At 39.7% G+C, this 288358-nt stretch overlaps 4 protein-coding genes and 1 pseudogene across 10 annotated transcripts; 4 read left to right on the top strand and 1 right to left on the bottom strand.

Moving 5' to 3' along the window:
• Positions 1-75204: 75204 nt before the first annotated feature.
• Positions 75205-165154, top strand: SLC4A7 (solute carrier family 4 member 7). Of its 4 annotated transcripts, XM_069860065.1 has the most exons (27): positions 99726-99871; positions 109194-109275; positions 122857-123000; positions 125340-125475; positions 126218-126378; positions 128458-128646; positions 131350-131718; positions 136884-136999; positions 137797-137856; positions 138440-138597; positions 140503-140590; positions 142449-142595; positions 143816-143919; positions 145359-145533; positions 147912-148045; positions 148605-148850; positions 150539-150644; positions 151811-151972; positions 152880-152993; positions 153427-153588; positions 153847-154098; positions 155135-155203; positions 155649-155822; positions 156168-156299; positions 157046-157143; positions 158898-159005; positions 160726-165154. In XM_069860065.1, the coding sequence occupies exons 1-27, from the start codon at positions 99836-99838 to the stop codon at positions 160805-160807; spliced, it is 3804 nt and encodes a 1267-aa protein (XP_069716166.1). In that variant the 5' UTR covers positions 99726-99835; the 3' UTR covers positions 160808-165154. The 4 variants fall into 4 exon arrangements, with proteins under 4 accessions (XP_069716163.1, XP_069716165.1, XP_069716166.1 ...); XM_069860062.1 differs by lacking the exons at positions 99726-99871; positions 131350-131718 and adding an exon at positions 75205-75297; XM_069860063.1 differs by lacking the exon at positions 131350-131718.
• Positions 165155-168992: 3838 nt separating this feature from the next.
• On the top strand, positions 168993-227203 carry LOC138722176 (serine/threonine-protein kinase Nek10-like). Its single transcript, XM_069860066.1, has 36 exons — positions 168993-169120; positions 173924-174035; positions 174360-174420; positions 176352-176461; positions 176960-177058; positions 179820-179904; positions 180650-180691; positions 182191-182269; positions 182602-182669; positions 183583-183662; positions 184673-184759; positions 186459-186683; positions 187161-187300; positions 188416-188477; positions 190879-190956; positions 192157-192221; positions 194168-194270; positions 194382-194510; positions 195046-195183; positions 195708-195753; positions 196352-196473; positions 196686-196788; positions 201533-201608; positions 204001-204130; positions 204692-204762; positions 206912-207125; positions 208953-209136; positions 209225-209311; positions 213367-213415; positions 214276-214313; positions 218161-218261; positions 221192-221302; positions 222310-222418; positions 223762-223814; positions 223899-223954; positions 226120-227203. The coding sequence occupies exons 2-36, from the start codon at positions 173962-173964 to the stop codon at positions 226175-226177; spliced, it is 3333 nt and encodes a 1110-aa protein (XP_069716167.1). The 5' UTR covers positions 168993-169120; positions 173924-173961; the 3' UTR covers positions 226178-227203.
• Positions 227204-234361: 7158 nt separating this feature from the next.
• On the top strand, positions 234362-236161 carry CCR9 (C-C motif chemokine receptor 9). The gene is made up of 2 exons (XM_069859057.1): positions 234362-234417; positions 234902-236161. Exons 1-2 carry the CDS (start codon positions 234400-234402, stop codon positions 236063-236065), a joined length of 1182 nt encoding a protein of 393 aa, XP_069715158.1. The 5' UTR covers positions 234362-234399; the 3' UTR covers positions 236066-236161.
• Positions 236162-241457: 5296 nt separating this feature from the next.
• On the bottom strand, positions 241458-286973 carry FYCO1 (FYVE and coiled-coil domain autophagy adaptor 1). Of its 4 annotated transcripts, none has more exons than XM_069860054.1 (18): positions 286720-286970; positions 277543-277727; positions 275976-276082; positions 274200-274325; positions 270481-270587; positions 269493-269636; positions 268170-268263; positions 265145-267775; positions 264031-264123; positions 262890-263008; positions 261177-261344; positions 260127-260276; positions 258498-258703; positions 258017-258161; positions 249819-249914; positions 247829-248039; positions 245706-245815; positions 241458-245266 (listed from the first exon to the last, which is right to left on the bottom strand). In XM_069860054.1, exons 2-18 carry the CDS (start codon positions 277595-277597, stop codon positions 245191-245193), a joined length of 4638 nt encoding a protein of 1545 aa, XP_069716155.1. In that variant the 5' UTR covers positions 277598-277727; positions 286720-286970; the 3' UTR covers positions 241458-245190. The 4 variants fall into 4 exon arrangements, with proteins under 4 accessions (XP_069716155.1, XP_069716156.1, XP_069716158.1 ...); XM_069860055.1 differs by having other exon boundaries at positions 286819-286951; XM_069860057.1 differs by having other exon boundaries at positions 242442-245266; positions 266714-267775; positions 286720-286967.
• On the top strand, positions 251323-253272 carry LOC138722122 (C-X-C chemokine receptor type 6-like; annotated as a pseudogene).
• Positions 286974-288358: the final 1385 nt, after the last annotated feature.

The following is a 288358-nucleotide window of genomic DNA, read 5'->3' as shown; positions in this document are numbered from 1 at the left end:
TTAAATCCTAATCTGGGGAGGAGGAATCCTCTGCAGGCTTTCATCTAACCTGCCGCCCTCTCCCCCCCTTTTCATTTTGAAGAATGAAATGCAAGAGAACAAGAAGAAATAAAGGATAGATGGCGTTCTGGGTGGTTTGCCTGCCCAAGGGCTGCATTAACACAGTAAATGCCGGGTGGGAATGAGGTAAATCTCCAGTGCTGCCTCTGCAGATAATGATAAATGAAAGCCTGACTTTACTCACCTGCCTGCAGAGAGTTTCCACCTGTGAGTGGTGCTACAGGTGCAGGAGGCTCGGTGTCTGGAGGAAGAGTCCTTCTCCCACACAGACTTTGAGCATCTGCTAAGTGGAAGCCTTGTGAGCAAAATTTGGTCTTCTATCTGTTGTACGCCATTTAGTTTGGATCTTCAGCAGGGAACTCAATTACTGCTGATAATGTTTATTAGCAAAAGGATTATTTTCCAACTTCCCAGCAGCTGGTTCCTGTCTGGCCTTCACAGCCCTGCTCTCAGACTGCTTTTAAGTAGTGTAGTGTGTGGGGTGAAATGGCATCAAGCAGTTTGTCTTCCTGCACATGGTCACATTCCCCTCCAATAATGAAAGAGGGAGGTTAGCTACTGCTGTAAGGGGACCAACCTATTTTGACTGTTGTCCCTCAAAAGATGGCCTGAGAAGATGAATAGGACAGGGCTCCAGTTGTGGTTCCTGTAACAGTACTAAAACCAGGCTGACTGCTTTTCATCACTCCTTGTTTTGGGGGGAAGGCATTGAGCAGGTGTGTTTTCCTCCTGCATCCCACCTTTTGGCTTGTACCGCTAAAAGGAATTCAGTTTATGAATACCTGAACTCACATGAGGATGTTTAAAGCTTGAAAAGCAGCCTGTCTTTTTTATACTGACACTGTTTAAAGTCAGGCTTCCTTTGAGTGTCTTAGACACAAATCTGATTTGATGTTCTTAGAGCTCCTTCAAAGGAGACAGTCCATTATCAGGTAAAGAGTAAGGTAAGTTCCTTCTGCCTGGCTGTTCTCCATGGAAAGAAAGTCTTCAAAGACAATGTTTACTTCTCTTTTAGTGGGGCACAATGTCTGTAAATGAGGGAAGGGTACATGGAATGGGACATCAGTTAACCCTGTTGCATGAGCTCCATATAAGTCCATTTTTTCCTCCACTGAATTATGGGCTCTGCGGTTTTACCATTTACAGAAGGACTCTTGTGGTTGAAGTAGGCACTACTAAAATGACCGTTGCATAAAGTAATATAATTTTAACAGGTTTAGGAATGCAACTTCATGTTAGGGTTCTTCTGTACTATGATTGTATATAACGAGGGCAAAGGAGACAGTTCTCTTATGATCCCCTGGTTTTCTTTCAGCAGGGTTAGTTTTTTGTAGTGCAGAGAGAGCATTAATTGTTAAACTTCATGCAATAGTTACAATCTCATTTTGTCCATAAAGCAATATAGTCTTTATAAATTGCTTGGCATAGTGCCAAACTTCCTTTGAGGAAGAAACCCAGCTTTCCACAGAAACTAACAGGTTTGTAATGTATTAGCACTTGCTTGTTCTTAGTGGGAAGTTCTCAATAGCAGAAATGTTATTACTTTCCTCTCTTTACTTCCTATGCTGAATAAGAAAAGAAGATGCCTCTGAGGACATATCAAAACAAGGAAAACTTTTCAGGAGCTATTCATAATGGGAGGTAAATGTTATTCTCTCTCTTACTCCAGATAGGATATACAGAGCCCACTTGTGTAGCCTAGTGTCCACTTTTAGGTACATCAAGTAGCTTATTTTCCAGTAGCTTTGTGTTTTATGTCTCAAGGTTATTATTAACCCAGCTCTTCTGTTACTTCTTTCAGTAAACGTAGGATTCTGCTCTGCTGCCTTTACATTGCAACTCATTTGCAGGATCATTTGAGAGAAAAGATTAGGTGAATTTCTTGTTTTGAGTGGAAATGCCCTTGATCTATAAAATAAATTATGGCAAAATCTCTGAAATTTGAATCATTTTGGTTTTACTCACAGAATGAGTAACATTCCTAAAATTTGTGCCAGCAATGATCTGAACAGCAGATATATCTGCATTGTGAAACTCTGTTTCTAATATGCAATATACTTCTCTACTTGATCTGCTTAAATTACATGTACATAATAAACCTATGGAAATGCCAGCTGTCAGGATGGGACAGTGAATAAGGGTAGTGGACTGGAAGTGAAGAATTGGCATTTTTTTCAGTCAGATCAATTCCCTCATTCAGTTCACTGTGCAGCAGCAGCAGAAATGCTTGTGCTGGCACTGAACAGGAACAAGAAACACAGCAGAATACAAGAAGGAAAATCTTACATATCCCTGCCAGGGGTGCTGGTGACTGCTTTCATCAGCTTAAACAGCAGTATTCACTATTTCTTCTTTTTTTTTTTTTTCCTTCCCCCATCCTGCACAGTAATGGCACATGACAACCAATTCTTGGATGGTGAAATCAGTACTCAAATTCGTGGCTAGTTTAGGTACCAGTCTTCAAAAACATTTAAAGAGCTTGGTACAAACCTTGTGTCTGGAAAATGGTGGGGGGAATTTCTGACTGGGTAGAGATGCCACAGTGGTACAGTCACAGTGTTTAGGTAGCTGTGGGAGAACAGTGAAGCGTAGGTTTGCAGAACCTACCTTACCGCACAACAGCTGTCCGTGGGCACATGCTTGCTCCGTAGTTTACTTCCTAATCCCCAAGCTATGGTTAAGTTTAGTTCTTTCTTTCCTGATTTCAGCCAATGCAAGAAAAAGCCATTCCCATAGATGGTAGAAACCAAAACCACTTTTTCTGCTGTGCTACAAAAGGCTTGATCATTGCCTAATATAATGGAATGCGTGTAGCATCCTGAAAGGGGTTTCTTCTCCCAAAAATTATGCTTGTGATGTAGGTTCAGCTCTTGTTTCTGACATTGCCATTGAGTGAAAATCCTTAGGGAGATGCGATTCCCCTGGAAATGGCCTGGAAAATGAGGAGTTCCAGGGCAGTGTCTTTGATCAGCAGCTGCAGGAGGGACACTCTGTGGTAGGCTGCTTTCCGTTTCACATTTAGAATGATTATCTAGAGGAACAAGGGGTGTGTTTGGCTCTAGTACACCACACAGGAAATGAACAAACAAAAAGTATTGGGGTATTTCACTGGAGAGTTAAAAGAACAAACCTCACAGACATTGATGAGATTGCTCTGAACTGTGGGGTGATGACTGGTTTCTGCTGGACTGAACCATGGTTGTGTTTGATAAGAAGTGAAGGAGTTGTGTGTGACTCCCTCTTTTCTGAGTTGCACTGATCTCCGTAGAGAAGCATGGAGAATACAAGATGAGAGGCAATAATTTCTCAACCAGGGACAGATGATCAGAGGTAAAAAAAAAAGAAAACACGGATGCCTTTTCCTGTGGATGGGATGTTCTCCAAACCAGGAGTCCTGGGGAGAGACAAAGCAGCAGCAAAGGAGGCAAATGGTGTTCCTCCACCCTAATCACTTCAATCAGGTAAGATCTACACCATTCTCTACCGAGTATTAATATTGTTATGCTGAGAAGTGCTAATGGCCGCCCATAACATTTAACGGTCACTGAAGTTTACAGTGAAAACATTCTATAGAAAGACTTAAAGGTTCGCCATAACCACACCTAAAAACAATCCTGAAGGAGATTAAGTGGATTAACTCTCTCTTTTGTCTAACAGCTAATGCCTTCACTCTCCTGTTTTATTACGTCTACAAAGGTTAATAGCTGGGCCAAAGCATCTCAAGTCTTATGGGATACCTTTACTGAAGAGATTGGGTGAAGTTATGGGAGGAGGGTTGATCTGATTTAAAGCTCCACTTACTGCTGAGCGAAGAGAAGAGTTCTTATCCTTCCTTAGTCCTTCCTTTTTATGCTTGGCTCTGGGTTCACTTCTTACCTTGTACCAGCTGTGTGGCTCATCCAACCACTCTGTGAGATGATTTATTTTACAGACTAGGCAGAAAACACACCTGGGAGAAAAGGACGATTGTGTTCTGCTGGGTTCGTGAGTAGAATTGGTTCAACTAAAACCCAACAAGACTTAGAGACAGTGCAAAGGAGAGGGCAGGATTACGTGGCCAGGACTGGTGTGGCAGGAAAATGTGAGCAACCTCCCAGGGAGAGTAGGAAGAGAGCGGGATTTCACTTAGGTATAACCTTATATTGACTTAATTTGTGAAATTGCAAAATTGCAGCTTTATCATACAAAGAGACAAAACTTAATCAAAACTTGATTAAATGGTGTTTCCCTAGGCTGTTGGGATAAATGATTTGTGCCTTTCTGTGCTTTTTAAGTGTCCGGAAAGGCCAAGGTCCCTGGGAAAGAATTGTAAAGTCACTCACTGTGGCATGGCTTTAAGAAACGTGGGATGATAGAGTAGGAAGAGGTGACTGAGAACACAGCAATACATAAATGACTCGGGGGTGGGTGGGTGTGACCTTTCTTGTGCAGGCTAGTGACCTTACTCTATAGTCATGGTCATCCACATTTAACTCTGCAATGAATGACATGCCGCTCAGGATAGATTTCCTGGGGCTAATCTGGGAATAAGGAGACACTAGTTAAGTTAACACTTTTTGGCTCAGGTTCTAGAAGACTATTTCTTCTGGTAAGGTAAGCTTGCTCAGGGAACCTACAGGAATGGGTTGTGTTTGTGTCATTTTCTCAGGGAAATGGGAAGCTGGGTATATTTCTGTGATAGTAAACTACATTAAAGACTTGCTTTGATGCCTCTGCTTTCTCTTCTGGACAACAAGTAAACACTCAGGGCCAAATGTGCAAATCTATTCCTGCCTCTTAAGGGTGCAAAATCATCAACTTCAGACAAAAACCTGATGTCACTAACACTACCCAACTTAATACAGTGCTGTGTGAGACTTCCCTGTGTAGACCTGAGAACTCTTAAAGGAAGTACCAAAATTGCTAGCATTTGCAAGATTAGATTGAAGGCAGTCAATACCCAGCTGCAGTGCAGGTGCTCTGTAAGCTGAAAAAAAAAAAGTTAAAAAGATAAAACACTGAAATAACTGGACAAGCCGACAGTGCCACTTGGAAGACCCAAAGGTATGAAATGAATACTGCACACTGGATTTCAGAGGGAGTTTTGCAAAACTGAAAACCGTTGAAACTGGTTTATGATATTAACAGCCCATTATTTTAATTCCACTACTAACCCTCTAACTTCCTTTGTTGGCAGGGAAGAATTGCCTCTGATATTTTTACTGTTTTAGGAAGGTCTTCTTTATTTATTCCTCAACTAATCATAATTATAATTATAGTTATAATTATACTTATAATTATAGTTATAATTATAATTTATCATTTTCTGAAACCTCTATACCTATAGCTAGGACAAGTGTAATGGAAAATGGATTGACTGGTAAAATATACCTTGCCTGAAAATGCCTCTTTTGTTGGTGGGAGGAAGCTACAATTGGAAAAACCTACAATCCATTACGTGAGTAGCAGACTATGCTATGAAAAGTAACTTGAGAAACTAGAAGGTTGTTATTAAGTACTGGCTGATTGAGACATGGTACCTATGTGCTGTATAGGCAAAATCCTGTTTGTTGACTGTCATCTCACAGGACATTTGGAAACACCAGCCAACAGTAAATGAGAAGACAGAGAGGGAGAGATTAATTGTGTGGTGGCCATGTAGCCAGTTTAAATGCAACAAATCTTGTCTCATTTCAAAAAGATGATGAGTGCATTCAGGATCAGAAGGTTGTAATTCTTCAGTCTTAAAAAACCCCAAAAGGGCAGGCGTTATCCTTTGTTCTTGTCCCAGTCTTGCAAAACCGTGTGTTCAGGAAGTGTCACGGAGCTGTGGCTTGGTCTGGATAGGTTTAGAAAGAAAGATCCATCACCATAGGTGTTATCAGTAGCCATAGAAGTGTTCCATAGTTACAGGTGAAACTTATATCTGTGTTGCATTTCTGATGCATGCTCTGAAGAAGATCTTGACAGATCAGGATAGACAGCAGACAGGACTGATATTTCTCCTAAAATGAGGTGAGGATTTATAACCTCTCAATATAAAACTTGACACTAGAATTGTGGCCAGAAACTCTGCTAAATTCTACATTAAACACAGGAGTTTCAAATGAGAGCTTTGGTAAGCCAAACAGTTAGAAATGGTCATGAGCTAGAGGCAAAGATAAATCTTATTTAAATTCATGAGGGCCTGCAGAAGGCTTCCTTTTGGAGGAAAGGGAAGGAAGCTCAGGTAGTCTGCACGGTAGTGTTTACAGAAATTTGCAAAACTTCAAAACATCTGACTTAACTGGACACAGGAGCTGAGCCTAAGAGACTAAGGCCACTCCTGCTTATACCTTTGATATACTTCCTTCTTGTAGTTGAACACAGGAGTACAGAGCTCTCTGTTCATCCATGTAGGTCTTCTACTATGCTTGCTTGGCTTTCTGCATGCAGGAATGGGCTGTCTTCTGCTTTAAGGATGTTGCTCTTGAAGATCAGATGTCTCTCACAGGCTTTACCTTCTACCTTCCATGGCAATCTTCCAAGAATATTCTTTGAACAAGCCAAATTCTGGTCTCCTGAAATGCCAACTTGAAATTGTAATATTTCCTCATTTTTCTCAGAATTTTAATCTCCACCATCTTATGGCTGCCCTTTACATCCCATGCTTATTCTTTGTAAGAAGTCCAGAAGACTCATCAGCCACCTGCAATAAGAAATTACCATGAACACAGACCATAAATCTGGATTGCCTGCGTGCAGCTGTGTTGTATTATCTGCAGATACCAGGGTGGTTCTTGTCCCCAGTGAGTACCAGTGAGGACTGGAGCTGTAGTACCAGGTCATGGAGCTTCCACCAGTTTTTAAATGGAGGCTTCTTCTACCTCCCCTTCTTGATGAGGAGGTCTATAGCAGGCATCTAGCACAATGTCCCTCCATGTTGGATCATTCTCTGATCTTTACATGTAAGGCCTTGGCTGCCTCATCACTTGTTCGAACGAAAGCAATGTGTGTTGCAGGCAGTCCTTTGCATAGATTGAAACCCATCCATGTTCCTCGCTGTCCCAGCCTGTTTTTTTTCTCAAGAGGCTGTATCTATCCATTGCGACTCTCCAGCCATGTGAGCTATCCCACTGTGATTCTGTAATCCCTGCGAGATGCTACCATGCAATCTCTTTTCTATGGTTGGTTTCAGATCCTAGGCATGTTCTTTAGGTTCCTCTGTGATTTAGAGTGCTGCTTGTTGGAGTTGCCACCTTCTCATTCCTTCTTCCCCTCCCTGAGTGCCCTCCCCTCTTTCAGCAATATGTTCCTCATTGCTGTCTTCTTCCTGAAGTAAATGGTAGTACTAAATGCACTTCAGTGTCCTGCTGCACTGGTTATGTTGCAGTATAAGAGCTGGATACTCCAGCTGCCCTAGAGTGTGTTATTCTTGTGAACCTTCAGGGTGGCCTGAGGCGCTGAGCCTTAGCACTGCACCATTTTGAGTTCCCATGCTGTGAATTTTGCTTTCTGGGAGGCAGTGGTAGATGGAATTGGTCCTTACATTGCTTGGCAATAGCATCTTGCATGGATGCCCTCTAGCCTGGAGGGCTGGTATTCCCAAGGACGCTTTTGTAGTCACAGCTGACTGTTGTGGAGATCTAGTTTTGTCTGCTCGGCCGCAGCCTGCACAAGGATGCAGCCTGAATTGACAGGTTTGAAGTTGATGGGACCCCATCAACTTCAATTTCTTAGCAGCAGAAAAAGGAAGGCCTGAATTTGGGGGATGTGAAAGGGAAGAGAAAACTGGGAGGCCTGGGTCAGCATTGAAGGGCACACGGGGCACTCATCATTGACTACCAGAAGCAGAAGAGCGGCAGGATGGTAAATAAGATAAAGGTCAGAGCTGACTGACGAAGGTCAGTTGCAGAGCAATGTGAAGAGGTGATACCCATCAAAGTCTGTTGAAAGAATATACCTTTAAAGACTCAATTGAAGAGTTTTGACCAAGCAAAATTATTTAATGGAATCTTAGTGCTTTATGTCATGTGCTTCTATTATCCTTTTTAATCTGATGTCAAGCATACTAAAACCAGACTTACCATTTTATGGAACTATGGCTACAAACACCGTGTTTCCATTTTAAAGGAAAAATGTTGGTAGTTAACAGGAAGTCATGCTCAGTCCTCAGTCACAGAATTGTTAGTGTCACCACGTGTGTATGATATAGTATGAATTTTGAATGTCATTAGTAACAGTAGTAAGTAAAATGTGTCTTAAATTTATATTTTGCTGCTGCATGAAAAACTTGCAGAATATCATATGGTTTATAAAGTGTAAGAACCTCACAATCAGTGTATTATGCTATAGTACCAGAAAACTAATATAAACAAAACTTTTTCTTGAGCCAGTACTTTAAATTGTTGAAAAAAAAACCAAAATAAATTTTAAAAAGACGCCAATCTGTCTGGTAAAGAATTGCATTGTATTACCCTTACTGAAAATCCCATTGAAATTTCTATAGAAATGCAGTTGCCTCCTGCCAAGAGAGATGCCCAAAATGTTTCAGATCAAACGACTTGGAATGTTTTGTAGCAGTGGAAGAGTCTGATTTTCTTACTTCAACCTGGAACTGTAAAAGCATATTTAGCTTGCTGCCTTATGACTATACTCATGACAAAATAGCATCTTGGATTCACTGCTATTTTTTAAGAGCAGTGTTATTTGCAATAGCAAGAGGCAGATATCATGGTGGGAGTTTGTTACAGACCACCCAGCCAGGATGAAGAGGCAGATGAAATCTGCGTCAACCAGGTGGGTGATCAGACCCAGTCAGCACAGATTTAGGAACAGCAGGTTCTGCTTGACAAACCTGGTGTCCTATGACAAGGTGACCCATTTAGTGGATGATGGAAAGGCTGCAGATGTTGCCTATGTGGTCTTTAGCACAGCCTTTTAACACTATCTATCTCCCACAGTATTCTCCTGGAGAAACTGGCTGTTCCTGGCTTGGACGAATATACTTTTCACTAGTAATAAACTTTTCGGATGGCCAGGCCCAAAGACTTGCAGTGAATGGAGTTAAACCCAATTGGCAGTCAGTCGTAAGTGGTGTTTCCTCAGTGTTGGTACAGGTTCTATTTACTATCTTTATCAATCATCTGGATGAGGGGATTGAGTACTTCCTCAGTAAGTTTGTAGGTGACACAAATTTGGATGGGAGTGTTGATCTGCTCAAGGATAGAAAGACTCTTCAGAGGGATTTGGACAGGTTGGATCAGTGGGCTGAGGTCAGTTGTATGTGGCTCAACAAGGCAAAGTGCTGGGTCCTGCACTTCAGTCACAACAATCCCATGCGATGCTGCAGGCATGCAGACAAGTGGCTGGAAAGCTGCCCAGAGGAAAAGGACCTGGGGGTGTTGGTTGACAGCTGGCTGAACATGAACCAGCAGTGTGCCCAGGTGGCCAAAATAACAAATAATATCCTGGCTTGTATCAGAAATAGAGAGGTCAGCAGGAGTAGGGATGGGATCATCCGCCTGTATTCGGCACTGTGAGGCCGCACCTCAAAAACTGTGTTCAGTTTTGGGCTCCTCACTAGACATTGAGGCACTGGAGTCCATCCAGAGAAGGGCAGCAAAGTTGGTGAGGGATCTAGAACCTAAGTCCTATAAAGAGTAGCTGAGGGAACTGGGGGTTTTGAGTTTGAGGAGGAGGAGGCTGAGAGAAGACCTTATTGCTCTACAACTACCAGAAAGGAGGTTGTAGCAAGGTGGGTGCCAGTCTCATCTCCCAGGTTGCAAGCAATAGGACAAGAGGAGGTTTAGATTGGATATTGGGGAATATTTCTTCACTGTAAAGGTTGTAAATCATTGGAACACGCTGGCCAGGGAAGTGGTGGAGTTGGCATCCATGGAGGTATTGAAAAGATCTGTAGATGTGGCACTTAGAGAAACAATTAGGTGGTTGACTTGGCAATGCTGGGTTTATGGTTGGACTTGATGATCTTGAAGGTCTTTTCCAACCTAAACAATTCTGTGATTCGAAGGCTTTCACTGAAGTAGATCAGTAGGATCTCTCATGGATTCTCTTTGGTAATGTAGCCTCTTGGTCTGCACCTGACTTTCTTTTAAGTGCTTGAGCTGAAAACTTCCAGACCTATTAGGAGTCACTTCGTCTGTACATATTGTTTCTCATCATTGAAGACATTCTAGCTTGCTTCATGTTAAGTTCTACTCTGGAACATGTTGATAATAACCTCCACACTGTGTGGCTGTGGTGGTTTTTAACTTATAAGAACTACCATGTCACTTAGAATCATAGAATTATAGAATCACCAGGTTGGAAGAGACCCACTGGATCATCGAGTCCAACCATCCCCACCGATCTCTAAACCATGCCCCTCAGTACCTCATCCACCCGCACCTTGAACACCTCCAGGGAAGGTGAGTCAACCACCTCCCTGGGCAGACCGTTCCATTGCCTAATGACCCTCTCTGTGAAAAATTTTTTCCTTATGTCGAGCCTGAACCTCCCCTGGTGGAGCTTGAGGCCATTCCCTCTTGTCCTGTCCCCTGTCACTTGGGAGAAGAGGCCAGCACTCTCCTCTCTACAACCTCCCTTCAGGTAATTGTAGAGAGCAATGAGGTCTCCCCTCAGCCTCCTCTTCTCCAGGCTAAACAACCCCAGCTCTCTCAGCCGCTCCTTGTAAGACCTGTTCTCCAGCCCCCTCACCAGCTTTGTTGCTCTTCTCTGGACTCTCTCCAGAGCCTCAACATCCTTCTTGTGGTGAGGGGCCCAGAACTGAACACAGGATTCGAGGTGCGGTCTCACCAGTGCCGAGTATAGAGGGAGAATAACCTTCCTGGACCTCTGCCCAGCATGGAGGAAGGTTTCAGGTCACAGATGGAGGAAGGTTTCTGGTCACGGTCTTGAAGGACATGCCTGACTTTTGTAAGCACGTAGCCTCAGTTTCCAGCGTCAATGCATTAAGTTCAACAGGCTTTGCAGATCTGTTTTCTGGCTTGCAATTCTAACACTTCTGATCATAAACATAACACTTAAAACATACCCTATGTGCTGTAGTAATGCTTATGGACTGCCTAGCATACTCCAAAACATGCAAAGTGTGTGCACATACATGAAGCATAATGACATAACATACAGTCTTTCTCATGCAATCTGGAAAAGGCCAACAAAGAAGTATGGGTAGGATAAAGATACCAATACTCTGGAGATACAAGCAGGACCACGTTTCCTGCAGAAGTAGGATATTGGCTGAAACTGGAGAATTTCCAAAGCCAAGCTGCCTTCTGGTGAGGTAAGAGAGACAGTGTCATAAAGGACCAGATACAGCAGTCTGCACACTGAGAGCACTCACCAGTAAAAGGATTCTCACTGAATGCTATTTATTCATGCGTCGCTATTGAAGTTAATATGAGTAGAATATGTTGAATTTGGCCCTAGGTTAGTAACAGAAAATTGTAGCTCTTTAAAATGGATCTGAACAGAGAGGAATGGTCCAATGCTGCGCTGGCCCTGAGAGTTTGTTGGTTTGAGGGATTTGGGATTTTTTTATTTGGCAGGGATTTCTTAGGTATGGGGGATGGTCGGGGGAAGAACAACTTGATTATTTTTCTTACAAATCTAATAAGAAAAGAATTAGCCTAGAAGAGAGGAAAAAGGATCTGCTCCCTTTGATGTTATTTAAGGTGCTGCCTTATTCCTCTAAGAAATGGAGCTTTCATGTGTTATATTACATAGGAGCTCCCCCAAAAGATGCATATCTTTTGCCTGGGGTAAGCAACTCCTGAGATTTCTGAAGTCAGGCTAGTACATTAACACCTTAGATTTAGGTAGCGCACGGCTACAAGCAAATGTCTTTGGATGATAGAAGCAAATCAGACACTGCTTTTGTATGTCACAAGGGATTATTCTATTTTAGTGCAATGCCCTTTGGCTTTACAAATGCACCTGTAGTGCTCCTGTGGTTAGTGCAAAGAATCTTGGTAGAATTAATTTACTATAGTTGTTTTGTCTTTGTAAATAGCAAATGTTAGAACTGGCTGTACACATACTGCTTTTCAAACATTACGTGTATTGTTTGCAGCAGTTCATAGATAGGGAAGGCTTCTGTTCTTTAATACCAGCACTGAGTTCAACTATGTACTTTTCCATTCACAAAAGGCAATTTTTTTGGAAGCTGGAGGAATTTATGGCTCTGTCTGGGCATAAGGAAGATGGGAGATAAATTCTAGGAATGCGAGGTGGACAACCACATATAGATTCCAGCTGTGCCTTTGTGAATCTGAAAAATTCTCATTTGATTTTAGGTTACAGATGTTTCTGTGTTATGTTTTTCTTGGTATAAATGGCTCTGAGAGCTCATGGCGTTTATGTGGCACTGTCATCATACAGCAGCAAGTAATTAACCATCCTCTAGCATTTCAGGAACTGAGACACTGTTATATCAAATACTATGACAAACAATTGTCACTTTGAATCTTTTGGAGAGATGTGAGAAGCTAAATGTTCCTAGTACTGAGAAGGTTTTCATTTTACCAGTATCCTGTATTTCCCTTTTATTAACTACAGCGAGGATTTTTAAAAATAAGTTTTCCCCCAGTTTTGATAGTTTTCTAGTTGGCGGGGTTTTGGTTTTGTTTGTTTGGTTTTGGTTTTGTTGAGTGGTGGTGCTTTTTGTGGGTTTTGTGCCTTTATTTTTTTATTAGCATAGCATAAGGATTGGATCATGTGTTCTGTTATTACATGAAGGAATTGCATTCCTATTACATAGGAATGGTTGGGCTCGATGATCCAGTGGGTCTCTTCCAACCTGGTTATTCTATGATTCTATGAAGTTTGCTGGAATACTCATAGAGGTTGTTGTAGTCCAACAGTACAACAGTCCAGCTTTGCAACAACAACAGTAGACAAAAAAGTAAAAGTGAAGGAAAAAAAAGGACAGAAAAGAGAGATGGTGTCTCTTAGTAATAAGACTAGGTGGCTTTCTAATAATCTTGCTATTAATAGAAAAACAAGTCCAGCATACAGATTTCTAAGATGTTCTGAGACCTTGCAAATATTCATCAACATTTGCAGCTATAGTTTTTTAGCTGCCTTTTTCATATGAGTCTTCTAGGAGAGGACTGCATGAAACAGCTTTACCTAAGACAGGCTCTTGGTTTGGGGTTCTTTTTAGTAATGTAGAAGTTGGATAAATTGGAGCAGAGAAAGAAAAAGAGGTACAAGAAAGGTGTTAAGAAAGGGAAATACTTGCAAGTTTTGTGCTTCAGATGTGATAGTGTTTAGATTAAGGTTGTAGAGAGGTAGTCTGAAGGCCTAGAGTGGTTTCTCAGGTCATCTCTCAGGATCAGCATGGTATGGGTTCCTCTCTTTCAAGATGAATTATAGGAACATGGTAGTTATATGGCATTATGACAAAAGACCATCTTGTCCAGTGTCTTGTTTCTAGAGCAGCTCCTTGCAGAGTATAAAAATAAGATATGTTACAGATTTGATATTACTCTGGAGTGCTTCTGGCAATTGGCTTTAAGGATTTTCTGAGCTATTTCTGGACTGTCATGCTTAACACTTCCTTGATGTGGTTTCATCCTTTAAGCGAACCTCACTTTTCATAGGAACACCTTAAATTCTGCAGTCCGATGTTGCAGTGGCTTGATTGCAAATGTCCCCACAAGGGATGGGGAGGAACCATGTTGTTGAGATTTATTCTTTTCAAATCCTTTCTATTAATCATCAGTGTCAAATGGAAAGCATTCAAAAAATGCAAGTGGGATTTCCTTATTCTCTTATTATTTGGTTTGTCAGGAATGGCCCTCTCTGTAGCTAGTTTTAAATCCTATTTTGATCTTCTAATTTTTCCTTTCCTGAACATCTTTTTTTTTTTTTTTGTTAAATATCCTTTGCGTCCACCCAGTGCTTGAGTCAGATCACAACAGTAATATAATTGCATGTAACAGACTTCTCTTGCTTTGTTTCTAGAGCTGTAAACATTAGGTACTTTGGGTACTGAGTTAGGTTGTAAAATATTTCACCTTTTTGCTATTTGTTATTCATTATTATATATGCAATTGAAAACATTATGCGGGGAGAATACAGCTAGGGAACTCAGATAGGTATCTTGTGTTATTGATGGCCCGATATTTTGGAGTATGCTGCTTGTATCTGAATTAGTGGGAATTTTGAATGCTCTGATCCTGAAGACAGGCTCTTTGCTTGCCAGCATGACCACGGTTGTAAGTTTACAAACAGTCACACTAGAAAGTTTTAATATCCTTCAGCTGAAACTGCCATGATCTCTCTTCCAGCTGTCCTGTGAATATCTAGGAGGTTTCTGTTTGTCAGTATATTCTATTCACATTATTACAAGAATCATTGAATGGTTTGGGTTGGAAGTGACCTTCAAGATCATCCAGTTCCAACACCCCTGCCATGGGCAGGGACACCTCCCACCAGACCAGGCTGCCCAAGGCCCCATCCAAGCCTGCCTTGAACACCTCCAGGGATGGGGCAGCCACAACTTCCCTGGGCAACCTGTGCCAGGGCCTCACCACCCTCATCGTGAGGAATTTCTTCATAATCCCTAATCTAAATCTCCCCCCTTCTAATTTAAAGCCATCACCCCTTGTCCTATCGCTACAAGCCTTTGTAAAAAGTCCCTCCCCAGCTTTCCTGCAGCCCCTTCAGGTACTGGAAGGTCACTATAAGGTCTCCTCAGAGCGTTCTCTTCTCCAGGCTGAGCAACCCCCACTCTCTCAGCCTGTCCTCATAGCAGAGATGCTCCAGCCCTCTCATCATCTTTGTGGTCCTCCTTGGGACCAGAACTGGAAAGCACTGGTTTTTCTTTTCAATAGCATGAACTAGGATTTAATTTTTTTTGGTTTTTTTTTTTTTTTTGTGATAGTTTCCCCAGCTTCAACTCCCTGGGCATGCAGGCAAACCACAACCATTAAATTTTATTCAAGTTTGGAACTGGGATAAACTCTGCAAGGTGTATTATACCACAGAGCAATCCATCTGCACAAGCTGCACCATTGCAACATGTCAGCATATACTGCTGTGTTTGCTGCCAGCCTGGATGAGAAGACAAGAACTCTTTAAGTCAGAGGAAGTGTGATTTAAAGCCTGTTTCTGCAGATGAACAGCTTGCTGGGCTGAGGCTCTCTGCCCTGATGTATGTGGCTGCAGTGCCCTCTTGTGTGAGTGAGCGCTGGGAAACAGCAGTTGATTCAAAAGATCTCTCGAAAACACCCGCCTGCCAGAGAAGGGAGGAAACCGAACACAAAATCCTCTTGCTGCTGTGGCCTTTTGCAACTGTGTTTTCAGTCACCAGCACTTTGTTTGGTTCTGTTGTATGATGCAAATATAAGGATAGCCTTTGAGCTCTTACAGCTTAGAATGTGTGCTTTGTATTCTGCTTGTATTTTGGCATTACCTGTAAAATGAATCATAGAACCATGGAATGGCTTGGGTTGGAAGGGAACTTAAAGATCATCTAGTTCCAACCCACCTGCCATGGGCAGGGACACCTCTCACAAGTGAACACTTACTATTTCTGTTGTGCTGATGCTCACAGGACCTGTTACGGAGAAGAGCTCCTGGCTGTGCTCAGTGCTGTCACCACACTCAGAGGTAGGGCCCTTGCTGTGCTGTGGAGTTTCAGTTGTATAGGGAAAATAAGAAGCCAAAACTGGCTATTATTTTGCAGGAATAAAGACAAAAGTTTCCTCCTGCCCCCACTCCAAATTTGTCAGCTGCACTTCATCTGCCTCTGAAATTAGAGACATTGAATTAATAAGTCCTGATTGGAAAAAAAGAAGAAAACTTCGAAGGAAGAAAGGGCACAGTGATCAGAACTAAGTGAGCAGGACAGACCCAGGAGGGTTTTGACACATTATCATTTGAAAATGGCAAAGCAAAAAATCTGCTGTGACCACAGTGTTTCAAGATTACTGTAAGCCAAGGAAAATACCTGCCTGTGCAAATAAGTTTAACCATGACATACAAAATGGGGGGATCTGTCCCACTCATTTGATCAAATGGGTTTTGATCATTCTAAAATTATAGCTACCCTTTTGGGGGTATAATTCATGACAAAACTGTAAGGAATGTAAGTGACAGCTAAGCAAGAAAATTGTCATTGTATTACCAAGACTTAAAGGCATAAGCAAGAATGTCATAACATTAAAAAAAGAAAAACCCAAGCCTAGTTCCTCAATACAGGCTGTCACACAGCATAAACCTAGAAAAAGAAGGACTTGGCAAAGGTTTTTCCAAGTGTTCAGTATTTCCACTTCAGCTGAAGTTCACAGGTAGAAGAAACATGCAGGATCTCTGCAGTCAATGAAAAAGAAGGCCGTGGGGTGTTTGTTTTCTTAATGTGCTTTTCTCTGATTAGCATGTAGATTCAGAAACCCATTTTGTCTCATTTTAAACATTCTGTTCTAAGCATTTGCTCTCATTGTAATAAACACTAGCTTTATTTGATGGAGACTCCACAGAGGAGAGGCAGGAGGGAGGGAGGTACAAAAATGATGGGAGAGCTGGTAAGGTGCAAACTGAACTGAGTTGCAGAGAAGGGAGCAGAGGAACAGGGAAGGAGTGAAAGAATGGTATCCTGATTACAAAAGAGTCTGCCAGAGGACCTGTATGAAAGTGACTGGGAGCAGAATTTAGCTATTAAAATGCTGTCATCCAGCACCCGTCTTCCAGTCCTATCGGTGTGTCCCATCACATTCTCCAGTCTGTCCTTGCTGCTGCACATTGGTCCTTACTGGGCAGTAGGCTTGCACCTGCAAATACCATCAGCAGCCCTTAAGCTAGAGGAATGTGAAATTCATCTGGAGCTGTGGAAACACTATGTCTTTTTGCTTACTAAAGTTGACAGTTCTCATAAGTTAAGGCCCAGTGACAGAAATGAAATCAGTGAGACATACAGATAATTCATTTGCTGCTTTACTTTGTTTTAATTAAGATGGGCTTTGTTTATTAGCCTAACACAAGGCATTTAGCCCTGTTAATAATTGCCTTAAATACTACAAATTTGCCTTGAGTTAGTAATTTTTTGTCTAAGGATCCTATTAATTAATACCAATGCAGCAACATGAAAATCTAAAAATGTGGGTTTTATGTTCCATATTTACTGGATGGTATTTCTTCCACCTTACCTACACTGAGTATATAAACACAAGCTGTTGGCAAACCTCTGCTTGCTGTGGGTTGTCCTGAAGACCAGCCTTACTTATTTGTGCTGTACAAAAGTTTAAGGGTTGACATGAGCTCTGATTCTCCTGGGATAGTGCTTAGTCTGCAACACCTTCCTACAGAGTTCATCACCAGGAGGTTCAGCTCTGCAATAAATATGTTTGTTGTTTTCTTTTGCAATAAGTGAATGGTATCTACGAACCATATATTCACAAAACACCCGACAACTGCAGCTTTGCTTAATTTTAGTAGGTCTGGGTGCAAACACTGATCATTCACATTTATTTGGACTAAGCGGTCCTTATTGGCGAGAAGACTAAGTTTCAACAAGGTTAATTCTATGTAGAAGAAAAATTATGATTTCATGGCAGGCATAAGGGCCTTAGGGACTTATTCAGTATGCATTGGTCTTTGTGTGTGTGAATGCAGTACATGCAGGAGCTGTTCAAACAGGTTTTGTTTTTTCTAAAGCAAAAAATAATTAAGAACAGGCAGAAATGGGCCAAGACAGCAAGGGCAGATGTAGCTTTCACTGTCTGCAGAGGGTGAAAATATTGAGAAGATGAATATTTCCAGAAGTGTAGTGGATACGTGCAGCTAGTGGGAAATTTCATGAAGAAAGGAAGAAAGATTTATTTTTTTTTTTAATCAGGTCAGTGCTTCCTGCAGATTCTTGATTGTACCAGCCTTTACATTCTTGCATAGACTTAGATCTATGCAGAATCAGTAATGTTCTGTTGGTGGATGAGATATTTGGACATTGTTCTGTAGCACTGAATAAAATGGATTCTTTGGAGTTTGAAAAATTAGTTCATTATCATTCAAAGAAAGCGAGCACATAATGTAAAGAAGTGCTGTTTCTGTATAATTCACTTTCAAATTATATTGGGATTCTCCTTTGTATTTACCATTTTCTTGTAGTTCCAGCAGAGGGCAGGTTTGTGTCACAAAAACGTATTCGCTCATTTTGTGAGAATCCAACGTGAAGTTCACTAGACATGTTCAATCCTGATCAGAAAAAGTGTGTCTTATTCTTGAAAATTACAGTGGGTATTTTTGTGGTGTTTGTTTGTTTTCAGAACAAACCAATAAAACTAGATGGAATCCTATCGGTAACCTTGAAGCTCCCTAAAAATCTAGCTCCTGAACACGATCCTCTTGTTTTCTGAAATTGTTGCAAAATTGCTATTGGTTCATTTCTCCTAGTGCATTTCTTCCCTGTTTCTATCATGTTGGAATATCTAAGATGTTTTCAGCATCAGCTTCATGTGAAGACAACCAAGTGATGCACTTACTGTTGCAGGGACATGAAAAGGTGGTGTTCTCTTGAAGTTAGGTAGGATAAAATACTGTTGTACCAGCAAAATGCAAATATAATTAAAGCCTGGAGGCTAAAAATGGTAAAAATTTTATAATCCTGGCATGAAAAGCACTGAGGGAAAAATCAGGTAGTTACATCATGGTAACAAGCCTCAGCAGGGTTAACCACATGCCCATGTTTGTGTAATTCTTCTCAATGCCATTTTGGTTTCAATGTGACATGTTGTGGCAGTGCCAGAATGGGAAGTTCTGAAGCAGAGAAGGTGAATGCTTTTCTCGTTCATGTGTCATCCCCCAGTATCCTGTTCTTTCTGCTGCAACTGCTTCACCTTGTGTTGCTTTTGGGTGAATCAAAAGGACAGTTTGAACTCATCAGTGGATATGGCAGCTTTTGCTTCTGCTTCCTTAGTGTCTCACTGCTGCTTATTTTGTCTTCCATGTGGTTTTGAGCCTTGGACTTTACTTTTTTTTTTTGTCAGGTGTTACATTGCATCCTGTGCCCTTAGAGCAGATTGTGATGAAAATACACATATTTTGCAGGCATTTAGGCCACTAGTCAGTGCTGCTGTTCACTTTACTGTCTGCTTTATAAATGCACACTAACACCTAACACTCTTAAAAAAAAATGTGCACCGCTTTAGATTTGTGTAATTCTGTTTTAGATTTGTGTAATTTAGATTTGTGTAATTTTTAAAAGTATGGGCTAGCACAAGAGTACTGTGCTCATCATTATAACCTAACATTTTGACAATCACTGTAAAATATCACAAGTATAGTCTGCTGCCAGCTAGCTGTGCACCGCTGCATTAGGAGCTTTTATTTGACAATGTTATCCAGGGTAGTGCCTCTTCCTCACCTTCAAGCTGGTTTTGTAGTTTCACATTGCCCATTCTCAAGGGGATGGCAGCATCTTCCTTTGCATTTGAAAATCAGCTCTCACTCCCCTCAGTCTAAATGTTATTATTAATTTTACTGTCTGGATGATTCAGTACTATCTAAAAGAGAGTGAACTTCATCAAGTCAGGAAGTATAGCCTTCAGTTAACTGGTGAAATGTTAACAAGGACTCTTAACAGCCTCCAGCATATAACTGGCGTGGCCAATATTGAATCCAGGTCTCCAGAGGTGGAAGACTAGAAAAACTAGCCCTGGGGACAGATACCTTTCCTAACCCCCACCACATTTCTAATAGTTACTAGGGCAGAATAATGTTTCATGACCTTTGGATTGTCCCATTACCACAATGTAATCTAGCTGTGCAAGCTCTGCAAAGGTCACTGTAAAAATAAAAATACTTCCTGCTGTGATCCATACCCTCAAACACAAAGAAAAAGAAATATCTCAATAAATGTAGTGACATTTGCACTATAGGGCACAGTGCAAAGATCATGAACCATTATTCTGCACTAGTAATAATGTCACCATTTTATTCTTGCCCAGTGGTTGTTACTGTATGACATTTGTGCTTCCAGGGAAATTCCTGTGAATATCAGTAACTTAAAATACATTGCCTCAAGGTCCAGCTGCTCTCTCATTGAAGTAAATGGAAGTTTTGCCATTTGCTTCTCAGTAAGTAGGAATAGGACTGACCCAGCATTTCTCATGATCAAAATTGTGATAGTTTTAAACTGGGTTTGGGGAGGAGGGTGAGTGTCCCTGTTAAATAGTATTTGTTCATTTGTATTTTTACCTTTGATGAAATATGTTTCTTAAAAGATTACAACATATCATTTTATTGTATTTATGAGAATTGGTGCAACTGTATTTGTAGAAGACAGATTATATGAGTCTTTTTTTTAAAAATAAAAAGTACATCCTAGTAGTTCTTGATACTTACGCAATGATTTATGTCTTGGGAGGCGGATACTAGCTAGTATTTCTTCACTATGTTCTTATGTAATAGGTAAATAACTGTTACCTCTATTTCTCGAACAGATGTGGTAATTTGGAGTTTTCTGACTGAGGTGGCCTGGAATGATATGACTAAATCTACAGAAATCTTAAAAATAATAAGAATGAAGGCTTGAATTTCACAGGTGTGGAAGTTCCTGTTTTTGTCAGGTGGACCCTGCTTTTTATGCTAGTTATTTGTAAATGTCCTGGAGCCAATTTTTTTTTCAGCCCAAGTATGTCAGCCTTGATCAATCTCTATGAGATTATGACTAAGCCCTTGAAAGGAAGAGGTGGAGGGTTTGTGTGCAACTGCAACCCATCTTGGCATTGGCCCCTGTCTAGAAACACACCTTAGCAATCAATATGTTTAATATACTTCTGATGATATTTACAAGTCTGAGTAGAACTCCACCCCTCCTCCTTCACTAAGGAGAAGCCTATCTGACTGAAAGGAAGTATTTGAAAGCTCAGTAAATGGCAGGATCACTTCATTCATCTTCTTGGATAAAATGGTGCCTGCCTCTAGTCTAGCTCCACCGCAGAGGAGATAAATGTTTCCTTCCCCAGCCTTAGGATGTGTCTGTAGCAGAGCAAAATACAACACCAGTTCTGAGAGAAGTGCATGTTATTTCTTAAGAGCTTGTGGTGACTAAAATTGTCCCCAGCTGCAGGGGATGGTTCATGTTTACAAGTTGAGGAAGAAGGCAGCATTGTATCATCCGGTGTGCTGCCTCGTGATTTATTCTCAGACATGTGCCTCAGCCAGGCTTGTGATGGGGGAAGGTTTCTGGTGCAGTGGGTTGTGTGGGTAGAAGAGGGGCCTGTGTTGATCAGGTACATCCAGTGTTGGGACTTTGTTGATTGTGGGAACTCCGTAGGTGGGATCTGGTGGTGAAAGAGCTGTAGCCTGTTTGACTTTGTGATCCACTCAGCTCACCTCAGCTGTCACCCCAGCTCTGTCTCGAACACTCTAACTTCAGACAAACAGGAAATGGGAACCACTCATGTGAGCCAACACGTCCAGTGTGTGAGACTGAGGAAATTCAACTGTGCAGGGCTAACGTCAACGTGTGCTCCAGAGAACTCGAGAAAGACAGGGTCTGCTTCTCTGAAGGCTAACTACTAAACACCATACTTTGATTCTGTGCTTGTTGTCCTGCACCTTGTCTAGCTCAGGAGAGCAGACAGGCTTGCATAGTCTGTAAGCAGCTGAGTACACTATTTCTTGTGGGTTGTAGTACTAAGAAAGTGTCCTGCCTTGCTGCTTTCAGATTGCTGTCACCCCTTCCCGACAGGATTAGGAGCCTGGCTTCACAGGCATTGCCTGATGCAGCACTGGCTTTTCATATGGATGGGGTGGGTAGTGGTGAGAAAAGAGGATGGATGATGACTTTGTGGCTGCGCTAGTAACCTTTGTTTAGAGGAGGGGAGTGAGGGGAAGACATGGGGAAAGAGTAAAAAGTTATAATTCTCACCCATAGCAGGAATTCCTTTAAACATTTGAAGGAAGTGATCAGGGAGCAGACATCAGTCATGCTTTTCTGACTCATTGTACTGTTTTCAGACAGCACATCCCTCCAGTCTCCAGCTGCCAGCAGCACTGATGTCCGAATATATTTCTGTAGAAAGTTATCACAAGAATTTTCCTATTTAAAAATATAATTAAAGCATTGAAGTTGTAATATATGAAGTTTTTAAATGCAGTGAAGTCACTGAGAAAATTAACTCTTTGTTTTGAAAAATAAAAAGCAACAGCACTCACATTATTTATGACCTGGAAGACTTGAGATCCTCTCATGGGCCCTTCCTTTAAGAAGAGTCTGCCCTTCTCCCCTAGATGATTTTATCATGTGACATCTACAGGGTGGGATAAAGTACAGTTTGGCCTTGTAATGAATGGTTAACTGTCTTGCTCTTCTCCATAGCTTTTGAAATGTTCTGAACGTCAGTGGGATCCTCAAAAAAACAGGAATCAATGGAAGAGTGGTCTGTGAGGTACCGAGCTGGGTGTATTTTCTTCTGAATCTTCTTGCTAGCTTTGTTATTAACATGCTGTTTGGGAGTACTGAGGGATAGGCAGCTGCCTCTTCCCAAATTTGTTTTATACTCATGAAAGTTGCTGTGAAGAACAGTTCTGCCAAAGGTACTTTTGAAAGCTTGATTTAGCATGTTTTCAGCAGCAGCCACAAATACTTTCAGTTCTGGGTCCAGAGTTTTAAGGATCAGCTTAGTCAGCAAGGGAAACTCAGTCTTCTGATTTGATAGTCTTTAATTAGACATGGATACATATATAAATGCATAGATTATCTACTACCTCCTACTGCAAATGTCTCACTGAAATTAATGAGGTTATTCAAAGAGTAAACTATGAGTAATAATGAATAACATTAATACTCAGCGTGACTAATAGTGGTAGGAGGGAGAATCTTAATGACTTAGACAAGGAGGGTCTGCTGGGAGCCAGCATCTGGTTTGCACAAACAATTCCTTTTCAGAGTGGTGAAGCTTTTTCTCGCTTGGTACCAATCATTAAATTACAGCTCCCATTTTATCAAAGTCTTCTTGATCTCTGTCTTTATGCCTTTCTCAAGGCAGAGCTTGTATGTGTGGCAGAAAATGACTCATGCCCCATCAGGATGTCTTCTGATCCCCTTTCAGTTTAGTTTTAGTGTTGTCTACATCTTTGCAGCAAATTTTAATTTAGAGATCATGTTTCAAAAAGACTGTAACAAAGCTCCTCACAAGAGGTTTTTTTCCATTTAACGTGGGAGAGTGAGCGTGAGATGATGAACTTGTTAAGCAATATGAAAAAAAGCAGAATGAGATCATACTTTGAAACAGTTAACGGTTCCTGGTGCAGTGCCTCCGAGTTTACTTGAGGCTAAGCCATATTGTTAGATATCAGTGGATATGAAGGATCTGGAAGAGTGGGAAAACAGATGTAAAACTAAGAGAGAAAAGCAACATGCATAGATGTATTTAAAAGAACAAAACATGAACTTCTTTTCCCTCATGTGGGGTATTAGATGGCTAACTCTCCATAGACGTTACTAAATTTTTCATGTCACTAAAACAAACTGGGCTCTGTGTGTTACTGTTGAGTGATCTGCTGCCATTCTATTTCTCCTTACTATAATTGCAATTTTTTCAAGAAAGACCTGCAGTGTAAATTGGATTGGGATGGAGAACAAAGAATATTCCTCCTCAAGTACAAAGCAATCTTAACTCCTTCTGAATAAGTACTGAACAGATGAATCTCTTTTGTCAGTCCCCAAACTCAAACAAGTTCCTTTCTAGTTCTTATTTCCAGTTCTTGCCACTACCTCCCCATCTGTGGTAGTTTTTACTTTTCTCTTGATAGTTTTTTAGTAGTTTCATGCTGCTAATACAAAAATCTCTGAAAGATTAAAAATTTAATAACTTGGAGAGATCCTTGATCAGGCTGAGTTTAGGAAAATGAGATCAAGAGGTTTGGGGAAGAGGCAAGGCTAGGCTATTCCCAGGTTTGTCCTGATGTATAATTCAGATTATGACATGCCACCTAATTTTAACAAGTTCAACGACCTGACTACTAAGTTAAACCAAAAAGGTGTATCAGATCATGGACATTGAAAACCAGGTCATTTCAGGCTGTCTTAATTGAAAATGTTGTCTCAAGGATTTATGATGCAGGTCTGGACCACAGTAATGCTTAATAGCCTAATCTATTAAATGCCTCCCATTGGTTAAAGAAAAATATATGGGTCAAGGTGTGAAAAGATTAGTTCCATTAGAGAATCTCTTTCAGACACTGTTAATGTATAATTAAAGCTCAGATCAGAGTAGTCTCTCTGTTAGGGCCACATCAAAAGTGAGAGTCAGCCTTCTCTCAACAGTAGTTTTGCAATGTGAATAAATGCTTACCAGAGACTTACTTGAAGTAAATTAATTAATTTTAATTCCACTTTTATATCTTACCTGACTCCAAGTTTTCAGATGCTGGAGGCTAGTTTATGCTGCCTATCCTAAAGGAGAACATTACCATAAATGTTTTTGAGAAGCTGGGTGTAATTTTAAAATAATTCTTGGTTATACTCTTCTCATTACAACATTGACCTAAAGGCACTCAGGCCCGGTCCATTTAAATGCAGTTGTCAGCTGCCTGCTTGTCTGGTTGCTGCAATATTGCCTGTTGTGTGCTAGAAGGTGAGAGTTTTAAGGTGATATGAAACCTGAGGTCCAGTTAGTCACAGTCTACCTTTTGCATTAATTTGACCGACACAACTGCTCCTTTTCTGTTTGATAGATCAGATGAATAGGCTGCCAAGAGGTGTTCTTTACAGAATGACTCGGCAGGTTGCTTGTTGCATGAGGCAATGAAGGTCAGGTGGAGGGGCATTACAAAACTGATTGATTATTTTGATTGCCGGAGCTTCTATTCCTAGGCATTCAAGAATGGAAACCTCTTTTCTAAGAGCTAACAGAAGATTTGCCAGAATAACAAGACTGCTCGTGTTGGGTCTCTGATGTTTATTGTATGTTATATAAATAAGTAACATCTCAGAAAGTTAACAGGCATTTGCAAATGTAAGTAATGTCAACAGCTTTCAACAATGAATCAAAACTGAATCCAGATCTCTGGAATATAATGTTTCTATAGACTGTGCATTTTCATGTATCGCAGAGATTCACTATGAACACTGTCTGTTCTTAACATCATTATGGTAAATTAGTACTAAATGAATTGTGACTTTAAAGAATAGTGTAGTTTACTTGTGGTAAGTTGCAGTTTGGTGTTCTGGAACCTTCTCTGAGTTTTAAATCAAAGCCTTAAAGAGAGCAAAGCCTATGTGTGTGGTTATTTATATACCATCTGCATGTCAGCCAGCAGCAAACTAAGTTATCTCTTAAAGAATGTTTAAACATTTTAATAAATCATGGGGGGGAGTTGTTTGTTTTTTATCTTGTTTTGTTTACCTTGCTTTATCTTGATAAACTATTGAAATGGATTCAGGAATCTCCATTGCAAAAGAATAATGTGCAATTAACTTATATATGTGACAGCTGTTAATTGCATCCTTCCCCCTTGCAAAGGAGATGCTCCTGTGTGGTATAGCTTTGTTGATATCTCCTAAGTTAGCTCTTTATTGTATCCTCTAAATAAAGCAGAAGACAACAGTACTGCAAACAGAAGGGATACCTTTGGAATTACTCATCTGCTGTGTGGGAAACTGTGAAGAAATCTTTCTTATTGTGTATCCTTCTTCATCTATAAATTTTGAAAGAAACAAGCTGCCATCAGCCAGCCAGAATCACCACTCAAGTCTTGAATAAGCAGCTGCTAGGAGTTTGACTTAGCAATGAGACAGACAGAAGAAGAGGAAAAATATCCACTCAAGGTGGATGGGAAGAAAAGAGTTTTGAGGAGGTAGAATTTCTTGTTTTCCTTTTTGCAGGTACATTATTGAAAAAATAGGCTGTGTATTTCAGGACGGAAATACAGCTAGTGAATCAGTTATGGGTGAACTGTTCTGTCAAGGTATCTTGTTAGGGCCATGTCACTGTTTGGCCCCTGCCTGGCCAATTTTGGCAGCTAAAACCGAGCAGTTGGACTCCCTGTGCCCTTCCCCCTCCACCCCCAGGGAAAGGGAAATGAGAGGAAAAGACTTAAAGGCTAGAAACTAAAACAGCTTTAATGAAATAATAATAATAATAATTAATACATACATACATACATACATACCTACAAAATTGCATCTCCACCCATTGATGACCCCCACAAATGCTGCAGAGGAAGCATGGGAAGGAGGTGAGTGGCAGGAGGGAGCTGGGCTTAGGAACTGGATTGAGGAATGCATGGATATGGGATTAGGAGCAAAGAGACATCATAGAATCATAGAATAACCAGGCTGGAAGAGACCCACCGGATCATCGAGTCCAACCGTTCCTATCAAACACTAAACCATGCCCCTCAGCACCTCGTCCACCCGTGCCTTAAACACCTCCAGGGAAGGTGACTCAACCACCTCCCTGGGCAGCCTGTTCCAGTGCCCAATGACCCTTTCTGTAAAGAATTTTTTCCTAACGTCTAGCCTGAACCTCCCCTGGTGGAGCTTGAGGCCATTCCCTCTTGTCCTGTCCCCTGTCACTTGGGAGAAGAGGCCAGCACCCTCCTCTCTACAACGTCCTTTCAGGTAGTTGTAGAGAGCAATGAGGTCTCCCCTCAGCCTCCTCTTCTCCAGGCTAAACAACCCCAGCTCTCTCAGCCGCTCCTCATAAGGCCTGCCCTCCAGCCCCCTCATCAGCTTTGTTGCTCTTCTCTGGACTCATTCCAGAGCCTCAACATCCTTCTTGTGGTGAGGGACCCAGAACTGAACACAGTATTCGAGGTGCGGTCTCACCAGTGCCAAGTACAGAGGGAGAATAACCTCCCTGGACCTGCTGGTCCTCACTGGATGTCTGCCATCGAAGAAGAGAGCAAGGCCATCCTGATTTCTCAGTTTTATACCAAGTATAATGTGTATGCGGTGGAATAGTCTGGTGATCACTTTTAGATCACCTGTCCTGTCCACCCCTCCCTGCAGGTGCACCCCTTTTTCATCTTTGATTTACGGCATTCTATCAGCTCAAGGATGGCCTCAGTTACTGTAGGATTAAGTAAAAGCAATGACCTTTCTGCATACCAGTGCCCTGTGTTATCACTTCTAGAGAGGAACACTGAATGAAAATCATGCAGTTAACCTTCAGGAAATGAAATTAGATGAGACTTAGCTGAAGTTAGAAAACTGATTCTACTTTAGGCCAGAACAGGCTTGGACATGTGTTTCAGATCTGCTTTGATTATAAGTTGGTGCTGATTCTTAGGCCAGTGAAGTTTTGCTATTGGCTTTATTGTGAAGAGGCAATGTTCTGTCTCCTTAATGGTTTACAAAGCTGTATGTAACAGCTAAGATCTTCCAGTTGCTCCCCAGGGAATGTGCCCTTCACAAAAGACTGCCCGGCTGATCCTGAGATATTCAGCTTTATTTTTTATTTTGTCAAAAGAGTTAAATGAACATTTTGAAGACTTAGTATTCTACGATTCCAGTAATTCACACAAGCAAGTACATTCTAGCAACTAGACAAACAAATTTTGGGGAAATGACTGTTTACTCAGAAACAGTTTTCTCATCATTCCAGTGCTTGCACAACATTAACTATTGTACGGCTTCCTTGCACTGACTGTCATCGCACTCTTCAAACCAAAAAGAAAAACAAATAATTGCAAATAGGTTTGACCAGTTGGCGGCAAAGAAGCTAGACTGTACAAAATAACTCAAAAGAAGATTGTTGAAGTGCTTGCTGACTGCTAGCTGTTTGCTGACAATGAACAGACTGGTTCAGGCAAACACGTGTCCCAGGATTAAAGCCAGACAAGACCTGGAAGTGAACCCATTTTAATTTGAAACTCAAACATGTTTTATTGTTTGTCCATTTTCTTTTTCATGTTTTGTCCATTTTTTTGCTTGCTCTCCATTTCTCCATGTGTTCTTATCAGCTTCTGAGTTCTTACTTGAGGCAGAAATTGAAATACCAAAATAATCAGGCAAGATCCCAGATTTCAGCCATTAATTAGTCCCCCCAGGCAGTTAACAGTATTCACCTCCACCTAGCATGGCTATACTGAGGTGGCTCCACGTGCTTGAGAGGCGATGTAAGAGTGTTTTCTTAACTATATATGAGAAATATCTTCAAAATATGGCTTATGGATTTCTTGGAAGCAAGGATTGATGGATGAGAGGAGTAAGGCTCAGAGTCCAGGAAGTCAGATGTGTTAAATCTTTGCTGGAGAATGGGTTTTAGTCAAATTACGTATCAAGTTAGTTACTTTGGCAATGGGGATCACTGAAGTGGCTCCTATTTTCGGTTCCTCTTCCTGTGTAGGTCCTTTTCCCTGACCTTCTCATGTGTCCCTGCAAGTTGTGCTGCTACATTGACAGGTGGCACAGAGTTGTTGGTAGGATCAGAAGACTGATCTGTTTGAAAAATAACTTGGCAGAGAACAGTAACGTGTAATTTAGGTCAGGTCCTGGAGTGGTTCACGGTGCAGCCCTGGTGCAAGCGTCCTAACACTGGTAAGGATTGGTCTAGGACTAGGTAGAGGCAGACAAGGGCCACGTGGTAAATACTCCTACCAAATTTCTGTGTTACAAGGACACGACCCCAGGGCGGGCAGCTGGCAGAAGTGTATCACTTGAGGGCTTTGCAACAGGCTGTCTGTGTGCAGTATGGGTGCACTGTGAAGAAACAGCTATACGTGTGTTTTCTAAGCAGCTGCTTACATGATGGGTATTCTTGCCTCCTCAGCCTTATGATTTCAATTTGCAGGAGGAGGGAGGTCTGGAAGCACCTCAGGTATTACATGAATGTTTTCTTTTGTGATGTTTTTATCTTTTCTTAAGATGGTTGCTGTGGTCTTTTTAAGCTAATAAATATCTGGACGATGTAACTAAGAAATGCAAACAATTATTAGCTGTGGCTTGTGAGAAATACTTGTCTGGACTCTTCAGAATCCCTCCATCCTTTAATGTTTTATTGTAAGTAGAACTTGAAACTTCCAGAAGACTTTCTTCACTAAGCTTAGATTATCTCACATACTTCTTTTTTCTCCTATAACTCCAAAAAGGAAACATTATTTTTCAATTTGTTTTATTTGGCATTCCCTTCTTCCCCAACTGTTTCCTTTTCCGTTCTTTCTTTTCAAGGGGATAGTTTAAATGGGTAATTTTAAGCAACTGGATTTTTTTCTCTAGATATGGAAGTTTTCTTTGTGATGTTAGGAGACTGTCTAATGAGTTTGCCTGCAATAGCATGGAACTGGATCGATAAATCCAATTGTATATGTAAATTACAAACATACAAATTCACATCTGAGTTTAACTTTTTTATCAACTTAGATATCCTATGCATTAAATATATATAAATACTGAGTGGCTATTTCCATAGTGGTTAACAATTAACTGGAATTTTGACTTCCCAGAGTGAAAGACAATGTTTATATAGTGATCCTTTACATAATGCTCTTTGCTTACTGTGGAATTGGCAAAATGTGAAGAAAATAAATCCTTTGGAACACACACAACTTCAGCTGATAGTATGATGAAAGACAATATTGGATGATGCAAGATACTTACCTATAGCTTTTAGGCAGCAATGTTGATCTTTCTAGAGGAGTCGTTTTAAAAGACTGGCATTCAGGTGGCAGTCATCAGTCTGCTCGCTCATTTTGGCTTTTGCTCATGGAAACATGCTGTCCAGAATAATTATCTGCATTACAAATATATTTGTAGTAACTATGCCTCTGCAAGCCAGATGAGACACTACCTTTTTATTGTGGCATAAAAATATTTTCAAAATATCTGTACCAAAGTAATTAAAAAAAATAAAAGGGGAGATCACAAGGGGTAAAGTTTTTTATTCCATTAATGTAATAGCTGGATTTGCTATAGCAAGTCGGAGAAGGCTGATGTTTCATTCTGACTTTGTTGATGCTGTAGGTATAGGAACAACCACGAACACTTTGCAACTGACTAATGGATTTACTTGGGTGATTAATGCCTATTATCTACTTTACTTCAGAGTTTGATACTGACTAAACTGATTTTAATACCTTGAAATATGCTGAAATCACCTCAATTTCTTGCAAAATTACTTCTCATGAATAGGGTGGTGCTTAAAGCAGGCTGGAACATGCAGTAGGTGATAACTTTAGGGAATGGGCCTGCAGAGAAATCAAAACCAACCAACTTTGAAAGCCATCGTAACGCTTAAGACAGTGTGATTTTGGAGCTTGCTTGTCCCAGATACAGAATGATACTGTGTCTTTTGTCCCTATACCAGACACCCTCTGTTGCAAAGAAGCACTGTCCCAACCTATAGCATTGTATGTACTTCAGTACAGGCTTCTGGGACATGCACGGAGGTAGAAAGTTACTGAATCCTAGTTAGATGCATAACTAATGTTAAAGCTAATGGGAATGAGATGCCTAAATATTAGTGCGTGTATATGGTGTGGTGCTATCCTGCATCAAGGTTTGTGATGCTGTAGGAGTTTTGCAGTTCCAAATATGTGTTATATTAAAGGTTATTTTACACCAATATTAACATGTTTGGCTGTTGTATTATGGTCCTTCTGTAATACTGTATTCCTCCTTTCCCTGTCCCACCAGCCTTGTTCCTCTTCTCAACCCCTGTGTTACTTGCAGCCACTGTTTTCCAAGGAGGTCAAACTCATGTTCTACTGGCCCTTTCCTCAACTCCATATAGTAACATTTTCCTCTTTCTCTAGAGAAGTAACAGAAAAGAGGGCTGGAACACTGCCCATACAAGGAAAGGCTGAGAGAGCTGGGCTTGTCTAGCCTAGATGAAAGAAGGCTCTGGGGAGACTTTATAGCAGCCTTCCAGTACTTAAAGGGGATCTACTGGAAGGATAAAGAAGGACTCTATCAGGGAGTGCAGTGATAGGACAAAGAGTAATGGTTTTAAACTGAAAGAGGGGAGATTTAGATTAGAAATTAGGAAAAAAATTTTTACTGTGAGGGTGGTGAGGTACTGGAACAGGTTACCCAGAGAAGTCGTGGATACCCCGTCCCTGGAGGTGTTCAAGGCTGGGCTGGATGAGGCTTTGAGCAGTCTGATCTAGTGGAAGGTGTTCCTGCCCATGGCAGGGTGTTTGGAACTGGATGATTTTCAAGGTCCTTTCCAACCCAAACCATTGTACGATTCTATGAACAGAGTTGCTGTGTTCACAGTGAGGGAAAGGAAGTTAGATTTTGCCAGGGAGATCATTCCCTAGGACATGTGAGGAGCATCAGCATTATCTTTGCCTTATGATGCCCTGCTGGGGTCATTTGCTAGCTTCTATTTCTCTTGAGGATCTTGAAGTCAATGGTAGAAAGATCCCCAGCTAGTGTCCTATAGGATAGATCCCATTCCTCATCAGGGCTAAATGAGCCAAAGTACTGTTAATGAGCTGTCAATATAACTGTCTTCCACTCCCTAAGCTAATCTTAGAGGTAGTTCAGATATTTCAAAGTCCTTCTAAATTATACTGTGTATCTGTAACCTTAGAGCCTAGCTCTGCAGACCAGTAAAAGGTGCCTTTTAAAGAAGGGTGGCACTCTTTCCCTGTTATGCATTGGCTGTTGAGCACTTTATTCTGTCTGACTAGAGAAATCAATTGCTGAGCTGTGAGTTGAACTGAGTCTGAGTCCCAGCTTCTGCAAGGGATCATTCCCTGCAAGCTTTCTGATCATTGTTTGCAACAGGGCAATTTTTGAAGGAAGCAATAGCGACTTTGCTGCAAATGTCTACCAGGCTCTTCTTTCAAGACTTGGTTGGCATGGGTGGCTTAAGCAGATTCATTTAGAAGGAAAGTGAGTGTAGGCACTGCTTGGAATAAAGTGTTGTGGTCAGGCTGTCCAGACGGTGCTGTGCCATCTCTTCTTGCCATTGGGACTACAGGCTTGGGTTTCATTCTTTTTCCCATGCCTCTTCAGCCTCAGTAGATTTCCAATATGTCTTGCTAACCTGGAGAACTACAACCAACTTTTTTTCCTTATAGCAGAGGAACGCAGAGCTTCAGGTTAGGCTGCCCTGCTCTGGAGGTTATAGCCAGTGAAATGAGGGATCCGAATGTAATGACTGCTCCTTGTTAGGAGAGGGAGAAGCCCTGTACGGAGGGGAATGCATGTGGCAAAATGCCCTTGATGGTGGAGGCTCAGATGTGGGCTGAATCAGCTGTGTGTGCACTCAGGAGCTTAAAAACTGTCTGTATCAATGTGGTGACCTTGAGTCCTGTTGTCTTTGCTAGGAGTCTTAAGAGCCTAGTACAGTTCAAGCAACTTGAGGAATATGTCTTTGCAAATTCTGGCATGTCTTGGCCTTTCTTCTTGTGCCAAGCTAAGACTCCAGTCATCTATATGATGCTCCCAGCATATATTCACCCTTTTAACCTCTTAACACACCTTGTATATGTGCGTGCACATCCTCACGCTCCACAGTGAAAGGGAGCCAGGGATGGCAAGCACTTCTGGAGTGGATAAGTAGGTACAAGTTGGATGAATCTTCAGAGCTGGCAGGTATGTAGATCAATCAGGGAAATTGAGTAACTGGAGAAGGAGGACTACTTTAATACTCCATAAGCAAGCTGTGCAGGTATAAGGAAACTTCCTACAATCTGCAGAAAGAATCAGCTCACAAAACTTTGTCTTTAGCAGGTTTCTAAGTCTGTAACCAAATAAATATATTTCCATGCCTTGATCTTGTTTCTGAGAGAGGAGGAATGGGAAGAAAAAACTTGAAATAGTCTGAGAAATCTTAACTTTGACTCTGATGTTAACCTGCTATTGTTGTCAGCAAGTTTTTAGCTCTGTTTTTTTTCCCCCCCCTTATTTTTCTCCTCCCCCGCTTTACTCTGCTGTTTCCTGCTTTGAAAATTCCAGTCTTGCCCAGGTCTCTTGCAAACATTATGGTTAGAACAAATCATACTGCCTCATGTATTGTTGACCAGAGGTCTTTTGTTGAGAGTCTGATCCATGTGTTTGCAATGATAACAAGAAATCTGCTACTGGCTGTTTAAGCTTGTGGGACATAAGGTTAGGCATGTTTTGTGAGAGCTCCATACCTGTAAACACCAGGTGACTGAGGCATCTCCTTATATAATACATAAATACAGATTTTTTTTTAATTTTTTTTTTTTATTATTGTCTACTGCAGTTCTGGGTCAGGACTACAGCCTAGGATTTCTCCCTCTTCCCACAGCCTACCCCAGCCCATAGTTTATGTACTTGCTGTCACTTCATCTATTCACAGTGAGGTCAGCACTTAAAAGACTGGTTGGCATAGGCATGCTGCTTTTCCCCTTTTTATCTACATTGCTCACAAAAATACTGATGCAAGTGTCACTATACCACCAAAACACACTCTAGCTATACTTTTTTTTTCTCTCCCAGCCATATGTTTCAAGTGTGTGTGTTTGTGGCAAGCAGCAGAGCAAAACAAGACATCATCTGGGTATGAGTGCATCTGTGTAGGGAGGGCTGTTGAGGCGATGCTTGCGTCCCAGCAGCATGTTCCCAATGTGCCCTAAGTTCAGGTCATTTTACAGTATGAAGTTTTCCCTAGCTAGAAGGCAAGTCAGAAGAGTTTCTAGCAGAGACCAGAAGAGAGAATTATTGCACTGATAACCATAGCCTCATGCTGAATGTTAGCTGCGTGACTTAGGCAGCTGTAGTTTACAGAAGCTGCCTGTGTGTTTGGAATTGGCAGTGCCGTTCTTCAATGTACTCATGCGGGACTAAAAGTAATGAAGTTCTGTCCCAGAAGTCTGTCTAATGCTGGCTGTGATAATTGCAGACCCGTGAGTAGCAAAGGAAATGTAACAGGGTTGGGCACAAGTTATTTATAAAAAAGCCCACTACAGAACTGGATAATTTCCTTAGAAAAATGTCACTCTTATCTTTTGGCTTTAGGAGTTCTATAGAATGAGCTATACAATAAAAAGCTTCCTAAAGACTTCCACAAAGGGGGAATTAGCCAAGTCCTATTCATAGAAGCCTATGTCTGTGTTGAAAAGGTAGCAAGGGTCCGTTCTGCAGTGAGCTCTCCCATAGCAGCCAGGAGTTACTAAGCCTTTCAAAGGCAATAATGTTTTCAGGCTTTGTGCACCTCTGTATCCCCATAAATGACCCTGTAGTTTGCTTGGGTACTTAGAAGAAAGTGTTTCAAATAACCCATTTTCCTGAGCTACCAGAGTGCTAACAGTTTCCCTGACAGCTTGGCTAGAGTAATTTCTCCTGCTTTTTTTTTCACCATGCCCATTTCCCAAGAACTAGTAATTTCAGTTAATTCCCTCCTGGGAATATGGGAGTGAGATATTATGTTTGTTTTCCTGTGATGAATTCTGCATGAATGCTTTCGCCCTGCATGCAGGATGCAGGGAAGGGCAATTCACAAAAAGCTTATCAAACAAAGGAAGGAGGGAAATGGAAGGGAAAGCACGGTGAATTAAAAAGGCTTTTAAAAGATGGAGAACAATGAAAAGGATATCATTCTCTTGCTATGAATAACTTTTTTTTTAAATTATTTACCTTATTTTCAGTTGTGTGGATAGTATTTGAATTATTTGTTGAACTTAACAATCTTGTAGCAGGAAAAATGTTTGTGTCTGTAGCCTGTAGAATGCAAACATCTGAATCTCTAGTGTAGGCCACATTTAAGAAGGGTTGATTTGAAGTGGATTCTCCATTTTTAATAGAATGAATAACTTTTTCTGGTTTTCTTGTCCACAGGAGATACATATGGCCAACTCTGACAGAAGCTTTCAAAAGAGCAGGTTAACTTTAGAATGTTTTTATCTCAGCTTAATGCAATTTACTGTTGGTAAATATGAGAATCGTACTCTCCCAGCTGTAGGTTCTACAAGGACCATGAGTTCTCCAGGGTGTGAAAGTGCAGTGCTCAATGCTGTAAATTGAGCATGTGTGTAAATGCTGTGTTGTGAAATTGTCCTGACAAGGGTATCGTAGCTTTTCCTTGCAATCTGGAATATATTTATAGGCTAGAGTTTCTCTTTGTCAAAACAAGTCAAGATAATTTTTCATCAATTCTGTCAGCTATTGAGCATTTAAAAAGAATACAGACAAGATCAGATAAAAAATTACTGTTAATGTGGGTATAGAATAACATTGACTTACGGCTTGAGTGGTCTTCAAAGAATAAAGAACTGAGATTTGGTAAAACCTCCATATTTAAGTACTAGGTTCTGTTTTTACTGAAAGTCTTAAGGTTCATCATTAGGATCTTACTTTTCAAAATCACTTAATAAGAAGTGTCGGTAAATCAGATGTTGATCTGGAGTCCAAGATGAAAGGTTTTGCAAAGCAGCTGTCCCCTATAGCCCTAGATTCCCATGAATGCCCCATTGCACTTGCTCAACATCACCTTGTCTTTAAAGCATTTCATCAGGATTTTAGCATCAAGGAAGTGTTCCGGGTGAATTGTACCCAGTTATCACTTGCTCCATCACACAAACCTTGTCTGCTTTAGAGTTACAGAGAGAGATAACAAACGTGTGTAAGAACAAGAGGATGTCAGGTGACCTCACCTCAGGATTCTCACTCCAGAGAAAACCTTCCTGCTTAGGAATTAAAAGTATTCCCACAGTTTCAGTCGGTAGAGGGAGATGTTACACATGCATAGATCACATACTCTGCATGAGGTAGCTGTGCCCTTCTTGAATGTGGACACCAAGCCCAGCTCAGCACACATAAATGGAGGGGCTCCTGTTTCCCTCTTACATGCCGTGGTTGTTTTAGTATGTTTTCCAAAGGTGCTTTCTCCTAGAAGAAGCTGAAAACTTGGTGCACAAAATTCTGTAAAAAATTGAGTCGTTATAAGCACACACTGAAAGAAGCAAGAGTTTGTACATTTATACAAGCAAATAAGTGTTTTGCAAACCAGATATCGGCATATACCATTTGCAATGACCTGTTTTCAGGTGCCTGTTATACGACCTTTAAGAGTTGTTCTGATAATATGAGTATCAGTATTATGAAGTAATGATCAATAATCACAGCAGTGAGCTGCAGGAAGTATATGGAACAGCTACTAAGTGTTATAATATTACTGCCATATAGTAAGATCAGAGCCAGGTTTGTGGCACTCTAGCAGTCTGCTTCCCTGGACAGGTGTGCCACCTGGGCACACAGAAACCCAGAGGCTTTATTATACTTTATTATGTTTTTTTATTGTAGGTAAATGTCATTAGCCATTGCAAAAGGGAAAAGGGAAGAGAGACAACAGTAGAAAAACACTGCAGACCTAATAGTTCTTGTCTGTCTTTATAGTGGGATCGAGATGAATCAACATGGAAGGGGAGTTCATGTGGGTGCTGGCTGCTTTCCTCTCACATGTCTGTGTATATAGGGACACAAGGATATTATTTAAGCTACACTGGGGAAGAAAGAGCTGATTTCCATCACTTCTTGGGAAATCTTCATATTTCTCCTTGTGTTGTGCAACAGGAATCCAGGTCAGAGAGATGAGTTGGGTATTTGGGCTGACAGAGTCACACCTCTATCCTCTCTTTACGCTAAACAAGATTTCTTGGGAGGTGAGTGGGCAGGGTTCCTTAAGTGCATGTTAACCTGTATTAGTTTGCTTTATGCCACAAAATGAATTTGACAGGTTGGGAGGCCATCGAACCTCTGTGGGAACTGCTGTGTTCACTTCAAACACGGCTGATGTAATAGCTGATTAATTAAACTCCTTTTGCTTTGTTTATAGGAAGATTAGATTATTTTTACATTAACAGACTGTATACCCAAGTATCTTTTGTCTCTTTTACTGCTGCTCAGAGAGCTGCTTTGGGCTCACACTTTGAAACATAGATACTATTCAGTTGCAAATACGTGTTTGAGTTTGGTATGTCCTATAGTTCCATTCTTGGACCATCTTATGAAAAGAGGGGAAAAAAAAATTGAAAAAGGTCAGATACTGCCTCCGGCTTTACTTTAACAACCCCCTCCTATTGATGGTGCCTGATTAAAGGTTGCAGGATATGACCTTGATATCTTCTACTTTAAATGTCTGTATTGAATGTATGAAGTGTTCTTTGTGTATCATTTTTTTCCTCCTTGCTATTTTAGAGGCTTTGCTTTTGTTCTTTAGATTAGTTGGATGCTGACTTAGTACTGTAACATTCTCGTGGCAGGAAATGTCTGTATATGGAAATCTTGCAGCTAGACTTTGGTAATTCCCACACAGACTGTCAGTCCTATGCAGTGACTATGTATACTCTGTCCTCATGTTGGCAAGAGAATTCAATTGTGTTCCTACAATGGGATAGGATTTAAAGCTTTTAGTTGCTTTTGTTTCTTGTGGAAACGATGGCTTCTGGCCATTCGAGTGGAGAGTGACATGGCCTCTTACACAGGGCTTTTATCCATGTTAGGGAAGTGATCAAGCTTGATATTGACCAAAAATTCCAACCTTATACAAAAGAGTCTCTAGAGCCTGATCTTTTCTCCTCCCTTCCACCTTAACACCTCAAAGTCTAATGTACGCTTCCAGAAATCAAAAATCGTGGTGAACATGGAGTAAAATGTCAACACAGCCAGACAGATTTAATTGCTTTCTGACTGTCTCCCTCCCTCCCTGGCAGACAATAACCAAACATCTATGCAAGCCAACCTCTTATTATCATGATAGCACAATTCCAATGGGGATTATCGCTTAGTATTTATTATAAAATTCCAGGCTGATAAGAGATGAATATACTTGGGACAACTGGAGTTTAGAGCTTTCCAAGAGGGTAATAATGAATGCTATCTAAAAAAAAAAAAAAAGTGCCACTTAGGCATGAGAACTAGCAGCATTCTTCACAGACATACAGCATGAGGAAAAAAACTTAGATACAAGAAGGAAAATGGAAAGGGTCTAGTCCAGTTTCACTGAAGTTAAACACAAACCTTTCCACTAGTGAGACAGCACACTATCTCACATAGCCTATGTTTTTATAGGGAAAGCTATAAAGTTAAGTGAATGATCATCTGTTTGACTGTGACATACTAGACTCCCCTTGCAACTGGTTCACTACTTTGTGAAGTTCAAGCCTACCTGACATTTTTATATTTCCAACTCAGCCTGCCCTTATGCTTTATATCCTTCATCCACTGCTACACTTAGCAATCACCAAAAAAAGCCTGTAATCTTTGGCCATATTTGCCCTGTGGAGTCAACGGAAGGACTTATGTTTAACTTCAGTGAGCTTGGTATAGACCCTTTCCATTTTCCTTCTTGTATCCAAATTTTTTTCCTCATGCTGTATGTCTGTGAAGAACACTGCTAGTTCTTACGCGTAAGTGGCAATTCTTTTTTTTTTCTTTTTTCAAATTTCACTTGAGAACCTTTTCAAAGTTTTCTGTTTTTATTCAGAAAAACTGCCTATAATTATCAGACACAGATGCTAGCAATGCTTCAAGAGATCTATTTCTGCTTGTATTGTGTTTTTTTGGTTAGGTGTGTTTTTTATTAGATTATTGGAACGGTGATCACATCTGTTCATATGACCCATGTGAAATGTATGATAATCTATGAATAATGTATCTGAAAGAAACAACTCTGTAATATGCAGAGCAGAGATTTTCTTTGGTTGCTGGTTAAGTTCTAAGATAACAGCACTCAGTATGTGGAAGGACATAATTGTGCTAAATTGCAGAGTTACCTAATTCAAAACAAAACAATCCAACATGTACTTTGACCCCCTTGCCTGCATGTTCACCTTTAATCTTTCTTTGTCAGGGATACTGCTTGCACATCCAGGTCCACTTATCATATTGGCCTTAACAATGGCATCTGGATACAGATAAACTATCCTACATAGTCTTAAAAGGTTACAAATGCACTCTCTTTCCTAGAATTGTACCATTTGGAGTCTTGGCAACTAATGGAACCTGGATGCAAACTAGCTAGAAAACAGCCCCAATGTATAGCATATATTAACAAACAAAACAACCCTCTCAACCTCAATTTTTAATGTTTTCCAAAATGGCCTGATGTGAAACTATCCCATTTCTTCTAACCCATTGCTTACAGCTGTGGACTGTTTCATTGTCCCCCACTATAAGATGGTAAAACTGGGGGACAAGGCAAATTCTGCAGGTTATTAGAGTTTGGGTCTATCTGCTTTTCCCACTTTGATACTTCCATCCTATAGAACAGATGCAGATACTATTCATCTACAAGATGGGTTGCAGGGAGGATCCAGGAAACTACAGGCCTGTCAGTCTGACCTCAGTGCCAGGTAAAGTCATGGAGCAGGTGATCTTGAGTGCTATCATGAAGCACATGCAAGAGAACCGGGTGATCAGGCCCAGTCAACATGGGTTCACAAAAGGCAGGTCTTGCCAAACTAACCTGATCACCTTCTATGACAAAGTGACTCGGCTGCTGAATGAGGGAAAGGCTGTGGATGTATCTTCCTGGACTTCAGTAAAGCCTTTGACACAGTTTCTCACAGCATTCTGCTTGAGAAACTGTCAGCCTCTGGCCTGGACAGGCGCACACTCTCCTGGGTGGAAAACTGGTTGGCTGGCCGGGCCCAGAGAGTGGTGGGAAATGGTGTGAAATCCAGCTGGAGGCCAGTGACAAGTGGGGTTCCCCAGGGCTCAGTGCTGGGTCCAGCCCTGTTCAATGTCTTTATCAATGACCTGGATGAAGGCATCGAGTGCACCCTTAGCAAGTTTGCAGACAACACTAAGCTGGGTGGAAGTGTCGATCTGCTGGAGGGCAGGGAGGCTCTGCAAAGGGATCTGAACAGGCTGGACCGCTGGGCAGAGTCCAATGGCATGAGGTTTAACAAGGCCAAATGCCGGGTCCTGCACTTGGGGCACAACAACCCTGTGCAGTGCTACAGACTAGGAGAAGTCTGTCTAGAAAGCTGCCTGGAGGAGAGGGACCTGGGGATGTTGGTTGACAGCGACTGAACATGAGCCAGCAGTGTGCCCAGGTGGCCAAGAAGGCCAATGGCATCTTGCCTTGGATCAGAAACGGCGTGACCAGCAGGTCCAAGGAGGTTATTCTCCCTCTATACTCGGCACTGGTGAGACCGCTTCTCGAATCCTGTGTTCAGTTCTGGGCCCCTCACCACAAGAAGGATGTTGAGGCTCTGGAGTGAGTCCAGAGAAGAGCAACGAAGCTGGTGAAGGGTCTGGAGAACAAGTCTTACGAGGAGTGGCTGCGAGAGCTGGGGTTGTTTAGCCTGGAGAAGAGGAGGCTGAGGGGAGACCTCATTGCTCTCTACAACTACCTGAAAGGACGTTGTAGAGAGGAGGGTGCTTGCGTCTTCTCCCAAGTGACAGGGGACAGGACAAGAGGGAATGGCCTCAAGCTCCGCCAGGGGAGGTTTAGGCTGGACATTAGGAAAAAATTTTTCACGGAAAGGGTCATTGGGCACTGGAACAAGCTACCCAGGGAGGTGGTTAATTCACCTTCCCTGAAGGTGTTTAAGGCACGGGTGGACGAGGTGCTGAGGGACATGGTTTAGTGTTTGATAGGAATAGTTGGACTCGATGATCCAGTGGGTCTCTTCCAACCTGGTTATTCTGTGATTCTGTGATAAAAGTTGCTGAGTGTTTATTTTTGAGAGTAATTTGGGAGCCTGCATTTGAGTTTTTCATGGAAAAATCTGCTTAGCAACTGTGAATAATTTTCATCTTTTTCATAACTTGCAGGATGCTGAGGGCATTAATGGCCATGCCCAGTCTCCCCAAGGGGTGACCCCGACCCTGCTCAGGGCTATTTTGGCCTGTTCTGGGGCCATTCTCCCTGCCTCAGTGGCACAGCAGCAGGGTCAGTCTCCAGCTCCTCACAGCCCTTCCCTTTCCAGCTGCGGGCCTTACGGCACCTTGACACAAGTCACAGGAATGATGCATTTTCAGGTCTGTTTCAGCATGACGGTTCCTCTTCTTTAGCAGTGGTCAATATGGGATGCTGTAGGGGAAGGCACAGCATGCCTTTAGTTAGTATGTGTGAGATAATCTGTTCCTCCAAGGAGTCTCCTCCCTGTTGCAATGCAATCTCTAAGTAGGAAGCCTGGGATCATGTAGTTAGTTGTCCTTCCCCTTTGAAAAAATAATTACTGTCACTCTGCTTTATAAACCTGTAAATTCTGGTAGTCTTGTTTAATTTGTAGCTTCAGTGATGCTGACAGACTGTTGGGTTAGGCTGAAATTCTTATATTCTGTATAACAGCTTCGTTATCAGCTCTGAATTTATCATCTTGCAGTTTGCTTCAGCATTTTCTTTGTTCTTTAGTTATGAGGTAACAGAAGTTTCCACTTCACCTATTTTTTTTTTTTAAACCAACCAGCATTTTATGTACTTGTATCGCCCTGCCCCATTAATCTTTTTTGTAAAATCAACTCTAACAAGGGAGCCAAGATCCTGTCTAACTCAGATCTGGGAAACAAGTGGCAAGATGTGAAAGCCTAGATCTAGCAAGGCAGGTGCCCAGTTCCTCTGTGCTGAAATAGCTCATATGAAGCCTGGCATTGAGAAAGACCTTTAGATGTCTTTAGTCCTTAAAATCATGCATAATACTTGGCGCTCCTGATCCCGTGCCACAGCTGGAAGCCTGTGGGCTCCATCAATCTGGGTTGCACTGTCATCTGAGACCTCTTGAAGCAAAGAAGCTGCTTTGCTGTGGTTAAACAAGTTGCCAGCTGTCTGTTGAACTGCAATAACTGACCGTGCAATGCACCTGTCCAGATTTCAAAGGAATCATATTGGCTTAGACCCATGACAGACAGAGTTTAGCAGTGTAATGCCCAGTCCTTGCTTTCTTAAGTAAGCATGTAAATTCCCTAGGGTTAACATTTCCTGGCATTTGTTTTAGTACATTTAAAAACACTGAGCTTGGCTTCTCTTTCCACCCAAATTGTGGAGTCTTGAACATGCTGTCAAAAGATGTGGGATGTGCCAAATGCCAGTCTACTTGGGGGAACTCAAGAGAATGGATGATGATGATTCTTCAGGTAAAAGCTGGCCTGGTGGAGTGAAAACTCCTCACTGGAAGTTTTAGGTGTGCTGTCACGCACAAGCAATAATCATGCCTTCTACTGAATTATTCTGGTTTCCCCTTTATAATGTATACAGAAGTAAACAACACTTACACACCACACCTTCCTATTCTTGCAGATGGAGCTATTCTTCTGATATCTTTGATGTTAGCTCACTTTTCTGTTTCTTAGATCTTTGCTTTTCAGTTTCACCTTTCAGTCCTCTCTGCTTGGTTTTTTTTTGTTTTGTTTTTTTTTTATTCTTTGTCCTCTTGTATTTCTGTTTCCTTGGGCCAGGCACTCGACAAGCTCAAGATAAGCATTTGAGGGGATTGCTATCTGGGCAAGGCAAATCTTTTGTGGCCAGGAAAAACATTTCAGCTGTATGAAACTACTGTGGCTGAAACTGTAGAACTAGCAGGTGACATTGCAGTGAAGAAGCCACACAGATGCTCTATGCAAATAGTAAATACCAGGAAACGTGAATGAGTTATCTTTGTTGCAAGGTTAACTCATTTTCTTGCTTATGTGGCACCTCTGCTCTGCACTGATGGACAAGAATCATAGAATCATGGAATGGTTTGGGTTGGAAGGGACCCTAAAGATCATGAAGTTCCAACCCCCCTGTCATGGGCAGGGATGCCTCCCAGTAGATCAGGCTGCCCAAGGCCCCATACAACCTGACCTTGAACTCTTCCAAGGCTTTGAGAGACTTCTCAACAGCTCCAGGACTTCAGACTGCCTTGTGTGTTCATTCTGGGGCTGCTATATGTTACCCTAAACTTTCTTGGCTGTGCAGTCCCTTGTGTCCAGTTCAAAGTTGTTAGCTCAAGGGTTCTTGAGACCTATCAAAGCCATGGAGCTGCCTCTGCTTAGCAAACTGACTAGTCTCATTCCCAGGGTAAAAAGCCACTGCCACTATAAACTCTGCTGCATCGGGTAGCCTCTACATGCTCCTCCTCCCTCCTGTGCTGAAGGTTGCATTGATCTCAGCAGCTGAAGTAAGTCCCTTTTCTGCATTGGACCCATGACTTGAGACTAAAAGGAAGCCCACAGCCAGGAATAAAATATGTGCCATGCTGGAAGTAGTCCATTTCAGTGAACTTGTGGTCTATGACCACCACTGCTTGTGCTGAGGGAAGTTCTCCAACAATAGTTTTCAGATAAATTCAGCTCTATCAAGAATCGCAGGATGCAACCCACTTCCCTGCTGTTGGATAGGGCGTGGATGTGGCTGCTTCCACTTGCCTGAGGCCAACTGGAATGATCTGTGGAGTGAAAACAAAGGAACCACTTTTATGTCCTTATCTCTGTTCTTATGAAAAGCCCAAATTCTGTTAGCTGTGCACCTCAGTATTATTCCATGGCTTCTATCTGTCTGCTTGCTTAAATAAGGCCATCAGTATCTTCTCTCAGAAAAGCTTCTGTCCAAGAAATAGAAGTCCAAATTGCTGAAATATGTTCTCTGTTCAAAAGATACAAATACATCTGTTGTCATATGACAGTATAATATTACCAAACAGTGCACTGACAGGATATAAGGATGTATACATATCTGTTCACAGAAGGAACTCATCTTACTGTCTTTGTTTATTCGAAGAAGGATGGTCAAAATTAAACCCTCTTTTTAGTTCAGAATAAACTTGAGTGAGTATTCACAGATCATCCTTTCTCAAAAAATATTTTTCAGACAACTTTGTTATAAAATACAAACAGTGAGAACTTTCTAACACTGTTTTCATAGAAACATAGAATGTTTTGAGTTGGAAGGGACCTTAGACATCATCTAGTTCCAACACCCTTGCCTTGGGCTGGGACCCTTGCTCAAAGCCTCATCCAACCCGGCCTTCAACACCTCCACCACTTCTATGAGCAACATGTGCCAGTGCCTCACTAACCTCACAGTAAAAAATATTTTCCTGATATCTCATCTAAATCTCCCCTCTTCCAGCTTAAAACCATTACCCTTTGTCCTATCACTGCGCTCCCTGACAGTGAGCCCCTCCCTAGCTTTCCTGTAGCCCTCTTTACTGGAAGGCTGCCATAAGGTCTCCCTGGGGTCTTCTCTCCTTTAGGCTGAACAACCCCAACTCTCTCAGCCTGTTCTCAGATGGGAGGTGCTCAAGCCCTCTGATCATCTTTGTGGCCCTCCTCTGGTCTTGCTCCAGCAGATCCATGTTCTTTCTGTGCTGAGGATTCCAGAACTGAATGCAATACTCCAGGTGAGGCGTCACAGGAGTGGAGTAGAGAAGAATCACCTCTTTCAACATAGAATAGAATGGAATGGAATGGAATGGAATGGAATGGAATGGAAATAGAATCACCAGGTTGGAAGAGACCCACCGGATCATTGAGTCCAACCATTCCTATGAAACACTAAACCATGCCCCTCAGTGCCTTGTCCACCTGTGCCTTCAACACCTCCAGGGAAGGTGACTCAACCATCTCCCTGGGCAGACATGCTGGTCACGCTTCTTTTGATGCAGCCCAGGATATGGTTGCCTTTCTGGTTTGCAAGGGTGCATTGCTGGCTCATGTTGAGCTTCTAATCCACCAGCACCCCCAAGTCCTTCTCTTCAGGGCTGCTCGCAATCCATTCTCTTCCCAGCCTGTAACTGTGCTTGGGATTGCCCCAACCCTGATGCAGGACCTTGCACTTGGCCTTGTTGAACTTCATGAGGTTCGCATAGGCCCACCTCTCAAGCCTGTCAAGGTTCCTCTGGATGGCATCCCTTCCCCTTTTATGTATCAGAGTAAAAAAAAAAAAAATTTGAAGGCATCAGGATTTAATACTGGCAAAATCACTGGTGAAGATAATTTCATGGGGTCTATGATGACTGACACCTCTGAATTTCTTTAGGTACAAAAAGCAGAAGGAAATAAGGACCAGATAGCCTGATGATAGTTTGTCTGCAAATGAGTTCTGTCTCTCTGGAGGAGGTGCTACCCAGTTCACTGTGCCATTAATGTTCAGAACAGTTGCCCATTGTGGCCACAGTTCACAACAGGAGAGCTGTGTTTCAGCTTGTGCATGTTATTCTAGCCCACCTCAGCAAAACAAGCTTGAGATATCAAAACCGAACTTCTGCTGCTGATGTCTGAACAGAGTATGGCTACGCCAGTAGGGATTAATTGTAATTACTCTGTACGTCATCTTAGATCACTCTTCCTCTGTTGTGCCGCTGCCTTGCAGTCAGTTCTGCGCTGATGCCCTGCTACTTTCAAAGGAGGAGATGGTGGCAGCGGTGTATCTGAAACCCTGCTGCCGTCATCTCAGCCCTGCCTGTTGCATCCTGCTGCCTTGTTGCGCGGTGTGAATAGTGAACCTGGATAAAAGCTTTGTGGCTCATTTTTCACGCCCTGCTGTGCCTCACCTTCGGAGGAGCTGGTGAGGTAGGTGAGTACCGACAGCTGTATATGCCACTTCCTGTTATGCAGTGCAGAAGTATTAGCCTAAAGATGGTTATTATTATTTTCCCATGCTGAAAGCAAATGTATTCTGCTGTAAAACACTTTCCTGGTGGGACTATTTCAGTTCCAATCATTACATAAGTAGCAAACTTTTAAGTTGACTCTACAAGGGCTGGTATGTGAACATGTGTTTTGGAGCAATCAAACTCTAGAGAGGAAAATGTAAGAAATAGTACTATGTTTCCAGAACACTTTCCTGTCACATGTTTTCATTAATGAATTAACCCTTAGGATCTGAATTTCAGCCCCAGTTTACAACTTGAACCATATGATTTCCAAAGTGATTTTTTTATTTTCCCTCACTTCCTTTTGAAAATGTCAGTTATGTAGGCTTGAAGGCTCTACGTGGATATTGATATAGTGAATCACTGATGGAAACTTTGCCAAAGAATTTGAATAACATGCTCAGAATCACAGAACATATTTGTAACAGTCAGTGATGAAGGCCATGTCTTTTAAGCGTCAATCCTGTGCTTTGACTGCAGCATCATCCCTTCTCAATTCCAATAATTAAATCATAAAACATTACAGCATACAGGATCTAGGCTTATTTTAAATCTTCCATAGATGGTTACTCATTGTCTGGTGGGGCTTAGGTACCTTTTAGAATCCAGTGTATGACTTTATTCCCTAAAAAAGCATTTAAAACCATTAAGCAAACCAAAATCAGATCTGAATGTTATTTAACAGAGAGAGTGAAGAGGAATGGCATTGCGGTGTGGGTACTAGCCCTTTGAAGGCTGTGGACATATGTATTCATTTGGCTGGGAGTTCGGAAAATACCAGTGTGGTGAGAGTGAGGACAGTCTGCAAAAGCCTGCGTGATTTTATTCTTGGCTTGTATGTTTTCACCGTCAATGAAAATACAACATGTGAATCAGTTTCTCTGAGCTGAGTGAAAAGGCCATAGGTGCTAAATTTGAGGGGGCTTTTTGGCACCTTAGATCCAGAAGCACTCACTGTGGAGGTTGTGTGGGTGCTAGGGTGGGAACAGCAGAGCCTCTGACAGAGGGGTGCTCCGCCTCATCTGCTACCAGAAAGACTTGACAGTGGGTGTCTACAAAAAGGAAAGTTCCAGGTATGGGTAAATGGGTCTGAGTGGATCTGCTGGACTGAAACTTCTCTGTAGCACAGGAAACATCTGGTTTCATCCTCTTTTTTTCTTATGCCCTGTGCTAAACCCTAAATCTGTGAGTGCTTATGCACGTACTTAACTTTACTACTGTAAATAATTCCATTCAACTCAATAGAGTTATTCATAGGCAAGCTGAGCATGTGTGTTCAATGTTTGCAGGATCAGAGACTGCAGAAGCTGGCTGCTGCGCCATTTAGGGCTGGTAATTCCATCCCTTAGGCCCTGGTGTCCTTGTATGGAATGATTTCATTTTATACAGACTTTGCTTCATTTTCCACGTGTCAGCCCTCAGTGCATGTGCTATTAATGCATACCAAAGCTAAATACTCTTGCCTTAGGTATTGTGTGAAAAAAAAAGCAACTTAAAAGTGAATGCAAATTGAAATTCAATTCCTGTCCTGTGTGCTGTTGTGTTCTAAAACATTCAGAATGCTTTAATGCTGCAAACAGCAGTCATCACTTTTGATAGAGAGGTCTGCCTCTTTTATATTGGATCTTTCCCTCTCCCTCTCCCTCTCCCCCACAGAAAAGCTCTGGGATGTGCTAATACACATGAAAAGCAACCCCACTCCCAAGCAGCTTGCACTTTATCAGCAAGTTGTGACAACCCGAGAGGAAGCACATGATTGTCTGGATTTGGCCAAAAGGAGTCCAGTGAAAGCACCACATGGATTAGAGGAAGCTTTAGAAAGTGTCAAATTATGGGACGAAAGCTTGTGCTTTGCATAAAAGCTAAATATGAAGAAAAACAAGGTTATGGAAAACGGGGCCGGAGGGACCCAGAGCAGTTACTCGTGGCTGTCCCAGTTGCTTTGAATTGTAATCTTCCAGAGCGCTCCCAGCTCCCTCCAGTTTGATGCTGTCTGCAGATGTAATAAGTCTCTACCAACTTCCAAATCACAAAAGCATATATTGACTAGCTGGGGCCCTAGAGCAATGTTCTTCATAACACAGGTTGATAGACTTTCCAGTGGGACAATTTCTCGCTGATAACTCATCGTTCTGAATATATTTTTTCGATGTTGTTTTGCAACTGTCTTATGGTGTTTTTGTGGCTTGCCTGTGAGACTGTTATGTGATACGGTGTCAGTCTTAACAAAGCAATGATCGGTCATATATTCACTGGGTTTTAGGCTTGCTGCTTGCCTTAAGGGAAATTAGCTTGGACTGAAGTGACTTATTGCAGGCAAATCCCTGCTGATGTGTCCTTATCTTTGAGGTGCTTACATAAGAGTTGATTGATTCGTTCTGGTGTCTTTCCAAGAACTGAAGTGTTAGGCTTAGTGCTCTGTCATTTCTAGGATCCTCCTTTCTCTATTTTTACAGATAAGCACTGCATTCACCTTTTGCTGTTTATCGAAAGCCTCATCCTTCCTCCACAAGTTCTCAAAGATAATTGCTAATAACTCTAAAATAGCTTCAGGCAGCTCCTACAAATATTCTGGAGCAAATTTCACCAGGCTCAAGCCAAGCCCCTAGTCTGTTCTCTTTCTTTCCTTGCTCGAGTTATGTCTGCTTTGTTGGTTATATTCTATCTAATCCCAAATGACTAAAGTGTCTGCTAAACACATTAGTAGCCTCTCATGTTGTTGTAAAGGGCTTATGTTGTTGCTGAGTATAGGTAGTAAGTCAATAACATGCTGAACTAATAAAGAGGCCAAGAAATTGTGGGAGATCTTAGAAACCCGAACGAGCAGAGTGTACTGAGTAGCAAAGGAGTGATAGTAGAAGAGTTCAAAGGTAGGAGATGTCATAAAGCAAGCATTTTGGCAAGACTTTTCTCTCAGTGGAGCAAATCTACAGTCCTGAAGACCACATAATAGAAGATTACAGTGTCAGTAGTAGTGCGTAGTTGAACATTGATGCCTCTGAACACAATGGTTTCTTAGAGTTTATTTGCTTTGCAAAAAAAGGTGAAGACGTCAGTGTAGCCTGGATGCATGGATCCAGAGAGAAGGTTGTGTCACCGATGCCTGGTATGGGCTTGAGATGCTGGGGCCAGTTCGAGAGTATGAGACTGTCTCCCACCTGTTCTTCCTATGATGCGAGGGTTAGCTCTGACCAGCTCAGATATATTGAAAGCAGTTGAACTCTGGCTGTACTGACATTTTAATATAACTTTGTTGAAATGTACTGCCTGTTACTCAGTCTGAGTGGAAATAGGAAGAGACGAATATAAAAGGGAACGATACTTTTCCAACCTAGTGATTCTAGGATTCTATGATTCTATGACAGTGTATACAATGATGTATGGAGCTGTTCTTGTTCTGTCCTCTATCCCCTTCTTTCCATGGAGGGAAGCAAAAAGCTCAGTGCCTATAGCCCTTCTCTATTAATATTCTTACCTGAGTGGGAACCATTGAGAGACAAGGTTTTGAAGGATCAGGTCTTCAAGTCAAGACCACTTAGTTTTGAACATTTTTGCTTCGTTACACAATCTGCTTATCTCCATGAAGCCTCTTTTATTCTTTTTCTTATCTTTGTCAAGATGAAGTAAAAAAAGTAATGTATCTTTCTTCCCTTTGCTCTTTCCCTTTCTAAAGATATTTAGTTACAGTTTAATTAAAATGTCTGTATCTAACCTACTAACTGTTCTCTGTGATCAGTTCTGTGAAAAGGGCTTGGAAAGCTAACACCCTTCAACTAAAACATACTCAGACATCACACCCTGGTTTCATCTAACTTGGATTATTTACACTACTAGTTTTCTAACAGTTAATTACAGTGCATGATCTTGTTACCAAGGATGATGAAACTGATTCGTCTGTCTGCTAAACAGAGAGCTTTGAGGTTTGTTTTTTTTTTTCCCACTCCCTTTGTTCCAGCATTGCTTTATACTGTCAGTGTGTAATTTGTTCTGATTTATTCCATTATTATTTGCCCATGCAGGCTGCATTGTAGTGGTCATTTTTAACCAGGGGCATCTGAAGTATTCCACACTACACCTTTTGACAAAGGATACCAAAGTCTAAGCGCCACAGGTACTAAGTAATTTGCAAGGCAGATATACCTTCATTTTTACTATCGAAAAGTCAGAAATGACTTTTTTGTCTGGAGTCATAAAGTTAATTAATGACTGGAGTAATTTTCTTGTCTCTGCACACTTCCTGAACAGATGTAGTTTTCCATTCTAACTGGTGGATTATCAGTTGTTGGTATGGAGAGACCCATATGGGTGAACTATTTAATCAAAACATTAATAAGCACCAGGGACTGGATAAAATTGAATGATGTGTTTGTGAAAAGGGAGGGGAAATAATTTTCTCTTTCTTCATTTTGCTACTGGTCAAACTATCTTGACTGTGGCCACTGTGAGCAGGTGAATGGGTAGTTGATTAGATGGATGGCATGTCCTTCTCATATATTATAGACAAAACTTACAGTACATTGGCAGATGCTGTACTCAGATGAGCTGTAGAATTTGAGATCAGTAAAAATTCTGGGCATTTACAAATTATTTCTTTTCATGGCGCAGTGAAATAATACATTTTAGTGGTATATTCCATTAATATATTTACCAGTGAAAAGACAAAATGCCCATTTGTATATGATGTAATTGTAGTGACTTTTGAAATCCATGGCAATTAAATACATTTTTGAAAGACACACAAGAAAGTTGCCACTATGACAATCAGTTAACTGCTGTGCCATCCTCCTGCTAGTAACTTGAGGTAGAATCATAGAATCATAGAGTAGTTAGGGTTGGAAGGGACCTTAAAGATCATCTTGTTCCAACCCCCTGCCATAGGCACAGACACGTCCCACTAGATCAGGCTGCCCAAGGCCCCATCCAACCTGGCCTTGGACACCTCCAGGGATTGGGCAGCCACAGCTTCCCTGGGCAACCTGTGCCAGTGCCTCACCACTCTCATGGTGAAGAAATGCTTCCTAATGTCTAGTCTAGATCTGTCCCTCTCCAGTATATACCTATTCTCCCTCATCCTATCACTACAAGCCTTTGTGAACAGTCCCTCCCCAGTTTTCTTGTAAGCCCCTTTCAAGTACTGGAAGGTTGCTATAAGATCTCCTTGGAGCTTTCTCTTCTCCAGGCTGAACAACCCCAACTCCCTCAGCCTGTCCTCATATGGAAGGTGCTCCAGCCCTCTCATCATCTTCGTGATCCTCCTCTGGACCCGTTCCAACAGTTCCATATACTTCTTATGTTGAGGATTCCAGAACTGGACACAGTTCTCCAGATGAAGTCTCACAAGAGAGGAATAGAGGGGCAGAATCACCTCCCTCTACCTGCTGGACACGCTTCTTTTGGTGCAGTCCATGATACAGCTGGCCTTCTGGGCTGCGAGAGCACATTGCCAGCCAGCTCATGTCAAGCTTCTCATCAAGGTACAGTTGAGGTCTACAAGACAAGACTGAAAAGACATCAATCCTTAGTCTAGGAAAGAGAAATCAGAATAAAGATTTAAACTGTTGCCAAATATAGACAAGATAGCTGCAAAATGGAAAGGAATGAATTATTCCTTATGTTATCCGTGAACAGGACTTGAATTGCAGCAACTGATGTTTAGTCCCGGTGCTAGCAAGGCTGAAGGAGGTAGTACCCGTGGGGCAACTTTCCAGCCTTCAGGGGACAAGGAAAAAACTACCCAATGATTGTGTCGAGAATCATGTAGGTACTGCTGATCCCATCTCAGGGCAGAAGAGACTTCTAGGTGAAGTTCCTTCTGGATTGGTGTTCTATGATTTCCTCTAAATGAGGTCCAACAAACCAGAGCCCCTTGTGGCAATTAAAACAGCAGGGGCTTGCTGAAATGCAGCAGCACGCTGTGTCGCTGAGCAAGGCCTGAATATCTAGGGAATCTCCAATTGGGTGGCTAAGCCTTGTCTGATTTCTTGAGTCTCAGGAATACATTTCATGAGTCAGGATCATGTCTTAAGAAGGAAACAGACATCCTATGAGAATCTTCTTGAAATGTGTAGGGGCATAAATCCCCCAAACAAACAAAAAATATCAGAATAACCACAGAATAACCAGGTTGGAAGAGACCCACCGGATCACCGAGTCCAACCGTTCCTACCAAACACTAAACCATATCCCTCAGCACCTCGTCCACCCGTGCCTTAAACACCTCCAGGGAAGGTGACTCAACCACCTCCCTGGGCAGCCTGTTCCAGTGCCCAATGACCCTTTCTGTAAAGAATTTTTTCCTAACGTCTAGCCTAAACCTCCCCTGTCGGAGCTTGAGGCCATTCCCTCTTGTCCTGTCCCCTGCCACTTGGGAGAAGAGGCCAGCACCCTCCTCTCTACAACGTCCTTTCAGGTAGTTGTAGAGAGCAATGAGGTCTCCCCTCAGCCTCCTCTTCTCCAGGCTAAACAACCCCAGCTCTCTCAGCCGCTCCTCATAAGGCCTGTTCTCCAGCCCTTTCACCAGCTTTGTTGCTCTTCTCTGTACTCTCTCCAGAGCCTCAACCTCCTTCTTGTGGTGAGGGGCCCGGAACTGAACACAGTATTCGAGGAGCGGTCTCACCAGTGCCGAGTACAGAGGGAGGATAACCTCCCTGGACCTGCTGGTCACGCCGTTTCTGATCCAAGCCAAGATGCCATTGGCCTTCTTGGCCACCTGGGCACACTGCTGGCTCATGTTCAGTCGACTGTCAACCAACATCCCCAGGTCCCTCTCCTCCAGGCAGCTTTCTAGACAGACTTCTCCTAGTCTGTAGCACTGCACAGGGTTGTTGTGCCCCAAGTGCAGGACCCGGCATTTGGCCTTGTTAAACCTCATGCCATTGGACTCAGCCCAGCGGTCCAGCCTGTTCAGATCCCTTTGCAGAGCCTCCCGACCCTCCAGCAGATCAACACTTCCACCCAGCTTAGTGTCGTCCGCAAACTTGCTAAGGGTGCATTCGATGCCTTCATCCAGGTCATTGATGAAGACATTGAACAGGGCTGGACCCAGCACTGAGCCCTGGGGAACCCCACTTGTCACTGGCCTCCAGCTGGATTTCACACCATTTACCACCACTCTCTGGGCCCGGCCAGCCAACCAGTTTTCCACCCAGGAGAGTGTGCGCCTGTCCAGCCCAGAGGCTGACAGTTTCTCAAGCAGAACGCTGTGAGAAACTGTGTCAAAGGCTTTGCTGAAGTCCAGGAAGACCACATCCACAGCCTTTCCCTCATCCAGCAGCCGAGTCACTTTGTCATAGAAGGCGATCAGGTTAGTCTGGCAAGATCTGCCTTTTGTGAACCCATGTTGACTGGGCCTGATCACCCGGTTCTCTTGCATGTGCTTCATGATAGCACTCAAGATCACCTGTTCCATGACTTTCCCTGGCACTGAGGTCAGACTGACAGGCCTGTAGTTTCCTGGGTCCTCCCTGCGGCCCTTTTTGTAGATGGGCACAACATCAGCCAGCCTCCAGTCCAGTGGGACTTCCCCAGTCTTCCAGGACTGTTGGAAGATGATGGATATCAAATGCTCTTTCACATATTAGTATATATTTAGGACTCTTGCTGAAATTTGTTAGGGCACTTTGAAGCTACTTTAAGCAAGGAAGTAGTAAGATGAGCTGGAATCAACTAACCTTATGGTTATCAGCTAACCTTAACATCCTAGTGTTGGCAAAGGTGCTGCTTGTATTCTTCAGAACTAACTGCTTTGGTACCTGGGTTCTGCTCCCTTTGAGTATCCCACCACTATCGAGTCTCTTTCAGGCAGGAAAATAGCCAGTTGAGGTGCATGATGTCTGAACCTCTTTCTGAGACATGAGATCACAACTCCAGTGCTTTTGTTTGTGAAATCTGTAAGACAACGTTGTATCCACTAGCAGACAGAAGTGTGGAACCTGAAGGTAACCACAGAAAAAGAAAGTACTATGCTGATCACTGTAGATAATGGACCAACGCAATATGTAACCTATGTATGGTAGATTTCATACCTTTTTAAATTATAGTTCCAAATATTATGAAGAACATGGACATATACATCATAAAACTGATAAAGACGTTTTCTGGTAACCAGTGATGATCTGCTTGATTTAGAGTGTTTTATGAACTAGGCATTCATGACTTTGTAGAGAAAAATGGTTTTCTTTCTGTGGTATGTCTTGCATGTTAGACTAATTCATGAAGCTTTCAAATTTATTTTAATTACCTCAAAAGAAATAAGGAGTTAAAATTAAATGAATAGCAGCTGATATAGAGTGCTCAGTGTGAAAGATGCTGCCTTGACCAGCTATAATGAGAAGTCTAATAGTTCTTCTCATCTCTCCTACTTTGTAAGTTCATTAGAAGTAGACATGAGAATCACAAAACCATTTAGGTTGGAAAAGACCCTTAACATCATCGAGTCCATCTGTTAACCTAACACTGCCAAGTCCATCACTAAACCATGTCCCTAAGTGCCGCATCTACTGGTCTTTGAAATATCTCTGGGGATGGTGACTCAACCACTTCTCTGAGCAGCCTGTTCCAGTATTTGATAACCCTTTTAGAGGTGAAAGATTGTAATGGGTGAAACATTTCCTCCTTGTAATTCATAGATGTCTGTATGAACAGTGGTGCAGTTCAGTGCAAGGCCATTTACTGGCCCTTCTGCGTAGCATTGTCTCCTGGGGCATCTGAAGAGAAATGTACCTGAGAATCGGCAGTGGCGCCATCACACTGAGTAACTGGCTTCCTGCTATACGCTTAACAGGTAGTGGGGATGTGCTGCCAACGTCTCAGCTCCACACACAGCAAGTTGCATTCACTTAATGAAGCACCAGGCATTTTCCATCAGCTCCCCTGCTATCCAGTAATGAGCCAGCTGTTTAGAAGTGCCAGCCTTTTGGAAGTGTAAGTGATTTAGTTATTTGCTACATGAAATTTTAGGATGTACATTGCAGAGGACAGAGCGAATAATCCAAACCTGGTACTGGGACTTGGTAAGGATGTGTTCCTGACAGGGTATGGTTTTTTCCAATGTGTTTAATGACTCAGGTTGAATCACTTGATATTCAGTGAAGCTTAGATTTGGATCCTTAAAGATACATTGCTGCCCAAATCCCTCAGAGCAGGAATTAAGCACCTTAAAAGATATAGGGGTGAAATACTGTTGACAGGTACTGATAAGTAATTTTCTGAGCAACTCTGCCTGGCTGATAGGCATGCAGGTGAGAGTTTACTGGGAGGCTGGAATATGAGTGAATGTGTTTGGTGCATGTGTTTGAATGAGCTGTTCTTGGCGCTGTTCTAAGTGGAGCATGTTTTTACCTGCTCTCACTTATTTTAAAAGTATCGCTGGACTCAGCTCTTTTTTTTTTATTTATTTTCCTGTGGGATCATACATACGTGACATGGTGAAAGCAAGATAACTCTGTGGTGTCTGCTCTGAATGCAGCTGGCTGCAGAGGGATTCTGCTTAAGTTATGCCAGCCTGAGGCAGCTCTGTTTATGCCAACAATGACACTCTGTACTGGGATTTTATATTGAAAATTACACCTTTTTGCTTTCTTAAAGGCAAGAAGACACTTTAAGTGGGATGTAAAAATATCACGGCAGTACCTGTGTGTGTGTTGGAGGGAGGAAGGGTTTTTCTAAGGCGTATCAAATATGCTTAAAGGGAAAGACGAAATAATTTTTTTTCTGCAAGTAGTACTGTGAGAAAACTCCACTAAGCGTGGTTCCTGGTTCTGGTTTTGCTTATTTGTGCTTTAATAAATCCAAAATATCTGCACTGAACTCATTGAAGCTGCACTGAATTAAGTGACTGCAGAATTTATGTGTACCCCAGAGCTGTTTGTGCTGCTGTAAGCAGTTACAATTCATAACGGTAAGTGAGCTAATGTGTGTATGGGACATTCTTTTTGGATAGCATGAGATACAGAGACAGTCAATCTTATTCTCATGAATGGAATTTTCTACAGCAGTAATGAAGAAATCTCATTTCCTCTTATTGGAACTTGGGAAACTTAGAGATACAGGAAATTCACTTGTACCTTAAAAAGTATCATTTGTTGGTATTTGGGTGATATTCTTGTGATCTTACTGCAGTCTTCAATTAAGGCATGAAGCTGACGAGCTTTCAAATCATTTCTGTCAGCCCAAATAGTCCTGAAGTCAAGAGGCCCTGTTACTGCAAAACCAGCCTTTTTTCTTTATGGTCCAAAGAGCAGAAACAATATTTTATTTGGATTGCCCTATATCTAGGGAAATAATAACTTGTACATACACCCTTTGAACCGGTTAGTGATCTGATGCAACTTTTAGATAAACCACCAGTATTCTATGCAAAGCATTAGATTCACTGTATCTAACATTAGCTGTGATGTGTTCTATCAGAAAGTTTTCCTTAGGCAACAGCTAACCACAAAGCTAAAGGAAATCAAAGCAAGAATCGAAACATTTTATGGAAAGCCTTCAGTCTCTTTTCTCCCTTTTATCCTCTCTCCCTTTCTCTGATTAACAGATTTTGTTCATTTATTACTGTATGAATCTTCAGTCACCTATCCTTCACCTGAAACCAGCTTCACCACATTGCCAAATGTACACTTCTAGGAAAAAAAGCTATTGCTCAGAGTCCAAGCTATTAATTTTTCTTTCTCCCTCACTAAAATAGTGTAATATGTGTCCAGTACTGGTACTTAAAGAATTTTAAGCTCATAAAAAGTGTTGTAGTTGTTTGCTCTTACGTGATCCAAAATGTATACTTAACATATCCAACATAAATAGCACTTAGTGTGTGAAGATGCCATATAAATCGTACATTGTATTAAAAATGATACTGACATTTAACTGTGAGGAGCGAGGGAGGATATCCAGGTACAAACATATCTACTGACTCAGCTGGAAAATAGTTAGACTTGACTGACTACTTACAGGAAAAGAAATTCAGTGTAAATGCGTTCACGGGTGTAGAAAGAAACAACAAGTCATCCATTGTTGGTCAGATTCTTTTTTCTCAAATAATATCCTTTGCAAGAACAGCAGAAAGATAAAATCTGACTTGAAATTTTGATAAGGAGTTATTAAATTACCTTTATTTCTATTAATCTGTTCCAATAAGGTAAAGTAAGAAGCAAACATTATATGCATAATATTCAATAAACAGAAAGTTGGTTTCCATCTAGCAGCAGTGCTTTGTGTGACAGAGTCTCAGGCTGTCAGCCTGTAGCCATGTACTTTGGTAGAACATAGAACAGCGAATGCTAATCAATCTCTGCTCACAGAAGCAAAGAGAGAGGCTATAGTGCTTAGGCTAATTCCAAATGGAGGAACTCACGCCAATGGTTCGATTTCTTTATGACTGTTGCCAGTCTTGGCCAACATCACTAAAGCCAGGTCTGATGATAAAAGCTAGAGCAGTTAATGGCCTTTGGGTGCTTGGCTGTTATGTTGGCTCTCAGAGTCTTAGTGAGATGTCAGTATGATGAAAGACGACAAGCACAAAATACACAAAGCACTGCGAAGAGCATCCTACCAGTGTCCAAAGTACTGCTCTGTAGGCCCCTTTTGCTGGGCTCCATGTCCTACAGAGGCTGTACTCAAGGTCAAGTTTCCATGATTTTCATTGTAATAATAATTTTTTATTTATTAGCATTTAAAAACAATCTGTCATTGTTTCTCAAATTTGTCACCTTGCCACCTTTCCATTAAAATGAAAATGGTGCAATTTGTATGTCTCTTTTTGGAATGCCTCTATCAGAGAGACAGTTAAGGAGATGGACTAGTGCTTTTAGGACTGTGTGTGAGCTGAGTACAGGCTGCTAGTAAGTATTCCAGGTGCCTGTCAGGAATAGCATCAGCAGTAGCAGCAGAACTAAAGGATCAGAAGAGATGTTTCTCCAATGCAAAAAAAAAAAATAATTATTTGCAGTCTTACTCTGAAAGCCTGAAATCCTGGAAAGCTCTTGGTTAGTGAGTCACTGGATTTTGAAAGAGGGGACGTTACCCAGGTGGGAGTATGCCCTTCAGTCAAAGGTGGTGTTTCTAGATTTTGTACCAAAAATAGGAGAGGTTTCTGTAATAATGGTTTTCCTCATGGGCCAGGAGAAGTGAGTCCTGCCTTCCTTGGCTGCATGTGACCTCGCTTTAGAGCACAATGAAGACATAGCACTTCACTGATGCGTGATGGCTCTCTAGAGACTTTATTCAGAGCACAGAAGCATGGAAGTACACCTTTCGAAGCACAGATCTTTTAAAAAAGCTGCAAGCAGGCACCTCATCCTCTGACAGTATGCTTAAATTTATACCAATTACAGGGTGAGTAACAGCTGCAAAGGCTTTGGTCGTACAACCTTCCTTGGCTCATAGATCCATACAGTGGAGAGATGCAAGGATATGTTTCATTAATATCAGAACAGGGACAGGGTATTGAGTTTGGTAGCTTGATGGGCCTCCAATAGGCCTCGATTTTGTATCCTCATTGTACATGATCTTACTATGTTTTGTATATGTATGGGGAAATGTAGCAATAAGTGGAAGGGTCAGAATGTCGGGATATTTATTGGTAATATTTCAACAGCTTTCATAGCTGCAAGAACACATTCGATATTGTAAAACTGGGTGAGGCTCAAAAAGATAACTTAAACTAGGATTGTAACTTGAAAAGGATTGTAATATGCTGATGTTTGTGCACTAGAACAAATATTTGGCCATGAAAATATGGTAGCAAGGTGCTGACTTTTGACCTGTGACATTTTGCTTTATTTGATCATATCTTGATTTAAAAAGGGAAAAAACGTCTAGCAGAAACAAGTCAGGAAATATTTCAATAATAGTAATAATAGTAATAATAATGATTTCAAACTCTATCAATTCTTACATATTCATTTGTCTTAAAATACATATTTTTTTAAAAAGAAGTCAGTATTCACAGATACTGACATTCTCTGTATCAGTCTGTTTGGTTTAGGCACAGTATAGGCAGATAGGAAGAGAAGCTGTGTGGTGCCATGAACACCTAGTTACCCATTGACTGAGTAGACATTGGTTTCGCAAGTGTCTGGAAAATGTGTGAATGCTGTCCAGCGAGTACCTCATCAAAACTCATTGATTGAGAAGTGTATTTAGGTGCAGGTACTTGCAAAGCAGTGTTAGCAAGTGCCTGTCAGTTGCACTGTGGGAATTAGTCACTTGTGTGTGGGTTTCTGCTTGCCACAGTCGTGAGGTAAAAGGTGTTAGTTTAAACTGCCGACTTGGGTGCAGGAGGGATGCTTGTAGCTGCACCTGGCAGATGGGTTGACAGACTGTCACACGCTACTTCCCCATGTCACAATCATGTTTCAGTGCTCTGCTAGCCTCCTGATGTGCTTCTTGGGGCAACTTCTTGGTTCTTTCCTCACTCTGCTTCATTGGGACATGCCTCTGAAGTAAATCGGTCTTAAAAAGTCAAACTATTTATTCCCAAGCCACCTGTATATATCACATACCCTGAAAAGGAGGGAGAATATAGATTGCAGATTTTCTTAGGGAGAAAAGCATGTGCAGGAGTCACTTTAACTGTCTTCCCTCACTCTTACTGTGTCTCTTTCAATGTCTAAGTTTAACTTGACTAAGGATAGCGTTATTTCTGTTGCACATGACATCTATATCCCCTCCTCAGTGTATATTTGCCACCAGGGGCAACACTTCAAATCCATCATAAGTGTGCACTGCCAACAGTCCTCCTCCCAGGTCTTAGGAAGCATGAGTGACAATGCTAGAGTGGCATCATTGCTAGGTTTGTCAAGGACCTTTCTGTTTTGGAGGAGAACAGCCTGGACTGTTTTTTCGTCACTCCTCAGTCAGGCTCTTGCCATGCCTTTGCCTAGTGTGTTTCTTGAAAGAGCCCAGTTTTGCTTCCCATGCTGAAGCAGCCACCTAAATGTGTTCTGCAGTGGGGTGTAAGAGGCAGTACAAGCCCATAGGCTTAGAGGGATCCAAGGATCCTTTCCCAAGCAGCAATACAGTTTTGAGCTGGAGATTTTGTATGGCAAAATGGGCTAGAAAATGGGCTCTGCAGGAAAGGGTGAAGCTGTGGTGCCCGGGTTCTAGTGGTGGAGTTCTAGTGGGCGACTGAAGTAGACACTACTTCAAGAACAAAGACACTGTGGGATAGTTGCTGGAGGATTATTCTTATCAGGATCAGTCACGTAGCATCTGTGCTGGCAATCTACTCTCAAAGTATGTCCTAAGAGTACTTAATTTCTGCTGTCTTATTTTAGTAACACAGTCTAGACTTTGTTACAACGAGTCATGTTTGGGCCTGTTAACAAAGGTAATTTGGGCTGGCAAAGATTTATAGCATGCATCTTGCTTGAGGACTGTAGGAAGGATAGAAGGAACAGCCTTAGATTTGTCCCTGCCTTATTACCTGAAAAAAATCATGCTGGTAGTGCTGAGTTGCCTTCTTTTCATCCTGCAATCCTGCTGCTCTTGAGGAACCTCAGCATTTGAAACAGCATGGGAAGCAGCGAGGCACCTTGTGTCAGCAGCATGGAGGCAACACAGAGGGCCCTTTCACTAAAGCCTAAAAAATGTGGACTTACTTTGCTAGCACCAGGCTGAAAGTGGGCTCAAGGTTAGAACATCTGTCTGAAAACAGAGTGGATGAGCTGCTGTCTGATGTTAAGACAGTATGGTAGGAAATGCTTGCTGCCTTGGGTCACTCTGCTGCTCCTGAAGACACACCTGCACCTGTACTGGCTGCAGTGGCTTTTCATCACAGAACCCTATTTCTCTCTGGTGAGCTTCAAATAATTCACATTTCCGTCCTTCAGGGGGCTAGACTATGTGAGTGCAGGTACAGTGAGCATGCATTATAGCTAGTTTATTTAGTAGTGTTGAGCCCAGCAGTAACACAAGTGCTCCTTACCTCACAACTCTTTTTTTATTATTATTTTTTTACTACGTATCAGTCATAGTAATGGCAACAGCAACAGGTGCCACCACTGGAAGTATTACTGCCGATACATACATTACATTGACTAGGAATGGTTGGTCTATGGGATCTAAGATACGTCATTTTTATTGCCTTGAGAGCTGAAATTTTTGTTCTGTATTTGTACAGTATCTAGCACAGACATAGCCGGTACCTTAAAGAATACAGTTACATAAACAAGCCTTGCAAATGGACAAGGTAAGTAAACACGAAGGATATTTTTTATCTATGTTTATAGGAAGTTGTCACAGGTTAGCAATTTCACCAATGTTAAGAGCAGGGGGATTGGGAGGGGAAGAGTAAGATAGCTCAGGGGATGCTTGCGGAGGATGTTGGCTAAGTGTGAAAAGCTGCAAGAGGAAAGCACAAAGCTCTGGTTTGAAAATCTAATGGAGGGGACAGAGGAGTCTGACGTGGAGATAAGAATAAAGGTGCGATACTGCAGCAACTGTAGTTGACCTGCTGAGGGCTGCCATGGTCCTCCCTCTTTCAAGGGCGGAGCCAGCCAAAAACTAATTTTTTTTTTTTAGGATTGGTTTTCCGCTACCTCACCTCCCTGAACGATTGCAGAAGCAGCAATGCTAGCACAAGAGCGGTAAATGGTAGTGTCCAGAGGAGAGCAGGACTGCAGCAGCTCAGATGCAGATTAAATTATACAGCTATGGACCAGCCTTCTGACACTGAGTGAGAAATAATAGCTGCAAGGGATGCAGTCTCACTACTTATGAGTTGATTTTTCCTTACTGTCATGAGCTCTGCAAACAGCTAATATATCACTTTCAGGGACTAGGTTTGAACAGAGCATTTCAGTGGCTGAAATAAATTGCAGAACATACTCTTTTATATGGAACAATATGCAAATCTCAAAACTTGGTAGCAGCATTAAGCACTAGGTTTGTAACTTGTCTCTTGCCTCTTGAGAGGGCAGGAATATAATAAAACCCTTGAGGAGTTTTGGGTGTAATGTCTCACAGGGGAAAATCCTTTCCCTCTATAGCCAGAGGGAATGCTTAGTAGCCAGAAATGTCTGATTGCTATTGCTCCTGTTCTGAGATACAACGGAATTTATCACCTCTGTCACAAAGCAGTCCTTTTTTGATGGAACTGTTTTAATCCACTCTGGGGCTTCTCCAAAAATGGTATTGGCAAAAGAATTTTACTTTAACTAAAAACTAAGAAGAGGGAAAGCCAGATGTGCTTTTGAAAGTTAATCATTCTGGCTCTAGAATAAATAGTTTTCTAAATAATATAAGTCCTTGCAGTCTGTTTCTACTAATGCCAGAGTTCTTTGGGGAGTTACTCTAAACTCTAGTCCTTAGCAAAGTAAGCTTTCCTGCAGCCAAGTATTAGAGTTAACCTCCAAGCTTTATTTTTATCTACAGTTTTCTTGGTAAATTATGAAGCTTATATTTGGCATTTTATTTCCCCTAAAGATCTTCTGTCTTTGGTTTGTATTACACTGCACAAAGCTTAAAGTTTATACAGGGTTTGGGTGGGTGATATATATTCTAATAAGTTTCTGTATAACCTAATTTAGAAAGCCATATCCTGTATTGGAGGAGTTGTGCAGAGCTTTGCTGAACCGATGTTGTTGTTGAATGAACAACTATTTTCGGTAGTGTTTTTTTTTTCTTTCAAATGAAACTGTAATGGAGAAGAAGGTGGAGAGCGCTTTTCTTGCCAAAATGGAATACAACGATAACAGGTATTACTTGAAAGATCTGAGAGTAGAGGCCAAATTAGGGACCCTAACATTGTCATTATTATGCATATTTTCTTTGAGAAATCAGATCCTAGAAACTTTGTTTTCACAGACCTTTTTGGTATGCTAGATTTCTGGAATGTATTTCTCTGCAGCTATCAGAGTCATTTTATATTACATAGAACAAAAAGTAATGTGTATAATGATTGCAAGACTGTATGTTCTTATTGTATGTTCTTATTGTACCTTGCAATTAGGGAATGCAAACTGTGTTACAACCACTGGTTGTACAAAGTCAGAACTGAATGTGTAAAACTGATTGCGATATCTGCTGGCGTAAATGGATGCTTTACTCAAGCTTAAGCAGGACTGATTCCTGCTTAAGCTTGAAACTGCCAAATAACATCAATGAAATATAAATAAATATATTATTATATATATACATAATAGAAATAGTATATATAAATGAAATTGCCAAAAGTGCTTCAAACCACTCCACACAGCTGAAGATAAAAAGAGTTATCTCTGTAGTTTTAACTTTGACAGAACAATATAAATAAAAGCTTAAGACAAGTGCTGATGGGGAGATAAGATGGAATACCAAACCATTGACCGTGCCTGTTGCCTTCAAAGTTCAGCAGGGTGGTGGCAGTTTTAAAGTGGGAAGACTCATACGGGTTTGTTAAACAGACTTCTAGTACTGGGTGAGATCCAGAAACTGGGAAGGAATAAAATAACTATTTCTTGGCTATAAATGGCAGCTCTCATAAAGGGCAAAGGAGAGTAATAAAATGTCAGCAACTGTCTGAGGGTATGTTTATATGGACTATTTCTCACCAGGGTGATTAGCCCGAGCAGAGTGCCATGCTAATGTGCCAACTTGGTTCTCAGTTTAGAGTGGCCTCATGTCTGGTCAGCATTTTTTCCTCCATCTCTCCCTGCACATGTTCGAGATGATATACTGCTGTTGCTTAGGCTGTATGTGGACTGCTTGACACAGATTCAATCAAGCCAGGGTAGCCAGATGATTTACACAAGCTGATTTACAAATATTTAGTAAGGCAGACTTTTGCTCAGAGTATATCTTGTCCAGGGAAGAATGGAACAGCAGAGGCTGTATTTGGCTTTTTCTACCCCTTCTACATCCAGGCCAAGATATTTTTCTGTTAGACATATTTAGTATATGTCTTTATATTCAAATAGTGTTTGTGCATTAGAACTATAAATATGGAAAAAAAGAGTTTCTAAGTTTGAACAAAACAGATAAACAGACTGCAGGAGGGTTAAGCGCTGAAAATGGGATCTTGAAAGTGGGTATATGTTAAGTGCAAACACGGATCACTGGTATAAATCATCAAAGTCAACATCCTAAAAATCAGCTTAGCCTAGAATGTTTTACGTAATACTGCTGCTGTTCTATGACATCCTGTACTCGTTGCAATGTTGTTCCTTCTGTGCCCTAGGAACTTCCATTGTCCTGGAGACAGCAATAACATTTGTTTCAAAAATCCTCTTATAACCATTGATAAGGTGCTTAAACCAGGATAGTGAACTTTTTTTTTTTTTAAAAAAAAGAAAGAATGAAAACTAGAAAGTATTAAAACTAGAGGTTAACAGAAATTCTGTGCAACTTTTCATAAAGTACTTGTGAGTCTCCTGATGTGTCTTAGAGCTGCTGCATTTAGTTAATATTACTGCTAGGGAAATAATACTCATGTCACTTGTGGACAAGCCTGTGAAAAGTGAGCTTACTGTTCAGTGGTGAGCAAACTAAGCAGCAGAACGTTAGAAATTATTAGGTAAGTAATAGCAAATAAGAAGAAGATGCTGTTATATTAGTGTTAGAAACTTGCAGTTTCAATACTGTACACAGCTGTGCTGCAGAGTACAGCAGAGCTGGAGATGGATGGAGATGGGTTGAGTGGTACAAACTGGATTTTATGTGAAGGAGAGATCATAGTGACCTGGTCACATCTGTCTCATCCTCAGGTAAAGACAGGTTTACAAACTTGCATGTGACACTGCAAAAATTAGCAATAAATGGATATTAGCTATTTTTTGTAATTGAACTGGGAACTTTAACTTCTTCAGTTAGGAGGTAGTGTAAACACAAAAGACAGTTGTTTGCTCAGCAAAAGTATAAATTCATTCAAATTGGCAGCTCTTAAACATGGTAGTCTGGAAACAGCTTTCAGACTAGGAGATCCCTACACTGGTTGCTGAGAATTGGGAGGAGGTACCAGGGGAAAGATCGTGCTAAAATAATTCTTTTTCTTTTTTTTTTTCGCTAAGCCTCTACTGTGGACCAGTTCAAAAGCAGAATATGGAATATAAAGAGCTATTATTTGATCCAGTACAGCGGTTTTTACCATTTTACCCTTCTTCTTACAGGTACCCTGAACAATGAACCAGAATGAGGTGCGCGTCCTATGTGATACCACACTTCAGGAAGTAACACGAGTATCCTTGCTCTGTTTCGTACTTTAAACTGGGAATAATTTTGCAGATGGCAACAGTCACTGGAGCAAGCAAGAGTTTTGTAACTGGGAGCTGACTTAAAAATGAGAGTCATAAATCACGTTCAAGATTTACACCTGTTTCCTTTTTTTTTTGCCAAGTTTGACTATTTGAACCTCAAATTGTTACATGTGTTGTAAGTAAAGAACCTAGACTTTCTTAAATTTTAGAGTAATCATTGTAACCCATTTGGCACATGTGGCAATCTAGTCACTAACATAGACATCGAATTACAAATGTAAGGCATTTCAGGTTAGGTAGCCTGGTTTAAAAGACGTAAGTAATTTTGTATGTCTTGTAAATCTCTTTCCCAAATAACCCACTTCCAATATATTTCATAAATCGTCTAATATCTTCTTTTACTAAAGTCACTTTGGATGGATTCCTGAGTAAGCGATGTGTATGAAATTTTCTTCTATGGTAGGTGAGCTGCATGATCACAAAGAGAAAAATTTTGTCTTTCAAGAAATCTGACTTTTCTGTTATCAGACAGGAATTTGAGACTGTCCAACTATAGTGGAACTTTAAAATAGACCACAGTAAAGAAGTAGTATTGTGAAGAATATAAAGAACTTTTTAGCAGCACAAAGACGGTATGGTCTATCCCATTTACTTCCAAAGCTGTGCAGAAAAATACTTTTTGCAGTAAGAAATAAGCAAGAAATGAAACTCTTAGTAGAAAGGAATTTTGAAGGCACTTGTGTGGAAACTGAATGTGTCAGTGCAGCCAGATGATTTTTGAAGACAGGGGGACAAGATAAAATTTTAATTTTGCAAATTCAGAGGAAAAAAATCCAAGAAGCTTTTTATCTCTTCTGTTTAAATTTTGATATGGATAGACTCCAACTTACCTTCTCTCTTCACACCCACCTAATATCAATCGATCAATCAAGAAAAGAAGATGCTTTTGAGATAAAATAGTTACATTTTACTAAAAATGAAAATCCATGTGCTCTGGCTACAGGTATTTTAATCCTTTGCTAGACAAATACAAGTACATTAGCAAACTTTTGCTGAACTTCTGTAATTCTTTTCCCAGACTGGCCTGTAAATTGACAGGCAATTTTTTTTTTTGCAATAGCTGCTGAATTAAGGTGAAGTCCATAATTTAGACCTGAAAATCTAAAATGCAACTTCTCCATAATTGGAAATTCAGTGCCTAAATGTCTGTCAGGGACACAGCTATTTGTATCTTGCCAAAAACAACTCAGAGGTTCACAATCACAAGGGAAAACTTAGCTTCCCAGGTGGCTGATGGGATGTAATCTGACTCCTACTCAGTTATCAGAGTACTGCAGAAACACGTGTTCCATTTGTTGACAGAACAGTTGTCCTGGATAGCATTTACTTACGATTTGGTACTTTCATAAATATTATAAGAACTTATGTTGTAGAGCACAGAAAGCACAGGTAGCAGTTTCCATTTTCACTGTGATGGCCTAGGGCCATCACTTCTAAGCATGCTGCCAGCTCACTCAGTAAATCCTCTAGACTGGAGTACAGGCTATTTGGGGATTGAGACAGGTCATGCTGTACTTTGCCTTCCTTAACTGGCCATTCTAATTTCTGGCTGCTTTCTTGCTCTAGCCCTTGTAGCTTCTTTGCCCAAAATTGCCTAATGGGTGGGATTCACGCCACAGTGATTTCCAGACTGGAAATACAGCAAGTCACTAGAACAGAAATCACATGCGTGGAAGAGAAGAGTCCTGAACTATCAGAACAAGAGTGCACTTTGATGGTGGCTCAGGAAAATTTGGAACTGTGATCCGATTTCTCTAGACTCTTTTATGGACATCCCGTCTCTTAGGACAATCTGATGAATGCTTCTTCATTAAGGAAAAGATATAAGAATAGATCAGATTATAAGAACCTGGAAAGTATTACTTTGCTTTGTGTTATCTATCGGTCATTTGTGAGGGGTCATCTTTGCTAAGAAAAATATTCCAAGGCACAGTAATCTCTGGATTTGTGCTGTAATCACTTTATCTCCTGAATAATGCAGCTAAATTTACCACCATTTTTTTTTCTTTTTGGTTAAGAATATCAATGTAGTACATCGTTATGATATTTATTCTTTAGAAGTCCCAGATTGGAGACTTGAACTTTCTAGAAGTTGCATTTACTCAGAGGACTTTGATAACAGTCCCCTCATGAGGAGGTTATAGCGTCAGTAATTCCTAATCTGATTTGCATTAGGGAATACATACAGCTTATTAGCAGCACTGTCGTCTTAAAGTTAATTACAGCAAAACGAAATGTAGGACATGAAGTTGACTTGTAAATAAATGTTCCTTATATCCATGCTCCTCTATCAGCACCAGAAAACCTGAGATAGTGGGGATGATGACCTGCACAATAAGTATTTCTCTTTAAGTGAGGGAGGAAGCAAAGTAGGCCACACACTTCCTCCCCTGAAGTATCATAAAACTGTGCTTAGTGGGGTGTGTAACCTCATTTACATCAGTCACGTCCTTCATCAACAAACGCATTTTTCACTATCCTTTCCATGCCTTGTTAGAAACAATGTTCAAATCTGTTCCCTCTCCGGAGGCTAGAAATGAAAGAGTTTCTCCCCGTCTTATTGACACAGTATAGCCAACTCCAATCTTGTGGCTTAATTCACCTCTTAAAATAAAGGTTTACTAACTCTCATGTATAAACCAGAAATGTATATGGTAATGCTTGAACGTAAAGAGTTGGAAAAAGCAATGTTTAATAAATTTGATAATATTCACTAGAACACTTAAGTTGCAATCTGTAAATAGATAACATTTTATTATAATTGTATTTATTACAGTGATTTTTTAAATGGTAAAGGACTATGTTACATTGCTGTTTCCTCTCCTTAAGTACCTGACTTCTCAAGAGCTGAAGCTTTTCAAATATAGAAGAAAAGTATCTGAAGTTAGACGTGCTTTTGGGCTATGTTGTTGGTCAGAAAGCAAGGAACACATCAGTAAACTGAAAACATCTAGTAAAGACTTGGAAAGGTAGGGGTTGCATAAATATAATGTTTATTTTTGTTTGGGCTTTTTTAGCCCAGTTACATAGTTTTGTAAACAAAAATAGAGTTACTGATGGCATACTGAGTTCTACTGATAAAAAGTTAAACCCCATCCACTTTTATGTATAAACTGATTATTGAAAGAAAGGAAAATTATGTTAATGCAGGTGCTATTACAACTGTTTTTAAAGATACGGTCACCAGATCTTAGCTGAAGACCTTGTGGTACAACATTGTGAAATAGAAATGCCAACTCTGAAGGCATTTTGTATGTAGATAATTGGCATGTAGTTAATTGGGCGTTTTGGAACTGAGTCCAGAGGCTGTCCAAACTCATTTAGAAGTTGGTTTTTCATCACAACGGGTATGATTAAACTCCCTGGGGTGATGGAAGAGAAATTGTGTGGGAAGAATATGATCATCTGAAGAGCCTTATGGGAAAAAAGATTTGGTGTCCTATATTGCACAATTTACCTTGGCTACCTGCAACCCAGCATATATGAATATCTTTGGTGTTTATTCGCTGTCTTCTCTCTGTGCATGTGAAAAATTTTTACAGAAGTTGATTAACATTTAATATTCTTCATTGGCTGCTGACTGGGTTAAAGGTTAAACTCAGGACTTCAGGCTAAGTAGTGGTATAATAAAGAGTGCTCATTGTTTTGATGATCTGAAAGCCTGCATAGGTGAGGTTAAAATATTACACTAAGAGCCTATATAGATAACAAGGAACAAGCACAGATGTGAAATGTATGAGAACACAGGATTGGAAAGAACTTCATGGAAGCTTTTATTGGAAGAGTCCTCTCCTACTGCAGGCATTTACACGCTAAAATCTTTAGTGACTACTTCAAGGTCTATCTTACACTAAGTAGTTTCTTGCTTTCTCAAGGTCGGCCTCGACCTGTCTTGAAAGGGTTCCCTAGAACTTCATTCTTCTGGTGTCTAGAAACTTCTTCCAGCCAAATCGTGCCAACGTCATCTTTTAAGTTAAACAACTGTTCCTTTCTTTTTCCTAGGGAAAAAGTAAATGTGATGGCTATGACAGCTAAACAATGTGAAGGTGGAATGTCAGGAAGACCTCTTCTTGTAGTAAGCTGGCCATGGTGATGCTGAGTTGGCGCCCTGATCCAGTAAGCATTAAATGTGTGGTTAAGTAAAGTCTGAGGATTGATTTCACTGTTTTTCTATGTAGGGGGGTGAAATTCCTTGCATATGCCACACAGGCTGGGTGGGAGAAGAAATACAAATTCTTGTTAAAAATCAGCTGCATATTTTCACATGTATAGAGATTTAACTGAAAATTTTTGTTGAACTATAGTGCTGCCACTGTTGATTGCCAAATTCCTTATTTGTGTTTCTGTACTTGGACAAGACGGATACTTTGTATGAGTACTAAAGAGGGATAAAGAGCAACAGATGGACATACAATCAAGACTTTTGGTACTTTGTTAGAGACCTTTTATACCATATGACCATGCCTTCTAAGATGGCCAAGTTCTGCACACTGAAGCTAGTAAATATTTCCCTTCTGTCAGAGGTCCATACTGATTTCAGTGTCGTGACATACCAGAAAATTATTTTTCTTTTAATTCTTTAAAGACAAACTGAAATTAATTTCCTTAGACTAAAAACTCTTTTTTACCTATGTAACAGCTCAAACACACATCTGTTTTTAAATCTATATTTTTCTTTCTCTTTTTATGGAAGAAAAAAGAAATATAAAGAAAATTGGTCTTCTAAAAGACAGGAGAATTGAGGAGAGAAAATGAAGTGGAAGTAATTTTATTTCCTAAGTAACCTGTCTTGACTTGCTATATACCTTTCATATCTATCTTAGTCATCTGAACTTGTACTTATTCACGCTGGTGACTGTACTGATGGTGACATCACTATTCTGTTTACATCAAAATGTCTTTTGAGGCCATCACAACAGAGGTGGTTTTAGGGGAGGTATTGATTACGCCTCAGCTTTGGAATTTGGTAATTTTGGTAAACCTCAAACATGCTGCACTTGTCCTCTAGTCCTTTGCTTTAGATTATGAACTACTCAGGCCTATGATTATTTTTAATAAGCATTTAAAAACCACATAGAACAATAAATCTTATGGGAAGAAACAAGAATAACTTTGATCTCTGACCATATTAATATATAATAAATATTTAGCCACAATTTTGCATTTAATATTACACCCACAAACTGTGTGGAGACTTGCACTCAACACTTGTAATGTTTAGTTTAGGATCTGCCAGAATGCAGGTCGCTGTTAGTTTTGATTTGACCCTGTTGTTCATGTGCCTTATGAGAAAGTCTTCGTTTACACAGTTGCTTTCATTTGTTTATTTTCACAAGACCAATCTTGCTGAATGCAGAATTCACTTAATGCACAACTTCTTAGTGTTTTATCTTAGTTCTGCAGGCTTAGGATGTATTTATTACTTTATTATTTACTGCTCTGGGGTGAATTTATTATTTTTCTTTTGTGCTTTTTACTAATATTCAGTTTTGTAGGTCTGGTTGTTTTATAAGCATTGACTTTCATGAAAGCTTTCACAACTGAGACAAGGACTATTTATCCTTTTGCAGATGGCTGGCCTAACTAATCTTCAGTATGCAGTTTTAGACACCTGCAGCCAACAAATCCTCTGCAATATCCTCTGCCTTTAGTTGCAAATGTCTTTGGCTTTTTTTGCAGGCTGAACTAGACAAACAAGTATGCAGTATGTAAAGTATGCACTGTTTAGTTGACCACATAGGAGAAAGTTTCATTTTCTAAATTGTGATGTAGAAAGTACTTTGGCAGGAGTCCTAAGACTCCTTAATTTTTCTGCTATACTGTGCCTTCTAGCAGAGAACTCTTCTTTCCCTTGACCCTTTTCTTTGTCTGTCAGAGCATTAGGCCAGAACATCTCTTTCTCCTTTTGCAGCTCTAGTTTGTGTGTTTCTTTCCTCAACCCTTCTCCCTGCCACCCCCTCTTAACATCTGATACCTTTCTGATCCCCAAGAGATCCGCATCTTTCTCCCCAAGCTTACTCCACTTCTTTGCTTGGAGCCAGTCTTCTCACCCTCCTGAGGTGTTTCCCTTGCCTGTTTCCTTCTGTACCTGTGATAGTTTGCACTACTATTTGTGTCTCATTGTCATTATCCCTTTTATTTGCCTTCTGTTACTTTTATTTAAATGTTCGTTGTGCTAGTGCAACTATAGGAACTGGCTGACTGCTTATTGCATACCTCTCCTAGGATTTATTTCTTGAATTTCTGTTTGCCACTGCCAGCATCAGGTGCTCTACTCTAATGTGAGAAAAGGGACAGTCCCTTATCTTCTTCACACCTCAGCCTCTCTCTCCTTTCCTCTTTCCACTGATGCTTCCTTAGTCTGACACTCTGTTCTAGACAGAGATTATTTCTGCTTTCTACGAGGAGGAAAGGTAACAAAGACTATGGAATACCAACTCCGAGCATTTTCTTCCTTCACCATTCTTGGGCATCTTCTTAGGGGCACTACTGCTGCCAAAATAATGTCTTGTGATTACCTGCACCACGTGTTCCCCACTATTAAAGCTGCCAATGTTTTCGTTAATAATTCTGTGTCAGCCTGTACGAACAGACAGTATTAACAGACAAAAAACTTGAGAGATTCTGCTTCAGTAGAAGTAATGGTTATTGCAGTTATCCCATCAAACACCATCTCTTCATCCTGTTCACGGGGTCTGTGGTAACTTCCTGCCAGAGGTCATACTTGCCAGAGCAGCTGATGACTGTAGTGGATCGGATGCTGGTGTCACACTGAATGGAAGGTGCTTTTATCAGCCCCTAACTTCCTTCCTTTGAGCTCTGATAGTTGGCAAGAAATTAAACAGCATGAGAGTAAAGTGCAAAGCTGACACTGATGGCTCTGCCTCAAGAAGGCAGGCAACTTCCTGATCAGAGATCTGTCTCTTCCAACAATTTCTGCCTCTTCCATCCATGTCCAAGAATGTGGGGGTGAGGGTGGAGGGAGTAGAAGGAGGAAGAGGAATGGAGGAAGAGCACCATCAGGCCCTTCTTGGTGGACCAGGTACATTATCTTATTTAAAATACTCATGATCCACTTCTTCAGTGCCACATGAGCCCTATCCATCTCCTTTCCTATGTCACCTGGAGTGTCAGTGACAGTTGCAATTAAGCTTGTATGTATAAAGCTGTCCTGTTTCTATTTCAATAACGGCTTTTGGGAAAGGTAAGTTTTGCATATTATGAAATCCTAGTCAACTTGATGTGAACAGAGACATCACTTTCTTTTCACTTGGGCAGCATGGGATGGTGAAGCTACTCTGGCCTTTTCTGCTTTAACTATACATATGATGACCAGATGGAATGCAGTGAGCAAACAAGTTTTTCGGCTCAGCAAATGACTGGGTGTTCACTTGGAGAACTTGTTCACCCTATAGTGTGCCAAAGGAAGCATGATGAATAAATGCAAGGCCTTACTGCCCTACTGCACCTTGATCTGTCTGTTGGGTATTTGTTGATGCCAGGGAAAAGACTGTTACAGCATCTCATCAGAGATCCCTCTTCAGAGATCAAGAGGTTAATGGAGAAGAAACATCCTCTACTGCCAAAACCTAACTGAAATTCATGTCAATAGTCTCCTTTTTGACAGACTAAACATTCTTGTCTCTCTGGCTCAGTTTTTAGAAACACTGTGTCTGCTGTTCCCTGAGGAACCTCACCAAATGCTGTAGTTTAGTGTACATTATGGGAAGCCCTTACTTTAGATATTACTGTTCACTGGGCTGAGTCCCCAGAGAACAGAAAGGTTCTGTGCTTCTGAAAATGGGTTGTGTTCATCCCAGTATCAAAGGAGGATCTCTGTGATCTGCCTCCCAAAGCACCTATTTAGCACTAATTACGTGGGACCTGAAGTTTCAATCCATCCCCATTATACCCATGCTGTCTTGTGAAAGATCATTTTCATTGGTTTATCTAAGTTGAAACTCTGCCAGTCCTGTTCCTGGAAGAAGAATGGACAGAATTGGTTACAGTTATACTGCAGGTTTATCAAGGCACTTGATATCTAGGTTATTGTTTTTGTGGTGCTTTATTTCTATCATCTGTTCAAACTCAGCTGAGATCTGATTCAGGTCATAATCTTTGATTGAAGAGCGTGATAAGATTGCTCCCAGTTCAATCAGTACCATGCAGCTTGCCTTACTTGATGTCCTCAGTACAGCTAGACAGGTGTAGCTTACACTAATAGTGTGTTCCTCCAAGTACAGGTTATAGTGACCTGGTGTAGACCCATGCCAAGTCATTCATTTGAAAGCTTCCTGCAACTTGTTTGGATCAGGAGTTCTGTTTTCATCTGCAAGCTAATCTGTCTCTGGCAAAGCCTTTCCTGAAAAGCAGATAGAGGACTACTGGTTACCAACCAGCTCTTCTTGCCCATGCTAACGCAAAGGTCCAGAGCCTTTTGCTTGCCTGATGCCAGCCTCCAAAGCAGGCAGGTCTCTACAGCCGTGCTCAGCCTCCTGCTGGTAGGCACTAGAGAGGCCTGGTTTGCCTCCACAGCCAGGTTTACATTTTTGTCCACAGGCTCTGCAGAGCCTTCTTTTATAGTGTTCTTAGTCCAGCACAGTGTTTGCTGATGCACACGTTCTTTTCATTTCCTGCTTCTAAAGCTACTGATAAGACCAGCAGCTCTGTTATCTCCATTTGAGAGAGCTTGTTTGAGTCCCAGTCTAATTTTGATCCCCTTGTCTTGCTGTGTCTTGACTGTGTCATAGCTGTGTCAGTCAGCCTGCCTTCTCTTTCGCACTGCATCTCTTGTGATCCCAGTCTGATCCCAAAACCTCTGTGCCGCTCTTCAAGTGACCTACCCAGAATTATCACTTTCAGAAACAAGTTGGTGGGGGGCATGGAGTGAATTCAGTGGTATTTTCTTCCTGATACTTCTGAGCCATTCAGAGTTCACATGGTGTATGTAACAAGTAAGCACCAAGCCCAAAGCATCCTGAAAGTGGTCCAGGGTATTGGCTGTACTGAACACGTGGAGCTGCGTAACACCTCTGCCCCACTGGTGTGCATCGACTCGTTGTGTCGTTGACAATTCAGTCCAGAAATCTGGAGCAAATAAAAGCTACCTCCTGGTCAGGCAGGGTTTCAGGGGGCAAAAATGGGCGACAGCATGCAACAACTCCCCCCAAACTGCATTGGGTGTAGTTTGAAGGGGGAACGCCAGGGTGATACAAACCTAGGGAGCACGAAGGGATAGTTCACCTGCAGTGTATATGTGTGTTCAGTCACAGAATCACAGAATCACAATGGCTGGAAAACACCTCTAAGATCATCAAGTCCAACCATCGGTTCAGTACTACCGTGCCTACTAAACCATGTCCTGAAGTGCCACGTCAACACATTTTTTGAACAACTCCTGGTAAAGAGACTCCACCACTTAACCATTCTTTTGGTAAAGAACTTTTTTCTAATATCCATCTAATATCCAATAAACCTCCTCTGGCACCAGTTGAGGCCCTACTGGTATGAGGTGCTCAGAACTGAATGTCTCCAAGGAGGGTGACATCTTCACAGAGACAGATAAGGCAAAAGCGATCTCCACCAGACAAGCGTAAACAGCTGTTTCTTTCTTCTTGTGTTGGGCTGACAGTTGAGCTGGATGATCTTGGAGGTCTTTTCCAACCTCAACGATTCGATGACTCTAAAAGCTTTTGCTGGAGCCGTCAGAGCCAGCCAAAAGCATGACCTTGACACTACCCCCACCAGTCTCTGCGTAAAGGATTGTTGGAATATTTCATGCAATCACAGGATCATAGAATCGCTGGGCTGGTAAAGACCTTTGAGATCATCAAGCCAACTTGTACCTGTCCACTACAGAATCATATCCCTAAGCCCTTCATCAACCTGCCTTTTAACCCGCCTCTAGGTGATTCAACCACCACCCTGCTCCAGTGCCAGATAACCCTTTCGGTGAAGGAACTTTTCCTAACATCCAGTGTCAACCTCCCCTGGCACCACTCGAGGCCGTTCCCTGTCATCCTTGCATTTATAGAAGAGCGAATGATATTGTTTTTTGGAAATGAGGGAATCATTTTGGTTGCCCATTTTTTTCTGTTAAAAAAATATTAAAAATATAAAAATATATAAAAAGATCAGCCTGAGGCAGGCACCCGGCATGGAAATTTTCAGCTGGCGTGGGAACAGCTTGGCAGAAGCCACCCTCCAGCGGGAAGCGGCGCCGTGCGCCGGGGAGCCTCGAACCCGCGGAGCTCCCCCTCCCGCGCCCCCCCAGCCCCGCTCCCCGCCACGCGGCTCCGCGCGGGCCCGCGCGCCCCGCCCTCCCGGTGGGGAGGGGGGCGGTTCGGGGAGGGCGGGGGCGCGGCTCTCGCTCCCATTGGCTGCGGGCGGGCGCGGGGCGCGCCGGGTCGGTGCGGGCTCAGCCTCCCCCGCCTCCACCCCCTACCCCGCGGCGCGCGGCTCGGCAGAGTGGCGGCCGGCCCGGGTCCGGCGCGGAGGGGCGGCTCGGCGGGCTCCCGTCCGTTCCGCGATGGAAGAGGAGCGGGCGGGCGAGCAGATGAGGCCGTTGCTCACCACGGTAACGCGAGGGGTGGAGGGCGTGTGCGCGCTGCGGGCGCCCCGGAGGGCTCTCCCTTCGCCCGGGGGGACCCTCCGCGTCCCGCCCACGTGCCGCCCTCGCGCGCGCCGGCGCCGCTTTTGTTCCGCCGGCGGCTCCGGCGAGTCTCCCTCTCTCTCTCCCTCCCTCTCTCCTTCCCTCTCTCCCTCCTTCCTTTGTGGGGGTTCGCGCGGTGCTGCCGCCGGCCTCGCCTTTCTGCCTTGCTTTCCGCCCCCCACCCCCGCCTTCCTTCTCGCTGACGAGTTCCTGGGCGAGGGAGAAGCGCGCACGCATGGCTCGGGGCGTGGGGACGGGCTCCCCCGGGCTTTAGGGAGCCGAGGATGGGGAAAAACTGGGGAGCTCGGGGGTCGTTCTCCTCCCCCCAGGAGACAGAGGCTCTCTGCCTTGCTTCCTGCGCTGCTGAAAAAATACATGTGGTTCCGCGGGTGTGATTTTCCCCTCCCTTCAGGCGGCGCAGAGTCTGCGTTGGGCTGGGGAGCTGCGAGCCCTCACTCCGATGCTCTCCCTCAAGGCCTCCTTCGAAAAGGTGTCGCAGGGCGACTTGGTTTTCGGTGCCTGAAGAAGGAGGGGTGGGTGGTTTGTGAGACAAAGAATGCCGCGAGGGACGGAGAAATAGCGCTGGGAACATGTGAGTTTTCATCATCTTTCCACTACTCCTCAAGGAGAGGCTTGAGTCACGTTTAATAAAACCAGCGATCTAATAAAGTGCCAGCTTCGCGTGACATCAGTACGTTTAGTGTGTCTTTCCTTTGTTACAACAGGAGGGTTGATAGCTTAGTGGTTCAAAGGTCCATGAATTTTGCAAATTCCTTGGGTTATTACAGTCTTTGTGTGTTGGTTTCAGAAATTCGAGGAGCGGCTGAGGGAGTTGGGGTTATTTAGCCTGGAGAAGAGAAGGCTGAGGGGAGACCTTATTGCTCTCTACAACTACCTGAAAGAGGTTGTGGAGAGGAGGGTGCTGGCCTCTTCTCCCAAGTGACAGGGGACAGGACAAGAGGGAATGGCCTCAAGCTCCGACAGGGGAGGTTCAGACTAGATATCAGAAAAAAACTTTTCACGGAGAAGGTCATTGGGCACTGGAACAAGCTGCCCAGGGAGGTGGTTGAGTTACCATCCCTGGAGGTGTTTAAAGGACAGGTAGACAAGGTGCTCAGGGCCATGGTTTAGTGATTGATAGGAATGGTTGGACTCGATGATCCGGTGGGTCTTTTCCAACCTGGTGATTCTATGATTAATGTATGTGCTTGCCTCTAAAGGTTTTGTAGTACTAGTCTTCACTGCTTCTACACCTTCTGGTTTCTGCCCCAAAAATGCATATTCCTAATTTTTGTTAGCTTGTTCTAGCCAAACTTTTGCTAAGAGCAGGCTGCTTGGTAGGTTTAATTAGTGTTAAAACTACTTTGCCTCACTCTAGTAGGTATCTTTTCTGAACTGGCATGACAATGCTCCCATCTAATAAGGAGGTGCCAGACTGTGTGGAGCGAGTTGCAGAAGCGTTGGACTTCAAGTGTATGGGCCTAAAGTGACAGACTAATGGTTACCCTCACGTGGATCCAAATGAACAGAGGACTACAGACTTCATGGAAGTTAGTGTGCCCTGAGCACATCTTTGTCAGGCCTGGCAGGAGTCGCTTAGGTTCTGTTGTAACAGAAAATGTCTGGGTGCTTTTTGAACAGAGACATGATCATGCAGTAGTACAGCAGCTTATTTTTGATGTAGGTGTTTTGAACAGAGGTGCTTAGTGGAGTGGTCTGAGTTGGTTTCCTTGCAATGGCAATGCCTTGCCAGGAGCCTGATCTTGGTGCCAAAGTATATTCAGGAGGTGACTGCAACTGAGACAAAACTCTAATGGTTAGAAAATGAAGACAGCAGAAAAATTGGTAGGAACTAGGAAATTGGAATTTCTAGGGAAAGCACATGATGTGAATGGAAAAGGTGGGACATGCTGGTCTTTGGGCAATTACATAGTGTAGCAGCGATGGATTTGTTGTGGGCTTTGTATGCAAGAGGTGTAATTTTACATACATGAAAGCTACTTAATCTAAAATATGAAGATTTTCGACAATACAATTTGACTTAACTTTTCTAATCCTTTGCTTCTGATAGTACAGGCCACATTCCTGCAAGCAGAGCTTGCTGAAACTGCTAACACATGCATTGCTTTTTTGGAAATAAACATCTCTGTAAGATAAAAGGACTTTGTAGAAAGTGTCAGTCAAATGTGAGAACTTAAGTGCTGTGGCTTAAAAATACAGAAGCATGATCAAACAAAAAACTCCCTAACGCTTCCTTTTCTTCTTTCCTCTAATGCTGGTAAATCATGTCCTTCTGTGTTTATGTAGTATTACATATGTAACAAGTGAGCTCTGGTGCTTCTTGTATGGAGGACTGCTTCTGTCAGTTAACCCTCTCCCCACTAGAATTATTTTGTCAAAAGTATCAAATATCCTTTAACCATGCTTGTTTTGTATTTTAGGTCCAGTCTTAAAGAAGAGAATCGTCAAGTGTTTAGGACATTGGTATTTTGAGGAGGCTGCTTGTTGTCAATGTGTACATGAAGGTTGGAAGGAACATGTGAAATATACCTGATAGAGTTATTAGAACTGGAGAGCAGCTGGTGATCAGAACACGTGGGACAAATAGAGAATACAATAGAAAAAAAGATGTGCAACTGCATAAATCCAAGGTTCTTTCATACCCCACATACTGGAAGCTGGTTTGCTTCTTATCTTTGAAACGATGGATCATTATTGGAAAAGGGTTCACTGAAGGGCTACAAGATATGAATTCGTTCCTAGATGAGAATTGATTTAAGAGGCTAGGACTTGTCAGCCTTGTAGAGATGATATGACAGTGGTATAATAAGGCTCCGTAAAACTCCTGTGGAGAGACCAGGTGAAAATATTAAGAGGTAGTACACAGTTTAACCAGAGTTAGGCACTCAGTTTGGACCAAACAAAATGAGGTGATTCTTCACTCAGTGTAGGGAATTCATGGGTATGCTTATTATGCAGCATATACACAGGAAGTTTTTGTGGACTTAAGGGAAGGTTGAGCAAACATTGGAAGACAGATCCATTGAGGTTAGGAAATAGATGAGCAATAGCCTTGGGAAGTCTGAGGTGAAAATAGCTGGAGGCTGTGAGAGTGTGAGGAGGCGTTGTTCTATTCTTGTATTGTTTTTCCTCTTCCCTCAACAGCTACTTATGGTCCTTCTTTTTAGGTTTGTTCAAATAGGAGTGGACCGTGTTAGTGTGTTGCTTTCTTGACAGTGGTTAAGTTTCACAGTTGCAGTGATGATATTAAAATGCTTGATACTGCATACTAGTGGTCTTGGTTCTAGCTTTTGTCCTTATGGTGTTTGTTACCAAATAGTTCAGTTGGTTTCTTTGCAGTAACTCTAAACATTTAAAGGAACCTATACTGCAGTTCTGTTTCTAGGTATTTTGCAGGTACTAGTTTAATATTTAAAAAATACTTTGTTGTCTAAAAAGAAGTAGATGGGAGCTTTTTTCCTTTAGTATTTGATACTACTTCACAAGGTCATAGACCATGCGGTATGGCTAAGTAATGGGCTTCTTTGTCTTCTTTTTCTTTCAATGAAACAAATCTGGTTTTATCATTATTCTGCTGCAGATGATGATAGAACTGAAAGTGGCTCTTGTTGCAGAAGGGCGTATTTCCAGGCTTCTCCTTCTAACTTTCCTAATCAAAGCTGTTAAAGTAATGTCATCTGCCATATCTTACTGAAGTGGGCATTAGCATCCCTGTGTTTTTTCTGAAGTGGCTATGTGATGGGCTACCGCTTTAATTTTAACATTTGTATATACACATAGAATCATCGAGTGGCTTGAGTTGGAAGGGACCTTAAAGATCATCCAGTTTCAACGCCCCCTGCCATGGGCAGAGACACGTCCCACTGGATCAGGCTGCTCAAGGTCCCATCCAACCTGGCCTTGAACGCTTCTGGGATGAAGCATCCACAACTTCCCTGACGACCTCTGCTAGTACCTCACCAGCCTCATATCAAGAATTTCTTCCTAATGTCTAGTCTAAATCTTCCCCTCTCCAGTTTATAGCCATTCCCCCTAGTCCTATCACTACATGCCCTTGTTAAAAGTCCCTCCCCAGCTTTCTTGCATGCCCCCTTCAGGTATTGGAAGGCTGCTGTAAGGTCTCCTTGGAGCCTTCTCTCCTCCAGGCCGAACAACCCCAACTCTCTTAGCTTGTCCTCATAGCAGAGGTGCTCCGGCCCTCTGATCGTCTCTGTAACCCTCCTTTGGCCCTGTTCCAACAGTTCTATATCCTTATGTTGAGGATTTCAGAACTGGACACGATACTCCAGGTAGGGTCTCACAACAGGGGAGAGGAGGGTCGGAATTGCCTCCCTCACCCTTCTAGCCATGGGATGCTGCCCAGGATACAGTTTGCCTTCTGGGCTGCCAGCGCACATTGCTGGCTCATGTCGAGCTTCTCATCAATTGGCACACCCAAGTCCTTCTCTGCAGGGCTGTTCACAATCACATCATCCCCCATCGTGTACTGAAAACAGGGATTGCCCTGACCCAGGTGCAGGACCTTACACTTGGCCCTGTTGAACCTCATGAGATTCGCACAGGCCCGCTTCAGCTTATCTAGGTCCTTCTGGATGATGTCCTGTCTTCCTGATATGACAACTGCACCACTCAGCTTGGTGTGTCATCTGCAAACTTTCTGAGGGTGCACTCAAACTCGCTATCTATATCATTGATGAAGATATTAAACAGCAATGGTCCCAGTAGGGATCCCTCAGGGACAGCGCTTGTCCCAGATCTCTATCTGGATATTGAGCCATTGGCCACTACTCTCTTAATGCAACTGTCCAGCCAATTCCTAATCCACTGAACAGTCCACCCATCAAATCTCTATCTCTCCAATTTAGAAAGAAGGATGTTGTGAAGGACCTCATCAAAGGCTTTACAAAAGTCCAGATAGATTACATCTGTTGGTTTACTTGTGTCCACTGCAGTGGTTACCCCATCATAGAAAGCCACTAGGTTGGTCAGGCAGGACTTGCCTCTGGTGAAGCTATGCTGGCTGCCAATAATCTCCTCCATGTGCTTTAGCGTAGCTTCTAGGAGGATCTTTTCCTTAATCTTCCCAGGCATGGAGATGTGGCTGAAAGGTCAGTAGTTCCCAGGGTCATCTTTCTTACCCTTTTGAAAAATGGGAATGATTTAACCCTTCTTCCTGTCACCAGGGGGTTCTCCTGACTGCAGTGATTTTTCAGGTGTCATAGAGAGTGGCTTGGCCCCCACGTCAGCCAGTTCTGTCAGAGTTCTGGGGTGCATCTCATCAGATACAATAGATTTACATATGTTCGGGTTCCTGAGGTGGTCAGCCTTCGTGGCCGCTAGGGCAACATTTCAGGCTTTTGCTAAAATTAAGAAAATTAAGGTAGCAATCTAGCTAATGTTTTGAAGTAGTGATGTTAATAGTGAAATTCAAATGAGATTTTTGTTAAAAGCACATGGATAAAAGCAGCACTAATTATTTAACCCTGTGGATCAGTAATGAATGCAAAAATAAGACTATTGATTCTTCTGCAGATGGTCTTAAAATATTCTTAAATATGTTTTTTAAATTTGCACAATTAGCAGTAGGTGAAAATGTTACATTGTTTTTTAAAAAGTGCAGTATTTGCTTTTAAGAAGTCAGTCTTGTCATCTTACAAGTTCCTTTTTGCATTACTGAGAATAAACAGTTATGTAAGCATCCCAAATCTACCTTGCCAGCATATCTCAATGGTTATTAGAACCATCTGTGTAAGAGTCCGTGTTAGTTTGTGCTTGGTGCCTTCTGAATTCCTTGTTTCACTGGGAGTTAAATTTACTGCAATAGAGCGAGCATGTCATGACACAGGAGATGTGTTTTAACCAGTAGATGGAGCCATTTTAGTTAAAATCAGCATGCCTATTTACTTAAGGTTTTGAAAACTTTCTTTCTTCGAGTCTTTTCAGTCATTTTCTCTTTAGAGCATGGCTTATAGTTATATTATTATCTCTTTATCTACAGAGAAGGCTAAACATTTTATTCTTCTTGTAACAATTCCAGGATTGTACCGCAGGAAGGCTATTCCTTTTTCATAAATGTACAAAAAAAAGAATGAATGGTTGTGCTTTATGGATATTACAACTACCTCTGTAAATTGTCCAGTGTCACATGAGTGGAGCTCTGTAGCCTTTGTACACCTTATGTTACGTGAAGTAATGTTTCAGTATATTGGTCTGTAGTGTTGTATCTGACAGTCTGGATGCTCTTGTGACTTAAGTCTCAGGAAGGCTGCTTAGCTTGAACTGAGACTTTTTCCTATTCCAGTGCCTTAAACTAAATTAACTCAAAGCTGTGTAATGGAATGACTGTCCTATTTGGGGATATTGGCAGAAGTTGTCTTATTTCAGCAATGCTGGAGTGTTTCATAACCTTGAAGTGCCCCTGGCTTATTAATTCTGATTAGTCCCATTTTAGCAGAAGTATTCATAGTGCTGTACTTGTTGTATCATCTTGTACCCTCCTTCAGCATCCACTTTTCAAATTGTATATTTATGGGTTTTTTTAGACTTTGACTCTTTGTCCTGCAATTGTGTTTAGTAGTGTACTTGATAGACCTTTCCTTTCCCCCACCTCTTTCAAATCTTTGGTACTGAAGACTATTTTTGGCGAGTGCTGTGTCAACTTGGAAGAGTAGGACCTTATTAAAATCTTCTTTTTTTCTAACTCTATGTAGTATATGGTATTTTGTGAGGTGTAGGTGTGTCATTCTCCCTGGATTCCTGCTGGAGAGAATTTAAGATTTTGAGATTTCCTGTGACTCAATTTTTGTGGATATTTTTTTGTTGTTTGTACTTCTTACCCAATCTCACTGGAAGTTTAAATTTTTACAAATTATATAGAAGGTGTACTGATTTTTTTTCATAAGACGTAGTTGGACTGGAAGGAATCTAGACTTGTCTTGTTTGCAGTGTGGCTGAGACAGTATCCTGAAATACCAGAATATTTTTAAACTTAAAAACAGACTTGAACTTTTTTAACTAAAAGAGAGTCTTCACTGGAAGGTTCCAGGTTGGGCACCTGTTGTCAAACTGTTGCCTCAGTTTAACAGAATTTCTGGAGTCTGCTTTCAAACAAACTGGAGCTTCCTGTGAATGAAGTGTGTGGGCAGAGGCTACAGAGAGGAAGGAGGAATTACTTACAGAGCAGCATCCCCCACCTTTCTATCAATTCTGCTGTTTGACCTTCTGCTTTGCCCTCTGCTACTGTTCCTTCCACAGTGCTGCTATACTACTTGGGTTTGCTTTTAGTTGGAGAGGACTGAAGACTCGCATGTAAACTTGGCTCTTTTCTTCCATCACTGTCTTTTCACTATGGGGACATGTGTGCATTAAGAATGTGTATGGACAGCATATCTTGAAAAATTATGTTTCCCTAAAGTGAAAAGTGAAGGGTTTTTGGTTTTATTTTTTTCCCTCTACTTATTGTTGCGCTACGCTGATTCCTCTGCATTTTCCAAGACTAATGTCTGCTAAATATGTGCTTGCTATGTCTTGACTGGGATCTATTTTGGGATGAAGAAAAAGACAGCTAAGTCATTATATGTATTTAAGTTATGGCAAGATTAATTATATCAATTATTCCTTGCTAGAAAAAGCAAAGAATTTGCTCTCCGAAGACGTGCCACTTCTGAACACCATGACTTTCACTAGCAGAGTGTAATCAGAAGAAATCTCTAATCAGGCTGTCGTGTTTGTATATCTCTGTTACCAAAGAACAGAAATAAATTAAAGCAAACCTGTGTTCATAGAGGTGTTGTAATAGAGTCTTGTTTGTTGTCCATTTCTTGAATGTTATTCCTTCTCAGTGCAAAAATTTTGTTGCTATATGAAGAGATTTAGGCTGCTCTGTTCTGGATCTCAAAAGTCATGCTAAGCAGAGGCACATGTGATTTCTTTTAGACAGGCTTATGAGTAACCTTGTACAGCTAGTAAATTATGTTTACTGCTAACTGACCAGTCTTCAAGTTCATATTTAGAAGCCCTGATTCTTCAAATTTCCTCTTCTGTTTGTAAGAAAAGGGTGGATAGGAGATGCTATATCATACCTTACTGTATAAAGAGCTATTTTCTGTTTCTGTTGTATAACTTCAGTTTTGGAGGTACTGTTGTACTGTCCTTCTACATCCATTGTTAGTTTCTACTCCAGCAAAGCTTTGTCTTATCTAACTTGACCACTGCATGATTATCTAATGTCTGTTTATTCCTCCCACCACTGCTTCCACCTTCCATGTAGTCTGTTTTGCTTTTGAGTTCAGTCACAAGTTCTCTTTTCTTTTATGCTGCTTCATTGTCAGGCCTACTTGAATTCCTGTATGCACAAGTAGTAGTTCTTGTGCTTTGAGGAGGCTGTCCTTGAAGATCACCCAGCTCTCACAGGCTTTCCCTTCACTGTCTGGTGGTCTCCCAATGAGATTCTACCAAGAAGATACCTGAGCAGGCTGAAATTTGCCCTCCTAAAGTGCCATGTTGTAACCGTGCATACTGGGTCTTGCACTGTACCCTGTACTATGTCTTCACTTTTCTCAGGACTTTAAACTCCGCGGTTTCATGATTGCTGTGGCCAAGACTGCTCTTGACTTCCAGATCTTTGTCTGATTCTTCTTGTTTGTGAGCAACAGGTACAGCAGAGCATCTTTGCTAGTCGGCTCCTTGATCACTTACACTGGGAAATCATTTTCAACACACACAGGAAATCTTGTGCTTGGCCGCATCTTACCAGCAGATGCCGGTGGGTTCAGACCCCAGTGTATACCAGGGCCTGCAATCATGAAACTTCCTCCAGCTTTTGAATGAAGGTTTCTTCCCCTTCTTAATCAGGAGCTCTGTAGCAGGCATCTAGCGTGGCATCACCCATGTTGGATTGTTCTCTGGTCCTTACCCATAAGGTCTTCTCTCTCTTGTCACTTGTTCCAAGGAAAGCAGTGTGTTTTGTAGCCAGCCCTTTGCATAGATCGAAACCCATGTTGCTCAGCTTTCCAGCCCGGCTCTTCTCAAAAGCCTGTACCCATCCATTGCGGTAATCCAGCCATATGAGCTGTCTCACTGTCGCTCTAATTCCCGTGAGGTTATAGCTCTGCAACCACCCATGGACTAAGTCTTGCTGTTACTTCCCGTGCTGTGTATGGTTGGGTGCCAGCACTTGAGAGCAGCCTCCGGACATGCCCCTTTTATAAGGGAAGTGTGAGAGCCTTCTCTGTCATGTGTTCTCCGTGTTTTCACTTCCCTTAAGTGTGACAACCTTTCTACACCATGCCTTGTTTAAAATATTATTCACAAGCTTAATGTGCTTGGTGACAAAGGTACTCTTGTCACACTTTGTGAGATGCATCTTTGTTCCTGAAAGAGGTTTCTGTGGTCATAGCAGTAAATGCTCTTCTAATAATGGCATATTGAACCTCTGGATGCATCTACTGTGCCCTAAACCTTTTGGCTCTCACTGGAGAGACTGAGAAACACCACCTGGGACTCTTCAACCTTGTCCATAGTACTCTTGATTTGATTTGCTCCCTAACTGCTTTTTGGAAGGGTCACTGTTGTCCCATGGATAAGCGGGAAAGTGCAATAGTGTGAGGATTGGATGAGCCTTAGTCTTCCCAAAACATCATTCAGCAAGCAGCAGACCTCCCAGGACCTCTTGGTTATGTTTGCTGTTGGGCAGTGTGTTCATCCCCTCCTGCAGCTCTCTCACCTGGCCACTTGGCACCTCAAATGTAGTGCACCACCCTCAGATGAGGCCACTGCTATCAGCAGCACCAGGGAGGAGCAAGTACTCCCTGCAGCTGAACACCTGCATGGTGACATTTTTCCTATGCAGCTCCTAGAGTTGATTTCTGATGTGTGAGGGATAGTTGATTCAGCTGGTGCTCAAGTCTTCACCCTGTAACATTATGTGCAGTCTTGAATGGTGTTTCAAGGCCCTTTGTAGCTTGGTGTGAACTGCTGTGACATCTGTCATCTGCCTCTGTTGGCTGAGCCCTGGGAGATGTGCTGTGCCGTGTTTGTGTTAAACTGATAAACTTTACTGTCTAGTTCTGCTCACAATATAGATTTAAAACACATTTTTAGGTGACTTTTGTTCTACTTGAAATTGGTTTCTGATTGACACATCATGTCAATATTTTTTAACAACTGCAGTATTGTAAAATCACTTGTAAAGACTGCTTTTTCTGCAAGGCAGCTATTCATCATAATAATCATTAATATTTTTGGTTGGCTGGTGCTGTTATACTGGCTGCTGCTGCTGCATACTTCCTTGGTTTCTAAGCCTGGAGGGATGAAACACAACAGATTTTCATGTTCATGTTTTGCCATGTCATGTGTCTGTAATAATATGCATCTCTTTCCCTTACCCTGAAATACTTGATGAAGTATTTATTAAATGTTATGTAGAGGGGAGACAACTCTGCCATATTGGAGATGATTCAGTTGAAAAGCCTAGATCGTCTCTTTCTCTCTGATACCTATAAACATAATAAGTTGCAGGTAGAAAAACTGCAACTTTTGTCTTTGTTTCAGGAATTACTTTCTTCACCCCTTACAGAGGTGTTTGAACAATGCTATTGTTGCTTACTTGTGCTTGATAAAACTAGAGTATCTTCATTTCTAGTTGCTCCCCCGGAAGAACAATTAACATTTAAAAGAAGGAATAATTTTTTTTTTTTTCATGTATCATTTCTTGCCTGGCTTGTAAGTATGGCTTGTTTTGATTAATGCTTTGAGCTCTTCTTACACACAGATTGTTCAGTCTGTTAGATTATTGTTATTCCTGTTTCTAGATACTGCAGGGTTCAGTGGAATGAAATTGGGTCTAAATACTTTTCATCTAAGAAATATTTCTAGTTCTTATGCTGCTGCAGACTGGAAAATTTCACACCTCTGCGTAAGTATGAATTGATGTTCAGTGCTGTGCTCCTATACGATGTTTGGAGGTTTATTTTTATACCTTTCTTCTTATGGCTGCAGTAATGCTGGCTCTGAATTACCTACCTTCCCTTTTATCCTGGAGTGCTGTCTGTTTTCTACTTGTAACTTTTTCGGTTTTGACTTACTGCTACTGAGTTATCCAGTTACACTTAGTAGAATGCTGTGAGGGATGCTTCCGCTGTACGTGTATGGGATGAGAACTGTGCGTTATTTGGTCATTATCTGAGGCTTTATTTAATTCTTAAGATGTTGTCTGTTTACTGATTTCATGTTTCATCTAAAAAAAAAGAAAAGGAAGGTTATAAAAAATAAGCTTGAAAAGGTCCTTAGGAAATTTTTTTTTTGTCATTAATGGAAAGATTGTGAATATGTTCATGATGTTACAGAAGTTGGACAGTAGTGTTGTGAACTAGAATCTGAGCACTGCTCTGCACCAAATCAAGAGTAACTTGTACTTCTATGGCTTCTCTGACTTGCGAAGTCAAAGGACTGATCACAAGCTCTTTTATTAGTATTCTAAACAAAAAGGTAGAATTATTTGGATTACTGCTAGAATTATTTCTTCTTTGTTTCTATTTAAAAGAAGAAGCTATTAGAAGGATTGTAGTTAAACTACTGCTTGTTTTAGGGCTAGTGATTTTTTTTTTCGTTTGGCTGTACAGCATTATTATGAGGATCTACTATTATGTAAGTGCATGCATTTCTTCAGCACGTCCAATGTGTTTCCAGGCAGACTTCTCATATGAAAAAGGAAATGAGAAACTTTGTAATAAATAGCCACAGTTGGTGCTACTGTTGGTGGTGAATTCTTCATTTTGTCAAATGACTGTACTCTACTAGCCATGCGTTTTAAAACTATTTATACAAAAGCAAACACATAGCATATGATAATTGCTATGAGTCATTTAAAGAAGTGATAAACCCCAAGAGATCCTTTCCTTTTTCAGCCTGATTTTTATTAATATTGCTGTGCTTGGCTGCTATTGAGAGATTCCAAAAGGAAATTAAGGAGGCAGATACACTTGTAACTGACATTTGATTGAATTGCAGATAATTAGATAATGATAGCATGGAGACACATATTTCAGCTCATAAATTACATAAACCCAGTTATTGGACAATTTTATTTTCGGATATTAAAGTTTCTCTAACTGATGTTTGTGGAAATTCTTGAGTTTTAAAAATTGCTGATGTGTGCCATTCAGAAAAGAGCGAATATCAACCAGCTGTTGTTTCCATCCATTCCCTGCCTTAACTGCTGATGCTGTGTGAAATGTTTGCTAATACTTTACCTTGTTCAGAAATGTATCCAGTTTATTTTCAGCATATTTTGTAATGCACTTAGCTAGATTGACTTTGTTTGCTTTACTGAAATATGTGTTTGTGTATGTATTCTGTGTATGGTAAGGATAAATATTCTTGGGTCTTGTTTTATACCCAGATACTCTATCTGAGCTTCATCTGTGGAAGATCAGTTTGAGAAGTTGAAAGTGTTTTTCCTTAAAGTCAATAGAATGAACTTTTATTTTTAAACTAAGGAAAACTATAGATTCAAGCTTTCAGAACTGGGGTGCAGAAAGATTAAATATCTCATCCCCAAGAAAGAACCCATTAAATAAGGGTAGGATGCTAGTTTAATTTTGTTGGTGTTTTTTTTTTTTTTGATGGAACAGCTGTTCACCTAATTGTTTTGTTTGTTTGACATGTTTTGTTTGACAAATAGTTTTTGATCATGTTGTTTGACATGATTAAATATATTTAAATTATGGTTTATTTATATACAAAGAAAAATTCCAATTGTTTAAGTTTTTTAAGTTTTGTATTTTTTAAGTTTTGTTTTTGTTAAGTTTGTGTTTTGTAAGTTTTAAGTTTAAGTTTTGGACTCGGTGATCCGGTGGGTCTCTTCCAACCTGGTTATTCTGTGATTCTGTGATTCTGTATAGTGCAAATGTGCGTGATAGGTAGCCTGTAGGCTTATGGTTAAGATGATGGCTATGTTCAATGTAGTGACGACAAATAGTGTTAGTGTGAGGCTTTTAATTATTGAGTGTAAGTTGCCGTTGCTATGAATGAGACACAAATGAATTGCAAAATATAAATAGAGAACTGAGGAAATTTGATATGCCAAGGGCTAAAGGCAATATATCCACTGTTGTATTCTGAGGTTTGAAGTGACAGAACCTTTGGAAAAGACAAACAAGAAAGGGCAACGTGCTTCTCTCATTGATGATGGGGCTGACTTACTGTACCCCATTTGGTATATGGGATTTTAGCTAATCCTTGTACAGCAAAAAACTGGGAATACACTACTTTGTTAAATAAGAAGACTAATTTCTGTCTGTCACATTCAGTACTTTGTTGTGTGGCCAGATATTTACTGTGTTTGCATTTATGGTAGCCCATGCAGGGTGTCCAGGGTATCTGATGATTATAAACTTCTGGATCCTGGAGGCAACATAAAGGTGAGAATTTGCATGTTAAAACGGTAGTTGTCAAACCAGGTATACTTTTCATGTCATATTCCATATGCTTCAGTGTGTACAAGAGATGTGTATGTACGTACTAGTCCACTCATATCAACTCCATAGCCATGTTTCATTGAGGAAGGAGCAGAGGGAGTAGATCTACCCTTCAAATTGTGGATTAATGCATTCACAAATAATTAACTTGACCTTCTTGACAAAAGGGTTACTTCTCTTCGGCTATCCTTGGAGGAAATCTGTAGGGCTTGATAACCACTGGTTCGATAATGAAGTTTGAAGTGGCTAAGGCTGTAGTCTTATCTTGCCGTAAGAGGTTGCTGCAGAATGTTTTGAGTTGAACTTTACTCAAAATATGCACCAGTGTTAAGTCAAACACACACGCCTCCAGGTACTGGGGGAGGTCAGAGCCAAAAGGTGAACTTGCTGGCAGTAAAGCACAAGGAAAATGTGTACCTGTTTTCGGAGATAGCTTCTAAAGAATGGTGTCAGTGTCTACATAAAGAAGTTTTAAGTTTGTTTTAGAGGTGGCAGAGGTTGCAAGGGCTGGAGAGAGACCCAGACAATGGCAGTACAGGTGTCAGGGCTGGGAATGATGCTGTGGAAGATGTTAAGAGCCAAAGGGGATTGTAGCTGGGCAAGGCAATGGAGCTGAATATTAGCAGAAGTGACAGAAAGGGTATCTGTGTGTGTATGCATGCTTGTTTCTGGCAATGTAATCTAAGTGCACAACATTCTTGAGTTTCTAATGAAGGGTAAAGAATACATACCTCCAGGGTGGTATATTGTCTTCTGCATTGTGACCTGGGCTACTGCTATTTCCTGTCAAGTCCAGAGGATCAGTTGTATGTGTGTGGTGATACATCACAAGACTGTAAATAGTTTAATGTATAATGGCTACATTATGATATGGAGAACCTGCTTCTTTCATGAGTTGTCTCATGATACAAAACAGGCTCTTGGGACGAAGACAGAAGAAAATTTCCCTTCTTCTCTTGAGGGTTACTGAACAAAATTCCAAATGCTGTGAATGGATAAAATGTGCTATACTACTTAACAAAATCTGAACAATGGCTCTTTATTGGTGAACAGATTGTTTGTATGTATGTGTGTATCTTTAAGATTTACTAAATTTAAATGGAAGGAGGTGTGTATTGTTACGGAAGAGTAAAGAGTGGGCACAGTCTTAATTTTGAGAACTCATCTCCTGTAGAGCTGTATATCAATAATTTTGTTGTGCGAGTCTGATATTTCACTAACAGATAATTGATAAACATAATTAAAGTCCACTGGTATTCTTGAAGTGATGTATAAGATAGAAGACTTAATCTGATAGAAGATTAATCTGGGAGCTTTTCAACCTTGTCTTACATAGGAATTGTTAAAATAAGATAGTGATCAAGAAAGTGGCTTGTTGTGAAGAGTGATATGGGGTGAAGGAGAACTTGGTGGCGTCTTTTCTGTGGCCAGGATAATTCTCAAGAATTCCACGGGAAGTTCACATGTAACAGCTAGTAACAGAGGTGAGTTTCAGGTATGCCTTGAAAAGCTACTGTTCTGCTTTCCTCTTCCATTTTGGTTTCCAACTTTGTTGTAAAGTATCCAGTGCTTTTCTTTGTTAGAAGGGTCTTGACCTGACTTTTACTCTTAACGTTGTCTGTTGATAGATGGCCTCAAAGGAACTAGATTGTCACTGAGTTCTGTGCGAAGAGTGAGTCTATATTCCCATGGTGTGGAAGGATTCCCAGGGGATGTATGTTATAAAAGAAAATGTCTTGTGGCTCTGAAAAATCAGTGTGCTTTCCCCACATACTTGTGAAGTTTGACTGTGACTTATACTGCAGCATTGGAGGGAAGTTTCTTGTGGTTGTAGACAAGTGCCCCTCTGTTAAAGCAAGAACGAGAGTTTACAACTCTACCATGTTTGTCTTTCATATGCTGCTTCCTATATAACTGAACACTGAGTTCATTCTAAGTAGTGTAACATCACCTTTCATCATGTTACTGGGCCTAGTATCTCTCAACTTTAGCATGAACTGTTAAGCGTCCTTCGTTACTTTTGATGAATGTAGTTTTAAAAATGTGACACACATCAGCCTCCCAATGTGTTAATTTTAGGCAGATAGTAATGAAAAATGAACTATAAATTATGTCCTGGATGTGATTGTATTTTTTTTTCAAGTTTGGTTCCTCCTGCCTTGTGCTGTTTGTATTACTGAGGAAAGTGCTTTTGAACCCCTTCAGTCCCAAGAAAGCAGCTTTGTTAGGGGTATAAGACTTTGAAGAACTTACAAAAATAATCCTATTTTCCCTTTGATATCCATAGCGATCATGCTCTGAGACAGCCTTCAACAGTAATGTCCTAATTTTGGGAAGGGGCAACTCTGTGGGGACAACTTTCCATGAGGAGCCATTAGAGTTGGGGTCAGGCTTGGAATCAAGGTTGTCCCTGTGGAGAGTTGTTCCCACAGAGAATTGTCCTAGAGCCCCTAATTTTGTTTCACCAGCATGGACTAAAGTTTCAAAACAAGTTCTTTATCTGATAGGTCAACAATCCTGTATCAGTCCTGGTCATAGAAAATCCAAACCTGAGAACTAAGTCTTTGAAGTGAAACAAAATGAGTTCTCGTATGCACAGAATCACACAGAATCACTAGGTTGGAAAAGACCCACAGGATCATTGAGTCCAACCATTCCTATCACATAATGTTAAAGGAGCAAAGCTCTTGGTTCAGTTGATTGTGGAACTTTTTGTAGATGAGAAGGCTTGTCTTTTAAGCGTCGATTATGTAAGTTAATGTGTTCAGCTTACTAGTAGTAAGTAGTTTGCTGGAAGTCCTATTAATGGGAATAACAGTTTATATTGAAGTTATTCAGAGACTAGATGTAATGAAATAGAATTACTTGCTTTAAATTAAGTAATTGACTGTGGTTCTCTGATGGTATTGTAAGACCCTACTTAAGTAACAAGCTAGTCATCTTCTTGTTATAGGGAGCCCTACCCAGCATGCAGCTACGGCACAACAGGGAGTCTAGGGTTGAGCGCAGAGCCATTTGTCTTCCCTTCCTTGCAGCTGAGGGCTGTGTGAGGTGTCTGGTTTTAAATACTTAGTGGTGATATTTTTTGTTTGAGTCTGTTTGTTACTGTAGTAGACTAATTCAAGGCCTACTCATGATGTATTCTATAAAGAAGTGGTCTCTGACTGATAAGGAGGTGTGATATGAGAAAGACATGTTCCTGGCTTCTTAAATTAGCGTTAGTATTATCCTGTTATGGATGGTAGCTGCTTTGAATCATAGGATCATAGAATCACCAGGTTGAAAGAAACCCACCGGATCATCGAGTCCAACCATTCCCACCAATCTCTAAACCATGCCCCTCAGTACCTCATCCACCCGCACCTTAAACACCTCCAGGGAAGGCGAGTCAACCACCTCCCTGGGCAGCCTGTTCCAGTGCCCAATGACCCTTTCAGTGAAGAATTTTTTCCTTATGTCGAGCCTGAACCTCCCCTGGTGGAGCTTGAGGCCCTTCCCTCTTGTCCTGTCCCCTGTCACTTGGGAGAAGAGGCCAGCTCCCTTCTCTCCACAACCTCCCTTCAGGTAGTTGTAGAGAGCAATGAGGTCTCCCCTCAGCCTCCTCTTCTCCAGGCTAAACAACCCCAGCTCTCTCAGCTGCTCCTCATAAGGCCTGTTCTCCAGCCCCTTCACCAGCTTTGTTGCTCTTCTCTGGACTCGCTCCAGAGCCTCAACATCCTTCTTGTGGTGAGGGGCCCAGAACTGAACACAGGATTCGAGGAGCGGTCTCACCAGTGCCGAGTACAGAGGGAGAATAACCTCCCTGGACCTGCTGGTCACGCCGTTTCTGATACAAGCCAAGATGCCATTGGCCTTCTTGGCCACCTGGTGCCTTCCTAGCTTAAAATAGACACTTTTTTCCTATGTAGTTTTGTAAATTTCCAGTAAAAGCAACTTCAGCAGAGTGGGTTATTTTTCTGTTGTCTTTATTGCTTTTTGTTCATAAAATCTTGGTGAAAAGGATAGTGTTTGAAAAATTGTATTTGGGCTGATGCTGCAGAATTAATGTAAAACGTTAAGGATGTTCCATTTCAGCAGTGTAAGCACTGATGTGTCTCCATAAGAAATACAGAAATCAGAATCTTTTAGGTTGGAAAAGACCTTTAAGAACTAATCCAACCATAAATGTTTGTGCTTTCTGTTAATAGGCATTATTTGACAGTTGTATTGATAACATTGGTAAAAGTTAGTTTTCAACACCCAGAAAATACGTGAGTAGTCATCTGAAAGATTTTTTTTTTTTGTATGTGTGTGAGAGAGAAAGCTTAGCTATGGAATATAATACCATTTTAAAGTGTCAGTAAGTATATAGAGCTATTAAAATAGGAAAATAAATATTTAATGAAAAAGAAAAGGGGTGAGTTTCAGGAAATGGTTAGTGAACCCTCTTCCACCACCCTTTCTCTCCATGCTGTTTCTTAAAAAGTGCTAGACTGTGTGCTGCTAATGACATCTTTCAAACCTGCATGCCTTTGTCTCTTGATGCTACTTAATTTCTTTTGAGCTTTTGAAATGTGGGGGTTATCTTGCAAATTCAAGTTAAGACCCAAAGCAGAAGTGAAGCCTGCTAACACAGTGATTCCAAAAGTCTGGGATTGTGGTATACTTCCTCTGTTATGCAGTGTGTTCATGAAGATACTGCTTAGGAGAGCGTGCATGTTATGAGTGTGTATAAGTTGCAGTCTTTTCAAGTGTTTTTTGTTTAACATGCTACTTTAACAGATTGATATTTCAGTAGGCAGCCTTGCAACTTTCTTCCATAGAGAAGAATGATGATTGTGCAATTATACAATACCTTCCTTTCTGAGGTTATCGGAACTTCCATGTTTTTTCTTGGTTATATAGTCTGTCTGACTAAATTTCAGTTATTCAAGCATTACAGCTCCAGTGGTTAGGAAAAAAAAATTATATTACCTCATATATCAAAATAACTTGTCTGTGAGAGAAAATTTGGCACAAACAGCAGCATTGGTGTACATCACAAGTGATTTTTGAAGGGGACTGATTTCTGGTTCCCCCTAGTGTCCTGCTATGAATGTTGAAATTCTGAACTTAACTATGGTTCAGGCTTCCTTTGACAGGAGAGCTGCTTTTTGGCACAGTTGTTCTGTCCTACTGAGAAAACGGTGCCCTACCCTTTCTTTGAGCCTCTGTAAATACACAGAGACCTCAGACAGCAGAAATAGCTTTTAGTAGACAGTTGTCCTGGTTATAAATATTTTTAAATATCCATTTATTGTTTCACTATGCTTGAATGATTTTGCTTGACCTTTTTTTTTTTTTTTAAAGTAATGCTTCTGTTGGTGTTGGTTTTGATAATCAGCAATGAAAACTATTCAAATTTTAAAGACATCTGGAAACTTCAGGTTTTGAGGAAGTCTGTAAAAGGTTGTTAAAATTGGATACAGAATTTTTGCTTCTATTTAAATTAAATACATCTCAGTCAAAAGCTTTGAAATTGATCTTGTTCACCAAAAGCTATGATGTCATCCTACCCCGTATATCAAAATTTTATTCAAATTTCATTAAAAGGTACCATTTTCTACCAAAGTTGAATGCCTTATTGTTCAAATAATGATCTCATTTGATTAAGATTAGTGTGCAGTATAAGCCAGTATGATTCCATTTGTTATGTGCATGGGAGGTTTTTACAGCCTGCTGTTCAGCGACACTTTCCCAGCCTGGCTTATAGGCAGTTGTTTTTTTTCTGCAGAGTCAGTGCTGAGAAGAATTGTGAATAATTTGGTAGATAGGTTAATTTATTTGTGTATGCCCTGACTTAAGCAAAGTACCATTGGAAAAAAATGGAGTGGCTATGCTTATAATATGCATATGGTCTAGCCAAATGAGAACTTTATGATTGGAAACCATGGGAAGTTGCCTTGAGGGCAGGTATATTCAAACAAGAAAAATTTGAATATTTCTTTACATATTGCTTTTGGCTGTAGGTGGGAAAGTTTCAGTATTACTGCTCTTAACTGTCGTTTCTCATGTATTTCCTATGTTATTTTTCAAATTCTCTCCTGTATCAAGTTGAGGTAGAAAACAGTCTTTTGGAATCATGAAGTGATGAAAACTTGTTTTGGTTGCTGAAAGTCTTCTAGTGAGGATATTCTTCCCCCAAGAAAAACTCAGTTAAACATTTAAAGTTGTGTTAATGAATGTGTGATTATGGTATCTGATTGCAGAAATTTGTTTGATATAGTAGCAGTAGTTGTTCCTATTGTATATGTAAGAGCAAGTCTTAGATTCTATGTAGGTGGCTTCTCTATAGATTCGATAGTATCAGAAAGACACACTTATTCTGGAGACGTGGATTTTAAATAATTAGAAATGTTATGCAACTTTTTATTTTTATATTTTCCCTTACCTAATGTTTGATACAAAATTCATTTGGCTGCCAGATGTGATTGCCATTGTCTAGATCAACTCTTGCATTGTTTTCAGCATTTAAAAATGGTCCATTATTTGTGAAATCATAGAATCAAAGAATCATCAGGTTGGAAAATACCCACCAGATCGAGTCCAACCATTCCTATCAATCACTAAACCATGCCCCTCAGCACCTTGTCCACCCGTCCTTTAAACACCTCCAGGGAAGGTGACTCAACCACCTCCCTGGGCAGCCTGTTCCAGTGCCCAATGACCCTTTCTGTGAAAAATTTTTTCCTAATGTTCAGCCTAAACCTTCCCTGGTGGAGCTTGAGGCCCTTCCCTCTTGTCCTGTCCTCTGTCTCTTGGGAGAATAGGCCAGATCCCTTGTCTCCACAACCTCCTTTCAGGTAGTTGTAGAGAGCAATGAGGTCTCCCCTCAGCCTCCTCTTCTCCAGGCTAAACAACCCCAGCTCTCTCAGCTGTTCCTCATAAGGCCTGTTCTCCAGCCCCATCACCAGCTTTGTTGCTCTTCTCTGGACTCGCTCCAGAGCCTCAACATCCTTCTTGTGGTGAGGGGCCCAGAACTCTAGAAATCCTGAATTACTAATGTTAACAAATAAATTCTTGTAGACTTTGGGTGTAGCATATTTGATTCAGACTGCTTAGGTGTACAGTCTGGATGATGTATTTTATATACTTGTCTTGAAGTTTGCTTTACTGTGTATTTGACTTACTATTTTAGTTTTCTATCTGTTAATTGGACCAATTATGTTTGTAAGAACATCTTAAAGCTGTTGAATCTCTTTTCAAGTTCAGACACAGAATGCTGAAAGAGTTTGTATCCAGGGGCGTGACTTGATACATCAAAGCCAGCTTTAAAGTTCCTAGGGCTGGTAAAAATTGCCATGATTGCATCTCAAGGAGCATGGATCTGGTGTAAGCTTACTCTGCAAGTTCAGGTTTGCCTTACAAGAGAATCATGGCAGTAGAATTTTTATGGGTAGACTGTGCAAGGCTAGATAGTCGTCTTCCAGAAGTCAATGGGAAAGCCACAAGCCTAAATTCCTTGTTGTGCATGCTTCAATTTAATTTAAAATCAGTCTTTCCTTGAGATTGTATTTGTGCTACTGGATGGCAGTGACAGATTAAGCTGCGTGGAACTGTGGTATAGGTGTGGCTGTATTAGGAAGACAGGTGACTCCTGTTGCTTATTCCAAGGTTATTAAAAATGCCTCTGTATTGTCTGGGTAACCTTTTCAGAGAGCACCCTTTTTAATAGTTTCTGGTGGATTAGAACTCCCATGCAAACTCAAATGTTAATGTTTTCTAGAGAATTCTAAGTGTTTGTTAAACAATACAGGGTATCTGATTTGCCTGCCAGTGTTGGATGTGTTCAGCTTTTTTTTACTAAATAGCCCCTCAAGTTATGAGTTTACAGTTGGAGTCCTACGGCATTACTTTTCCCTCACTGAAACAGGATTTTAAAGTATCAATAGAAACCTTTTAGCAGATCTACCAACTTACAGGGCTCGATGTGCGGATATGTCAGTATGACATGTTTGCCAGCAAACATGCACTCTTGTTTCCTTGTGCTCCTGTCTGGCTTGTTCTGACAGTGCTGGGCTAGAGCTCATGTGGTGAATCCTGCTGAGAGCACAGTCCTTGCCACCAGAGCTACTTTAAATAAAAAGGTGTTGATGTCGTGCCATCTTAGAACAGCAGATAAAGTTGTGCCCTGCCTGCTAGGGGCTCCACAGACCCCACAGTGAGGCTTTTTACTGCTACTTCATGATAGACTGGGCTCACAGTTGTGTTCTTAAGAGCAAAATCTGGAGGATAGCAAAGAAGAGCTTATGGCTGAAGTAATAGATGCAGTTTGCTGATGTGTTAATGTTAGTGTTGCTGTAAGATGTGATAGGGGATATTTTTGTGGATTGATCTAGAAAGAAGTCATAACAATTGACGTGAAAATTAGTCTTCTAATCCCTTGTAAACATTTCTGCAATCCACCCCATACTTAACAGAGGCTTTGGAGTGAGTCCAATTTAGCTCATTTTGAGGGAATTTTTAATGGTAGTCTGTACTGCTTATGAGGAAATCATGCACTATGTATCACTTGTGAAAAGATTAAAAGTGTCCTGGAGAGCTAAGAACTCAGTTGAAATCTTTGTTACCTGTCTGAGGTACGGATACATATTTTTTGGACCCGTCTTTCCAAAAAAATGCTTTTCTAGCTGGAGATAAGCTCAAATAAGTGGAACTTGAAAGGGTAAATTAAAGTGAAAATTAAGACAAAAGGTATTTCATGATAGCTACTTCAGTTCTGTGGTTTGTATTTTTTTTCTCATACACTTAATACTCTTCTGCAGCATCAAGCGCATGGTTGAAATATTGCTGCAGCACAAATAGTTGTGCTGAGTTCTCAGTGTTGTCATTGAAAACTTTCAATGATGTGATAATTTTGAATATATTTGCCTACAGTTTGTTTTAGAATACTACTGTAGTTAAGCATGTTGAGACAGCTGCAGTTTGAAGTTGCTGTGTTGCTCTCCATCTAATGTGAAACTTTTCCCTGGTATTTATTCTTAGATAAGAGCAGATGTTTATCCACAAAGTGTTTTCGTATAGGACTTTAAAAGATAGAAACTTCCATCTGTTTGGGGGAAAGAAAATATTTTTTAGAATGTTGGATTTTTCAGCTTGGCTCTACATGCGCGTTCTTTTATTTCTGTTTTTCTTTTTAACGGAATAAAATTTGAGTGCTTTTTTTGTTCCAAGACTGAGGGGCTATGAACTAGGAACTTGGTTGACTGCAGACTAGAAAGAGAATTCAGTAAACTGCTTCAAAGAGGCTTTTTGAAAAAGTTTCCCAGCCAAGTAAGTGTTCTTTCCAAAACTTATAAAAGCCAGGTGTGATTCCCAGTGGCTGCTCCCTTCCCCCCTCATTCTGTCCCAAAGGAATAGGCAGCCTCTTCCCCTTTCACACCCACCTCCAATCTAAACAAACCAACTTTTGTACTTTTAGACTGAAGTACTTCTACTACAGATTTATGCTAAGGAAGACTGTGTTAAAGTGTGGGAGAGCTGCCAGAACACAATTCAGCGTAGCTGTTTCAGTATTCATCTGAGTAGCTGAAGAACTGTACGACTTTGTGCTCTGCACTAGGAAAATAATAGGTTTGGTGTGGGATGCTCAGTTGAGAAGAGATCACCAATAGTTAGGGTATCTGATACTTTTGTTCTTCCTGTATGAATCATTTAGTTTATGGTCATTTACATATAGCAACAGTGAGGCCTTCAGGAGCTTGGAAGTGAGAAGATTCACACGGTAGAGTGAACATCTATTTACAGAGTGGAAACTTTTAAACTCTCTTGTCAGCACTGTCTGAGAATACTTTTATTAGTCTATGGTTAGAGAATTTTCTGGACTGAGAAAGGCATTGAGGGGAACTGAATGTGGTCTTCTGATTTCTGAACTGCTAGGTGATAAATACTATTTTCACAGTTGCACAGTATGTTTCTCTGGCTGGTAGTATTTGCCCCAAGTTTATGAACAGTATGGTTTTTGTTTAGTTTTGTCAAAGTCGTTCATCTGTTTGTTGGTTGGGGTGGCACCAGTCCAGCTTCATTACTAGAGTTCTCATCTAAGAAGTAGGAATGAAAGAAGAAAAAAGAACAAAGAGGGCAGTCAATGTCGTGTCATGAAGGTTAAGTTATGGATAATGCCTTAAAAAGATGGTTTTCCTACATGTTACACTATGGGACAAGGATATTAAGGTATATCAGTGATGGAGAGGGGAAGAGTGAGATGAAACTCTGAATTTGATCTGCTGGAGTGGAGGTTGCATTTTTCTAAGGTTAGTTTAAGCAAGGAAAAAGAATACCTACTCATATCATACCTGAAACAGAAAGCCATCTTAATAACTGCAGCTAACAGCATGGCTTTTCTACCTTTTCAACAGGGAAAAAAAAAAAAAGAGGAAGGAGGAATTGACCTGGTTTTTTGTGGGCTTTTTTATTAATGAGCAAGAATATAAAACTTACATAAAAAAAAAACCCTGCTTTGGAATGAGTATTCTTATGAAAGTTCAGTAATACAGCTATAAAAACACTTAGCAGATGTTCATCTTCTGGGTTGCTCTGTTCTGGGATCTGAGGTAGAAATGTACTTTCATTTTGTAGTGCTAATGTAGTCTTGCATCAGAGCAAAAATATAACCTTGGAGCTGTTCCTAGCTGCTGTTGGTGCAGAAAATGTTAAGTCTCAAACTCTGTTTCAGTTCCTTTTTTGGTATTCTGTGAGCTGGAATTGAAGGCATGCCGTCTTGCCCATTCTGCTCTTGTGTGACCCTGCTGTAGCTGTAATCAGTGGCCTGGGAGACGGGGGACTAGCGAGGTAGTGATTGGCTGTGGGGCTGGGGAGCGATTTCCCGGAGTACATCTGTGTCAAGCAGAGCGAGCTAAAGCAGTCATGTATGCGCAATCTCTGATCTCTTGGGAGGTTCATTACAGGGTCTCGTACAAGGACGTTCTCCCTTTCTGCGCATCAGCATGGAAGAATCTCGTCCAGGGAAGAAAATGCAACCTGTATGTAGATAGCAGCTGTATGACTTAATAATGGTTCAAATGTGCTTTGATGCAAATGAGATTCAGCAGCTATGTCTCAGAATGCTGTGCTGCCTTAGAGTCAATAGATGTGGACAGAATTTTTTTAAAGATCTTATGACAGAAATAATACTTGAAGTAGAGGTTTTCTGTGTTAGGAAAGATATTTTCTGTGTAGTTAGAATTGTTTAACTATAGTAACTAGCTTAATCCAGAAAGAAGTTAAGCTTTTACAATCACAAGAGTATACTGTCTGGTTTTGAGTGGTTGAGTGTTGTGGTTTGTCTTTTTTTTTTTTTTTTTCCCCTTTTGTGTTATTTTGAGTCAGCTTTTTTTTTAATTTCAAGGTTATCAGCTGCAACTTTGAGTAATTCTGTGCAAGTGTAGCAGGGAGGTTTCTTGTAAAGAATCTTGAAATAGCCCATTGATTGTTCCTTTTAACAAAAAAAAAAAAAAGAACAACTTGATGACCTGTGTTACTGCGGTAGATTGTTCATGGAGACAGTGTTTCCTTCAGACTTAAGTGACATTGCCGCAAAACTCTAGGGGGATTTCTACAATGAAGCGGTGAACTAGTATTAATGTTGCAAGCTATTGCTTAGCTCTCCTCTGGGTAGTCTTTATCACTGCCATTTAACTGCAGTGCAGTGTGTAATAGGGATTACTACTTTAGAGTTTGCTGAAAACTGAGATCAATGGGGTGGAATTTTCCTAAGCCATAAAGCTTTAAAGACCTCTGAATTGTTTTAGATAAATTTTATAAGATGACTGCTAAACTCTCTGTTTCCATTTTGCGAGCGTAAGGAGAGCGTCGTTTAGATATATTCAAATGCATTTGTCTGCAGCGGTCTTGTTTGTTAGGGTCACTGTAGTACAGAGATCAATTTTTGATTTTCATTGTGGAGCCTTCAGCTCTGGACAGGCACTGTACCAGGCATACATATACCTAGAAGACTAGGCAAAGAACTGAAGTGACTAGTTATAAAGATTCTACTACTTTACATACTGTAGTCACAGGACTGTTTAAATTTGAATGAAGCAGTGCAATCTATAAACTATGTACTTAACTGATTACAATGTTATGCCTTAAAATTTAGAGGGACTTTAGTTTGGCTATTGGGACACTGATTTTTTTTTTTTACACTGTAATTTTAGAAATAGAAGTGAACGGAGCTATGAATTTTTTAATGAGATTTGGTGCTGTGGGGCCCCGATAAAATGCAACTTTGTAAAATGACTACTATAATGTTAGTTATGCAACTTGATATCTTGCGTTGGATTGGTGACATTATTTGCTAGATTTATGCATGGTGGTAAATTTTCTGGCTTGCAGAACACTTGGGTTGAATTCAAACAAGCTTCTCATTTTAATTGCATATTCTCTTGCATTTTAGTCATTTCTTAATATGAATGAAGACATCTCTTTTTCTTCTGTTTATTCTAAACCAACTTTTTTCTGACACATTGTTGCAGTGGGCTGTAGTTGACAGCCAGTTACTACTGTGACCAGTCTTTTATCAGTGTTTGTTTCCTTTTCTTTCTGACTTTCCTTCCAGTTTAATTTCATGTTCTGATTAACACAAGCACTTTGTTTGCTGTCCAAAGCCTGGTGTCTGATTTATCTGGGACATGGCTTGTGTTGTAGGTCGTGGCACTCAGAATGACAGTGGCCAGAGTAATGATGCCCACTAGAACAAATAACATTATTTGTAAACATTAAATATTCAACTATGCAGGAAGCAGAACATTAACATGCTTAGAACTGCTTTTAGAAAAATGTGGTGTAGGGTGTTTTTGTTGTGTGATTTGGTTTATTTAATTAGCACACGTGCATTTCTTTCTTTACTCTCCTACAAACAATTTTAAAAAAGTTAAAGTAAAATGCAGCTTCTGAAGAGTCTTTTTGAAGTCTGTTGGTGCCTGTTGGACATACTTGTCCAAAATGAAAGTGTATGTAGCTCCTTTGTAAGATTCTTAAGTCGTCTAGAAGCAGGTTGGTCAGACGTATTTAGTAAGGTAAGCTGAGCAGTTAATTAGAGGATTAGTAAGCTAGAAAAACTTGTCTAAGTATACCTACCCTCTTTCATTGTAGTTCTGATATTACTTAGATTTAAACATCAAACCTTCCTGTGAGGCTCTGAGTATTGCCTAGATTAGGAGGGATCCTCGTTCACTTGTGAGGATAGTTAAGCAAAGAAGTAATTGTACAACCACAAATAAAATGCACAAGAAAAAGTGGGGAGGGAAGGGTGACACCAAAATCCTTGAGATATGCTGGAGTCTTTCCTGTAGTACTCGAGCAGTACCCACTGCTACGAAAAAGCAGCTGTCTCTGTGCAAATGAGACCATAGCAATTATGACTATGGGGGAACCCGTCAGTACGGTATGCTTCCTATTTTAAAGCTGGCAAGTGTTCTGTTTGTGAATTATTATTAATTTTGCTCTCATCCGTATATATTTGGAAGGCAAGGTCAGCTAAAAATTGTATGCCAACAAAATGAGACAGCATCCATTTATATCTGGTGATTTTCCCCTGGTGGTTAGGTTGATGTGCTTGATTTAGAACTGGTAGTGTTTCATCATTTGGCAGCTTCTGAAAATACAGTATTGCTGTGTAGACCAGTACTGTGCCCAAAGAACTTACTTCAAATGCACATATAGGATCACTTGTGCAGTTCAGCTGAACACTGTTTAATAGGCTGTATAAAACTTTCACTTACTACTTCTTAGTAAGAACTTGGATTTTTTAAAATTGTTTTTGTTTGGTTTTATTTCTTTTTTGTATCCTGGCTGTACCTCAAAGAGGCGGCAACTGGAGATGCCTGCCCTCCTGTGCACTGTAGACTCACCTTGTCTGGTTTAAAAGCAGAATTAGTCTGACGGAGAAGTAAAACATTGTATTTGGAACTCAGCAAGTGCTGCTGTTAGCCGTTCCTGCAGGTGAACCAAGTCCAAAGGCCCTTCCTAATTTCCTCTCTTAACTGAGGCTACTTGATGCTCCGTATGGGTTGGTATGGGAGAGCTGTGGTGCAACACCTAGTGCTGATGATTGCTGGAGGCAGAATGATTGTTATGAACTCTACATACAATAGTCACAGACAGCATTAATATATACTACTTTTCTGGTTTCTTTTCTTATCGCTTCCAGAGCTGCTGTCACTGATAGCCTTGTAGTCCTACAGAACTGGGAGATAACACTGGTCTTGTCTGATTTCCACTCCCTTCAAGCATTAGTTCTTATTGGCTTGCAGTTCTGGGAAATTGAATAGATAGGGAAGAGGCTGTATGTGCATTCTGTAAATCAGATGTAATTTCTTTCCTGACTACATGCAGTATTATGTGTGCTTACAACAGAATTGCAGGCTTCTGAAACAAATCTCTTTAAATGCTTCTATGAAAATGAATTGCAAATTACCCTGCTGGTTCTTAATTATTCTGAACAATGTTTCCACAGTTTTTTGACAAAGCAAATGGGTTTATGTGTGTTTCTATCTATAAACAGATTAAGTTTAAAATATTTCATATATATGTACGTGAGCATATCTGCAAAACCGTTGCAAAATCAGGTTTTGTAGTTTCTCTTTTTGTAATTCTCTTTGACTTGTGTTATCAAAATGAAGGATTTCCTTTCTTTTTACAGTTAAACTTTCATTTCTCAAGCAGATCAATATTGGTAATTTTTCTTTATTTAATTTTACTTTTTTTTGTTACTGGGCTCTTGATGGCTATCATATCTTCCTTCTGAATGCAGATCCAGCAAAGCGCAAGGGCTGGTGATACAGCAACAGTACTGCTTCAGCTGTGCTTCCTGGGTCTAGGTCAAGCCATCATTTTGAATTCTGTTTGTGCCGATTCGTAAGCTTATTGGGAAGTTGCAGTTGGCCTCTACTGCTATAACCTCTTGGAGACAGCATGCTGTGTTTCACGTGTGGTTTGATCCAGCTTAACTGCTCCTGTGATGATGAAAAACATGAAGAGCAAAGTATGAAGGAGCAAAATGCACCCTGCAAAAATTATTTGATCTTAACGTGCAAATGTACAGTAGGACACTATGTAGGTTTACAGGTTTGGTCTGTAAGTAGTGTGTGCTCATATTTTGAGAGGAATGGTTTGTTGGTGACACATTCCAGCCTAAGAGCTAAATACCATCTGCTGGATCTACTGCCTCTACAAAGGCGGTGATGTATCCATGGGATCTTGTGGGAAGGAGGAGGAGAGTATTTGCCTTGTGTTCAAGCCAGAGAAGATGGGAAATAATTACAGTCAGAGATCAATATGTGTGTTCACTGTGGTAGTGTAGGCAGTTGTAGTAGGGTAATATCAAAATTGGAAGTTCTAAACTGTTGGTCAGAAGGGGGAAAAAACTCCTACCTAGATGTGAGAATGTCCCCCACTGCCCCTTTTTTTGTTGTTTTTAAGCATTTGCATCTACTTGAATAAATGCTGTAGTGGAAGTTCTTTCTAGTTTGAAGTGGTAATGTAATTGCGGGAGGGGTGGTGGTGTTTTTTTCTTTTTTTGTGTCATCACCCGTGCCGCTATTACTCTTATGAACGGTAGTGCTGTCTCTTCTTGTGCTCTTCTTGGGGAAGAACTTTGGGCTGATGGAATGTAAATGGAGTGTATGAACAGTGTCTTAGCTATGTAATGGTTTTAAATGTTGAGCTCAAATTATTCTCAACACAACTACTGCATTACTCTTACAATGAAATGTAAACCTTTTAAATGTATCAGCCGTTTGCATGATCACTGTCTATCACCAGAATTAATTAGTTGAACTGCATTTAAAGCACCTTTGGAATGTGTTGCCAGAAAGTTGTATCTCTTCAAAGTGGTTATTCAGTAACGCACTTGGCACTGTGCCCATCTGAAGTCTGTCATGAGTATGTGACTGCAAAAGATTAGGCAACTTATATGGTGAGAAGGGCTTGTAAAGTTTACAGTGGAAAAAATAACTAGCACACTCTGCTACAGGTCAGCAACTTCATTCTTGGAAACTTGAGTGCTTTCCTTAATGATTCATGCAATTTAAGGTTGCCTTTTTTGAAATACTTCTTTTAAAAAACATATCGCATTCATATATTAGATACGAAGTGTCCTGTACTAAATGAAGATAAATATTTGAGAAGGTGAATAAGTAAACAATTTCTGGATAGTTGTTTTTCTGCAATGAAATGGGAATTACTCTTTTCTCTTGGACAGAGAAAAGGCATTTGACAATCGGAGGTGGCAAGAGGAATCCTGCTGGGATTCTGCTAGAATAAAGAGTATTTAAGTCTTGTCTTGTCTGCAACAGTTAAAGTGGTTTCATTTCCATGCTGGTGAAATTGGAAGGCTAAGAAGGTACCTTGTAGTGTGTGTAGGCATCTCTGGCTGAATTAAAAGGTTTTGCTGGAAGGTTGTTTCTACTGTACATTTATAAGTATCCACAAACTTGGTGTTAGAAGGAAGTATTCTTTGTGTATTTTAGTACAGTATGCTGGGATTTCTGGGATTTTTTTTTTTTTCCTTTGGTGCTCTGGATTTATTTTGGTTTTATAAATGGCCATCTCCTTGTGAAAAAGCAAACCAAATGCGAAGGCTTAATCTCTCCCGGGAACACCGTGGCTGCTGCTTGTGTTGTTTTTTTCCCTTCTCAATTGTTCTATCTCTTGACTGAAAAGAGGAGTTACATACATTCCAAATTAGTCTTAAATTTTAGTTTGGCTCATCTTCAGCTGTTTTTTGGACATCAGTGGGATTATTGTAACTAAAGTTTCAAAAGAAATGGGTGGTAAACTGTAGAAGAACGCTTGCTTTAGGATAAGTCACTCACTATGCCCGAGAATGTGACATTGAGTTTTAAACAATCTCACCTGTCTTTATGCATGTAAAATGTTCAGAAAGTAAGAAAGAACTACAATGGTAATGTGTTTTTTGATTAAGCAACTGAAATGGTTTTCTCTTACTTTGTGTCTTTAACTGACATGGTAGATCTACAATTACTGGAAACCTGTACCCGATAGACTTTATTTTTAGCAAGGAAAAGGCTGTAGCTTGGAATTAGTACTATAGTATATTTTAATATTTTTACCTGACCTAAGGCAAAAGTATTTTATGGTGGGATTTGCTGTTGGTGTCACGAATAGTTATGTTAAAATGATCTTTTGTGGGTTTGGGCTTTTTTTTTTTTTTTTTTTTTTAAACAAAGGCCATAAATGATAGACTCTCTTCATGCATGATATTTGTGGTTGCCAATGGTTTATTCTTGGAAGAGTCCTTGCGTGTGTCGAGTACTTGGAGATAGTGATAGAACGGTCTGCAAGGGCATGCATGCCTCTCTGTAATCTAATCTCAGAAGACATGTTACTTTCACGTGATGTGGTTTTGAAAGTGGATTCTGTACGTATGAGGTTGGCAAAGTACCTCTGTTACTAAGGCAGGGCGTGATAAATACTAACGTGGTGTAAGCTATATAGCAAGTACAGTTACAATATGTTGGTGGGATAGAAAATCCTTTCTCGTGTGTGTATTTTCCATGTTTGTGTGCAATTTTTTACCAGAATGCAGTAGTTTGGTTAATCTGGAAACAAACCACTTTGTTTTCCTTTACTGCTCAAAGCCTGTTTGGCAAGATTCCAAGTGTCCTAAAAGGGCTATTGCAGGTGGGAGGGAAATTAGTTACAGGATATTTCAGCAATCTGAGGTTGTAACCATGGCGCTCATTGTGGAAGAGGTTTTGATACCAGTTTTCCTAATATTAGAGTTTTTTCTTTCTCATAAAACATTTGGGCTAATTTAAAGGATTTGTAATACTTAATATATTTTTGTCTCTCTTTTAAGTTTTCTGGTAATGTGTGGATTTGTGTGTGTATCCAGTTCTGTAAGTTGAAGTGTACTGCAGCCCTACAATTTTCTATTTCTGTCGCTGAGAAAAACTGGAAAGTAAATATGCTTGACTCCTTGGTAACGTTACAGCCTTACCAATGCAGTTAAATGTTTTGCTGCACTTATTCAGTGCCTCAAAAGATTCTTAACTTAAGATTTTTAATGCTGCTACTTAGAGACCTCATTTTGCTATCGGGTTTATGCACGTTAAGTTTGGGTTTTTTCCCCAAGATGTACATCTTCAGTAAAGATAAGAGCCAAGACTCACTTTACAACCGTGTTTATTCCTACTTTCAGAAAGGTTGTCAAAGAGAAAAGAGGCCAAGTACCTGATGAAGGCATCTTCTAAAGGGCTTTTTAATTTCATTTTGGTGTGTTGGGGGCAGGAACGTACTACTTCTCCCCAACATTACCGTAATACTAACTAAATTTCTGCCACTTCCTTATTAATGGGTCCTCATACCATTTTCATGGATTTGCCTATCAGACATGAATTTTGTAATTGTAGCTGGCTGGAGTGTGCAGGAGTTTTTGTGTTTTGTTTTTTTTAACATGCATGCAAAACTTTTTCAATGCAGCAGTAGTGACAAAGTTGTGTTATGGTGTTAGGCCTTTCTTGAAAACCCACTCTTGGGGACACAGCTCAGAACAGACCTTTTTTCAGTCATTTATTCTGCCTTGTACCACTCTTCTTTTGTGTCTTGCTTCTTTATATAGCACCACTTGGTTCTATTTTCATGGGGTCTACCTCCTTTTAACTTTTGTTTTAAACCCTATCTGAAAACTGTTTTTCCCCTATTTGTGCTGTTGTCATCTTCATATTCTTTAATCTACTTTCCTCAGTACTCAAACCCAGATCTGGATTTTTCTGTGTGTGTGCATGCACAATACACAGTAATAAATACCTGTTGTAAAAAGAAGAAGTAGTTGTGTTAACAGCTGTTACCTGTTGTTTTCATCCTTGTCACTTACCTTTGAGATAACAAACCTCTTCTGTATTTAAAGCATTGCACTATTGTGTAAATACAAGACCAAAGTTTGGGTGAATAGCAACACTTGTTAGGGTTCCTAGTCCCTAATTAGGCTTACGTTTTTCCTCATGGAGCCATTATCGCAGATCCCATGTTGATTGATGTAAATGCACCATTGGGCTGCTGTCAGAAGCAGTGATCAAACAGATATATTTGTGGTGGATCTGGCTGTGAAATGGCCACAAGAGCAGTCAGTTTGGTGAACTGATCCAATGGAAAAAGTTGGGTTTTTTTTTTAAAAAAAAAATCCATTGCTTCAACTCTTTTGTGTCTGACTTCCTGATTGATAGATCTGAGTTGAGTTAAAAATTGTGTGCCCAAAGAAGCAGAAAGGCCAGGAACAGTATTCTTTAGCAGGCAGGCGGCCGTTATACATAGATGTAAACCAAAGCATTACGCTTAAGGTAGGCAATTCTTCTGGAGAGCCAGTTCTGCCAAGAGGCTATAATTTGCGAGCTGTTAAGTGAACTGTATTCCAAGGAATGCAAACATTTGGAGGAAGGCAGCTTTAATGTTGTTATGATGTCATCTGAGATGAGATTGAGATTTGGGTTTTTTTGTATTTTAAGATTTGTTTTCCTCGAGACCGAGGAAAAGATGGTGAAAAAAGGTCTGCTTTCAGAATGTGCTAAATGTGATTAGAGGACACGTTCACCAACAGGCCACTTTTTTTAGCTTATGTTTCAAATACTGTGCTGATGTGTTACAGGTGGTATTGTTTCAGTAGTAATGGAATCCCGAACAGATTATCTTATGACTGTTGTTTTCAAACCTTCTGCATTAAAAATGTGAATTAGGTAGAGGTGTGGTTCACAAGCTGTCTGTTGAAACTTGAGTGAAACAGTTGTTTTGGTCTTTACAAAACTGTTGGTCTAGGAGAAATCCCGAATTGTGTAACTTAACTCTTTTGTCACCCCTTTATATAACCTGTAGTGTACAAAACTTGATTATTTGTACTGGAAAATGTCAGACAGAAATTGTCCCCTAAGCAAATGGGTTCAAGATATCTGAATATTAAGTTATGTAACTTTTTATAAATTTACCAGTTATTTTATTGATGTAGATTCATTGCTGTTGAGTGTAAAACTAAAAGAATATCACAGTGCCAGTATTTATGTCCCGATCCTTGACAAAACAAAATTGAAAGCATTGCAAAAGGATATTGCATGGTATGTAGTGTGTCTGTTCATTTACTCTCTTATCCTGGATTGAAGGAGAAACGTTTTCTTGAAGAATTGGATGGGTAGATTTTCAGTGACATTTTCTTTCTTAATTTCTAAGAGGTGAAAATGCGTTATTTTGGAAGACTTTGGCGGACGACTTCAGAGCTTCAGAATGTATTTAGGAATTTTTAGATAAAAACAATCCTATTTAGTTTGAAGTTAAAGTTTTGCCTTCTTTCTTTAGGGTCATGATGAAGAAGCCGTTGTGGATATGGGCAAAATCAGCTCTACTATCAATACAAACTTTGAGAAGGAAGAACTAGAGAGTAAGTTTGTGGTTGTTTTCTGTTTGCATAACGTGTGTGTGTGTGTGTATATATATATATATATATTTTTTTTTTTTACCTTGGGATGAAAGACCTATTTTCCTTCAAGGGCAACCAGCATCACTAAAAGGAATCAGAATTTTATGGCCAGCATGAAATTCTAGGAATAAAACCAGTGACCAGCAGATGATCCGCACCATTTTCTTGTCACTGTTTGCTAATAAATGCTGTATTCAAATCTGTCACACAAAAAAATATGCTAAAAAAAACAAAACCAAAAAAAACCCAGATCTTTCCAAGAAAAGCTTGCCTCTGAGGTTGTAGGTCAGAAAAAATGATTGCTGTCAGTGAGTAATTTCCTAGCATGAATTATGTCAATTTCTACAGAATAAAAACACAGGCAACAAGGGGCCATGAGGGAGATGTTTGTTTTGTTTTCTGAAAGTTAAGTGTCCTTGTGAATGTGGTCACGCACTTCAAATACGGAGAGTCTGAGGGGATAACTACTTCTAATTCCATGATAAATTGCACATTCTGCAATCTGCAGTCAGTTAAAGCATTATGGAATTCTGTTAGTCTTCTTTGGCTGAGAAGAGGATCCTGCATTCAGCAACGAAAATGGCTTTGAGTTAGTTTCATAAAGCAAAATGGAAAATTAGGTACTTTGTCTGAGATACAATTTCTCACTGACTTGCAAAGGAAGTAGGTGGATGCTATTTAACGAAGCCAGAGGAAAAGCATTAGGGAGATCCAGTGTTAAAATCTTACCACTTTTAACATAGAATGCTCTGAAGCTTGATTAACTTTTGTAAAGTGTTAGAAGACCATCAGTAGATTCACTAAGTAGTATTTCCTGACAGCACTGAGTCTTACTGCTTTACGATGCCTCAGAGCCATTATGGCAGCAGTTTCTAGCCGAGAAAAGTTGATTTAGGTTGCTGTCACGTTTTCTTAAGCTATGATCTAACAAGAGACAGTTTAAAGTGATTAAAGTTGTTTGCTGCTGTAGTCGTACTCTTGCTTTGTTCCCTCCAGTCTGCTTTCTGTCTTGTACTGATACTTTTGTTTGTCTGACCGTACTATAAGCCTGGTTAAGCATGTTAAGCCACTGGAAAATGTAACAGTCCTGACAAAGGAAAATAATAAGAAAGATCTCTGCAATTAAGCACCCTGAGCCAATTTGCCACACAGATGGATGTGTGCCAGTTCTGAGTGGAAGAAGGAAATGGGACTATGAGACTGAGGGGTGCAGCAGTGGAGGCTGCAACCGTGCCAATTTAGATAGGGTTGAGTTGTGGCGAAACCACTGCTGTGTCTGCAGGTACATCTTTGGTGTGCATTTAAGCTCTCTCCTCCTTTGTTTCCTTCTTTCTTTCCTCTAGGAGATGACCCAGAAAAAACATTTGTGTGTTTTGCAGGGAGGCAGGGGTTAAGGGAAAGCAAGCATTCAGCTGGAGTAGTTTGCTGTGCAGCAGCATGAACAGCTGTGAGGCATCAGCCACCAAGAATGACATGGGAACGTGCACATGGGAACGTGCAGCCAGATCGCTTCCCCAGTCTCTTTTGTAGCACATTCTCAGGAGTGCATCAGCTAGGAGAGCACTGTACTTAGAACAAGATACTGGGTGGGAAGGCAGGGGGGTTTCAGGCTGCTTGAGGCAATTTAAGTGCTTGTAGTGCTGACTGTAGAAAAATACCTGTCTCACCCACAGCCAAAGAATAAATTAAGGTGAAATCAAGACTTCTGTATCATAAGCAATTGAGTCAACATAACAGCTGTTGAAAGAAGAGAGAAAGTCTCTCTGTCCTCACCTTGCTTTTAGTCGTGCAACCTTACCTTTCCTCTGGCTTACTCTCACTGTCTTGAGAATGACCCACTGTAAGTGTCTCAGTGCTACAGAGGTTATACAGAGGTTAAAGAAGTAACTAATAAGAAGTATCTGGCAAGAAAAGTGTTCCAGTGTGATTATCACAGATTTGAAGCTTGATAAAGGCACACATTTTCACATAGAAGTAGGAATTATTTTTGGTGATTACATATATTTTGTAGTATCTTATTGTAAGAAAATTGGTCCTTTTTTAATGGTAGAATGGGGAAGGGGAAGGATGGCACATATTTTGAATTTTAGTAGTGGAAACTGTTTCAAAGAAAAAATAAGTAGTTATTCCTTTCCTGTATAAAAGAGAAAGCAATGTAAGTACAGTTGTTTATGACCCAGTTATCTTCTCTCAGGTTCACCAAAAAAGATTGTTTAGATTCAGGGAGTTTCAGAAGATAAATTTATGTGAACTTACAGCTCTGTTTGAGATAATTATTTATAAGCTATTATGATTAAAGTAGGTGTGTGGGATTTCGGGGTTTTGGTTTTAATTGTAGAATTCACATCTTGCAAGAGGAGTAATGGAATTGTTGCCTGCATGCAGTAAAAAAAACCTCCAGATAGTATTCTTTTTCATTACTTACTTGTGAATGTTTTCTTGTCGGCTTAGGAAGACTTATTGTCCAACATTAATCATTGGTAGCATTTTAAGACCTGAAATTGTTTCAGTCCAGTCTTCCAACTTGTTTTTCTGGTGAGTTAGGTTCCAAATTTCTAGAACTCTTTTCCAGAAGTATGTGTTGATTCAATTTTCAAGGAGAGGCAGCAAGCAGTTAATGCAGTTCAGCTATGATGAAGCACCAAAGCTGTAAGGGCCAGAATAGACAGGTGATATTTAATTGCTTTAAAGCCTGAACAAAGTAATGTTGATTGGTTGATGCTGTAGAAGGTGTAATTTTGCCACTAATACTAAAGCAAAGATTTCTTGGTGTTGTCAGTATTGGATACTTAGATTTTCTGGAAATTTTGTGATAAAGTACTAGTGGAAAGAGGGCCGAGTGCTAAGGAGGAAAATAGATCTGGGATTTAGATCTTCCCAAGCTCTGCATTCTGTTTATTATAGCTGAGAAAGTGTGGTACCTATCCAAAGTGACAGTGTTTAGGTTAGAAAGGTTAGGCACAGGCTACTTGTTTTGTAACTTGCTGTAAAAGAGAAATGGGTCGAGATGGTAAACTGCCATTGTGGGCAGACTGTATGTGTACTAAATAAAGGTACTGCTCTTCACTGAAGCTGTAAGGCCTTACTTTGAAATAACAAGTGTCAGTTTACAGAAGAGCTAGAAAGGAGAATAACATCTTAAAATAACATTTTTCGGAACACCTAATGTTCTTAACTTGATGTCAGACTGTTTGAGCTGTAATGAAGGAGAGCCATAACAAAGTAAGGCAGAAGTAGTAATAGCAGAGGTATGTTATGCTGTCTTTAAGGGGCGTTTTCTGTCAAGAGCCATGTTTATGGAAAGCTTTCTTAAACCTGAGTTAATGTGTTTGGCTTGATATTACCAGCAGTTATCTTTTTAAATGTGTAGTTTGTTTTCCACCTTGATTGAAGGATATGTTTGTTAGATACAGTTTAAGGGAAAAGGCATGTATTCCATTATTCTCAGCACATAAAACTAGCAGCGTATAACTTGAGTGTTGTCCCAGAAACAATCTGAGGTTGAAAGTGTGTGTTTCAGTAGTCTAGTTTTCTGTGGCATAAACCCAAGATGCAGCCCTCAAGAGTTAAGATGATTTAATAGCTACTCTACTCTCACACCATACTGTAACAGGTGTAAATAGTGTTTACATTCCAGATGACCCTCTTATCTCTGATACTGTGATGGTTTAGAGCCTTATTTTTCTAAGAAAACAGCTGTGCTTTTCAGTTAATCTTAGTTGGTAAGGACAGGTAAATAATCCTGCACTTTTCCGCTCTAGAAGTGAATATTGTATATCTAAGTGGAAGACTTGTTCTGCAAGTATTCTGCAATTTAATGTTTATAAGTAGTTAGAAACTTTTTCAGTATTATGAAAGACCTTTGGGGAGCTTGGAGAATTTTTATGTCAACTTGTAGAATGTATTGCCATGATTTTTTGCAGGTGGCAGGTTTACTATTATTCTGCCTTTTATGTGCATCTAAATTGCAACTGTTCAAAAATCCATGAATAGTTCTTGTAAAATCTTTCAAGAAAACAGGCTTTACAGGAACAGGTAAGCACAAGTAATAAAACAGGACAATGCAGCTGCTGGCACTTTAAAATTTTGCTTAGTATTTACATTTTTGCGTTCTGTAATGGGCTGTACCAAGTTAGACAGGCAGTGCAGAACGGGTTTCTTACAGTTTTAAAACTACAGAATGAGTGCTTGAACCTTTGAGAGCCCGTAATGGTCTAGAAAACAACCGTGTCCAACAAAGAAAAAAAATTTGAAATGCTGTTTTTAATGAAGTTGTATCTTTTTATTTGGTCAAAAAGTAGAAAATTGTGTAGCTGCTTCTGAAAACAGAAATAATTTTGTATGGTCATTAATGATTCTTGCAGACTGCCTTTCATCCACTCTCTATACTGCTGTCCCTTCACTGGGAGATCTTGCCTACACCTTAGTTTGGGTTGAACTGAGAGCAAGCAAAAACATGTCTGTTCAGATACAGCACAGCCAGTTAGGTATTTTGAGATGTGCTCTGAGTCATATGCAGTATCAACAAAATGTTCACTTGCACCAGCTGTGGTGGTAGCTGGTGCAGGATAAATTCTTTTATCCTTACTGTTCACGCATAAATGTTAGCAGTGCTCGGTGCTTCTCTAAGTCACAAAAACGAGGGTGTTTTCCTAATATGGTTTTCAATGCAATCTTGAAGTCAGTTTTGGAATTGGGCTGCATTGCTACATCTTAATCACATGTACGTTTAAATTTTAGTTGTAATACCCTTTTCTATGCAAATTCCGCATTATACAGTCCCCAGGCAAGTTCCTTAGGACTTCTTGTCCTGGTCTTTTATGCAGTATTCAGTCTTCTGTATAAAGGGCATAATTGTCCTCACCTTGTTTTATTTTATTCTTTGTGTTGTTCATCACAAAAGTAAGTCCTTAACAAATGCTATCAAAACTCTTTTCAGAGTTCCTTTTGAGAGGAAAAGTAGACAACCTGACTGTGTAGACATGAAACTCGATAGAGCACCAGCAGTGACTAGACGCGATTTTCAGAGTTGATATGTTGTTGGTTTTAGAGGCAGGGATTAACTTTTAGAACAATATTTTTGGAATTTGCTTCTGATTCTGCCAAACACAGTATTTACAAATTACTGAAAATTCTTGTATTTTCACTTGCATATAAAATTACTTGAAAATTACTGGAAAAACATACTGTAAGCTCCTGGCAAGTGAAGTTTGATAGAAGTTACCTAAGGCAAGGGACTTCTTTTTTTATTTTTTATGTTATGAGACTTCTTGATGATAGCCTAAAAGAGCTGGGTGTAGAAAGAAGCATAGACTAATACACCCTAAAATTCATATCCTTTAGCTGGATGACAATCGTATAAACTTAAAAAAAAAGTTTTTGTAGCAGTTTTGTTACTACTGTTCTCATCCTTGAGGGAAATCACTCATTGATCTACAAACTGATCATCTTAATGAGTGTCTTTGAGACATTTTTTAATTTATTATATGGAATGGTCTCAACAGCTAAGGAATCCTTCTGCATAGCCAAGTTGATAAATGGCTATTGTCAGGATGTTTTGTCTTGCTAAACGTTACCTTATCTGACTTTACAATCTTTCTGAGTTGGGACTGAGTAGTAGTATTCATACTGAAACTAAGTCAGTATTTTTTCATGTATTGTAAGTCATCTGTTAGAATAACAGTAGTATTACTATTCCAATTTTACTTTTGTTAAAAAGACATTGTGTAGTGTATGTATAAATGATGTATAATATATGTGTAAATGATGTGCAAATGTGTATGGTATTCTTTTCTACTTTAAAGTAAGAAACATTCTTTGAGAAGACAGCTTTTGTCCTGACTTAGATCTGTTTAATATTATGATCAGCATATTGCTTTATGGGAAGAGTATACTTCAGCAATTTCAGTGATTTTTTTGCGTGGGAACTGGAATACGTGTGTAAGTAATCATAAAATTCTTAGAAGATCTATATACAAATACTGAACCATAAATGAAAATGATCTTTGAAGGAGGTGATGCAGCAAAGTGTAAGTTTTTCAATATGAAATTACTTTTTCTGTAGAGGTGGAAGGCAGTACAAAATATGTATATGCTTGAATCATTGCAATTTCTAACAAGTAAGACTAGATTATCTAATAGTCACCCTCCAAAACAGACAAAGCTGCTCAGTGACATTGTCTGTTCTCTAGTAACCGTTTTTCAAAGTGAGTCAGTGTTTAAACTTGAATGAGTTTATGAGAACATCTGCAGCAGACAATAACCTCACTTATACTTGAATCTTTAAAATCCACTTTGGGTAATGTCCATCCTGGTTTTAACATTTCTTCTGAAAAGAGTTGTTTATAAAATGAATGACATTCAAAACAAATGCCTCTTACATAAAGGTGTAAAATAAATATTTATTGCAATATAGACTGAAACGGAAGCAGTGCTTTTAAAAAGTTTGACATAAACTATGTCCTGAGAGGATTTTTTGAGTTTTATCTGAGAGAACGTTGTGATGTTTCTGTTCTGAGTCAGAAATTTTGTAAAAAAACCCCGCAGTTTTATCATCTGAAACACATGCAAGTTGTGATTCAAGTAGCAGGGCCATAAAACTGCAGTTTCACCAAACGGCACCAATTGAAACTTAAAACTTTCAGAGAGCTCGATGGCTCCAGATTGCCACAATTTAATTTTTTTAAATTGTGGCAGAAAAAAACAGGAGACTGTACTTGATTCTGCGGCCTATTCTTTCTTGATGGCTTTTCATGACATTTATCTTACAATGTTCAATCTCTTTAAAATAAGTTCTTCCAAAAATTGGCTAAACCTGTGAATTTATCAGTTTCAGAAGTCTTTCTGAATGGATCACGTCTCCATTTGAAATTCACTGAAAGCTATTGTTTCACAGCCATTAAAACTTTTAATTCTTTTGTTATTATTTCTGAACACTTCTTATTTTGTGAAGAAAGCGAAACTTTGAGTTTTTCCTCAAAGAAGGAAAAAAACCTACAGGTTCCTTCTGTAATGCTTTTCATTTCTTAAAATATGAGCAGATGGATGCATTTAGGGGGAAGATGATCCCTTTAAAGATGCGTTCAGCAGTTGTACAAGAGAGTCGTGTGATCAAATTTGTAATGAGAATGTATTTGTGACCCATTGATGAAGTGGAAGATATTCTATGCAAATTTTTGGTTTGAAATGTTTTACAAAGACAATGTTATGGTATGCCATCCCTAGTTTCTTTTATTAGTGGATGAAAGGCTAATCTTTTATCTTAATAGGACTTCGCTAGATTTGTATGTTTCTATGTTTCTTCCCGTCCAGCTGAAATACCACTTTGAAATTATCTCTGGCATGTATCCTTTTTCCTGAGCTCTGCTGCAGAGACAGGCTGGACCAAGTACTTTCAGCTCAGATAAAGCATGGGGCCCAGCTACAGTCTGGCTTGGGTATAGGGTGCGAGGGCAGCTGGTCCCCTCCTTCCACAGATCCTGCGTGCTAGCTCCTTTCTCAAGTAAAGGAGATGGGTGCTGGTAACGTGACGCAGAGACCTGGGTGGACATAACCTGCTAGCATCCCTGTGTAGCTCTGTCAGCTGGGACTAAGCTTTTCCTAATACTGTTTCTGCCTGCAAGTCTAATGTAATTACTAATAATGCCTTCATGAATATTATTGGTTGTGTCAAATAGAAGTATTCAGCACCATTTTTCTCTTGTCACTGCCACTGCCAACTCGTATTTGGTTTTCAGTCAGGAAAAAAATCATTTCTCCATGTAATAAAAAATCTGACATGTACTGCTTTTGCCAGTCATCATAACTTGATGCTGTCTTTCATTGTGTAGTGGAAGAACACTCTTACTGAGCAGCTTTACAGTCTGCTATGCATACTGGATTTGTGGATTATGCTTCTCAACTTTACCTATGCAAGTATTTTAGTGTAAGGAGTGTATTCTCAGATATACTTAATTACTTGGAGCAAAGAGAGAGTTCAGAATAGAGCCCAGGAGGTTTAATGGATGGTTGGATTCCAGCTATGGCATGTAACTGTTCCACGAAAGAATTTTACTCTTCTGTACAAATTCTGTTAGAAAATTTTGTTTCAAGTATTTTGTCCTGAAGGCAGGGAATAATTTTTGTAAAATAATTCTTCTAACAAAGCTCAGAAGAATAACCCTTGGTAGTAGTAGGGCTTTTTTTTATAGTCAGTTCATGCACAGAAGACCAAGTTTATATTAAAATATTTTATATTCACTTTTACTGCATTATTTCCTTAGAAATAATTTTCTTGGGCACATTGAATGAGAAGTTCATAAAATAAGCTAGAATACTGCTGTTTATTTTGAAATATTTAGTTTGTGTCTCACACTGAGAACTCTACTACCAATATTAAATGATACATTTAATTGCATATATCAGAAATGTGGCATGACTTTTAATTAGAAAATTAGTGAATTGGCATAGTAGTAGTATTTTTAGGGAATTACTGATGAGTCAGTTTTCAAAATTTTCTTTATAAATATCAACCTTAAACAAAAGGGACAGGTTGTGTAAATGAGGGGGTTCTACTTGTTCCTTAAGTTTCACCAGAGCAGAGAATATTTGGAGAAGACCTTTGGGCTGTGAAATTTCTTGGGGCATGGGAAGAATTTCTTGTTCTCATTTTCTTACTTCTTCCACCAGAGGTTAATTTTTCCATTTGTGTGCTTTTACCTTCAGTGCAGACCTGTGACAGAAAAGCCAGAAGTCATGCTAGTAAATTGCGCTGTGTTTATTTTTGTGTGCACAGATACTTTCTGTGATATAAGGGGAATTAATGTCATGGCATGAGGTGATGGTAGATTTCAAGTGCTTTCTACTAGGGTAGTGTGTTTGGGGATGTGAGTTAGAAGACACCGAACAGCACATGGCTTCCCCCTTCCCCACAGCTGCCCTTTTTTTCTCCCCCCCCCCCCCGCCATTTCATAGTCTCAAGGAACAGATTAGTATCTCTCCTGCAAATCCACCAGTTTTTCCATACTGGGACAAGATAGATTGTGACTTTATTTAATAAAATAAAGGCTTCCGTGTATATTACTAATCTGAAGATAGGTCATTTATCTGAAGAGTTTTGGAAAAATGGTAATTCTTGTCAAGAAGCTTTTGGCTTCAGCAGACTGGGAGCTAGTGGAGAAGACAGAGTCACTCTTGTTTGGAGGTGCATGGTGAAGGGGGGTGAGCACACACAGGATGCGATATTGGAAGTGCTGATTGGATACTGGGGATTCTTTTTTTGATGCAGTGTGTTGTCACATGTTGGACTAGGTTGCCTGGAGGGGCTGTAGAGTATCTGTCCTTACAGATACTGAAAACTTGACTGTCATCCTGACCAGCCTGACCAAAAACATGACTTCAGTTTTTGAAGTTGACTGTACTTTGAGCAATATTGGATGATAGCCCAGCTCCAGATGTCCTTTACAGCTATAACTAATACATGATCTCTGCAGTTCAAATCTTTAAGTAACAGGATTTGAGAATTCACATAAATATTAACTTGATTTTCTTTTTTCTCTTGTTAACAAGAATGTCCTTTGTAGAAGCTTATGAGGCACCTCGCTAACAAAATGGTGGCTAGCAAACACCAAGTTCTGTGGAATTGCGCTTACGGGGTTACCACATCAGAGCAGTTTTGGATACATGTTTTTGATCTCTCTTGGTCTGTAGAAGTCTTCAGTTACCTTTGTCTTGGGGACCTCAAACAGGGCATTTTCTCTTCTGTCAGTTTCAATGGACTTGGTATAAACTGTGTTTTGGAGTGAGACCAACCATGTGATGGAGACGTGTAGCAAGCTCCTAACATTTAAATTTGTTTCATACCGATCAGGACCTTAAGTAGTAAATACTCTTGGTGGATTTGAACAGCTAAGCTTGGATAAAGTCATGTTAGATTAAAATGAACAATTACTGCTTGAGCTTTGCATTGCTAAATTTAGTGTTGGACAGTCTACTAATTCTATTGATTATAGGTTTAAAGTAATTCTATAACAAGCTTTGCTGGAAAGTGGTACTGCAGTGCAGATGTTTCTGTGAATAAAGCTTTGAAGGTCATGTAATTTTACCTGTTAAGCATTTAAAAACAATAGTCAAGTAAAAGCCTGTGTTCCTTTTAGAAATAACACTGATGCCAGTAATGTGAATTCCAGCCTTTTTAGAATTCAGTTTCTCCATCGCTGTTATGTTTTCTGGCATTTTTCTTTTTTTTTGGCGAGGGTGAAGGGAACTGTTAAGTTGTTTTGCCCAGTTCATTGGAAATGAAGGAAAAAAACCAAACCTGGTGGCTTTGTTTTTTTCCTTGTAAATTATGTTTGTAAGTAAGTCTTTGTCCATCCGCAAACATTAATTACTCCTATCTGAATAATGAAAGTTAAGGGAATGCAGACCTATTCCATACAACTGTATTTTTAGAGGGCTTCTCAATGTTTTATTTTGTGGAGTTACAATTAAGGTTAAACATGTCCTACTTTTATTATGTAGTTTCTATCCTGCCTTTTGGAGTTGAATGTACCAGCAAAACATGCTTTTGGGTAATCATGGCAGTACGTTTAACAGCAGTAGTTTTGGATTTCCTGGGTAGTAGTGGAGAAGTCTTTATGAATGTCTGTGATAGCCAAAAAAAGATCCTGTTCTTAAGGGATGGTCTGGTGCAGTCATAAGATGCTGTTTGTAATAGTCAAACTTTCCTTGATTAGGTGATTGTATTCCACCCCCCGGCACCCATGCTTGCTCTGAAAAACAAACCAAAAAAATCTGAGGCTCTTTTGCAACATAATGTTTTTTTCTTTAATTTATTCTGGTAGAATTACATTTGATTGTGATGCATTTTACTTACTTGCTGAAAATAAAGTTGAAGGTGTAGCAGCCTGATCACTTTGCATGTACAGAAGTGATTTGGGGAAGGTATACTTGCCTGCAAGAGTGTCTGTTTTATATTTGCCTGCAAGAGAGTGTCTACATAGGAAAGAGCCAATCACACAATAGTTGCTTCTGGGCAGCGTGGACTGAAGGGCAGGAGAACTTGTCACTAAGCCTGCTCGCCTGTCTTTTTGATACCCTGATGTGCTGGGGTAGTGAGAATGCACGTTCTTTCAAGTTTCATTCTTGAGTAGAAAGTAATACAACGTGTTGCAGGCAGGCTGCCCAGGTGGAGGACTAAGTAAGCAGTTGCCTACCCGCCCTGGTGTGCCTCGAAGAGCTATGAGGCACCTGGGCTTGGTGATAGCCGAGAGGTCAGTGCCTTTTGGTAGGAAAGCATTTAGCTATAATTGCAGGTTGCTTAAAATGCCTTCAGTTTGTTGCTTCTTTCAGCTCAGTTGTCCCTAGCTTTTACCTGTCTCTTTACAACATATCTGCTATCCTCCACACTTTTCTACTGAAAAAAAAATTTCAGACTGCAGTTTTGAAGTAGGAGATAGACTTCTCTTTTCCTTTCCTACTTCTCCTCCATTCAGAAACATTGTCTTTGACTGTGGAAATGTTCAGAGTGTTACAAATGCTAATTTTTGCAATAGCAGAGTGGGTTAAGATGGAGGCTCTTGAAAAAATTAATGGGATTTTCATTTATTCTTTAGTATAGAAAGCAACGTGGAATTTTCTTCTTACTTTATGAGAAGAGCATGAGATGAAAATGTAGAAATTGTTCTAATTTTTCAGGAAATAAAATCTCAAGCAGTTTCAGATTCTTGCAGTTTTCTAGAAAGTAATTGCCTGCACTTGCAGTTAGCGGTGGGTCACTCAATTGCACCAGGCACTTTTGAGCAGGCTGCGATGAGTAATGCAGCTATTTTTGAATCCAGGACTTCTGCTTTTCCTTATGCATAAGGTTATTGTATCACAATAGTGTCGGTAACGTGACCATTGTCAGTACTGCCACCTAGTCATATTCTACATCAAGTGCATTGATTTATCTTTAGGTGTCACATTTGCTTTACTTTCTCTAGGAATTTCATTGGGCGTAGTAGTCATGGAGGGTGGAGGTCAGGCTGCCCAGCAGGGCCGTGAGTGTTCTTGTTGGAAGAAATTCACAAAACTGTCTCTCTATAAATAGGACTAATAAATGCTTCAAGAAATTAATCTGTTTTCCACTCTTAAATGGAAACAAATACCTTTTAATAGGCTTAATTTCAGATTTGGTCATAGTGCCAATCAGTCAACTCTAATTAAAACTAGTGTTGGAATTCTGTCAAGAATCGGGTCTTGTAATTTGGAAAGGAATCTTGACCGCATTAATTAAACATTGAAATTGCTTGTGCAGTATTAGTGATTTTTGCTTAGTCTTTTTCCCATGTAGCACTGTAAAAATACTGCTTTATTAAAAGTTTTTGGGCTCAGAGATGCTTTTCTTGGAAAACAAGTTTTACATACTACCACTTTTTACTTCTTCAAAGGTCTGTAGTCTCGTGAATTTTTCAATATCCTTAATCTAAGTGTGTGTGTTATACACATGTATTTGTGCATGTATGTGTACAGTCTCAACTCCTAGGGCTTGCTTGTCTTCTGTAAATTTACATCTCTCAGAGCTAGAAAGTCACTTACTTCCTTTTTCCTTTGCTAATGTCAGTCTTCTATAATAACTGTTCTACAATATGAAACAAAGTATTTAGTGTTAACCACCAGACTTAGAGTTAATGTGTCTCTTCCTGAGATTGTTTGTTTAAAAAGGAATTGAAAGGATTACTGTATATACTAACTCTGTTATGGGAGTCATGATAGTAATATGTTCATAACAGTCTGACAGATTTCTTTTGCGAAGTTGTTGATGCTAGCGTTGCCTTAATGTGAAAGGTCAGAGGAAAAGCCAGATGTTGAATGTACATATTTTGAAGAGCAGTATGTATTAATTTGAGGATGCGCTACTGAAATTTATTTAAAACCTCTGGAATAGAAAAAAACCTCCAGCCTTCTCCGTAAGTTATGTTTTGGCATACGTTTCTAAATATAAGTTCCTTTTATGCTCCTAAACCAATATTAAATTAATGGTATAATTGAATATCAGGTTCACCTAGATGTGTCGCATGCTACATGAAGTAATATTGGCAGTTCATTCAAGCAGAGAAAAATCCTTGCATACTCTAAACAATGAGTAATTTCTTAACGAAGTTCATAAGCTGAACTAGGAGATTACATCTTGCTTTTGCAACAACTATCCTGATATGCAAGGATATAGTGTATCCTTGCAAACAAGACAGGCATCATGTAATGTCTCTGCCTTGCCTGGTGTTGATTATCAAGTAGCTTCTTTCAGCATTACAGGTCAAGCTTGTGTTTCTGTATAATTTGTTTCACTACCGAGTTCTTAATTTGGGGCATATTCTTACTCAGTTTATCAGGGAAACAAGTATAGTACTAGATCCTTGGCACCAAGGCAGGAGGAGAGGGCAAGTAGTATTAGTTCACTAAAGGTAGTTTTGCCAAGTGCTCCTGGGTTTCATTTTGTCACACTCCCTGTCTTTTTAATTAAAACACTAAATTCGGTGAGATTAGGTTTTGTTTAATTGTTTCCTTTTAAACTTTCTTGAAAAGGCCACAGAGCTGTGTATATTGGAGTTCATGTCCCATTTGGAAAGCAAGGCCGTCGACGGCATAGGCATCGTGGGCACAGGCATCACAGAAGAAAAAAAGAAAAAGAGACTGACAGAGAGGATGGCCGAGAATCTCCATCATATGGTAAGAAGCTGTGATAGTTCTTTGTGTCTCCTGACAGTGTACTTAATCATAGTTAACCCTATGCCTAAACATTTTTTGTGCCGCTTCTTTTATCCTCTATAATTAATGTCAGTCTGCATACAATCAGGCATGTATTTTGTGGCAGTGTTTTATCTAAATCGCAAGCTGCTGGAATTCATCCAGGTGACTACATAAGTTTTCAGCAGCTCACACTTAAATAGGTAAGACTACAGCTTTGTAATACCTGCCTGTAGCGTGAAAATCTGTGTTACTTTAAATTAGACACCTTTTTCAGATTGTGTAGTCTTGTAATAATTTTTTTTCTGTCACTTAAGATTTTTTTGAAGGTACGAATATAGCTGTGAAGCAGCATTTGCCATAGTAACTTGGTGAATAATCCATTAAAATATTTACTTCAGCCTCCTTGCTGTCTATTAGTAATAGTAAAGGAATTGTACTTTCCTAAGTTTTAGTTTTGGATCAGACGCCTCCTCCCTGGCCCCCTTGTCGTACCATTCTCTGAAATGAAATTATTTTGTCATTGAATCATTAAGGTTGGGAAAGGCCTCTAAGATCAAGTCCAAATGTCAGCCCAACACCACCTGACCTGCTAAACCATGTCCTGAACTACCACGTCAACACATTTTTTTTTTTTGAACACCTCTGGGTTTGAGGACTCCACCACTTCCATGGGCAGCCTGTTCCAATGATTGACCACTTTTTCAGTAAATACATTTTTCTTAATATCCAATCTAAATCTCACCTGGAGGGTACTCTTAGCAATTTTTCTTCAAGACCTCAAACTTGGTTTTATTCCTAGACTGTAATGAATGGGAAAGTTATGGCGTAATGTTATGCTTCAAGCCTAGATACCATGCTGTTCACTTTTGTGTGACTAGAACCCTGTACTATACTGGGGACAGCTCCCTGAAACAAAGCAGTTTAGAAATGGGAATGCTTTGCCAAGTCTACTTTCACCTTTGTCCTAAGGTTCTTAGTTTCATTCATCTTCCAAACTTCCTCTTCTAAATACAGATTATTATTGTTTGATCTTAAGTTTGTGGAGTCTCGCTGTACAAGTTCTGAAGCAGCAAGTAGTATTAAATAGATAGAAATGTACTTCTCTGGTCATTTCTCTATCCTGGATACACAGGATATGGCAGGATTCTTGGATTGTGTTGGTTTTGGGACAGAAACAATGTGCTTGAGTCTTTATTGATAAGAAATGTTGTTTGTATTCAAGAACTTATTTCAGAATTAAGTTCTTGTGTGATGAAGTAAGGCAAAACAACAATGCAAAAGGAGAAGTCAATTCTGAACAATGTTTATTAGTAATTCAGATCTTATATTTGAATCTAAAAGATGACCTTCCCTCTGCAGAGAAGGCATACAATTGTATGTTCAGATCTAGCAGCTGTGAGTGATGTTTCAGTGAACAAAATAAGTTTTTTAAAATTGAGTTTAGTTGGATTTTCTGTTTCTGACCTTCCTTGAGATGACATTGCAATTACTGCATTATTGAACCCTGGTAATTTGAAAGCTCTCCCTTGAGTCCAAACAAGGTCTATGTATAGGTATTAAAAACATCACTAAAAACATGTGGCGTTGTCATTGTTTTGCTCATAGCAGGAAAGCACACTACTTACATCTGATCAATAGAGATAGTTAGATTTTTTTACGAGTTATTTCTGTGCCTGTTCCACTGGACATTACACTGTGAGAAGTTAAAATATTTCCGTAGCATTTTAGCTGTGTAATTTCTACTTTTCTCTGCTAAGTTATGTACAGTGCTCCAACTACACGATACTTTTTTCCATCCTATGCAAGCAGAAATGGGCCATTTAAAAATCTGCTGCTCTAACAGTGTGAGTGCCTGGGTACCCACTGTGTTTAGTATCTTGAACTATTACTAGGGCAATCAATCTACAAGTCAGGCTCTTTGTTTCTGTCAACCTATTTTGGTTTTTTCCTTCTCCTCCAGTTAACACCCATGTCATGATGCTATCATTTATTTTGTTTCCTAGCCCTTTGGTATTTTAACTTTTACTTACTAATATTTGTTGTTTATTTTATTTTCATATTGTTAATCTATAGAAGAGCTAAAAATAATTAATTACATTACATGAATAGATTTCCAGATGTTTTGTTTTCAGAAACAATGAAAAATTTTAAAAGGGCCTTCTTTAAAAGAAATGTCTGTGTTTTTTATTCCTCTTCCCTCTTTAAGAGGATATTATGCTGCATATTTCTGAGTGCAAGTGATTTAACTGTTATGTGGTGTTTCTTGCATAATGGGAGTATGAATTCTTTTAATTGTTCGGTTTCTTCTTTTCTTCAAGACACACCATCCCAACGAGTGCAGTTTATCTTGGGTACTGAAGATGATGATGAACACATTCCCCATGATCTCTTCACTGAAATGGATGAACTTTGCTTTAGGGATGGAGAAGAATATGAGTGGAAAGAAACAGCTAGGTATGCTAGAAGTAGATTGTTTCAAGGTGTATCTTATAGTCTTACTGGTGCTGTTTTGACATTCATGCCAAGCATGTGTTTAGTTATAAATGCAGGTGTTTGGCCGTGGAGCATTGTATTTACATATGTTGTTTTTAGGCAATATTTGATTAATTTTTGGCAGATTGCATGCATGAGCAATACAGAATGCCATGATTATTTTTGGCCCATATTGGTTAAGTTGCTCCTTCTACATATGCATTGTAGTAAATTCTTTGGCCTTCAGTACTTCTAATGACCTTATTGCATGCTGGCTTTTACAGAAGTTCAGTTTATATAATGTGAGTCAGAATCAAGAGCAATGTGTAGTTACACGTATTAGTATTACTTGACTCTTAAATGTCTGACTTAGCACCCTAGAAGGCTTGAACAGTGTGTTTCTAATCCTAAATTACCAATGAGATATGCAAATCAAATAAAAAGGGACAATGTCGTACTGTTCACAAGAACTTGTGAATAGGCAGATATTGTTCGAACCAAAAGAAACAAAATGGGCAAAACCTGAAATGATTGATTGTGGTTAGAAAGCCTGACAAAAAAGTTGTGACTGTCAATCATTGGGGCTGTCTTGAGAGAAGGAAAGCCAGTGTGAGCTGGTGGGATTACCTGTTCTGTGTTATACAGAAGTCACGGAAAGAATGTGATTGCTTGCCAAATTGTCTGTCTTCCAGGAGAAATATATGTGTATGTGTATGCATTTCAGGTGGCTAAAATTTGAGGAGGATGTTGAAGATGGTGGTGATCGATGGAGCAAGCCTTATGTAGCAACTCTGTCTCTGCACAGCCTATTTGAACTGCGAAGCTGTATTCTTAATGGGACAGTCATGTTGGACATGAGAGCAAACACACTAGATGAGATAGCAGGTTGCAGCAAAACTTTTTTCTTTTAAAATGTTTTATTTCTAAATTTTAATCTTTAACTGGAAATGTTTTTGATGATGTCTTTTGTTCTTGAAAACGCTGTAGTGAAGAAATAGGCATGTGCATGCTTACTACAGTTTTCTTCATCTGGTTGTAAAGAGCCAGTCATACAAACTTCCCTTACAAGGATCTACACTGAATGAGTAGGACCTCCTTTATTATGTCTTATACGATGAGGCCCAAAATTAGTCTTTATGTTCTAATTCCTAAATGTGTGCTTTGTCTTTGTTTCTACGGAAGAAATGTAAATATATGCTAGAACATTTTAGAACTTATTTGTGCACTTTACTACCATAATTATTAATCATAACTTGGCTGATACTAACTTGAAGCTGTTAGTGCAGCTGGTTGTTGCACATGTGGTATGTTTTTCACCTTTATAAGAGGTGAGCAGAAATAAATATTGTATGTGTTTGATCTACTCCGAGTGTCCTCACTAATCACATGGTCGTTTTGGATACTACTTTTTCATTTATGTGTATATACGTGCACATGCTTAGCCTGAATGCCTCTGAACTGGTTTTACATCATTTTCCTACTATCTCTTGCTATAGGTACCACATAGTGGAACGCCCTCTAGGGGATCATGTTAGGCTTAGGGCTGAGCAACGTGTATGTGAAGGACAAGGTTAAAAACTTCTGCAGTGCCTGACACATTTTATTGTTTTGAAATCCTCCAAATTCACTCAGAAAATGGATAATCTCTTCCTGTTTTACTGATTTCAAATACGTGGCTTGTAAAAGTAATGGTTTGGCTTTTAATTTATTATTAATAATTGAATTTAGCAATAATCTTAGTACATGAGGAAAACAGTTATTGCTTAATTCTTTATAAACAGCATTCTTAATAGGAGGTAGTCCCACTAGGATGTCTTAAGAGATTGCCTGAATTTGTTACCAGTTAATTTTAGGTGCCCTTACAAAACATGTAGGGTAACAATCCTTGGCATACAAACACTTGTTTCCCTGAGCCAGGAATACCTAATAGGTGTTCTTGGTTCTCACTCAAAACAGGAGGGAGAGGGTGGCCGATTTCCTTTTGAGAAGATATAACAAAAGGCTGCATGTTGCCAGTAATCCCAGAAGGAAGCTGCACTGTACTGACAGATTTTGCTGCACGTAATTTTTTTTGTAAGATATTCTGAGAAATAACTTTTTTCATTGTGAAAATCCTATGCGATTGCACCTAAGACAGTTAGGTTCTCGATACATCAGTCAAGATTGGCAAAATATGTTTTAAAAGTAGTCATGTAGGTTTGTGTTTATTTGCGTGGGGTTGGGGTTATTTATTAGTTAAAAAAAAAGGCAGCTAAGAAATCACAGCATATATTTTCCTGGACATGCAGGCTTTCATTCCTGGTGTGAGCACTTTGAGATGTCCTTTCAAAACCTGATGATATTTGACAGCTGATTAGTTAGTTTTAGATGATGTAACTAGCTCTTCTGTACTCCCTCTTCGAAAACACGTGAATCACATTAAGTTCAATTGAGAACCTCAGGAACTTGAGGCATCTGAAGGTGAGAGAGGAGTTAGGGAGTAATCGCCTGCTATCATAGCTTTCACTTTTGTGTAGTTTTATACTTTCAAAATTGGCAACAGCAGGTTTAAGACTGTCTTAAGAAGTCTGTTCTCCATTGTGTTTCTGTCTTTGTGTGTTCCCCTCTAATGGAGGGTTGTTGGACACGCAGATGCCTTTTTCTGGTTGCCATTGGAAGTTGAAGTAAATGACAGTAAATTATAAAATATTAGGTAACGTATTTCTTAAAATTATGCTACTAGTAAATACTATCTTGTGTATCCTCATGCTATGCTTTCCTTCTCACATATTTTTGTTTAGCGATGTTTTTGAAAATTTCTGGTGGATTCTTGAAGGTGATTTTGCTAAAGAAAAGAGTTTTTAAAAATAGATTTTTTTTTCATTATTATTATTTGGCGCAACTACAGTCCTTGAGTGTGGCAAAGGAGAGATTTGATACCCATATATATATAAAATTTTCTTTGTTCTTGTTTTTATTATGTAGATATGGTTTTGGACAACATGATTGCCTCTGGCCAGCTGGATGAATCCATAAGAGAGAATGTGAGAGAGGCTCTTCTAAAAAGGCACCATCATCAGAATGAGAAAAAATTCACCAATCGGATTCCCCTGGTTCGATCTTTTGCAGATATAGGCAAGAAACATTCTGACCCTCACTTGCTTGAAAGAAATGGTGAGATAAGTTGTAGCATCCAGTTTGTTCTAACCTGTTAAATAATGTTCTCACTGGGAGATGAAGGAAAATTCAGCTGATAATAGCAGATAAGTGTTATCTTCTTGATACGCAAAGAACTAATGATAGTGCTGTGTGCTTTGTATAGATGTGGATGATAATTCTGTATATTTTTGAATGCAGTCAAGCATTCAACTCCTGCCTGTATACATAGCATGCAGGATTGTTTTGAAGTATAGAAGTAGACCTCCACTGATCCTGATTGTTTTTAGGATATGCTTGAATGGAGTGTGCAATGCTTGTGGAACTTCAGTGTAGTGTCATAGCTTTGTATGTTTGTCAGGTGGATCTTACTTGCTTATTCAGTCTTTATACTAGAGATGTGCTTCGATGCTGACAGTTACTGTGTTTTGATCCAGTGTTATATTAATATCACTAGAAAAAGTTCACTATGCTAGTGGTGAAGAAATTACTTTTAGCTAGAACACTGTTTATTTCTACCTAGTTTTGTAGGGAAGGAGCCAATGGGGGGGCACTCCAAACCCCAGAAGGGTGTTTGTGGTATTTTTATAGGCCATATCACATGTTTTATTCAATGAATTCCTGAAAACATTCTGCAATACGAATACATTTACTTTAGACATCCAGGTCCAAAGTCTAAACAGCAGTATATACTGCAGAGCAGCGTATTTTTATTCTTGTATTTCTTATGGGCTCTTTTTCCAGCTCTTTTCTTCGTTTTCTTTTGCCTTTTATTAACTAAGACATATATAATGCCAACTGAAGTGTTTTAGTCTAGTGAAAACTTAGTACTGATTTCACGAATCACTCCTTCAGTTCCTTTCCTGTCTTGAAAGATGCCTCATTGCTTAGAATATGTTCCACCTAATTAAGTGCTTGTTGGGAATTCTCAGTTTGACCCAGACTTGGGGCATGCTCCAGCAAATATCTGAGCTTGCTGATAGTTTTTGCTAGCTAGGGAATATGTGATGCAAGCGTAAATATTTTCTTTGATAGTTTCACAAATTAATTTTTTTATAATGAAAGCAAAACAAAGTTCATTTATGTAAGAATGTAATTTCTTCTGTAACTTCAGAGTTTCCTGTTTGGTTTACCAAGTGTGAAAATTTCACATATAAACCTGTTTTATATACCCATCCTTGTATGCCTGTATCTGCACTTGTAATTCTGAGAATTTTGTATTTGAGGTCTCTTCCTTGTCAGTTACTTATGTATCACTTCCGTTTTCCAGTGCGTACTATTCCTACAGTAGAATATGGAATATATGCTTAAATACGAAACCAGTGTAACATGAACTCTTTGCCAGCATATACTGATTTAATTTTTCTTTATAATCCTATGGTTATCCTCTTATAATAATTAATCTTGCCATAATACTTTTTAGGCTCCTTGGGACATCTCATGTTCAGGATTTATCAAGTATACTGACAGAAGTCTAGTTACTACCATTGTGATTAATTTAGACTAAGTCATCCAGTTTCCTTTACTGGTCCTCTTATCTTTACTGCACTACAGTTTTAATAGTTGATATGTGAGGCTTTCATTCATAATTTAAATCAAGCTTGTATCTGTAGGATCTTCCATTGTTAGTGGTGGGGTGAAGTGTGTGTTACCTTTTCCTAGGCGTACTTTGTGTGCCTCCTTGTAAATGATTCTAGGTTTGTTCAATGTAATAGTCTTTGTAGTGCCTAGTATAAATGTGAGACTAAATGTGTCTAGTTCACTGTTTTCTTATTTGATGGTATAGTATGTGAAAACAAGGTTATTGATTTCAGGGATTGCAGGAAAAGTAATAAGTACTGTTCATGAGGAGACTGACAAAAATGTTTGTGGTAAACGGGAGAAATGGTATTGCTAAACCTTCTGATGGAAATGCTGTTATGAGGACAGGCAGTGTCTTCGTGCTTAAGGAAGAACTGAAATCTGAGGGAACCATGAGAAGACTGTGTTCTCTTTATATGAAAACACTAAGACACTGCAACTAGATAAGGCAAGAACAGTAAAAGTGGATTTTGGAGAGTGTTTTTGGTTTTAGGTGAATGGGGATATTTGGTAGTCACACCAAGAAGAAATGGAAAAGGGACTATGTATCTTATCCTCATGCCATCTTCAGAACTATATATTGATTCTACAGCTGGCTAGGAAACTTATTACTAAAAGGAGACTTTTATAGGAGGACATGCATTTGACATACTTAGATATGTTTGATCATTCATTTTTTAAGTATATTAATTTTGAGAAGTACCAATTCTTTGTGCGTAATAGATGCAGTTAACTGAAATCTTGTACTGTTCTGACTGGTAATGATTTTCTTGATGTATTTTGGACGGTGTTAAAGGTAGCCATTGTGCAATTTAGAATAATGAATTCTTATAGGAAAATTTAAGAGTCAGTTTAAATAGATACAGTTTGTTGTTGTTATATTAACAAATCTCACTCACTTTAAGATAATATCTTCTCTGACATGTCTTTGGTTTTCTAATTAGTACTCCTCAGTAGTTTCTGAGTTCTAATGTATGAAATCAGATTTGTTCTTATCTCATCTTACTTGCATGAGTATGACGCTTCTGGCCCGTAAAGCTTGCAATTTACTGTGTAAATTGTTAATGCATATTTGTGTCTGTGGTTTTTTTAGTATATCCCTGTTGTAAACCTCATGGTGTTTCATTTGTTTTATCTCAGGGGAAGGCCTTTCAGCCTCCCGTCACTCTTTGCGAACAGGTCTCTCTGCCTCAAATATTTCCCTGAGAGGAGAAAATCGTTTGTCAGTTCTTCTCAATTACCTCCTTCCTTCTTCAAGAGCTGGAACCCCGGCAACCTCAAGGTGTGCTACCCCTGTAACTACCCCTCAAAACACACCACCATCCAGTCCTACCTGCAGCCACCTGCCAACCACAAGTGCCCAGCCAAGTCCACTTCAGGGCAAGGAATTGCTGGTGTCGTCTGCCAGTGGTGATATCCCTTCAGTAATAATCCACCCACCTGAGGAGGACTTAGAAATGCAGGAAAGCCAGGAAAAGAAGACAGAGGAAAATATTGACAGAAAACCAGGCAACTATTAAAATTTAAGCTGTCCATGTGTGATGCTCTCTGCATCTGGATCACTTGCACTGCGATGGTTTTGGCACATAACTTGGGCACAGAAGAATATGATAGCTGTTACCTTTGCCTGCATGTTTTGTTTCTTCTCAGTTGTGACTGTTTTCTTGTTTGGTATTTTTAACTTTTTAGCTTTTAACTAAAACCAGCAAAAAATTCTTTAATTAACCTTCATTTGTATAATTAAAAAGGAATGTGGTTTTAAAATATAACATATAAGCAAAATGTCAAAAAAATGGTGGCCTTTTCCTTTCACTCACCTTCAGCCCATGTCAGGTTTTGCTTTTTTGTTTTCATCAGTGGTTGAACCAGTGTTTTAAACCAGTGTTTGGTATCCTGAGATAGCTGTAGCTGAAGGCGTGGTGAAGTATTAGAGATAATTATGGAAATAATTAGGAAAGATGCAGTAATCAGTGGTGTTTGTAGTTTAGTTGAAGTCTTTAAGCAGTTTTATTTTTGCTTTTGTGCTTCTGAAAACCAAGGCTGTTAAAACCAGTAGTAGTTTATGATGGAACTGGCAGGTTAAGTTCACTTACAGCTGTTTCCAGGTGGCTGTCCATTAATGCACTGCTTCAGAATCTGACACTTGATTATGATTTTGTTGTGTTTGATATGCAAAATAAGATAGTTAAGCATTTGTAAGCATAGGTCAGAGCTCAGCAATTTATTAATGTGTTGTCTTGCAAAGCTGTTGATCTTTACATGTAAAAAGGTAGATGTATAGGTAAGTTGAAAGAAGGAATGAAAAGTTCTGATTTTTTTTTCATCATTTTTACTATATGTTTTATAACTCATGCATTCTGTATACAAACCGTTATACATGCTTTACTTTTGCAAAATATCACTTATTTAGAGACTTTAGAATCCTTGTAGATGGATCATGTTTGTAAGGGGATCATCTTTCTTTTTAGCCTTTGAGGCTCTTCCTGCGCACCCCCCCCCCCAAAATGTGTTGTGCCAAAATCTGTCTTGTAAGATGTCTGCTTTATGCCTGGATGAGGAAGCTGATTTAATTCCAGTTTTTTTCATCAGCGAGTCTTTTCTTGGTTTCCTTCCTCACTTGTCTAATAATTTTGAGCGCACTGTTACATATAGGAGTGAAAATATGCCGACAGAGAAGTGGCTATGGATATGTGCATTTTAACATTTGCAGCCGAGTCACTGAAAAGAAAAGAGCAAACTGTTTTCTAGGCTGTGATCTTGAGTTGGAGTACTTAAATTCAGAAAAGCAAGCAAAAAACTTTCTCTGACTTCTTTATGGTAAATTCAGAGAATTCACATGAAGATCATTCTCTCTCATGGGTGATCTTTCAAAGGTATTAAAAAACAAGTGAAATAAAGGCTCTAATTGGTTTTCCAGTTTGTATTTTTCTACTTATCTGGCAGGAATGACAGCATGCCAAGCCCAAGCTCCTTAGAACCCCAGAGAAGGCAAACAAATGAAGATCAAGTACTTGATGCTATTATTATCATCACTAATAAAGCTTTCCACTAGAATCTCCAAGTCATGTTCAGATTGCATTTGTGCCTCAAGGGGATGTTTCTCATAAAGGAAAAATTGAAAGGAATGATTTCACAGTTAATTCATAAACAAAAGTCCTTCCAGAGAAAGATGAACACCAATAATGGTGGAAGACATTTTATTTTATGGGTTTTCCCCCTTTTTAAGTCAAGAAATCATCTGACCACAGAAAGGCACATGTTCCTTAGATTCCTTTGAAGACATTCTCAGACTATGAATTCAGGGCTGCAACTGGTCTAATCTTTGTCTTGGAAGAAATACTCAGACGGAAATCCTGAAGAGGAAGTCATCTTCCTTGTACTAATTAAAAAAAAAAATCATCTTGATTCATTGCACTATAGATTATATTCTGTAATACTTCTCTAGAAATTCAGACTAGTGCAGCCTGAATACTTTTTCCATGTCTGTATGGTTGAGTTGAGTTTGCCTCCTTTGAGAATTAGGAACTGTTTTTATTTTCTAATAGACAGCTTGCTTCTGTTTAGTATTTGTCTGTCCTTGACCTTCTGCTGTTCAGATTTTATTTTTCAGTCTTTATAAATAGCGGGAAGGTTACTGAACTTAATATGAATTACTGTAAAAGGAGGGAGGAAGGGCACACTTCCAGTCTACTGCTTGATTTCTACCAGCCAATCATCAATTCGTAGTAAGTCCACCAGACAAGGAGTTATCTTTAACATTTTCTTTAATCAGTTGAAGAACAGACTTTGTCTTCCTGTCTTTGAAACTATTGAATGATGAATTCCATAGGCAGAGGTAGGAAGAGAGCTGCATCACAGCTAAAGATGAACACATTAGTTCACTAGCTTTGTTAATATCTGTGGACAACAGCAAATCAGACTTTTAGTTCACAGATAAAAGTACTTTAAAATTGAGTAAAATATTATTTATGACAGCTTTACTTTAACTGTAATTATTGTGAATAATAATTCAGAAAGGATTTGCATTCTACTGTTTTTTTCACATTAAGGCTGTATTGGAATTTATTTTAAAAATTCATTTTTATTTCCTCCAATATAGTGTGAGGGGTTTTTTATAAGCAGAAGTGGAGATGTGAGACAGATGTCTATATTCTTCTTGCTTTCTTTTTCCAGTAGGTAATGCCCGTATAGACTTTTGTGGTCACATTATTAAAATAAGTGTAGCTGGCCAGAAAACTCACTTGATCTTAAGTGAAGGTGTAGTTTTAAGTACTTTAACTTGAGTGATCTTGCAAGATTTTAATCCAGACTTACTCAAGACTCAATCTACTTTGTGTTTTGAAGGAGGCAAGTATATATATAACATCAAGAAAAGTACTATGTATTTTGAGCGGTTCTCTTGATAGCTTGGTAAAGCTAGATGTGCTTCTCTGTCTCACAGTCTGAGAAAGCTAAGTACTCTTCCTGTTAGCAGTAGCCTCACAGTTAGTATCTACTGAACCGGAGAAAAGAAAGAAATAAGTTTTTATTAGTGTTGGTATTTGAGTAAAGGTCCGCTATTAGCGGTGATATTTTTTTTAATTCTGAATTTCTCTGCAAATATCGGATTCATCAGTGTGCATAAAGAAATGCAGTGTTATATGAAAATGCTGCTTGCTCCAGTCTGAAAACCTGTAAGCAGTATTCTCATGTAAGTGCAGCAGTCTGTCCTGCTGCAAGAGCAACAGAAAGGAAAACCATTCACACGTGGTTCAGATCAGCCAAATATTCCTGTATTGGTGCCAAAACTTGTGGACCTTAATGATGACTGCTTGGAGAAATTTTGAAAGCAGACTTTTTAGAAGAATCAGTAGCACCTCATTACTGAAATAATAAACTTGCTTATGCTAACACGTAGAATCCTTATTCTCTATCTTTCTCCCTGATTATCTCTCCACTTTCTGTTGTAGTCTCTGCTTGCTCTTGCTCACATGTTGAAAAGTGAGTGTTATTGCTCATCTTTCATCAGTCATACACATCTCCAGTTACCTTTTTTGCTACGTGGGGGCGGTGGTGAAAGAAGTTTATATGTATGAACTTTTATATTATGGTCATCTTCTGCAGCAACTGTTTAATATTTCTGCTCTCTTTCTAGTCCTACAAACACTTCACATCAAGTCTTGTGCAGTTAAATAGTTTGAACAGCTGATTTCACAGATGGTTGGTTGTTGTTAGTTATTCTTGTGAATAATGTGTACATCTTGGAGAAGAAGGGTAGAATGTGATTTTTTTTTTTTTTAATAACTAACTAAACATAGTTTTTATAGTGTTAGCTAATTACCTGTGCATGTTAGGATTCACAGAAGAAATAGCAGGTTAACTTCATTTGGTTTTGCTTCAGGAGAAGCTACATACACCACTGTGAGCAATAAGAATGAAAATGAATGGCAGAGGCTTGGATCTGCATGTTTTCCAATGATATGATGGCTCTTTTGAAAGTTTTTTTGAAATAAATTTGGGGATCAAATAAAGAGAATTCAGTTGTCATTTGAAATGCTAAAAAAATGTCAAATTGCTGAATTATAAACATGGAATGATGCAAGTATATATGCAGTAGTAGTTACAATAGAACAATAGCCAAAAGGTAGCCAGGGGGAACTTAGTTTTGTCTTAACTAGAGTGACATTTGACTTAAATACAAACTTTCTGCATGTAATGCGATGTTTAGATTTCAATTTCTGTCTAGATGTAGTTTTGAAAGCATGTGAAAGCACGTTTATCACCACATCAGAAAACTCTAGTGTAGAGAAGCAAGGCCAAACACGCTTCTACAGCATGTTAAGCTCAACAAGTAAAAGCTCTGTAATTCAAAAGGCAGGATTTGGGCTTGGTAATGCATGCCTAGACGAGCTTTTAAATGATAGTCAGGTAGAAATAACTGTGGTGCAAAATGGAATTCAGTGTGTGTGAACAACTAGGTGACTTGGCTTCTGTACCCTTCATTGAATCTGCAGTCTGGTGTTGCTAGTACTGTAAAGCTATGTAAAACAATGTCCTAGTGCAGATGTTAGAGGGAATTTCTACCTTTAGCTGGAATAACTGTATTGTACATGCCTCTTACGGTAATGTGTTGGACCATTTCATATATTAACATCAGGTCAGATCAGTAGTTGGAGTTCTGGTCTGTTGATTGAAATCATGGTTTGCAAGTTGTCTAGGCTTCATGTAGTACACTGTTTGCCTTTACAAGTTTAGTTTACTGTCAGGGTATCATTCCTTGTAATTGTAGCCTGAGGCTAGCCGAGGCTGAGGCTTACGAGATAGCAGAGGTGTTTGCTTTTGGTGTTTGAGGATTTCTAAATATAGTGAAGATGTTATCAGCAATTACTAGAGTGCTTACAGTTAAAACATCGACACTTCGTATATTTTTACAATTAAAGTAGCTCTTGTTTTCCTTTCTGGTGACTGTTCTGCAAATGGCCATCATTTGGGCAATATTTAATTTTGTTTTTCTTAAATGATGTCATTTTTTCAACAACACAGTGACTTGTTAATGTTGCATTTATGATACTAATGTAGGGCACACTTACTGAATAACTTGCACATTTGCTTTAAGCAAGCTGCCACATTAAGCTTTGGTATACTCTGTTCACTTAATACATTGTTTTGAACTTCGCTCCTTTGTTTTATTTTAGGGTTATTAGCGTCTCCACAGTCAGCACCTGGAAATTTAGACACTGGGAAAAGTGGAGACGTTAAAGGTACTGGGACAGGAGGAAGCAGAGAAAACAGCACGGTTGATTTTAGTAAGGTAAATAATCTTAAATAACTTTGTTTAGCACAAAATAACTACATAACAAAATATATGGTGGTTTTAACTGCCCTCTTAGTTACAACTAAGACACACATGTACACGTGTAGGAGAGTACACATGTGCACTATGACGTGTATGTACAAATGTCATAATATGGCATAGGCTAAATGTGTCACGTTTTGAAACTCTTCGCAGTGGAACTAAACTTGCTGTTTCATTTGATCTTTTCAGTATTTTGGTAACCTAAAGAGTGCAGCTGCTGAACTTTCTTGTGCAAAGGGAGATATTTTCTGAACTGCTATACAGACACGTTTGAAGAGTTTTATGGATGGTGTTGAAACATTTTTTCTAGCATGGCCTTTCAGAGTTTGTTTTTTGTGTGTTTTTTTGGGGGTTGGTTTGGATTTTTTTTCCAAAGAGGGCCTTTAAAGGGGATTTGCATTACATGAATTTACAAGAATTATTGTGCATCTCAGTCATTAGGAGCGTATATATAACTTTCTGAAGGAAATCTTACGTAATACTTTAAATCCCTTGTATTTCTTTCATAATTTAAATTTACTGGGCAAGTTCTGTTATTGCTTTTGTTATAAAATCTGTAGTGTTATCTGTATTGTGAAACGCTAAGAAAATTGATTTGCCAAGTTAAATAATTATATTTAAGGAAAGCTAATGTACCCTGTAGTTCTCATCTAATCGTGGCAGGTGCCTTTTATTCCCACTCCTCTGTCACAGTTTTTGTTTTTTTACTTGGCCTGTCCTTCTGTACACCTGCCTTGTCTCCTGTTGGGCAGGAGTCAGCCTCCTGGCATTGTAGTTGTGGCACACTTGGTGTGGGACTCAAGAGGCCATCTGTAAGTTCTCTAGATAGCAGTGTAACTGGTGCTTGTGTGTCTGTCTATGTATATGAACGCAGAGTTCATGTGCTGTACCACTAACACTCTTCTGTAATTATGTACAGAAATGAAAGTTAAGATTTTCAGCCATTATATTCCTTATGAATATAAACATAAACATACAAATTATTTTTCAAAATTATGATGTATTTGAAAAACACAGCTGTGAAAAAACCAATTGTATTCTAGAAACAATACATAATTACATGAACTCTCCTTAGTTAATTGTGCATAGATTTTGTCAAGTTATGTCCTATCATGGAATGTTTGTCATGATAAGTAATATTAGAAAGGTGATTATACAGTTGGGAGTCTTCTAGTACATAGTAGGTGGTAGTAATTCTAACTTCTAGAAACTAGTGTATTAGTTGGCTGGCTGACAGTTTATACGTGTTTGTCTTTTCTGTACTGTGGAATATTTGATTTGCTTATATTATTATTTGTAGCATAAATGTCTAGTAAATACTGACAAACTTATGTTATAGAATTTCTGCTCACAAATGTAAGGGAATAAACACTTGTTTCATCTTTGTATGAATAGGTTGATATGAACTTCATGAGGAAAATTCCTTCAGGAGCAGAAGCATCAAATGTGTTAGTGGGAGAAGTAGATTTTTTAGAAAGACCTATTATTGCTTTTGTGAGGCTCTCCCCTGCTGTGCTTCTTTCGGGTCTCACAGAGGTTCCGGTTCCTACACGGTAAATAAATGCCTGGAAGGTCTGACTTTGCTTATACAATAATGATATTTAAGATCTCAAATAATTGTAAATTTCTATACATAGTATTTTAAGCTCAAGAAATCTTTTGTTTACCCTAACACCAGTGATTTGCTGCAAAATTCCAAGGAATAAGATCCACCATAAGATGCTTTGAATGCTTTAAATATATATAATCATGCTGTCTTAAGCAAGTGCAGAAGTTAAAGCTGATGGCTTACCTGGAGTAAAAGCAACAAGTCTTCCAAGCTTGTGTTGCCATTTTAAAGATGGGCATGAAGATTGTTACGATTCTGTTCAGCACAACACAGTGTGACAGTGGGAAAGAATACTAGATCCAAAAGTCTGTGTCATCTGAAGCTGTACTCTTTGAAAAATATGCTCCATATATGAATAACTTGGGTCATAGGAAAACAACTTTCCTGATTATTATCCTGAATATACATGATTGACAATGGGGTAACTGATGTGCAGCTAATACATGACATTGGTTTTAGTCTGCAATATGCTATCCAGCCTGATGCACCCACCCCTGACAGAATGAGTCTTGCCAGTATACTGTGAGTGTATTCACCATAGATGATCAGAATGTCAAAATGCAGGTCCCATGAAGCAGATAGCAGGTCATTTCATCAGTCATCATGGAGGACACTTCATTTTCTGTGCACATTGTTGTATTGGGATGTTCTGTGGTCTTTGGATAAATTTGTACATTTATGTTTTTTGGTGTTTTTTTTAATGTTTTAAAAGTGATGAAAGTGCCTGTTTATCTTTGCAATTTTCAGCTTATATATTCTAATGAAAGGCAAAGAAAAGTCTTCCAAGCTTGGCAGTGTTCTTAGCAATAGATGTGAGAATTTTCGGAGAGTAGTTGATGTTAGGGATCATAATGTTCCTTGGGAAATTACAGAAATTCTGCATCCATATTATTATATTGATATAGATAAAATTACCCTGTCCTTAATTTTTCAGAATGGTGTAGACCTGCAGATTTGGAATAGTGTACTTGATTCTGAAGACATAGTCTCAGTTTCAGTTAGGGTGGTCGGCTTGAAAAGGAAAAATACCATTGAGCTTTTTGTACTGTGAGGTGAAAGGAGGCACTTTTTTCAAATGTGTTGTGCTTAAGGACTTCGTTTTTCATGGAGTGTAGGAAGAAGGTTATTGAAAGAATTACCGAGATTCACTCTTTGGTTTGTATCCTTTTGAATTATATGATACTAGTTCTGGTCAAGTTTGTTTTGTTTTGTTCTTTAAAAGATGAGTGATAACTATTATTGTTATTGGAAATGGAGGCTGCTAACACATGCTGTGACCCATCTCTAGCTTGGATTCCCTTCCCAAATTGTCGCTTTTACCTCTTAAGTGTTCAGAATGCCAGTTCCCTTCCTTTCCACTGACATAGGACAAGGTTATGCTTACATGAGTACGTCCAGTGTGTTGCTTGAAGTCTGTGCATCCACTGTGTGGCGTACTCAGTCACTGCAAGTGAGTGGTGAAGAGTTGGTCAGCAGGGGAACTAGAACAGGTCATAAAGCTTCTACCCTCTCGTTAAGGGGTCTTTGCCAGTGAGATTGTCAGAAAGGCTTATAATCCTGTGGAAGTACTCAGTGAGTTCTAGCCTGTGGATTTCTGCTACATTTACAATAATATAAGTAGTTGGAAAATGAGGCTTAATTAGGAAGATTTTGGAGTAATTTTGATTCAGAATTAGAGTTCTTTCCAGTAATGACTTTAAGGCCAATCTTTACATAGTCTTGAGATGTGAAATGGTGAAGAAATTATTTTTACTTCATGACTAAATTTTCTTTAAACGTTAGCTTGAAATAACCTTCTGAGTATATTCAAATGGGTCAGCCATATTCATCTTGATTGCTTTCTCCATAGGTTTTTGTTTTTGTTGTTGGGACCAGCAGGAAAAGCTCCACAGTACCATGAAATTGGAAGATCAATAGCAACACTTATGACAGATGATGTGAGTGATGTATTTTAAACGCTTATAGTTAAAGAAATCTAGAATAATGTATTTACCAACTCTTTTCAATAAATATGTTCTGGAGTAAAAGGTTAAAGGAAAAAAAAACCGTCCAAAATGGTTAAATGAAGAACTGTAAACTTACTTCTTGTGTTAGCAAGCTAGATAATGGTAATTTAACTTTTTCCCCTTGCCTTACTTCAAGAAATCCTAAATGTATTTCTGAAAAAAATAGTTTAGCTTTGCTCTGCTATTAAATAGAAATGTGTCTGATATAAATCACGATGTTGGAAAGGACACAGCAAACTGAGTTTCAGGACAGTAAGTTTAAGAATGTGTGTGATTTGTGTCATCATGGTTTTATTTTTTACCAAAGTGAAGTCAAATAATAAAAATCAGAATTTTTCTAGGCACTTGAAGTCATACGCATACAGCCTTGGTGAATGGTTTTGAAGAGCACAGGGGATTCAAGACCTTTTAAGACTATTGTCATCTTACTGAGCAAAATCAGGATAAAGTTTTAATTCTGACTTTGTATTGAGCGCCACCTACTGAATTGGTGGTAATTATTGTGATTACCTGGCAGTAATTCTAATATTTCTTTATCTAGAACAGTGTAAGGTTTGGTAGTGTAAACCAGAGGTTAGACGTTTTACAGTTGGGTAGCTAGTCTGTGAAAACAGTGTACGTTCAATGCCAGAACTGAATGTTAAAAGCTTTGGATGCAGCTTCTGATTTTTCAGGTGGGATCGTTTTTAGGAATACCGTGGATCATTGAAATAGAAAAAATAAAATTATTTAGTGGTCTCAAAAGACCTAAGTAGGCTTAAAATATCTTAGAAGACTTAATGGTCAGATCTTTGGGGAGAAACAGTTCAGGCTTCAAGGTGTACAGAAGCCATTTAGGATCTTCTGCAAACAGGTGTTTTTAAAGCAAAATTAGCATTTTTTTTTTTTTTTTTTTGTCTCTGTGTAAAATGCAGCCTGCGATTCAGGGGATGTTTTGTTTAAATACTAACTGTTTGTAAATTCAGAGTTTCTGTTGCAGTGGTCTGTAAAACAATGTGGGGTGGGTTGTTTTTTTTTTTTGTTTGAGTGCTAGGAGGGTTGCTTTCATGTGCTTTTACAGAATTCGTTTAAAATTAAACAAGCTAGAGGTGTACAAATGAAGTTCTTATTCTTAATAAAAACTTGTGTTTTGTTTTGAAGTTTTTAAGGTACTCTTGTCCTGATTTAACACAGTAACGCAGTGGCTGGTAGGGCAGAATTATTCAGGGCAATAATCATAGAATCACAGAATAGTTTGGGTTGGAAGGGACCTAAAAAGATCATCCAGTTCCAACCCCCACCTTCCATGGGCAGGAACACCTTCCGCTGGATCAGACAGCCCAAGGCCCAGTCTAACCTGGCCTTGAACACTTCCAGGGATGGGGCACCTGCAGCTTCCCTGGGATCATAGAATCATAGAATAACCAGGTTGGAAGAGACCCCCCGGATGATGATGATGATAATACATGAACTTGCTTTACTGAATATTGAAGATGAACTTGTTAATTTTATAAATGAACTCAATATTCCTTTTGAGTTCAGAGATACGACTGACTTATTTTGTGTTCTGTAGGACTGTACATACTGGTAGCTGCTAATGCAAAAGTATGCAAATAAAGCAAAAGCCTGTCTTTTGAGGACCTTCAAAAATGTCCTGTGCCTTTTTAAAAATAATGAAGTGTTCCTTGTAGCCATTTCCTCTTCAAAACAAACAAAACCCAACAACAGATGCACCCCACACCACCTACTACCCCCTCCAAAAAAAAACCCCAACCCTGAAAATTAACACTGAGTACTTTTCTTCTTGTAGGTTTTTCATGATGTTGCCTATAAAGCAAAAGATCGAAATGATTTGTTGTCTGGAATTGATGAATTTTTAGACCAAGTGACAGTCCTGCCTCCGGGAGAATGGGATCCATCTATACGAATTGAGCCACCAAAAAGTGTTCCTTCTCAGGTAATAGGGAAAAAAAAAAGTCCAGTAGAGAACTCCCATGATATTTACATCAAAAATGCCACTTCCCAATGCAAGTTAATTGTGTACAGAGTATAAACTTGAATTAGTATAAGCAAAACCCCCACATCCATTTGGAAGAAAAAGTAGATTGCCCGTTTGAGCTAAAAAGAAGTTTTAGATCAGCTTAATGCTTTGCTGTTAAGTAAATTGTATTTACTGTCTTTCCTTTTGTAATACTGAAATGAGTTCATGTGAAATCTAGGAGAACTGGTACAAAATTGTATGTGAGTTCATGTTATAAATATAACTAGTAATCTAACAGTGATCAGCAAAAATACTGTCATTCTTATGAAAACTTGTATTTTACAACATTGATTAAAATGTTTTAACATATATTGGCTACTGTATAATGTTCACAGAATGTTTATGAGATAAAAATGGGTCACATTGCCGAGTTGTGCTTAGAAAGAGAGCATGGGTGGAAGGGAGGCCGTCCCTCTTAGAAGGAGACAGATGTCTCCCCTTTATCCTTCTTTACAACTGAGAGGGGAGTTTCTGCCACCAGGAGATCAAAAGTTGGGGGAGAGACTTTGCTCTTGATTCAGTGAAACAGAGGAGATGATGGCAGTGCACTTCATCCATGAATAGCCTGAAGCTACCACTTAACCCTTACAAATAAGTAGCGCTCAAGGTATTTGGAAGGCAAGCTGGGCTGAGAAATTTGAGGAGCTGATGAGCAGCTTGCTTATTGAGTGATTGACTTCTCATTTATACTGGAATGACTTCTCATTCAAAATGCAACTAAATACTGTGTGTCATAAAGTGAGGTCAGTTTCTATTAGAAGCTAGAGAACTCTGCTCTGGAAATAACTGACAGAAAAAAATCTAAAGATTTCTAGGCCTCATGGTTGAACCTCTGCTGTGTCTTGAAAAGGTAGGCTATGTTTCATCGTGTCTCAGGGACATACTTCTTGTAGAAAGAGGGAAGATTAATACTGTTGTTCCAGGTACTAATAAGATCTTTTTGGGATTGTTGTACAGTTCTAGTCGTCTGTACTCAACAAAAGATGAATTTGGCAAATGGAGGACTGCTCACAAGCTGGGAATATGAAAAAGGTTTGGAAGGCATAGAGTCTCTGCACGCTATCTTTAAATTACAGTTTTTATTGTAAAGGCAGTCTCAAAGTATGATTTTTTTTTTCCTTTCTTTTTTTCTATAGGAAAAAAGGAAAGTACCTAAATTTCCAAATGGATCTACTCCTACTGGAGAGACTCTCAAACAAGAAGGCCATCATGCTGGACCTGAACTTGAGAGAACTGGAAGGTGTGTTCACTTCCCTAAATACTGGCTACTGTAAGGAAATAAAAGTGATAAATATTCACAATTTTTATTGATCACATTTCAACATAAAGAAATCATGATATAAGTGTCAGAGTGCATCCTTTTTCCTTTTCAAGTGTTGGATTCTTGCCTATAAATACCAATCTGCTTAAAGCATTTTCAAGCCTGTGGCAATGTTTCTCAACACATTTGCAAAGGATTTTGTATAAGATGCTGTCTAATTTAACTAACTGAATTCTAAGACTTGGGGTTTAATTTTTGATTGTCACAAGCATGCGATTATCATGATTGTAGCAGGAATATACAATTTTCAGTATTGGGCTAGGTACTAAAAATTTCACTAATGCAAATCTGTTTCATTAAACATGTGCGAAATGGAGCAACAAGGAATACTAAGTGGCAAAAAATACTTCAGTTTTAGTTAGGTTTTGGTTAGGTTACTTTAAGATCTAAATTAAAATTGAAGGAATTTCTTTCAGTCAAGTTGCATTGTTGTTCTCTGTTAATTCTGAAGTACTTGCCAAAAAAGTCCAATGCTGGAAATATCTGGTTACAGTTAACACTTAATATCACATGCAAGAGAAGAGACTAAATCAACTGAGAAATTCTGGAAAAGATGTACAATGTTGTCCCACATATTATGCACTTTGAAATGAAATGCATCTTTCTCATACTTTTGCTAGAAGGACTTTACAGTATCTGTGTTTGTTTTTACCGTTGTACTTACTTTTTGCCTTCTTGTGGACAATATGTGGAGTTGAGAAGTTCATTTCTGCCCACAGAATTATGTCTAAATGACATAATTTGTAGGTGTAAATTATCCCTAGTATTTTGGACTCCTGAATTTTTTTTGAAAGTGACAAAAGCTTTTTAATTTCTTGCTAATAACTTACCCTGTTGAACTGACTCTTATGTATGTTTGTGTTTTCATTTGTAGAATATCTATATACTCCAAATGAAAACACTGTTAGAAAGGGTAGACCTCAACCATACGTTTGTAGAGAATCCTACGTGCAACTACTGATTAGAGTAGTAATGTTGAATTGTATCAATGCAGTAGTCTTGGCTGAGGTTTAGCATATTTCATCTATTCCTTGTTTCGAATATCACAAGACAGATTTGTCTTAAAACATTTATTTAGATAAAATAATTCGCAAAATATTTTTTCAGTATCTAGCCCATATACAAAAATACCTAGCCAGCTTTTAAAAATGTGTATAATCTGATTGCTTATATTTGGAATACTGAATCAGAATGGATAAGATTCTCATTTACATTTTAAACTGTTATGCTGTAATCTGGATTATGAAATAACTAATTCGTGCTGGTAATAGGCACTGGCAGTCATGTGTAGCCCATAGTTTTGAACTAGCTAGAATCCTTTAGTGTACAGTTTGACGAGTTTCATCTCACCTATTTAGGCTTTTTGGTGGTTTGATACTTGACATCAAAAGGAAAGCACCTTTTTTCTTGAGTGACTTCAAGGATGCATTAAGCCTGCAGTGCCTGGCCTCGATTCTTTTCCTATACTGTGCCTGTATGTCTCCTGTAATCACTTTTGGAGGGCTCCTGGGAGAAGCTACACAAAGCAGAATAGTGAGTACAAAGAATGGTAGTGGCCAGGCTTTTAGACCTTCAGAGGCAAGTCACTGTGTGCATTTGTCTCATTTATTTATACTTGTATTTGAAGAATTTACCCACAGCACATGATTAGCCTGCCCCAAAGCAGATCTTCCCCAAAAGGTAATTGCTGTGGAAAATGTGGGGAACCCATGTGAACAGGAGAAGATGCACAGTGGAGGTAAAAAATGTTTATCCTGCCTTATTGGATGAATGGCTTCATGAATTGAGAAAGGGCTTGCATAGCCTTCTTTTTGGCTACTTAAAACGAATGAATAGCAGTAAAGGTGCACCATCCCAATAGGCCTACTTTAGGCAAAGTCAGAGGCTCAAGGTGGATAGCCAAGAACATGTGCTGGCCTTGAGTAGTAGGCCTACAAGGATGATCATGCCTGCAGTGTACGGGTAGCAGCCGATTGTGTATTTAAGTAATTGAGAGGATATGTATATGCTTTCACTAACGATATGTTGTTAACGATGAAAGAAAGTGGCTAAGGTTTATGAGCAGAAAATACTCTTCCTTGTTAAGGACTTGAATATAAAACACATATATAAAAAATACGGTAATGTTACATTGAGCAGTAGATAACACCAGCTCCTTTTTAACCAAAATACCATTGCACTTTGGATTTTGGAATGCAGAAAGAGTACTTAACATCTGCAGTGTTAATAATGTAGTGTTTGTGTCAATTGGCTTTTGAGTAAACTAGTTTGGAATGTATTTTCTGTTTTTAAATCTACCACAAAGAAACAAGTCTCTGCTCTTTTGGGGGAGGGAACAATGTGTTCAGACATGTCCTTTACAAATTTTAAGATTCTGGTAAAGCTTATGATGCTATAAAATTCTTCTTGATACTTAAAGTTTCTAAGCTTGTACTATGTTAAAATTAAGTTTACTGTTTTATCTCTTCCAAGTAATGCTGTTGACTCAGATTTTTGTGTGTTGATGTAACACATCAAGCTGGTAGCAAATACAGAAATCAATTATATCTCTTTTTGTGCACTGCTTTTGCCACTCTAAATTTAGGAATGGTTGTCAATGTTTGTAAATTTTGAATGTGCGTCATATATAATTATGAGAATATGCTCCTTAGGCTTGATTCTTAAACACCTTCTTTCTTTTAGCTATCTGGAATTGTTTGTGGGTTTGTTCCTGCCTTCAGATAACTTGGTGTGCACCATTGAATATAAAGTTTAGTTACTGCACACAAATGTTCAAGCACAGTAGCTGACACTGTAAGGTACACAGTTTGTGTTTGAAACCTTTCCTCACATTCCCAGAGGTCATCACCTCCACAGTACTCCTGTCCCTGCCACCTTGATAGCCCCAAGGTTAATGCATTGACTAAAAAAAAATCACTAGTTCAAAGGTAATAGAACAAGAGTCTGGGGTTATATGTGTGTATATATATATTATAATGTAATGAATAAAGGACTCATGTTTTCATATTTAACAACCCCAGTTCAGAAAGCCATTTTGCCCATTTTTAGACATTTTCCTCAATTGCAGCTGAAGTTTGCATAAGTATTGTTTTGTTAGGTTTGCATACTTGCAAAATAGCAAACACTTGGCAATTCCACTCGGAACCCTTTATTACTCTCTAATCCATGACTTCTAATAGTAGTAAATGGTATAGTTAACTGTTTTCAAGTAACTTTAGTACAATTTTAGAATCTAAAAAGTCTTGCCCCTCTCTTTTGAGGTGCATTGTAGCTTTTTTTTTTTTGGCAGAAAATGTTATAGTGAAACATTTAATTCAAAAACTGAAGTAGATCTCTTACTTCAGTTAACAGAAATGCATTACCAGGTGGGACATTGGTTTACTGCTCATCTGCTTTCGGTGTCATGTATACGTAAACCAGTATTGTTCAGTATTTTCCCCTGCACCTCCACTTGTCAGTTTTCTTTTGTAATGCTTGGTTGGTTGATTCAGGTTTGATATGGCATATCATATCATGTTTTGCTACAGGTATGTTGCAATATATATGTTTTATTTACAGAGACAGTTAATTCTTTATGTAAACTACATGCTGAGTAATTTTTTCCTTTTTAATTTGTAGTAATTGTTGGTATATTTTTCTCCATAGCTAGCAGGACTAGTAACTTGTTCTTTTGATTTTGATGGCTTTATGTTTCTCAAGAATGAATTTTTCAAGCTCTTTTGTCCGTGATATTGTTACTGCAAAACTGTCTTAAGTTACTATTGTCTCAAGCATCGATATTAATTGCAGTGTTTTTACATCTTGTCTTATTTCTAAGTTAATACATCTTAAAATTGTATTTATGCAAATGTGATGCTAAACACTAATCTGGAAGGCAGCGTAGTTACAACAGTTTCTTTTCCCCCAAACAGAGTGCAATAGAGTCTCTCTTTGGAGCCTCACTAACTGGGATTGCCTACTCTCTCTTTGCTGGGCAACCTCTTACTATTTTGGGGAGTACCGGACCAGTTCTAGTATTTGAAAAAATATTATTTAAATTTTGCAGGTAAGCGAAGTTTGTATCCACTTAATACTTTTTCTAGCTTTCTAGCCTGTTAGAATAGCTGTGCTTGAAAGTAGATGCATGGAAAAAGTGGGTGTCGTTGAAGATGTAAATGCAGCAGCAAGAGACTGAGATGGATGCAGTTTGGCAAAGCTGCGGGCACTGGTGAGCCTTAATGAGAGAATCGGCGATAAGAAGTGGCTAGGATGTAAATGAAAGGTTTATGTTCTGACTGTGTGGAGATTTTTGCTTTGATTCTGCAGGGGTAAACAGGGATTGATCTACCCAGTAGGAGAAACCATCTAGGTAGTTCTGGTAAGATCATGCTCATGATGCTTCCCAGGCTAGGTAGTTGCACCCTCAGTCTTAGAAACACCTTGCGGTGTTGCTTTGCTTTCATGGAAGATGAGACAGAAAAGTTTCTGCTTCTTTCAGAACTAACATTAAGGGTGAGAAAAGTGGTGAATACTTACAGAGCTTGGCCTCAATACTTGTTTTCAAATAGATTAGAGTATAAGACACTTCTAGCTCAGTTAATAATTTTGTTTCTTTCTTCACATAGGGATTATGATCTTTCCTACCTCTCCCTGCGGACTAGCATTGGTCTGTGGACTGCATTCTTTTGCATAGTGCTTGTAGCCACAGATGCCAGCAGCCTTGTTTGTTACATCACTCGATTTACCGAGGAAGCTTTTGCAGCGCTTATATGCATCATATTTATTTATGAGGCATTGGAAAAGCTTTTTCATTTGGGAGAAGTATATGCCTTCAATATGCACAATGATTTGGATAAACTGACTTTATATTCGTAAGTATCAAGTTTCTGTCTGTTAGTAGAATAAACATTTTCTGTCATGTTAGTATAGTGTAGAGACATACGGTGTACTAAACTGTAATGTGTGGCTCTCCATGGAAGGGTACGAGGAATGCTGGGGGTGGTGTGGGCATGAGAAACCTCAGAAAAATTCTATTCAGGATGCTGTGGAATTGAATTTTCTGTGTTAGCCATGAGTAGTTGGAAGACATGAGGGGCTGTGACAATGTTTGCTTTAATTACTGCTTTTTTAAAGGTCAGCTTGAAGGTTTATGATCAGAGTAGGAGTTCTACGCTGCCACTTCTGGAAATTGTGATAGTTTACCCCACCTGGGTGAGGATTATATTTCTGAGTAGCTGAGGCATGGAGAGTTTCTGTGACTTTCATGTGCTACGAATAGGGTGTGAACATCTTTAAACTGTGTTGCTTTCTACTGTAATTATGGGGACTATTTGATTTCTAAAACGGGGTTTTTTTGAGAGAGAGGAGAATAATAGAGAATACAATACAGCCATTTTTACCTTTTTTTTTTCTTCCTTGACTAGCTAGAACTGTTAGTTCTGTTCATCACAATAACTAGCCATTAAATTATCAGTACAGAAATAGCTTTATTCCATTTAAGGAATGCAATAAGCAGGTTATTTAGGTACCTTTTTTACATTGTATTTATTTCTATGGCACTTGTATATTATCTTCCCGTGGTGGGTTGACCATGGCTGGACACCAGGTGCCCACCAAGCTACTCTATTGCTGCCTCCTCAGGTGGACAAGAGAAAAATATGACAAGGACTTGTGCATTGAGGTAAGGACAGAGCAATCAGTCAGTGATTGCCATTACAGACAAAAAAACAGGCTTGACTTGGGGAAATCATTGCTAATTGAATCCGTGTAGGGTAAAGAGAAACCAAAAGTAAATCTTAAAACACCTTTTCCTCCATCCCTCACCTTCTTCCTGTGCTTAACTTTACTCCCAATTCCTCTACTTCCTGCCCTGTGAGTGGTGCAGGTGGTCAGGGAATGGTGGTTGTCATCAGTGCATCACATGGTGTCTCTGCTACTCCTTCCTGACACTCTTCCCTGGCTCCAGCATGGAGTCTCTCCCATGGGAGACAGTCCTCAACGAACTTCTCCAGCATAAGTCATTGCCACAGGCTGCAGTTCTTCACAAGCTACTCTAGTGTAGGCCCTTTCCATGGGGCGCAGTCCTTCAGGAACAGACTGCTCCAGCATGAGGTCACAAGTCCTGACAGCAAACTTGCTCCAGCATGGGGTCCTCTCTCAACAGGGTCACAGGTGCTGCCAGGAGTCTAGTCCAGCATGAACTTCCCACGGGGTCACAGTCTTCTTTGGGCACATCCACCTGCTCTGGCTTGGGATTCTCCATGGGCTGCAGGTGGACAGCCTGCCTCACTGTGGTCTTCACAATTCTTTAAAACACATAATTTAGGTTTTCTTAGTCCAGTTAAACCTCCTGAGCAGTTGCTTCTTTGATTCTTCATTCCCTTCCCTCCTCCCCTAATCCTCATTCGTGTCACATAAGGAGTCGTCTCACTGTTTCTTTCATAGAAGCCTGGGCTAAATGCTGGCTTAAACTCTTCAGGATTTTTAAAATTACAGCAAGTCACTGCGTTTTGACACATATGGCTTAAAAGCATGTAAATTATTCATTTCTATCCTTCAGGTGTGTGTGTTCTGAGCCTGAGAGACCCAGCAATGAAACTCTGAAGATGTGGACGGATTTAAATAAGTCTGCAGAAAATATAGCATGGAGTAACCTTACAGTTTCTGTGAGTATCTAAAAAGCCATGCATATATGTGTGTGTGTAAAAAAAAAAAACAACCAAAAAAAACCAAAAAACAAACCAAAAAACCAAAACCCACACAGTACCAATCTTGATTAATATTTTTCATCTGATCTCTTTCTTGATTTGAACATGGGCTGTTTTCTTTGAATTTTAGTTGTCTTTTATTCCTCCCCCAATGCTTTAAGCAGTCATTGCAGTGGTTTGGATGAGACCATGGTAGTAAGCGTTAATATCATAAATGACTGCTTGAGGTAGCCACTTTAATCCTGCTCGGAAGAGCAGTTGTCTTTCTGAAGCACAGATGAATATGATGAGGTTTGGGGAGGTGGCTTCCTTCAATTTCCTGGAAAGGATGAAAAAACATTTTTAGGTTGAAGAAATCTGTAATGAAAATGTGGTAGAAAACGCACTTCGTTAGTTTGTTAGACTTTGGTATAAAACTACAACAGACTCAAAAAAAAATTGGAAAAAAATAATTATTTGGAAAATTGAAGGTTAAAAGGAAAGGGTAAGTGCCCTTGAAGGAGTAGGCTTGAAAGCATTACCTTCTGAACTGGGTATTTCATAACTATGTAGGTGAAAGGAAGAAAAGTTGTCATGTGAAAATGATACTGAAGGTTTTTAGGAAGAAACAGTTTTACTAGTTAGTAGTTCCTTGGGTGGGATTCAGCTGTCTGAGTGCAATTGTCTACAGCCAATTTGCATACTCTGGCATCTGGTTTTCACGTAAATCTTGAGTGTTTTGGATCTGCTATAAAATTTGTGTTGTGTTTGCTACTTGCACGTGCCTGTTCTGGCCATCTTATGCTATTTAAAATGGCAGTAGATGTTTGTACGTGGGCTCTCTTTGTGTGTGAGCTTAGACATTCACACTAATAGTAGACACAGCAAAAATAGTGGTAAAGTTGCTTCTTCTTGGGTACCTCCCAGCATTCTGACATCCTGAAATAATCAGTGATATGTAGATATTGTGTTTCTTCTGGAATAGACCGCACACATTTTTGGTAGGATAAGGTAGTGATGAAGGAAAGAAAACCCTTTTTGGGATTTTGAACATTCTTGGATGTGGTTTGTATTGAAAGGATGCAAGTTAGGTTGAATGTACTAAAAGAATAAAACAGAAATGTAAGGAGTTTTTCTTTTTGCAGGAATGTTTAAAATTTCATGGTGTGTTTCGTGGATCAGCTTGTGGCCATCACGGACCATATATTCCAGATGTTCTCTTCTGGTCTGTCATATTATTCTTTACAACATTTTTCCTCTCCTCTTTCCTTAAGCAATTCAAGACCAAACGCTATTTCCCAACTAAGGTAATCCTAATTAGAGACTATTGCTATCTTGCGATAAATATGTTAGTATAACTTAGAGGTGTTGAATTTTTTATTTTGCTTCATAACTTCTTATGGAGCCATCTCTTTTAAGACAGAAAAAGAAATTTAAAACAGAAAATTAGCTTATAATTCCAGAAATGAAGACATTACAGTATATAAATTGGCTACTGAAAATTCAGCTTACTCTCTTGTGGTTGCAACAAAATTTTCTAAACATTAGAAGACCTAAACAGTCTGTCTCCCCACATTAATGGGCATTGCCAGGTATCATTTGAAGAGATAATATTGCTGCTGTTTCTCTCGCCTAGCCTCTGTACAGAACAATTGATTGCTTTTCTCGAACTGCTGGCCATGAAGGGTTCCGAGTGGTTCCTCATGGGATTACTATTTCTAATAGAGGCTAATATAGTGATTATCCTTGGACTAACTTAAACAACTTCTGCTAGCCAAAATTAAGTAGTTAGATCTTCTCTAAAACTCAGCTCATCCCTGCAACGTGTTCCTAATGTTTAATGAAGTCACCTTTGATAACCTGAATCTGTTGTAAATTATCCTTGTCCTGTCTACTAAAACATCAAATATATGAATATTGATTTCAGAAATTCATTGCTGTTATTGAATTAAGCCATAAGAGGCTAACTGTGTTGGCCCAGCCTCCCAGTAGAGTCAAGAGGACAGGAAGATGAGGAAGGAGCTATTTGAAGTAATTTGCTGCTTGCAGTAGATAATTTTAAATGAGATAATTGGATGAGCAGTTGTACAGAATATGTTCAGTGGTGTAATGTAATATAATATAAATAGATTTCATTGGGGGCAAAATAGTCTTTCTATACATGCAAATTGTAATTATTAAAAAAACAAGTTAAAACAAGTCTTTTCTTTATAGGTGCGTTCTACCATCAGTGACTTCGCAGTATTTCTGACCATAGTTATCATGGTCTTGATTGACTATCTTGTAGGAGTACCTTCTCCTAAACTTCATGTTCCAGAGAAATTTGAAGTAAGAAATAAAATCTTTGAAAAAACGTAACTTTTTAAATGCCTGTAGTTTCATAGACAGTAGAACAGTGGAATTGTATGGAAACAGAAATTTATCTTCTTTCTTTACAATGTAGTTGATGAAATAATCTCCCTTTTCTGTTTTGGATGCGTGTCTTATCTGACAGAAGAAATCATGCTTTATATTGGATCACTGAAAAAGAAGCATTCTTTTGTGAAAATGTGCAGAAATGAAGGAGTGGGATGGATTTGTTCTAATTTTTTCTATAAAAATGTCACATTCACATGTAACGGCAAAATCAGTCTTTGGGTCAAAGCTTTTGACAAAATGTAAACACATATTTACAAGACTGTTCATTGTAGCTCTTTGTAGCAATAAAATGTGGATTTTATCTTAGTCGCTTAATTCTTATCATTAATGTTTGGCTTTTCAGCCCACTCGTAAAGACCGGGGATGGTTCATAGATCCTCTTGGAAGCAATCCTTGGTGGACACTCTTGGTATCTGCTGTTCCTGCTCTACTCTGTACCATTCTCATTTTCATGGATCAACAAATAACAGCTGTTATTATAAACAGGAAAGAGCATAAGCTGAAGGTAAAAATAATTTTCACAAAACTCTACTGTCTTGTAAGTCAAATTTATTTTAGATCAGATTAATTCTGCAAGTCTGTGAAACATTGCAAACAGTTATTATACAATGTATACATTGACTAATAAAGAACAAATATAATTTTGTTGACACTCTCAAAGTATCTGACTTTCATAGTTATCTGTTCTTTACCAGCTAAGATACAAGTATGTTATTGTATCAATAGAAAGTTTATCAAATTATTTGTTTGCTTAATTTTACAGAAAGGCTGTGGTTATCATCTTGATCTGCTCATGGTTGGTGTTATGTTGGGGATATGTTCTATTATGGGCTTACCATGGTTTGTTGCTGCAACTGTCCTGTCTATAAGTCATGTTAATAGCCTGAAAGTTGAATCTGAGTGTTCAGCACCAGGAGAGCAACCAAAGTTTTTGGGAATCCGGGAGCAACGAGTGACAGGATTGATGATTTTTGTCCTGATGGGGCTGTCGGTGTTCATGACCTCTGTATTAAAGGTAAAAGACAGTTTTTTCCAAAACACTTGTATTTTGTTTCTGCATTTGATATTGTGATTTAGCATTTCATAGTATTAGCAAGCTTTATTATGTTCAGCAAAATGTGGCTGGACTCATTCTCAAATTGCCTTTTTAATAACAGATGTTAGTTGAATAGAAAAGATGGGGGCACATGTAAGAAAATTAAATCTAAGCAAACTACAAATGTAATTAATAGTGAAGAAAGCAACCTTGGTCTGTTACCAGTTTTTCTTGCTAGCTATTTTTCACTTTCTCAAGTCTATCTTACCTAAACCAGTTCTTCTGTAGTTTTTATGTGTGGAGGAGAGTGTGATAGAGATCCAAAGCTACTTGACTGGAAGTATCTCAGTCTTGATAGCAGCAGTTATTATTCATATTTTGAGTTGCACGTTGGCTGTCCTTTACTCTGGAATTTCCTGAATTCAGGAGCAAAGAAAGCTTTGCATGCTTTGTGTAGACTGCACAGGTTTTTGATGCAAGTGCTTCTGAAATCAGTGTATGACTTCATTATCTTAGTAAGCTTTAAATTGAGCAAGAATTAAAAAAAAAAAAGGGGCAAACCTGAATAATTAGCAATTTTTGTAGCTCAGTAGGTATAGGGTTTTTTGTTTCATGTGCTCCAGAAATGCAAGATTGGTCATCAAAAGTAAAACTTCATATGGCAGTTTCATGAAGTTGGTAGTTTGAATGTAGTTCCTATCAGATAGCAATGTAAAGCAGCATACTTAGTGTTAATAGAAATCTTGGTTGCAACTTGGAAAACTGGATGAGTGGGCAGTCAAGACTGAACTACTTTTTTAGTCCTGGTGGATAGCCTTGTTAGCACTAGATTATTTTTTTTTTTTTTTTTACTGCTCAATGATGCATATATATTCTCTGTAAATAGGGAGCCTAGTCTTTTACAAATTTCAGTAAATGTAAAGTAAAAAATAACTTGGTCTATGTCTTCCTCTGGCTGTTATGTTATGCCATATTAATTCCACAAGTAACCATATGGGCGTTCTTTCCTCCCCAGTTTATTCCAATGCCAGTTTTGTATGGTGTCTTTCTTTACATGGGAGTATCTTCATTAAAAGGCATTCAGGTAAAGTCTGATTATAATGAGCAACTTTATTTTTGTTTAACATTAAGTGAAAAGGAAACTAACAAGTTACTTCATGTGAGTAACAACTACTTAGCCCATATTGCCTAAGTAGTGTGTGGGATAATTTTCTGAGGATCGTGTTCAGGTCTTACTGTGTTGTGCCTTCACTTCTCAGTTCTTTTGCACTTATTCTTTCGGTAATGCAGCTGACTAACATATTTTCAGAAATATTCTGAGGTTTTGTAGTAGTAATGAGAGGTGGGGGGAAAAAAACACCAACAAAACAGAATAGCCCCCAACCCTACCCACTTGAAATGTTCAATGCCCTTCATTAGTTTTTTATCTGGTGTTAACTTAATGTTTCTGGCGTCCCCTAAAAACATTTATTTTCTTCTGGAGAGGAAGAAATTAATTAGCTAAAGGATGATTTTATTTTTCAATGCAGTTTTTTGACCGTATAAAACTGTTTGGAATGCCTGCCAAACATCAACCTGACCTGATTTATCTACGTTATGTGCCACTCTGGAAGGTCCATATCTTTACAGTTGTTCAGCTCACTTGTCTAGTTCTGTTGTGGGTGATTAAAGCCTCTGCAGCTGCTGTTGTTTTCCCTATGATGGTAAGTTATCTATTTGTTTACAAGTTAATAATTTTCCAAGAGTACGTGCATCATCCAGCATCCCTTCAGAAAGAATTTGCTTCCTTAAGAAAGAAAGGATTGCTTAAGAAACGAGAACCCATAATACAATTTGTTAGCTTTTAAAACACAATGACTTTTCATATCCTCAAAATAAGCAATTCAGTTTTGAATAGCTATTGAAAGTGGAAATTAACTTTGTGAGATAAAGCTGGTAGTACAAAGAAAGGCTTCAATTGAAGATTCTCAATGTACTTGAAGTGTGTGTGCATTTTTGTTCGTTTAAATAGTTTAATATAAATGATGCCATTTTCTGGTTGCCTGCAGGTTCTAGCATTAGTGTTCATTCGCAAGCTCATGGATTTATGTTTCACCAAAAGAGAGCTTAGCTGGCTTGATGATCTTATGCCTGAAAGTAAAAAGAAGAAAGAAGATGACAAGAAGAAAAAAGAGAAAGCAGTAAGTGTGACAACAGCCAAACGAAGTATGTTGTAAATTACTAGAAAATACTCAGTGAGACCTAAAAGAATTGTATGCCTGAGTGCATGACCTGTTGTACCAAATGTACAACTGAAAATTCTTTACTAATGAAATTGAATGCTAGAGGAACTATTCTGACAACTATATTAAGGAAAGTCACTGTTTCAATGATGCTATTACCATCTATGACTCTTATTTGTGATTAAAATTAGCAAGGAAAGTGAAAAGAAGCAAGTTTTGGCACGAAATGTTGTTTACTTTGTCTTTCATCAAGCTAGAAGGTGGTTATGGATAGGAGAGAAAAGCAATGCAGTAGGAATCTTTACCCTGCTTAAATTAATTACAAAGCTGTTTGTTGTATCAGCAACATTCTGCTTGTGCATATGTGCAGAGCTGTAGTCAAAAGCAACTGCTATAGATAATCAGCTGTTACAGATAATATAGTAATATATCTTGTATAAGTTGTCCATAAAATCTTACTTAACTGTATACCAGCCACTTGAATTCCTAAGAAAATTTGTTATGCCTTCCTTTGCCACTCTCTCGTCTGTCCTACCTGGATAAAACACTTCTAAGAAAGGTCTTAAACTATATCTCCTGCAATCAGTTCCAGTACCTACAGGGAAACACCCCTTAACCCTATAAAAATCAACTGCGGGCATGAGATACCACTTGGATTTCTGCTGCATGAGTAATTTTATTAACTTTTTACCTTGAATTCACAGGAAGCAGAGAGAATGCTTCGCACCGGGGACAATGAAAGCATACATCTTGCATATGGAGAAGCAAATTTGGATTTTCCCGTAAAAACCCTAAAATACAGGTATAATAAAATGTTGATATTTTAAGAGTTTTTATTTCACATGCTATTTTTTGCTTAATATTAAGTTGTTGCATGTGTCAAATTACATTCATTTTTTTCCCAAGCTTTTAACTCAGCCATGATTAGGAAGTATGAAGATATATTTCATGATGCTAAAGTAGCGTTTTTATGTTGCATTGTTCTTTAAAACTGCATCTTAATTATAAATTTACATGACCGTCTTGAACAGATCACATGACTCAGTTTCGACCAGCTGTACTCAAGTTGGAGAAGCTTCCTTGGTCAGTTTTTGTGGAACACGTGTGTGTTACTGTGCATGAAATCCTGAGTATTAAGCAACTAATAGCATCAGTTGAGCCGTGTGTTTACCAGCCACTTGGATTTTTCAGAAAAAGCTTTAAGTGTGCAGTTCTTTGATGGTTTATTTAAGTGAGGGCTGAAGACTAATTTTTGTGATATAAATATACTTTTTACAGGTAGCCATTTTTATGTTAAAAAGCCATTTTCTGAAGATAACTATGAGAACAGGGTTACTGGATCTTTTCCAGAAAGGGAAGTGCTGGAATTTCTCCGATGGAAAGGTCCTTCAGCACTGGAAGGCATTTTGTCTCTGTATATATCTCCCTTACAGGGGATGTTCTTCAGCTTAGTTGTCAAACAGTCTACAACTGTTCAACACGCCCAGAGGATGTGACAGAAAAATTTTTGCCTCTCTAATATGACAGATTCCTTGGTTAAACATTGGCTTAGCTATGGACGTAGGGAAGTAAGACATCACCCTGATCCAAGCTGGGAGTAGGCAAAGTTTTGTATTAGACGGATATTTGTGCCGATTATTGTTGTCTATGCTAAGAGCAGGTTTGATCAGACTATAGCAATGCTAAATGCTGAAGCTTTTTTTAAAAAATACTTGAGTTGCTAATTGCTGTCACAGTAGAACTATGATTTCATCAACTGTGTGCATGTGTATTTACATCTCACTGTCTTGCATTTTGTGGAGGTTGCTGAGGAAAAATAGCTTTGAATGATTTCTATGCAATTTGAAGAACTCCTACAGATACCTTGGGGTAGGTTCTGAAGTATGGAACAGAATAGAAAACATATCTACATGCAACATCTAAGTCTGCTGTACTTAAAAATGTGTGGAGGGCTAAGGGGGAAAGAGGTTTTGGAAGTTTACCATCTGTGAGGGTGAACTTCTCTTTTACATGATTTGGGACAGTGGTGGCAGAATATCCTTGAAAAATGTCTAGTAAGGTTCTGCAGGAAAGAAATTAACTTTAAATGTGTCTAGATATTTGGGACTTATAGATTTTGACTAGTTCTAAATCTCAACTGAGTTACTAGTTTCAGAATTTTATTTATCTCTGCTCTTTTGCCTTTAATTATTTCCTGGAAGCAACTTAAAATAATTCTGATTTATGAAAGCCTTAGCAGAACAACATGATTTCTGAGCGTGCAAAATTGTTTTCTGAAGTCACAGGTAATTTTGAAATGAGATGTCTTTCCAATGCTCTCAATGTCTTAGTGATATCTGTGTGATAAAGTGTTTTAAGATGCTGTGTGATTAAGGCGGCACTAGTGAGTTAAATTTTCAAATTTTTGTTTAAATACCTTTGTAAGAGAGGAACTCAACTTGTGGCTGTGTAAATATTGAAAGAAGGCACAACTGATGTAAATGAAGTGTGATGATGATAAATATAATGCTGTTGGAAAGTACTGAACACTAACCAGAAAGTATGTTTGTTCTTTAGTGTTGATCCCTCAGTTGTAAACATATCAGACGAAATGGCCAAAACTGCACAGTGGAAGGCTCTTGCCATGAGTACTGAGAATGCCAAAGTAACCAGAGCTAACCTGAGGTAGCTATAATTACTCACGCGTTTCCTAACTATGGTCTGATGTTTAGGAGTTAATAGCTGTACTTCTATGTTTTGAAATGTATCTGAAAAAAATGAGCATACATGGTTTCTGAACCTGAAATGACTTTTTACTTTTGAGGAACTAAAGCTTAATTTTTGCTCTTTACACTGAAGTTAAACTCTAAGGAATTCAATTATTTTTATTAAATGTATTATTACAATTTTACACTTCCTCTTTACTTGCTTAATACAATTGTATGCTACTCTGATGGGCTTAGGGTTTCTAAAAGCTTTATTAGAGTATATAAGAGCATGGGAATCCTGAACACCACAAGTGCCAGTGGGAATAGAAGGTGAGTCCAGCACTTTCATTGTTGCTTTATGCTGCGCGAGAGTCTGCCCCCAGTTTTTGTGGGTAGGTTGGTTTGGTTTTCCCTCAGCTCATTTTTAACCTCTGAAAATTAAATCTGGTTTAAATAGTCTTCACTGGATATGAAACATACTCAGATGAAATACTGGACAGGTTAGGAGTCCTCAGTGCTATGAACCGCCTCCTCAGTCAGCTCTCAATCAAATGGGAACACCTGTATGCAATGCATCGTTCTGCTCTTCCATCCTGGTTTCTTCCTTGTCTGGCTGAATCTATCAGGGGATACAAACCAAATCCTGAGTATTCATATAGAATACCCACAGCTTCCTGAAAGGCTTGCAATTTACAGGGACTGATATCTGTGGACTGTTCCATCACAGTGCAACTATTGCTTAGTAGATATTTTTTTTTGTTGGGAAAGGGCAAATTGGCTTGTTTGACTTGAAAGACTAAACTTATTCCATCCTGCTGTCTGTACATGCATCTTCTTTCGCTTAACAGATTTGGCTGGGAGGGAGCAAAGGAAAACAGGTTCCAGAGATATGAGATTGTCAAGTTTTGTGTAAAGTTACAACTTGATGGAAGAGTTGTGGGGGAAGCATTGAAGCATTCAACCTAATTGTCCAAGTTGTTGGGTGCTGTTTAGCTTGCATCATGGAAACATCATTAGTGACTGGCCACTTAGCATTTATATCTATTTATTCACCGTATGCATTGCTCCAAACTAGGCATGGAAGTAAGCTGTGTCCTTTGGAATTGGAAGTGACATGTGTGGGTTGGCATTATTTCTTAAAAATCTTACCTTATTTTAAATTTTTTTTTCCTTTGTTTGTCTTTCCTGAACTGATCCGGGTTCCTTTTTCTTTCTGTCTTCACAATTTCTCATATTTTTATAGACTCTGTGGAGTGCAGGCACACTGATGTTTTCTAGGGAATTCGAGGATGTTTCTCTTTCCATGAATTTCTTAATACTTTAAGCAGCATTAATAATACATGTTATGTATTTTTGAGTATTTTAGCTAGACTGTTTTGTGGGTTTTCGTGGGTTTTTTATTTTGTTTTTTCAAAAGATGTTTCACAAAACAATTTAAAATCAATAAAGAGTTATTCAAATTATTATTTAAACTATTTAAAATCAATAAAAGCCTTGGGACTGGAAATTCTCTCTTTAAGCTTGTACTGTTCCTGTGAATACTATTTAACAAGTACTAGAATGTAGTAGAAATGCATTATCGTAAAAGTATCCTTACACTAATACTTTCACCGATCATCGTTAAGTATTAAACGTTTGAAAGTTAACCATTACTAACATGAACCAAACCTTACATTTTCCTCTTTGCTTTCGAACAGCCCTGAAAAACCGGAAAGTGTGAAAATAAATGTGGAAGATTCATCGGTTGTGAAATACGTGGATGCTGAAACGTCTTTATAGAAGTGAAGGGGAAATGCGTGTATTTGTGTGTGTGTATATATCACTGCAGGTTGTTGTACCATTGAAGTGTGATCCAGTTTAAGGAGCGACATGTATTTAATTCTGCCATTGTTTTAGGGCACTGTAGATATGCTTACATAATGAGAAGGTTTTCCTTCGAATAAGAGGAACGGTAATCACACTTCAGCTATTTATTTTATTGAAAATTTTATTTTCATTTTTAAATAGGAAGATTGTAATGATCGCATATTATTTTCAATAATCAATATGTGCATAAAAGTTAGATCAGCTTTTGCTGACAATTACTGGTCCACGTTGCTTAAAATTTTGCAGTACCTCTGTTTATAATATGTGCTACAGAAGTTTGTTTTCCATGCAGGCAATTACTGTTTGTTTTTGAAGGGTATAATTTTTTGGTGACTTCATAGAACAAATATTAATGCGCTGTTAACAAGAACTACTGTCTTTTATGTTTCCGCTACATACTAGTGTTTTCTGGATTCTGTCTCTCCTGTTTTACCGAAAAGCCACCTAGAGCCCTAAGTCAGGTGGCTAGTTAATCCTTAAAATGCAGATAAATTCCCTATTCTGCTACTTTTTTCCCCCCATTAATTTTAAATTCACTCTTGACGTTTCATTATTGTTCAGTAGCAGCATGAATGCAGTAATTGTAGTTATGGTCCCAAGTCAGTATTTTCAATTCTGGACACTCCATGTTTACACAATATAAATTAGATTTATAGAAGCAATTAGGTCTACAGGAAGCTATACATACTTACCACGCTATTACTTTTGAATTCTTTCGTTCCCATTTACTGAAACTTTAGAGTATTTCATGTCCACATCGAATATATTTCTCGCTTAATTATTTTTTAAATTTACTGTGTATTTGATTAAATTAGATGTAGTTTAATTCTGTAGTAGGTTTATGATCAGTATTATTTTATGGATTACAAATTGCTTGTGATATTTGTGTGTACAGTTCTGATCCTCTTCATTGTAAAGGGCATATATGATAGCACACCAACTTATTTTAAAACATTTTATTTATTTTAATTAGTATAAATTTTTATCATGTAAAATGAATTTAAAAGTAAATATTCATTTATTAAAGTAAATGGGATTTGGGGGGGGCTTACTGATAAAGATGCAGTCAGTGCGTTTATTTTACTTACCTATTCAAGTTCTAGTGTTTAGCATCATAATATTTGAAATTACAAGAATTTTATGTATAAAAAAAAATCTTGATCACTTACCTACACGGTTTCCTTTTTCTTTTTTCTTTACACCTTAATTTTTTTGGCTTTAATTTTTGAAATTCTCTCTTTACACTCTGAATTGCCACCAGCCCTTTCTGAATGTGTTACGTTGGCTTTAATTAGAATATCTGCTCATTTAAAATTAGAAGATGCTGTTTGCTTAATTCTGCTTTTGGCAAAGCTGGGAGTTTTACCATGGACCATGTGGCAAAGTTCTCAGCAACTGCAAAAGTAGCTGATTCTGGAGGATGCAGAGTCCATCCGGACAGTATCATCTGAGGCAGAATTTCAGTGCTCTTCAGCCAAGTGTTGCTTGGAGAGAAGATAATTGTATATTACGAAAATAAAGTAATATGTGGGAATAAATAGAAACATTTTAAAATAGCATTTAAGTTACATGGACTGTTACAATTCCCTTTAAATGTAATGTAATTAAATTATGTTTTTATTATTTCCTTTTTTTTATTTGCCTGAATTGAGAGAAGACAGTTTAACAAAAGCAAATCATAGCATACAGCAATATGAATAATGCTGTCCAAACTCTCTTGACAAAAGTCAGTGGCAAAGCAAGTGATGTTTGTGTTACCAATTTGATAAATCCTATCTAATGACCTGTGTACATGCTCCTTTATTCTTAGGTAACAGTGTAGCTTGTGCCTTAGCTTGAGTATGTGCTCTTTCAGAAAATGCCCGTGTTTTCCCTCTAGTCAAACTGAGATACAGTGAAACTATAGCAGATGGTTTCCCAATACCGTCTGCATTATTTAAAGAAAAACAATAAGTACATATCTGCACCTCAGTTATTGACTACTAAGTAGCTCTTGCTAAATCAAAGAGGGAAGATATGTCAGTTTACATGGCATTATCCACAATACAGTACTTTTTGTACTAGTCCTTCTGGTAGTATTTTACACTTTGTTCTCAGTTCTATGACAATTTCCAAAGACCAAAAAAATTCTTATAAACCTCTTGGATTTTTAATTCTTTAATGCTGGAAGTCAGGGTTCCTTGGTGCTGCACATCTTCTGCCTAGCTTCTACTTCAGAAGGGTTAAGTTTTGTTTAATATTACAGGAAGTGGGTATTTTTCTGGTAGAGCTGAAGGGAAACAAAACCAAAGCCCCACAAATCTAATTACAGTATTTATTTAATTTTAATTGTGTAGACATCTTAATTGGTGCCAGGAATACCATGACTTGCGAAGCAGTTTACCATGACCTTTAGTTCCAGTGTTCTGGTCAGTAGCATGTTATGATTGCACATTTTTTCCCCCATAAAAATAGAAGATCTAGTATTAAGTGCATAAAACCCCATCGATAATCTATGGTTAAGGGATTTGCTGCTCTTTTTTACACCTTCTTGGCTTTAAAATCACACATAGTATTAAAGTAAAATGGCCATGGATGTGGTTAACTCTTATGTAGATATATATTTTGCCTTAACAGATGCAAAAGAGCAGTGAGAATTGCTGTGCACTGAGGTTTTTTTCATAGGGGTTAAGCCCTGTAAAAACTACGCCAATATATTTCCATTCCAACAGTTAGAGGAAAATAAACAGCCCTGCACTTTTTTTAGTTGCCTTGGTTTCCCGGAATGGAGCTTAGTGCTACTGTGTATCTGGCTGCAGAGCCACCTCAGGAAGTCCCTCCTTTCCCCTCCTCCCCTCCTTCTTCCCTTTGTTTCCATTCTTTTTCCTTTTTCTAATTTATTTATAAATATGAATGTTTACATAAAGTATAGGTCTTAATTTTGACCACTCCATTTAAATTATCATCTAAAATATTTCAGTTACAATACAGTGTCATGTTTAAATTATATTCTACACAACTCATTCTTAGTATTGTCACATGTATTACAATGACACACTTTTCATTCTGTTTACATATGCCCAAATTAAATATACTTTCTTCCTAGATTATTTGTGCAGCTGTAACATAAGGTTATTCAGTGAAATGTTCCAAATTGCCAAGTTTGTCATCATAAAACCCACTGGGGTAGGATTTGGTGCCCTAGTGTGTTTTTTTTTTTTTTCAACTTGATGTCTTGGCCATTTTTGGTTTTTTTATGTGTTTAATGAAAGTTCTCCCAGGACTTCACCATTTGCTTCACCTGCATCTCTGGCTTTACGTGGTAGCTTCTGGATTTGTGCCCTTTGCAAAGGCAGTTTCGACAGGCTCTAAAATACATCTGCAACAAACAGGTGGTGTGTGGTGTAGCCTGCACCGCTTTAAAGGGTTGTCTTGTACATAGGTTCTGTAAATCCCAGGTTCATGATTTTCAGCTCACAGCTGTAGCCTGTTAGATGAGTGCCGCAATGATTTTAGTTTTTGCTTTCTGTTAGTAGTAATGTTTTAATTACTCATCTAGGGCAAGTTGATTATCAAGTACAGTAAAAGTGTGTGAAATACTTTGTTCATACCAACAGTAATTTATTTTACAGCAAGTTTCAAGACTAGAGGCGCACGGCTTTGACTCGGCGTAAAAGTAGTGCTATAAATAAAGCAAATTGCTTCGTAATTTTAAGTTGATTTTATTTTGTAATGTTTTTAGTGAAAACTTATAAGACTTCTTAGTTGATGTTGAACTTAATCTAAAGACACTTTCATATCGAATTTATCTGTTGGTGTTTATTTGGAATGACGACTGAGTTTGAAAATCAGTACTTTTCTAAGTGTTTTTATCGGCGAGACACGTGGTTTGTAATATTTTCCTTTCTGTTGTTGCTGATACTCGGGTGCAGAGGCGTCTTCCAGAGCTCGGGCATCTCCGGCCGCACCGCGGGTTTGATTTTAATCCTGATTATTTGCAATGCGATTACATACTGTACGGTTCGAATTTTTTTTATGACCGCTTTTCTAATGAAGCGACGTTTTCTTACTTTATAACCCAAAGCAAATGAGGACGTTATTCCAAACTCGGAACCCATCTTCGGTTTATACAGAACCCCCCCCCCCCCCCCGCTCTCAGACTTTGTCTTTAACGTGACAGATCCCGCCTTTCGTCGTTTTCATCGCCCCTGGAATAAAATTATCTTTTGTAACGTTTCAGAAAGTCGCTGAAAGTTTAATAAATCTCTACCGAGCGCTGTACCGGCTGCGTGTCCTTTGCCCGGCGGGGGAGGCGCCGCGTCCCCGTGCCCAGGGCGACGGCGGCGAGCGCGGCGGGTCCCGCAGGTGGGGGGGGAGCGGGGTTCGGGGAGGGGGGGTGGGGGTCGGGAGGGAATTAAAGCCGCGGGCAGGGGCGCCTCCCGCTGAATCGGGCTGCGCGAAGGCCCCTCCGACCCGGCTTTGAGCGCTTCGGGGGGAGGGGGCAGCGTGTTCGGTGCTGGGCGAGGGGAGCTGGAGGGGCTGGATGGGGGGCGCTGAGGGATGGGGTTTAGCGGGGCAGCGCTACAGGCTCGGGGAGAGCGGCTGGGAAGGTGCCTGGCCGAGAAAGACCTGGGGGTGTTGATTGATAGCGGCTGAACGTGAGCCAGCAGTGGCCCAGGTGGCCAAGAGGGCCAGAAGGTCACGGGCTTGTATCAGAAATGGCGTGACCAGCAGGTCCAGGGAGGTTATCCTCCCTCTGGACTCGGCACTGGTGAGACCGCTCCTCGAATCCTGTGTTCAGTTCTGGGCCCCTCACCACGAGAAGGATGTTGAGGCTCTGGAGTGAGTCCAGAGAAGAGCAACAAAGCTGGTGAGGGGGCTGGAGAGCAGGTCTTACAAGGAGCGGCTGAGAGAGCTGGGGTTGTTTAGCCTGGAAAAGAGGAGGCAGAGGGGAGACCTCATTGCTCTCTACAACTCCCTGAAAGGAGGTTGTGGAGAGGAGGGTGCTGGCCTCCCAAGTGACAGGGGGAGGGGAAATGGGGAATGGCCTCAAGCTCTGCCAGGGGAAGTGCAGAGTGGACATTAAAAAAAAAAATTTCATCAAAGGCTGCCCAGGGAGGTGGTTGAGTCACCATCCCTGGAGGTGTTTAAAAGATGGCTAGAGGAGGTACTTAAGGATATGTTTTAGTGGCAGAAAGGTATGGTTGGACTCGATGATCTCAGAGGTCTTTTCCAACCTGGTGATTCTGTGATTCACCACCCTCATTGTGAAGAAGTTTCTCCTTATGTCTAGTCTAAATCTGCCCCTCCCCAATTTATAGCCTTTCCCCTCAACCTATCACTGGTTTTGTAAAAAAAGCTCCAGAGTACACCTGTATCTCACCCAGCAAACCAGGAATAACTCCCCTAAACTAAGGTTATCCTGCAGCCATTCCTCCCCCATTCCTCTTACTGCCATCTTCCCCAGCCCTGCACCAGAGCCCTCAGCACACTTCAGACAGTCACTCGTGATCCCCAGAGGCTCTAAGTTGCAGCGAGGTCGTTGCCCAGAACCATCTGCCTGGCAGCGAGGGCAAGAGAGGCTGAATTTCACAGAGCTGCATATCATCCTTGCAGTGGTACAGAGCTGCTCACTAGACCTCAGAAATACTCTTTGTCTTCTGCCTCTCTGAACTGCAGATTAACAGAGTAGATTTAGGCAGAAACTACAAATAAAAGTTATGATCTGGACAATAGCCCCGAGACTTGCTTTGCATGGGTCCAGGAATCCAAGAACAGGCCTGGCCATTTATGGCTCCACTGGAACTGGCATGGTACAGAGGGAAAACAAACAAACAAAACCCTTCCAAAACCAGCCGTGGCTTGAGTATTCTGATTTTTTAGAAAACCAGGAACCCTGTATTGGTCCTATTTAATCTTCAGATAGCCTTCAAAGTTATTAAGCAAAATAAAACTTGAAGTAAACATACGCACAGGGGAGTTTTCATGGGTAGCAACCACACAGATTTCCATATTTTTCAGTCAATAAAATGTGCCAGAAATACTCTTCAAAAACAGTCTTTATGCGTTCATCAAGGCAGAATTTCCTGGACCGGGGCTGTCATGAGTAGTGACCCATCCTTCCTACAGGTGCGCTCTCTTAGAGCAGGAAGGGAAAAACAGTCCGGAGTTGCCTTTCCTTCCATCAGATTGGGAAAGGAGAAGCGCTTTTTGGGAACTTGTCTCTATCTTTTATGCTTCCTTTCCCATTTCTGTTTTGACAATAATGTATTGATTGTTGCTGTTTTAAAGAGTGAATTTTTATCTGACCTCACACCCAGCTTATGGTATGAGATACATTCCTATCTTAGCAACAGCGTCAAAAGTCTTATTAAAGCCAAGATATAACATATCTACTGCTTCTTTATCCAGCTTAAGCCAGTTAACCTTCTGTGTATAATTAAATAGCCACTGTGGTGATTAAGAAAGGAGTTCTAGGAGAGATCAAGCAACTAGTTGGCTTGCAACTATTCATATCCAGAAGTCATTGTTAATAAAGATTATAAAGAATGCAAGACATCTTTTTTTTTTCTTTTTTTTAAGAGACTTTCTAACCATTACAGTGTAGTTTGTGGCAGTAAATTTATCCCCCTATGTGTCTTTGTGGTTTTGTTTACTTTGGGGGTTTGTTTTCATCTTCTCTGGCTTTATGTGGTTGTGTCATCTGAGACAGATACTAGACTGGGCCACAGATCAACTCTGGGGTGGTAATTCCTTTGTCTCCTGTTGCTCATCATGTGAGTTCTTTCATTTCTGACAGGGTTCTTGGAGCATTTCTTGTTCTGTCCTGCGTGCCAGCACTATCAGAATGCGTCTCTCTTCCTGATTACATGTAATTATCCCTAGTTAAAATGAACTGGTTAACATTGCTCTCATTTCATTGTTTTAAGTGGAATTGAATAAGACTCTTACACTATAAAGACATCTTCCTTTTAATGTGTTTCTGTTCTTTTAGAAAGTTGTCTGATCTCATTGTTTTTCTGGCACAACCTAAGTGAAATGCGAGTGTTGTTTAGTTTGTTTCTTGTATGTTCCTCACAGGGCTGGCTTAATAGCTGGGGGATAGTTATGAGGATATTAATGGCCTGGCTCCATGGAAAGTTCTGCTGGCATGAGTAAAAAGAAACACAGAGGTGGGAAATTATTCAGTGATTTCAAGAAAGTCAAATATCTGTGAGAATAGGTAAGGAAATATTTAGTGTCTGTTTTATCTCAAGGAAACAGGGGGTTGTTTCCTTGTGTCTGCCCCTCATTCAGGGTGTGGTGCTGATACACCTCCCCGATTTAATCACTGGCTACTGATGAAAGGGTTTTCTTCTCCCTCTATTTACAGCTCTTCATTCCTACCCCTTGCCTTGTCAGCAGAGATACTCATCAGGCCGCTGCAACTGCATCAGGCCACTGTGAGCTAAATTGGTAAAAAAATATTGTTTTCTGCCTGTTTCGCTGTCTAAACTGGCCCAGGTTTGGTTCAGATGAGCTGAAGAAATGGGAGTGAGTGGTTGAAGTTGAGAAGGAAAGGGGAAAGGATCTGACATTTCTACGAGCAGCTGGCTGTTAATTGGTTTAGCTCTGTACTAAAGCTGAAGAACATAACATTTTAAGCTGCACGGGCAAATACTTCATTCTGCATATTGTACCTGTCCTTGTACAGCAGGAGTACCTGGAGATAAGCTATAAGGTAATCGGGTTTAAAGTAGGAGAGGTGATTCGTAACGTGAATCAGGTTTCCCAAACCAGTGAGCTGGGCACCTGTGGTGATGCTGTGCTGGAAGAACAAAGGGGTCATGAAGGGTCAGTTTGTGGCCAGGGCTGGCTTCTCTTTATTGAAGTGCTTCCTGACTCATGCTGGCTCAGTGGCCTCTAAGAAATAGTGATGTTACCTTAGGATGAGTCCTCAGAGCTGGGTGAGGGCTGCATCCTTGAGTGAGCTGCACCCCTTCGTTCTCAGGCAGCAGTGAAGGGACTTTTATTTGATGTTTGTCAGGTTCATTTTGTACAGGGTCATTTGGATCTGTAATGACAATGAACCTTTAAAATATTAGTGAGCTATTACTCTGTTTCATCTTTACTAAGGTACCGCAAACAGCAAAAACATTGTACTGGCAGCCCTAAAGCAAGGTTGATCTCCAGTTGTAAGATTTCATAAAGATTTTTCAGATGGGATGCTGAAATTTTTAAGATTTAACTGTATTTGCTCATGGGCAAGTTCGTTTTTGTGTGGTTGTATTTGGTGATTCTTTACTTGATTGGAATCTGTTCTTTGTACATGTGTACTCATGAGTAGGTTGACAATTTGCGAGTTTCACAGTATTTCTTAGTGTGCAAATGTGAGATTACTGCAATGTGTCATGCCTCAGTAATTCACCAAATGAACTGAGGCATTGAGGAATGGATGTAAAATACAAATACCACTAAAAGAATACATGGAAATTTTTACTCATGAGGAGTCTTAAACATGTTTAGCAATGTCCTTGGCTTCTCTTAACTTTTACTGCTTTTGAAACAAAGAAAATAAATTGATTAAACTAACTTCATTTGGTTTGATCTGAATTCAGGAATTTTATCTACTGACTGATAGAACAGATCCTGATTAAATTCATTCCCTGGTGATAACTGGAACAGCAGAAGTGTTTTGAGGTGTTTTTTAATAACCCTGTTGACTAGGAGCATAGAGGAGAGAGTTTCTCGGGGGTCCAGATTGATCATTCCTTGCGCGGGGACTGGTGATAGAATAAAGGCTTGATCAAAAGAATAGAAATGGATTAGCTGGGCTTACAGGCCTCTTGCTAGGGTAGGTTAATACAGTGCGCAAGTACATACTGTCAGCAGTTGCCTTTTGATTAGTTCTGTGTCTAATGCGACAAATAATTGGGACAATAACTCTGATTTTCAGTTGGGAAGCAACAGTGTCTGGTAATTTATGCTGCTTTTATTTTGTGCCAGATTTTCTTCTTTGCGTTTAGAGGAAGAGTAATAAAAGTCAATAGCAGAGGAATTCTACTCTGCACAAAGAGAAAAAGAGGCTATGGAAAATCCTATTAAAGAGACAACAAAGGGAACATCTAAATAGTCCATGTTTAACGAATAGTAAAATGGGTAGAAAGGTTCAGATGTTGTTATTATATCCTCATATTTTTAAGTTGGAGGTGCTCCAGTAATATACTGCAGCTGTGTGCCGCTCTCTGGGATAAACCTTCAGCCTCAGCCTGCTCCTGACCATCCTTTTCCCATTTCATAGAATCATAGAATCATAGAATAACCAGGTTGGAAGAGACCCACCAGATCATCAAGTCCAACCATTCCTATCAAACACTAAACCCTGTCCCTTAGCACCCGTGCCTTAAACACCTCCACGGAAGGTGACTCAACTACCTCCCTGGGCAGCCTGTTCCAGTGCCCAATGACCCTTTCTGTGAAAAATTTTTTCCTAATGTCCAGCCTAAACCTCCCCTGGTGGAGCTTGAGGCCATTCCCTCTTGTCCTGTCCCCTGTCACTTGGGAGAAGAGGCCAGCACCCTCCTCTCTACAACCTCCTTTCAGGTAGTTGTAGAGAGCAATGAGGTCTCCCCTCTGCCTCCTCTTTTCCAGGCTAAACAACCCCAGCTCTCTCAGCCGCTCCTTGTAAGACCTGCTCTCCAGCCCCCTCACCAGCTTTGTTGCTCTTCTCTGGACTCGCTCCAGAGCCTCAACATCCTTCTTGTGGTGAGGGGCCCAGAACTGAACACAGGATTCGAGGAGCGGTCTCACCAGTGCCGAGTACAGAGGGAGGATAACCTCCCTGGACCTGCTGGTCACGCCGTTTCTGATCCAAGCCAAGATGCCATTGGCCTTCTTGGCCACCTGGGCACACTGCTGGCTCATATTCAGTCAGCTGTCAACCAACATCCCCAGGTCCCTCTCCTCCAGGCAGCTTTCTAGACAGACTTCTCCTAGTCTGTAGCACTGCACAGGGTTGTTGTGCCCCAAGTGCAGGACCCGGCATTTGGCCTTGTTAAACCTCATGCCATTGGACTCTGCCCAGTGGTCCAGCCTGTTCAGATCCCTTTGCAGAGCCTCCCTACCCTCCAGCAGATCGACACTTCCACCCAGCTTAGTGTCGTCCGCAAACTTGCTAAGGGTGCACTCGATGCCTTCATCCAGGTCATTGATAAAGACATTGAATAGGACTGGACCCAGCACTGAGCCCTGGGGAACCCCACTTGTCACTGGCCTCCAGCTGGATTTCACACCATTTCCCACCACTTTCTGGGCCCGGCCATCCAACCAGTTTTCCACCCAGGAGAGTGTGCGCCTGTCCAGGCCAGAGGCTGACAGTTTCTCAAGCAGAATGCTGTGAGAAACTGTGTCAAAGGCTTTACTGAAGTCCAGGAAGACCACATCCACAGCCTTTCGCTCGTCCAGCAGCCGAGTCGCTTTATCATAGAAGGCGATCGGGTTAGTCTGGCAAGACCTGCCTTTTGTGAACCCATGTTGACTGGGCCTGATCACCCGGTTCTCTTGCATGTGCTTCATGATAGCACTCAAGATCACCTGCTCCATGACTTTCCCTGGCACTGAGGTCAGACTGACAGGCCTGTAGTTCCCTGGGTCCTCCCTGCGACCCTTTTTGTAGATGGGCACAACATCAGCCAGCCTCCAGTCCAATGGGACTTCCCCAGTCTTCCAGGGGTGTTGGAAGATGATGGAAAGGGGTTTGGCCAGCACATCCGCCAGCTCCTTCAATACCCTTGGATGAATCCCATCCGGCCCCATAGACTTGTGGGTGTCTAGTTGGGCTAGCAAGGCTCTGACCACCTCCTCTTGAATCATGGGAGCCTCATTTTGCTCCTCTAGCTCCTGGGTTAGTACACAGACGGAACGACCCTCCTTACGACTAAAGACTGAGGCAAAGAAGGCGTTAAGTACCTCAGCCTTTTCCTCATCCCCTGTCACTGTTGTTCCTTCTGCGTCCAATAGGGACTGTATGGTCTCCCTAGTCCTCCTTTTATTATTTATATATTTATAGAAGGATTTTTTGTTATCTTTCACAGACTTTGCCAATCTGATTTCTAGCTGAGCCTTAGCCCTTCTGATTTTTTCTCTACACAGTCTCACTTTCCTCCTGTAGTCCACCCAAGAGGCCTGTCCCCTCTTCCAGAGCCCATAAACATTTCTCTTCTTCTTGGTATCACTCAAGATCTCACTGTTCAACCAAGCTGGCTTTCTCCCCTGCCGGCTTTTTTTCTGGAACATGGGGATGGCTTTCTCCTGAGCTGATAGGATTTCCTTTTTGAAGAGCTCCCAGCCCTCATGGGCTCCCTTGTCCTTCAGTACTGTCTCCCATGAGACTTTGCCAACCAGCCTTCTGAAGAGTTTGAAGCAGGATCTGCATCAGTATAATTGCTTTCATGGCAGCAAACAATTCCTCTTGTCTTTCTGTTTCTTTCTGGGACTTTATAGGATTTTTAGTGCACAAATTTTTCATACTCTGCAAGCAACAGGCTGTGGGTTTTTGTGGGAAGTCAGAGCTACAGACTGAATATCTGTCTGCAGTCAATCTATGAAAATATGTGGTACTGGCCCTGATGAGGCCAGACCATGCAGCTCTGCTCATCTGTGGGAATAAGCTGTGTGTCCCACTGTGAGAAAAGCTGGGCTCTACTGGTATAAGGCATTCATCTGCAATTTAGAATTTGCAGTTTAGATTCCAAACTACTGAAAAGGTTTAAGAAGGTGATATTTAACAAGGTGAGGTTTAACAAGGCCAAGTGCCGGGTCCTGCACTTGGGGCACAACAACCCTATGCAGTGCTACAGACTAGGAGAAGTCTGTCTAGAAAGCTGCCTGGAGGAGAGGGACCTGGGGGTGTTGGTTGACAGCCACTGAACATGAGCCAGCAGTGTGCCCAGGTGGCCAAGAAGGCCAATGGCATCTTGGCTTGGATCAGAAACGGCGTGACCAGCAGGTCCAGGGAGGTTATTCTCTCTCTGGACTCGGCACTGGTGAGACCGCTCCTTGAATCCTGTGTTCAGTTCTGGGCCCCTCACCACAAGAAGGATGTTGAGGCTCTGGAGCGAGTCCAGAGAAGAGCAATGAAGCTGGTGAAGGGGCTGGAGAACAGGCCTTGTGAGGAACAGCTGAGAGAATTGGAGTTGTTTAGCCTGGAGAAGAGGAAGGCTGAGGGGAGACCTCATTGCTCTCTACAACTCCCTGAAAGGAGGTTGTGGAGAGGAGGGTGATGACCTCTTCTCCCAAGTGACAGGGGACAGGACAAGAGGGAATGGCCTCAAGCCCCACCAGGGGAGGTTTAGGCTGGACATTAGGAAAAAATTTTTCACAGAAAGGGTCATTGGGCACTGGAACAGGCTGCCCAGGGAGGTGGCTGAGTCACCATCCCTGGAGGTGTTTAAGGCAGGACGGGTGGACGAGGTGCTAAGGGACAGGGTTTAGTGTTTGATAGGAATGGTTGGACTTGATGATCTGGTGGGTCTCTTCCAACCTGGTTATTCTATGATTCTATGAAAATTTCTGGTTCTTTTGTACCCTGCACAATTTGTCAGACATTTTATCATTTATTTGTCAGATTCCTCCTTTTTTAATACCCATCGTCTGTTTGGTTTATATAGATGATAAAACCATTACATTCTCTATTGTTTGGATAGCAGCTTGTATGCTACAACCTTGATGTCAGCCTGGAAGCACTGCTGTAAAATTAATAGATAATCCATGGTGAGAAATAATGGTAATAATATGCAAGAAGAAGAAAAATCCCAATACAAATGAAAGATATCAGCAAGACAGCCAATATTATCTGCCTATGTGTTGGAAAATAAGGCTTCTGTATGTTAGCTTAATAATTTTCTTGTTAATATCCAGAATTCTAAAGGATATGCTCACATATTGTCTAAAGGTTCATGTTGAAAAAATGTTAGAAATGTTTTTTTCCTTGTAGTTGTATCAACTGATTCTGTAAGTAAATACTTGTTGCTTTTGCTGCTGTGATATAATTCTGTCTACTTTATTTTTAAGGAAATGAGTTTTTAGCCATCTGATAACAGCAATACACAATGCCTGATCAGGACAAAAAGTTGAAGAGCACAGAAAAAGCAACAGACAAAAATTCTCATGGAATCTCTGAGAGGTATAGTATCTGATGTCTTTCTTTGAACTTCAACAGAACCCGTGTGGAATTTGCAGTAGCTGCCAAAGCAGAATGCTTTAATTTGAAATGCAGTATAAACATGACAACGGTTACTCTGGTCACAAAGTTTATTTACACCTTTGTTGATTTAAGGCATTCTGGAAAAGATATAAATTCTTCCCTATGCAAAATGGAGACACTAGGCAACACCAGAAAACTTTACTTTCTGTCAGCAGCATTGTTGCTTGTTGACCTTGTTTAGTCTTACAAAAGTACTTTTATGTAACTATTAAAACATATTTATGATGTTGTGTTTTGTCCTAGGGATTATTCTGATCTTAAAAGACTTCAGTCTCTCTTAAAAGTTCAGTCAAGCAAACAAAAGGTATTTTTCAATAACCAATGTTTTCCAATAACTACTAAACATGCTGTAGAATCGTATAATTATAAGTAATGAAGTGATTATGTTTTGTAGCAGATACTTAGGATTTTGTGTTCCCCTTTGGTTAAACGTGTTAGCAAAATCTTGTGTAGAGGATATGGCATCACTTCTAAACATTTATTTATTTATTTTGATTGTTGCATATAGTCAAGTAGCCTAACAGATTTGTTCTTTTCCATGCCGTTACAAAATGTCATGAGAAGGCAAGCTTAGAACGGTATTACTTACCACATGATGAAGAGTGATATAAAATATAAATTACAAAAAACCCAGCATCTTAACCATAAACAATTTGTCTTTTGAGAATAACACTTCAGTTAAAATTCTTCAAGGCAAAAGTATCAGTGCTTGATTAAAATGTTAAAATCTCCTTCACCTGAAGACGCTTTGTGAACCTTGTGATTGCCATTTGAAGCAAAGGAAACCGACACATGATGATAGGTGTGAGTCCTTGGAATTCCCAAACAATGTCTCCATTTCTATTCCCTAACAAATATGACAAAATCACAGAATGACCTGAGATGGAGGGACCCACAAGGATCATTGAGTCCAACTCCTATCCCTGTGTAGGACAATCCCAAAATTTACACCATGTGTCTGAGGGCTTTGTCCAAATGCTTCTTGAATATTGTCAGGTTTGGTGCCACGTCTGCTTCCCTGGGGAGCCTGTTCCAGTGCTCCACTGCCCTCTGTGTGAAGAACCTTTTCCTAATATGCAAACTAAACCTCCCCTGCTGCTTCTCCTGCCATTCCCTTAGATCCTACTATTGGTCACCAGAGAGAAGAGATCAGCGCCTTCTCCTTCACTTGTGAGGAAGCTGTAGGTTGCATTGTCTTCTCTTCTCCAAGCTGAACAGACCAAGTGACTTCAGCCACTCCTTGTATGACTTCCCCTCTAGACCTTTCACCAACTTCGTGCCCCTGCTCTGGACACTCTCCTGTAGCTTGATATCCTTTTTATACTGCGGCACCCAGAACTGCACACAAAACTCATAGTGGGACTGCACCAGTGGAGAGCAGAGTGGGACAATCTCCTCCCTTGATCAGCTAGCAATGCTGTGCTTGATACACCCCAGGACATGGTTGGTCCTTTCGGCTGCCAGGGCACGCTGTTGGCTCATGTTCAGCTTGCCCTTGACCAGAACCCCAGATCCCTTTCCATAAGGCTGCTCTCCAGCCTTTCACTCCCCAGTCTGTATGTATATCCAGAGTTGCCATGTCCCAGCTGTAAAACCCAGCACTTGCCCTTGTTAAACTTTATGTAGTTGGCTATTGCCCAGCTCTCCAATTTGTCAAAATCCCTCTGCAGGGTGTCTTTGCCCTCAAGAGCGTCAACAGCTCCCCCCAGTTTTATGTCATCAGTGAACTTGGTTAGTAAACCTTTGAGCCCTGCATCCAGGTTATTTATGAAGGTATTAAAGAGTACTTAGGGAATCATCCATGTGAGACAGGAGTTATGCACTCACTTCCTGGAAAGAGGCATAGAACTGTTTCTGAGCAGAAACATGAAACATCTGAGTTCTACAGTCTGGAAAGACTATGAAAGCTGTGTATCTGCAGAAGTGGGACAGGCAACGGACATAGACAATGAGCGTGATTGCAGATTCTACTTAGCTTTACTAGCATAAATTTTAAAAGACACTCTTCTTCACATTTTCTGTACCTCCATGTATGTGTTTTACAGCCCTACTTCACATCAGATTCTACCTAGGTCACTTTTGGCTTAAGTGAGGTGTTTGTATCCTTTATAATGATGTATGATATGTCCAAAGTTCAAGTCAAAACTTGAGAAAAGGTACTTTTACTTGATAACATTACTATAAAACTAAAAAATGCAGCATTTGACTCATTAGTGCTATTCCTTTACTCCTTAGTTTCCAGCTATACATTTTGAAAGTGGTCAAACCAGGGTGACAAGCAATGAACAAAACTCCCACAGTCAACGGCAAGAACTAACAGAAGCCATTGAGCTTGAAAACTTCAGGTAAAAAAAAAAGGATGATATGATTACACTGTGTTGTGTCTCTGAATGTCTTTATTTTTAGTCTTCTTGAGGTGTTAAAGACATTTATATTTGTACTTATGTCTGTTACTTGTACTTTTATGCTAACCCACTCTCTGAGATAGGTTTAGAAAGTTAAAAATATATAATTCTTAACTGTGAATGTTCCAGCTTTTGTAAGTTTCGGACACATTCCCACTCAGCAGAGTGTGCTGTGGAGAATGAATATAGTTCATTTAAATAAAGTAATGGTTTCTTTGTTTGGAAAGCTCATATTATACCATTGTAATAGTCCCAAGTTATACATAAAACAGACTGTTCTTCCATGCTGTTAATGTCTGGGAGTCTGAAGTTGTGTTACTCCGTTATAACTGCTGATATGACATATCCTAATTTTTCTTGCTACTGTTAATTTTTGGCAATCTAAAATTATCTTGTGGTGAGATAATCAGCAGTTCAACATTTTTTTTTCCTTATTAGCATGACCTACAAGAATGAGAGAAATTTTAGCAAACATCCCAAACATGAGCTGTTTCAAGAGATCTTTACAGCTTTAGTCAAGAACAGACTTGCCTGCAGGTCAGTGTATTGAACACATCCATACTCAAGGAGGCTCATAATTTCTTGTCTCAGGCAAAGAACCATGATTCATGCATAATGTTCCTTAGTGTTTCAGCAACATGTATGACATATATGTTTCAACAGTAGACCTCTGTTTGGAAATTGCCAGCTTCACATCTGTGCATGATCCCAGGTTTAAGCAATCACTTCTGTATTGGCTTTGAAGACCAAATGATTGCATTTGTGGAACGGAAAAAGGAAGGCCTGGGTACATGACAAAATTTGCTATGTTTCCTTGATCATTTGTCCACATCTTGTATTTGTAATCTATAGTTTGCTTTTCTAATTTCATTTTTATTTTACTGATTTTACTTAGTATTCTATGGACTGCTCCCTATATCTGTAAAGATCAATGGCTTTCATAAAATTCAAATTAGTTTATGCTGCTGTTCCTGTATATTTGTATTCATGTGTATAACAGGATTTGAAAGGGAAAACTCTTATGCCGCTATCATTTGAGTGAGGAAGAAATGCAAAAAAAGGGAGGTATAGAAAAAGATATTTTCTGAAAAAAAAAGAATGTATGTTTCAGAATTTCTGTTGCTACACACCATTGCAGTGTGTAGTATTTTTCCTTTTTAAAGCCCAAGTGCATTTTATGAAAAATCTTAAGGGGTACACAAGCTTAAACAAAGAGCATTTAAAAGTATTCACATGTAACTGCTAGGATTTACAGAAGTACCTTAAACCACCAAAACCCACATAGTTTGCTTAGACCCTTTTTCAGAACTAATAAGGGAACTAGGGATCCCATCTTTGATTATCTCAATAACAGTGAGTTTAAGACATCATTTAAGTGATTCGTAAATCTGGCACCTCTTTTGTTGCAAGCGAGCTTTATCTTCTCTGTACCCACCAGTGGGATGTAAGTGGCTCAGCTTCATTTGTGACAAATCTAAGAATAACTGATGTGTCTTCCCAAGTTCTATTTATAAGTTGTGCCATACAGAGCTCATATTTTGGGTTTTGTTTCCTTTAGTACTTCTTGTTGATGATATAACAAAACCAGCCTTGGGTTGTAAATGAAAGCACCCAGGTGAGGTTAATGAAACAACCATATAGTAGTAGGTATGTAAAACCCATAAGGTAAATGCAGTTACAAAGATGGTTTAGTTGCCCTTTATAAATATTTCACTATGGCCATGATAGTGTCCTCTCTTTGGAACTCCTGTCATTGTATTGTGTCGGAGCCTTAGAAACTGTCACACTGATCTGCATTGTGTAATTCTGCTGGCATAAATATGTTGGTTGGAGTGCAAGCAAAAAAATCACCCCCGCTTACTGGCATCGGCGTGTCAGCAGAAGATCTGATTGGAGGTAGTTCTGTTGACAAGAAAGCTGTGATCAGCTTGGCTTAAGTAGTTTGGATAAAGAGCATAACTAAGCAGGCAGAAAAAAATCCTGCTGGCATATGCTGGGTATGTACTAGTGTATCCAGCAGCATGTATTGTAATTGTGACAATAATAGAAGAGGCTCTCAAGTGGTAAATGGGCATCAAGAATTACTGTCCCTGCTTGGAAATGTGACAGAAGTGTTACTCCATTAAAGAAACTAACTTCTGTCGAAAGTCAAAGCTTTTTGACAGAATAAATTTGTAGAACTATTGTGGTAATGATTTTCAGGTCACTTTAAAATCTGATGTACAAATTTTGCCTACTGGTATATGGTTGCTGTTTTTCTTCATCAAAGTTTTGTGTAGTTCTGAAGTGGCCAATAATGGAATCATAATGAAAAACAGTATTACCTCAGGCAGAATACTGGCATGGAAGGGCTGAGATTTTGTTAGTATCTATTTGTAAAACATCTATTTTTATCAAAATATTTTTAGTCTTTGGCATCATTCCCAACTGCAAATGATGAAAAGAGAACTGTCACATCCCATAGACTTCTTCTGTCCTTTGGAAACTTGCCCAGATACTACAGCTTTTGTCCACTCAGTTAAAACAACAACAAAAAAGCACCATGAAGATGTCCAGTTTTAGATTTATTTCAAATAGGAGAATGGGGATATTTTCCTTCAACAGGCAATGGAAATAGTGATTCCACTACTGTTATTTTATGCAGGATTGCTGCCCCTGGATGCTTTGTGCAAACTGGAGTTGTGGTTTCTGCCAAGTCTTGAGCTGGGGAATTGTATGGAGAAATATAAAATAGGAAGTTCTATTTGGAAGTATAATCCTATATCAAGAACTTTTAAACTAAATAATTTAAATTTTTAAACTAAATTTTTAAACTAAATAATAAATCCAAGGATTAATTGTATTAGAGTTTTTAAACCCCAGAATAGATTATAATAATTCAAAAAATTAATTCAAATCTAGCTATTTTTACTTCTGTAGAACCCATATATTCACATAACTGTATTTTGTGCACAGCAGTTTGACATGTGGCTTTTTGGGCCTTGATCCAAACACTCAAAGTAAGCTTGTATCAAAGCACGATGGGTTTGTTTTTAGAGATAAGCATGTACTTTCCTGCATCAGCTCAGTGGTAGTAAGTGGTGGCTGGCAATGTTCATATAATGAAATAAATTTATTTATAGCTCTTACTATGTTTGAATATGAATAGTATTGAAAGTTCTTTAGTGTAGTATGTTGTACAGCTGTTGCAGGTCACTAATCTTATAGCAAATAAATTCCTGAATCAAAGCATTTTATTTAAGTGTTTTAACACTTTTTTTGTTGTATTTGTTTTACGTTTCGAATCCTTCCTTGACAGGGAGTGGGTTAATCAAGCTCCATCCATCCATTTTCTTCGAGTCTTAATCTGCCTGAGATTATTAGTAAGGGATCCATGCTATCAGGTCAGTATGTGAAAATACTGTTTCTTGCTTGGATGGGAGAATGCACATAAGTATCATGCATATGAGTTGTGTTGATGCATGTGTATAACAACGTGCATTCTTATGGATGCATACTTAGCATATGTATGTAGCTATATTTCTGTATCTGACAATGTGATTTGCAAATAAACGAATTCCAAGAGTGAATTTGCACTGTTACTGCATAACTTGCTCAATATTTCTTATGTAGCATCTGTTAATGCTAACCCTAATGGAGAACCTGTAAGTCTCCATGGCAGATCACTTGGTCAGTGCTCTGAGCCTTAGACTGTGTACTTGACTTTAACACAGAGATATAAATGAAGAAACTGAAAGCTGTCTATTCCTCCTAGCAGCCCAGTGCTCTGAACTATAAACAAGTAGCTTTTAGTTTTATTCCAGCTATCATAGTTGTTATTCATAGGACTAAGCCTCAGACATCTGGTAAGATATGTTTTCATGTATTTCTTTTCTGTGTTCTAAAGCTTATACTGTTTATCTGGTTTTAGAACCTTTAAAACTGTATGTCTGTGTTTTTATTTATCTACTTATTATAAGTAGTTCTGAACTGTGAAGGTACTAAGCATCTCCAGCCTCCATTGACTTCGATCACTGGAGTTGATTTCTCCACATTCATAACAAGCATGGCATTTATATTGTAGTGTTCTCTCATTCATGTATTTTTGCATTTTGAGTCATTTTTTAAAACATCTTTCTTTTCCTCTAGGAAATGTTCCACAGCTTGTGTGGGATCGAACATTTAGCTCAGGTACAATTCCTCATAGTACATTTGTTCATTATGTTGCATGTCAGTTTATTATTATTAGGATTAAATGTGGTGTAAAAAGCAGTGTTCATATATCCTTGCTTTATGGAAAGAAGCATGTCTAATCCTCTGTTTGCACATAAGCAGTTCATGGTTTTTTTTTCCCTGGTGCACAAAGCAGCTCCCCTTATAATCTAGCAGCATTTAACCCAGGACTTTTAGTTAGGAGGCTTAACAAATGCCTCCTGAAATGAGAGAGGAATTAGAAAACTCAGCACCCTTGGCTCGGTCAAAAGAAGCTGTAGACTTCTGAAGGAGGATAAGTAAAGTCACCTTGAACTGTAGCAAATTACTTCAAAGGTAAGAGCATAGGGGTAAAATGTTGAACAGGTTTAAATTTGGGGACTACAGTGCTTTTCTGTTACAGAACATTATTGATAACTGACTAGTGTATTGTTATTGCTCTAGTTAATACTGCTTTACTCCTTTTTTTAAAATATTTGTTCATCATAGCCAATTTAGCAGTGAGATATGATGTATCTTGAATATCTTTGAAGTTGTTGAGAATTTTCTTTCTAGAAAAAAAATCATAATTCTAGTAACAAATGTATTTCTAGAATGCACTTATCATTCATTTATATTTATAGAGCCACCTGTATTTCAAAGAACCTAGAGTGTGCTGTGAGCCCTTTGGTCAGACAGTCACCTGTTTTAAATGTTGCAGGAGTTAAAGAACATTAGTTTCTAATGGATATAGTTCCTACAGGAAAAGCTTGGCATTTTGCAATGTCACATATCACTAAAGCTTAGCCCTACTTTTTGAGAAGCTTGCACAGTACGAAATGTCTGCCGAGACACTGGCAACATCTGGCAGGAATCAAATCATATAATTGGTAATCATTTTTATTATGCATGTGTAGCTAGCACAGAGCATTTAGAAACTCATGAGATGCAATTTTTTTTGGTTTCTGAACTTCTGGAGAAGTTCATCTTTCATGTCCTTTGAAGTGAGATAAAATTAAGTGTCAAATGGCACAACCACCCCACGGCTGTATAGGTGTTGTAAAGTCTGAGCCTGTCAGCTGTGTGGACTGAAGATCCATCTGTCTGTTCCAAACAGGGGCCATTAGTAGAAGTTAAGGGAAAATGCCAAGAGCAGAAAGACAAAGTGATAATTCACCAGAAAACTCATATGAACCTCTAGCAGCTTGCAAAGGGAATTTTGGCAGTAGAATTGGGGTCGTTGTATTTGATAGTCTTCAGTGGATTTTCCTCTTGTGGATTTTTACACTTGCTTTTTGAATTCTTGTAATTCCAAGCTCTCTTTGGTTCCCTGACAAGTTTTACAACACAAGTGCTTGGGGATGTTGCAGTCTTATCTTTACATGAAACAGATGCACCACCTACAGGCTATTTCTGTGCATAACACACTAGGTTTATGAATTCCTAAAATTTGGTTTTTAATGGTGTCCTTTATTTCCCCCTCTGTTCCCACCTTGTAGCATATGCAAACAGCAGCAAATGGCTATCTTGATTACGGAGAGGAGCAACACAATGTAGACAAGTTGGTCAACATGACATGTAAGTGTTATAGCTGGTATAAATTTTAAGGGCACTTACAACTTTTTGTATGAGACTTAAAATGATTCAAATACTTGAGGTGGTCATTAAAAAAGATATTACTAGATTCGTCCTGGGCATCATCACACAATGAAAAATTGCTGTGGAAAAGTACAGCCTGTACACAATCAATGTTTCTTTAAGTAATACCTCTTTATGCACTGAAGTAATAGTAAAACGAGCCAGTCATGGTTCAAAGAACTCATCCAATGTTTTGCTTTATTAGCTCATTAGTGAAGTGAAAAATATTAGGAGGCAAATCTTCAATTTATATATCTTCCTTTATTCCATAGACATTTTCCAGAAGCTTGCAGCGATTAAAGATCAAAGAGAATGGATTATAGCAAGTGGTGCACATAAAGTAAGTGCTTTATAAAATTGCTAATTATAACCAATTAGCTACTTAACTGAATGACTTATGCTTTCCAGATTTGATCGGTTGAGAGGAAATTCTTTACCTTGTCGAGCTTGTGAAGTAAGATAATCACAGTTTTGTGTTTTACATATGTACTAGTAGTATTCTAAAAATTCTTTCTTGTATGCAACATAATGGGCCTGATGCATGGTTACTGGTTGTTTGAAGTAAACGGGTCTTAAATGTTTGAGCTAAACTCGTTCATATATAAATTAGTACTCATACTTACACTGTCTTGATCAATGTGTTACTATGATATAAATTGTTTATATAATTTTAATATAAATATAAATGCATTCCATATACATTTTTGCTGTAATTTTTCACTTATAAAATATCCTGAGCCTAAATGGAACAGCGTCAACCAAGGCAGTGACATCCTAGACATCCCTTGCTATACATTACTGCCAGTCTGAGGATCTATACTTAACCATTGCTGATTTGTGGCCAAACTGGGAAAGAGTAGAGATCAAGAGCAGTATAACTAATGCTTTGTGATTCTATTATGCTGCAGTAAAATACTTGCAATTGAAAATTAACTTTTTGCTTCAGAAGGCCTTGATTTAGAGTTCTAAAGTATTTCTGTGAACAGAGAAGGCCTTGTGGGAGATGTGACGGTTGGAGGATGCCTGTGGCAAAGTGATCATGAGATGACAGAATTCTCAGTTCTAGGAGAAGCAAGGCAGGCGTCATTAGAATGGCCACCTTGGACTTCTGGAGGGCAGACTTTGGACTGTCCAGAAGGCTGCTCAATCAAGTTCCATGTATCTTAATTTTGACTTTTCAGGAAATAGCTCTACACGTGTTCAAATCATAAAAGAATTTAATTTATATTTATTTTTCTTGTTTCATTTTCCAGACCTTAGTTAATTTGTTGTCTGCCAGAGACAGCAACGTGTTTTTGGGTGCCCTCCTTGCTCTGACTAGCCTAGCAGAAAGGTAGGTTGAAGTTAATGTCTTATAGTTCACACTAAGCATTTTAATGTTATCTTTTGTCACAATGTTAAAACTGCTGCTTGTGAGGAAGACTGCTTTTTTTTTTCAAAAGGGGGTCTTACTCTGTGGAGATTCTGGAATTCTTACTGACTTTCTGCATATAAAAATCCTTTGTGCTGAGCTTAATAAAACAGTGCCTCACAATAGTCAGCAAGAGTATTTTTCAGTGTAGTAAATAATGAATGCATACACTCAAATCCATGTATATGTATCCTCTCTTCACTAATGACTATTTTAAATCAAGATAATGCTTTTAATTCCTGGTGTAGTGGGAAGAAAAGGAAGATACAGCATCTTTCATCCTTAATAGTTTTATAGAAAGAAAGCTGCTGCTTCTACAATATTATTCTGCTGCCTTCCAGACTTGTATATCAATTCTATCATTTAAATGAAAAATTGTATGGAAAATTATAGAACTGAAGAGAACAGATACAACTCCTTGAGATCAATAGAAATTTATTTACTAGGGTTTCTTTGGATTTTCTCTTTTCCTAAATATTTTTCATTCAGTTTTTTTAGGTATTAATTTAAATGATGTTATATGTACATTTTCAACTTCCGTGTAGTTTTCTTCACAGAATTATATGTGTTACATTTGGACTGGACTAGAAAGAGTTTGCCATATATTACAAATATTCATGGAAACTTTTTAATTCTAAAAATGTATCTCATTTACTTAATTTCTAGTATGAAACAAATGAAATACATTTGTGGTTTTATTTTTATGTATTTGCATTTACTTTTTATAGTGGGAAAATTGGAAATCATTGGAGTGTCCCTCTTCAGCCAGCCTGTTTTTGTGGCTTTAAATATTTGTGTGCACAATATGATATTATTACTTAAGACTTGAGAAAAAAAAAAATTGGTCATATGTATAAGGAGGGAGACTAAAGAAAATATGTTTTTTCATATAATTTAATTCTATATAAATGCCAGGAATAATCAATTTGTAGTCCAGAATGTAGGGAGAAGATAAGCGAGCTCACCATTGTTGAGAACTTGCTGATGATATTACGTGAATACGATTTGCTTTCTAAAAGGTGAGACGTTGTTTGTAGATTGTGTTAAAATGTATTCTGACTGTTTCATTTAGGGAATGACATATGTGCCACTTTAATATACTCAGAGTTCTGACATCTATGTATTTTCAGTCAGTTATTGACCAGCAAAATCTTTCATTGTAGTTTTGTTAAAAGCTGTCTCCTCTCTCTCCACTGATGTCCTACAGTGCAATGCAAATAAATAGTGATGTGATAGGGATTGTTATCTTGGTGCATCTCCCCTTTACTCCCAGCCGACCTGAGAGGACAGATGGAAAGCACATTGAATTCTTAGCAGTTCCTGGGATGCTCAATACATACGAGTAAAAAACTGCAAGACATACAGCTGTTGTAGTTCATGCCAGAGGCTGGGTCAGACCCCACATCCCTTCAATCAGAAAATCACTAGGATTCCTTCAGTTCTTTAAATGTCCTTTCATCTCAGCTAAGCCTGCTAGCTGAGCATAGTACATCTACATTTCAATAGGAAACTAAAAGGCTCTCAAATTTGATGATATGTCCTATCACATTTAAAATTCTGAAGAGATTTTTTTCTTTTCAGGATTAATAATTTCATACATGTCAATTATTTTGTGTATGACTAAAGATAAAGAAATTGAATAAGCCAAAAGATTTTATTTATTTTCTGGCTTTGAAATTATTTAAATTATATGTAAAGCAAAAATTTATTATAAAAAAATGGAATTTGATTGTAGACTGGAAGCTGATGAAGTTCAACGCTAGTTAAGAATGATTTTAAATTCAGATATTAATCTGAATTCATGTGTTTTATCACACACACACACAACTTTTTTGCTTCATGTGGAAAAGGAAATACCTAATCATATTTTCTATAGAAAGTCCACCTTAATTGGAGTGAAGGTAATTAGAATCATTTAATCCTTTAATTAAAAACCTTTTAAGTTATATATCCAATCCCTTTTGTAAGTATAATATTGAAAGCAGATGGGAAAAGAATCCTAGTTATTTGTGGAGTTATTCTATTTCCACAGACGGACTTTACAAGTTCAGACAATCAGTGCTACATGTAGTACTAATGCCATTAACAAGAAGATGGTAGCACAGATGACTGCAGTCTGCCTAGCCACATCCTGGCTGTGCATGCCAAAAGTCAAATTCAATGTAAATACAACTTCATACCTTGTGAAAATTTAGACCACCTTCTTTTTTTTGAAAAAAATAACCACCAGTTTCTTTAACAAGTATACACTGACTTTAAGCAGTTTTCCTTAACTTTTTTTTTTTGTTTTATCATAGACTGATAGAATAGTTTTTGTTGGAAGGGACCTTAAAGATCATTCAGTTCCCCCTTCTATGAGCAGGGACACCTTCCGCTAGATCAGGCTGCTCAACCTGGCCTTGAACACCTCCAGGGATGGGCAGCCACGACTTCTCTGGACAACCTGCGCCACTGTCTCACCACCCTCACAGTAAAATATTTCTTCCTAACATCTAATCTAAATCCCCCTCTCTTTCAGTTTAAAACCATTCCCCCTTATCCTATCACTTTACTCCCTGGTAAAATGCCCCTCCCCAGCTTTCTTGTAGACTCCTTTAAGTACCGGGAGGGAGATCTCTGTTCTTTCTTAAACATTTGCTGTGTTTTTTCACCTTTGCTAACTGACAGTACAAAGTGGTGCTGGAATTACTGTTAAAACTTCTTACTGATTTTTTTCAGGCTCACAGCAGAGTTGCTACGCCTCCTCTGTGCAGAGTCACTAGTCAAAGAGCAAATAAAAATGCATGAAGGAGTTCCAGTCTTGCTTAGTTTACTCCATTCTGATCATATCAAACTTCTGTGGAGTATAGTTTGGATTCTGGTACAGGTTTGTGAAGACCCTGAGACTAGTGTGGAAATCCGGATTTGGGGTGGAATCAAGCAGCTCCTTCATATATTACAGGGGTAGGTTTTCAGTCCTCGACCTGGTGGCTGCTTCATATTTTAAGATGTATTTGACCAAGCCTTGTTTTATCAAATAGCATCTTTGTTCTGTTCAGCTGTATGTGATGTCTGCAGAAATCTGAACACTGTGTAGAATATAATGAATAAGTGGTATTTTTTCAGCTACGTGTATTTCATTGTTATTTTAAAGTGTTTTTTATATTTTGAGTGCATAAACTAAATAATTAATAGATTCTACATATATCATTACCATCTACTTATTTTCCCTATTAATTAAGTACCTATTTAGTGAGCTGGAATTGTGAATATAATTGATGAATGTTGTAAAGGAATTTTTTATTTAAAGGCTTGTTTGTTTTTTCAAAGCGTTTCAAAGCTAATTTGGTGTAAAACATACACATTTTCAGAACTTCAGAAATTGTTAACGAAGATATGTTAAGCATTTTCTTTACACTGCAATTTGATATTTTTTTTCAGGAAAAGAAATCTTGTTTCTGATCGCTCTTCATTCGGAAGTCTATCTAGTGCGAATGCAGCAGGGAGAATCCAACATCTTCATTTGTCAGATGATTTGAGTCCTGATGAGATGCAAGAAAATACTTTCTCACTTCAAGCAGGTAAGTTTATAAGGCCTAGTCCCCTGCTATGAGCTTATTTCCATTTGTGCAAAGGGATTTGAAGTTTTTAAAAACCGAAACTGTAAACATCTGAACCTACTTTAGGGAGTGGGAGCACCAAGTCTGCTGTGTTTACTTATAAATGTGCAATAGCAGCACATATTTTCAAAAAGCAAGCTTTTTTTTTTTTTGTAAGAAGCAAAGGATAAAGTATTAAGTACACAGGATTTCTTCCACCAGTAGAAGCATCTCAAACATATATTTATATTTAAATTTTGGGTTTAGCCTGACATTAATTTTATTTGATTATAATTTTCACTCTACTCAAATTCACTATTGTAGATTAATCATGACTGTTATTATTAATACTACTTTCAAAGTGGTATTTTAAAGACTACCAGTCAGGCAAGGATTTCTAAGTCATTAAGAAGAGAATCCTTTTTAGAGATTTCTCAATAGCATCTCAACTGTTCCTTCTGAAATGCTTTCTGGAAGATCCTGTCTTTTTCCAGTGACTGTAGAACGACAATGCAAAATATCCCTACTAGGATTACATGAGCCTTTGTAGTATATTCCTGAAAGCTGTAACAAAATATGTAAGTGGTTTTGAATACTTTAGCATGAGCGTTACCTCTGAAGAGCTGGTAATGTGAGATGAATAGCAGTACCAAAAGTATTGCAAACATGGAGCATATTTCTGAGTTATTCTGCCTTCCTTAAGGAATCCTAAGAAAGAGAGTGCACTGAACTTAAGGTCTTTTTGAGTTCTGACTGATTACATGTTTGTACTTTTAGCCTCTGCATTTGGTGTAGGTGCCAAGGTTGTGTTAGCAAGAGGTCTGTGGGGTGGCCTGTGTGGGAAGAGGTAAGGGATTGCCCTGTTCTGGACATAGCTGGTTCTAGCTGGCTTGACAACAGCCCCACAGCTGGCCCAGTCAACAAAGTCAGCTCTGAAATTTCCCATCCTGTTTTCTCCCTCTGTCCTTTTAAGTAAGGGTAGTGAATGAGCAGCTTGGTGGGAATTTGGCCCTTAGCTAAGATTAACCCATCACACTCTCTGAATATCTTTCAGAATCTGGCCTTAAATGTTACATCTTGATTTTTTTTTTTTCTAGCTTGTTGTGCTGCAATTACTGAGCTGGTGCTCCATGAGACTAATGCCTGCCAGGTAGTACAGGTAGGAACGCTTTATTCAGTTAAGTAAGGTGCTATACTTTAGAATTTGCCTTAATTCTTCTTCTTTGTCACCATCATTTATTTAACAAAAAAAAATTTGCATTTTAAAGGGATTGGAAAATATGCCTTTAAATAATTATTATCTCTGTTTTTTTTGTACATTTATACACAGATATATATATATCAAGGTATCAATATACCTATCTAGTTGTCTGGCAGAATAAACAGCTTTTGAGACAGAGTTCTGTTTTGATTGGCATCTCTTGCCATGCTTTTGCCATATTCAAAGTAAGATAGTAAATAAAAGTAATCATAGAATTAACTGAGAAATACAAATCTTGAATTTCATGAATTTTCTTAAAACAAACTCTGTGTAGCTTAACTGTTGCATTGTTATTTCACAAACAATTTCTCTTTTCCTTGGTGTTTGGTTTTTCTAAGATAACTTCCTGGCACTCCATCCCCAGGGCTGTGTTTCTAGACTGCATTTTAAAATATAATGTTTAATTCAACCAGAATCTATGGTTGTGAAAACCATTCTTAAAATCCATGGTTTGTATTCCAGACATAGTCAAAGACACGAATATTTGGGACGTTATTACCAGCTAAAAGCTGTATCCAGTTCTTATACTGTAAATTTTAAGTCAGTGATCAAAACCTTCAAGTTAGCTTAAAACCCAACTAGAATTATTCCTAGAGGATTCGAGAGGACAAAGAGCTTTAAATACGACTGGGAGAAAAGTTTGTGTATATTTCAAAACCATTGATTAAAAGGAAAAGAATGGAAGAAAAAATTATTTCTATGTACCTTAAAAATCATCAATAAACCATAATGATTTTGACAACATTTTACCAGAACAATCTAACTGCATACTTTAAAGGCTAAGTCTGGTTTAATTAAAATAAAATTTAACTTATTTAAATTGTGTATATTTTGAAAACAGTGTAACTTCTGGGGGACTTGGAAGATAAATGGCTGATTTTAACAGAGGTTTTTCTGCTTTGCTTTAGCAAATTTACTGACACCGCAACTATGGTGTTAGTAAAATGTTTAAAAACTAGTGGCATGATAAGCAGGCTGGGAAAAGGTGTTTCAAGCTTAACTTCTTTCCCCACTCATCCTGTTAAAAGGTGACGACCTCTCCTTATGTCAATGTACCCTTTTCAGATCAGGACATAGCTTCAAGCATGTTCATTTCAACTGGGGATCCACCCTAAAGGAATCTCTTTCATTTTGAAACCTGTTTCTTTCTCTGTGTCAATATAACTTTGAGAGTTGCATGGTGAATGAAATGAAGAAACTCATTTAGGTTAAAAACAGGTAGAGGAAGAAGCTTTGCAGCTCTTTCAGTTACGTACTGAGAAAGTTAAGCTGGGTGGCCTCTACAAGTTTATCTAATTCAGTGGCAAAGAACTCTTGGTTCAGGCATTGGAGAACCCTTTGCTTCTGTTGTAGCTGCCCTCTCCCTGCCTATCCTGTGTCCTTATCTCAACTTACAGCCTGGATAGCAGACTGCAGCAGTGCTGGTAGCAGTCCAGGACACGTTTATAACTCAATGCCTCTACTACACAGCCCAAAATCATAGCTTGTCTCTGCCTTCTTGAACAGTTTACAAAAACACATCAGGAACTGCATCAAAGCATCTGCAGAGCTGACATAGATTCACTTAAACTCTGCTGGAGAGGAAAGTAGCCTCCAACAGGGAGTTTGTGAAGTAGCTGGGAGCAATACTGTAACTAAATATACCAGTGCCCATCTATTAAACAAACATGATGGACACATTAATGAAGGACACAGCATGGTTACATGAAAAAATAAGCTGAAATTGGAGAATCACAGAATTGCTTAGGTTGGAAAAGACCTCTAAGATTATCCATAGACCTAACACTGCCAAGTCCACAGTTAAACCACATCCCAAAGCGCTGCATTTACAGGTCTTCTCAATACTTCCAGGGATCATGACTCAACCACTTCCCTGGGCAGCCTGTTACAATTCTTGACAACCCTTTCAGTGAAGTAATATTTCCTAGTATCTAGTTTAAACATCCTCCAGTGCAACTTGAGCCTATTTCCTCCCATTTTCACTAAACTAAGTACAGACATACTTCTCAGGCTATTCCTTCTGCTGTTTCTCCAGTTTATGTTCATTGTCACCTCTAGAGACAGAAGCATTGCTTCATTATCTATTTGCAAGCTCACTTTGCAGTATCAGTTCTAATGTAACAATATTTTCATTCTTATCTACATTTAAGTCATTTGAGCTTATAATTTAGACATGCAGTTGGATGTTGATAACTTGTAAATGGGTATTGGCTTCCGATTTACCTAAAGTACCATTGGTCTTTGTTTGTGGTTTCTATGCAAATGGGTGCTATTAATATTGACCTTTCTCTGTTTACAGGCAAATGGAATATATACAATAGCAAAGCTGATTTTACCAAACAGAGGAAGGAATGCTGAAAAAGCTAATTTATTACAGGTAGCTCTGCTTATTATCATTGCATGTTTTTTGATTTGCATTTTTTATGATTTTAAAGTTTATTATAAAGTGCCTTAAAAAATCTTACTCAAAGGGGGAAAACCCCCACCAAAATAAAATGAGTAACAGCAAATTGCCTAGGAAATAAAAATTAAATAGTGACTCAGTTTCTGGTGTTCGGTTCTGTTTTACTTTGTTTCTGGCACTTCATATAGTGTAAAGGAAAGTGGGCATTTTTCTTGTAATAATTCAGGCTTGACATCAGGAAAAATTTTTTCACGGAAAGGGTCATCAGGCACTGGAGCAGACTGCCCAGGGAGGTGGTTGAGTCACCTTCCCTGGATGTGTTTAAAGGACGGGTGGATGAGGTGCTGAGGGGCATGGTTTAGTGATTGATGGGAATGGTTGGACTCGATGATCCTGTGGGGTTTTTCCAACCTAGTGATTCTGTGATTGTGTAATCTCTCCTCCTGTTTTTTAGACTACCCAGGATCAGATCTTTTTAGTGCCTTGATCTTCATTGAAACACTCTGTAGATTTACTTTCATCTAATATCTGTTTCTTTCTGGACCATCTTACTGTGGCTGTTAAATGGAGTAGAGGAAAACACCACATGAAGTAGAGCAAACTTAAAAGTACGATAAATATCGAGCTAATAACTGTAGAATGGCTCTTGGTTTTGCATGTCAATACCCTCATAGATGTACTCGTTTGAATCAACTTAGGCTAAAAGTTATCAGTAGTAATTAATTATCTAGTGGCTCTTATCCAGCCTCTGTTAAATGGTGTTGGTGTCCCTCTAAGCTATAGAAAGTAGTGGTTTCAAGTTCAGGGATTAACACAACTTCTGCTGCTCCAGTTGCTCTTTTGCATCCAAGTATAAGGCAGTCCTTAGCACAGGTGAATGCAGTCAGGATCCTGCGTCTTATCTGGTCTTTGTTGTGGCATGGCCCTACATTAACATAGCTTAGTCGTAGTTCAAAGAACTTAGTGTTTTGCATGGTTTAGTGATTGATAGGAATGGTTGGACTCTATGATGTGATGGGTCTCTTCCAAGCTGGTGATTCTATGATTCTATGAGGATGTTATGGGGGACAGTGTCAGAAGTACAAAGTTTACAAATGTGTAAAGTCAAAGGGAATCCTCAATATTTATTTGTGTGTAAATTTGTCATTAATTAAAGTGTTTTTCCTGCTGTAGTGTTATGCTTTCAGAGCCCTGAGATTCCTCTTCAGTATGGAAAGAAATCGACATATCTTTAAAAGGTATGTTAACAAAATGTTTTGTGAAATGCCTTGAGGATAGCTTTTCAAAAGTCATCATTCTAATCAGACAGGCAGGTTTTCTAAATATAATTTATTTTCAACAAATGGTAACAGACAGCTTCTGCCTGTCCACAGCTCCACAAAGCCCTTCCTGCACTGCATCAGTGCCAGCCTGTGAGAGTTAGGCTTTCAGCGTGGGGACTTCTATTGTATATGTGCCAAAGAATCTAGCTCTGTAGAGGCTCCTTCCCCATGAATCAATGTTTAAAATACATTGAGGACAATTTTAAAACTCTTGGAGATAATCTTCAGGATAAAAATATGGATTAGCAGGTGCAGGGTGCAGCCTTGGATAGTAGCCAGTGATTAGGAGCAGTAAATTTTTTTCTCCCTCCCCTCCTTCACATGGCATTGACTTTGCATCAAGCTGGTTTATTCATGAGTGCTGCTGAAAGGTTTGGCTTATTAAGGAAAAAATGTCTTTCACGACTTACCCATCTTTACTACGAAGATGACAGTTTCACCAGTCTGGCAGTAACAGCGGTGTTTTGGTCCCCGTTGTACAAAATAGATGCAGACAGGAGAGGGTCCAGAGAAGGGCCACTAAAATGATCAGAGGACTAGGAAACCTTTCATATGAAGTAAGGCTGAGAGAACTGAGTTTGTTCGGCTTTGAGAAGAGAAGGCTTAAGGCAGACCTTATTACCATGTACCAGTACATAAAGGGTGTCTACAAAAAGGGTAGATACTCTCTTTTTACGAGGAATCACATCAAAAAGACAGGGGGTAATGGGTATAAGTTGCCTCTGAGGAGATTCCTATTAGATTCCAGAAGAAAATTTTTCACCACGAGAGCAGTTAAACATTGAAATAATCTCCCCAGGGAAGTGGTAGATTCCCCTACATTGGACACTTCTAAGGCTCAGCTTGACAGGGTTCTGGGCCATCTCATTTAAACTATTTATTACCCAAATGTCTGGACCAGATGATCCTTGAGGCGCTTTCCAACCTGGCATTTGTGATTCTGTGATTTGTGGGATGAGGATAGTAATCGTACTGCCTAGAAGGCCTGCCTGTCACTACTGTTTCTGTGTGATTTTATTCTATAGCGTACGTTTCTAGAATACTAAATATACCTTTTGTGTTATTTTTACTTTTAAAAAGTGTATTTTGTACTGAAAAGGCCCCAGTTTGTAATGAATGTTCATGACTGGTGTCAGGCTTTGTAAGTGATTAATCTGGACTGATCTGCTGACTTCCATGTATTTCCAAATGCCTTAATTTTCTGTATTTCTTCTTCTGCCAGAACTTTAAAAAGAAACGAAGTTTCAGTTAAGCATGTCACTAATCAAATATTGCCTGATATCTGTTAGCTCTTGGTTTTCTCAGCCCTTCTAATTTTTTAGAGTAGACTTCTTGGACAAATAATTCTAAGATAGGTGTCATGATTCTTTAAATGCAGACAAATGTTAATCCTACCACTTAATGCTTTACAAGAAGGAACTCTGGTAAGGTGACACCAAGAATAATATAAAGTATTATAAGAGCTTAGTTGAAGATGTCCCTGCTCCCTGCAGCAGAGCTGGACTAAATGACCCTTAAAGTTCCCTTCCAATCCAAACAGTTTTATAAGTCCAGAATTTGAAAAAAATGACTGGAAACTCAGGTGATGCATTGACTTTGAAAAGGTTTGTATTTGCTTGGAGAACCGGGATTTATGTTAATACCCAACCTAAGGATATCAAAGTCTGCTTTTGAAAGGCCCTTTAACTCCTATATGCTTAATATTAGAGAGCTAATAGCTGAATAGATGAGTAAAAAATGAGTGTATTATTTAGAAGTTTATAAAGGAAGTTGTAATATTAAACACTGAAAAGATTCTGCTGTAGATTAATAGCCACTGTGTACACAGTTTCTATAATATATCAAAATTTAAAACTTTGCAGACTTTTTCCTGCTGACTTGTTTGAAATCTTCATTGATATTGGACATTATGTGCGTGATATCGGTGCTTATGAAGAGTTGGTATCAAAGCTAAATTTATTAAAGGTAAGTAAAGACCTTTACAGCTCTGAGAAGCTGTTTTCTTTGCACATTTTTAGCAGAAGAAAGGCATGAAATATTTTATGTTTATTTTTTTGTCATTCAATTTATAACCAGGGGGACGAATTGAAGCAAATTGCTGAAAGTATTGAAAGCATGAATCAGAATAAGGCACCTACAAAACATATAGGCAATTATGCAATTTTAGAGCACCTAGGCAGTGGAGCTTTTGGAAGTGTATATAAGGTAAACTTCTCTTTTGATACTAATTTACACGTTTAAGGTGAGGCTTCCTGAAGAGGGTCTAATATCTTCTTGAGTCACTACCATCCTCTGCAATTCAGTAGGGGAATGAGGGTGTGGAAAGGCCTTTATGGATCTGGGCCTGCTGTTAGTATTCACTGTGATTTTGTTTTGTCCCCTCTTGTATTTATAAGATTGACCAGTATATCTCTTAGGTTTCCTACTTTTACTTTCTTTTAATTCCTCTCCACAAACTGCATTTCTATCTATTACAAAGGCTAACAGATCTATGTAAAACCACAGAAATTTAAGCATATTTTTGCTGTAAAGCAGCCCTGGGCACTGATAATGTTACTTCAAACACTGTGGCGAGTTCAGCAGTGTACTGCTAACCTGCATTGTGGGGCTCCAGTTCTTTTGACTAATCACATCATACACAGAAAAAGCTATGACTCTTATAACTAATCTGCTAGCCATAATGATATCCTATATATCCCCATCCTATATTAATTTTACTAGGGCTTTATCTTTCTTACAGGTTAGAAAACATAATGGACAAAATCTCTTGGCAATGAAGGAAGTCTATTTACACAATCCAGCATTTGGAAAGGACAAAAAAGACAGAGATAGCAGTGTGAAGAACATTGTTTCTGAATTAGCCATCATCAAAGAGCAGGTATGTCTCATGGACTCTAGTTTCATGTGGGCATTCTGCTGTTAGCATTATTAACTCTGAGTTCTCATGTCACAGGGCTTCCAGCCACTGTTACTGTTTTTGATTGACCAGTACAATGTTGGCCCCTTTTACCGGAATACTGTCAATATTGAAAGCCTTCTTCCTGTAGCGTTAGCAGCAGTGCAAATGCTCCTTCCCAAAGATTCTTACTTTCTGTGTTGGCAGTATTTGGATTTTTTTTCAGGGACTCTGTAAATTAGGATTGTAATAGGAAACTGATGAGTCTCTGTTCCGCTTAATGAATTCTTGGGTTTAAAATACAGTGAGAAGATAATATTTTTTTTGTAATTGAAAATGAAAAAAGCCCCACATTGATCATCGGTGTTCTTAGGCTAAGAATGCCAATGTTTTGATGCAGGTGTAATTGCCTGTCTTCAAACTTAGCTAAATATGTAGCTAAACATGAAAAATAACATGCAACCAGTTAACTGGCCTAAACATCTAAATTTCTTTCTTTGTTATAGCTTTGTCATCCAAATGTTGTACGGTATTATAGAACCTTCTTGGAAAGTAAGTATAAATAACCACATTGTACATAATGAAGAAAGAGAAATATTTAATAAAAGCACTTACAGCTTGGAAAGGGTTTGTCAAACTCAAGCAATAAATAGTAATACATTCTTCAAGTTCAGATAGCCTTATATTCCTTTAAAATTTAAAAAAGGGCAAGAAATCATGTTTATATTTTTTATCTATCGGTAAAACTAGATGCAATGTAAACAGGTAGAAAGTATCTTTCTTATTCTGTAGAATTAAGAATCCCGAATTTACACCTGGAATGTTATGTCGGGGGAAAAGCTGTAGAGACTAATAGAATGAATGAAATAGATTGCTCAGCCACACTGTCTTAATTTTCTGTTTTATAAAGAACTAGCTACATATGCCTGCCCACTGAGTGATTATCAGGCAGTGAATTCCTTACAGTTGCTGTAATATAAATTGAGGGAAAGAAACGGAATAACAAGGAGTAGAACTATGACTAAAACATATTTGTCTGTACAAATAGTTTTTTTAAAAAGTAAATAATAACAAATTAAAAAATATATTTTAACTTCAAATGCATTCTGTATAAATGCAATGTTCTATTAATTAATTTTCGTTTACCTAGATGACAGATTGTACATTGTCATGGAGCTCATAGAGGGAGTGCCGCTGGGAGAACACTTTAACTCTTTGAAAGAAAAGCAAAAACAGTTTACAGAAGAAAGAATATGGCATATATTTATCCAGGTAAAGGCTTCCAATTTTGTGTTACTGGGACTTCCTCACATGTAATTAGTATCACCATTTAGTTTGCTGATAAACGACAAAGTAATGCTTATTATATCAGGCACTAATATCAGAAACAACTTTAATTTTATGTGCCTTTATTTAGGTTGTAGTTAAGAATCTCTGTAAGGCTCTTTCTGTTTGTGGTTTTTTTTTTTTTTTTTCTTTTTAAGCTTTGTCTAGCTCTTCGTTATCTGCATAAAGAGAAAAGGATTGTTCATCGGGATCTCACTCCGAACAACATCATGCTGGGGGATAAAGACAAAGTTACAATTAGTAAGTAGAACTATTTCACTTGAAGAGAACTTTCCATGATGTATGCGAATGGAATTTCTGTACTGAAACAGGTTTCAGATTCCTGGGCATTGGTCACCATACCTGGAAGCTAGTCAATTGTTACATTATTATACTGTGACATAAAATGATTGCTAATGCAGATTTTATATCATTGCCACCAGGTGTCATCAGTCACTACTATATTTTTTCAGCCATGTGTGTCAAATATAACAAAGATGATTTAGCCATAAACAATTTAAACTGTAATTATGCTTCAAGGCCTGTTTTTATTTAAATCAGCAAGAATATTGATATAACCAAATTAGATAACAACTGTTAATGAGCGAAGTATAACAGTTGTTTGTTCTACTCCCGTACTAGCACGCAATTTTTCAGTACCTATCTGTTGTTCCCAGTGATCAGCTGCTGTGAGGTGCTATTTGTCTCAGCCTACGGTGGTTAATATTCTTAATGTATGCTTCTATAGTCTCCACAGTATGGAGGAAGGAGCCTAGGCAGGTTTCAGGATAGGCTTTGAAAGCCGTTTATCTGTGAGCAGTACTCCAAAGTATGGCAAAATTTTACTCTTTAAGCGAATTAATACAACTTGGTACCCTGGCAAGCCCTATAGGCTATTCAGATACTGTACTTCTTAAAGTTCTAAAAGAACTACAGCATGCTTTCTTGCTACTTGTGACACAGAACTAAGTAAATAGTTTGAACACTGCAGAATTATTGTCAGAAGACTTGATGCAAAAATCAATCTCTCTTCTTTAAAAATAACAGGGAAGTATAGGCATATGCACACAGCCAACCACAAGGCACTTGCCAATAATAGCCAAATATACTGAACAACTGTTGTTTTATGGTAAAAATTTATACCTGATAATGCACACATAATTTAATAATGAATTCCTTTAATTATGTGCTAAAATCCTCTCGCTCTTAGTAATTATATAGTTTTGAAAAAAGGTGATTTAATGGAGCACTTGTCCCCTAGTGATGGAAATAAATATTCAGAATATTATTTTAAAGTAAAGTATTATATAGATGTATTTTATATCAACATACTGCCACAGAGGGGCACTCTTGTCTCGATTTAACACCTTTGCCTTGCCTCTGGTCCGATCTACATATAAAGAAGTGTACTTATTTATACAACGTGTAAAGAATGTACTTTCACAGAATCACAAATCACTAGGTTGGAAAAGACCTCCAGGATCATTGAGTCCAACCATTCCTATCAGTCACTAAACCATGCCCCTCAGCACCTCATCTGCCTGTCTTTTAAACACCTCCAGGGAAGGTGACTCAATCACCTCCCTGGGCAGCTTGTTACAGTGCTTAATGACCCTTTCTGTGAATTTTTTTTTTTTCTGATGTCAAGCCTGAACCTCCCCTGGCGGAGCTTGAGGCCATTCCCTCTTGTCCTGTCCCCTGTCACTTGGGACAAGAGGCCACCTCCCTCCTCTCCATAACCTCCTTTCAAGTTGTTGTAGAGAGCAATGAGGTCTCCCCTCAGCCTCCTCTTCTCAAGGCTAAACAACCCCAGCTCCCTCAGCCGCTCCTTGTAAGGCTTGTTCTCTAGCCCCTACACCAGCTTTGTTGCTCTTCTAAATGTAAGCTCAAAAGCATCCTTAAAAAGCATTTATATTTCGTGAAAGACTGACAGGTGTTGAGGAAAACTGGAAGAACTTAAACTTATTTTAACCATTTCTACAGTTATTGATTTGAAATTATTACAATATTGAGTCAAACACTTCATTTATTACTTTAATTAGTACCAACGCACGCTGAATTGTCGGAGGGAGCTGAGGATCTTTTATCTATTGCTTCTGAAATCAACTGAACCTGGTTGTTTTGCAACCCAGTGAAATTAAGAATAAATTACTTCCTTTCCAATAACAGTAAATACATACTGTGGTGATGCAAGCTGTGATATTATGCCTAACTCATATGGCCCATATATGCCAAAGACTGGGCTTACAAATCATTGATATTAACACAGAGAAAGGAGAATGATAGAATAACTAGAAAGGTGTATTTGGGAATGATGAGAAATTAATTCCATTCCCCTTCTATTGATGGAAAAGAGTAGAATAAGTATACTCTACTGTTGATTTAAATTGAAGATTATCTTGATTTTAGGATATGCTTTCATGGAAAATAACATTAAAATTATATTTTTGTTTTCTGGATCACTGTAACCCAGTAAGTTGCTGGCAAACTTTCTTGATTACTATTGCAAACTTGCTGAAGAGAAGTGAAATAACTTTGTGTCATCCTGAGCCTTTCACAGTAGAAGAAAATGTTCAGTGGGGACACACTGAAAATCTGACCTGATTAGCGCTGAAATTCACATACGTGGTGACTTTGGTATTCTATCCATCCTCCTTTTTTGCTTTGTTTTTGGTCTATATGTCTGTATTTGATTTTAGGAAAAATTAATGGCGTTTTCAAACAGGGTTAAAATATAAATTAAGGCAACAAATGTGCAAATATGAGATTAGTATTGTTAAGATGCAGTATCTGGAAAATTTTCCTCTTGTTTTTACTATACAAGATCAATTTACTAAGTGAAATCTTTGGGAAATAAAACAGCAAAGGAAAAAACAGATTCTGTCAATAAAAAGAGAGAAAAACTTTGCAGGTACCTACAATACTCATTTAAAGAGACTGCTAAGATTTAGAAAGTTTTTGTAATTCAGCTGTTATGAGTTAGAGATCATTCTGTAAGAGGTTAAGATACAGGTCAAGTCAGCTGACTCCTTTTTCCATAGTTCTCTCTTTGCTTCATGCCCTCTTCCCTAGCCCGTTAATGTTTTCTGAAGCAACCTTATTTCATTATCCCTTACTCTGCTATGCTAAACACAATGTAAACAAGTGACAACAAGAGACAACAATTTTGTGTTTATTTTTATTCCTATTTGAGGACTGTGTTGCATAGTTGTTTGGCTATTTTTTAATGAATTAAAAAAATTAAAATAATGTTTAGTTTTCTAGATTCCTGATACACAGAGGAAAAAACTTTCAAGGCTTAATGTTTACAATCATAGCACAAAATCTAGTCAAATATAAGGAAGGATGGGATGTCATCCAGAGGGACCTGGACAGCTGGAGAAATGGGCCTCTGAGAACATCATGAGGTTCAACAAGACCAAGTGCAAGGTCCTACGCTTGGGTCAGGGCAATCCCCATTTTCAGTACACAATGGGAGGTGTCATGATTGAGAGCAGCCCTGCAGTGAAGGACTTCGGGGTTCTGGTTGATGAGAAGCTTGACATGAGCCAGCAATTTGCGCTCACAGCCCAGAAGGCCAACCGTGTCCTGGGCTACATGGCCAGCAGGTCGAGGGAGGTGATTCTGCCCCTCTATTCCTCTCTTGTGAGACCTCATCTGGAGTACTGTGTCCAGTTCTGGAATCCTCAGCATAAAAAGGATATGGAGCTGTTGAAATGGGTCCAGAGGAGGGCTACAAAGATGATCAGAGGGCTGGAGCACCTCCCATGTGAGGACAGGCTGAGGGAGTTGGAGTTGTTCAGCCTGGAGAAGAGAATGCTCCAAGGAGATCTTATAGCGACCTTCCAGTACCTGAAGGGGCTACAAGAAAGCTGGAGAGGGACTGTTCACAAAGGCTTGTAGTGATAGGATGAGGGGTAATAGGTATAAACTGGAAAGGGGCAGATTTAGACTAGACATAAGAAAGAATTTCTTCACCACGACAGTGGTGAGGCACTGGAACATGTTGCCCTGGGAAGTAGTGGGTGCCCCATGACTGGAGGTGTTTAAGGCCAAGTTGGATGGGGCCTTGAGTAACCTGATATAATGAGATGTCCCTGCCCATGGCAGGGCAGTTGGACCTTGAAGGTCCCTTCCAACCCAAACTATTCCATGATTCTATGATTCTATGATAGTAATACTGCAGAGGGATGTGACTACTGGTAATGAATTGCTGGTGAAATTTCATGTCTAGTCAGAGTTTATAATGATCCATCTAATGGTGAGAGTTTGTTAGTTTTTTATTGTCTGTGTAATGTTGCATTGTTGCACTGAGGCAGCAGCAGAGTATTGAACTAAAAAAAATAAACTTGTACTGCTTGCATGGAACTTAGGTTAGAAATACCTCTATAGACTGTGTGTGACCATTTTGTGAAAGGCTACCTGGTAATTACACAAAAAGCATTTCCATTAACATAATTGCATGATCATCTGAATCTGCAGCTCTTGTCACAAGGTAAGGCTGGGATTCACCATTATTTCTTACTAAATGCAATCTTTGAACACGACCTATTCAGATATTAAACCCTCCCACATTCCTTTGGAATTAGATTTCTAAGAAAGTCTACTCTTCCTGGCTATTATAATTTGACAGAAAGTGAAATAATTACTAACTTTGTTTTTTTTTTTTCCATTAATTTAGGCATTAGATCACTGCTTATTAGATACTTACCAGTTGATTGAAATATATTAATAGAAACCTGAAACTGGTCATATAGTTTGGATTGAAAGCAGTAGAGGTGTGTTTATAATGTTTTAAAGCTGGCAGGCTTGATTCAAACAGAAGTTGTTGATTAACATGGAGATAGGAAGATACTATGGTCCAGTACTGCAAATTGTTAAAGATAAAAATACCACAAACCGCCCCTCCACCCTTCCCCAACTTTTCAGCTGTTGTGACCCAGCACTGCTTGTCTTGCAGAGAGGATGGTTATTGATGGGTGCATCTTTTTTTTCTTTACTGTAGCTGACTTCGGGCTTGCAAAACAAAAGCAAGAAAACAGCAAACTTGCATCAGTAGTGGGAACCATCCTATACTCATGGTAAGTACTCCTGTGTACAACATTCAGTCCAGTGACTTCCATCTTCATGGTTACTTTTTTGGAGCAGGCAGGCATGTTACAATGAAGTAAGCAACAAGGTGCAAGTTACCACCTGCAGCTACTCTGCAATAGCTGGTTGCCTGCCTATTTTGCTGCTATTCTTGTACAGGACCAGTACTGTTACTGTAGTAACAGTTTGGTTTAACTACTTGTGTGCCATCTTTTTCAGCTCCTCTGATGTAGGTTATTTGTTTTGTTCAGGTATAGCTAGGCAGAGAAGCTGTTGATGGTAATATATTGTGCTCTTTTAAACAACAGTTGCCAGTAGCGTGCCTCCAAGTTAGATCAGTCTTTACAAGTGTCAGATTCCAAACCATGCACCAGTAGCACTCAGGCTTATTAAGTTGTGATTTTCTTATGCTGTCTACATTGAATTATTTTTTCTTTTTTTTTTTCCTGTTAAATTCTGCCGCTGATGTCTTTGGGTCTTTCCACATTTTATAGGAATGTTTTATTTGAGAGTAGTTTTCCATAGACTTAAATATACCTTTTTTTAAATGTACACCTATGCCATGCTTATTATTCTCATACTCTGTGCATGGAAGTTCACATCACACCTAGGACTTCAGCAGTTCTTTTTCTACCTCTTTCTGCAGTTATTTATTTGTAGGTGTGAGGATAAAATGTCACTCACTTGTAGTCACAGTGTCAGTTCTACTCCACAGGCAAAACCACGAAAGCAGTGATTGTTGCCTATCCACAGTCATAAAAGAGAACAAGGATACAGTACCAGTATCTTTGTATTTAAAACATAAGCTTGAGTAATATTTAAAAGGACTGGCTAAAGCATTAAAGTCTTTCTAATGTCGTAAAAATTAAGAATGTTAAAAAAGCTTTGCAAACAGCTGAATGCACTGGATGCTACCTTCAAGGTACTTGGCTGATACTGCGTGTACAGTGGGCTTTTTGATATGGAAACCTGTTTGCAAGGAATGAGGTGAACTGACTGATTGTTTTAACACAAGTAATGAAGCAGAAGTCAAAGCCTATAGCTTTAATCAATGCTTGGACTAGATTTTTTTTGTGTTTTTTATATTTTATGATTTAAGTAGATGTGAAGGGCTACAAAATAATCAAAATATTGGGAACGCGTATCTACCAAGAGCAACAATATTAGTTCCTGCACAGAAAAAAAAGGAGCTATGAGGCAGCATTGTCATTTTAGAGTGGTAGAAATTGCTCTCTTCTGAATTGACAGGATACAGGGAGAGTAGAAATCTAGTGAAAACTAGTGCAGTAGTTTTTGGCTGGCTTCCAGAGAGGATTTACTGATTTGAGTAGAAAGGTAATGGAAGTCAAATAATCCTTTTAGTAAATAATACTACATTTTTATCAGAGGACCTTCTGGAATTCGATTATTACAGGTACTCACTCGGAGAATGCAGCGTAGCAATGAAATGTAATTGTGTTAGTGTGGTTGTAATATGGGCATGGGTTTATAATAACACCTATCAGCAAACAGTCCAATGTAATTGAAGGTGGAATCCACAGGGACAGAATAGCTGAGAACAAGCAGGCAATACTGTCTCCATATGCCACAGTGCAACTCTGTGTAGATCATTCTGTTCCATTATGGACGTGTCATTACTAAAAAGATAAGGTGGGTGAACTTCAAGGAAGAACATTATAACTAGTTGACAGAGAATTGCTTATAAAAAGACCAAATGATTTAACTTTATGTAATTTTTACTAGGTAACAAGATAAGCTAATTAACAACTGTCAGCTCGCATTTGAAATGTACTTAGTACAATGTCCAGTATTACATAGCATTATACCTGGGAATATATTTATATACTGGAAATGATGTGAAACAAGGATGAAGATATCTGTTACTTACCTCTGGAAAAATGTTTCAGTGGAAATGATAGAAGTCCCAACCACAAGACTTAAATTAATACCAAAGAGGAGGGAATGCAGAAGAATCTTGGACTAAAAGAAAGCAGGCCACTTTAGAGGTGACATGAACTAGTTCATACAGATGTTTTCTTGCTATCCTAAGATAAGAGGTGTTTTACTCACAAAGGCTTAGAAGTAAGCTAAAATCAAAGCACAGGTTTTCTTGATGAAGGGGAGTGTGAAAACATTTGGGTTAGTTTCTATATTTGTAAGTGGTGCTAATCTGGCTTTCTAAAGAGTTATTTTAATGCTAGAAAAAGTGTAAAACTAGAAGCATATGTAATAATTTTGTAGACTCCATGATTAATTTAAAGTACTATTCTGCCAACATAACAGATTGCAAACCAAGAACAAAAAAAAACCCCAAACACAGACACACACACTCTTCTAGGTGAATTAATTAAACACTTGTGGGTTGCATTGCTTTTTACTTAGCCCTGAAGTTGTAAAGAGCGAACCATATGGAGAGAAGGCTGATGTCTGGGCTGCTGGATGCATCCTTTATCAGATGGCAACTCTGAACCCACCATTTTACAGCAGCAATATGCTCTCCTTGGCAACAAAGGTATTTGGATTTGCCAGAACAACCTAACGATTATTTCTGCATGTGTCCACATAAACTGCTCTCTGGTTTGATGTGTGAATGACCACAAGTGTTTCTTGTTATGTGAATCGCTCTCTTGCCATTCTAATTGCAAAATTTGCTTGCAAATGATAGTATATTGTTACCTCTCAGATTAACATACTTTTATTACTGCATTTGGTGAAAGGAGCTTTAGATATGTAATATTTCTTGAAGTACTATAATACTGGATTTTCTATAGCATTGCGTATTACACCATAGGATGTGGTTGCAGACAAAAATAAGCCATTGTTTGTTTTTTTAATCAATGTTTCCCTTATTCAGATATTATAGCCCTTTGATCTACAGTGATTATGCACATTAATGTAAATACCTGATTATAAGTGGCATTCTGCATTAGGAGATGCGTTCTAAGTTGTTTTGCCAGTTAGTGCTGATGATGTAATGTCCATCAGGTTGTTTCAAGGAGCAATTCGTATCATATGGCAACTTCAAACAATGGAATAGTTTTCTTCAACTAACTACAGATTATTTATTTTACAGATAGTAGGGGCTTTATATGAACCAGTACCAGAAGGACTGTACTCTGAAAAAGTGTCATTTACTATTAAGAGGTAATTACTCTTCTAACTTTATTTTGGCATCCTGATGAAAAGAAGTTTTGTTTTGTATGTTTCCAGCAATTTGCTGGCTTTAGCAACTGCCAGTATTTGTCTCTGAATATGAAATATCTTCACATTTGAAGAAAAATGGAGGCATCTCCTTACCCTGCTAATAACATATGCAATATGGTTGCATATATGCAACTGAAAAGTTCGTGCCAGTATAGTCAGCACGTTTATCCAGCCAGGATAGACTTTTCACTCAGTACTGAAGTTTAACAATACCAATGCTGTACTTAGTTCCCTACACATCACTTTTTGACCCCCATGAAAATACAACTTTTTGATTAATTTTCAAGCACAGTTTATGGTCAAGGAAGTAACCCTCTTGTCAAAATGTTATTTATAGATCACTGTATGATCACGTACATTGTTCTGTGTATTTATATGAATGATAGAAATGTTTCCCAGTACCTTCTAATCCTGCTAGAAGCGTAGCAGAGATAATAAAGCAGAGATAATGCAGTAATGAAGGAAAAGCTGAGCCTGTATTTGTTGCACATACTCATCGCATATTTCTCTTAGCTCTGGTTACGTCTTCCTGGTGATAATGCATTGTGTAAGGCAAAGTATAGGGAGTGCATTGGTGGACTTCTATGACATTTAGCTCCCTTGATTTTCCCATTTTAGAACAACTGCACTTGGCACAAAAGTGCTTTTCTTTCTCACCCAGATGTTGAATTCTGTATCTAAAAGGGACTTCACTGTAAAAAGACCGTAATGTTTTTACACTATGCTTATTGTACAGAAAGTTTTCTGTTATTAAAGACCTTGAGGACACAGGACAACAATGGAGAGGACAAGAGCAAACAGAACTAACATGCATGTTTAAGTGATCCTGAAATGAATTTTAATATTTAAAAATTACAGATGTTTGTAGTTAGAATAACTGGCTTTATTGATTCATTACTCACAATATAAGAATAATACAGTAATCGCAAATGCATACAGAAAATTTCTACCAGTTGTGTTATATCGGTATTGATATGTATTTCATTCTTCTACAAATTTTAAACACATCTTTATTAGTGACTTAGGTAAAGCTGTGTGAGTATCTGGCCCATGTCTTTTCCTTTATTTCATTCTTGATAATAATGAGAAACTGGGATAGTAAGTTTTTGAGGTTTTTACCAAGGCCAGCAATTGAGTTATTTATGATTCTAGATATTGTGGCTGTATTTTACACAGGTTCACTGAAAGTCCCGCATTATCGCAATAGAGACAAACTGGTTTAAATGGATGAATAAATAGGTATTTGCATGAAAATATTAAAGTTAAGCTTTCCTATCATGTCAGAATTTTCCCACTAATTTTAATAACAGTGGGAAGCATAAGATGTGTTCTTAAAAAGTGTTGATTCTCTTACTATGGGTTAATTCTTCAATAAAAGATTGTGTTGAAGTTTTGGCTTGTGATTTGTGAGATATTTAGAAAGAATAAAGGAGATTAAATAAAAGCAACAATAATGAGATTTTACTTATAATATAGATAAGAGAACATTAACAGAAATGAAGAAGTTCTTTCTGAATGACTGAAACACAACACGTATTCCATGATCAATGTCAGAGATAGGAAAAATGGTTTATTAATAATGATTTGAAGAAATACTGGAAGTTTCATGGTACAACTCTAAATTTGCATTTAATGTTTGTTATTATTCATTATTGTTATTATTAAAATATGGTTTTATTGGATTAAGCTACTGAAGAAAGTTCTGAAATCATAATCATCTAAATCTTTCAGAGTTGAACATCAATCCATTCAATGTTTAGGCATAAATAATTTCTTTCCAGATGCATAGGAAGTTCCCAGCCCCAGAAAGAGGCAGCAGGCACTCCCTAAGCATCGGGGAGTTCACAACAGCAGCACCCCATGGCAGTTCTGTCTGGGTCAATGCCTATGAAGCACCAAGGTTAATTGTTCCATCTGATGCCAGAGACTGTGCATCAACACCAAGGCTGTACGGTGTCAAACTGTCCCACGCAGGCTTGAGCAGAGCCCTGGCCAGCATGACTCGATAAATACCAGTGAAGGAATGCAATGGTAGTAAACCCTTTGGAAAAAAGTAATTAGCTTTCATTAGAGAATGTTCTTTCTGTAGGTGCTTGACTCCTGATGCAGAGGCACGTCCGGACATAGTGGAGGTCAGTTCTCTGCTGTCTGATGTGATGATGAAATACCTGGATGTTTTATCTGCCTCTCACCTCATGCTGGAAAAGAAACTGGATCGGGAGAGAAGGCGAACCCAGAGGTACTTCATGGAAGCTAATCAAAATGCAGTAACCTGTCACAATCAGCTTTCCTTTATATCACAAGTAAGTACATGCATTAGGCTTTATTTTTTCTTACAATTGTTTGCCATATCTGAGAAAATAAGGTGCAACAAAGCAGAAGCTAAATCAAAATACTCATCCTCTTAGAACATTTTTTCCATTCAGGCTTTTAAAATTTATTTTCAATGAGATGTTAATTCTTTTTTTTTTATGAATGTATTTATGCAGGAAAAATATCAGTATCTTAAAACCTGATATCATTCCATGTTAGAAAATGGCATTGCTGGGGGGGTACTTGAGGTCTTGATAGAATCTGATAATATTTAATTATCACTGCATACTTGTGACTGGTTTGTGAATTGGAGGACACTTGGCTAGGGTGAACAAATGGATAATTTTGTGTATGATTCACAAACAATGATACCTAGAAAATGGAACCTACAGAAATATAATTTTAAATCATAGGTTGCTAAATAAAGAACAGTGATACTCACTTGTGCTTTCTTATTGTCTGGTACAGTTCTGCAGAAGTTTTTCTTAGAATTCTTCCATTTGCTTCTGTCTAGTTTAAGCATACCTCGTGAAGGACATCGGTGTTTTATGTAATGAACCAAACTTGTATGTGATCTCAGAGAATACAAGGGCAATGGTTTTGTGTAGTAAAAGCTCAAACGTTATTCTTATGGTAATCATGAAACAAAGTTATAATTTATACTGCTACTCTTGTCTGTTCAGCTGCTGTCTCTTTCTTAGATTCATTTTATCAAGGCTCAGTATTTCCACTGAAGAACCTCAGCGTAAGAAAAAGGTTTTCAGGAACAGCTGGTCCCAAAATCATGGACTTTTGCGGGGAGGAATTCCAAGCACAAATACAGGGTGGATGGAGACTGAATTGAGAGTAGCCCTGAAGGGGAGGATTTGGAGATGCTGGTGAATGAGTAGTTCAACATGATCTGGTAATGTGCACTTGCAGCTCAGGAAGCCAACTTTATCCTAGGCTGCATCAAAATAAGTGTCACCGGCAGGTCTAGGCAAGTGATTCTGCCCTTTTACTCTGCTCTCGTGAGACCCCACATGAAGTCCTGCTTTTGATTCTGGAGTCCTTAGCACAGGAAGGACTTGGATCTGTTAAAACAAGTCCAGAGGAGGCCACAAAGTGGGCCACAGGGCTGGAGCACCTTCCAGATGAGGACAGGCTGAGAGAGTTGGGCTCTTTATCAGGGAGTGCAGGGATAGGATGAAGGCTGAAAGAGGCAAGATTTAGGTTAGCTATGAGGAAGAAATTGTTTGCTGTGAAGGTAGTGAGACACTGGCATGTGTTGCCCAGAGAAGCTGTGGATGCCTCATCCCTGGGAATGTTCAAGGCCAGGTTAGGTGAGGCTTTGAGCAACCTGATCTAATGGAAAGTGTCCCTGCCCACGGCAGTGGGGTTAGAACTGGATGATCTTTAAGGTTCTTCCAACCCAAACCATTCTGTGATTCTATGATTCTATGATATTGTCTACTTTATGTTTTACTACCCTCTTCACTGTTCTGCAGGTTCTGCTCTCCTATTGCTTGTATCTGGGAACCTGTGATCCTTTGTCCAGTGTTTTATTTTTTGTGTTGTTCAGTGTTTATTTCTTGTTTGGCATTAGTTTGATTTTTTTTTTTTGGTTTCAGTGCTTGTTATGAAAAGGCCTTCAAAGATGCCTTTTATGCAAAGGCTAGAAATAATTTGGTGAGGTTAAGAGTGTGATAGAGTTTTTCTCTATATTTGAAATCACTGGCTGAACGTGGTACCATGCAAGTGACACTTTCATTTGCAGTTTCTAGTGCATGGTGGATAAGAATAATACCTAAACATTTATTTTTATTCTTTGTTGTCAGAAACATTTTGAAAAGTTGAGCCTTAATAGCCGCAGCAGTGGAACATCCAGTTGCAAAAGTGAATTTTCAGAAAATACTGACATCCTATCTGAAGGCTGCCAAGCTGCTTGTGGAAAAGATGAGGAAAGAACATATGAAGATATCCTGGTAGAGGATCACAGCACATTACAGAACTCTGAGAAAGGTAGTCATTAACAAAAGAAGCATCAGGAGTACTATTATGCTGGTCAGAGGTGGGCTAAAAGCTTCTTTGCTTTCATTTTTATGTACAGACATGTCCTCTGAATTAGATGATGAGCTGGACATATTGGATAACTGGAGCAGCTCCAGTTCAAGTCATTTGAAAGAGTCTTCTTTTGGTAAGATTCCTGAAGAATGAAGCATACATTACTTTCTAACAGTAAATTTGTTGTTTATTCTAAAATATTAGAGACTTTTATGATTTGATGCAAGTTCGCTACCTGTTGTGGGTCCTAAGCAAAAGAAAACTAAAATAACTGTGCCTCTGTGACAGCCATTTCCAGTACAATACATTTTGTATCACATTTTCTTAGTGTAGCTTGTGCCTGTATTTCTAAGTAATGCCGATGAATATTAGAATATTACTGGGCAATGGGACAAAGGAGGTCTTTGGAGATTTGAAGCATAATTTAACTAGTGTTAAGAAACAGAAGGAAAACAGTGTGAAAACTTTTGTCTCAGTAATAGTAATGCTGTGCAAATTAATAAATGGTGCCCTGTTAGAGGGTGTAAGAAAGAAAGTTGAAACAAGCAAGTTTTAGCTCTGTAGATGAATTGACAAAACGGAATTGAAGAAATGCTTAATGATTCAAATTAGGAAGGAATCTTGTGACAAAGCACAAAGTTTGTGGTAATCAGATAGGAAAGCACCATCAGCACTGGGTGTTATCTTAAGTAATATTTTTAAATTATATTCTAAATATGAAAATTAAAAAAAAAAAAGATATGTGAAACATCTTTAACCACTGTGAGCCACCTGCTCAATTCTGAGCTACCATTATCTACATGTTAAATGGGACAGGATTCTGATTAGAGGAAAATCAAAGATGATGATTCAAACTGTCCTTTTAAAAGGGGAAGGTAATGTAGTTGTCTGAAGACTAACAAATTTTATTGTTTTAGGGTCCCAGGCCTCAGGAAACGTAGAATAACATTACTTTATATGTTTGTAATGCTATTTGCTAGCCGGGTTTTCTTCAGATTTTGGCCCAGGTACTGAAGAAATATGACTGCTTTTAATTTAAATATCTGGCCATTTGTGTACGGTAAATAAATGGTTTGATAATTCTGTTTAAAGTCCATTAATATGATCGGCTGATTGCAACTGGACAGCCTGCAATTCTAAAGGCTGGAGGACCTGTAGCTGGCCAGCCCCAAGTTTATTATTAAGATTTTCTTTTAAAAAAAAAAGAAAAAAGAAAAAAACCAACAACCACATTTTCTTTGTTGCTTTCTTGCACTAAGAGAGTAACAAGAGAAGGTTGCAGGGTACAGGGAAGCCCAGTCTGACTGTAGAAAGGGGCATCTTTAGGAAAAGCAGCCTGTGGAGGCAATGTTCTATTTTGTTTTTTATACTGAAGAATAACACATTGTGCATCTCCCAGAAATTGAAATCTTTGTGGGCTAATTCAGCATTTGAATTATTGAAATCTTTGTGTAGTTTGTAACTTTCCCCACCCAAAGTGTTATTGGTAATGATTTCCTTGTTAATTTTTCTTTGCTAAGATTCAGGCTTCAATTTTTCAATTGAACTTCAATTTTTCCTAGTATTTAAATCTCTCTGTGCCATGTTTCCATTGATTTAATACAGTATTTTAATTGGAAAGATCTAGTTGGTTCTTATTAATCCCAGCAACATTAAAATCAGTATTGCCAGAAGTCATTGACCATTTTCCTCCAGCACAGAGTTTAATTGATATATAGATACTTCAGGATTGCTTTTTCAGAAAAAATAATTCTGTGGTTATACATTCTTAGATCATCTGTAGTTTCTACTTAATGTAACACCCTGCGCTGAACATCAAGATGCGTTACATGCTCCGTGACTTATGTTAGTTAATTTCCGTGTGCATCTGTGTTGTTTCTTACTCCCTCTCTGGCTTTGTGTAATTAGCACGACTCTTATATAAAAGAATAAGGATTATAACTGAAGTCATTAGTGTTCGATGAGTGTGTGTATACACACATGAATTTGTCTGTTAGAATGATTTGTAGACCCCTGAGTCTCCTCGTGCTTAGTTATCAAAGAAGTTATTCCAATGTGTCTTCATGATGTCTAATACAAAGAGACTCCTCTTAGTTGTAGCTGCTCAGTGGCCCTCTAACATAATCATAGAATCATAGAATCAAAGAATCATAGAATCATAAAATAGTTAGGGTTGGAAGGGACCTTAAAGATCATCTAGTTCCAATCTCCCTCCCATGCCAGGACAAATAAAAACAGGACTGAAGTGTGTTTGCTGTTGTTTACTGATGTTCTCAATCATAATTTCTACATTTTTTTTTTTTAGCATTAGTAAGTATTTTCTTGGTTTTAAGCATATGAATAAGAAAATATTGCATCCCTGCCATGTACAGTATGTGTTTAGACAGACTCTTTGGTGTGAAATGCAATTGTAAATACACTCATAAGATGGCAGACTAGAAAGTCAAATGCAGCGAGTCATCAAACTGATAAAGAAAATCTGTATATGAGCCCCTTACTGACAGAGACACTGTTTATTTGAAGCAGCCAAAGGTATTTAGTATTTGAAATCCAATTTTCTATGTGAGTAATTGGTAACGGAAACTGTTTTTAAAATTCTAGCAAACACTTGTGTTCAAAATTAGCTTTCTAGCCAAGTGGCTTCTGTTACAGATTTTCTTGCATATATTCTCTAAATATAGTATAAACTTTGCTATAACAGAGTGTCTGAGGTTGTAATTCAAAATCCTTACCCCAAGCTACAAGATTCAAGTTCAGTCAAAGTGTCTACTTTTGTATTTGTCCTATTGAGTGTGCAACCTAAGCAGGAAAATCATCTGTTCCCTGAACAGGCACAATCACATTTTTTCATTTCCAAAGGCTGCCTTCACTTTCTAAACACTGGGCATTGTATTTCCCTATCTATTTTCCTGTCTCATTGTTAAAGTTAATCGAAGTATATTTGACTCTACAATGGCCTGGCTGATTTGCTATTGCATAAATCAGCTGCTCTTCTCAAACCTTCTTTTGGGCTAACTTCCACAGAGTTTTAATATCTGTTTTTTTAAGCAAAGCATTACTACTGTTTTGGTTTTTTTTTCATTCTCTGTCTATGTGTCTTCCTTTTAGGGGGACAGATTTGGCATAATGATGTATTGTTTCTTTTGGTTTTCAAGTGAATTCTGTGTGACAGATGCAAGCCCCTTTCAGGATTTATTTTTTTTTTAATTCAGGGGATCTCTGAAAAGTAGGAAAAAATAGAGGCACTATACTTCAGAGCACAATAGAAAGTATGTTTGAACACAAAGAAAAGATTTAAGACTCAGAACTGTGTTTGCTCTCTAGAAGTCTTCTAGGGTTGCTCTAGAACTAATATAACTGCTGTAACAAGACCAACAATGGGAAAATTAATGCAAGTTTGGAATAAAAATGTTTTCTTTTTCAACGTGAGACACCATTGATATCAGTAAGTGATCTCATGTCAAAATTATCATCAGAGATTACAGGAATGTTTTAAGACAAATGCTTAAGAAAAGTACTTGCTTTAAAACAATGGCTTCCAAGTACATAAATAATAAATAACATCAAATATTACCACTCCCTCTTACCATTATTTTGGCACATATACAATACATGGCATAAGAATTTGAGTTCAGTTTTATGGCTGATTAGGTATTTGATCAATAACTGGTCATACCCCTGTCTTTAAGGTCTTAAAATTAGCGGGATTATTTAACATGTAAGATATTGCATATGTATGAGTTTGAATAGAATGGTGGCAATACAACTCTGGTAGAATAAGGCTTAGACAACTGATCAAAGGTCCTCTGAGAAAGTGGGTAAGTATTCTAGCTTTTTATCCAGACAAGAGAAAATGTTGTGGCTACGTTAATAGCAGTAACTGAGGTAATTATTTGATGCAAAACCAGGTACATCTTCTGTGGAGATCTAGCCAGTGACTGTTATTGGTTCCTGTGAAATTCTGAAAGCATTTATTAAAATACTGCGCAAAGCTGAGATTTTAGTTATGATGCAAGCAAATCTTTGATATATCAGACAGTAACTGCCTAGTCAAACAGGAGCTTAGAGCTTGTTTAATGCTGCTGTTTTAAAGTTAATTTTGACACCATGTCTGGAAAAAAGAAAATATTAACATATATGTATTAATTATTTTTTAATGCAGAGGTAATATTTATGAATTTGTTTCAGGTACAATGAAACGAAGTTTTAGTGCTTCTGAAAGACAACCTCAGATTAGGTAGGCCTGATTTAGGATATTAATATAGATTACATAATTGATCATTGTTCTGGTTGATTCTGGTCAGTCATTTCACAGTGGAACTGTTGTGCAATTGCCTTCATGATAGATTTCTTTCCTTATTTTTACAACTTCATTTTAACTCAGCCTATGACACTCAGTTTGCTTGGAGATATTGTTTGAGGGTGTTTGCACACAGAAGCCTTGTGTGAGTCATTTAAGGGCTGGCATTAAAATGATAAATAGTGTTAAAAGTGGAGCTTGCAGTATCAGCTTAAACTGGTGTTAGTTGGTTACCCAAATTTTGGGTTTACATTTTTAATTGGCTGGTTTTCCATTGAAAAATGCATTTAGAAGCACAGGGTGATATCTTATCGCTTTGAACTCCTCTGGGCCTCCTATGTAAACAGAGATGTCTATTTTTGGAATTCTGGAGTCCTTCTTATTTCTTTCAAAAAAGGAAGAAACCAAAACAGAATATGCCATAGCCACCCCCAGTCTCCTTCTAAAGGTTTTTCCTTTTTATTCTTTGGCTTTTCATCTGATGTGCAATCTAGTGGTTTATTGAGTCTTAAGTATCAAAATCCCATCTACTGTTTTTGTACTTTCCAGGCTAAAAATTGAGCAGGGAAAGGAGTGAAGTTTAACTTTTATTAAGTAGAAGTTATGCTGTTTTGCACATGTATAGTAAGTCAACCTTGATGTGATTTGCAAGTACGTGGTTTAAAATTACTGAGTTTGGGCAGGCTTCCCTTAGAGGAAACATGAGAAGGAGTCAGGGGATACTGGTATTTCCTCTTCAGTCATTCATGACAAACACAATTAAAAGAAGTTTTTCTTTTCTTTTTTAACATCACTAGAGATTATATAGAAGGCCTGGGATCAAGACAGCAACCAGGTAATGTTGTGCTTGCAAGAGAATCAAACTTTAACTTAAACCTAAAAATTTCCAAGATTTAAAGCCTTCTTATGCTGGTTGCATATAAAGTGTCTCCTTCATCTTCAGCTTGACTGCCTATTGGTCTGCTCCTGTGATTGCCTCCACTCATATGCAGGGCCTATATTCAGAAAACAGGGGATTCAGTAGTGGCAGGGTGGCAGTCCCTGTTGGCATTCTTTGCAATATGAAAAATCATGTTGCTATCTACTAATGTTGCTATCTAATAATCATATTATAAAATGTTACGAAAACATGTATTTACATTTCAGTGACAAATATGTTCTCTAGAATAGCCTTAAGGAGTTTTTAAACAACATGAATTCCAATAGTAAATCAGTAAGACCCATTTTGATGGCCATTGTCCTGGCTAAACTTCTACTGAATGTAATGGTAATTTTTCTCATTATGTTTTCTAGGAATATTTGCTAGATTATTGTCACCTATTTATACATCATCATTGATGAAACAAGTTTTCCATTACCATTTCTTACTGAGAAGCTGCAAAGTTGTTACTTCAGAATGCATGTTATATGAGTTAAATGATATTTGAAAGAAAATTATTTTGACCAGTTGGAATATTGATCTTTTGCAAAAAAAGTACTTTTCATCTGTACTATAGAGTTATGATGGTCTGCAGACAAACACTTTAGCCATTGTTAATACATTTGGTCCTGTGGATAATTTGAGCAAATCCAATACAGAAACTGAAGATTCCTAGGTTGTTATGGCAAGACCAAACTATTTATTTGGGATTGAATGTAGCAGTATTGAAACAGTTGGTAGAGAGGTGAAAGTGAAACAAAGACTGCTAAATGAGAAAAATTCTTGTGGCATATAATATTATAGATTATCATAGCATGGCTTCCACTGTCACCTTAAGCAGAAAGCCAACCTATATTCTTCCTTAAATGGCTCAGGGGAAATGCAAGATTTCTTTTCATCCTGTTGATAATTAGGAGGAGACCTGGGGAAAAACTGTTGAACTGCATTTCCCTTGTTTCTCTCAACCCGTCTGCCAAAAGGCATTGCCACAAAAAAATCTGACAATAGCAGCAGTGATGTTATTTTTCTTATCCTACTAGACATGTGTGTCTTTGTGATAAAGAATGACATTTTTCAATATTTCTTTATTTTCAGTGAGAGTGCAGCTCAGATCTGGTTGGACCTTAGACACTTTCATTTGTGAATGTCTATCTTCACCTTCTTGTTAAAGTAGCTAGCACAGAAATTCACCAGGAAAGAATTATAATAGTTCAGTTGTGGGCTTATTAAGTTTGGTATTTGGATTTCCTCTCCCTCTCAGTGGAATTTTCACTCTTGATATCAGATCACTTTACAAAGAAAAAAGGTTTAGGTGGATGTGAAACTGTATGAAAGACTTCATGATCCCGAGGGTGTTTCTGTATCTAATGCTCAACTTGGACAGAGGATTTTGTTAACTCATGTTTTTCAGTGACACACTAAGTGTTTTCTAGTGGAAATCTGCTAATAAGCTTTTATTTCATCTCTGGATCTGACAATGTGTATGTCTTCAGTGTACAAGATTAAAAATCATAAACGTTTGATTTACCTCATAAAAATTCAAGAATCTGAGTTAGTTTTGGCTCTGTACTCTTTCTCAGCAGGTAAATCATGACAGAGGAGCACTAGTTAAATAAGAATCAAACCTTTTTGTTTGTTTTAATTGTTACATTTAAAATGTGAATTACATTTTATAAACCTGCACAGTTTATCAAATGTATAATATTTACTTCTATGTCCTTGTTTTATTAAATTATCTAAAGCTTGTCAGCAGTATTCCTCTATTGGTTCTGATGGCTGGAATTAAAATTATTTCATAGATCACAAATAAATTGTTATGTCTTATTTTGCTTCAATAGGAGAAGTTTATAATGCTCTTTAATTCACAAAATATATTTAACTTTTCAGGTACAACATCCACAAATCAGTACTGAGTTAACTGTGCTTAGTAAATGTTAAGTAATTCTCACTCATTTAAGTTGTCAAATGAATTGGGTTTGCTTTTCATCAAGCTGCCTATGGCTACTATTTTTCAAATATTTAATATGGTAGGAAACAAATGACATGGATATTTGATATTATTTGATGGTAAATTAGGGCAGTTTTGCTTCAGAAAAAAAGCACAGTCTTTTAATCACCAAGCTACATGTACTACAAGAAAAAAATGTACCTGCAGCAGACCATCTATATCAAATTCTGGATGACCAAGACCATGTCTGATTTAAGGGCTACTCATTACAAGTTCCACATAATATTTCAGTGGAGGAAAGAAGCTTCCTCTTTCAGCTCTTGTTTTCAATTCTTGATCCCAAGAACTAAATGTTTTCACACAGCTGATATATATTTTTTATCTGATTTTAACACATAGTAAATGAACCGGTTAAAATTGTTGTGGCATTAAATTTATTTTGCTGAAAGAAAAGCACGTCCAAAGAAGAGCAACAAAGCTGGTGAAGGGTATAGAGAGCAAGTCTTATGAAGAGCAGCTGAGGGAACCGGGGTTGTTTAGTCTGGAGAAAAGGAGGCTGAGGACTCTTTTTCATTGTTTCTTTGAGTAATTTAAAATTAAAAAATAGAAGATCCTTTGTTTCTCAAGAACTTCCTCAGTAATTCCATCCCAGGAATTACACCATTCCCAGGTGTAATGTGACCAGTACATGGCCAGCAAGGGCAGGTAGAGGCCCATGTGCCACCTGGGCATGGGGACTGCCGTGGCGCAGCACCCCAGATGCCTTCCTCTGCAAATCTGACCTTCCTTTTTTTAGAACCGCAACAGAGCTGGTGAAGCATCTAGAGCACAAGTCTTCTGAGGAGCAGCTAAGGGAACTGGGGTTGTTTAGTCTGGAGAAGAGGAGGCTGAGAGGAGACCTTATCACTCTCCATAACTACCTGGAAGTAGGTTGCAGCAAGGGGAGTGTCGTCCTCTTCTCTCAAGTAACAAGCAATAGGTCAAGAGGAAATGGCCTTAGGTTGTGCCAGGGGAGGTTTATATTGGATATTAGGAAAAACGTATTCACCAAAAGGGTTGTTAAGCACTGGAACATGTAGCCCAGGGAAGTGGTTGGAGATATTTAAAAGATTTGGTGCTTAGGGACGTGGCTTGGTGGTGGCCTTGGAAGTGTTAGGTTTATGGCTGGAATTAAAGATCTTAAGGGTCTTTTCTAACCTGAATGATTCTGTAATTCTATGTTTCTATTAATGTATGACTTCTTCTGCAGTGCTTTTATCTATGAAAAGTATATGCTTTATACATGGATTTGCTGAACAGGGGATGGTAGCCTAGTTTTAGAGGAAGAGGAACATTAAGGCAACATTAAAATATACTTTAATAAAATTCTTCTCCAAATTGTCTACATCAGGTATTATATTGTAATTCTTAAGGTAAAATGAAAATTAATATAAAAATATATAAAACTCAAATATCATGTGTGTTAGTCTGTGTAAAAAAATGAGTTAAAGTAAGAAAATTCTAATATCTTTAAGTGTCCTTTTGAGAAAATGTGGGAGAATGTTTGATTAGTGAGGTGCATTACTTCTTCTTTTCTCTTAAAGTAACTTAGTGTAAGTGAATCGGAGAAAGGGATTTTCTTTTGAAATCCGTTATTAATTACATGATCTAATCTTTTAAGGTTTTACATTATCCTTTTTATTGTTCCCAACACTTCTGGAAAAACATATCATGCATTAAAACTTACTATTTACATCTATAATTTAAAACAGTGCAAGCTATAAATATATAAAGGCAACAACTGAGCTGTCCTGATTTTACTGTTGTCATCTACAGCATCAGCAGGAATTACTGTATCACAGAGGAAGGTGCGTCAGATCAGTGATCCTGTTCAGCAGATTCTTATTCAGCTGCACAAAATTATCTTCATCACTCAAGTATGCATTTCTTACTATTGCTTCTGACATTCTATATGTTTTTATTTATTTGTTGTTGTCAAAATTATTGTACTGCAAAGTGCTGCTAATTTAATCACTGTTCTTTGAAAACAGCAGAACTTGACTTTTTTTGTGGACAGCAGGATGTTTTAAAACTGTATCATTTAAATAAAGAATAACCTTGAATATTAGTATGTGGAGGATGGCAGTAATTGATTTGCATGAAAAAATTCATTGGTCACCTCAGAAAAATGGGTTCTGCAGTACATTATTTTTATGACATGCTGCCACGCTAACGATATGGATATTTTATATAACTTAATATCATATACTGACACAGAGAGTATGTAAAATATTTTCCTTTGTAGTAATAATTCCTAAATATCTTCAAAGTGATGTTTTATTATGAAAAAGTAGTAATAAGTTATTGGGATTTCTAGTGCTATAGTTCAAATCTTGACTATGTTAAATGTTTTGAAATGTCAGTACAGACCTTTGTCAAATTTAAGACTTAGCATTAAGTTCAAACATTTGATTGTAAAACAGGGTTATAGTTATTTCATCCTGATTCCAAAGCAAAAATGGAGCTGATGTAAAGCTGCACTGAAGTTTCAACTAAAAAATATGACTGAAACCTTTTTATTCTCCAGAAAGATGGGAAAGACGTTCTGCCATTCAGTTACTTTCAAATTATGCTATTATTAGATAAACATATTTTTATTTTCCAAAATGAAGAGTTTATATTTGTGAAGTGGTGTTTATCTCCTCATGGGATTTCAGATTGCTGAGCCAAATTTGCATGCTATTGTTTAAGACAGAATAGCCTAACTGAACTTGGGTTTTACATTTTACATGTCCTTTAGTTTCTTTACTAGGGTTTTGGTTTTTTTTTTTTAAAGTGTCAAGCTTATTGAAAAAGGGAATATAGGAAATAAGTTATCATGGACAAAGAAAACAATTATTATTTAAAATAAATGAATTTGAATTTATTGCAAGAATGATCTCCGTCATGATCTAACAGAAATGATGCAGTTCAGTCCTTAAATGCTATATCAGGAGTATGTCCAAGATGCTTATTAGCGCACTACACTCTTTGTTGAAGGTTTTCTCAAGTGACCTAACAATGCAAGTTGTCATAACATGGGATCCATAGCTGTACTTGTTCACTGTGAACTCTATGCTTCTCTGGTACATTTATGTTCTTCTCTTGTACTTTATGTTGTGTAAGGTTGAGTATTTTTTATAATACATAACAATTTTCTAAAACAGTTCTAAACCAAAATTTACAAGGGTGAGTTCTTGGCTGCCAGCAGCCTTCCCAATCCAGTTTCCATGGGAGCAAGAGTCAGAGTAATGTCTGGAAAACAACATAAAAGAAAGCTTTTAAAAAAGCATTACGTAAATCCTTCCCTCCCCCCCTCCCCACCCCCACCCCCCTTTTTTTTTTTACTATTACTGATCTGACATCTGATTTCATTAACACAAAGGCAAAAATTGAACATTTGTGCATGAGGAAACTCTGAGTTTCTCATGCAGTGGACTTGTTCTTTAGCACCGTTGCTTCAGAATTTCCCAGTATGCCCATGGTACATAACTGCAGACAGTTCATTGCAGTGGCGTGTAGTCTATATAGCATCTTGCAGGCCTTTCTGAAGGCATCATTTTACCACTCACTCATAGACTAAGGAACATTCAACATCTGACTTAAAGCATATGTGTAAGGCCTCACCTGTGTGAAGAGAGGGTAGCACCTATCTGTAACAAAAAGCTGTATGCAAACAGCAATTTGATAGTCTTTTATACTTAGGATGTAACCATGATCCCTGGTCTGGCAGAGCAAATCTGGGCCAGTATAAATGTTCCAGATTTGTAGCAATCTAAGAGGAGTGTTTTGTTCCAATGGGGAAAATAATCTTCACAATGTGTACTGTGACAGTGTTTGAATGTGAATCATCAGAGTAGTCAAAAAGCTTCCTGAATTCAGTGGAGCGACACTTTGTGAATTTACATCAGTGATGTGATTATAAACTCTATACTAAATAGTAGAAAATCATAGTTTCATAAACAATGTCTGCAGATATAAGCAACTATACAGAAACAGCATAGGAGATCCTTCAAAAGGGTAGTACACACCACAGAATTGTGATCAGACTGGGTTGGTATCATTGCAGCAATCAACAGCCTAAGCTTTGCTTTTACTATTATAGCATAAAAATGATTTTAAAATCTCAAACAGCAAAGGAAGAGATATCCTTTGAAGACTTTAAAACACAATAAAATATAATTTGTGCTTTTCTTTTATAAATAGAGTTCAAAAATATGTCCTTTTTCAATGAAAAATACAGAAGAAAAAGTGTACAAAATCAATTTTGCTTTATAGACAAATGAAATATAAATTACCTCCTACAGGAAGCTTCTAGGAAGAGAGACATTCTAAATTGTATTAAGATGTAGATAAGGACCTTAAAAAAAACTGTTGAAGCCATGAGGAAGGTTCACGATTATTTCTACACATATTGAATGAAGGTCTAAATGTCTTGAAGTTCCATTCATTTCAGCTTGAGTGACTCATTATAGCAAATATTAAATCCAGTACAATGTTCTATGGGCTTCATCTGTATAAAAATGTCCCAAATGCTAGCACTTTGACCAGGGCCACAAATCTAGTATTAGCTGTATTAGGCTTATAATGACCTTTTCCTTCAGGGCTAGAGAGACTGAGTTACATGATGTGCCAAGCCTAACAGAATGGGCAAACTAAGAATTATAATATGCCATTAAATCATGCCCTGTTTACCACTGTGCTATTAACCATCAATGTTTCTTTTTGCAGTGTAGCTACTTTTATCAATAATTGTGCTGCTGATTAGATCATCTTTTTGGGAAGTGTACCTAAGTGGTGAAAGCATCTATTTCTTTGTTTCATATAGCTTCCTCCAGCTTCATATTGCAACTTGAAAAGGAGAATCATCGAGAGATTCAAGAAATCCCTCTTCAGTCAGCAGAGTAATCCTTGTAATCTGAAATCAGAGATGAAAAAGGTGTGATACACCAATTACTACTTGTCAACTTTGTCTTTTCTTCTATTTGAGTTCAACTATTCATATTATTTTCACAAAAATGTATGTGTAAGTTTCCATTTCTGAAAGGAAATCTTGGTTTAACTATGTTGAATTAGAAAACCTCATTAGAGTAACAGACAAAATTCCTCCACTGACTGGCGCTGTGGGAAAGGTATTCCATCAGCATCTGCATCTGTAACTGTGACAGTGTTAAGGTGCTTCAGAAATGCATAATGGGAATTTGTCTCTTGACCGCAAAGATATTTTCATGTCAGAGTTGTTACCAGTAAATATTTTCGAAACCAGTTGGTTTTAAGTTTAGTGTCAGTATCCTTGTTCACATAATGACATACCCTTGTTCAGGCTGCCCAGGGAGGTGGTTGATTCACCTTCCATGGAGGTGTTTAAGGCACGGGTGGACGAGGTGCTAAGGGGCATGGTTTAGTGTTTGATAGGAATGGTTGGACTCGGTGATCCGGTGGGTCTCTTCCAACCTGGTTATTCTATGATTCTATGATAATCAAGTAGCTGAACTGACTTTCAGGTATCAGAAGCACTGGGATCCCTCTAATGGAAACTAAACCACTTGAATATGGACTAACAATTTCACTTGAAGCCTTACTTTCAAAAACCAGAGTCATTGGCTGTTCCTCTCCTAGGTTCAAGGGAATACACTTCCCTGTTTATCTTCACACAGATGTATAGTTTACGACATATGATTCGGATAGCCTGAAGAACTCCGTGCTTTATACTATGTGCAGGTTGGCAGCTTGCAATGTTCAGTCTGTTTCTGGAGGGAAGGTTGAACATTTATAATTCACCACTTTTAGTTTGATCTAAAAAGTACTGAAATCTCCTTTGGCTTCTGATTGCACTGGGAAACAGAGGAAAAGGTAAACTGCTTCACAGAAGTCTGAAGTTTTGCCAAAAGGGAAGGGTGGAGATTTCAGGTGCCCTTTTCATTTTCATATCTTTTTCTTCCCCAGCTGCTGCAAGGTTCTCCTGAACTGATTGAGCCCAACTTCTTCACAGCAGATTGGCAAGCGCTACTTTTCTCTTCAGGTGGAAATATGTTGCTTCCAGATGATAAAAAGGGTAAGGAAAGCAACAAACCCTCTGTAATGACATATAATAAAGTGTACGCTATCAAAGCAGAAAAAATTGCTGCTGTAAGATCTGTCTTTAAAGACAGTGAAGTTATGTTGACTGTATTGATTTTAATTGTCAGTTCTTGGTTGGTTGGTTGGTTTCTTTTTTGTTTTGTTTAATTCCTGATAAAATATGCAGTTTGCAAAGATTACAAAGAAATTACAAAGATTACATAGAATTATCAAAAATGCAAATAACACAGGGTTCATCCACAAAAATCAATATAAATATTTGAAAATATCCTACTTAGGATTTAACTGCCCTTGCATGTGATGCTTAAACAAACTCCGTTTAAACCCTATGCTGTTCTTCTGTTATGTTTCAGTTATACTGGGGTGATTTAACTACCTAGTTAGATCAAGCCCTGCAAAACTGATGAGGGAAATGCTGTATGCTATTCCATGTCTAAATAGTGTAAAGTGTATAGATACACTTTAGAAGATAAGTAGTGTCAAATATACTTTGGACTAGCGATACTCAGAGTGACAAATTGTGACCTTCATCTTTAATCAAACCTACCATCACGAGCATCATCCAGGGTGAGGAACCACAGTTCCTAGTTCAGAGACTTGTTTCATTGTATGCATCTTTGTGCAATGGACAGAAGAGAAATGTGCAGCCTGTATTTTGATATTTATGCCATTTCCATTCTTCCAAACACAAGAAAAGCTATGTTGCAATCCATGGGCTAGAGGACATAATAAAGTTAAAAATTGTGATGCCAGAAAGAAGGGTGCGAAACTGATTTTGCTGGACTTTGCTGGCTATCAATTCCACAGCTTATTGCAAAAATTCAAAATAACAGCAGTTGTCAAGGGTGATATTTCAGTAGGAAATGAGTCCCTAACAATTACTTCAAATATCAGCTTTATTTTACTCCCAGAGATGACAATACAATTTGATCAGACACTCGGTATCTGTAATCTTTGGATCTCTTAACATGAAAAGAATACTTTTGTCCTCACAAATTGCTGCTGGCTGTGCCCTTTCCACTACAGTTTGTAAGTGGACAAGAATAAGAAAGTGGTGTTGCTGTGTTCTCTTACGTTAAGTATTTAAAATATTTTCCATCAGTTAGAACTCTTCCATAATGTGATAACATTGTGTGCCTCGAATGTTCACACCGTGCCATAAGATTCCTCCGACCTTTGCAGGGGCTTATTCTGGTCAGTGGAATAAGCTGCTGATAATCAGGCATCTCATTGTCATTGTATTTGTGGTGGAATTGCTAAGAAACTGATGAGGGAGCATAAACCCCACGTTCAGTAGTACTTGTCTTTTACTTTAAGGTATTGTTGGCACTTCTGACATAGCGGAAGGGATGACATATGAACAGTTGCAGGTAAACTATAAATGTATCTCTATGCATTAATTTATTACTTTTAATAAAGGCAATCTTCTGAAATTAATTTCTTTTATCTTGTAGACTCTAATTGAAGAGGTTCTAGAGGAAAGTGGTTATTACAATTTCTCTTTTAACAGGTGAGTCTGTTCAATTGGAAAAGCTAATTATGATATGCTAAACCCCAAAGAACCATCCGGCTGTTTATGTGATTGCAATTTCTCTTTAAACTTAGTGCAATACATGCTTTATTATAATACGTGGATGCATAGACTTCAAGAAATGTACATGGGACATAAAAGCTAATATAAGCAGGGTTTTGGTCTGCATCTGTTTTCTTCACTTGAATGACAGAGTGGTACAAGTTTGGTGGCAATTTACTCACATTTTTCCCATGTAAAACCACATCTGAACAGAAGTTCCATTTAAATGGAAATATATTTTATTACAATACTCTACTATTACAGGATGTAAAGGATGAAGCCGACATATAGTTAAATGTTTGAGTACAGCACAACAAGCAGAACAAGTGGTTGCTAGTACAAAACTGCACTTTTGTTTATAAATATTTTATAACATTTTAAAAACAATTTTTGTTTATAAACAGGTGTTTATAAATATTTTGTTTATAAATCTTTTGTTTGTAAACAAAAATTAACAGTTTCTGAAACTAAACAAATGCCTTGTCCTAGAGATGAGTCTTTCCTGCAGGAAACCTTTGAGGAGCACAAGAAAGTAAGTATATGAAAAATATTATCATAATCCACAACATAAGCTTAGCAATTCTCATTCTTTTTACCTGCTAGCCTGTTATTTATCATCTCAGATATTCTTTAGTGCAAAATAAATTTACTTCTTCTATCGAGCAATTCTGTTCCTTGTCTTTGCAATAATCAACATTTTAAAGCCTGGGAAACTGTATTTAGGTTTTTTGAAACAAATAAACAAATATACACCAAACCCAGCCCCAGCCCCCATATATAGATACTAAGAGTTTTTAAGAATCCATAGTTTTTGGTGCCTCAGGTTTTTCAGTTATTTATTACCTCTGCAAACATTTCTGCATGGATCGACTCGACTCTAGATTGAAAAGTTTCAAAGGATAGTCTGAATACTTTTATAGGCTACTCATGAAACTGGAATTACAGCTTGCAAGTGTCTAGCAGCTGCCAGCTGCAACTATTAAAAAATCATGATTCAGCACTCCCAAAATGAAACGATAATTCACTCTTTAAACCTCTAGGGTATACTTGAATCATGTTTGCAAATTACTTTTGCAGCCAACAACAAATTTCTTTGTAAGTAATTTTAAGTATTTTAGATTTTTGTCCTTATCTTCCATCACAGGGATTTCTATCTCCATGTGTTGAAGTGTATGCACACAATTATAAATTATGTTTCCTATTTTTCCTTTCCTTATTATTGGAGTACTTCCATATCTTTCAGTACTTCAGTAATTAATTTAAGAATGCTACCTGAGGGACCATGTTTATAGAGGAATGCTTGAAGGGGTTTTCGATATCTGGGTTATAAATACTGTATACCAATAATAAGGGAAAATTTCAGAAAAGTTCTTACTCTTGGAATGAAGATTGGTGGAGTTTTGAGACAAAAAAGAAACACCTGATTTACTTTCTCCCAGCACTGACTATGAGAAGTCTTTGCATCGTATTTTCATAGAATGATTATAATAATATCACTTAATTATGAAGCATTTAGAATGATTATAATAATATCACTTAATTATGAAGCATTTTCACTTATATAAATCCCAAAGAGGCAGTTACATCACTTTCTATGATTTTCTATGTAGTAGGCTAAGGAATAATTGAAAAAGGAAAAAGGAGTGATGTTCAAGACTTTCTTTCAACTAGTTCTCCAGAGTGCTGAAGTCTCTCGAGATGTTACACCAGCGACATAAGTTAAAGCTGTCCCTCAATCACATCACTCAGGCCTCACTGATTACCTGTGGGAGGCTTTTGCACACCACTCTAATTTTGTTTGTGTGCAGTGAAGACCTAGTCCATAAATTTTGATTCAGAGGATCATCAGACAAGCTAATTCCCTGTGTGTAACATAAATGGTAGGATTTCACCCAGATTTCTGCATCAAACTCTGTCATAAACTATGCACTAAAGAACATCTTTTGATAGACTTCTAAGGTTCCTTAGTTTTGACATCGTGTTTGTATGATACACCAGCTTTCTGCTGACAGAGCAAAGTGTGTTCCCACACCTGGTGACTGTGAATTGTGCTGAATTCTTATCGCCAAAACATACTAAGTAGCCTATTTTTTCCCTTCCAGGTATTTTTGCTGTCCGAGGGGAACAAACAACTGTCCAGCAAAAGAAGACAACTTGTAATTCTACACAAAGGGTTCAGAATTGTTCCTAAGAAAGTCGACCTGCCTGTACCTCAGCTGAGGCTGTCTGATTACCAAAGGGGCAAGCTTTGCTCATTAAATAGCATCCAGATGAAATTCCAGTGTGGGACAGCTTCAAGAGACCTCACATGATATTTCAGGATGATACTGTTAACTTCAGCTTTGTTTACAGCATAAGCACTTTACATTGAGAAAGATGCTTCCAAGTTTATACATTAAGAAGAAAACACAATTCCCAACAGTACATATCTTCTATTTTTATAATTTATTTAAAAGTTTTGCTGCATAGTCAGGTCTTCTGGAATGATAGTTCAAGGCCTGTAATCTTCTTTATATCCATATATGTCTTCTATGGGAAGAAGAAGTGCTTTGTCATTATTTGCAATAGGCATAGTTTCTGAAAGGATAGTTATTTTAAAAACACTGGTTTTACTGCTATTTCAAAATGTCTGTGTATTATATGTCTATCTTCAGGCACATATTGTATGGGTCTGTGTTTATAGAATGTCTCATGTACCCTTACACACATTTTACATACATATTAATTTAGTGTTTAACAGGCTAAGTAAATTAAATGCTGGCTTTGCTGCTAATCAAAACTGTAGTACTTTACTTAAAAGTACTTTCAGAATTTCAAGATTGATTCACTCTGTATTGAATGGAGATAAAAATGTCTCACGCTGTAGTAGCAGATAAGTAGCTTTTCGTCTACAGTTCAGCAAAGAGTACTTATTGAGTGCAAAAGCTTTTCTCTACAGTTGATACTGTTGAAAATAACCAGGATGAACTTGGTACTACAGTTCTACTAACTCCATCAACATTAATGTTATGGTCCTCACATGATTACTTATGAGTCATTTGATACTTATGTATGTTGTGTACTCTTTATAGGCTGGCAAAGGTTTGTTGGTTTGGGTTTTTCCGGTCTTTATTTGTTACTATAAATAGCTAGCTGGCATTCATTTCCTAACAATTCAAGTGTATTATTTCACCTATAATGTGTGACTTCAACATCCCGAATTGTGAAGCGGTGAAAAACAGCCCAATGTAAACTATAATAAAAGTCTATCCTCTTCTCGTGTATACGTAGTATAGACAGTGCATTTACACTGCCCAGTACACCAAGCCCTTGGTTTCTTCGTGCAGTCTGCATCACTGTCATTGTGTAAGGACACTTTGGGCTTCAGATAGGAGCTATGGAAGAGTTCAGGGCCAGGCCTGTGCCCGCATTAACTCTGCGCACCTCCACGGGAGATCTCACTGTGGCCATTAGGAGCACTAATGAACTACACAAAACTGTTCTTGGCTGGAAGGTGCAGGAGGAGTTCAAGTGAATGCACGACAGCATGAAAGACCTTGTCATTCACCTATGCCAGTGACATTGGTGGATGCTAAATGTTTTCATGGCCTCGAAAAGGGACTAGAAAAAGTACTTGGAAAAAAGTTTACTGAGGAGAGGACAGGAGAGAAGGAAGCACGGGCGGGGGGGGTTGAAAATCACCACGCCCGTGGCAGTCCCTCAGGGAACGTGATCCACAGGGGCAGTAGGTGTGCACACGGTGCACTTCTTGGCAGGGATTATTTCTAGCGTGAGGTCCATCCCCTGTTAGCATGGGAGGAGTTGTCTTGCTGTGCCGGTGCCGTTTCTCTGCATGGGAAGTTCTTGAATTGAGGCACACAGAGATGTTCCTTTAGGAAAGTTCATGGTTTGGTGCTGGGGACTCCAGGGGTCGCTGGAAGCTCAACAGACTCTTGCCAAAACAACCTCATGTGAACCATTTGGGCCTGTGTGTGCAGTCAGGTGTCAGGGAGCAGTACCTGCTTCCACACCTGCCACTCTGTCCCCTCACTGCCAACCAGGAGCTACACAAAGCCCCCAGATGCACACAGCCTTGCACTCAGATGATGTTTAAGGCGTACAAAACACAAGTAGAGAAGTTGATCTTTAAAATTCCTTTTATTCTTCTTTTGGTCAGTTATTAATTTATGAAATGGGATGCGCACTTATATGGTCACAGCTCGATTTCTACAGGAGATTTTGGTGACTTCATTGAAACACTGACAGTAGCACTGGGAATGTCTATGCTCATCACGTTCCTGCAAGACCTACCACATTCGTGACTGTCCCGCAGTGTTGTATACAGCCACGCTAACTGTAAGTTTCAGGATAGTTGGTATCAATAGAATTTATCTAGACACCAGGCTTCCTCGGACCTGTACTTCCCAGTTCTCAGTCTAAAGGATTTTTTTTTTAAAAAAAAGGCTTTCCCTCTGGTGGAAATAAACTGTTCTAAATGTTGGCTGGTGCGTTGCCTGGGTCCGGGAACCAGCTGCAAAAAGGCAGCTCAAGTCTTCTCTTGAGATCACTGTGCTGAACTAACAGTTGCTGTGTCAGCTGCAAGGAAGATGATGGTTAACACACAACGTGTTCTAGGAGTTTGACTTTTTTGTTTTGTTTTTTCTTTTCTCTGCATGCCTGATTTAATTTCCTTTTTTTGTGCTAGAGTCTAGGGTATTTTTAACTGAGATCAATAAGAACTGTGCTTTGAGTGCTAGGTTCTCTGAAATGCCACATCTAAAGTTGAGTGCACCATATTAGCAAATATTTTTGTTCTTAACTTGATTCCTTGGCTTCCCTCTGTAGAATGAAGAAAAAGCACCCTCATTTTGCAAGCGTCATCTAGGTAGTTTCAGTGTTTAATAGCTTGATATTCAGTATTTCCAAACTGTCAGTGGACACTACTTTTTGAGGAAAACCACGGCATTTTGAGGGATTAATTTCCCTTCAATGAGAAATTAGAATTTTTGGTTCTTATTTTCGTTCAGTTTGAAGCCACATGTTAAAGTTCTTAGCTCCTTGCAAAACTGTTTTTTCCTACTAAGAACTGTAATATAATGATACAGTTTCTGAGCATTATTAATGAGTGTTTGTATATGCATTAATCAACATTGTTTCTAGTGCATGGTGACTGCATCTAATGGTTCATGAAAGCAAGCTTCTCTGCTCATAGAGAAGCAGGTTAATGCCCTACTTTAACCTGGGGAGGGGAAAATAGGTGTATTAAAAGTCAGATGTAGTGCAAACACAGTGCAGTTTTCACTGTGAAAAAAGGAAACTTCTCTGTCAGCCTCAGCAGAGGGTGTAACCCCAAGCCTTGTTCTATTTCTGCAAAATATTTCCAACACCTGATCAGCACCTCAAGCTGAGTATGTCTCTGCCATTAACACGTGCACTAAATGAGGAGCTTAAAATTAATCCCCACCTTGTGCTGAAAATTAAACATCCTGAACGTAAAAAGAAGGCGTATCATAAATGATGGTGATTTTCATTTTCCCACTTTAAACAAAAAAAAAAATTAATGTTTTACACTTGCAAGTGCTCTTGACAACCACAAAAGCGATGTATTTGTAAGGAAAACAAAGATGCTTAGTTTTGTAATGATATGAACTGGAGGAAAATCACAACTTATCTCACAATGTCTGCTGGTATGACAAGAAATGATCATACCAATCTCCATTTTGGTTAGAAAAGATTTAACTCTGGGTGACCCCGTGCGAGGATGGAAATAAGAAATCAGTCTGGCAGAAATTTGGCAAGAGGATTTGTAAGGTTCTCACTGTTGTCCTGCTGCTGCTCCCACCATTAGGGGCAAAAATATTGTCAGTGGCACTCAATAAAGAGCATGCAGCAGGAAAATAACAAACAGGATGAGCAGCCACCCATGTTCTGCTCTGGAGTTTTATCAGCCTGGGGAGTTCTAGGACAACAGGCTGTATGGGTAGGTTAAGTTATACTTATTACTTTCTTCTAGGGTGAATTAGGTTAAGCCTGATTAAAGTCACTTGATCCAGAGTGTGAAGCCTCAGATACATGGGGACACCAAAGGATGTGATGACTTTTTGCATCAGAGGCTTTGCCCATGGGTGTAGCGTTATCCCACTGCAGTTAATGTAGATCTCCGAATGCTGGATCACCTTGCAATACGCTGGGGGCCAAACTAGCTTGAATTAGGCTTGAATGAGAAGCCATGTGCTGCACAGAGGTATCATCACATAAAGACCTACGCCTGAGTTTCAGGATGACAACTAATTATTAAATATATACAGATACCTTAGCAGGGATTATGAAGTCAAGTTGGATCTGGCTCTGAGCAACATAATCTAGTCAAAGATGTCCCTGCACCTGCAGGAAGGGTTGGACTAGGTGACCTGTAAAGTTCCCTTCCAACCCAAAGCATTCTATGATTTTATAATTTTGCAGATGAGTGCAAAGCATCCTGGGGTCCTTCCCCTTGGAAGGTGATGCCGTGCTCTCAGTGCTGGAGTGTGGTGCCAAGTGGCAGCTGAGCCCAAAACAAATCCTAGCCCGAGCCATTATTTTCTCCATAACTGGAGCTGAGCCTGAACTGTGGCTTAAAAATTTTCTTGAAGTGTGAGTTGAATGAGCATCAGTCACAGCTGAACACCATCCAGCATTGAAGCAAAACCTCATGGTGCTCGGACTTTCTGCAGAGAGAGTAATTTAAGTCACTATAATTTGCATGCCAGCTTGCCAGGAAGAAGACATAAGATATGTGGGTTCATATCTTTGTTAACCACTTCTCACTGTCTTTCTCTTCAAACTCTTTCATGCCACCCTTTTCTGGATGGTTGTTACAGAAGATGCGCCACCAGCAGGGACTTTATGTGACTGCCTGCAGTTCTGTCATGGGTCTTCTCAGTTCTTGTGGCAGGTATAGCCTTGGCCTTTCCTCTTGAGGGTGTCGTACTTTCATTTTGCTCCATTTTGCTGTTCCTTGCAAAGCACCTGGTGTTGCAGGGCATCACACAGACCCTGCGATCCTGGCCCCTGCTTGGCCTGCAGCCATGGGGAGATGCACCCGTGGGCCAGCTCGGAGAAGGCAGGATTAGACCTGGCTCCTCACTCTTGCCCCAGACTCCCCACGGGACACTGGTGGCTGCCCAGAGGGACTCAGTTCTTGTCTGGAGATTTTTTCCCATGCAGTTGAAGGGTTTTCCATCAGGACACAGCCACACAGGGAGCAGCTTCTGATTGCCCTGTGTTAGATGATGCACATGAGCAGAAAAATGATGGTATGAGAGGTCTTCCTTTCGCTACCGAAAAACGCTTACCAGGAAAAACAACAATGAAAAATAATTAAAAAAAGAAAGAAAGAAGATTGCCATCTGTGTTTGAGCAACCTAAACATTGCAAACCACAGAGAAAACAGCTCGTGACAGATCTAATTAGGCTGGGGTCCCAGGAGCACACACCCACCTCAGCCTACAAAAAGCCCAAAGCTTAATCGTGGGTGCAAAGAGCAAACACCACCCGTGGCGGTGTGACTCCTGGGTGTGACGTCTGGGCTGACCCCCTGCAGCGACTGTCCTGGTGAGTCCCCTCCTCAGCTATTCCTGTCTGTCTTTCTCACATGCAGCCTCCGTGGAAAGGAAACCAAATTACAAACTGTTTTTTTTTGAAAAAAAATAAAAAGCATTTGCCTTCAAACTCAACCAGGTACAATGATCTTTTCGATTGCAGTCTAAGGTAGGTCTGATGGCTAAAAAAAATCAACATGAAAAAGCCCTCGGGCATGTGCAGCTCTGCACCCTTAGCGGGTGCTGCAATGACTTTTTAGAAATGGGTATCAGGGAGAAACAAGTAGCTTGTGGACTGACTCCCAGTGGCCACAGTCACCTCTGGGTTGTATGTGGCAGGTCTCAGCCTTGATAGCTGAATTTTGCGCTTTTATGATGGGGACAAGTCTCTGACGGTTTGAAATTTCAGGTCCCCAAAGAGTTTCTGAAGCGAGGAGTTGCAGCAGGTGGACCGCAATGGGTCTGAAATCGCTGCTTAGCTGGGAAGGATGTCTTGTGCGGTGATTTCTGAAACTGCATTTTTCCCCTCCAAAATGATCCAAAAGGGATCAAACTAATTTTGATTAATAAGCAGCATTTCCTCATCTCAAGGGCCGGTCTGTTGCTTGTCAACTTTTAATCTCCTGTGAATCTACCTCATTGGAAAAAAATCATGTGTTCACTAGAACATCTGAAAGCTCATTGTTTCTAACACCCCATTATTGTTGTCATTAATATAACCTGTAACAACTGCAGCAGTAACAACACAGCAAAACCCCAGCACGAGGTTTCTTGGTTAGCGCGCTGCCTCCTCCGCGCTGCAGGTGAGGGTGTGACACTTTGCTTCTCAGATGGCAGGAATCTAGCTCAAATTTCAGCTCTCCCCTTATTTACCATGATGCGGACAGAGATGAGGAAAGCTTCTTGTGGGGCTGTTGCCACCAGAGACTTTGACATCTTGAACCATGGCTGGAAAAGGAGTATTTTGCACTTCTTTCCACGGACCAGTCCAACATCGTTCACATATGTGTGGTTATGACCAGCCTTATTTTCTGCATTGTAGTATTTGTGTGTCGTATATCTGATTTACAGGCATCATACAGGTGGTTCCTTTCAGCCTGCTCACATATTTTTACTGGTATAAATTCTGCGCTAAGCTGTGGCATTAGTATGCTGGGGCTACTTACTTGATGGAATCATAGAATGGTTTGGGTTGGAAGGGACCTTAGAGACCATCTATTTCCAAACCCCTTGCCATGGACAGGGACATCTCCCACTTTCCTTGGCTGTCTGCTTTGAAAAGAAGTCAAATAAAAATATATATTGAATTTTGGCCTTAGAAATTCAACTAGCACGCACAGGGGACAGGTGGCATCCTTAGAAGCCACTAAATTTATACCTGTACTTGAAAACCCAGAGACCAGCATAATTCTGGGCATAGTTTTGCACCTTGATAGAAAACATAAAAACTAAGAGCACACATTGATGATTGGTTTTATCTTTTCAATCTATTTTTAAACAAATACTCTATGTCTAGATGAACATTATTGCAAAGATCTCATGCTGCCAGCCTCGCTCCTAAATAATTCAGATTCATTAAAGTTGCTTCATGAAGATAATAACTGGAAGGACTAGCCCCCAGTCTGTGCTTTCTGAACACAATAGTTTCTAAACTGAAAGCAACTGCATTAAACTTCTTTGATCGGATTCAGAAGCCTTGCAAATATTTTTCTGCAAGCATTTGCTTTGGCACCGAGCATGCGCAAAGGGATCAAAGGCAATTTGGGCCAGAGGGTGCCACAAACACAAAGAAGTGGCTGCAAACATGCTCACCATCCCTAAAAGTAGCCACTTACAGGAAACTGGCTTTGCTGACAAACTTGTTAACGCAGCTAACCCCAATGCAGGCTGGGGAGATGAACTGCACGCTGCACCAGTTCGTGCCCCAAATGCTGTGGGGAAGATGTTTTCAGTTAGGTGTGGTGAGAGGTTTGGTTTGAGAGGTGACCTCTCGGTTGCTTGGCCTGCTTTTGAAAGCACGATGTCCGGAGGAAAGGTCTGTGTCCCCAGTAGTGCTGACAGGACCCACCTCGTGTTGTCCCTGGGCTTCATCCCCAGGCACTAGCACAGGTGGGCTGGGGCAGAACAGGTTGAATACTTAGGAGTGCGTGACTGGCATTGAGCCCATCAGCATCAGCCAACTTATGTGATAGTAAACTGAGCTGAAAAGCAATCTGCAGCAGGAAAACTAACATTTTCTTGTTTACTGGAATATAATGATTTGTTTTGCAGACCAACAGCAGTGAGCATTGCACTTAAACTCACAGCCAAAAAAAAAGATATTATCAGTCCCTGCGAAGGATGCAAATATTTTACCACTGCAAATTACTACTAAAGGGTGGTACTTTTCCTTGTTAGTTGCTAGACAATTTAAGAAACACACTTCATTTCTTCTCATGTATCTTTTGGAAGATGTGGTTCTTTCAGATTACTTTCTTTTTTAATGCGTGCACTGGGGACTCTACATCTTATTAAAAATGAGATCACAGTGACTCTAGGACATCAAAGGACTTAATCAGCACAGTGCCACAGAGAAGCTGATGAACTAATGTAGACTACGTGTGAATTTGTAAAAGGGAACCAGCTAAATAATTCAAACCACTGACATCACTTTCTGTGCGGTCTGTTCGTCCCCCAGATGGGCTCTTTTCAAAGGGTTGAGATTTTTATTAAAAGAAGAAGAAGAAAGAAAAAAGTCACATTTCTACCCCAAAGCTGTTTCAAATCAGTTGTTTTTCCCATCTACAGATCCTCCTTCAAGACTGAGTAAAGATCTGGCTGAGGATGGCAGTTCCAAGCGTAGTGAGTATATAGCCACACTGTTGTGTAATTTCCATTTTTCTCCCCCCTCCATTTTGCCTCCTTCAGTTTTCTGCCTCTCTCGGGCCAGTGGTGCCATCCCACCAGAGCAGTAACACAAAGCTTTCTTGCCTACCTTTTTCCAAGTCGGAGATGTTGCATTTTGTTAAGCAGTTAAAGCAACAGTATTTTGAATGATCCAACAGAGGTAATGATCTTGCCACCTGCCATTTTAGCAACTGAAGCTGACTGGAGGTGGAGAACTCTTTTCTGAAGAGTTTTTTACTCCACAACTCATTTTTAGACATCTCTGCTGTGCCACACACTTCAACTGGTCTGAAACGCACTGTCTTTCACTGGCAGCCTTTGCACTTTCCCAGCTGGACTGGAATATATTGGAAATCTTTGTCTGCATCTGGAGGAGAGGGGCAAATTTATGCTTTACTGAGCCACCTCTCTACATAAACTACCTGATATCCCATTGCAGGTCACCCACCCTGGCAAGACCAGCCTGGATTACTACAGGAATGTCAGCGCGGTGCTGTCTGTGTATGGAAATCTGGTGAACGATACAGACTCCATGTGTGAAAGGAGAGAGGTCAGGCAGTTTGCTCGAGCCTTCCTGCCAGTGTTTTTCTGGCTCATCTTCTCTGTAGGCACAGTGGGAAATGCCTTGGTCGTGCTCGTCTATTGCAAGTACCGTTTCAGGAGGAGCATGATGGATCGGTACTTGCTGCACTTGGCCATTGCAGACCTGCTCCTCCTCTCCATCCTCCCTTTCTGGGCTAAGGCTGCCTCTGATGGCTGGATCTTCAAGAACTTTCTGTGCAAAGTTGTCAACAGCATGTATAAGATAAACTTCTACGGCTGTAGCTTGTTTCTAACCTGCATCAGCTTTGACAGGTACATCACTATTGTCCAGGCAATGAAAGCGAAAACTTCTAAGCGAAGGCGGCTGCTGCGCAGCAAACTCATGTGCTTGATTGTCTGGCTGATTTCTGTGAGTCTCTGCATCCCAGAAATCATGTACAGCCAAAGCATGCAGGTGGGTGACGTAACAGTTTGCAAAATTACTTACCCACCAAATGTCAGCATGATCTCCAGATTTACTGTTCTGGCCTTGAAAGTCACAATTGGATTCTTCCTCCCACTCCTTGTCATGGTTATCTGTTATGCCCTTATCATCAAGACCCTCCTGAAGGCCAAAAGATCCCAAAAGCAGAAGTCCTTGAAGATCATCACTGTGATCATCACTGCTTTCCTTCTCTCTCAGTTCCCATACAATATTATTCTTCTAGTCAAAGCCATCAAAACCTACACCAGGGCGGCATACAGCTGCCAGGCTGCCGATCGGCTGGACATTGGGCTGCAGGTCACCCAAAGCGTTGCCTTCCTCCACAGCTGCCTCAACCCTTTCCTCTACGTCTTTGCTGGGGAGCGGTTCAGGATGGCTCTGGGCAGGGTGATGCGGAGTTGCTGCGGGTTCCAGAGCAGGAGTCAGGATCAGTGCTCCTCCACCTGCAACAGCCAGGAGCGCAGCTCAAATCGGTCCTTTGCCATGCTGGGCAGGCGGCAGGTGAGAAGCTCGCTGACCCTCAGCACCCATTTGACCTCTTCCGGTATGCCCTCTCCTTCCCAGCTCCTCTTGTAAGTTAGTCCCCCCTCTCTCCCCTCCAGAGGAGCACCAGATTCTTTGGAAATGGTCTGTCTATGCCAAAGACTGTCTTGGGGGAAAGGGGAGTGCTGGAGGGGGTGCTCCTTGATGCCCCATGCTTGCCATGCGGGACCCAGCCTGGGCTTGCTGGCTGAAAAGGAAAGGAGCAACAAAATGGAGCCAATACTTCCTCTAAGTAGAACTGATAAGGGTATAGAAGCTCTCTTTGTGACATCTGTAAATACCCATCCCATCTGCAGCTCAGACCACTACCTGAAATAACAAGCCTTGCAGGGAGGCGATAAACTCGGCTACCACAGCAAGAGAGGCAGATGAAGCAGGATGAAATGCTCATCCTGTCCACAGGAAGCAGCAGGAAGGGCTTCAGCCTTCTTTTGCTGTCTAGCTGGGGTGCCCTACAGAGGTGGCCGGGCTCAAGGGTGCTGCCGGCACCTACACCAGTTCCTCTCACTGGAAACAGACATTTGCTTCTACAGCAGGCAGATGCTGCTGTCTGTGCCTGTGCAGACACAAGTCTGTTTTGCTGCCTGGGCAGTTTTTGTTGCGAAGAAAAGCCAGTCCTTCCTGTTCATAAAGTGATCATTACAGAATTACATCGTTCTTTCTCCTATAGTTTAGCTGTGTGATGTAAAGTGAAATTGGGTACAATTTATTTGCTACTGGAATAGCAAATAGCTCCTTTGATACTGGAAACAAATTGCACCTCGCAACAAAAATTCAAGGGCATCAGAGATGATGAGTTGTCTGTCCTGGAGATATTTGTCATATGATGCAAAGCCACAGTAAACCAGAATACAAAAACCAAACGTGTGGTTCAACAGATTGCTGGTTATGTGCTGATATTTTTGTTAATGGTGAGAAAATATAGTTAGCCTGAGGCCAGTAAGCCAGAGAATAACTAAGTGTCAAACCTAATGTTAACAAAATTTGGACTGAGACTTCAGGTTAGTGGAGGTTCCCAACTGGGGCACCGCGTGCTCATTCATTCTCCAGGACACAGCATCGTCTGTCCTGCCTAATCTCAGCCTGCGCCTCCCGATCTTCAATTGCAAATTGTAGTGCTCAGGAGGCTTCCTTTCAAATAATCGCATTTAAGCTGATTTACCTCCTGGTGATTATTTCTTGTGGGAACAAAGTGTTTTCATTGTGCATTAATCATTAAAGCGTGTCAGTAAACAAGAGCTTTCTGCAAGGTTTGACGCTGCTTTTTTAGCTAATAGGGTCTAGCTGAGCAGATGGGCTTCTAGTTTCATATACATTTGTTAGATTGTTACAATTTTTTAACCTTTTCCTTTGATAAAAAATTGGCAAATGATGTATGTATTTTTTAGTCTGTGTGTCAGAAAGGTCTGGGTTGTAATATTTTTTTGTGATTTGCATTGATCTCAATTAACAGAAGTTTAAATTCTGTTAAATAAAGGCGCTGCCACAAACAGCGAGAGGATGAACTGGTCGTTTCCTGCTCACACGTTTTTCCCAGATTTGGGTCCATACAACATAATCTGTTTTCCAAGACCAGAATTTACCCCCTCCCGAAAAAGGCCAGAGGAAAACCTTGCTAACAGGGTTTACTGTGGGTGCCTCAGCCTTGGGGTGCGGAAGCCACAGCTGAGGACCCTGCAGGCACCGGAGGGGTTTCGGCTCCCGAGGCGAAGGGTGGGGTGCAGTTTGGGGAGGGAGGGCAGGTTTCGGAGGGTGTAGGAGGGAGGAGGGAGTGTGCTGGGGGAAGATGCTTCCCTGCAGAGGCTGAGCTCCGCAGCTCCTTCCCAGGGATGGGGACAAGGGTGCTCTTGCCCAGAGGGTCCTCTCAGCCCCCTAAAGAGCCCTCGAACAAGCAAACATGCAAACCTTGGTTGCCACCGATCTGCAGTCCTTCCTGGCAGCCTCAAGCTCCTTTTCCCTGCGCCATGTCCTGCTGGCCCCAGGAACTTGAATCGCAGGGCCTTCTCAAGGAAGGTAAAAGCTTCTTAGCTCCACAGAATGTGGTGGGAAATGTCATGCTGGTTACACAAGTGAAACCGTTGAGGGTTGTGAGCCGGTGATGAACTTTCAGTAGGTTGGGGCGTCAGGGTCACCTCTGGGTCACACACATCCCGCTCTGAGTCAGGCTGCTCCCTGCCTCTTTGCCTGGGGGAGCCCAGGGGATTACACCCTGCCAGGGTGTGTTTTCCCTCTTGTGGTGTGCCCTGCTGGAGCTGCCTGTGATTCAGCAGCTGCTGGTGGCTTCCCAGGCTGTTGGCACTCCATGAATTCACAGGGAAGCTCCCTCCCTGCAGCTCCTCCCCCTGCAGTCTCATTGCTGGCAGGGTCTCTCACTGCCAGCCACCATGCAACAGGGACTTTGTCATGGAGGCGCCTGCTGACATTGCCTCTTCCTCAGTCTGTCGGGGTCCTCTGTCCTCCAGCATCCCAGCTCCTTGCAGCCAACCCCTCCCAGGGCTCCTCTGTCCCTGTGCCCTTAGGTTTTATCTGGATTTATCGTGCCAAAATCCCTCTCATGCCTCCCAAGGGTATCCCCAGCCTTCAGCTGATGCTATCTGTCCTGAGGGCTGGTTTCCCTGAAGGCGAAGGGGTATTGCCTCTATGACCCCACACACCTCCCATAAGACGCTGCTTGTGGGTCTAGAACAACTCTCCACAACCAACTCTCTATGGCAAACTCTCTGTGGGACACCTCTACACAGCCAGTTTTCTGTGGAGACAGCTCTGCGTGGTGGCAGGCATTGCTAGTTCCCCATGTTCCTGGCTGCCTGGGGCTGAGGAGGATGCTGGGGTGGTGGGACACCATGCCCATAAGTACCTCAATTTAAAAAACATCAACTTCCGAATCACCAACCTGGTGCCTGGGGCTCCCTGCATGGTTTAGTGATTGGTAGGAATGGTTGGACTCGATGATCCTGTGGGTCTTTTCCAACCTAGTGATTCTGTGATTCTGTAGTGGGAATGGCTCCATCAGTAACTTAGGTTTGCCATTGACTTCCTATGGTGAAGGGCTCAGAGGCAGCTGTGACCATAGTGCAGGCAGTCACGTAGCAAGATGCCAGCCTGCTTGTGGTACGAGGAGAGGAAGTTGGGAGAGCCCGTGAGAAACTTTCACTCCCTGCAGGCAAACCTGACTAACTGATGCCTGCTCCTGCCTGAAGTAGAGATCTGCTTTAGAGAAGTACCTCTTCCAGAGAGCAGAAAAACAACGGGAAGGATGTGAGAGAATGGCAATGGGTGCTGCAAGAATCACTGAAGTCACAGCAGACAAAAGAGTCTTTATCAGTCTGAGTTCAAAATGTGCAAACCCATCATTTCCAAGTAGGACCTGGATAAATTATTCATCATTTAATTGACCAGACACTGTATTTCCAGCACCCCAAAGTGCTGCCTGTTTTTTCCAAGCCTCTTGGGCCACATGTGCTTTGAAACCTTGTATTTGGACTTCAGAGAGTCCCTGTGACATTTCAAGGGCTAACGGAGAGGATACTGCTGGCTCGTGGCAGCTTTACATGGTCCTCACAGCAGAACATCATACTGGGAGTGCCAAGGGCAATATCTGGGGCACAGGTCAAGAAACAGGTGGGTGAAGACCCTACATAAGGCAGCACTAGGGCTGTGACAGCCTTGTCCCTGGCACCAAAGGAGTGAGGAGATATTGTCCATTATGGCTAAACACATGGGTAGATTTAGATTAGATGTTAGGAAGGAATTTTTTACTGTGACAGTGATGAGGCACTGGAATAGGTTGTCCAGAGAAGCTGTGGCTGCCCCATCCCTGGAGGGGTTCAAGGCCAGGATGGATGAGCCTATGAGCAACCTGATCTAGCAGAAGGTGTCCCTGCCTATGGCAGGGGGGTTGGAGCTGGATGGTCTTTAAGGTCCCTTCCAGGCCAAACCATTCTATGAGTTTATGATTCTACGAATTTGGGTTATTGGAGATGTGTGCGAAGGCTCTCTGCAGCTACAGCCTCTTCTGTAGAGCTGCTGTGCAGCAAGGTATGGTCGATTACACCTGTATTGCAGGTCCCTTGGACTGTAAACTAGGCTTCGCTGGAGACTCTGGCCAGCAAGAAGACGTGGAGCAGGGGCTGGTGCTCCTGCTGAGGCACAGGGACGGGAAGTGTTGCAACCTCTATCACAGCAGGAAACTCCCATGGGGAAACAGAAATAACAGATAAAAGCGACGAATGGTTTGACAGGGCCCGTCATCCTCCTGACCCCATTTGAAGAGCCCCAGCGGCTCAGATGGGAAGTGTTTACCGTGGGCTCTGGTGCTGGGACTACAGATGCAGAGTCAACACGTGAGGAGTGCCTGCAGCTTCTTGCCCTGCCACAGCCATGCAACAGAACCCAGGTGTACAGACCCAGCCAGGACCAGGGGAAAAGCAGATGAGGGCCCTAAGCTGAAAGACAATGCTGCTTGGTGTCACGGACAATGCTAAGTGCCACTGCTGTCCTTGGGGTGGCTTTGTTTGTCCATCTGAGGGGAAGCAAAGGCAGATGAAAGTATCTCTCAGTACCAGGCTGCTCCCTGCCACCAGGACAGTGTGGCGTTTCCTCTAGGTTGGGGGCTGGCTCACTTACTACTTATTTAAGGGACCACAGAATGGTTTGGGTGGGAAGGGACCTCGAAGACCACCCAGTTCCAACCGCCCTGCCATGGGCAGGGGTGCCTCCCACTGGATCAGGTTGCTCCAAGCCTCATCCAACCTGGCCTTGAACACCTTCAGGGATTGGGCAGCCAGGACTTCTCTGGGAAACCTGTTCCACTGCCTCTCCACCCACACAGGAAAAGATTTATTCTAAATGTGTCATCTAAATCTCTTCTCTTCCAGCTTAAAATCGTTACCCCTCATCCTATCCCTGCATTCCCTGATAAAGAGACCCTCCCCAGCTTTCCTGTAGCCCCCTTTGAGTACTGTAAGGTTGCTATAAGGTTGCCTTGGAGCCTTCTCTTTTCCAGGCTGAACAACCCCAACTCTCTCATCCTGTGCTCATATGAGAGGTGCTCCAGCCCCCTGGAGCCTCCTTGTGGCCTTCTCTGAACTCAGTCCAACAGACCCACGTCCTTCCTGTGCTGAGGACTCCAGAACTGAATGCAGGACTCCAGATGGGGTCTCACAAGAGCAGAGTAGTTGGGCAGAATCACCTCCCTCAACCTCCTGGTTACAATTCTGAGCAGCCCAGGATATGGTTGGCCTTCTGGGATCTCCGCTGTTGCTCTGTTGTACTGTATAGACGTGCCCAGTATCCACCAGCACAACGAACTATGTTCTGTTTTCCTTACGTTGTTAATTTTTTTCCTGTTTAGAAATAGATTATGGAATAATCTGATTTATCTTCCAGGCAAAGCTATCTCTACAAGGCAGAAAAGGCACACACATTCTCAGTGATATGGAATTTTATTTTTTTTAATTCCTGAGGTTAAAAAAAGGGGAAAAAAAGCATCAAGAAACTTTTCAGTACACAACCGTCTACATCTCTGTAACTGCACAGATGCTGGTGCACACAAATTTGTTTTTCACCTGGAGCATGAAGTTTTATGTGAACAAAGTTTGCAATTCTTTGGCAGTTAAGACCTAGAGATGCTTCTGAACAAGTGACAACCTCAGTGACTGAGCATAATTAAAATTATAGTGCAATTTCAGTTTTAAAAAAGGAGCAAAGTCAGGCTTCTGCAGCTTTGCTTTGTAAGGTGGTATGCTCTTGTGAAATACAGCTCTGTGATTTTTCATAAAGCAACATTGAGTAAAGTTGAGTAAAGGAACACTGTCATTTTATTAAAGAAGCAACGTTCTTTCCTTTGCATAAATCTCTGCATAACAAAAACTACCACCTTCCATTGTTCCAGCACCCAGGAAAAACACTCAATCACTTTTGCTGACCACAGTGTATACTCTTTGTCCCACAAATACGACATCCCCTTTCTTTTCTCCTAATTGCATTCCTGCCGATGATAAAATGGCCAGTTCAACAAACCACCTGAGTAAATAAACAGATTTACTAGCATCCCTGGCACAGCTCACATGAATGAGTCCTTTATGAATGGAAGTATAGGGTGCTTGAAAGAAATCTCTTGCACAAACCTACACTTGTGCTAAGTCCTTTATATGGTCTCCATGGCCCCAGTAATAAACCACCTGGTACATTCAAACAAGAGTTCAGTACTAATGACAGGTTCTTTATTGCATTCTCTGGACAGCTTGAGGTGGAAAAGACTCCCTCTTCTAGCTGACACAATGGGATTCTCATTCTTGAACAGTTGCACTCCGGCCTACCTGTTGTACGTTACCAGCTGGAGTATTTCCTCTTCTGAAGCTTTTTCTCCTTCTTAAATGTTCTTCTTGACTATAAGCAAACCTCCTCATTTTGTCTTTAAACTACAGGTTCTGGCTCCTGCAATTAGTCCTCTTTCAGAAAGCAAAAGAGCCATACAACTATTCTCATGGGGCAGGAAAACCTGAAGAAAAGGTACCATAAAGAGTCAAATGCTAAATAAAAACAATCCAGTGTTTTATCCTCTCCTGAGGCTTCAGCCAGCCTCAGGACTGCCTACATGAAAGATGTGCAGGGAGACAGCTGGCTTATGGGACGGAGCCAAATACTTTAGGAGTTACATGAACAGTGGCTTAAAAATATTTGCCACAGGATGAAAAAATGCTAAGAACTGGGATACAGAGAAGAAATCCAGAGGCAAGTCGGTCAAATAATTCCAAATAGAGATATTTCAAATACTTCTGAGCAGAGTTTTCGTATTTTAGCCTAAGATACTTGACAGTGTCCCTTTACCCTTACATTTGGCATTTTAAGAAATATATCCTAGTAAGATTAGTATTCTAAAACAACAGCAAAATGCTTTTTAAAACCAAACCTAAAAGCTTAAAGGAAAACTGTAGTGGACTTCCGTAATAGCTCAGTGAAACTGCATAGAATATCATACACAGTACTCTGTATTTAAGTAATAAATAATCTCTCCTTACCTAATTAAATATAAAAAATAGCTTCAACACTGAAATAGGCCATAATTCGTGAACTGTTGCCATTTATTGCCAACTTCAGTCTCTTGTCCATCTCATTTTCATGCACACAACCAAGTAAGGGTTTAACTGCATTGCAGCCTGTTCCCTCAGGAAGAAGAGTAAAGCAGCTCCCGCTCCCACTGATCCCGCTGCCCGGCAGAGGCTGGAGAGCACACTACCAATACCAGGAAGAGGCATCTGAAAGGATGGGAAACCTGTTGATAAGCTGGATGAGTTGTCAGACACCTAAAATCTAGGTGCTCCATGAAAAGCAGTCATTCTTCCACAATGTTTTCCAAGAGGACTGCTTTTGTACATCTTAACAACTGGAATTAATGATTAGCAACGTTTAGCTACATCTGCAGTACTCTTTTCTTTCCTAAAATCAGGAATTTCCTCCACCTCAGCCGCTACTATTTAAACATCTAACCCTTGTCTTGCGATCTCCATCTTTTAAACAGCCAGCCTTTTGGTGTGGGAGATCCCTTACGGATAATGGATTGGACCAGCAACACACAAACACCAGCTAGACTCTCCTGACTTCCTTCCCTAGTTGAGCTGCTCCCTCCAATTCCCTGCTCTGGTCTTCACATTTACTAGTTCGCCCCTTTCCTCTTCATTAAATCATTTGCTTCACCTTGTGCTTGCCCTTTTTGCCCTTCATGCTTTATTTTTGCCTCCCACCATGACCCCTGTACACCAGCAACAGGTGCCACCAAGAGCCTACAGGGTTCCTGGCAGGCTGTGCTGGCTTCTACCAATAGCTACACTTAAAGCCTGACAGGCCTGAGGTTTCCTTGGGAGAACAATAATATGAGAAATCAGACACACGTGAAATGATGAGGAGGGCTGGTTGGGAGAAAGAACTTTTCTCCTTTCTCCTGCCAAGTGTTTTGTCTTTCCATCAGAAGACAGGATTTTTAAACAGAAAAAAACCTGCTTTCAGATATTTTGATAAAAAAAATGAAATCCTATATAGAAAGCAGACGGTTTGCATGGAAATTTTGTACAAAAGAGAACCCAGTCTTCCCTGAAAAGGCAGCGTTTACAACCAGTGCTGTCTCCAAACCATAGACGGGAAGTTAGCAGTTGTCTAGGGCAACTGAAAGGATTAGGAAAAGGATTGAATACACTAACACCAGGTGGAAAGCTCATCAAGGCTGGATATGCATCTGGTTCTGGATGGACTTTTTGAGACTGAATCAAACATTATTGCTACCTTCCATGTGGTCTAGAGAGAGAGAGACACTGCTGACCCTCCTAGAAACTGTGCTTTTCTGTGAATGCTCATGACTAAGGTGCTAAAGCAGGAAAAAGGAATGTTCCTTTTCCTGATACCACACAGTGAGTAGTACTTTATTCTACAAATTATACTCCTGATCCTGTCACTGGTACTCGTCTTAAGAGCTGATTTCAGTGGACCAACTTACAGAGTACAGTGAGCAAAAGTGAAAGGAGTTGTAGTTTTGTGTTGTATTGATTTGTAACTGGTATTCAGTATCAAAGCATTTGTAAAAGCCAGTTAAGACTAACCAAATCTTAACCCAAAATGTAAAAAAACCCGATGTTTGCTGCTTATAAAACTTGCAAACGATAAAAAATTCTAGATGGATTACAATATATGCCTGTGAAGATTGAAGTATTGCATAGTTGTTGTTCTGACTGTAAGAGCAGTAGAGCAGAACAGTGATGGTTAAGTTTACTCCTCAGTGAAGAGGTCAACAAAAATACATATTTTTCTTCTGATTTCCTTTTGAAAGATATTTTTGGAAGAAAAGTAATTCATTTTTCAATAGAGAATTTCAGTTTGCATTTAGACACCCTCATACTTATTTTTTTCCCCACTGAAAAAAATGTAATTATTATTGACCTGCTAAATCAAACAGCATGGCTCTTCAGCAACCTGTACACAGTACAGAACCATTAGTGTTCCTAAAAAGGCTTCTGTTTTTTAGTGTATACATGTTCTCTAAGTGTTTTAAAACTACTGCATAGTTTCAAAGTCTTCAAACGCAGTGGTAATCATAGTGATTCTGTATACATAAATAATAGTGTCTCTTAAAAAAAATAATTAAAAATAACACAGTATAGTCAAGGCTATGGAAAATCACTTCCATCATAGATGACAGGTCGCTCGATAGCCAAGTGATAAAATACTCTTTTTGAGATAAATCTGTCAAGGAGAAAAAGAGAACAAGATGATCACGTTAGCTGAAGTCAAGTAGACAGGAAGCTCTAAAAGTGTAATCAAGTCTTTCAGTTTATACTCAAGCAAAAAAACTGACTGGTGTTAAAGAGAAGAGTGCCTGCACAAGGGCTGTCAGGTCTATTGTTAACACAATGGCAATCCTGACTAAACTGTCTTAAAAAGAGTCACAAATTGCTTGCTTACTTCTGTTTACCTTCCCAGAGGTTGAGAGAGAAGAGCAGAATTCTGCTATGGGGGCAGAAAAGAACCTGAACCAGAACAAGAACCAAAACTTGGGCTGAAGATCTTTTGGAAGCCAAGAGCAATTTTTCATACTGACTTGTGAGTGGCAGAATAATGGTACATGAAATCAGTTCCACTGTCTGCAAGATTATCTCACCTTTCACACCCAGCTAGAACCTACCTAGAGAATGTGTTGTCAAATATCAGCGTGTAGATTCCAGAGTTTCTGACCTTCACCTGTCCTCTGATAGTTTCCTTATGAGAGTTGCAGCGGGTCATAGGAATAAGAACCTGGAATTCAATGCATATCAAAATGAAACTTGCTATTTGCCCTATACATTAACATTTGCCTTCGGAAAAATATTTAGACTCGAGCCATCCTCGAAACTCCCTAGGTGTGTATGTGTCTGCAAAACTATCTGTTCTCACTGATTAGCATTAAAAATTCAGCCAAACTAAAATCTCAGTGAGACAATTGCTCTCCTTTGATAACCTCTTTACAGCATTAAGCTGTGGCTATAAAGCTCTGCTTTAGAGATAGAATCAAATCCTGATCTTTACAATGTTAATCTAAGCAAGCTTACTAACATAACGTTCTGGTTTGAACTAAAGTGGAAACAATTTTCTAACTTCAGCTAATTCAAGTCTAAGTAACTTCATTTTCTGAAAGTTAACTGCATGCTTTTTAGGCAGTGTTCCTCTCTAGAAGTGATAACATGGGGCACTGGTATGAAGAAAGGCCAATGCTTATACTTATTCCTACAGAAACAAAGGCCATCCTTGAAGCTGGTGGAATACCATACGTCAAAGAGGCGAAAAAGGTCGCACCTGCAGGGAGAAGCAGACAGGACAGGTGACCTCAAACTGACCAACAGAGTACTTCATCCCATACACATCAAACTCAATATAAGACTGAGAGATCACGAGGGTCTCTTTCTCTTCTTCAATGGATGACGTTCAGCAAGGACCTTGTCTGTCTGTTTGCCCCTGATCCTGGATCCCTGCGTTCCTGAATTCAGTTCCTGAGCCCTGCTCCCTCCTGCCACTCATCTTGCCTGCTCTGCAGCATTTGTGGTGATGTACAGCCATCAAGGGGTGGGGAATGCAATTTCAGCTATTTGTCTATATTTTACTATTTTCTCATTAATAGTATTTTCTTCATTGTTATTATTATTTCATTAAAGCTGTTTAGTTTCCAACCTGCAAGTTTACTGCTTTCATTTCCCTTTCCCTGATGTGTGGGGAAGTGAATCAGGAACTGAACTGCTCAGTTTTAGCTGCTGAAATTGGCTGGGCTGGGACTAAACCATGACATGTCAGCAGTGCTACACTAAATGAATACAAATACATCCAAAAGTAGTATTTAGTTAAACGTCTTTTAATATATGCTTTTCCAGTCCCTCTGTTATAAACTTTCTCAGCAAATCTTAATTGTTTATCTACGCTTACAGCAAAAGTGTGTGTAACCATATATCCTGCTGTGAAACCGTAGCAGTCAGCTGTCAGAACAGCAGCTGATGTAGATCAAACATCACCCTATAAAACCCGAAGTTATATCAGACATATCAAGACAGAAGAAACATTCACTCCTCATTCAGCTTTCAGATTAAGAAAAAAAAGAGATTTTACATAGAGTTAATAACCATGGAGTGAATTAATGTGTGCTATATGAAAGTCTTACTCCCCCAGTGAAACCACAGCCTTAGAGTTCCCTCTTCTGGCATGGGCTAAACCAATAGCTGCCTTTTCTTCATTAAAAATTGCAATTAGCTGAGTAACACTGATTTACCTCATCCATAATCTTCATGAAATAAGGACAGCACATACGAAAACTGGTACCTTGAGCAGAGGCAAAGCAATTTTGCACACCATCAGAACTCTTAAATATATGCTTCACTGGAAGGAATGCAGTTAACCTAATCAATTTATCTGTCTCTTTGTGGTCTCTACTTAAGAGTCTGGCAAGATCAGCCCAAAGGGGTTTACAAATTAAGTAATATTGAGGAGGGAAAAAAGAATTTTGCAGGATTGGACTTCTATTTTCGCATAATAATAGTAGGGAGGGGGAATTTAGAAGTGACCAACAGAAGCTACAGTGCTTTTCAACTCAACTTTTGCAGGCAACATTAAATAATTAAAGACATGGCCCTGCTCTCAACAGAACTGTAGCTTAATTGGAAAAACAAGTCCTTAATGCAATAGCAACTGGCACTCTTGTGGTGACCTCCTAGCTGTACTTGTTGATTCCTCTAGGCAGCTAATTGTAGTGTACTACAATCTCTAAAGGAGAAACAAAGGCCTTACCTTGCACTGATCCAGTGGTGTGTCTTCTGATTCTTGGTAGACAACGCTGAAGGATATGCTTTTAGGGTCTGATGAAAAGATCCAGCTAATGGTTAGCCCCATCTCTGTAACGGTGATGGGAATGATACTGTAGGTGCTGGATTTAATGAATAGCTCTCTGTTGCTTTCCCCAAAATTTAAGATCTCTTCCACTGTAAGGGGTAATTTGATCCTGTGAGAGAAAAAAATACAAGTACTGGAATAGATCCTACGTAATTACTCACACAGAAACAATAATAATTGCTTTTTATTTTCTATCTATTTGAGGCACACTCCACAGCAACTTTGGGACAGGCCCACAAGATGCACGAAACTGAGTCTTGGATGGAGGTGAGAACTACAGAAAAGGCGACCGACATCAAGCTCTTTCACTGCTCTGTCAAATGCAGATATTATTCACTTATTTATTTCATTTTGACTAGAAAAAACTAGCACTTGAAAAAACTTTTTGAGTTACAATTTTTTTCAAAAATCTGCTGCCCTCTACCGTTCTTTCTAAACAAACCTTAAAAAAGAAGGTCCCCTAATTTATTCATCTTTCTAGCTATCATTTTTTACAGGAAATAGGGATCAGGAGCAGAGAGGGAACAGATGGATGGAATGCGAACAGCAGCTCTGTCTAAATCTGATTCTATGAAGCACCTAATGCTACAGCTTGGTCTGGTTTACCCAAGCAAGCTGACTCAAAGTACTTCCAAGTAAAAAGGAAGTTCTTAGCACCTAGATGATCCTGAGCCCTGAAGCATTATATTAGCCTGCCTCATTCTGGTATCTATTGCAGACTGCAGTCAGTGAGGTCCTTAAACAGGACAATGCTGCTTGCTTTCTTCAGGGGAAACCTGTGATTTCTAAGAGCTGTGGATCTCACCCACATTACCCTAACTAAAACCAATCTAACATATCATTCTTTAGGCTGGATAAATTGTTTCCAAATCAATGAGCTCACAGTAAATCACAGCACTGTGATGTGTTTGTCAGCAGCTGCCAAAAATCAACACATTTATCAGAAGATATCATACAGTCACCATGAGGATTTGCTGTTCTACAGTAAAGAGGAGTACAGTTCCAAGCCACAACTACATAGTGGTTGAGGATCACAGCTCATTCATCATAATAATTGTACTCTCGCCAGAGAAGAAGCTTTACATGAAGTTTTGCTTACCTTGTTACTCTTTCCTCTTAGCTGAAGTAACTGCTGGGGTGTCTCAGGTGATCTTTGATTTTAATAAATGAATAATCACTCTAGGTTTTGCTCTACAGCTCACCTATGAGTTTAGTTACTGCTTCATTTACCTGGTTCTCTGAACAGCAGCAACAAGGTTGAAACATGGACTAATTTATCTCCTTGCAGTCAAAATTTTAAAAAATTTCTCCATAACTAAACCAAAATTTCAAAGCTACGCTTAAGGGGAGAGTGAGTACAGGGGAATTTCTCCAAGTCACGGGCATTTTCATATGTTAGATTCCCTTCTTGGCTATGCACATGACACACTGTATTGCTACTGCCCATAACTACAGAGCAGGATACACACAGAGAATTGTGCGTACGCAGTTCTCAGAAGTTGCACAGAGGTTCGGCTGAACATTTTATGCTATGGCATATATCTAGAATACTAGAACGCCAAGAGACTTCTCCCTAAGCTCCCTTCCTTTTCACAGCACCACCTGCAATAAGAGTAGGAAGGAAGGAAGGTTTTTTGATGTCATATGGACCCAAATCATGATTTCTTTTTACCCATAAATTAGAGTTTTGTAGGACCGAAGAGAGAGGACCTGGTACATTGCTGTTGCTCTGCATAGTTGAGCAATAATCACTGCTCCTCCTCAGATCAAGTTCTACTGTGGGACACAAGCGATCAGCTGTTCCAGGAGTCTGCAAGACTAATGCTCGCATAGCTCATATTTGAGCTCAGCCTTTCAGCCTGGTAGTAATTACAGTAGTTCTGCTTACATGATTTCTCCTGACTTCAACAAGCATATCTCAGCATCTTGAGCAACTTGCCACTCTTCTGATTCATCAAAGGTTGAAGAATTACACATGCTGTTTCTAGGACAAGGGAAAAAAAAAAAAAAAGAAAACTGTAGTCAAATACTACCTGCATGCTGTTCCCTTCCTTAAGTAGAAACATTTTGATGGTCATGATGCCAAACTCTAGAATTCTTATTTTGTGACAAAATTGTCTAGGCAAAACTGCAGCCTCCTTCTGCTCGTTGTTTCCTGAGCTAAGAGGAATACATACATCTAGAACACCTCTTCTACAATCTTAAGATAAATTAAGACACTGTCGGGATTTAAAGATTCCCTGACAGGAGGATATCTTGATGGAGGGCAAACACAAGCAAAGCTACCTAGACTTGTCCCTTAAACAAAGCCTGCCCAGGGATATGGTGTTTGCCCTAGATTTAATCTGTGAAGTGTTTTACAAACTTGTTATCCATTTCCTTACTCTGACTATGGTACACAGAACATTTTATCTCTATGATTCTACTCCCATGTATCATCTTTTCGTGCAAGAAATACTGGGTGATTCAAACACAAATACACCAAAGAAGCTGTTACAGCATGACAAAGCAGGACACCTCCTCCCCACCATGTGTCCAGGGGAGCAGAGGAAGGAGGTTAAAGAACTTGCCATTCACTCCTTACCTCAAAAAGGGTGCACGCTCTGGGTGAGCACTGGAGTAGCACCAGCTATGAATTACAGGGCCAGGACACAGAGAGAAGAATGAGTTGAGAGTCAGTAAGCAAATGCTGATAGTTTCCAAGTAAGTTAATGCTTCTCAAGCCTATACTTACTTTGCCTTTCTGCATCTTAGCAGGTTGATAACTGCAACAATTAGGAGATGTTACTCAAAGAAAAATGCCAAGGATCCTTATATACAGGGAACCAACTGGCTGTTCCTTTCAAAAAACAGTGGAATCTAATAAAATGGAATATCATTTATACGTGCTTCTGAACCATCAAGAGTAATCATACAGCAGGAGCTTAACTGCCACACATTCTGTAGACCAATTCTCAAATGCAGAGTTTAGCATTTCCTTTTAAATCCTAGGGGTCACTGCTGAATAGAAGAGCAGTAGAAAACAACTTCAGGTAACAGGTAACAGCACCTTCAGCTGGTCATTAGTAGCATCTGAATATAATGCATCAGCACATACAACTACGTATGAGTTTAGTGGAGTGACACTACTGATTGGAAACACGAAAAATATACTGTTATAACCGCAAATTAAACTGCACCCACTGTCTACACACTTCCTGGACTCATAAAGCACTCTTATCTGTGAAATTCATTTTCTCTTATTCCTGTAGCCTTTTGATTTCTTTAGAGTCATACCATTATTGTTAATATCCTAAGGAGACAGCTGCAACCTGCATGGAAGATTCAAATCTGTGACTAAGTGCCAGACCCTGAGGTATAACCAGATGCTACCTGCCAAATTAAATGTAGGCATGACATACAACATGTTGGTCCATAAAAATTAATACAACATCTATGCAAACACTTAGAAGGGATACAAATAATTTCATTGTTAACCATCTTTATACAACTAGATAAGAAAACTGATTCTGAAAAAAACCCTAGAAAACTAACCTATAGCTTGTAAATCTATACATATATTTTGCCTGCACAGTGCGAACAGCAACAAACTTCCTGCTGTGATCCACAGAACTCTCCTTCCCACCACGACCGGTACACAGCTTTAATTTCACATCCTTGAATTCATAGAGACCAAGAGAGCGTCCCAACTACTGGCATCCCAGAAGTGTCAAACTCCATGATTTATTACACAATGCCATTAGAGTTCCTTATTTAATCCACTAATTTCACCTTTCTTTTGGGACCCTGAAATACAAATTAAATCCCAGGACTGGTACATTTTCCACGTTCTCCTCTAACACATGATTTTCCCTATTCCTTTCGCTGCAACCTAGCACATGATTAGGTAGTTTGCTTGCCACTTGGCTGCCCTAATCAATAAATTCACTGCATGTACTCAATATAGGCTAAGGGAACTCTAAGTTTTCTACTTTGTCTCTTAAACCCGAGTGCATTACAATCACAAAGCAAATCCTCCTTCTCCTTATCGTATCCCATCGAGTCCAATGGTCTAAACTGAGGTCTAGTAGCCTGTGTAGAAAATATAAAAAACAGTGTCACGATTCAACTGGGGGTCTTATCCCTCAACAGGAAAACTTATTCTCGCATGACCTATTCACACTAGGTGGCAGCATTGAGGATGTTCCCGCAGCTTGCCAGGTTCCCAGCTAATGAATATGCATCCTCCGGTGTTTCTATTAAAGCAGTCTGGATTGTTTCTCTTCTTTTTTGTTTTAAAAGTGAAATGAAGTGGGGCTGAAAACAGGAGGAACTAAGCCTGGAAAAGACACTAAACCAAGAAGAAAACAGCTCTGGTTTAGTAAATCCTTGAGACACAGATTGGTGGAGCTTGGTGGAACATCTTGAAGTAGCATTATTTCATGCTTATCCTGTTCTTCTGCTCCTCCTCAGGCATCTGCTGTTGGTCACTGTCCCTCAGCAGGATGATCTGGTCTAGTGTGCCTGTTCTTATATATGGAAAGTATTACTTACAAATGACACTAAAAATACTGTGATCAACATAATGAACGGCTTTTGGAGTTAAAAATAAGAAATTCCTTTCAGAATTAAATCCTGAAGAAATCCTGTGGTGTGTTGTATTATACAGGGCTTGTATACTCTGAACTTCTACGCTTCAATGTTAACTCTTAGTGTTTACCATCTGCAACTAGCTTACTGCACATATGTGTCAATATATGTCAAATCAAATTAGTGACATGGGGCAAATTAATCTGTGTCTTTATGTGGACGATCTCACCAGCATTTGCTGCACTGCAGTTTATTTTTAGTGAGGTGTTTAGCATTGGTAGGGCAATATGTCAGGAAGAATGCCCAAACTATGGCACAGATCTGGTTCTTGAAGTGATCTAAATTACCACTGGCCATTTTATGCCCATGCTAGCTGTGACCATCTACTACTACTCATTGATGATTAGAACTTCACTGCATGTCAGGAATTTTTGAAAGAACAAATCTCTAAAAAAAAATAATTCTGTAGTTGCCATTCAGCCACCTTATACTTTCCTGAGACCGACAACGATCATGGACTGGAGCTTTAACTGGAACAGCAGCTTTGAATATGCAATCATCATAACAGAAGTGCTGGCTTATTTCCATGCCTGTCTTAAGCCCATTCTCTATTTCTTCATGGGTGTAAAATTAGGAGGATCTTACAGAAAATGATGAAAAGCTCGAGATGCATCAAGTGGTGAGTTATAGCTAAACAGTAGCAAACTACTAGAGGGGAAGGCTCCAAATGTTTTTCTGTCTCAAATAATGAGGATCAGAGAATTATAGAATAGTTTGGGTTGGAAAGGACCTTAAAGATCATCCAGTTCCAACCCCCATGTGACAGGCAGGGACACCTCCCACCAGACCAGGCTGCCCAAGGCCCCATCCAACCTGGCCTTGAACAACTCCAGAGATGAGGCAGCCACAACTCCCCTGGGCAAACTGTTCCAGTGCCTCACCACTTTCATGGTGAAGAAATTCTTCCTAATGTCTAGCTTAAGCCTTCCCCTCTGCAGTTTATACCAATTTCCCCTCATCCTATCACTACAAGCTTTTGTGATCAGTCCCTTCCCAGCTTTCTTGTAGCCCCTTTCAGCCACTGGAAGGTTGCTATAAGATGTCCTCAGAGCCTTCTCTTCTCCAGAGTGAACAACCCCAACTCTCTCAGCCTGTCCTCAATATGGGAGGTGCTCACTCTGGTTTCTCCCCATTAACAGTCCTTCCTACCAGATCGCTGTAGCTCAGTAATTCCTGCCCCTTATTGGCACCATTGTGCCCATGTCACCTTTTTCCCTTTAGAAACCAGCTTCAGCAATCCTTTCCTTAGTACACAATCTCTCTTGTTCCTCCGATAAAAAAAATATGGTCCAATATCCTTAAAAGCAAGACTAGGAAAGAATGTGCTGTGCTTTCACAGCTGCGTGGCAAGTAAAGCTGCCGTCCCAACGTGCAGTTGCAAGGCAGGCTGTAGCAGCACAGGGTGGCAGAGGTGCTCCTGTCCCCACTCCTCTCCCTGGCTGGTTCTGCCCAGGGTAGCGAATGCTTCAAAACACACGCAGTTCCCACTTCTGGCCACGCTGGCAACCTGCCCGGCCATGTGAGTTGTAATTAGGTCAGGAAACAGTGTTGTGTGTCATTAAGAAACAAAGAATTCAAACCAAAGCAACCACAGCACAAACAGGCTGAGATGTCCTTTTTATCAGATATAGTCTCAAGGTATGAACAAAGCCTTTCTTTCCATATCAAGGTAGTGACAATTTTGCTTTTTGTTTGTTTGTTTCTTACACTTCTGCTGTCTGTATTTATTCTGCTTTCAATTTCTACAGGACATGTAATTTCTATTCTATATTAAAATGCAAACAGTGCACTGGTTTACCCTAGGGACTCTGATCCGGTGCTATACAATATCCTGGCTTTGGTTTTAGGACACAATCTGCAAAATGTGAATGCTTTAGAAATAAGAGTTTAAGAACGCAGCACTTCAAAAGAGAATTCGTGAGTCTTAAAGCAGCAGGATGTACCACAACTGCACAGCTTCTCTCACCTTCTCACATTCAGATTTCAGCCAGGTTCCTCTAAAAATCACACAACAGACCTGAAAGCATGAAGCGACTACTACCTAATCCTAACCATTAGGAAAGAGTTGTTTTGAGGTCAGCCAGAGTTATGCTGGTTCCTGGGCTTACCCTGCCACACAGCTGCATAGCTCATCATCAAGATGAGTTTTATTGGGTTCTCAACTGACCTGTACCAATGACAGCAATCTATCAAAATTTGCTGCTACAAAGTAATAATTTCATGTCACTTCAAGGGAAGAACTACAGGGGCAGCGTTAAATGAAGAGAACAAGTGAAAAACAGAGTAACAGTACAGTAGCCACCAAAAGGGAGACAAATAGAAAACCACCTTTAGGATAATTCACTGCTTTGAGCACCAACACACATTTCCAGTCCAGCAAGGACTCATGCTCAGAATAAGCCATGGTCAGTGTTAAAACCTCAGCGAGGCACTTAGCCAGAGTAAGGCTGTAAGAAACCATGTCAACAGATCACATCTATCACAGATCTTCTTTCTGTCTAGTTGGACCACCCAGCCTCCCTTCTCCTCCCTCTCCTGGCTGTTTGTTTCCCTTCCCTTCCAAGCTTCACCAATTAGTTCAAATCTCTGGCAAAACCCCCAACAGCTCGGACTATTATCAGCAGAATCCCGACAAAAAGAGTTTGGTCTGAAAACGTACTTATTTGAACGCATTCTTCAGACATGCATCTAGCAAGCACAATCTTGGATCTTTTGTGTCTTCCTCAGGCACAATATCAAAGCATATTCTACCACAAACATTCAATTTCAAGCAAAGAGAACATTACTGGGATGTCAGTAGATTATTATTTATACTCCAAGACTATCTGAATTCTCCAGACAGAAATCAGGCCACATTTAGCTAGGCATTTTCTAAACAAAAAATCAAAAGTCTATGTGATGTCAAAGTGGTCTGTTGGTCTAGTACGGCCAAGAAATCTGCAGCATTGAAACCAATAGCTCAGAAAGCCCCTGAACCGTAGATACTTGGAAGATGGAAGAAAACACACTGGAAAATTATCAGTGCCTCTGCCATGGGCTGCTGTCAAAGACAGGACAGAGGGTTAGTTGAACCTTTGCTCACATTCAGCATAGTGGCTCTGGCATGTTTACCCTCAAACTCCTATGGTATCAAAGGCTGCATTATCTGAGTGCGCTAATCTACACTCAGGCTTTGGGTACACATATACTTCTCACCACAGAAACAAGTGAGAAAACTTCTGCGCTGACATAATCAACACTGTGCTCTGCTTTTTCTCTTCAACACTTACCACAGGTGCCAAACCATCATCTGATTCATATATCAGTTTCTGCATCTCTCCAATAACACAAAACCACAAAATCAACATGAGATGCACAAGTCATCCACAGTATAAGAAAGCCATTCTGCACTCTCCTTCAGTGTCCAGGCTAGTGAGACCTTTCAAACATCAGAGGTGTCATGCAGAAAGGTAAGTGTGGTCTGCGCTCTCTACAAAGTACTTCTCACACTCCAAGTGTGACCACTGTAGGACTCAACCTAGTGACTAGTAACACTAGTGAATCAAGAGCAACAGAGGATAAGCCACTGTTTCCTGGCTTTCCTACCTATAATCTGTGAACAAAGGGAGATGGACAGCCTTTAAAAGTTTACATGGTGCAAGTAGGATGTTGCGTGTGTGTCCTGCAAGACTTATACTCCAGTGTTAGCTGAAACCCTTGCAGCCTGAATACTTTTTGGGGGGCAAGAGGAATTTAGCCCAATCCCAAACTGAAAAAAATGGTGATGCACCCTTATTTCTTTTCTCCTGGTTGTACTCTCCAGAGGTAACTCACCTGTGATTTTCCCTCTGCAGGCAGAGGGAATTCAAAACAGTAGTACCCTACACTTCTTTCTTCCTAAAACAAACAAACAAAACTGCCACACTGCAAACTGCCCCTTTGCAAACAAAGTTAATGCTGACTTCACAAGAACCCTGTGAAGCCCAGTTCCTTCATGTCTGCCCCACACATAATAAATGGTGTCTACAAGAAAGCTGAGGAGGCACTTTTTATAAGGGCATGTAGCGATAGAATGAGGGGGAATAGCCTTAAACCGGAAGGGGGAAGATTTAGATTAGACATTAGGAAGAAATTCTTCACCATGAGGGTGGTGAGGCACTGGCACAGGTTGCCCAGGGAAGCTGTGGCTGCCCCATCCCTGGAGGTGTTCAAGGCCAGGTTGGATGGGGTCTAGGGCAGCCTGATCTAGTGGGAGGTGTCCCTGTCCATAGCAGTGGGATTAGAACTGGATGATCTTTAAGGTCCCTTCCAACCCAAACCATTATATGATTCTATACTTCCAGTGTCAATAGTATACAAGATAGGCAGGATACACAAAACTTGTTTACCAAGAAACAAAAATGCAGAATTTTGAAAAGTTCTTTTACCAAATAAACAAGTCTGTACAGTCTGCATTCTATCCAAACTGCAAGTCACTGTGGTTTATGCTGGATATGGGTCTGCTGAGGGCAAAAATGTCTAGGTCTGCTTTCTCAGCAGCAGGCTGATTACTGTGTGTCTATTTTCAGTTTAGCCTTTAGATTTTTCATGCTTATTTTTCTGCTCATAAGTAAAACAAGTACAGAATTCAGGTGAAATAGCTATTCTTTTTTTCTTCTCAAACATAAAAGTTTTTGAAAGACTATATTTTACAGAACAGAACTTTTGGAAATTATTTTAAAATATTTGAATGATAGTAAAGCAGTATTTGTATAAATATGAATATACATTAAACTACAATACTACAACATAGTTTGGAAAGCAAGTACTCAGACATTCAGATGGCCTTAGATCCTCTTCGTTGCTAATTTACGTAGAAATAGATGTAAAAAATATGACTGAAGCTTGCACTCACTCTCATTTTCTTAAGAGAAACAGAACAAACTTGTGCCAAATTTAGTAACGCAATTCCTGTTCTTTTTCCTTTTCTGTAAACTTTTATGTTTAAAGCAGGAATCCTACAGACATAGACTAGTTATTTCACATTCAGTTCAATGAAGGTTGTCATAAAAGCAGAAATCTTTCTTTAGCTTGCCCCCACTCCCTTGTTCTCTTGGTATTAAGTAATGGTGAGCGTGACAAAGAGTATCACTGAGCTCCTATTATGAGTTATGTGTTAATGACCAGTGATCCAGTGTGGCCTGCAACTGATTTTAATGGTGACAGCTGTCCTGGCGACAGCACAGAGCTGGCACTACTCCTCTGCGCTGCAATGCAGCAGGTGGAGGGAGAGGATGGAGCTGTTTGGATTTACTAGATTTGATGCTGACTGTGCAAATAAACTGAAATTATTTTGTGTTGGTCTACTGAACGTGTGGCTGGGAACAAAAATATCTTCTCTTTACAAAACGGTTGGCTATCCCCACCAAATGGAAAAAGACCCAACACTCCAAACAAAATCCCAAAGGGTCCCCTCTCTATAAAGCAGCATTTACTCACAGATCCGTCACGCTTTGATCCAGAGAGTCTTCCTCCATCTGACTTTCATTGTGGAGAGAGTCTGATTCCTGTACTTGGCACAGCTCTTCATCAGTGATTATATCAAATGCTGCATCATCTGGTGGTTTAGAGGCTTCACTTGTAACTGTGCCACAAAAGGACATGAAAAGAAACAAAAAATATTAGGTGGTCATTTGGAAAACAAACAAGAAAAAGCCTTAAGGGGCAAGACCAAGCCATTCCTCTACCTTTACAGAAGCATTAGGTTAACCGCTAGAACCAAATGAAAATCTCAGTCTGACTGACACTCATTTAACATACGTGAAAATTTCTGTCAAAACCAATCAAATTCAAAGATATGACCAATCCCAACCTGAAAACACCCTATAAACATGCAGGTTATTGGAGCAGGAGGTGACCATGGGGTTTCTTGTCTAAGAACCCTACTTATTTCTCTACAGCGTGCTAACAATACACTAACCAAAAGCCCTCTCAGATGGCGACACAGGTGATTCCAATGATGCTGGTGACCCTTCCGGATTGGCACTGGATCCAGAGTCATCTGCACTGTCCACAATGACTCGAGGCTTATTAAAGCAAGCTCTGCAGCAACGCTCCTTTTTTCCACCAGGCTTTGTCACCATGTAGTTGTTGCAGCAGTAGTAGCAGAAAACACGACCACACATTCTAGAAATGAGTCAAAACCAAAGGTGTTATAACAGTACCACATAAAAGTAGAACACGTCTACATGACAGAGTCTGGGGCTTGGTCATAGCTGTCTTGTTCTTTACAAAAGGCCAAATGCTACATCCATGGCATAACTCATAATAAAGACCGTGGTGCTTTCTGAGGTGAAGCAAGTTTTCTTGAAAACAGGACACAAAAACTTCATACTTTGCTGCCTTGGTAAACAAGGAAAATAGAAAAATACTGAAAAAAAAAGAAGAGTAAATTTATATTTAAGCATAAATACATAAAAACATATGAAGCAAACATACTGAATAATATTACACAGGCCAAACTTCACATTCATTTAGAGTAAAACCCTACTTGATTGTAAGGTATGTCTCTACTTAGTAATCACCCCTCTTCCCTTCAGACAGGGAAGAAGAAACAATATTGAACACATACATGTACCTTCATCCCTCCTGCTTTCTCTGCTCTGCAGTCTCTCAGTATTAAACCTGTCAATTACTTTTTAATGAATATGTTAAGAATTTCTTGAAGAAAAGCATCCAGCAGCAATGACTGTTATTTGTGAACTGTTAGTGTTTTAGTTTTTCATATCACTTAAATCATTAGTAGTTACTAAACAACGTGCAGGTTTCACAGATTTAGTAGAAATGCGTAATTTGAGAGGTGGAAATGGAGTGTTACTGGAAGTGACTTCACTGGTCATAAATCCCCACTGGACGTTCCCTACTTTAATATGCAACTGGAAGTCCTGGTATTATATACCTTACATGATGAATCCAGTCATGAGGATAAAGAAAAGCAAAAAGCTACAACAAAATATCACTAAGACCCTGAGATGTGTCCACTTAAATATATTCAAAAAAATCTAGATCAGGTAAGTAATAACTCCAAGTAGGCTAGTTGTTTAGGAAATAATTTAATATTAACTTTTTTAAGAAAAGATTACTTTGCAATCAGTAATTATGCCTGAACATATCTGGCATAAGTAACCAACTTTATAACTGTATAGCATGTTGGATTTGTTCCGGAATACTTCTGTCACAGTAGCAAAAACATCTTAGTGAATATTACGCGCAGCTTGTTCAGAGCAGTGCATAGTAAATACATTAAAAACACAGGCCTTGGAAGAAACATACTACACAGGGCATGATTATCTTTGTTTCCAGAAATGGGAAACTGATAGATTCACCAAGTCAGAGCTGCATCCAGATCTTTGCCTCCTTAATAAATGTCAAGGGATATTTCCATTAATGTCTCATGCCCTTGTGAGCTCATGTTCTTTCAGCCTCTACAAAGTCCCGTATCAATGATTTTGACTAATGAACTGTGAACATTAAGAAGTATTCCATCATTTTAATGATCGTACTGAATATTGCGTAATTTGAATAGTATAATAGAGTTCAACAAACTGACCTGCAGTGGTGTCGGCGCACCATCCATGAAAACTCCTTCTGGCAGTCCAGGCAGTGATTAACCTCTGTGTCCCCCTGCCACTTCTGCTCTGCACTAAGCTTCTGCTGGAACTCCAGAGCATCTGATTTTTGCCACAGAGCATCCTTATCTCTGCAGAGACACAGTTAGAAGAAAGAAAAACACACAGAAATTATCGCTGCTGGTTTACTCTTAACCAACTTCAATGTGAATGCTGGTGAAAGTTTCACAGTAAGAATTGCTTTCCTGTAACTTGTGAGGAACTTCCAGGAATAAAGGTAGAACCAGATACCTACTTAAGCTATCGGGAAAGGATGGGGGCGGGAAGAAAAACACATGCCATGCAGAGAACTACATATTTTTGCAAAACAGACAGGAAATTAAAGAGCAGTTAATATTGGGTGTTACATTTTTGGCTGCATTATGGAAACGCAAAATTTCAGCTGCTGAGGAACTTAGTCATTGCCTGTATCTTCAATTCAGGAATACTGAACCAAGTAGGCAGTATGCCTCTCACCACAAGAAGGATGTTGAGGCTCTGGAGCGAGTCCAGAGAAGAGCGACAAAGCTGGTGAAGGGGCTGGAGAACAGGCCTTATAAGGAACGGCTGAGAGAGCTGGGGTTGTTTAGCCTGGAGGAGTCTGAGGGGAGACCTCATTGTTCTCTACAACTACCTAAAAGGAAGTTGTGGAGAGGAGGGTGCTGACCTCTTCTCCCAAGCGACAGCGGACAGGATGAGAGGGAATGGCCTGAAGGTACACCAGAGGAGGTTTAGGCTGAACATCAGAAAAAAAATTTTCACTGAAAAAGGGTCATTGGGCACTGCCACAGGCTGCCCAGGGAGGTGGTTTAGTCACCTTCCCTGGAGGTGTTTAAGGCACGGATGGATGAGGTGCTGAGGGGCATGGTTTAGTGTTTGAGAGGAATGGTTGGACTCGATGATCTGGTGGGTCTCTTCCAACCTGGTGATTCTATGATTAACGTCCTAAGCTAGGATTTTAATTTCTGCTTGCTGTTTATTTTGATGCCTACCTGATAAGTTCTATTAACCGTTCTTCGAGGAACTGTTTTGTTCTCGTCAGGTCATCCAGTTCAGCAAATAACTTCTGGTCACTGCTGTTTTTGTCTGCTGCCACCTTGCTGAGCTTCTCACTGTAATCCAGGACCTTCTCTTTTGCTTCATCAGCTTCTTTTTGGATCCTGATCAAACACAAAGGCAATTAAGAATAATTTTTAGCTCCTGTGCATTTAAACCTTCCTCCTGGAAGGGAAGAGTCCTCCATTTCTGATAAACAGATAGTTTCAGTGAAACTGTTCTCGGTGTCCATATTTATAATAGCTAGCCAGAATCTCTCCAGTCTTCTGCATCACTGAAAGTGCACATAGATCCGTTATCTGATGAATACAGTCAGCAGTCAGCAATTTCTTGAATGCCCTGCTTGTAGTGAAGCTTATAATGGCTACCACCCTGGGAATAAAATGTGTCCTAGGAAGCTAAGATCATCAGCAGCTGCAAACTGAGCTAAATAGGGAAAGTTCTACAGCAGCATTTGCTGGTTGTACACAAAAGGGCCATTTAACGCATACTTCTCCATAGCCTTCATGTTCACAAAAGGGAAGAAACCAAATTTCTCACTATATTCTTCTAGCACAGACGCAATTAAAAAAAACTACAGGTTCATAGAACTACAGAGTGGACAGAGTTGGAAGAGACCTTAAAGATCATCCAGTTCCAACCCCCCTGCCATAGGCAGGGGCACCTTCCACTAGATAACGTTGCTCAAAGCCTCATCCAACCTCACCTTGAACACTTCCAGATGAAGACACCTCAGTTCACTGCACAGTCAGTGGAAAGAACTGTCCTCAGCAAGCTACTGAGAATGTAAATCTTGGCTAATCAATAAGGTAATTTCAGTAAAGTGAGGCCCAGCAATGGATCGAAAATGTTACAGAAACACAAGACAAAGGGCTGAGCTGGTCTGAACTCGCTCAGCCAATTCAGCTGAATCCAAATATTTTGATGAGTTAGATTTTGTACTGACAGCCTTCAGTGTGGATCAAGAATCATCAGTCTTCCCACAAAGACAGATGATATCAACACAAAAATGTAAAAATACGTAAGCTTTGATTAGCCCATTGGACTCTGTGTGAGCCCATGCCTCATGAAGATCTATTCTGGACTGCCAGATAATCCGCACCACACAGGTCCACATTATAGACCTTGGGAACTTGGAAACAGCCTGCGTTAGATACTTAGATCTAAGAAATCTGAGAAAGATATGTAGGATGTGGCCCCGTTCAAATAATTCTTACTGATTTCCTGAAACTTCATGGACAGGAGAGCAAAAACCAAATTGTCAGAAAGTGTAAATTGCCTATTCCTTATGGAAAAAAAAAAAGAGCAAACATCAGTGCTTTAATTTTGTGCTAACCAATAAGGTTAAAGGAGGTGATAAAACATCTTGAAGTTTCATAATGGAAGACACAGAATGAATTAACGTCATCAGCTAAATTAATAACACAATACAATCTAAACCTTGCATTCATGTGTGCTGTGTTATTTATAGATTTCTCCACTGAAGTGTCAATCTGGTATTCCCCATCAGTGCCCATGTGTTATTCATTCTATATAAACCCCATGGCATACACTACTTCATAAGCCACAGCAACTTTCAATATCCTTTGGTTATTTGCCCCTTGCTGAGCTTTCAATTAACAGCTTATGTAAAGAACCCAAATTCCCACCTTTCCAGGAGTTGTCTCAAAGATGTCAGCTCCTGTTCCTTCTGCAGCCGAGCCGTTTCTGATTCAGAGAGCTGCTCTCTTGCTTCTTCCAGCTTTCTAGACAAACTTGTGTTTGCAGTCTAGTGAAATACATAAACGTATTTTCTTACATATGAGAACAACACTTTACCAAACATTGGACAATTGCCAAGACATGTAAACAATGCTTTAAAAGAATCAGTTAAAGCCCAACCACCAATTAAGATATTATTGTATAAGCAGACACTAATTAGTTGTGTACTAGTGATTGATTACTTCTGTCACACTGAATAAGGGATAGACTCTAAAGTAATACAGTATTAAGCCTGTAATTCTTATTAGTCCATGTCAGTTGAATTTTTGCCGCCTTTCACGGAAAACCTCTCAAATGGCCAAAGAATAAGCCCTAAAAGTTTCCTCATAACCTAAAAGTTTCAGAAATAAAAAATAAAAATGAGGAAAATATTGTTTATTAAAACTATATGGAACATGAAGGACTATGGAAACAAAAACTTCTTTCACAGCTAGGCTCTCCAGAGAAGCCTGCCAAACTTGGAGTTCTCAGAGAGCATACCTAAATGCATTTATAAACGTATATACTTCTGCTGGCAGGCAGGGCCAAGTGCAATAAGTTTAACTTTCTTCTTTCTGGATTCCTTACCGCTCAGTACTACCCTCTTAATGCAACTGTTTGATAAATGCATTGCAAAAATCCTACTTTTTTCTGGATGGGTTATTTCTTAGGAGATTAACTCTCTGATTCAGTGCTCCTTGCAGCCTAGAAACACTGGATCCATGCATCTGGCTGCATGCAGTGGGCACTCGGGGCCTCAGATAGACACCTTGTAAACCTACACCCCCATTTAAGAAGTGTATACATAACCAGGTCTTAGATAAAGCCTGACTAGCTTTCAAAGCAGGACAAACCCCAAGTGTCATTGTGCCATAATCCCTGTTTCAGTGGCTAAATGTTGGCTGATGAGTATTTGGTCTGTAGCACCTATCTTTACTTATGAGCATTCTCACACCCACAGCCAGTCATCAGAAATATTGCCTGCCTTCTCAGTTATAACACTAATGCCTGCTGACACAAACACCTCTTCTAATCAGATTAAGCACCTACTTGTAACTCCGCAATCTCTTCCTCCGCAGCGCGCTGCTGTCGTTTCTGCTCCTCGAGTTGCTCTCTTACTCTCCCACACTCTTCACTGGCAGCCTATCAGAGAGATGGAGCCAGGAGTTAGAGTTCCTCTAGCAGCCACCCCTTCATCTATTAAATTCCCAACTGTGAATCACGAGCGCTCTTACTGCCACAGAGAGGATAAATGCAGCACCGTCAGGCTCATGAAAGACAGCTAGAGACACCCAGCTCATGGACTCAAGGAAACTCCCCTCTCTTGTAGCAGACCAGCTGTGTTTTGCTGTTGCTTGATATGGCCTATTGGACCTCCCAGTGAAAAGACGGCCCAGTTTCTGAATTGCTTTGGCCCAAAAGAGTGAGATAGCCCAAATCATACCAAGGATTAAGAAGCCTTTCTGAAAACAAAGTATAAATGAATGTATGCTATTTTCTCAAACTCAGGGGATTTCTGGATATTATCAGTAGCATACGCCTCTCATCAGTTGCCAGTCCTAGACATTATCTCAGAATGGCAGAACAAACACAACAAAATTTTTAGCCCTTAGGTGTGCTGTTTCACCTATGCACAGCTGACTCATGTTTTCCTGAAAGCAAAACTTTTATCTTGGCTGCTACCTTGAGCAGCTGAAAGCAAATACAGAAGGGATTTATCTGCAAAAGTATCCGGTCTCAGTCTAAGATTGCTTTCATAAAAATCAGTTTTAAGGAGAAGTAGTGTTACGGGTGTCGGGAACAGGTCTTGCAATGTTCCTTCATAACTGTCACCTGAGGGAAGAGTTACAGAAGACATCGCCTTTAGTGCCAACATAAGAAATCACCCTCTTTACTGTCTGGCTTTTCCATACCTCATGACGTCTCCATTGTGCTCAGAGGGCTATACTATAGATCTCCAAAAAACTCTCATGAGTTTTTACCTCAGATAGGTTTAGGTCATCAGTATATATTTTCAGATTCCCAGGGTAAAGCTAGCAGTGTGCTAGTCTCAGAGCCTAACCAACACAAACCTTAGGATTTCACCCAGTGATTGCTGCAGCAGATGGGAAAGCAGGGGAAATTCTGCACAGCTCCCTCAGCTATAATAATCACATTAATTTACCTTGAATTTTGTTTGATAATTTAGAATTTCTGTGCTCATTTGAAATTTTATTGCAGAGAGCTCTTCTTGGCTGGTGTCTTGGAAACTCTGTGCCTGTTTCTTTACTGTCTCCAGCTGCAATTGCAGACTTGGGACAGCTGCAGCACATATTTGAGCCTCCTCTAATTTCTCTTGCAGGCTCTTGTTCTCCTGTCTGAGATTCGTGATGTCAAGGTTCAGCTTCTCCTGTTGCTTTGTTGCCTGTCCTTCCAGTTCTTTGAGCCTTTCTGTGGCCTGGGCTAACTGCTCTTCTGCATCCACCTTTTCAGAGGTCAAAGCACAAATCTGAATACCAAGTTCAGCCATATCTGTATTGGTTCTGTGGAGGAGATCTTTGTTTTCTTCGTTTTCCATTCCAGCAACTTCTAGCAACTGCTTAGCTTTGAATAGCTCTTCCTTCAGGTTCAGTAAATTGTTTTCCAGCTCAGTTTTTTCACGGGCTGCTGTTTCCTGCTCTTTCTTCAGCACCTCTTCTCTTTCCTTACACTGTACTAGTTCTTGCACATGGTTTCTGTTGAGCGACTCGTTTTGCTCTTTCAGCTGCTGGACAAGTGCCTTCTGCTCACCCAGGACAGTCTCTGTGATTCCCAGCTCACCTCTTATCTGCTCTCTCTCATCAGTGGTTTGCTGAAGCTTGACTCTCAGGTCCAAGATTTCTGCTTGCAACCTAGACACTTCGCCTCGGTTGACCTCCAACTGCTCTTCACTCATGGTCAGTCTGGAGGCCAGCTCTTTTGCCTTCTTCTCCAGAGAAGCTTCCTGCTGTAACTGGTGTTTTTCCACTGAGTCTTTTTCTGATTTAAGGGAATCAATAAGCTTTGTCTGATGAAGGCATGTCTGTTCAACACTGAGCTTTTCCATCTCAAGAGTCTCTGCTTTAGTCCTATGTCTTTTAGCTTCTGCTCTTAGCTGCTCACACTGGCTCACCATGTCTTGCAGCTCTACTTCCTTCTCCATGAGCTGTGATTGGAGACACTCTTTGCTTTCCTTCAAGGTGCCTAAACTTTTTTCCATTTGTAAACCATGCTGTTTGGCACTCTTCAGCTGTCCTTCAAGTGAGGCATAAGACTCCTCGATGGTCTCTTCTCTTTGCCTTAGTTCCTCATAGTCTGAGTGCAGAGCCTCTAATCTTTCCTCCAGAAATTGGTTTTGCCTCCTGGCATTCTGCAAATCTTCATCCAGCTGTTTGTTCTCGTCACGGAGCTTCTTCTCTTTTTCATCAACTGACACCAGGGCATCATCTATCTCACTCTGAAGTTGCTTCTCAGAAGCTCTCAACCTGGCCACCTCGGCTTCCAGGGAAGCTTTAGAAGCTTCCACATTTTTCAGCTTCCCTTCTACCTTCTTCATGGACTGCTGCAAATTTGAATTTTCCACTTTCAGCTTCCTGCTCTCCTCATCCATTTTGCTCACTGCAGAGTTTTGCTGCTCCATCTGCTCCTCCAGCTCCTTGACTTTCTGGTTGAGATGCTCTTTCTCACACAAGAGTTTCTGGTTTTGCTCCTCAAGGCTACACACAGTCTGACTCACCTTTGCTAAGCGACCTTCCTGCAGTTCAAGTTGCTCTGCTTGTGACTGGGCTTCCTGCTTCAGTACTCCTTCCTTCCTACCATACTCCTCCTCAAGTTTCTCTTTGTCTTTCCTTGCCTCCTCAAGATTTTTTTCCAGTGACCCCACCTGAGCCAGCGACCCAATTACCTGGGTCTGGAGCTCAGTCATCTCCTTTTCTTTCAGGGTCAGGGCCTTCTGAAGCGCATCCATTTCCTTTGCCATGATTTCCAGGCTCCCAAGCAGCTTTTCACTCTCTTCTTTGGAGTCAGCAGCAAGGCGATTGTATCTGGATTCCAGTTCCTTCTGTGCCTCTTCTTTCAGCTGCAGCTCCTCCCTTGCTGCTTTCAGCTGAGATGCATGTTCATCACTGAGTCTTTGCATATTTGCCTTTTCCCTTTCTGCCTCCTGAAGCTTCTCTAACAGTGTCTGTATCTGCAGGGCAGAGTCAAAGTGGGCTGTGGCTTGCTCTCCCTTTTCCTCCAAGGCAGCATCAGCTTTTGCAAAGAGGTTGAGCTTCTCCTGTTGTGTGGAACTCAGCTTGGCTTTGAGCTCATTGATGCAAAGATCCTTCGTAGCAATCAAAGCCCTAGAGGCTTCCAGCTCCTGATTCAACACCTGCAGTTTTGAAGAACAGTCTTCCTTGCTGGTCACCAGCTCATCCAGCTTTGTTGAATATTCCTTCTTCTGCTCCACTGCATTCAGTTCCAGTGTCTGCATGCACTTATGCAGGTCATGAACAGTGCTCTGAGTGGCATGTGAGATCTCACATTGCTTCTGCAACTCTGTGATCATCTTTGTCAGCCGAGAATTGTCCTCACTGTAGTTACTGCTCTTCTCCTTTTCTACCTGTACTTGTTCTTTCTGATGGCTGACAGTCGCCTGGAGCTCCTGGTTTTCCATTTCTAGCTGATGAATACGATCTTGAAGTTCCCTCTGCCTCAGCTCAGCCTGGTCAAGTTCTATACGCATCTCTTCAAAGCCCTCAAGGTGTTCAACATTTAGTGAGTTATTGGCATCAGGGCTGGAGGGAAACTCTTGGGCCTAAATAAACAGAAGGAGAAAACCAGAAAGTTTAAGAGGAATTTAACACATACTTAAATGCTGTGCAAATTCAAGTTTTTATATCACAGTGACCTTGTATGTTGTGTTCACAGCAGTATAAGGTACCAACTTATAGGAAAAGAGGCTTGTTTTCACAAAAGAGAAATTAAAAGATCCCTATCTATGGGTAGCCTTCTGAATATTTTTTTTTCTTCTACAAGATTTGCATGTTTGATTGAAATAGCTATGGGACAATTTCCCTTTTACTTCTAGCAAAGAACCCTTTTTATAGTTTCTCATTATAAGAAACATGGTCACCATAAAACCACCAAGCTCTCTTGAAATATGCCATTAGTTACTACACTACACAAACTTTTATTTGTAATTTGCTTACCTGCAAATAACTGCTCACCAAACTGCTCATGCTGGAACTGCGACTTGGGGGCTTCCATAAATATGCTGAAGATCCAAGTGAGGATAGTGTCCTCCTGTTGATCACATGGAGAAGCAATACATAAAAGAAGTAATGTGTAAGATTTATCTAGTTATAATTACCACATATAAAAAGACATAACTATGCCTGGTGTCTGGGCCAATAACCACTGAAGTCGATGGAAAACAGAACAGGGATATCAAAGTTGCACCTATAAAAGATTATGGGCTCAGTAGCTGTCACTTCTCACATCCACAAGAACCAATGCAGCTTTGCTCAAGAAACTGTACTGCTGTGTGGTGTTGAATCAACCAGATAGTGGCAGCATGCAGCTCTTTGAAACTCCCACTGATTGAAATTAATTTGGAATCAGACCAAGTAGTTTTTGTCATCCCTCTGCTTTGAGGCGGGATCAGGCTTTAGTGATTCCAGAACTGGAGTACTGTGTCCAGTTCTGGAATCCTCAACATAAGAAAAACATTGATCCAAGGGCTGGAGCAACTCCTATACAAGGACAGGCTGAGAGAGTTGGGTTTGTTCAGCCTGGGGAAGAGAAGGCTCCGAGGACATCTTATAGCAACCTTCAAGCATCAGAAAGGGGCCTACAAGAAAGCTGGAGAGGGACTACTCATAAAAGCTTGTGGTGATAGGACAAGGGGGAATGGATATAAGCTGGAGAAAGGCAGATTTAGACTAGACATTATGAAGAATTTCTTGACCATGAGAGTAGTGAGACACTGGCACAGGTTGCCCAGGCAAGTTGTGGCTGCCCCATCCCTGGAGGTGTTCAAGGCCAGGTTGGATGGGGCCTTGGGTAATCTGATCTAGTGGGATGTCTCTGCCCATGGCAGGGGGGTTGGAACTGGATGATCTTTGAGGTCCCTTCCAACCCAAACTATTCTATGATCCTATGATTCTATGAATGCATATCATCACCTCTACCATTGCTACACATGAAGCAGACTTCTTGGTTACTCGGTCACTATGCATCCGAGCTCTTAAAACACAAGGAGCTCAGAACATTTCTCCTTGTGTCTCTGAAGATGACAAAAGCTTGGGATTTGGGCCTAAACTGCAATTACTGAAAGCACTCTATTACAGACTTTTGTAACCAGTATACTCAAGAAAATAAAGCCAATTTGTTCATGGACTAATTACATGGAGAAAGTGTATGCCTGTTCTAGCACAATTCCTACCTCCCAAAGCAGAAGCGTTGAATGATTCTATAGCAGGCAGGGATTTATGGCCCTGGTAATATAAAATGGCGAAGTGTTTCTATCTTACCTGGCAAATGCTGGCCAAGCAGCATCTAAATCGTAGCCTCTTGACGCCAAGTCAAACTGAACATCAGTGAGCTCATAGAGTTGACCCACTATATCAGAACTCATTTTGGAATTCAGAAATGGACTTCTTGCATAGTACCAGTCACTAGAAAACATTTTAAAAAAATAAATCAAGGTAAGTACTCACTCATTAGTAAAAAACAGGCAGCAGTTTCATTTGCAAAAAATGAAAAAAAAATTTGCTATTCTAAATGCAAACAGAAAACAAGTAGGCCCACCCACCAACATCCCATCCCTTTGATGTGAACGAAATCAAACAGCTTCAATGAAGCCCACTGAAATATCTTTAAAGGGGTCTTTGCACAAAATATTTTTTGCTCTAGTACATGGCCAAAACACTGGCAAGACAAAATATTTGCTGTACACTGGATAATTACACAGTAAATTCATAAAGCACACATTTAATCCATTAAAAAAAAAGAGATAGAAAGCAGCAACCACTATGCAAATACTTGGCTTTTTGCAGAAGTTCTACCAGTGCCCTTCCAACTAACTACAAACTTTCTTCAGTGCTCTTCAGCCAGGGGCAAGCTGTTCCTCTGTGTGACAGTCCAGAGATCTATGCAAATGCTTTCCGGGGCCTTGCACAACATATCCAAATTAATCCTCCCTTATGATGCGCACCACTGAATATTAAACCCAGGATCTTCAATGCTTATAAAAATGCCACCTTTGAAACCGACTTACAGAAGTATCAGCACCACCCACACCATACACATTTAGCTGTAACAACTTTCAACCTTTATCAGCCTGAGATAGCTATGAACCAGTGACCCAGGCCAAAAGGTCTATTATCCTTCCTATCCTATTACCAGCTCTCTAAGCCAACAATTTGAAATGGTTTTAATTTCTCTCAGCAGCTGCTAGGTCATGTTGCTTGATCACGCTGAGCAAACACCCATTAGCTAACAAGGTACTTTGTTATTCACCTGGTCACCCTGGTGTTCATAAAACATTGCTGTAAGGTGTCTGCTAGCCTTTGGTGAACCAGAGAGTAACGAAGAAATGCTCTTCCTTTCCCAAGAGATGTTCGTAGCTGGAAGGGAGAAACCACAAGAAAAGAAAATACTAAATATCAGTTGTAATCATTGATAGGCATGGCCAGAACAGTCTACATACCAAACAAAAAAAAACCCCACAATAATTCACTAGTTGTAAAGGAGGCAGTAAGAACTGCCACTGAGAGTCATCCTCTCCCAACATTCACTGGGAAGAATTTTTTAGAATGACAAATTTATGCCTATAGCTGGCTGTTGTCCAATTTATAATAATATAAAAGGCATCACAGGACCAATGAATCATCTAATTTACTGAGCACATGAGTACAGACTATGCTAAGGGCAATTCCCAATATGAGGCAAAATCTCAACGGGCCCAGCAAAGCCAAGACTGACTGCTTAAGATGTGTCTTCCCACAGCTAGAAGAGCTTTAGAGCAGATCTAGTCATAGAAGAAAGGTGTACAGAAATACAAATACACATCCCCATGGACACAGTAACCCCAGACGATACCAAAAGCCTTTCTTAATACCTAACTGTCAAGCTGATAAAAATCTAATTCCTACTTCAGACCAAGAGCAGCTGCAAGACTGAAAAGACTGGATCTTTTTCTGAGGACAGCTGTTAAATCAACATAAGGGGGATCACAAAACTCAGCACTAAATTTTGTTATAGCTACTGCCTTGGGGACACCTTAGCCGTTTGTTGCCCTGCAAAATAGTGGAACACTAAACAGTAGTGTTTCATTTCTCCTTTCCATCAAAATCAGTGATCAGTTTAGGAATGGAAAATGGAAGTGATGAAAATGATTTCTCACCAGTCAGCCACGCTCCTAACGAAACTGCTTACCCAACAACCCAAATATATTCATGATTTAAAAATGGATGCCAAGGAAAATATTAGAGGGGCTGAGACTCAAGTTAGAAGGTTACTGTAAACTTTGCTTGAAAAAGTTAGTGTGAAAGAAGGCTCAAAGGCCACACAAGCTTGCTCTCCTTCTGATCAGTATTCTACTGTGGTGAAGTGAGAACAATATCTTAACTCCCAGTTTCCCTGGTTTTGCTCTTACTAGGCATCTGTGCTCAGATAAGATACAGGTTCCTTGTTTATCTCAGCAATCCACTATATACAAAGATGTTCCTTATAAATGGAATGATGAAATGTGGAGTAAAGAAAGCAACACCTTTTAGTGCTTTTTGTTTTGAATTCTATAGAATACAAGGTAATAACATGGTCCCCAACAGTTAAGTATCCCTGAAAGAGCAAATTTAATTTGCCAGCTGGTTTTTGCCCTCATTCACCCTGCAGATATCTGAATATTTCTTCAGGGAGATGCCATCCCTGCCCTGCGCACAGACGCTTACAAGTCTTTTTCCTAACTAGGCTTATTTAGTGAATATCTTAAGAACAGTAAAAAAAAAAACCACTGGAAGCCACTGAACTAACCCTATCCTTATTCCCAGTTGTTTATTGATTTAAACTGCAAAGCCTTTTTTAAACATGGAGGTACTAGAACTAAGGTATGTGATGTGGAGGAAAATATTTACACAGCAGCTACAAGTAGCCAAGGACTATTTGACTAGGAAGTAAAACCATGCCACCACCTGCTAAAATACTGACAGAATTCAGGGAGGCTGGCAGTGTCTGGTATTGCCAGTGTTTCCCATTTTGACTTCAAACACTGTAGCTAAGGTGCAATGCTTGGCTGCAGCACTGTAGCTGGTGCAAGGTATGGTTGTAAAGACTTGGAAAGAAATGTATTCAGTGTATTCACCTTTTGAAAGGGAAACTACCAAAAGTCACTGTTCATCTAATGCCACCACAGACAAGGCTCTCTGTTTAATCAACAGCTGAGCAGTTTTCAGGTTATTCTTGCTTGCTTCCCTGCTCCACCCCTCTAGCATATTATGCACCCTAGTATCAGAAACACAGCAGGCAAAGCAGAAGAGGAGGCATTAATGCTCTGTTAAATGTTTGACTGTACTTAAAATGAAACTGCCTGGTACTCTTTCCTCCTTGTTTGTTTCCACCTTCTAAAGTCAACAACTACGGTTCAGTGAGCAAATAAACAACATTTGGAAACCTTAATGTTCTATCCAACCAGGTTAAAAAATTGGCCGCTCATTTCCACTTGTAATGAAGGGGAATAACTAACACTTGTTTCTGTCATCTGTCATTTCATTTCTGGACCCGAGTCTGCCAGCTCAGCTATCTGAAAAAACTGTTATTTTTAGAGTTCATATACCTAAAGCACAAGCTAATAAAGTTAAAAGTCTTCCACAAGCTAATTTCTATGGCTGCAGAGAAATTGAAAAAGAAAACATCCTTCTTGCAAACAATAATTTCCAACGTCATGCTAACCATCAAACAGCCAGAGGTACTGAAGAAGGAGGAAAAAGCAGAGCTGCCTTTACACACGGTAAATGCAGTTGATACCACAGGCAACAGATTGTTGAAGTCTACAGCACAGTCACTTTTCTAGACAAATCAGGTTAGTTACAGCTGTTGAGAATTTAGGGGCCAGTAGCTACAGTCAGAGGATATTCTCTGCAGCAGCAGTCACTGTCCTTCTCCAGCCTTCCTAGAAGTAGTGGGAAAATCAAACCAAATTTCCATGGCTTTCCCCTGTTTCCCTTTCCAGAGGTAAAGCAAACAGGAGCCCTTCTTTGGCTTGTTTGCCTTGGAACAGCAAAATTCAGTATTGCCCAAGCTGCTGAGAGAAGAAAGTGAGGTAAGGGACACAGAGCCTGCCTCTGCTAGAGTATCACAGCTCTCTTTCAGATGGCTCAAGACAGAATCATCTAGAGCTGCTGCGGAGGAACTGTTAAGAGAACAGAGAAAGCTGATGCAAATAGTAACTTGCTGATACAAGTAAGACTGCTCACAGATAATGTAACTGAGCATTAGGCCAGCACCACCACACTATCGCCTCTTTTACCCACACAGGAAGTTCTTCAAATGATTCTAAAGACTCAGACAGGATCAGCACACAAAGCTTCTCATAGCACTTACTTCACCCACTCATTGAGCTGAAGACATGGCTGTTACAAGATTAACCTTTCATTACTGTATCTAATAAAAATAAAGCTTTTTCTCCTGTTCACGACAGCTTACCCTAGAGAATAATAACAAACATCCTGAGGCATTACATCACACTATTTGACACGGAGGAACGAAGTTGAGACAGAAGATGAAATGCTGCTCTCAGTCAGTTCTCCTCATCTCTACTGACCAGTTCAAAAAGCCTTAAGAAATGTCAAACGTGGTGAATCTTTCCTGTTACTCTTAAAGCAAGCCCTGCCTTAGGCTGTGCTAAAGATGACAAACTCTACTCTTGACAATTTTTCACTCTTTTTTTAGAGAAAATTGCAATAAGTTAATGAAAAGGCAAGGCACAACCAGAGATGGACAGGACCATTCAGTTCTGTAAGTGGTCTTCAAAATAAGAGTCAGGCTATGTAATCCTATATAATTTAGTGCCTGAGTAAAAAAAGTAACCCTGCATCTTTATACTTTACATGAGAACTGAAAACAAAATTCCCAACATTTTTTTTCTGTATGTTAAAAGCCATGTATTTTCTTTTGGTGTCTATTGCTGTCTGAAAAGACATACCAAACCACATGCTATGATGCTTAACTGACATACTTACTTCTGTAATAGACTTGACAAAGCGGATTCCATCATTAGCTCCTTTAACTTTTGCCAGACAGTCACAGAAATAATCCCAGTAGTCTTTTCTGTTCCCCAGCAATGTGCTTTTTTCTTTCTGGTCAAACTTAAACAAGAAAACCAAAAAACAATGAGTAAAACTTAAATATAAATAGCTAATTGGAATTCTCTTCCTCCCTCAGAAACATGTGGTTTTGTGGCTTCTCTTATTTTTAGCCAATGCATTCACAAAGGAAAGAGACACTGTACTGTGCTAATGCAATCCAGCAGTTACAAAAAGCCACTTTACAGACAGTAGCAGATAATAATCATAGAATCATAGAATAACCAGGTTGGAAGAGACCTACCGGATCATCGAGTCCAACCATTCCTATCAAACACTAAACCATGCCCCTTAGCACCTCGTCCACCCGTGCCTTAAACACCTCCAGGGAAGGTGACTCAACCACCTCCCTGGGCAGCCTCTGCCAGTGCCCAATGACCCTTTCTGTGAAGAATTTTTTTCCTAATGTCCAGCCTAAATCTCCCCTGGCAGAGGTTGAGGCCATTCCCTCTTGTCCTGTCCCCTGTCACTTGGGAGAAGAGACCAGCACCCTCCTCTCCACAACCTCCTTTCAGGTAGTTATAGAGAGCAATGAGGTCTCCCCTCAGCCTCCTCTTCTCCAGGCTAAACAACCCCAGCTCTCTCAGCCGCTGCTCGTAAGACTTGTAATGTTCTGGGTCTAGTTAAGATACAGACATACATTCAAAACAGCTGAAACAAAGATTTCCAGCACATTCAGCAGCTGTTCAAGAGCAACAAATTAACAATCAGTAGCGGAGAGACCTAAAATCAAGTGTGGCAACAGGATGGATGGGACCTTGGGCAGCCTGGCCTAGTGGGAGGTGTCCCTGCCCATGGCAGGGGGATTGGAATTAGATATCTTTTAAAGTCTCTTCCAACTCAAACCATTGCTTCTATGATTCTGACACCTGTATGTATAGAAACCCTTGCTCTAGCTAAATCACGTTCAGAGCAGCAATGCAGTGAGGGTATGGACTGCAGCTTGGACCATTCAAATCCCAAAGGATTCTTAAGCTTCTGCTGAAGCCTCTGCAACCCAATTAAAACTCCCTTGCCTAGATTAAGGCTAGATTAGCATGTCTTTGTTGCAATCAGTGACATGATTAGCGTACATGTAGCCGTAAGACTATGCAAACTGGATTTCAGTTTGCCCAGCAGTGTCCTCTTTTATTTAAATTTTGAGGATGGCCAAAAAGCAGCAATCCAGATTAAAATATCAGCCTTTTGTGCTAAGCTTTCCATACAATAAAAATGAATTTCCAAAGTGAAATTGCTAAAAATTCTGTAAATTTCTCACACTGCTACATCTCCACCATGAAAAGCTTACTACCATTTACTTCCCATTAAAATGTTGTCAAGATGTCATTACTATGGATTTTCCAAGAAAATTTGGCAGGATTTATATAGGCTACATCTCTAAAATCAAGCACAACTCTTTTAGATCAACAGAAAAATGCCTTACATTCTTCAATCAAACTGCCAGTGTTGCCTTTTAATTACGTTTATTTACTTTCACTTGAAATAAGTACAACAAGCAGCACACACTCAGTCCACTTATTGGAAAAAAAAGAAAGAGAGTCTCAACTGGATATTTATGATTATTTGAGTTAAACTCCACATACTGAAGAGGCAATAAGAGAAAACAAGGACCAGCTTTGATGTTGTATTACAAATTACACAAATAACTTTTACCTGTAGAAGATACTCAAGCTTGTAGGAGAATTTTTGCAAGTTGACACTGTCATCTGTGATTGGTTCCCCACCTTCTTTAAATTCTTTACTTAATTCAGTCACAGCATCTTTAAAATGAGATATCAAAATGGTTAACTAATGCAAGAGATATAGCACTGAGTCCTTATGCAACTAAAGAAGTGTTATTTCAGCCTTAGACATTATGGATGTGTATTCAGTTTCTTTCAGTCTTAACAGTGCAAAAAGCTTATCAATGCTTGCAATTGAACATCACCTACTAAAAAAACTACAGCTCAAGTTATGTCAATCTGTTATACTGACTACTACTTCTTAAAAAGAGCGAAAGCTCCTTTTGAGACTTAGCAAAAACTAGTAACAGAAAATTGCTAACTGATTCTTCAGCAGAGGAAATTGCTGTATCATCTGCATATTAAGGTATTGCCACAGGACAAACAGAATTCTGATTAGAAAGGACAAAGCATGTAATCTGCTAAAGGGGATCAGTAACACGAGAACAGTCATTCAGTCAGCACATTTATCTTCTCCATGCTTTATTCAGGAAGGTTCAGCTGGTGCTGGTTACAAAACACAAATTGGAAAAATAATTTACATAAAAATAAGAATACAGCAACTCCTCTTCCCTAAAACCTACATTGGCAGGGGGTAAGGAAATCTCAAATTAAAGCAAACTCTGCTGCCTCTTTGGCTACTTTGGCCCCCAAAGGGTATACTTCCCAGGATCAGAAATAACTGATTTTGTGCTTCCTTTCCACTTGTTTCGTACTTCTTTCAGATGCCTGAATGAGGCTTAGCTCCCAATCCCACTCGATCCCTTTTGCGAATGCAAATCTCTTCTTGTTAGCAGGCACACAGATCTCCTTTCCATGTTACAAGAAGGTCTGGATTCCCAGCTTTGGTGCATATCATACCCTATATTTAATAAAAATCTAAAGGAAAAATATCTGGATCTTGGTATAGGCAGCTGATTAGGACAGAGACAGAGCAGGAAAATTATTATGGACCTGCTGCCAATTTTGTCTGCAAGAGTTGTGGAAAATTAGGTTAGCTGCTGCTAGTGAAGGATAAATCAGGTGCACAGAAAGCACATTCCATTGCAACAACAACAGATCCAGTTCTCCAGTACTTTTCCTCTGGGTCTTATTTCCAAGTTAGGTTTGGCCTCCTGTTATTTTCCATTCCCACCTTAGCAGTAATGCCACACCAGCTTCCCATCAAGGGAGAGTCTGAAAACCAGGCCTCCTCTCACATGAGGTTTTGTAACAGCATAGCTCTACTCATGCCAACAAAGTCCTAGCTCACACTGCACAGACTATAAACAATTTTTTTTAATTCTAAGCTTGTATGCTTACATTTGCAGGATTTAAGAATTTAGGATCCTTCAAAAAGTACAGCACTTCTCTCACCAATCAGTCACATCACTATTGAGTGCACGGCAGATCTTGAACTACACTGCACAAAGGTGTTGCACAACTGAAAATGCAGCTCCTAACCTCCATGAAAGATGCAGTCCAACCAACAGAATGCATCCGTCAGCATGGCACTGTACCTTGCAAGTCCCTGATAATCCGCTGCAGCTGGCTTTCACCACTAGTTGCTGCCATCTCGAAAACCCAAGGCGCTCCCCTTCTGCGCTGTTAACCTTTTCATCCATCTAGATAAAATCAGCAGAGTTCATAATCTTGATGACCATTGGGCTGACGGAGATTGTTCTTCTCTGTGACAACTGCAATTCTGTAAAAGTCAAAACCAAAATTAGTCTTCGTCATCTCAAATGAGCAGGAGAGAGGTGCTTTGGCATTTTAGATCCTGTTTAGTAATGAATTCCCACAATGCCAACACTTTTCCAGGAACCTCCTTTATATTCCCTTCCAGATTTCAGTTTTCATTTCAGTTATTTCTCCAGTTATATCTTTCAAAAATACTGAACAAATCTCAGACAGCAATTTTCTCCTGCTGGAGTTACAACACAGTTAGCCTTACAACCCAGCTCAGGCTGAAATTTCATGCAATCCATCTTGTAACCTTGACAGAGGTTCTGATGACACAAAGCTTTCCCTCCCAAACTTCCCAGTCAGATGTTCCCTACAGGCTGCAGAGAAAAAAGATAGAACTACTTTCCTGTTTAAGGGAGACTTTCAAGACACAAACTCAGAACCGGCCAAGAACTCAAAAAGTCATGCATGTTTGATTCTCTGGCATTGGAGCATATTTTTAACTCACAAAAGCTACTAAAAGATTTAGTACCGGTGACTGGTTTCAGCAAAAGAAGTATCTCTCACCCTGTCCTTGGAACCCACTGTTCCCAAGACGTGTAAGAGGACACCACTTTATTTTAAGCTATGTTACAGTATCCTTGGCTAGATAAATATACCTTTCACCACCTTGCATTAGAACAATGAGAAGTGAGTTATATCTAGCACTCATAAAAATCTTTCATTAATTCAAATTAATGATTTAAAATTAACTGAAAGCCTCAAACCTTTTACTAAAAGAACCATGCTCGGAGACCCAAACTTTCAAACACTAAACTAAGAACAATTGTTGAAAAAATGCCACAGAGAAACTGCACAGGGAACTCAATAAGAATCCTTTTCAAAGGCCTTTCACAATTCTGCCTGCGATGGTACAGCCAAGCTCCCAAGCAAGTGCAACACCCAAAGTACTGACTCTTTAGAAAATTTGATGTAACACTTCAGTGCTTTTGTTATCATCCAAGCTGAACAGCAGTGAAATTAAGTTGCAATTAAAATCTCACAAATTTTTGAACTACAAATGTGATTAGGTCAAATTACTAAATTCCCTTTTTCTTTTCTTTCACTCCCGAAATAATTAAACTGGCATGGCTGAAGTAAGTGTTTGAATGAATCAAATGGACCATCCTTCTACCCTATGTATTGAGTCATGGTTCGGAAATGGTCCTGATGTGATTCTGTATTTTTTTCTTTTTGAAGCAAAGCAAACCTTGTCACAGCCATACAGAAAGAAACATAGTAAGAACAACAAAAAGGTTGAAACTAGGCTTACTACGGTGTTTCTCTTAATACTTGTGTGTTGCTACCTGCTAGCTTCCATTTCTATATTTTGATGGCAGTTGCTACATCATAACATAACTGTCCTGTGGACCATGTGCTGCGAGGGGAAGTGCCTTGGCCTGCAAAATACCCACAACTGTGTTGTTTCACAGAGAAAATGCCAGCACAGCATAAACCAGCCAACCTTTTGAGGTGGCAAACACAACTTTTCACCCTAATTTAACAGTACTACATAACCAAGATTCCTATCTTGATTCTACGGAGCGATCAGCTAAAGTACCACCCTTCCTGGCAACTTGCTGAGTCTGGGTACCAGTGTTAAAAAAAGCAAGAATAATAAACCAAGTGAGTCAACGTTTCCTTTTCTAAGCAGGCACAGTAATATCAGCCATATCTGTCCAGTTTGGCAACTGTTACAGAAAGAAGCTTAAGTGAGAAGACCCTGCAATGTAGGCAATAGAAAGTCAAAATATGCAGACAAACCAAATACTCCAGCTCACAGAAAGATGAAGAAGAGCAAGGGCCAAAAAGGGGATCCTGCCCATCCTTCCCAAAGGCCAAAACCAGTTCCAATTCCAGAGGTCAGGAAAACAGCAAAGAGGCCAACTGCAGGCATGTACAGAGTGCCTGGAAGAGATCACAGTTGGAAGCTGAGCCCTTATTTTACCATAGAATCATAGAATAACCATAGAATAATTTTGCAACAGCCAGCAGGACACAAGGCACCCTATGGTAGACAGATGCAGCACGGGATCTGGTCAAGTGCTAATTCCCCACTGACTACCCAAGCAGGTATTTACTGGGGAGGATTAAGGCAGTTTAGAGTTACTCCAGCCCCAAAAGCACTGCACAAATTAGCGTGCCTGCCCAGAAGTCATAGATAAGTGACTGCTGTGCACACAGGAGTTCAGTGGCACAGTGCAAGGGAAGGCGGTGTGTTCCCAATGCATTGATCCTGTTGTGCCAATGCAGCCCAAGACATGCATCTTTATTCCTGTCAGCATCTCCTAGGCAGAATGCTAGGAGAACCTGAACAGAGATCACATCTCTGCTGAAGGCATGTAGCCGCACAGCCCACTGCTCTCCCCTCTGCTCCCAGTCACCCCTTTCCTCAGTACAGGCAGCAAGGTTTAACATCTTACCCCTTCCCTACATCAGCTCCCAGCCATGAGACATGCACTTACTCCCTTCTCTTCCTGGAGGTGAAGGGGATCTTTCAATATGCGCTACTGCCCAAGGAGAATGTGCTGAAAATTTTTCTGTCTTATCCTCTGTAAAATAAGGATCAGGGTATTTCTCTCTTCCATGGTCCTCCAGAGCAGCTCTTAGAATATACAACCCATCCCACAGAAAAGTGCAGAGTTCTCACTTTCTATGGCAAAGAAAGACAACAACGTACCTTAACTGTTTTCACAAGTTTTCAAAATAGGAAGAGCTTCTGTAAACACCTGATCTAGTCCTTCCTGATCACAGAATATTTCTCCCAGGATTGTTTAGAGCACAACCCCGTTCCTCCAGCATTTCCTATCCTGTTATGTATGTCTGTAAATACCTGCTATGTGAGAACAGCATGATGCATGTGCCTGGCATGAGTGACCCGCTTTGGGTCAAAAGCTTTTTAGGTGATGCGTTGTTACCTCTTATATAATAGCATTTGACTAAGGCCAACAGCATTAACTTGCAAAAAAAACCCACAGGGCTGCAATGACATCACACTAAGGGCCTGGCACAGAGAAAAGCAGAGAAGTCAAGACAGGGCATGTCATCAGTCCCTCCTCTGCTGATGTCTGAAGGTGGCTACTCCCTCTCCTGCTGGTTTAAGTGCTGGTGTGGGGGTGACAATCTTCTTTACAGAGGAGGATATCCTGGAGATTAAAGAAAGAAGCAGAAAGGAAACAGCCCACTTACAGGAAGAGGAGAGATTTACCTGAGGAGGAGCAAGAGACATACAAAACAGCAAACCAAATGTAATGACTGTAATTAAATTGTTTAGTGGAAAAGCTACAATGACCTACTTTTAATCTGATTTAATCAAATTTCTCTTTGTGTTACTGTAGGCATATCCATATCTCCAGCAGCTACATTTTTTTTTACTCATTGGTGAATTTTGGCCAATCTTGACAGAAAGTAGAGGTCTTTAATATATTACACTCCTCATCTGCAATCAGAAAAGGAAGGCAGGAGGAAGTCCACAAGCAGAGTTTCTCTTGGTTGATAAAAAGGCTGCAGTGAGACTTTACTCATAGTGTGATACCAGAGAATCCAGTCCGCACCCAAATACTAAGCACAGGGCTCTCACTAAGGACATGGAGTAATTCAACTAAAAAGTAGATCGGATCCACAAGACAAGTTCATTGGAAAACAAGGTCCACTACTTTCTACTGCTTAAGGAAATATTTCATGTTAACCTAACTGCTCCGATCTAGTCATTCCAAAGAAGGGCACTTCATCACATGGCCCCCACTGGTATCACAAGACCAGTGCGCCTGCAACACTAAACCTGTTCTAACACTCTGCATGAAACAAAACAGGCAAGTGAGGGTACTGAGCCAAATGCTACATTCATGAGTCACAACTTTAACCATGTTATTCCCTCGTGTAATAACGTGAGCATCATTTGTCCCATAAAAGCAGATACAGGCTGATAACTGCAAGGCACACTTTGAGAGAGCATGTGGAAAAACCAAACTACCTAGTCATACACTTGGCTATAAGACACACTGACAAAAGAATACTGAATGCAAACCTCACGGCGAACACAAGGGAGCAACTGGGAAAAAGCAGTCTCTGCCTGTCAGGACCACAACGCAACTGATATAGTTTAATAATTTTATTCCAGTAATTTCTGGAATTTACTGCAGTTGGGCTGCTAGCTTTTCTGATTTTGTACCATGCAGGTACATAAAATTGCACATCCAGAGTGGTAAAGAACTCTTTGCTGGAAATAAAGGTCTGAGGTAAAAAAAACAGCATGACCCTTCCGTCGTGAATACACACATGCTTTTACTCGACACCTCAACACTCTGTGCTTTAAGGCATCATATAAAGATATGTGACTGGCAAAAACATGCACTGGATTACACTGAATAGGACAATTAAATACAACTGGCCTGAATGCCAGCTAAGGTTTTCATTTGGAATTTTTAAGCTTGGTTCCATTCCAAGAAGTGAAATTTTCTTGCCAAATTAATCTTCCCCTTTTGTTTTCTATACCAACAGACCTTCACACTTCCATAACAAAAATATTCTGGAGGAATATTTTTTATTGCTTTTAGTACTTCAAACAGGAGACCATGCTGCAAACCTATGCTGAATTTCCCATAGGCTCATCCATACAAACCTTGTTTTGAAGTATTTGGGCATATAAACATCTACTAATAAAATACTTCTTGCAGAAAATAAGTGTTGAGAAAAACAAATTCACAGAGTATCGTAGCACTGCAGAAAAGAGTAGCTAGATGAAAAAAGTGCATTAAAACATTCATGTATTTTGCAAATGCCTGGCAGAAAAGTAGCATATTTATAGTCAGGGACTCATGACAGGAAAGCCTTTTTGTGGGGAGGCTCTTGCACTCTAGGGATATTTGCATTTTACAGCATAAGAACACAAACCAACAACAATCACAAAATGCTGCTTGCACCCCTAACCTGACAGGAGACACTGACACAAAAGAATCAGTAAAGTTTCGTGTATTTGTGCAAATTTCCCTATTCCATGGACAACAACCCTGCATTCCCCCATCCATTCCTTATATTTGCAAGCTGTTCTTAGATCAAAACTAAGCAAGTAATACATGTAGACACGTGGCACAAAAAGAACTCCATGAAATAAGAGTTAATTTTTAACTCTGAGTGGGGAAAGCTGGCAATCCAAACAATGGTTTGTTGTGTTTTTTTTAATGCTGCACCTGTCAAGTAGGACCTCCACTCCAAGACTCGATTTAAACCCTTTTAAAACAGTTGGACTTGATCAACTCTGATGTCTCTTCCAACTTTAATGATTCTATGATTCTATCAAAACATTACACTGAATTTTGCCAAACAGGAGAAATGTGTTAGACCACGGACATGGTTTCTTGATATGGAGAACACGGTGCTTTGTTTCTGTTATTCCTCACATCAAAAACTATTGAACAACACGAATGACCACTTGCTGCAAACAACAACACAGGGATGAGCTTGTACATATCTCACAAAGACATCACCTTGTCAGCCCTGTCTCATGACCAGAGAAGTTGCCTGTTTGAGGAAGAAGTTACTTCAGAAGGAGAAGAGTGCACTTCTGGTAACAGGAATTGTCCTAGTATCACTCTTAAACTCACCCGGCCTTTTTTCTTAGAACACACCAGGCCTCGCCCCATGTCAGGAACGCTACGCTGTGTTTACTAGCATTTACAAATTAACCTAACCATAACTCTCACAGAGATTTGCTTCTCCTCAGCTACTCCCATCGTACTTCACTGCCCCTATGGAAACATATCCTTGTCACCTCAATGCTTACACAGTGAGCTAAAAACATAGTCTTCATTCAAGAGCAAAATGACTTTTCCCCCCTTCATACTCTCAATTCTTCCAAACCATTTTCCCCATGTCCCTGTGAACCCTCCCTGCCACAAAACTTGCTCCTCCTCTCCGTAACTCACACAACCACTTAAATCTCTTACACAATCTTCAAGCCAGGCACCTAATACTCAAATGCTGCTCTGAGGAGCACTATATAGGTACCACATAGAATCATAGAATCACCAGGTTGGAAAAGACCCGCAGGATCATCAAGTCCAACCATTCTTATCAAATACTAAACCATGCCCTTCAGTACCTCGTCTTCCCATCCCTTAAGCACCTCCAGGGAAGGTGACTCAACCACCTTCCTGGGCAGCCTCTGACAGTGCCCAATGACCCTTTCTGTGAAAAATTTTTTCCTAATGTTCAGCCTAAACCTCCCCTGGCAAAGCTTGAGGCCATTCCCCTTGTCCTGTCCCCTATCACTTGGGAGACAACCTCCTCTCTACAACCTCCTTTCAGGTAGTTGTAGAGAGCAATGAGGTCTCCCCTCAGCCTCCTCTTCTCCAGGCTAAACAACCCCAGCTCTCTCAGCCGTTTCTCATAAGGCCTGTTCTCCAGCGTAACCAGCTTCTGCAAAGGAGCATTGGTGATTCATGATCCTCAACTTGCTCATTGTGCAAGCCTGGAGTCTTCCAAATATCTCATATTCTTGGGGTCTCCAAAGTTGCTCTCTGAGAAACAGAAGCCGTGTTAATCTTCTCAACAGTCTTGGCCTGCCTAACGTTCCTTAGCCACCTCTGAGACTTTGAGAGAGTTAAAAGCAACATCCATTACATCCTAACTCTGAATAAGGGCTTTCCATAGCAGGATTTTTTACCTCTGTATCTACTATTCCACACTCCCCCTCCAAGCTGAGGTTCCAGAAGCACTTCAGAAAGCTACCTCCAATGTCTGGTTGGTGGGTGTTGAGACTTGCCCAGGTCCAGCATCCCACTTGTCCTGCAGCAAGCCAACAGCAGCAGTAGCTCCCAAGGGCAAGACCCGGCTTATACATACTTCCCAGTGAGCTAGGGACAAGCAGCACAGAAAATTATAGGTTTTGGCCATGCATGCATAAATCAAATAGGCGGCAAGGCAAGCACATTAAGCAAAAACCACGCTGAGACAACCCAAACAGACAGGTCACTGAGTGAATCATGATACCCAAGAGTCGACAGCAAAAATTCTTGGTTTCTTCCCTCTGTGGCAGGAAGTAGAGAGTATTTCCTCTCTCCCTCTTTCCTCACGGGTTTCCCAGTGAAGATCACTATTTAGGGGGGAAAGGGAAATTTCAGAGCTACAAACCCCAAAGATTTAGAAGCCGCTGGAAGACAGGTCTGTATGAGACTGCCACTGCTGACCCAGTCAGGAACAGACAGGCTCACACATGACGCAGGCTTGGCATGAGTCCAGTTATTCCGGGATATCCTGATCTAATCTGTTCATGTTCAAAACCTAAGTCAGCCTGCAGCAGTAACAAGACCCTTCCTGTGCTCATCCTCCTTCCCAGCAGTAAATCAAATACCATGGTGGCCACACTCTGTGATTCACTGGTTAAAAATATCTCTGCTAAGACCACTACACCATCAGCAATCACAGAATACTCTGATGAACAAAAACATTAAATTAAAGAGAAGGGTAGACGAGTCAAGGCCCTGTGCAGCAACAGGTTCCCAGTGCTATTCCAAACATTGAGACTGAGATGCTCAACATAAAAGGTTTTGCTCCTCTACCAGTGTTATAAACTGTAAAGCCTTCTTCTGAATACATTTCAGTAAAGTATTTAGAATTACTACTGCTACAGAATTTCTGGACACAAAGAGCCACCACTCCCTGGACAAACTGGAATTACTGCACCAAAAGATCAAGTAGACTAGATATAAGCTGCTAAAAAGTTTCCTTGCACTGGCAAAACAAAACAGAAATAAAAACACAGTGACGTAAATAAATAAAAATAATAATAAAAACACCTAGGGCTCTTACATTTCCCTTTAGTTTAATAATCTCAACAACATCTAAAGAATAATACGAGTTCAGTGTTCACTTGACAAATAGCCAAACATGATTTTTTAAGTGTGATCAACTAAGAAAAACAAATAACAATCTGAATTAAAAACTATTTTCATGACTACTTTTTCTTGAGTCCAAAAGATAATTTCTGCAATTTTACACATAGTTTTCTCTACATTTTGAACAGTTTTCTCTCCCTGGTCATTCCTCTAGTCTTGATCCCCATCTGACCAAGTCTTAGCACCCTCCGGGATGTTAGTACAAATTATTCCTTTTATGTAACCCTCTAGCAGTTGAGAAACTGACTGCAAATACAATACACCCTTTCACTGTTATCAGATGGTGTATGAAAGAGGCTCCTTGATAAATAAAAATCAGCCTCCATAATTAACTAACTGCCTAATCAGTAGAATTAGTGAAACTACATTCACAACACTGCCAAATATATACATTATGCTAGAACAAGAGAGGCAAAATCAACTATCACTTGGTTTCTACCATACTACCTTAGATACAATTTTTTAACTGCAGCGCATTCTTCTAAATGTGAATGTTTGGAAACAGCATTTGGAACATATTTTACATTCAAGTGATCCCAAGAGGTTCACTGTAAGACTTCAGGAAATTGCCTTGTACACAATAATATCTGAAAAATATAAACTGCCTTGCAGCAGTGCTTTTTATCTCCTTTGCTGCACATCCTGCAACTTCGTATCAGAACCAAAACCAAGTAAAACACCAACAGAAAACATGCTGACAAGTCAGAGTGCGTGTCGTACACTGAAACTTTAACCTCAGGCTGCCTCATTGGGTGCGTCAAGTCAGCTGGATAAAATCAAACACCCACTTTCGGTATTCAGCATGAAAAAGGAAAGGCCTGGTACACTTCCCTCTTTGTTTACACTTGAAAAGTAACTCAGTTTCAAACGAGAAACTGAATTGGAGTGTGACAACTAGGGCAGACCAATTCCACGTGCCAAGCAAACCACTGCATGGGCAAAAACGAGCAGGAGGCTGGGTGCGATGATCTGGGCAGAAAACACCAGGGCCCTGAGCACTTAAGAGGCAGCTGCAGCAGCAACAAATTATTCACCAGCCTGCAAACCACGGCACAGCCCCTCCACAGCCCGACTCACCACCGCAGGACCTCTGCCCAAGGAGAATCCAGAGCCCAACGGCGTTGGACGACCATTTCACGAAAGCCTCCCTTTCTTTTTTTTGTTTGTTTTCCTTACTCGCTCTGGATTACCGGGATCAATGTAAGCTGGAGGAGGGCTGGCTGCACACCCAGCATCTGCTCTGGAGACAGACCCAGCGTGCCAGAAAAACTCTCCCTGTCCGCCTGCCGCAGATTTGCCGACACAAGGGCCAGCAGGATTAGGACCGCAGCAAATATTTGCCTGTCAGCGCTTTATAAGGGGTGATGGCACGGGCACGGGCAGGTATTCGGTTTCCAGCAGGGTGACCCTGCTCCTCCTGCAGCTGCTGTGATCAGTGGGGAGAACTCAGAGGGTCCATTCTGGGGTGAGTGAGAGGGGAGAAAACAGCGGGCGGTCCTTATGTCAGCCTAAAATCATCGCTTGCCAGGTGAAAATGATGACACCTGAAGTGATGCGGGATGCTGACTGCCAAGGTGCTGGTCCTGAGGGACAAGCAGCTGCAGGGTGCAATTGGTGGGTGGCCCATCCTTATATCATAGTGGATACACTCTAGGGTTCACTGGTTAAAAATATTTCTGCTGAGACCACTATACTATCAGCAATCACAGAATACTCTGATGAACAAAAGCATTAAATTAAAGAGAAGGGTGGACGAGTCAAGGCCCTGTGCAGCAACAGGTTCCCAGTGCTATTCCAAACATTGAGACTGAGATGCTCAACATAAAAGGTTTTGCTCCTCTACCAGTGTTGCAAACTGTAAAGCCTTCTCCTGAATGCATTTTGGTAAAGTATTTTAAATTACTACTGCTACAGAATCTTTGGACACAAAGAGCCACCACTCCCTGGACAAACTGGAATTACTGCACCAAAAGATCAACTAGACTAGATACAAGCTGCTAAAAAAGTTTCCTTACACTGGCAAAACCAAACAGAAATAAAAACACAGTGATGTAAATAAATAAATATAATAATGTGTAATAATAAAAACACCTAGGGCTCTTATAGTTCCCTTTAGTTTAATAGTTTCAACAACATCTAAAGAATAATGGAAGAGTTCAGTGTTTATTTGACAAATAGCCAAGTTTTTTTTTAATGTGATCAACTAAGGAAAACAAACAACAACCTCAGTTAGAGACAATTTTCAGCCAGTACTTTTCCTTGAGTCCATGGGATGTTTTCTGCAATTGTACACACCATTTTCTCTACATTTTGAAAAGTTTTCTCTCCCTGGTCGATTGCTTAGTCTTGATCCCTCACTGATGAAGTCTTAGCTGCCTCCGGGATGTTAGTACAAATTCCTTTTATGTAACCCTGTAGCAGTGGAGGAGGGTCTGCAAATACAATACACCCTTTCACTGTTACCAGATGGTGTACGTAAGAGGCTCCTTGACAAATAAAAATCAGCCTCCATAATTAGTATCATAGAATCACAGAATCACTAGGTTGGAAAGGACCCACCAGACCATCGAGTCCAACCATTCCCATCAATCACTAAACCATGCCCCTCAGCACCTCGTCCACCTGTCCTTTAAACACCTCCAGGGAAGGGGACTCAACCACCTCCCTGGGCAGCCTCTGACAGTGCCCAATGACCCTTTTTGAGTGAAAATTTTTT

This window comes from Phaenicophaeus curvirostris, chromosome 6 (genome assembly GCF_032191515.1).
Source record: "Phaenicophaeus curvirostris isolate KB17595 chromosome 6, BPBGC_Pcur_1.0, whole genome shotgun sequence".
In the NCBI taxonomy this organism is placed as follows: domain Eukaryota; kingdom Metazoa; phylum Chordata; class Aves; order Cuculiformes; family Cuculidae; genus Phaenicophaeus; species Phaenicophaeus curvirostris.
Note: the sequence above shows the minus strand (reverse complement) of the source record. Positions and strands in the feature narration are given on the sequence as shown.

Coding starts and splice junctions, on each gene's coding strand:
- SLC4A7 (XM_069860065.1), top strand. CDS start 99,836: ATGGAAGAATCTCGTCCAGGGAAGAAAATGCAACCT. Junction 123,001..125,339: donor CCGAGAATCTCCATCATATG/GTAAGAAGCTGT, acceptor CTTTTCTTCAAG/ACACACCATCCCAACGAGTG. Junction 153,589..153,846: donor GGAAAGAGCATAAGCTGAAG/GTAAAAATAATT, acceptor TTAATTTTACAG/AAAGGCTGTGGTTATCATCT.
- FYCO1 (XM_069860054.1), bottom strand. CDS start 277,597: ATGGCAGCAACTAGTGGTGAAAGCCAGCTGCAGCGGATTATCAGGGAC. Junction 264,124..265,144: donor ATTATCAAACAAAATTCAAG/GTAAATTAATGT, acceptor TCTCTCTGATAG/GCTGCCAGTGAAGAGTGTGG. Junction 245,816..247,828: donor CACCACTGGATCAGTGCAAG/GTAAGGCCTTTG, acceptor ATTGAATTCCAG/GTTCTTATTCCTATGACCCG.
- LOC138722176 (XM_069860066.1), top strand. CDS start 173,962: ATGCCTGATCAGGACAAAAAGTTGAAGAGCACAGAAAAAGCAACAGAC. Junction 174,421..176,351: donor TTCAGTCAAGCAAACAAAAG/GTATTTTTCAAT, acceptor TTTACTCCTTAG/TTTCCAGCTATACATTTTGA. Junction 186,684..187,160: donor CTCCTTCATATATTACAGGG/GTAGGTTTTCAG, acceptor ATTTTTTTTCAG/GAAAAGAAATCTTGTTTCTG.